Source organism: Pelophylax lessonae, assembly GCF_965119305.1.
Source record: "Pelophylax lessonae genome assembly, chromosome: 5".
In the NCBI taxonomy this organism is placed as follows: Eukaryota; Metazoa; Chordata; class Amphibia; order Anura; family Ranidae; genus Pelophylax; species Pelophylax lessonae.
The window spans coordinates 413,445,020-413,733,377 of record NC_138772.1 but is presented as its reverse complement, the minus strand read 5'-3'; the positions used below and the strand labels follow the sequence as shown (position 1 = coordinate 413,733,377).

General features: G+C 42.6%; 1 protein-coding gene across 2 annotated transcripts; it reads right to left on the bottom strand.

Moving 5' to 3' along the window:
- Nucleotides 1–89,260: 89,260 nt before the first annotated feature.
- Nucleotides 89,261–193,633, bottom strand: ASXL3 (ASXL transcriptional regulator 3). Of its 2 annotated transcripts, XM_082258682.1 has the most exons (10): nt 193,517–193,633; nt 185,372–185,480; nt 160,045–160,142; nt 118,073–118,190; nt 116,650–116,769; nt 110,244–110,407; nt 105,382–105,478; nt 101,910–102,015; nt 98,388–100,317; nt 89,261–93,361 (listed from the first exon to the last, which is right to left on the bottom strand). In XM_082258682.1, exons 1-10 carry the CDS (start codon nt 193,592–193,594, stop codon nt 89,846–89,848), a joined length of 6,336 nt encoding a protein of 2,111 aa, XP_082114808.1. In that variant the 5' UTR covers nt 193,595–193,633; the 3' UTR covers nt 89,261–89,845. The 2 variants fall into 2 exon arrangements, with proteins under 2 accessions (XP_082114808.1, XP_082114809.1); XM_082258683.1 differs by lacking the exons at nt 160,045–160,142; nt 185,372–185,480; nt 193,517–193,633 and adding an exon at nt 118,461–119,689.
- Nucleotides 193,634–288,358: the final 94,725 nt, after the last annotated feature.

Here is a 288,358-nt window from a genome sequence, read left to right as displayed (position 1 = left end):
TCTGTCAATGAGCGACAGAGAAAAAAGGACATCAATTTTTTTTTGGTACAGCGTCGTATGACTGCACAATTGTCAGTTAAAATAACGCAGTGCCCTATCACAAAAAATGGCCTGGTCATTAAGGGGGTAAAACCTTCTGGTCCTTAAGTGGTTAAAGTGGTTGTAAACCCTTATGTTTACCCAGTGAAGTAACTAGCCTCAGGTGATACACAGAGATTAAGCAAATCCTTCTATACAAGTTGTATTTATTTATCTACAGCTATTTCTCCTGTAGAGCCTTCTAAACCCCACAGATCAAAGGATTTTTCTCTTCAGCAAAAAGCAGGGATCACAAACACTGCAGAGCTAAAGCATAGAGCTGCCTGTAGTGAGTGGAGGGATGACACTAACTGACACACTTTAAATCTTGGTCATTTTTGAAAAATACAAATCTTTCGTTCAGGAAATATATTCTGATGAGTGTAAGGCCAAATCATTACACATACCCTGCATAGTGTTCAGGAAGGAACTTGTCAGTATTCCACTTGCAATGTTTCGCTCACTCGCTGAAATCAGCAGGTCACATATAGACAGAACCTTCTGTTTTGCTGGCAGATCAGATTTTGCTCTTGCAAAAGGCCAAAGGAGACACAGCTCTGCAGATCCAGGCTTCTAGCAGTGCATGCAGCGTGTATGACTAAATTACATTTCTCAGCTTGACGATTCCTGCTCCCATACCATGACTATATTATAGATGCCTATATGAAACATGAAATCCTTGAAAAAGGAAAAACGCAGTAATAAATAGGTACAGGAAAAAACTATTTATTTATCTAATTTGCTTTTTTTTTTTTAACTCACTGTCTAGAAAAAAATAATTGTGCAAAAATGTTTCAACCCTTGGCAGGGAATTAAATCTCCTGAGCCAGTGTGACTTCCCATAGACCAGAACGGGCCATGTCATTAGGCAAGGCCCCTTCAAGTCAATGGGAAGGTAATGTGCAGGCACTTTAACCTCCCTGACGGTATGATTATTTCAGATTTTAGGTGCTGAAAGCGATACATTGTTTTGCATAGAAATCTGTTGTTTCAAATTTTAAAACTCACCTTCCCCTGGTATCGCAGGGAAGGTGAGTAACATTGCGGGGTAATCCTGAGTGTGGCTCGGGGTTACTGCTCTTGTTACTGAAAGTTAACCCCCGAGCCACTCGGGAATACCGCGAGAGAGGTTAACCACTTGCCGACCGCCGCAAGTACATATACTACGACGGTCAACCCCCCCTGGGCAAAGTGACGTATCGGTACGTCAATCGCCCGCGAGCCAATAGGGGGTGAGCGCGCCGCCGGAGGTGCGCTCCCACCCCCGCTCATTCACTGCCATCCCAGCGTGAGTGACTAACGGCTCCGATGTCCGACGGTCACTCGCGATCTCCCGCTGGAGAGGGAGAAAGGCAGACGGCTGATGTAAACAAAGCCACCTGTCATTCTCCCTGGTGTAACTGCAGAGACTATACGATCCTGCTATGTAGGATCGTATGTCTCTGTGGTTACATCACAAGGCACGCCCCTTGACAGTTAGAATCACGCCCCTAGGGACACACTTAACCCCTTGATCACCAATAAAGTAAACTCCTTCCCTGCCAGTGTCCTTTTTACAGTAACAGTGCATATTTATAGCACTGATTACTGTAGTAATGTCACTGGTACCCCCAAAAGTGTCAAAAATGTCAGTCAGGGGTCCGATCTGTCCGCTGCAATGTTGCAGTCCCGCATAAAAAAATCGCAGATCGCCGCCATTACTAGTTAAAAAAATAAACAATAAACATGACATAAATCTTTCCCGTAGTTAGTAAACGCAATAACTTTTGCGCAAACCAATCAAAATCCACTTATTGAGATTTTTTTTACCAAAAATATGTAGCAGAAAACAAATTGGCCTAAAGTGTTAAAAAAATTTGATTTTTACTCTTTTTTTGTTGAGAATTTCATATAAAAAAATGTGAAGAATATTGGTATTTTTTCAAAATTGTCGCTCTTTTTTTGTTTATGGCACAAAAAGTAAAAATCGCGCAGGTGATCAAATACCACCAAAAGAAAGCTCTATTTGTGGGAAAAAAAGGACATCAATTTCATTGGGGTACAGTGTCGCACGACCGCGCAATTGTCCGTTAAAGTCACACAGTGCCGAATCGCAAAATAGGCCCTGGTCTTTGAGCAGCCAAATCCTCTGGGGCTTAAGTGGTTAATATGCCAAGAAAAAAGCATTAAGAAGTTTTGTTGAAAATAAAACAAAACCTTTCCTGACCACTGACTTTTAACTGATTTAAAGGGGAAATTTGGGGTAGATCAGTATTTTGACTTTCGAGTTGTGACTTGACCAAAATAAATGACTTGAGTTGCTTGACTTCTAGCAGGGACTCGACTTGACTTGCTTGCTTTTCGCCACAGTAACTTGAGACTTGAAGGTTAAGACTTGAGACTTGCTTGTGACTTGCACATGTGTGACTTACTCCCATGTCTGGTAGCAGTAAACAGCCATATTGTGAAAACATTTAGTAACCAATGTGCCGCTTTACAATTGTATTGTGATGCTCTGATTATATATGAAATGTTTGTTCTCTAGCCACAAACATCAGATGCATATTTAGTGTATTAGAAGTCAATGTTCTAGATATTAAAATTCTAAGTTTCTATATTCTATGCAGTGGGGTGGAATACCAAACTTCAACTATTTTACCCCTAATACTTTTCCCAAAGAAAGTTTATTTTTTATTTTTTATAACAAGGCGTTTTTTTATAACATTACACCATAATGAAATACTGTACACGCTAATTCAATATGTGCTTTACCCAGATGTAACACACATTTTGTTGAAAATTCAAAACATGTTGGAATAAATTTAATACCATAAATCATGTAAGTAGGAAAAAATAGGTCATTAATAGAACTTAACCCCCAAATTGTTTTGTCAGTTTCTTCAAAGGCTTTTGAAATATCTATTGGCTCTACTGGACATATCCAAAGTTTGCTTTGAGCCATAGTGTTCAATCTATATTGTTAGCGAAGGCAGGTTTCCATGGCCACAGCATTGCTTGTTTTGACAAAGTCTGAACATTCTTTGGAACATTAGAAAATTCATATGTTGATTATTTTACTTCCCCAGCTTAGAACAATAAATTAGACAGTAAAAGTTCATGGAGGTGGCCCAACCCCTTTAAAACAGACCTTTTTATAAAATATTGAAATGTTAAAAGTACATCATCATAGCAAATTAAGCCAAAGGTCTGTGTAGCAATCACAGGACTAATGATGAGCTGTGCGCTACAAAAAAAGTAGTCTATGAGTCAGTGTGCAGCAATGGCTTATGGGAGAGTTGGTGGTTCCCTAGTGCAAACAATATTTTATGAGTGTACTAATCTGTACAATTGTGTGAAAGGCTGTCATGGGATGTGTTCTGATCCACTGACCTGCATCAGTCCGGCACAAATGCACATTTGGGGATGTGCTCGGAGATCCATGCAGGTCCGTGCAGCTGTCCGTCTATCATTGATTTGAACAGAAGGTCTGCATGGAACACCAGTGCATCCTGCGTGGGTAAAGATGACTCTTTGTATGGGTGTGCAGATTGGTACGCCTGTGTGAATCAGGCCTAACTCTCATAAGCTGAAGTTTTTTCCATTATCTCACAAGAACAACATAGAGACATGGGTCCAGTCATCACAGGGGCCGATTTGCCATTGCATGAAATTAACCTGTAATCCACTTTAAACGAATAAACTTATTCATGTAAAACTGTATTGCACCTTAGTATTGGCCAGTGACATTGCCCATCATATTGATAAGCCAACTGTGAGGTGCAAAATGCAAGAAAGTGCTTGACTTCATGGAAAGAAATCATAATCTTGCATTACAGAGTGCACCGGGTTGCTGGGGCTCCTGTGGTGCTTTGAAAGATGTGTAAAGGCATTACCACTTTAACCACTTGTCTCCTGGGCAATTTTTACAAATTTTCACACAACTCTGTATTTTTTTGCTAGAAAAGTACTTTAAACCCCAAGACAACTATATTTCCTGAAAGCCAAGGCCATGTAGAATAAAATAGTGGCAGCTGCAATTTTTGTTTTAAATGTTTAGCATACTTTTCCTGCAACTGTTTATCAAACACATATAAAGCACAATACAAAGTGTAAATAACCCTTTTGACAGTGCTAAAAATATGGGGCTACATTAAGTATATAGAAACCAAATACATCAAGCCCTAAAATTTTGGTGACCAGTGAAATGGCAAAAAAGGATGGTGCCCAAAATTGTCCATAGGTAACACTTTATCGATTATCAGTTTAGAGTTGACCGTGATTTATGGCACCAGAATTATTCCTCTCACTCCAATATTCACCGCAATATCTCTCAAATGTGGTAGAAGTATTGCTTACATACACATGTGTTTCCTACATGCACATATGTATTCACATAAAGTGGAAAATACATTGGTCATGGGACTTTACATGAGGCAACATGGTAGGTACATATGATTGCAAGTTTTATTGTTCAAAAATTTACACTTTAATAGTCACAATAAAATTCCAACTACAAAAAGATAATATGAGGTGATAAAGTACTTGTCATGTGTCAGATCCTTTGGCCATGGATTAGTGTTCGCATTCATTTTTGGTGCCATTTTGAATCCATATACTCATTGACCTTTACTTCAAGAAAACTCAGTTTGCCCTCCATGTGTCCCTCCGGTCTGTGCAAGCTATTCGCCACATCCGCCGCCCGGGTTAGACATCTTGTAGCACTTTCTGCTGGGCCCTATTTTGAACTGATTTGAAAGTATTAAGGCTACTTGCCATTCTCTTTTTGAGCCATATACTTTTTTACATGACATTATTGTTTTGTTACCCGTTTATTGTTATAGACATTTATTTTGCATCTACTCCTGAGGAAGTGGACAGTGATCCACCAAACGCATTGAGTTCTAAGATGCAATGTATTTTCTGGTCATAATAGGTTATATAATCATGCATCTTTATCTGCTAATAACATGCATATGAATACCAAGATCAGCTATGAACTTATAGTGTTACATAGTTGGTATGTCATTTATCAGCTCATATTATCTTTTTTAATTTTAATTTTATTGTGTTTATTGTAAAATGGAACTTGTAACTATGTGTATCAAGACTTTCATCATGTACATCTATTGAACAATAAAACTTGTAATCATATGTACCTACCATGTTACATTTTGTGATTTTCCTCATGTAAAGTCCTATGACCAATGTATTTTCCATTGTATATGTATTTAGGGATGGAGTCTTTTCATCTGTGATGCTCCAGGTCACAACTTTTATTTATATATATATGTGCAGGACGAGAGGATGTTTTTAATTTATTTTAAATTAATTGTATTTATTTTATTACATCATTTTTAATACTTTTTTTTTTTTTTTTACATTTAACCTTATTACTATCACAAGGGGACTAGCATGTGTAGGTGGCAGGTTCTCTTTATAGAGACATCAGGGGACTATTGTCCCCCCAATGTCTTCATTGCCCTCCACTGCAACTAATTAAGCACAGATCATGCCTAATTATTGCTTCATCACTGGAGAATGACAGCACTGAACCTGGAAGTAACAAAAATACATGTTGCTTCTTGGTTCATTCATCACAGAGCAGGTCAGGGAACAGAGTTTCCCAACATGCCTAAGTATTTTACCACAGTTCAGGAATCCCTGGAGGAACAAGAGAACCCAGGAGCCATAGCAGGCGGAACCTCCTCAGCGTTTGGAAGACAACCGATTGCTTGAAAAAAATAAAAAAAACTCCTTGAATGACAAGATGGTTTGTATAAACGTACCTTGGTAGATGTGTATTTCTACCTTTTGCAGTCAAATTGGGATTACACCTACTTTATATTTGTAACATGTTCCCTTCACATTGCACAACATGAACAAAAATGGCTGCATACTATTTTACTTGTTTTTTATTTGCTGAAAAAAAAACTTTTTTAGCTTTTCTCTTCTATGTATTGTTCAGGAAGGCGCTGGGCAGTAATATTTGCCATAATTAACGTTGGCTGTCGGCGAGATCTTCAATATCACTTGTAAATTATAACCCCAAATCCAAAAAGGTTGGGACACTGTAAAATCCACATAAAAACAGAATGCAATGATTTGCAAATCTCAAAAACTCATATTTTAATCACAATAGATCGAGTTTGAGGGGGCACAGATACAGGTCTTTGCTGATCTATTTAGAAATACTTGGCGGATGAGAAGGCATACTGTATGCGTCCCCTTCTAGAGCATATTAAATCAACAGGGGTGACATATAACTGGGGGTATCCATTTCATTTGAAGGTCAAGAAAGCCAACCAGTCCTTTGTTCTTCATACCCATGATCAGCTACAGGATCTTTTTGGGTTTTTGGGTAGTGAGCCTAAAGCGGATCCAGAGTGGCTAGATTTCTCTTGAAGATTCTATGTATTTTCCACCCCTCCTTGTTTATTCTTTTTATTGTCTGAACATGTCTATGCAGATTAATAGATACCTGTATGTTTTTGATATGTTTTTTTGAACAGAGTTTTTTTTTTTTCCGTAAATCAGTCTGAGGGTTGGGGTGGGTGTTGGGAGGCTCATTCTACATAACCCCTGGGGGCTTTGGAACCTTCTAGAATTAAAGGTTTGGAGAGCCTCTGCCTTGGGGGGGGGGGGGGCTGGGGGTTGGATGTATGCTCATGCGTTCCCTCTCCCTGCTTTGCCCCCCTTTTTTTTCTCCCACCGTTATATCCTGGCAAATTGGTTGGTGGTCAGGGAAGGGGGAAAGTACCATCAAGTTTTTCTCCGCAAGCATCTGAGAGATAAACCAGAATAGAGAAAGGTGGTCTTCAATATACATTCTGGAGGTAGGGGAGGTCCTATTATTGCCCAACCCTCTGGCTTCTTTTTTAACTTTCTGCCCCACTCTATTATTTATTTTATGTGTATGTATGTATAATGTATTTCTGAAATATGGTGCCAGAATTAAGAAGGAACGTTTATAGCTGAGCTCTTCACTCTATACACCGATCAGGAAACTGAAACAAGCCCATGAAAAATCATCGGCCATCACAAGATAAATAGAATTGCAAGCTTTAAGGGAACCCCTGAATCTGCTTCTAATAGCAGCATATTAATTGTAAACTAATGAGGTACAAATGCTCCATCTATGGCCTAAAAAAGTATACATACCCCTTGACCCTTGAAATTTTCCACATTTTGTCATGTTACAACAAAAAAACGTAAATAATTGTGAAGTGGAAAGAAAATAATAAATGGTTTTAAATTTTTTTTACAAATATCTGAAAAGTGTAGCGTGCATTTGTATTCAGCTCCCTTTACTCTGATACCGCTAACTAAAATCTAGTGGAACAAATTGCCTTCAAAAGTCACCTAATTAATAAATAGAGTCCACCTGTGCGTAATTTAATCTCAGTATAAATACAGCTGTTCTGTAAAGAACCTTAGTGAACAAACAGCATCATGAAGGCCAAGGAACACATCAGGCAGGTCCCCTTCGCGCTGGTTTGTCAGGGGTGTCTTCCTTCCTTTTTTTTTTGGGAGGCAGGCTAAGGGTACATAAGTCTATTAATTTAATGTGAGTCTGTAGGAAAGGAGGGATACAGGGGAAGGAGAAGAAAGAGGCAGGATGAAAAGGAAAGGAGAAGGGAGACATAAAAACCCCTATGTCTCCCTGTTGTTCTCCACAACCACTACTCTATATTTATTGGCTTCCCCTTTGCTCCCATTCTTATTCTTTAAGCTTCCCACCCACTGTGATACTTTCATCTTTGGATTTATTAGGGGTGTATGATCTTTCAATTCTTTCATTTGAAAAGACAAAATCACTACAACATCTCTATTGTTCTGGCGTTCAATGCTTTGTACATCATAAGTTATTTTAAAGCCTCTATTGTTAATGCATGGTAACTATTGAAAATCAATACGAATACATAAAAAAAAAAAAAAACTAAAAAAAAAAAAGGAAAACATATCAAATGGTAAAACTGAGAAAATGTTCCATTTTAAGGGGAAAAAAAAGGTAATTCAAAATTGATGGTAGAAATGTGTCTCCAAAATATTGGGACAGGGCAAAAATAAATCTGGCAAGGTAAGTGGTTCTAACAAAGAAGAGCTGGAAGAACATTTTGCAACTAATTAGGTTAATTGGCAACAGGTCAGCAACATACCTGGGTATAAAAAGAGCACCTTAGAGAGTCAGAGTGACTCAGAAGTAAAGATAGGCAGAGGTTCCACAATCTGTGAAAAGGTGCGTCTAAAAATTGTCAAACAATTTCAGATTAATGTAAAATTGCAAAGACTTTAAATATTTCATCATCCACAGTACATATCACCAAAAGATTCTAAGAATATAGAGAAATGTCTGTGCGACAGGACCGAAATACAGTTTTGGATGCATGTGACCTGTAGGGCTGCAGATGGCACTACAGTAAAAACAGGCATGATTCTGTGATGGACATCACTGCATTGGCTTTCTGGCTCAGGAATAATTCCAAAAACACTCACAGTGAACACACACAGTTCGCAATGCCATCTATAATCCAAGTTAAAGTCTTTCTAAAGGCTGAAGTTGTTTTACCTTAAAGCATTCTCTGCAATAAAGTAAAAAAAAAAACCTTTGTGTGCCCCCCCAGCTTCCCCTTTTATTTACCTGAGCTTGATCTCGATTCAGTGATGTGCATGAGAGCAGAGTCTCTCTCGGCGCTCTTCCTCTTCATAGGCTCAGAAACAGCAGTGGGAGCCATTTGCTCCTGCTGCTGTTAATCATTAGCCAGTGAAGAGAGAGCGGGGGTCAGGGGTGAACTACATAGTGTGTGTCTAAGGGGCTATACAGTCAGATTGGGAGCAAGCCCGCATGAGTGCCCCATAACAAGCGGAATGCTATGGTGGGCACCTGGCAAGGGGACCTAAGAAGAGGAGAATTGGTGCTGCTCTGTGCAAAACCATTGCACAGGGCAGGTAAGTAGAACATTATTGTTATTTAAAAAAAAAAAAAATTAAGGGTTTAAAATCACTTTAAAGCTTTATCATGCAACAAAGAAGCTACATCTATACATGATCCAGAAACAACACTATCTTCTCTGGACCAAAGCTCCTTTAAAATGGTCTGTTGCAAAGTGGAAAATTGTTCTTGGAGCAGACAAATAGAACTTTGACTTTTTTACTTTTTTCTTTTTATTTACTAAGGAGGAGAGGGACCTTCCGGCTTATCAGCACTCAATTCAAAAGTCTGCATCTATGAGGGTATGGGGGTGCATTAGTGTGTATAGAATGGGCAGCTTGCACATCTGGAAAGGAACCATCAATTCTGAAAGTTATATCCAGGTTTTAGGGCAGCATATGCTCCCATCCAGACAATGTCTTTTGCAGGGGAGGCCTTGCATATTTTAGCAGGACAATGCTAAACCGCATACTGCATCTATGATAACAGAATGGCTTCGTAGTAGAAAAGTCCAGGTGCTTAACTGGCCTGTCTGCAGCCAGTTGGTGCATTGTGAACCAAAAAAGATGACCTAAGACTATTGAGTAGTTAGAATCCTATATCAAGAAAGAATGGGACAATTACTTTCTGTAATTGGGTTAAGCTTCTCTACAGTATACATCACCAAAAAGGCCTTGATCAGGGTCAATGGGAATTTATCCAGCTCTTTTTCTCTGTTTTGTGGTACTAGACAAGGATGTCCATTGTCACCACTGTTTTCAGTAGCTATAGAGCCCCTGGCTGCTTTGTTGAGACAAACGGAGGAGGTGCGAAGCTTCTGTAGAGGAAAGCATGAGGAGAAAATCGTTTTCTATACAGACAATATATGCTATATTTGGCTAAAGCTCAGGCTTCACTGGTTCTCGCAATGTCTGTCAGAGAAGTTCAGTAATTTTTCCGGTCTAGCGATCAACTGGGAAAAATGTATATTATTCCCATTGGACCCCGTCCCAGACCCTTTCGCTCTTACAGTATCACAGCTTAAGGTGGATGGAAAGGTTAAACATCTAGAGGTGATTATCTCTACTCATTTTAAGGAAAAGGTCCCCCAAAATTTGCTACCACTACTTAAGAAATTTAGATCTCAGAGTAAAGTATGGTGTAAATTGTACTTGAACTTTCCCTTACCCCCATCTCCTCTTTTTCCCTCGCTTTTCTTTCTCTCTTCCCCTTTTCCTTTTTCCCTTGCTTCACCTCTTTCCTTCATATATTTCCATGAGTTCAGTTGAGACTATGCATGTTCATACAGGATGGCTGCCAATGTGTTTTTCTTGTCTACTTTATGCTTATGAGTGCCAAATATCTGTATTGCATTAATGTCCATATACTATTCAATGATTTTCCCTTTATTCTTTGTTCTCATCAAACAGAAAAATGAATCAATAAAAATTATTTGAAAAAAAAAATAAGATATATATATATATATATACATATATATATATATATATATATATATATATATATATATATATATATATATATATATATATATATATATATATGTACAGTCCAGCTGCTGAAAGACACCTGCTGGTGGGCACTGGAACTGCGCCGTTCAGTTCCAGGTGACCCAGGTAATGACACTGTTCCTGACACAAATATTTACAATATCCAAATAATAAAGGGGGGCTTTCAGCACCAAATCCCAGGTTATATTTTCTGGCGGCCCAACTCCAATATCTTGCAGGCTGAGAAGAAGGTGATCTTCATACAGCCTATACTCGGTTCTGTATTTCACAATGACAAGGACTTTATTGGCCTTCGATTCATCTACTGCACCTTTTAATCAACATACTTATCCTACATTCTATTTGATTTACTAGGTCTGGAAATCCATTAAAAAATGCTGGCAATTCTAGGGTATACCATATTTACACCATTATGGCCAAACAAATGCTCTCTGAAGTTTTCCGGCTTGAAGGTTTTTCCATGAGCAAACGCGCTGGGATTGATACGTTAGTGCAGTTGTACTATGACGGAGTGCTAAAAATCAGCGGCTCTGTATGGACTACGGGTTTGATCAGAGGTGTTTTTTCCAGTACCTGCAACTAAGATATACTCTGAAATTCCACGTTTTGGTCCCAAACGTCTCACATCTTGGAAAGTGTAGGCCACGGTAATAACACAAAGTGCCTCATTTCTAAAGTTTATATGGGATTGCTATCTAATTTGCTTCTTAAATTCCCTATACCATGTAGGCAGAAATGGGAGTTGGATGTTGATGTGGCTATTAGAAGACATACGGGATCAAATAATGAAGAACGCTCAGTGTGTCTCACTGTCTTCAATTTATAGAGTCACTCAACTTGTTTTGGAGATGTTCAAAATGACCCGGCCTTGGCAGGATGGAATAGATGTGATAAACTCTGTTAATAACACTGTGTTAATTCCAGATCCTGTTCTATGCTTATTAGGGTATAGAAGTTCCAACAATCTGGAACATGACCAGGTAGTGGCCATTATAAGATCACTTTTTATGGCCTGTAAGTTGATAGCCTCTCATTGGGTTTTGCCCAACTCTCCTACCCTGGGGGATTGGATACAGGAAATGGATAAACATGTTATGAAAAATGCACCTTTGTTCAATGAAATGCATCCATTAAGTTCAGACAAATATTGAAAAAATTGATAGATGCTCCAGCCTAAATGCATAATAAAGAGAAGTATTGTTTGAAGAGCAGATTGGCCAGTTTTATTTATTTTTTACACAGTGTATCAGTTGCCCTGGAATATTTCTGGAATTTTTGGTATACTTTTTTGTTTGTCTTATTTATTTGTATAAGTGTCTTATGTAAAAGGTAAAAAAAAAAAAATCAAAAATAAAAATTGGATTTATATAAAAAAAGAAAAATGAGACAACATTTCTCTCTCAAAACTCCAGCAACTGGTCTCCTCAGTTTTCAGCAGTTTACAGAGTGTTGTTCTAACTAGAGGGGATGTTACACCGTGGTAAACATAGCCCTGTCCCAACTTTCTAAAACGTGCTGCTGCCATCAATTCCAAAATTACCTTTTTTTTTTTTTCCTTAAAATGGTACATTTTCTCAATTTAAACATTTGATATGTTTTCATTTTGTATTGTGAATAAAATATGTGTTCATGAGATTTGTAAATCATTGAATTCTGTTTTTATGTAAATATTACACAACATCCCAACTTTTTTGGAATTGGGGTTGTATATGTGCTAAACTGTCTGTCCTAACAAATGATTAAATATCTGAACATTTAGGTGGAACATTGTATATTAACATATTTAAACAGCAGCAGCAAAAAGACTGAAGAAGGGGAACACAAAAGCATTGCTTATTTTTGACCTTTTCTTGAGCATTTAGCTTTAATGTGAAAGTGCCACCAGTATAAGTTCCATAGTTGGCAAATGGCAAATAGCAGGTGCAGGAATGGATGGATCAAGATAAAGAAATAAATTATTCTGCAAGATGAAGCAATTTGCCTCACAGAAGAGCCCCTTTGTACCTGTGCTCTGTAATGCCAGATCAATAAAACAACCGTTATACCTGACCTCACTGAATCCTTTGATCTGGCATGTGCAAGCAATACCGTGTTTCATGAAAACACAGATACTGCTCTAACAACCAACTACTCAGTGCTACCCAGTAAAAAAAGGGCTGTAAAGGAGACAGGATTGTAGTCTACTTCAAAACCACTCAGGAAATCTAATCATTTTCTACTATCCTATGAACCTATTGCTAGAGAGCTTTGAGTAAAGAAAACATTAACATTTGCTCACTTATCAGCTTCAGGACAATTATTTTATATTTTAAAAGAAAATTAAGGAAACATCAAATAAATATCTGAAAAGAGTGGCGTGCATTTGTATTCAGCCCCCTTTACTCTGATACCCCCCTAACTAAAATCTAGTGGAATTGCCTTGAGAAGTCACCTAGTTAGTAAATAGAGTCCACCTGTGTGTAGTTTAATCTCAGTATAAATACAGCTGTTCTGTGATGCCCTCAGAGGTTTGTTAGAGAACCTTTGTGAACAAACAGAATCATGAAGGCCAAGGAACACACCAGACAAAAAAGTTTGATTGTGTTTAAATATATATAAATCATAATTGGTACCTTCATCCCAGTGGGATTAACCATGATCACAGAGGACCAATAAGTCCAAGAACAAGAAAGAGGAGAAAAGGAGCAAGAGAAAAAAAAGAAAGAAAAAAAGGTTAAAAAAAAGGGAAAAAAAAAAAAGGGAGAACAAGAAGAAAGCAGAATAGAAGGAAGAAACTAAGAAAGAGAGAGAAAGGGCTGTGGGGATTCTAATGGTACCAACAAAGTATATAGAGATGAAGTTAAAATATTTTTAATAATCAATTTTTATTTAACAATTATATATAAAAAAAACAGAAATAACAGTCAATAGTTTAAAAAGATCTTTCTCTAGAACAATGGGTCTGGAGAGCCAGAAAGCTGTGCAGAGGCCTTGCCCGACATGTTTCGCGTTTCGCACACCGCTTCCTCAGAAACATATATATATATCTAGAGAAGATCATAAATTGTCCTGTTAAAGATATATATATATATATATATATATATATATATATATATATATATATATGCACACAATGGAAAATTATTACAAAGTTTAATATTCCAAATTGTGGATTCCAAAAACAATCTGCATATTGACCATAGAGCGAAGACCAGCATCAAGAACCAAGGATGGTAGCTTTTTATGATCAATACATTTTAATAATTTATTATGGTAATGCACTATGGGAGCTTTTCTGATATTTAAGGAACTTAAAAATGGGAAGTGTTTTAAGCACGTGGAATAGCCAGGAACCAGATGAAGTATCGGGGCAAGTATTTAATTCAAGCATTTTTTGTTGAACGTTTAATGTTAGGAAAATTTGTCTGGTGAGATTTTGACACAAAGGGGGTTTGGTGAAGCACTTTCGGTAAACTTTTGAAGTGAGAGATCTGAATCCTTGATTTGCTTCTACGCCAACTTCACCATTCTGCATTTCTTTGTTGGAACAGTGTGGCACTTATAATTTAGAGACATTTTGATGTCCAGCACCGCTGAAATCTATGAACTTTAAATAATTCTCATTTTATCAAGATTAAATTAACCACTTCAGCTCCAGAAGGTTTTACCCCCTTCCTGACCAGGTCCTGTTTTGCGAGTCGGCACTGCGTTATTTTAACAGACAATTGCACTGTTGTGCGGTGCTGTACCCAAACAAAATATGCATCCTTTTTTCCCACAAATAGAGCTTTATTTTGGTGATATTTGATCACCTGTGCGATTTTTATTTTTTTGCGCTATAAACAAAAAAAGAGCGACAATTGTGAAAAAAAACCAATATTTTTCACATTCTGCTATAGCACATTCCCAAAAATAAAATTTAAAAATCAAAATGTTTTAACATTTTAGGCCAATTTATTTTCTGCTACATATTTTTGGTAAAAAAAAATCCAAATAAGCATATTTTGATTGGTTTGCGTAAAAGTTACTGCGTCTACTAACTACAGAAAAGATTTATGTCATTTTTATTGTTTTTTTTTTTTATTAGTAATGGTGGCGATCAGCGATTTTTAGTGGGACCGCGGCATTGCGGCGGACAGATCGGAACCATAACTGACATTTTTGACACTTTTGGGGATACCAGTGACATTACTACAGTAATCAGTGCTAAAAATATGCACTGTTACTGAAATAATGCCATTGGCAGGGAAGGGGTTAACCCTGTGGGTGATCAAAGGGGTTAATGTATGCCTATATGCTTACAAACTGTGGGGGGTTCTGTAACAGGCACAGACAGATCGCAGTTCCAGCTTAGCTGAAACTGTTGATCTGTCCCTGCCTGTCTCACAGAAGAGCCGCCTGCTTTGTTTACATAAGAAGGCGGGCCCTCTCTACGATCGTGGGAGGAAGGCGGCAATCGCTGCCTCTCCTCCCGCGGCCCACCTCCCGCTGTGTCTAAACACAGCGGGAGCGTGGCTCCAGCAGCGCGCGCGCTCCAGTTACGTAGTACTATGTGACTGGATGCAGGGGAGCCGCTCTGCCGCAGTAATATTACTGTGGGCGGTCGGCAAGCGGTTAATAAGGGGGATGCAGAGAGACTAATACTATTGTGTTGCATGCTGATTTGTCATTTGATTTACAGCACAGTGAAATAATTTATCTTGTATATAGTTAGATAGGCTGTTTGTTAGGTTCATTAATTAGGTATTCTGTCACTGGGTTTTTTTGGTTCACTTTTATTTGTTGTGTGCTGATGTTTGGATGGATTTTGTTTCACTGTATATAAATCACAGCATACAATGTCTGGTCCCAGTCTCCTGATGTTAGACTGACTGGACTGTAGTTCCCAGGTTTATTTTGGCCCTTTTTAGAATATTGGTCACACGTTAGTTCTTCACCAATCAACAGATTTCATTCCACTCACTAAACTGTGCTTAAAGATTAGGAATAATGGTCTGGCTATAACAAGGATAAACTAATTGAGGACTCTCTCGTGTAAGCTATATGGTCCTAGTGATTTATTCACACTGGCACTGGATCTGTTAGCCACAAGGGTATCATCCGTGCAGTGTTACTAACAATACAGTCTTGCTTACTATACCCCTCCTTTTCCTTTGTAAAAACTGAGGAGAAGAATTTATTTAATACAGTTGCCTTCCCCTGATCACTTGTAACCAACTTTCCCTTTTTATATTTTATGGGGGTCAATATTCTGACCTTGCCTTTTTACTGTTAAAATATTTTAAAAATATTTAAATTAATTTACATTGAACATATTTACTCTGCGATCGTTGTTTGCGAAGTTATCCCTTACTTCAACATCCGCAATCAGATCGGTGAGATTTGTAATGTTGTAGGTCTAGCAGAGCATTATTTATAGTTGGGGCTTGCACCAACTGACACATACAGTGCCTTGCAAAAGTATTTGGCCCCCTTGAACTTTGCGACCTTTTGCCATATTTCAGGCTTCAAACATAAAGATATAAAACTGTAATTTTTTGTGAAGAATCAACAACAAGTGGGACACAATAATGAAGTGGAACGAAATTTATTGGATATTTCAAACTTTGTTAACAAATAAAAAACTGAAAAATTGGGCGTGCAAAATTATTCAGCCCCTTTACTTTCAGTGCAGCAAACTCTCTCTAGAAGTTCAGCGAGGATCTCTAAATGATCCAATGTTGACCTAAATGACTAATGATGATAAATAGAATCCACCTGTGTGTAATCAAGTCTCCGTATGAATGCACCTGCACTGTGATAGTCTCAGAGGTCCGTTTAAAGCGCAGAGAGCATCATGAAGAACAAAGAACACACCAGGCAGGTCCGAGATACTGTTGTGGAGAAGTTTAAAGCTGGATTTGGATACAAAAAGATTTCGCAAGCTTTAAACATCCCAAGGAGCACTGTGCAAGTGATAATATTGAAATGGAAGGAGTATCAGACCACTGAAAATCTACGAAGACCTGGCCGTCCTTCTAAACTTTCAGCTCATACAAGGAGAAGACTGATCAGAGATGCAGCCAAGAGACCCATGATCACTCTGGATGAACTGCAGAGATCTACAGCTGAGGTGGGAGACTCTGTCTATAGAACAACAATCATCATATACTGCACAAATCTGGCCTTTATGGAAGAGTGGCAAGAAGAAAGCCATTTCTTAAAGATATCCATAAAAAGTGTCATTTAAAATTTGCCACAAGCCACCTGGGAGACACACCAAACATGTGGAAGAAGGTGCTCTGGTCAGATGAAACCAAAATAGAACTTTTTGGCAACAATGCAAAACGTTATGTTTGGCGTAAAAGCAACACAGCTCATCACCCTGAACACACCATCCCCACTGTCAAACATGGTGGTGGCAGCATCATGGTTTGGGCCTGCTTTTCTTCAGCAGGGACAGGGAAGATGGTTTAAATTGATGGGAAGATGGATGGAGCCAAATACAGGACCATTCTGGAAGAAAATCTGATGGAGTCTGCAATAGACCTGAGACTGGGACAGAGATTTGTCTTCCAACAAGACAATGATCCAAAACATAAAGCAAAATCTACAATGGAATGGTTCACAAATAAACATATCCAGGTGTTAGAATGGCCAAGTCAAAGTCCAGACCTGAATCCAATCAAGAATCTATGGAAAGAACTGAAAACTGCTGTTCACAAGCGCTCCCATCCAACCTCACTGAGCTCGAGCTGTTTTTCAAGGAGGAATGTGCAAAACTGATAGAGACATACCCCAAGCGACTTACAGCTGTAATCACAGCAAAAGGTGGTGCTACAAAGTATTAACTTAAGGGGGCTGAATAATTTTGCATGCCCAATTTTCAGTTTTTTATTTGTTAAAAAAGTTTGAAATATCCAATAAATTTCGATCCACTTCATGATTGTGTCCCACTTGTTGTTGATTCTTCACAAAAAATTACAGTTTTCTATCTTTATGTTTGAAGCCTGAAATGTGGCAAAAGGTTGAAAAGTTCAAGGGGGTTGAATACTTTCGCAAAGCACTGTAAAACTGTCCTGAAAGATATTTAAGAAATTACGAGCTTTAGATGAAGCGCAGTTCCGCCTACTCACTTGATATCCGGATAATTGAAGTCCTGCATGATAATAACATTGCCCTGCCTCACCACATTTTCTTACCTAACCTTCCAATGATCCCTCCTCCCTACCACCTGGTTTAAATGTTCTCCAACCTTTTGCCCATTTTCTCCCCCAACAGAGCTGCATCTATTTTGATGCAGTCTGTCCCCTGCAGACAGCCAGAAACAAACCAGTTGTCAATGAACCCAAATCCCTCCTTCCTGCACCAGTTCCTTAGCCACTTGTTAAGTTCCCCAAGTTCCTGCTGCCTCCCTGGAGTAACTCGAGGTACAGGCAGTATTTCTGAGAACACTACCTTGGGAGGTCCTTTTTTTAAATATAGCCACTAAGCCCCTGAACTAATTTTTTTTAGGATTCTCCGTTTTCCTCTAACTTTAACATTGGTACCAATATGTGCCATGACAGCTGGGTTCTCCCCAGCTCCACTAAATAATCTGGCCATCCAATTTGTGATGTGCCAAACCTGAGTTCCCATTAAACAACATACTGTCCTTCTAAAAATGTAGTTCCCTACCACCAGTATCTGCCTATCCTTTTATTAACCGTGTCCCCATTCTCACTGGATGAGTTGTTCCCCTGGCAGCTAGAGTAGTAACCAACTTCATGCAACCAGGAGTACTTACTGGGATGTGTCAGTTCAAGACTAGCTAACACTTTTCCCTCTACCCTGTCTTCTATCTGTCACTCAATTACCCTCCTCTGGTGCTTGCTCATCCATATCTCAATCCTTCACTATACTGGCCCCTACCAGCACCTGACAGATATTGTTCAAACTCCCTTTCAGGTTGGCAATGATTTGCAGTGTTGCCAGTTGCTTCATTAGATTCAGGATCTGGGTTTCCAAGGAAACAACTTGCTCACATTTTGCACAGTAGTATTCACCCTTGAACAGTTGTTCATGGAACTTATACATGGCATAGGATGTGCACGGAGTCACTAATTCCATTGGATATGTCACCCACTAATAAATTGGGGATAATCCAGGAAGAATTAGGAATATTTTATACAGCTTTTTTTGTTAATCTTCCTTCCTAATTTTACTATATTCTGAGCACTAGTAGTTTCCCTGTTTGGGATCTCTTGTTCACTGATCACACGACCCCCCAATGTTCTCTTCTACTGCTCCCACTCACTGTTCACATGGTCCTTGGAATCCTCTCCTTCTGAACCTGCGCACAGATTACATGGCCCCCCAGGGCCTGATACTCCAGCTTGCAGATCACACAACTGCCGGCACTCTCCCCCCCCCCCCCTGCTCCCATTCATTGATCACACAACCCCTGGACCATCTGCTCTACCTGCTCTTGCTCCCTGATTACACGACCCCTGGTGTCCTCTCCTCCTGCTCACCGATCACACAGCCCCCGGTGTCCTCTGCAGCTACTTCCACTCACTGATTACATAGCCCCTCAGCATCCTCTCCTCCTGCTCCTTGATTCCACAGCCCTTGGCACTCTCTGCCCCTGCTCACTGATCATAGCCCCCCCCCCCCACAACCATTCCTCCTGCTACCACTCACAGTGTGTCAGTATACACAATGCCTCAGTAACCACAGTGCCCCTGTACTCAGTGCCACAGTTACAGTGCCTCAGTACTCAAAGTGCCCCAGACACAGTGTTTTATTACTCACAGTGCCTCAATCAGTGCCGGGACAAGGTCATCCAGCGCCCAGGGCGAACATGCCAAACTGCGCCCCCCCCCCCCCCCTGGTTGTGCGTGACCAATCATTTTACCCATGCCTGATAACCACACTTGATAATTACACCTATGTATAGAGTGCAAAGGTCACTCAGGACTGAATAATTTACCCCTATGAGGCATTTCATATATGCATGCATACATACAAACACTCAATATATACATTAAACCATCAACTTATGTACCTGTCTGAGCCAAATGTCTTCCCTGAATTTTTTTCATAATAAACGTTTAAAACCCAACTTCAGGAAAAAAACAAAAAATCAACCCTTACAATGGGGCCTGAAAAGTCCCAGTATATTCCTAATACTAGCATGTAAAAAAAAATGGATCGCAGTGCAAACTGTGAAATGGTGCAGGAATTGGATCGCATAGCTGTGAACAGCCATGCAATTCGATTCCAGTGCAAACCAAAAAAAGGGCCCTGCTCCATTTTTGAGCAAATGGGATGTGATTTCAGCCAAAAAGTTTGTATGGCTGAAATCACATTGCACAGACATCGCATGTGATCTGCACAACAATGTGGTGCAAATCACATGCGATGTCTGGCATTGCAATATTGTGATTCGGCACTTAAACTGGCACACATGCATAGGTTCTTTTTTGTTGTTCAGCCAGTGGGCTGAATTGAAAAAAAAAACACTTACAGATTCATCCATCCACACAAAAGGTGGATGAAGAAATCCCTTCCACGAGACGTATTCTGACGCTGGGGACTCTTCTCTGTCAGAGTACACTGATCAGCATTGCAGCTGATTGGCTGCAAGCTGCTGATCAAACAAAGATTTTCAGCAGGCTACCATTCTACAGAAGCTCCCATTCTGACAGGCAGCTTCTAACAGGCAAGGCCACACATAGATCAAAATTCAGCTGGTCCCTGCTGAACCGAACAAATTTTGTTTCATGTGTACCCAGCTTTACCTTAATTCCTTGTTGCAGTAGGCTCTCTCCAGTGCTGTGACTGGTACTCGGAAGCTCCTGGGTAAACTGTGACTGACTGGGTCACACTCCAGCCTAATCATACCATACAGGGTTAATGTTCCTGTATGTTATGTGATGAGACTTTGGGTGGTAGAGGAGAGCACTGTAGCTGGCTGGAGAAAGTATACATGAGGCTATTTCCCCCAGCACTGCAAGGGTGGACTGTTTCACTTTGCTGGAGTTGGGCTGCAACATATCACTTGTTTATGATCAATCTTTGAATAGGTTAGGAATATATTGGGACTTTTCAGGCTCTACATACTGTAGATGTATTCCACATACACACATTATATCTTATTAAAAGGCAGGATTTTCATTAAGTTACAGTGTGTATGTGGAATACATCTACAGTATGTGGAGCCTGAAAAGTCCCAATATATTCCTAACCTATTCAAAGCATTTTACTTTCTCTTTAGTAAACCTGCACTGCAAGGGTCAGTACAGGTTTACAGCACAGCATTGCACAGTAAAACAGGACAGGACAGATCGGGACTCACAGGAGGAGGAAATGCAGTCTGCTATCTGTCTCTTATCTTCAGCTTGAGGAGGAGAGGAGAGCTCCGATGTCTGCTGGGCAGAAAGCAGTGATCGAGGCTGCAGTGTAGTGTGCTCTGCTTGCTCCGCCCACCTGTACAGGAGCTCTCACGGTCCCGATCCATCCAGCCAGCCTGTACGAAACCTGTGTCCAGGAGAGTGTTCCTCTCCTTTCCAGCAAGGGGCGGGAAGCCTGCAGAAGGTATGGGCGCATTATTGGCTCTGCATTTGGACATGTTTTAGCAACACAGGAGCTTAAAAACAAGGTGATTCTTCAGTGTTTTGGCGCCCCCTCCCACACTCCTACACTCCGCCCAGGGCAGCTGTCCTTCCCGCCCACCCCTTGTACCGGCCCTGGCCTCAATACTTGGTGTCCCAGTCACAGTGCCTCAATATTCACAGTGCCCCAGTCACTCATAGTACCTCTGTGCTCACAATGCCCCAATTACTTACAGAACCTTAGTACTCACAGTGCCCCAGTTACTCAAAGCACCTCAGTACTCACAATGCCCCAGTTATTCACCGCACCTCAAACCTCACAATGCCCCAGTTACAGCACCTCTGTACTCACAATGCTTACAGCGTCTGTTACTCACAGTATTCCAGTACTCACAGTGCTCAAGTTACTCACAGTGCCTCTGTAGCAGCAGCCCCTAGTACACTCAGTACTGGTCCAGCAATCCTCTGAGCCTGACTCCCACTTCTCCACGTCTCCACATAATATTTCAGTAGAGATACAGTAAATCATACTTAGGGCACAACACATCAAGGTCAGTGACACATCAAAAGGACAGTTATGCAACAGCGGATATTCAAGAACCAGGTGTCAAGTGATGGGGAAGAAGTCAGCTTCCATGTTTCCTGGATTTTTTTCTTAGCATAAAAATAAAGAATTTGTAATAACTTTTTAGCATTTTTGAAGATACACAGATTTCCAAAAATGCCTAACAGTTTTTGGGGTGCAGTGCATTACGTATTCCTAAGGCATAGAATATACAGTAAATGCATTGACCTCTGACCAGAAGACACACACACATATATATATATATATATATATATATATATATATATATATATATATACACATACACACACACTGCTCAAAGAAATAAAGGAACACTTTTTAATCGGAGTATAGCATCAAGTCAATTAAACTCCTGGGATATTGATCTGGTCAGTTAAGTAGCAGAGGGGTTTGCTAATCAGTTTCAGCTGCTTTGGTGTTAATGAAATTAACAACAGGTGCACTAGATGGGCAGCAATGAGACAACCTACAAAACAGGAATTGTTTTACAGGTAGAGGCCACTGACATTTTTTTCCCTACTCATCTTTTCTGACTGTTTTTAACTAGTTTTGCATTTGGCTAGGGTCAGTGTCACTAATGGTAGCATGAGGCAAAACCTGAACCCTATAGAGGTTGCACAGGCAGTCCAACTCCTCCAGAATGGCATATCAATACATCTCAATAAATAAACAGGAAGTACAAAAGTCAGAAAAAGCAAGGCCTGCCAGATGAGTATGCAATTTTGAAGGATAGCCAGATCAATTGTGGGAGCTCTTTTTTGTCAAAGGGAGGTGGAGCTAATAACGTCCAACCTGTTTGAAGATCTGCATATGGACTTTAAGGACATGGGAAGTTGGCCAAGGGTGGAAAGATAAATTTAATTATGTTTACTCTCCCCATCAAGTACAAGGGAAGATCCATCCACTGTCTGGGTTTAAGCTGTAAAGGGGAGTTTGGCAGGAGAATATTGTTGACTATGTACATGTGGATAGGTAGTTATGCCACAACCCCAAGGTACTTGAAGGACTGAATAATCTGAAGATGAGAGGTTGGGTGAACTGCATGTAAAACTGCCGGGTCTATAGGAAAGACACTGTATTTCTCCCAATAAACCCGAATAGTCCCCAAACTCCTACACTACTTTAATAGACAGTGCAAGGACTCATTTTATACCAGGGTATACTAGTAAGGAAATGTGCTCCTCCAAAGATCCAATAGGGGGACCCAGCACATCGGGTGAAGTGCAGACACAAATCACAAAGAGTTCAATGGCAAAATCAAATAGTAAGGGGGACAGCGGACATCCCTGCTGTGATCCTCAGAATATGTGGAAGGAGACAGAAACAGGGCTATTTACGTAGTTATTTACGTTTGCAATGGGGTCACTATATGGTATGCTAAAGACACAATTACCCACATATGTGAGTGGGCATGGCGATACTGGAGGTTAGAAAAAAAGTCTATGAATATTAATTCTGGTAGACCTACCAGAGATAAATCCCCCTTGGTTGCTACCTACCAGATGCAAGGTAACCTTGGTTATATGAGTAGCCACAATTTTGGCTAGAATCCTAACATCTACATTGATCAAGGAGTTTAGCTGATATGGCTCGCCTCTGGTAAGGTTCTTCTGTGGATCCAGAAAAATAACTCCTCTCTCATAAATGCAGGCTGAACCCCAGGTTTTAAGGCTGACAGATCAAGTTTGAAGGAGATGAGGGCTCAACAGTTGTTTTAATTTCACATACTATTCGGCTGGAAAGCCTTCCAGGCCTGGTATTTTATGAGAGAGGTGCTGTGAGATAGCTGATTCAATCTTATCAGCGGTGACAGGATCATTCAGCTCTCTTCTTATTCAAGGTGACAGGGTGGGAAGAAATATACTCTCTAGGTATTAAGTTGCAGCAGTATAATGTACAGTTGAAGTATACAGTGAGGAAGGAATAAAAGGACGTGAATGCATTCAGAATCTCATGTGGGGACACATTCAAGTGATGGGATGGGGTTAGTATTTGAGAGATAGAAAAAGGGGAATAATCAAGTCTTGTCAGGTATGTTGCTGCTTTAAAACAGTTTTTGAGTAGTATATAATAGTCTTCTTTTTTTTTTTAGTATAATGTAATAGGCAGGGTTCATATTTTCTGTGCTTCAGTAGTTTCAGTAGTTTCACTAGTGTAATGGTTTTCCACCTAAATCATAGCTGATTCTAGCTTTGTAGTGAGCATGTTATAATTTTTTACAGTATGTCTTTAATGGACAGAAAGGTACCTCACCTCGCAAGGATGCCTTAAAGGCATCCCATACCAAAAGTGGGGAAACAGTATCTGTATTGGAGCTCCAGAATCCAGTCATACCTTTGGAGCATGCCCCTGTATCAACAGGATTCTCTAACCGTTAAGTGTTCAAATGCCCTGATCCCACACCTGTAAGGGAAAGGATATGCCCCTGGGCATGAAGGCAACAACAGCTAGCAGTGAAAGCGTCAACGACAAGGTAAAGGCCAAAACAATTCTGGACACGATGTTTAAGGTGTCTGAGTGGCAAGAGGACTCACAGTCGTCTGAATGCCTCCACCTCCATATATCAACAAGATCCTAGGTTTGTATCCTGTCAATAAATGCAGGCTGTGATCTGCCAACTCCCCCCAAACGATACTTGGTGAGGTCAAGTACTGCATTAAAGTCACCCAAAAAAAGTAGGGGGCCATTTACTACATCCAGAATCAAAAGAGAAATTTTATGTAAAAGATCAAGGGTAAAAGCTAGGGGAACATATACATTCATGAGAGCTGGCAACTTGCAGAGAAAGTAAAATTATTATCCCATCTGGATGAATCTTCACAGTTGTCTCAACAAAGTGAGTATCCTCACTTTTTTTTTGCTAGAAAATGACTTAGAACCCACAAACATTATATATATATATATATATATATATATATATATATATATTTTAGCAGAGACCCTAGGAAATAAAATGGAGATTGTTGCAAAATTTTTTATTACTTTGTGCAGCAGACATACAAATGCAATTCGTTTGGAGAAAATACACTTTTTTTTTATAAAAAAAATAAGAAAACAGTAAAATTAGCCCAATTTTTTTTCTATAATGTGAAAGATAATGTTACGATGAGCAAATAGATACCCAACATGTCATGCCTCAAAATTGCACACGCTCGTGGAATGGCGACAAACATTGGTACTTAAAAACCCCCATAGGCGACACTTTATACATTTCCACAGGTTACCAGTTTAGAGTTACAGAGAAGGTCTAGGGCTCAAATTATTGTCTCGCTCCAACGATCGCTGCAATACCTCACATGTGTGGTTTGAACACCGTTTACATATGTGGGCTTGACTTGCGTATGCGTTCTCTTCCGCGCGCGAGCTAACGGGGCGCTTCAATTTTTTTAAAATTTATTTTATCTTTTATTTTTTATTTTTACACTGTCCTTCGAAAAAAAAACAATTTTTTGATCACTTTTATTCCTATTACAAGGAATGTAAACATCCCTTGTAAAAGAAATAAGCATGACAGGACCACTTTAATGTGAGATCTGGGGTCAAAAAGACCTCAGATCTCACATCTACACTAAAAAGCAAAAAAAAAAAAAGTCATTTTGTTTCATGATAAAAAAAACGGACTCTTTAAGGCCGTTGCTAGGAAGTGATGTATGACATCGCTCCGGTCCTCCAAGGCCATGGAGTAGAGTGGGGGCCATCTTGCTCTCACTCGACTTCCTGCCTGGGAGGATCGTTAAGTAAGTGGGGAAAATGACCAAGAAGGGGGGGGGGGGCGCTGCTGGGACCACCCTTATATTAAAGTGGACCGGCAGCAGTTTAAAAAAAAAATGAACAACCTACTGCAATTAATTTGAGGGAGGGGGGGCAGTGGTGGTTTTGGAAATAACGGCAAACTTGGAAGTCTTGGCCTCCAAGGTCTCCCTAAACTGTTTAATGGAGGATATGAGGATACTAAAAGTGTTCAAATGTCCCCTTAATTGAAAGTAGGGCAGTGTATACCATACAGGATGAAGGCATATAGGCAGTAGGGACAAGAACTATAGAGTTCAGGAATCAGGATCATCCAGGTTATCGCGGTGGAGATATGGGCATCACAGAGTATCAATATGCATATTATCTTTTGGTATAAGCGCAATATTCAAATAATAGGCAGGGTGCACCAAGCAATGGCTGATGCAAGTAAAAAAAAAAGTTGCAGAATAAAGGGGGCTGTCCCATAACAGTAGCTGTAGACATTCTTGAACACCATGTCAATATAGAAGAAACCAAGAAATGAGCCAGTCAGTGGGTGCTAAAGGCATCAGTATAAACTGTGCCAGGATAAAATACAGCACCCAGTAAGCAAACAGAGATATAGTGGCTTAGAAATACTTAGCTGCAGCTTAAAGATCTGCTGGCACGTGGAGGGGGACCCACAGAGAGGCCATGGATTCCTTAGGCATAGTGAAGGCCATAGCTTGGAGGAGTATTTAACTTCCATGAAGGAGGCCCTCTGCTTCTGGACATCAACTGAGAAGTCTGGGTAGATGGAAATTGGGTTACCATTGTAGTGGAGTTGACCCACAGATCGGGTGGCTTTGAGGATAGCAACCTTTTCTTGACAGTTGAGGATTCGGGCAATTAACAGCAGCAGTGAAAAGTCAAAAAAAGGTGCGCAAATCAATAAGTAGAAGCAGCACTAGAAAAATATATAAATGAAGTGAAAGTGTATAGTAATGCGCTTCAATAGTAAACCAACAATATTAATGTGTAAAACAATCAAATCTTGTAGGTGCAAAAAAAGTGCACAAAATTGGAGGACTTCAGAATCATGTGTAAACAAAATACAGTTTATCAATTAAAGTCCATAATCAAACATGTGCAAATAATATGTTCAGTGGGGAGTCCACATTTAGATGGTGACAGTGTTCAAATTCCAACGTAGTGAATGGCCTCTTACCATGTGTTAGACAAAACAGAGCCTCCAAAACAACTTGGCAATGTGATAATAAAATAACGCCCAGTAATAAAGATGGACTCTTACCAGAGATGATGGAGGTAAAAACTTCAAGCAAAGTAGGTAGATGATCCCGTGTTAGCAGGACTGAAGAGGTGGAGCACTCTCCTTGACGATCCTCCAGATCACATCCACCCACAGCATCCAGAAAAAAACTTGGTGCGGCTCAAGATGAAATGGCCCAAAGATGTATTCCCAAAAGAAAGAAAAGGACTAATAGTGCATTATCCTTTAAAACCAAATTTAATAAAGGCAAATACACTTACAGCAATCCAAGTTAAAAAGATGCAACAAGCTGAAGAATATAAAAGGGGGCACATTATGTGGCCACTTGTGTGGGATTGTGGCCACCTGGTAGAAGTTTGGTTAGTTAAAAGCATAGGGTTATAGGTGTACAGTAGGCTAGTGAAAGGTTAAATTTACCTGAGCATTGCAGCAAATATTAGCCAATCAGTGTGCAGGGAGAGTTTCTGGCAGGCTGGGCAGAGGCTATATAAACCTGGTTTGGGCTAGAGTGCTTCCTTTTGCACAGAAGAGCAGCAAGGAAGAATTTTCAGCCAAAGAGTCCCAGAATTGCTGTCCCACCTGCTGCCATGGAGGCCCTGCTAAAACAGCTGATAGAGAAGGCGGAGAGTGCGGGAGGTGAAGCATGGCTGAGGCAGTGTCTCTCAGCGTCCGGAGCTGAAGAGAGAATGCCGGCGGAATCGCATCCTGTTTCTTCACAGGCAGAAGCGCCTGCAGCGAGGCCGAGTGTTACAGTGCGGGAGACGAGAGCGCGGAGGAGCCGGGCCCCAGAGAGGGAGAAGACGCCAGAGAAGCCAGCCAGTGTGACGGACAGTGAGCCGCCGTGCGGCGCCATGGATCTGAAGACGGCTCAGGCGCGCATGCGCCGTACATCTAAGAAGAGAAGAAGAGCCTCCCTATCTCCAAGAAGGGGTGGCGGAGGGCGGGCTAACGCCTGCCAGGCGGACCCAGAGAAGGAGAGAGGGCGTCTGCCATCTCCACAGAGGAGCATTCCTGTAGTGTCCAGAACGCCTGCTGTGGGAGTGTCTACAGCACAGCATGGAACACTAGGAGCAGCCCCCAGCGTGCTAATGGAGGAAGCTGAGCAGCGACCTGTTCTCCCCCCAGCAGCTGGTGAGTTATGCAGGGTTCAGGATTTGTCCTCATTGATTAACTCTTTGTCCTCTCTAGTGCAATCTTTCTCTCAAGTCTCCCCTGCTGTTTCTCCTCTCTCTGCTAAGCCTGTTTTGTCTATTCAGCAGCAGCCAAGCTGTGAGCTTAGTTTCTCTCCTGCGGTGTCTACTGTCCCTAATTTGTATGGGGTTAATGTCACAGATGACAATGTTAGCCATAATATATTTAAAGAGGAAAATACTATGCCTATGCATGCACCTTTACTGGGAGGTAGTGGTGTGCCGGAAGTATGTATGAAAGGTGCGATGCCATGTGAAATGTCACCTTTGGGCTACCACCTGAGTTTGGGAGTTAAAGAAAAAATATGGAAAGGTGATTTTGTAGATTTGTTATCATTGTTGCCTGCACACAAGGAACTGTTGGTTAGGACGGATAAAAGAGATGACAAGCAGGAGGAGGAGCGGCGCAGGGGGGCTCCTAGGTCTTTCCATAACTGGCTGCAGGCGTTTTGTATATTCGCCGGAGTAATGGCAGAAAAGCACCCTGAGAGGTGTGGGGGCTTATTCCAGCACCTGGACCATGTCTTGGAGGCGTACAAGAGCTTCGGGGGGTTGGGCTGGTATTACTACGACGAATCTTTTCGTCAGAAGCTGTCGGTCCACCCCTCTTTAAGATGGGGTATGAAGGATGTGGGCCTGTGGCTGAACTTAATGTCTCCGCAGAGGCAGAATCCTGTTAGGCAGCCGGTAGGAAACATACAGAATGCAGCATATCGCAAAGGTTGCTGCTTCGCTTTCAATGAGAATCAATGTCGGTGGAATGCGGCTTGCCGTTATAAGCACGAGTGTTCGTTCTGTGCGGGCTCACATCCAGTGAGTAAGTGTTTTAGAAAGAACGCTGCTGTTGGGCAAACCACAAAGGATATTTTTCCAAAAAGCCTGCACGCCTGTGAGGCTGGAAAGAATGCGTCCGTGGTTGGACAGGTACCCAAACAGGGAGAGGGCCCGTTTTCTCATTGAAGGTTTTGAGAGAGGTTTCCCTTTACCTTCATTTGTGGGAAAGGGATGTACAGAGGTGGGCAACCTGAAGTCAGTGGAAAATTTTCCACAGGTGGTTAGGGACAAGATTTTTAAAGAAATCGAGCTGGGTAGGGTGGCGGGTCCTTTTGATCGGCCGCCTTTTGACAATTTTCGTGTTTCTCCACTGGGAGTGGTCCCCAAAAAGGAGCCGAATGAATTCCGGGTCATACATCACCTCTCTTACCCGAAGGGAAGCTCGCTGAATGATGACATCGATGAGACTCTGTCATCAGTATCTTATGCCACGTTTGAAGAAGCCATAGCTAAGATTCGGCTTTTCGGGCAAGGGGCATTGTTGGCAAAGGCGGACATAAAGTCCGCATTTCGACTTTTGCCTATATCACCTTTGGCATTCAATTCTTTGGGCTTTCAGCTGGAGGGTTTGTATTTTTTTGACAAAAGCCTCCCTATGGGATGTTCTTTGTCCTGTTCGTATTTCGAAACATTTTCTTCTTTTTTGCACTGGGTGGTGTCAGCCAAGTCAGGTAGTGTGGGAGTGCTGCACTACCTGGACGATTTTTTGTTCGTGGGCCCACCAGATTCGGTTGATTGTCTGTCTTTGTTGCAAACCTTTAGGACAGTGGCGGAGGACTTTGGGGTTCCTCTGGCGGAAGAAAAAACTTGCTTGCCCGCTACAAAAATTATATTTTTGGGTATTCAGATTGATACCGAACGCATGGAGTTTTGTTTGCCTATGGACAAGGTGGCAAGGTTGAAATCTCTGGTACAGTCATTCATGTCGCGGAGAAAGGTTCTGTTGAAAGAAATGCAGTCCTTTTTAGGTTTGCTAGCGTTCGCGTGCAGAATTATGCCCATGGGTAGGGTGTTTTCCAGACGTGTTTACCTGTCCACTTCGGGCTTGAAGGCCCCATTTTCCCACATCAGATTGACTAGCGACCTTCGGGAGGATTTGTCGGTTTGGGCGGAATTTCTTGAAATGTACAATGGTCGTTCATTTTTTCAGGAAGAGTTTGTTTTTGCCCCGGATTTCCGCTTGTTTACGGACGCGGCGGGTTCTAAGGGCTTCGGAGCAATTTGGCAGACACACTGGTGTTGTGCAGGATGGCCGGATTCGTGGAGGATTGGAGGGCTGACGAAGAACGTGGTTTTGTTGGAACTGTTTCCGATATTAGTGGCATTGGAACTATGGGGTTCCTGTTTCGCGAACAGAAGGATTTTGGTGGAAACTGACAACAAAGGGGTCTTGTTTGCGGTAAACTGCCTTTCATCCAAATCTATTCCTGTAATTAAGGTGCTCAGGAGGGTTGTCCTTTTGTGTTTACAGTACAATATATGGTTGAAGGCAAAACATACACCGGGTGTCTTGAATAATCTGGCCGACGCTCTATCTCGGTTTCAGATGGACCGGTTTCGCCAGCTGCTGCCGGAGGCGGACGAAGAAGGTACCGAGATTCCGAGCCGAGTGTGGACAGTTGTTGGGACCTAGTCGAGAGAACGATAGTGGGATCAGTGGCCCCGAGGACATGGGCGAGCTACGCTGCTGCCTGGAGAAGTTGGTTGGCTTTCACGGAGGCGAAGGGCCAGATGGAAGGTCGACCGGAGGAATGTTGGGTTTTGGAGTTTGTAGGTTCTTTGATGCAGCGGAAACTGTCTTATAGTCACTTGCGTAAGACACTGGCGGGCATTTCCTTTTTCTGCCGCTTGAAGGGTTTTCCGGCTTGTACATCTTATTTTTCAGTACAGCAATTATTGAAAGGCTATAGGAAGGAAGTGTCGGTAATAGATGACAGGAGACCTATTTCTATTGAATTATTGGGGGATATCTGCGGTATGATTTCATCAGTATGTAGTTCCGTTTACGAAGCACTGTTGTTCAGAACAGCTTTTGTCTTGACCTTTTTTGGGGCGCTGCGCATCTCGGAGTTGATACCGTTATCAAAAAAAGCAGAAGGGGGCCTTTTCTATGATCAGGTGGTGGTGGGCAGGGAAGATATCGGGATTTGGTTACGGCGCTCAAAGTCAGACACCTTGGGGAGAGGTGTGGGGATTACTATCAAGGCCCAACAGAATAAGGATATTTGCCCGTTGAGTATGGTTAAAAGATTTTTGAAAGTAAGGCCAGTTTGTGGTCGACATTTTTTAGTTCACCTGGATTCTACTCCTCTAACGAAATACCAGTTTGACTTCATTCTACACAAATGCTTAGAGCGGCTGGGTTTAAGTAATTTTAGGTTTTCCTCACACTCATTTAGGATAGGGGCAGCATCGGAGGCGGCTAGGAGGGGATTTTCGGATAAGGTAATACAAAGTATGGGAAGGTGGAAATCTAAATGTTTTAAAGTATATGTAAGGCCTAACTTGTTTGTTTGAATTCTCCAGGTTCTCAGCGAGCAGTCTGGATACTGGGACACTCCTTTATTTTCTGGGCGAGAAAGAGAGCATCGCAACGTGTTTACAGTACAAATTTAGCTCTACCTCCGGAGTTTAGATTGTTTTGGAAAGGAATTAGAGGCCTGCAGTGGCACCAGCTGTACTTTCATTTGTCTAGATTATTCCAAGTTTGGCCTCCTCCGGCCATTGTGATTATCCATGCTGGGGGTAACGACATTGGTAATATTAAGACATTAGATTTATTATTTAAAATGAAACAAGATTTACATTTATTTTCCCTTTCTTCCCCTGGGACGGTGGTGGTGTTCTCCGAGATAGTTCCTCGGCTTCCTTGGCTTTCCTCATCACAGAGGAAGGTTATGGAGAAGATGAGGAAGAGGGTCAATAGGGCGATGGAGAAGTTTATGCCGTCTATCGGCGGCTTGTCCTATAGGCATGTAGATTTGGAGGGTGGCATCCAGGGGCTTTATCGCCAGGATGGCATTCACCTTTCAGATGTGGGGATTGATATCTTTAATCTAGGGCTGCAAAATAGCATTGAAAAGGCCGCGGTGGTGGGGTAGGGCCGTCCTTGTTGCTCAAGTCCGGCTGGTGGGGACATTGTATTTCATATGGTATTTGATTTGATTGATGCTCGAGTTGTTCTATAACTGAGCAATTATAAGTTATTCAGTTTGAGTGTTTTTTACAAGCAAGTAATTTTTATGAATTAATTTATTTCATTTAAACCAATAAAGCGTGCCGCGGCCTTTTTCTTTGCCAAAAAACTTGAAGTCAGTGTTATTATTTATATTAAATTAAGTATGGTTAAGCGGGAGTGTGGCCTACAATTCCATATAAAAGGGGGCACATTATGTGGCCACTTGTGTGGGATTGTGGCCACCTGGTAGAAGTTTGGTTAGTTAAAAGCATAGGGTTATAGGTGTACAGTAGGCTAGTGAAAGGTTAAATTTACCTGAGCATTGCAGCAAATATTAGCCAATCAGTGTGCAGGGAGAGTTTCTGGCAGGCTGGGCAGAGGCTATATAAACCTGGTTTGGGCTAGAGTGCTTCCTTTTGCACAGAAGAGCAGCAAGGAAGAATTTTCCCCGCCCCCCCCTCCCCTTTGTCGCGAGCACCTTTGTGTGGTTGGGTCACCCTAGTAGACTAGGGGGGACATTGTATTTCATATGGTATTTGATTTGATTGATGCTCGAGTTGTTCTATAACTGAGCAATTATAAGTTATTCAGTTTGAGTGTTTTTTACAAGCAAGTAATTTTTATGAATTAATTTATTTCATTTAAACCAATAAAGCGTGCCGCGGCCTTTTTCTTTGCCAAAAAACTTGAAGTCAGTGTTATTATTTATATTAAATTAAGTATGGTTAAGCGGGAGTGTGGCCTACAATTCCACGTCACGGCCGTCTGCAGAACGGTATCGTGACAAAATGACAGCGCGACCAGCTCCTTCCGATGCGTTTCCACACAAGGGGTCGTCTATGCTCCAGTCCCAGTAGACGTAGTATCACATTGTCAAGTTTATTTGGAGGCTTTGTTTTGTCTAACACATGGTAAGAGGCCATTCACTACGTTGGAATTTGAACACAGTCACCATCTAAATGTGGACTCGCCACTGAACATATTATTTGCACATGTTTGATTATGGACTTTAATTGATAAACTGTATTTTGTTTACACGTGATTCTGAAGTCCTCCAATTTTGTGCACTATTTTTGCACCTACAAGATTTAATTGTTTTACACATTAATATTGTTGGTTTACTATTGAAGCGCATTACTATACACTTTCACTTCAATTAGCAGCAGCAAAAGGGTTTCTGAGGGAGGAGGGCAAGGTGGATTGCGAATTGAGCCAGGAGGGGGAAATTGCTCAGCAGAGGAACCCTCAGACATCTCAGGTAAGCCCAGGAAACAGAAACGGGAACAAAAAAGTATTTGTGGCACTATTTGCTGCTATAAGATATTCTTCAGCTTCCAAAAAGCAGGGGCCAGAATCACCCTCACAGCAAGCAGTAAAGAGCAGAGTGTAATTTGACATCTATCTGGAGGGAATGGACACAAACCCCTCTGCACACAGAGAAATATGTCTGAGGTAGGATGACCACATTTTCAAACTGCCGTACAGGGACACCCTCCTTCTCAAAAAAAGATGGGGGGGGGGGAATATAGTCTTGGGGTTAATGGGGAATTCAGGGGCGGATGATTTGTCAAGCGAATGGCTGCTGCTAGCAATTAAATCATCCCAATACCATGCTTGATATTGTGTCAGGATGATCAAATCACATTATTTATTTAACTACATTGTAATATATAATGCAATAGTTCAACTCACCATAATGCAGAATCAATGAGAACCATGAGCTTGTCACTTGCCACCAGATGCAGCGTGCCCCCATCGCCCACCACCAGATGCAGCTTGTTACTTGCCACTGTTGCCTGCCATCAGATGCAGCATGTCACTTGCCACCAGATGCAGTGTCACTTGCCACCATCGCCTGCCGCCAGATGCAGCGTGTCACTTGCCACTGTCGCCTGCCGTCAGATGCAGTGTGCCACTTACCACCTATAGCCTGCCGCCAGATGCAGTCTGCCACTTGCCACCCATAGCCTGCCGCCTGATGCCGTGTGCCACTTTTCACCCGTAGCCTGCCACCAGATGCAGTGTGCTACTTGCCACCTATAGCCTGAAACCAGATGCAGTGTGCCATTTGCCAGCTGTAGCTTGCCAGCAGATGTAGTGTGTCATGTGCCACAAGATGCAGGTTGCCACATGCCACCCATAGCTTACTACTAGATTCAGTGTGTCACTTGCCACCCGTAGCCTGCCACCATATGCAGCATGCCACTTTTCACCCATAGCTTGCTACTAGATGCAGTGTGTCACTTGCCACCCGTTCCCTGCCATCATATGCAGTCTGCCACTTTCCACCCATAGCTTGCCGCCAGATGCAGTGTCCCACTTGCCACCTATAGCCTGCCACCAGATGCAGTGTCCCACTTGCCACCTATAGCCTGCCTCCAGATGCAGTGTGCCACTTGCCACCCATAGCCTGCCGCCTGATGCCGTGTGCCACCTTTCACCCATAGCCTGCCACCAGATGCAGTGTGCTACTTGCCACCCATAGTCTGAAACCAGATGCAGTGTGCCACTTGCCATCTGTAGCTTGCCAGCAGATGCAGTGTGTCATGTGCCACAAGATGCAGGTTGCCACATGCCACCCATAGCTTACTACTAGATGCAGTGTGTCACTTGCCACCTGTAGCCTGCCACCATATGCAGTGTGCCACTTTCCACCTATAGCTTGCTACTAGATGCAGTGTGTCACATACCATAGTTTGTAGATGCTATAACTTTTGCTCAAACCAATATATGCTTATTGGGATTTTCTACCAAAAATATGTAGCACAATACATATTGGCCTAAATTAATAATAAATAATTTTTTTAATTATTTTATTGGATATGTTATATATGAGAAAGTAAAAAATATTGTTTTGGGTTTTTTTCAAAATTGTTGGTCTTTACAGTTTATAGCGCAAAAAAAAAAAAAAAAACGCAGTGGTGATCAAAAACCACCAAAAGAAAGCTGTATTTTTGGGAAAACAATGATATCAATTTAATTTGGGTACAGTGTTGCAGGACTATGCATTTGTCAGTTAAAGTAATGTAGTGCCATATCGCAAAAAAAAAAAATGGTCTGGTCATGAAGGGGGGTAAATCTTCCATAGATCAAGTGATGAGAGTCGATTTTTTTATTGATCATTTAGGGGGAGAAAAACATGGTGAGCCAGTGTTTTTTTTTTTTTTTTTTTAAAGGAAACTTTCAAGAGGGTGAATACTTTAATAGGAAATGTATCTCCTTTCCTATAATATTCCACGTTCCCATGTGCCACTCACTGTTTAGAGAACCACTATTTCAAAACAATGAAAACATTTCTTGTATGCTGAAGTTTTCTTCAATTCTCTTTACAAAGGCAGCTGGAGCAAAGTCAGAAAAGATTATGCTATATGGATCAGTAGCACATGAGCTTCCATCCGAAGCAAACAAGACAGAGGGATCAGCTTGATGATGTGTCAAGCTCTGGCATTCAGGTGTATATCACAAGATATAGGTTTAGTGTTGTTTGATAGGTTTCATTCTGTGATGATCCAAGTGTAAAGAACATAGACTATATCTTGCTGTGTTAGAAGATGACATTAGTAGGTACGGAGAAGAGCATGAAAAATGAATGTGATAAAAGTTAAGAGGTGAATGACCTTTCAGTCTATATCTATAAGGGAAAATGAACAAACATTTTCCATTAACAAAAAACCTTGTTCCACACACCCTACTTAAAGGAAAATACAACATGCTCGGTTGGCCTTAAAGGAGATGTAAAGCCTCAAGGTTTTTCACCTTAATGCATTCTATCCAATAAGGTGAAAAACCTTCTTGGTTGCTGCTGCCCTCCAGACCCCCCTTATTCTTACCTGAACCTGAATGTTCCAGTGACGGGCACGACCCCAGCAGCGCCAACCTGATAGCCATTGTCTGCCACTGCTGTTAATCAAATCCAGTGACGCGAGAGTGGGGGCGAGGCAGAGTCTTGCTGTCTTTGTCAATGGACGCAGCAGCGGGACTCGTGAGCGCCCCCCCATGGAAGGCGCCCCCGTGGGGGCACCCGATGAAGAGGAGCAGCTAGAAGCGACGCCGGGGCTCCCCAGAAGAGGAGGATCGGGGCTGCTCCGTGTATCAGTATAACATGTTTGTTATTTAAAAACAACAAAAATTAACCTTAAGTCTCCATTCACACTAGTACGACTTGTCAGGAGACTTGGTCAGCCTGACAAGTCACGCACCGTCGCGGTCCATTGACTGCTACAGGAACCGTTCTAATAGGAGCAACACAAGTCGCTCTGACTTAGAAAAAGGGTCCTGTACTACTTCGGGGCGACCTGGAGCGACTTGCATAGACATTCATTTTATGAAGTCCGTGAAAGTCGTGCCGAAGTCGCCCCCGAAGTTGTGCCGCTTCAGTGTGAACCGGCACTTACAATCACTTTAAAGTATGTCTAAAAGTAAAACATTGATTTTGTTTTGGATTGGGTAGACAAGGGTTAAAGCCATCAGCCATTTTTTGACAGCTATCACTACAATAAAATATTCCCTTTGGAAAACTTTACTTGTTCCTGCACTGGTCTTGCTAAGAAGGACAAATGAGAGATGGTGCACCTGTCCAACAGGGATAAACAGCAATAGAACTTGACAAAGGTTTCAACCTTCCACAAACTACCAAAACTCCAAAAAAAAAGAAAAAGAAATTAAAATTCACATTGTGGCCGTCATGAAAGCAATGAAGGGGTCACTAGAAAAATTCAATGACATACAGTAATTTTACTTGGTACATACTGTACTTTAACCCTAACAATATACAAAAAGTAGTCCTATCATATATACCACGTTGTAAATCCTAATAATAAAAATTCTTAAAATAGACTTCCAGGCTAAACCTAACCAGTCTTAAAAATGCTCCCTTCCCCCTCCTAATACCCATGCTGACTAATTTGTGTAAAAAAGGATGTAAATACTTACCTATTTTAAGATCACTCTCCTCTGGTCACGGAATCCCCGTGTCAGCCAGCGTCAGCTGCAGGGAAGAGGAGAGAGCATTTAACAACAGCTGGGAATGCCTGGGAGTGGTGATGTTACCCCTAGGCTCCTTTGGCCCATCCATTGTCAGCGGGCCCCCCTCTCCCCTGCAGCCACAGCTGACTGACAAAGGGGAGCTGGATAGCGTAAATGGAGCGGAAAAAAAATGAAAATAGTTTAGTATGTACATCTTTCTTTACAGGTAAGCCAACATAGGTATTTAGGCATTTTAAGACTTGCTAGGTTTAGCCTGGATTTCACTTTAACCACTTAAAGTGTTACTAAGCTCAGATCCTGCATTCACTATATCTGGTCTCCCACAGCACACAGAACATGGAAATGAAATTATTTTAGTAAATATAAACTGATAAATACCTTTTCTCATCAGCTGTATACAGCAATTAGAGCAATATTGGGCCTTGTATCAGTTAGTGCTGATAGTTTGTAGGTGGAGTTTTCATTTCCCCCCAATTGTCCTATCAGGCTTCAAGACCATTCATTTTCTGTCTGAACATGTCTGGACAGTGCTGATTGGCCCTGTGCTGATCACATGTACCCTCCCAAGAAAAAAAAAAAATCATCCTTCAATCAAGATGTGGCATCCCACCCACTGTTTTATTTTTTAGTTACTGGGCATGGAGGAGGGGGGAGGGACTGGGCTGTCATTTAGGATCTGTATACATGCCCACATGTGTAATGTCAATACCATGTGACCTGAATAGCTCAGCTAAAACCAGATGGTGTTCTCTGAGCAATAGAGACCAACAGGGCCGGACTGGCCTAGCGGGATACCGGGAAATTCCCCGGTGGGCCGCCGGCCCTGGGGCCGCTTTAACATTGTGGCCGCTTTAAGACGCGGCCGCTATTGGATCCGCGCCGCGGCCGCACTGTGATGGCCGCTGCAGCCCTGTTGAAGTCTCTCCTACGTCAGCCGCTATGAGCGGCATGACGTCAGATCTAGCGGGAGCAGCTGCGCGAGTGCGCGGCGCCCGGCGGCGCCGTTTTTAAATATATTTTCAGCCCTCTCCTCTCCGTGATGGTGCGGGCCGGCCGAGCAGTCTCCTTCAATCTCCCGGTGTGCACAGATCCGCCCTGTCGGACGGTGCTGACTGCTGGAGATCCTCAGGAGGAAGATCGGACTGTGTGCAGCAGCTGAGGAGCCCGGCTCTGTCTCCTTCAATGCCAACCCCCCGTGACTGTGAGTCCCCCCTCCCGGCGGTCGTAACAGATCCGCCCTGTTGGTGGTGACTGCTGGAGATCCGCTCGAAGATCGGAATGTGTGTGCAGCAGCTGAGGAGCCCGGCCGTCTCTATATAAAGACACTGCGTGACTCACCAGATCCCCCAAACACTTCTATCTTCATAGCCATGAATTATTGATCCCAGTGATGTCTGACAATTGCACACATCAAAAATATATTTATTGGACAAAAACAGCCTGAGGTAAGTGCACTGGTGGTCTCACGCGGGGGGAGGGGGGGACACGCTTACGCTGGCATCTCTGCATTGAAAGGGGGCACGCTGGTCACTGCATAGAAAGGGGGCACGCTGGTCTCTGTGCATAGAAAGGGGGCACGCTGGTCACTGTGCATAGAAAGGGGGCACGCTGGTCACTGTGCATAAAAAGGGGGCTCGCTGGTCTCTGTGCATAGAAAGGGGGCACGCTGGTCTCTGTGCATAGAAAGGGGGCACGCTGGTCTCTGTGCATTGAAAGGGGGCACGCTGGTCTCTGTGCATAGAAAGGGGGCACGCTGGTCTCTGTGCAAAGAAAGGGGGCACGCAGGTCTCTGTGCCTAGAAAGTGGGCACGCTGGTCACTGTGCATAGAAAGGGGGCACGCTGGTCACTGTGCATAGAAAGGGGGCACGCTGGTCACTGTGCATAGAAAGGGGGCTCGCTGGTCTCTGTGCATAGAAAGGGGGCACGCTGGTCTCTGTGCATAGAAAGGGGGCACGCTGGTCTCTGTGCATTGAAAGGGGGCACGCTGGTCTCTGTGCATAGAAAGGGGGCACGCTGGTCTCTGTGCATAGAAAGGGGGCACGCTGGTCTCTGTGCATTGAAAGGGGGCACGCTGGTCTCTGTGCATTGAAAGGGGGCACGCTGGTCTCTGTGCATAGAAAGGGGGCACGCTGGTCACTGTGCATAGAAAGGGGGCACGCTGGTCACTGTGCATAGAAAGGGGGCACGCTGGTCACTGTGCATAGAAAGGGGGCTCGCTGGTCTCTGTGCATAGAAAGGGGGCACGCTGGTCACTGTGCATAGAAAGGGGGCTCGCTGGTCTCTGTGCATAGAAAGGGGGCACGCTGGTCTCTGTGCATAGAAAGGGGGCACGCTGGTCACTGTGCATAGAAAGGGGGCACGCTGGTCACTGTGCATAGAAAGGGGGCTCGCTGGTCTCTGTGCATAGAAAGGGGGCACGCTGGTCTCTGTGCATAGAAAGGGGGCACGCTGGTCTCTGTGCATTGAAAGGGGGCACGCTGGTCTCTGTGCATAGAAAGGGGGCACGCTGGTCTCCGTGCATAGAAAGGGGGCACGCTGGTCTCTGTGCATTGAAAGGGGGCACGCTGGTCACTGCATAAGAAGGGTGCACGCATGTCTCTGTGCAAAGAAAGGGGGCACGCAGGTCTCTGTGCCTAGAAAGTGGGCAGGCTGGTCACTGTGCATAGAAAGGGGCACGCTGGTCACTGTGCATAAAAAGGGGGCTCGCTGGTCTCTGTGCATAGAAAGGGGGCACGCTGGTCTCTGTGCATAGAAAGGGGGCACGCAGGTCTCTGTGCATTGAAAGGGGGCATGCTGGTCTCTGTGCATAGAAAGGGGGCACGCAGGTCTCTGTGCATAGAAAGGGGGCACGCAGGTCTCTGTGCATTGAAAGGGGGCACGCTGGTCTCTGTGCATAGAAAGGGGGCACGCTGGTCTCTGTGCATAGAAAGGGGGAACGCTGGTCTCTGTGCATAGAAAGGGGGCACGCTGGTCTCTGTGCATAGAAAGGGGGCACGCTGGTCTCTGTGCATAGAAAGGGGGCACGCTGGTCACTGTGCATAGAAAGGGGGCACGCTGGTCACTGTGCATAGAAAGGGGGCACGCTGGTCTCCGTGCATAGAAAGGGGGCACGCTGGTCTCTGTGCATAGAAAGGGGGCACACTGGTCACTGTGCATAGAAAGGGGGCACGCTGGTCTCCGTGCATAGAAAGGGGGCACGCTGGTCTCCGTGCATAGAAAGGGGGCACGCTGGTCTCCGTGCATTGAAAGGGGGCATGCTGGTCACTGTGCATAGAAAGGGGGCACGCTGGTCTCTGTGCATAGAAAGGGGGCACGCTGGTCTCTGTGCATAGAAAGGGGGCACGCTGGTCACTGTGCATAGAAAGGGGGCACGCTGGTCACTGTGCATAGAAAGGGGGCTCGCTGGTCTCTGTGCATAGAAAGGGGGCACGCTGGTCTCTGTGCATAGAAAGGGGGCACGCTGGTCTCTGTGCATTGAAAGGGGGCACGCTGGTCTCTGTGCATAGAAAGGGGGCACGCTGGTCTCCGTGCATAGAAAGGGGGCACGCTGGTCTCTGTGCATTGAAAGGGGGCACGCTGGTCACTGCATAAGAAGGGTGCACGCATGTCTCTGTGCAAAGAAAGGGGGCACGCAGGTCTCTGTGCCTAGAAAGTGGGCAGGCTGGTCACTGTGCATAGAAAGGGGCACGCTGGTCACTGTGCATAAAAAGGGGGCTCGCTGGTCTCTGTGCATAGAAAGGGGGCACGCTGGTCTCTGTGCATAGAAAGGGGGCACGCAGGTCTCTGTGCATTGAAAGGGGGCACGCTGGTCTCCGTGCATAGAAAGGGGGCACGCTGGTCTCCGTGCATAGAAAGGGGGCACGCTGGTCACTGTGCATAGAAACCATGCCCGCACAGCGCCTGACATCTGTACCATGCCCGCACAGCGCCTGACATCTGTACCATGCCCGCACAGCGCCTGACATCTCCTGTACCATGCCCGCACAGCGCCTGACATCTCCTGTACCATGCCCGCACAGCGCCTGACATCTCCTGTACCATGCCCGCACAGCGCCCGACATCTCCTGTACCATGCCCGCACAGCGCCCGACATCTCCTGTACCATGGCCGCACGTTTACCACTTTTAACCAGAATTTGCTCATATACATATGAAGCATTACATGCTTTCATATCTATCTTATCTATGTATAATACACTTTTCAACTTTGCTTTAAAATGCATGATTTTCCCTATTATGAACAGGAAAATAATGGCGTTATGCTGTTGGGTCGGTATAATAATGCTATGGGGCTGGTATGAAATTATTTCCAGGGCTGAATATTATTCCCAGTCCGGCCCTGGAGACCAAACAGAGTATGTGCAGCTGAACTACACTTACTGTGCTTATATGGACTTGTCCAGAGTGAACTTGCAGGAGGGGGAGGATCTGTGCACACAGGATCACACAGCCTTTTTACACTATTCAGAGGATTAATCACTTAAGTTAGACAGTGAGCATAACAAGCATGCTATTCTGTATCTACAGACAGATTTTACTGTTGTGGGTTTAGTAACACCTTAAGGGCCAAGCTTATTTCTGACACTTGTTGCTTACAAGTTAAAATCAGTATTTTTTGCTAGAAAATTACTTAGAACCCCCAAACATTATATATATATATATATATATATATATATATATATATATATATAAAAATATATTGTGACAGGTGGAGACTCTGTCACAGTGAAAGTGGTCATTTAAAGGACATAGAGTGTGCACATTACGCTCTGTAGTCCTGCACAGAGCCAGAGGTGCAGTGTTGCAGCTTTCTCCAGGTTTTGGTAATCCTGAAAGGGGCTCTGTAGTTTGGAGATTTCATAGTGTCTTGGGAGGGACGGAATCTCCAACTCTGTGTCCATGTTTTGTGGATGACCAGCAGGGTGTGTGCTCAGGTGCACACAGCCCTTATAATGAAGGTTTAGGAAGACATCAGGGCTCCCAGTTGGAGACTGCTTCATCCAACAGACAGGCCCTTAAAATATAATACCTGACTGCAGTGAATCACTGGAGAAATGCATCTGCCACTGAGCTAATGGTCCCCCATGTTACAAGTGGTTGTTGGATGCAGGCACAAGACGGTGGAATCTGGGTCCTTGCTCCACAGTGTGTTCAGGTCAGAAGCTGCTGGCTGTGTGCAGAAGTGCAGCCAGGCAAAAGTCATTGCGTGTTGCAGGTGGTGTACGTGTGAAAGGAAAGTAAAAACTTTTTTTTTCCTGTTGTGAACTGTTGCATGACTGCAAAGGATGGGGCGGTCAAAGCAAAAAAAGAATGCAATTCTTGCTAAGGCAAGGGAAAGGCTGCTATGGCTAAAGGGTTATTCACCACATGACCCAGCCACGCCAGAAAATTCATCCGAGTGTGAGTTTGCTGTGAACTGGTGTAAATTAATCACCTCACCCCCAGTTAAATGAGAAGTGAAAGAGGTTGTCCCTGGCAACAGGAATCCAGGTGGACAACAGCATGTGGAAAGGAGGAGTGTGGTCATCCATGGCAGCAACGTCTAGCCCAGCAGGGATGTCTGGGATCCAAGGAGTCTGTCTGCTGATAATCGTGACCAGTGGTATCCTGCAACAACGAGTGAGAGCCAGTCATCAAGGAGATGCCAAGGAATTAAAGTTCAGCGTCCAGTACCATGCTTGGAGTGTGGTCAAGTTGGGCATGGGATCTTTTCTTGCCCCAGGTTCTGGAACACCGCTGGAGAGTCTGAAAAGCCTGCGGTGCTGCATTATGGCCACAAAGAGGCAGTAGCTTGTGAGGATGCAGCTGAGAGACCACACACTCAAATGAAGCCAAAGTTACCTGCTACAGGATATGGTAAGACTGTTGCAGTTTGTGGGACTGATCCCAGTGAAGTGGGAGTCCGTCCAGCTGGCAGATCCACAGAAGGTGTGCGAATGGGCTTGCTGCAGTGTGCTACCCCAAGTAGTGGGGAGACACAGGTTGAAGCTCAACCTGCAGCAAGGTTAAGGACTTAAAAAGACTTAAGGACTCTGTATGTGCCTGGTGTAATCCAGCAAAGTGTTGGGAGAGATGTACTAGGGATGACCAAAACAGTTTGTGTGCCAGGTTCCCTAGTGACAGGTGCTGCAGAGATGCCCAGGGAAACCTCCCATGAGCCCGCAGTGGTGAGGCACGAGGTTTCCCAGGACAACTGTGGAGCCGCCCTAGTGGGTAAAAGTATCTCTTTGGAGAGGAAGGGTGGTGTGCTGAGTGGCACCTAGGTTACTGTCGGAAATGACCAAAAACAGCCTGCTAAAGATTATAACACTATTGATATGTCTTTGAATGCTGATAAAGGTATTACCATTGATAAATGTACTTATATTGGTGATGTGTTCACTAGCCATGGTGGGAGTAGGATATCTCCTGTAACAACCAGAGACAGAGCCACAGGGTTGAACATGGAAATCTCAGGCGGTCTTCCTGTGTTGGAGCCAGAGGTTGTCCAGGAGGACAGCACTGATTTTGCTGTGTTGGAACAGACTGGGTCTTCACCATGCTGGAAGAGTGTGTGGGAGCAGTCCACTCACCCTATGTGTAACCCAGTTGGTAAGGGGTTAAGTCAGCTGGCCAAAGCTGAAAGAACACAGCTGAGTGTGTTAGCGCTCCCAGAGAAAGCTGGCCAAAATGGTGTATTGCAGCCAGCCTTGATTAATGGTACATTATCGCAGAGTAACAATATGTTGGCAAAATGTGATGTGTATAAAACTGACAAAGATACGGTTTGTGCTGCAGAATCCCAGGTGCCTCCTAGAGCAGGTGAGGAGGTGCTGCAGAGCACCCATGACGGAAGCACAATAGATTGGGATAGTTGGGCCAAACAATTGATAGCCATGCTAGACAAGGCTCTAGTATGTGAAAAGGGTGTGGACACAACAACTGCTATGCCAGAAGGAGGGATCGCAGAGCAGCCGGTGGCTGAGTGAGCGTTGGTGCCTGCGAAGGTTGTTCCCTTCCAGTCAGAAGGACCGATTAAGGGTGCATGTATGGCAGATGTGGTATCCACAGCCCAACCTCCTAATGTCAAGTGTCTAGGTGACCATGTAACTGATGTTGGCTTGCAGAGGCTCATTGTTGTGGAGTTGGAGGGGATAAGTGTGAGACATACATCTGACAGTGTTCCAGGGGAGCACTAGGTTGTAATGATGGCTACCTCCTGTGAGGTGGAGGCCCCTTTAAACATCTCAACCCCTCAGGCTACAGTGGATGAGCCCCTCCACATCTATGGTGAGGAAAAATCCCTAAAAAGGTGTTGCATATCGATGCAGAGTGCATTGAAATGACAAGTGTGTTATTAGAACTGCTTGAACTGATAAAAGCACATTCCTTGTATATCTGGGTGCCTCCATTCCAGTCGGGTATGTTGGTATTGCAGAGTACCTATAGGTGGAGTCAGGTAGAGAGCTGATGGAGACATCGAAGGTCTCTCCTCCTGATGAGGTGACAGAGAACGCTTCTGCTAGTGCGGTCCGAGGTGTGGCTGAGCAATTGTTCGTAAATGGCCCAGATACTGCACCCACTAGACCTCATAAGAAGGAAGGGCCTGATATGGACGCGGCAAAAGCAGATATTCTGTCTGTCACCTGCAAAGAGGTACAAGTTGAAGTACCCGGAGATGCTCTGAAATACAGCACAGAGGGTATAAAATATTGTGACATGGTAAAGTGTGATCAACTGATTGGTACAGCTAACAATTGTACTGGTGACTATAACATTGAAAGGTGCAAACCAGTGTCGAATATGGCATTAACAAATAGTGTGTTACCGAGTTTATTAGGGAATAACCGGTTAAAAATATCAGAGGTTCCTTGGCATAACAGTCGGATGGAAAGCATTTCTGCTGCTGCGGTCTGGGGTTGTCCTTGTCAGCTTTCGGTATCTGTGAAGGGCTCATGTATAGTACCGCTGGACAAACCTCTTGAGATGGAAGGGCTGAGCGTGGACCAGCAAACAGCAGAAATCCTGTATATTCGGGTAGAAATGGATAAAAGAAAACTGGGTATCCAGAAGTGTAGGACCCCGTTGCGATTCAGGATAGGGCGTGCCTGGAAACGCACCCAGAAAAAAGATTGGGACTACACAGCTGATAGCTGGCGCAGAGGTGCCCCGATCAGGAATTGGGGCTGGTGTGTTCCGCCCCCTACTGGATCGAAACAAGGGGGTGGGGTATGTGACAGGTGGAGACTCTGTCACGGTGAAAGTGGTCATTTAAAGGAGACAGAGTGTGCACGTTGGCTCTGTGCAGGACTACAGAGCGTAGAGGTACAGTGGAGAAAACTGCTGTTGCAACTTTCTCCAGGTTTTGGTAGTCCAGAAAGGGGCTTTGTAGTTTGGAGATTTCATAGTGTCTTAGGAGGGACGGAATCTCCAACTCTATGTCTATGTTTTGTGATGACCAGTAGGGTGTGTGCTCAGGTGCACACAGCCCTTATAATGAAGGTTTAGGAAGACATCAGGGCTCCCAGTTGGAGACTGCTTCATCCAACAGACAGGAGGTCTGTTCATGGGGAGTCAGTGGCTGCTCAATAGTAATACTCAAATACTCTCTGGGAGTCAGTGGCTGCAGGTGGCAGCCAGAGCACATGTGTGTGTCTGAAGAGACAGGAGATGGCCTGAGAACCAAGGCCACAGTGAGGCTGTCAGCTTCAGAGAGTCCATGGTCTGGGGACCAGCATAAAGTGCAGAGGTACTGCTGAAGAAAAACTGCGCGAGAGCCAGGTGGGCTAGTATTTTCAGTTTTATATTTACTGGCGAAGAACCCCTGCGTGGGAAAACCTGTGTTATGAACTTTTTTGTTTTGCCTTTTAATAAAAATGGGCTACCAGGCCCTTAAAATATAATACATATATATATATATATATATATATATATATATATATATACACACAGTAAACCCCCCTCCATTGTGGGGGTTACGTTTCGCACCCAGCCGCGAAAAGTGAAAATCAGCGAAATAGAAAAACCCTATTAAAATGCATTGTACTGTCACTGTGCGTGTAAAAGCCTTTTAAGGTCTTTAAACACACTTTTAAAACAATAGAAACTCATTTAAACACATAAAAGATACTGAGACACATAGCAAGAGCTATGGAAAACACAAAAATATTTCATTTTTAATGATTTATATAGTGAAATAACATTACAAAATAAACCGCAATATACCGGGACCGCAAAAACTGAACCGCGATGGAGCGGGGGTTTACTGTATATATAATTTTTTTTTTTAGCAAAGACCCTGGAGAATAAAATGACGGTCTTTGTAATATTTTATGTCACACAGTATTTGCGCAGCTGTCTTTCAAACTACATTTTTTTTGGAAAAAAATACACGTTACTGATTTCTAAAAAAACTAAACAGTAAAGTTAGACAAATTTATTTGTATTTATTTATTTGTATATTTTGAATGATGATGTCACGCTGAGTAAATAGATACCTAACATGTTATGGTTTAAAATTGTGCACAGTCATGGAATGGTGACAAACTACGTTGCTTAAAAATCTCCATATTATTTTTATATTTTATATATATAAAAATTCTCCTATTTAATTTTTTTCACTGTCCCTTTAAAAAAAAAAAAATCTGATCACTTTTTTTAAAAGAAGAAAGTATGTGATAGCGCTACTCAACCAATGATAAACATAGAAAACTAACAGACAAATTATTAATAGTGCATACACATTAAATCAAAAAAAGTGCTAGTACAAATAATCAATACAAGGATGCTAATTGATAGAAGTAAAGTTCAACAAATGCACCGCAGGAAACTGAAAAGTACCTTACATAAAGTCAATAGTGATTTTCCTTTAATTCGTGCAGTCTCTATTGCAATGATGTGCTTCCCAAATCCACTTTAATAAGTGCTCCAATCACCAGGTGCAGTGCATGCTCACCTCCATTTTAGACCCACAAGGGGTCAACACAGCATAATTTAGAAATACTGTCTGATGTTCAGGTTCCTAAAATGGCTCCACGCTGTTCACAGACCGCTCCAGAAAGAAAGAATTGCTTCCAATAGTGCAGTACCTGGGTTAACTGGCTCTATAAACCACAATACCCCCAGCTTCATATAATGCACTCACATTTATTTAAAGCAATTTTACACAAAATTCCAAGAGCTTTCACGTGTTCCATATATAGGATCCTGCTGCCAGGCTTCACCTCTACGTGTTACACCACTATAACACGTGGCTTCATCTGGAGGATGATTTTTTTTTCCTCCAGATGAAGCCAAGTGTGATAGTGGCGTAACGCGTAGAGGCTGAGCCTGGTGGTTTGATCATACAGTATATATGGAACAAGTGAGAGCTGTTGGAATCTTTATCGGTGTAATATTGCTTTAAATAAATGTTAGTGCATTTTATGAAGCTAGGGGTGTTGTGATTTATTGAGCCAGTTAACCCAGGTACTGCACTATTTGAAGCAATTCTTTCTTTCTATATGTTACCCTGGAGTTGTCTGAACAGCGTGGAGCCATTTTAGGAACCTGAACATCAGAAAGTATTCCTAAAATAGAGGTGAGCATGCACTGCACCTGGTGATTGGAGCACATTATTAAAGGAGTGGATTTACACAGAGTTTTAATTTGGGAAGCACATCATTGCAATAGAGACTTTGGATTTTTGCATAAATTTAAGAAGAATAACTATTGAGTTTATGTAGGGGACTTTTCAGTGCTCTGCTGTGTATTTTTCGGACATTATTTCTATCAATTAGCATCCTTGTATTGATTATTTGCACTAGCACTTTTTTTTTTATTTATTGTGTATGCACTATTAATAATTTGTTTTGTTTTTTTATGTTTATCATTAGTTGAGCAGCACTATCACATACTTTCTTCTTTTATTTACTGTGGATGTGGGAACACATAAGGCGATAGCAGCAGCTCTATATTTTTTTTCCTTAGTGGCAATGCACAATCATCTTTTAGACAATCCTTTGGATCACTTTTTTTGCTGTTAAAAGCAATGTAATCATCCCTTGTGATAGCAACGGGCAGTGACAGGTACTCTTTATGGAGGGATCTGGGGTCTAAAAGACCCCAAATCCCTCCTTTGCACTTAAAGTATTCAAAACGGCAAAAAAAAAAAAAAGGGCGCCATTGTCAGCTCAGTAAACCGGTTGTGATGTCGCTTCCAGGTTACTACATCGGAGACCTGATTGAAGCTGAATCCGGCTTCATTCGGGACTCCATCCAGTCAGCAGATGTGCCACCTGGTGGCTTGGGTGGGTGGGACGAGAAACCTGGTAGAGCGGCAGGAGGGAGTGGATGGCCCCTTCCGCTCTTTGTGATGGCAACAGAGCAGCTGTTGAACCGCCTTGGTTGTTATCACTAGAAAGCCGACCACCAGCTCTAAAAAATGGTACCAAGGTAATGCCTTTAGCTGCAGGCATCACCCCGGTACAACCACTTCCTCACAGGTACGTTGGTTTGCAGGAAGTGGTTAAAGGTGAAGTTCACTTTTTTTTTCTAAAAATTCCAGCTTCCCTTTGTACCAGTATACTATTAATGTACCTCTGCTGCAGAAAATAATAGCCCTCTCTAAGCTTCCAGTGTTGCCTCATATAGAAAACTCCATTATTTCTGCTGCGATCTGACACTTAGGACATGAAAGCCATTAGAAGGAAGTACTTCAGCTGCTGGGCTCATTAAAGCCGGCTATAGATGGATCGAAATTTGGGCGTTCAATAGAAACTGGTCAAATTTCAATCCATGTATGGGAGCCTCGTTGTACTGAAGTCGATCCAAAGCTACTGGCAGTGATCATTGTATTCCGATGGCTGGGAAACCTCCCACTTTCATAATACAATAGTTATGTAGGAGGGAAACAAGCAATTTTCTTTCCTGCAAACCATGGTTGTAAGATAGAAAATTGGTAATGTATGGCCTGCCTAACACACACCCTGCACCTGCCCCCTCCAGGAGATTTTCAATGAGCACCATTCTCCCTGAATACACAGACAGGCTTTTCCAGATTTACCAAAACTGTATAATTGGAGGACCCACCTATCTATCCAATTACTCTTTATCCAATCAGGCAGACCCTTGCTCTACATAGTTAATGATAGATCTCAAAGAGATTGTACAATGGTGGATTTTACAGTCTTCCAGGCACACAATTCTCTTGTTTTCAATACCACAGCTGCTCCATGTAGGCTATGTGATCTCTTAGCTCCTGCACACTCTGCCAAAGGAATGATCTATGCAAGAAGAAGGTAAGGTACAAAAACAGTCCATCTCTTTTTTAACAATGGATAATAAATATTGTTGATTTAAGTTATTTTTGTCTTTGTATATGATTGTATGTTTCCTTGTTTTTGGCCATGCTAAAATCTTTTACCTCCCCATACCTCCCCCTTTGAGGAGAGATCATTTTTTTTACTATTTGCACTTTTGGGGATAATGCCTTTTTTGTTTGCGCAAGATGCCCTACTCAAACATCATTATGGACTCTCACTTTACTGAGGTATGCCTAGACCACTATGCTATTTTAGTTATGATCAGGGACACGACATTGTTTGTTTTGTACTGCCATGCTGCATTTTTACAGTAAAGTTAAATATTAACCATTCTGAGCCTGGTCTGGAGTTGTTCAAAAGGGTGCATGTTGGTTCTGGCGTATTCCAAAGAACCTGGGTCTGTAAAGCACATGTGGGGTATGAAGTGACACTACTATAAAAGGGTTAGCTCAACAAGAAAAGAAGAGGAGTTTAGTTATGTGAAACCAAGTAAAGGAACAAGCTACAAGCAACCGGTTGGTGGGGTAACAGGTCCTCGGGGGCAAGGGGGTCGTTGTCTGGCTCCCTCCCTAGTGGTTGGTATTCACTGGCAACTGGATCTGAACCTGCGTTACAGAAATCTATGGCCTGGTCAATAGGTACAGTAAGGGAAGAATTAAATAAGAGCACACATGAGGTCTATGCTAGGTGCTCAGCAGGACCCCATTCTGTTACTGGGAGTGTGGTAACGGAGATGCGCTAGACTGGTGCAGTGGGACCAGGCTCAGTACGTCCCTCCTAATGCAACATACTGGTTGCAGTGTGTAGTGACATGGGATAAGTTGCTTTTCAAAGGAAGGCTGCACACAATGAAAGCTCACCTCAAAGCTGGGGAAGTGCCTTAATGTTAGATTCTTCACATGACCGCAGTCTCCGCCTATTTCCCGGGCATTGGTGAGCGCACTCTGTGCCAAAGGTACACTGCGTACAGGGCGAGTAAACCCCGCCCCCATACTTGGCGTAGTCAGAGAAGGATCTCCCACCAACAGGCATATGCTTAATGGGCCATAAGCTGTTAATTGTAGAACCTGCTATATCATGTTTTTTGATAAAGTGGAGTGGATTTCACGGGTAGCAACACTATTACTGTTTTTGTCATTACAGTTTGAACTATAAATAAAATTTGTTACAGATCAACATTAACGTAATATTACAGCTGTTTTCTTTAAATAAAAAAACATGTTACACCTACCTTCTCTGTGCAGTGGTTTTGCACAGAGCAGCTTCGATCCTCTTCTTTACGTGTCCCCTGCCGATGTCCCGCACCTCACTCTCGAGCAGTGCCTCCAGAGAAAGCCACTTGCCCTGGAGGCACCTCTGTGTGTTTGCTTCCGATAAGACACATAGGGCCGCTCTCCCCCCCATCTCTACTGATTGACTCACTGGCTGTGATTGACAGAAGTGGGAGCCAATGGGCCAATGAGGAGAGAGAGACCCATACAGCCGAGACTATCGTGAACATCGCTGGATAGGAGGGGGCCCAGGTGAGGATTGGGGGGGAAGGTGAAGGCTGCACACAGAAGGTTTTTTACCTTATGCATAGAACGCATAAATGTAGAAAATGTTCAGCCTTAAGAACCACTTTAAAAACATCTATACTCAGTGCTTTTGGAAGCCATGTGTTACACTTTAGGATGTGTACCATATTTTACCAAATTAACCTTATTTTAGTGCCTGATGTTTATTGCTACTTGCGATAATTGTAGAACAGATGGAGCAAGGTCACCAGGGATCTGCTGGGCAGAACGGCTCCTCTGAATGTCTCCATCATATTACATAAATCTAAACTCTACCTACTGCCTAGGGAATCTTCATATTCACTCGCTAAAACAAAACAGCATGACTACACAGTTTATATCTATATATTAACAATATCATTCATATACAGAAACTGTGCAACTATGTCCAATATGGTTATATTTTGTCCCTGAATGCTGATCAGTACAGATAACACAACACCTCACTTGTACAAGGCAGTATACATAATAGGTTACTACTAGTCTAGCGACGTTGCAGGAGGTGTTTCCACCTGCGTCTGGATTTGAGGTTGCACCTGGAGAAGTTCTTAATCCCATTTGCTTAATTACCTTAACACAGCAGATGTTGAACTTGTACAATAAACTGGTTGTTTAGTTCTGTCCAGAAGCTGACCCTTCATTCTATTTTTCACCTTCTTGTGCTAATCGGGTAGTTTTCATTATTTTGCCAAAACAACCAAATCCTGCAGATTAGACCACATACATAGTGCACAGTTTTTATTCACCTATTAGGACAATTCCAAACATTAATAAAGAGAGTATAATAGAAGGAATTTCCTGCACCAGGTGTACTGGTATAGAGAATAGGAAAAGTGTGCGGGGAGCTGGGACACACTAGGGTTTATTTTTTAAAGGAGTAGAACATTTTCAGTTTACAAAATACATTTTTACTTAACTTAGTGAATGAGGTGAAGCCACGCTAACTACATTATCTAGCCATGTGTGCGCAAAAATATTTTTTTTTTTAATTCTTTGGGTATTTCTTGGGGATTTTCTTTTACCTTGTTTTGCCTTCTCTGAGAGAAGTGAAAATTCACCTAAACGAGAGTAATAATACAAACCCAGACTACATAGGAGTACCCCTCCGTACCACCCCAACATTTTATTTATATGGATGGGGAGAATATTGACCCAATATGTTTGGGTAAATAGAATATAAATGTACAAATATATACAGTGTATCCCTTCTCCTTTGTTTTTAAGCTCATCCAAGACCATACATTAACTATCTCAGTTTGGTCAGCCCCCTCCTCTATACTACCATATTTGTGACATCAAGTGACAATTCGGGGTAGGTGCTAAAGATATATATATATTAAAACCTTTTTATATCGTGCAAGTAAATATAATATATAAAAAGTCACCATTATATGTCTCTTGCACAACCTTTGAGGGTCGGGGGGTTGTTCCCCCTCCCTTTCTTTCTATATAGTATTAGCTATTATAGCAAAATATCACTGACCGCATTTTGTAGGGTTCACCCTTCTTTGCCCCCGCACCCGCTGGGGAGACATTTGCATGCTACGCACCACCTGGCCGGATAGTGGGTTTGCATAGAGAGCACTGCACTGAGCATGGGGATAATCCACTTGGAAATTTGCCTAGAGAACTGAACATGCTTTAATTTTGAAAAAGTACAATGACTAACATCATTTTGTTAATGTTTTCGAGACAACAACTGAACCCTTATATCGTCAATTCGCCCCTGAAGAAGCTTTTTAGCGAAACATGTTGGGCAAGTATATGGGTGGCAGTACTAGTGGCCCCACCTAATCAAATACAAGAGGGTTCACACATTGTCGAATTGTTGTCAATTTTCATAAATTGTCCAAATATATGTATTTTCTATATTTTTCTTTCTTTTTTCTTTATTTGCTATATAAACTGTTTTTAAATCTGTAATTCGAAATAAAATGTATATTTTTTTTATCAACTATGTGTTGGTGTACATCATGAGTATGATACCAAGAAAGTCCCCATATAGCCTACATTCACCAATCCCCAATAGGGTTATTTGGTGACCCAATTACTAAACGAGAGTAATCGCTGTAGCATACATTTTTTATTTTATAACATTACATTAGCATTGTAAATGCAATACAAACAATATTTATTTTTGACATGTTGTGAGTTCTGCCTGGCTGCTGACCATCGCTTTCCACAACATCCTGTATTCCCAGCAAGCTTTGCAGCTTCTCCTCTGCATTTACTTTCTATTTCTAAGGACTAAATATCCCATGGTACCTTGCTGCCTGCAAAAAGGTATTCCTATACTAAATCAGTCTCCTGAAACTCCTCCCAGTTACAAGGAACTTGGTATTAGTCGTAACAATTTTAAAGTAGTAGAAAATGCTAACTATAACTATAGATATATAAAATTATAACTATTCCTTAGGTTCCTACTCCCATCTTCCTACCTAGCCTGCCTTACCTGTCTAAAATGATCTGTGTACTTACCTTTTTTTCATCCACTCTGGTCTGGCTTAGTGACCCAACATCTCTGGCTCCCCTGTGTCAGTGAGCTGCTGTTGCAGGGGAAAGGAAGAAGTGTTAACAACAGTTGAGGCATGGGAACCTATGGGTAATATCACAACCTTCCAGAATTCACAGTTGTAGAGTGCTCCTTTATATAAAGCTGCAGGATCATGTGACCGGACTAGAGCAGATTGAAATGGGTAAGTACATCTTTTTTTATAGGTTAGGCAAGATGTATAACTGAGGGGCCCTGCGCTTATGGATATTAAAATAAAGTACTGTGCATAAAGCTGCTAGCTGCAGTGAAAAGTGCTGGTGCTCTTTTTATAATGAGGGATGTGAGTGCAGCGCTGCTTTAAAATTATAAATATATAAATATATATAAAAAATATAAAATTGTGCAATGACTTATTACATCTGTGGTAATCTTCAAAAAAAAACATGAAGTGTACAATCATAAAAATCTAATATTTATACACAATGTGCTCCAAATAAATAAATATATAAATAATTGTCCATAAATAAATCTTTCCAGAATGCTGTGACTTTTTCCGATATTCATAAAGTGCTTGAGTGCTCAAATTGTGCAATAAGCGGGGTTTCCCCCTTAAGATGTCTGCTTACCATCAACTGGATATAATCAGGCATGGAAAAAAGGCTTTACACTCTGTTTTTCAATTGGTGAGTAAGGAATAGTTGCTGGAACCTCAAGATTCATCGCCCCCGTATCCTCAAAAAGAGAAGCTTTTCATGGTGAAGTTTGTTTCAAACAACACATTTATTGGGTACATGGCGGGGATTTATACTCACAAACAACAAAATATAACAAGCAGAGAGCGGCTCGGTGGTGTGCTGCTCCCGCAGCATACGATCCTCCGGCCGGGGATCACGTGGTACTCGCTCTACCTATCGCTAGACGCGTTTCGCTGTGACACACAGCTTCATCTGTAGCTCACAGATGAAGCTGTGTGTCACAGCGAAACGCGTCTAGCGATAGGTAGAGCGAGTACCACGTGATCCCCGGCCGGAGGATCGTATGCTGCGGGAGCAGCACACCACCGAGCCGCTCTCTGCTTGTTATATTTTGTTGTTTGTGAGTATAAATCCCCGCCATGTACCCAATAAATGTGTTGTTTGAAACAAACTTCACCATGAAAAGCTTCTCTTTTTGAGGATACGGGGGCGATGAATCTTGAGGTTCCAGCAACTATTCCTTACTCACCAATTGAAAAACAGAGTGTAAAGCCTTTTTTCCATGCCTGATTATATCCAGTTGATGGTAAGCAGACATCTTAAGGGGGAAACCCCGCTTATTGCACAATTTGAGCACTCAAGCACTTTATGAATATCGGAAAAAGTCACAGCATTCTGGAAAGATTTATTTATGGACAATTATTTATATATTTATTTATTTGGAGCACATTGTGTATAAATATTAGATTTTTATGATTGTACACTTCATGTTTTTTTTTTTTGAAGATTACCACAGATGTAATAAGTCATTGCACAATTTTATATTTTTTATATATATTTATAGATTTATAATTTTAAAGCAGCGCTGCACTCACATCCCTCAGGTTAGGCAAGATAGCTAGGGGGAAGGATGAGGGAACATTTTGAAGAACAATTATAGTTAGGCTTTCTTTCACTTTAACTAGAATTGTTTCTATATCCTTGAACTGTTAGATAGCCAGACTTGTTTAAGTCCAGTTATTTGATAAAACCGATTAAAACTAGTTTTAACCTGGGACCCCCAATAAGTTTTACATAGGTAAAAGAAAAAAAAAAAAAAAAGGGACCACATCAAACCTTGTTTGTGACATCAGGGTGGATGTACCTAGAAACCTGTCTGAAGATTGTCACTTCCAGGAATTTCTGAAGTTTCCAGAAGTTGAGGGGCTCTGTGGATTAAATTAAAGCTATATTTATCCAGTTTAACAACTGTACTTAATTTTCAACAGAAATCAAGAACATTTATTATACTACTTGTACACCAAGATGTTTGAAATGTCTGAGATGTCTGAGGATTCTTCAGGGGTCAAGTCCTGTGAAAAAAAAGTGTGTGTGTGTGTATATATATATATATATATATATATATATATATATAAAATACATACTCATTTTTTAACAAATAAAGTGTAATATTTATTTTAAAGTGCCAGTTTACGAGGACACCTTCAAAATTCAAATGCATTATTCAAACAAATATAGAACAGATGTAACAACAAGATAATTAAACCTGTATGCTGTACTAACAAAAACACCACAATGTGTAATAATGGTTTCCTCGCAGGGCATTTCTAAAACAAATAGTGTATAAAAAACATAACAGTCCATTAGAAATTATCCCACAAACAGGAATAACATTTCCTTTGCTGTTCAAGATGATCAACATTTTGAGATTTAGTATCATCTGCACTGCGATGTGTGGCCAGCCATTTTGAGACATATGGTAAAGGATTCCATAAATGCACCGGAGGGCCAATGAGACTGACAAACAAAAGAGAAGACAGGCGTTCAATGCCAAGCCCACTCCTAATGGGTGACATCACCAAATTCATTGTACTGAAGCCCCTCTCACAATCACTGGATGTCACTGGAAGACTTAACTGCTGTCTCAACTGGTTTCAGATTTTCAGGACCCTCTGCAACACCATTATCAATGAAATCTCTGAAACCGTCACAGATCATGGATGCATTGTTGAGACAGAATCTCTTGGACAGCTGCTCCAGCTTCATCTCACCTTTAAACCAAGGACTGTACATATTGATTGGCCAGCGTTGAGAATTCAAGATGTTAATTTCCGAGACAAGAATTTTCAAATACAGTGTGATGAAGCTGCAGGTCTGTTGCTCACAGTTAAAGCCTTCTGTACTTTCTGGATTGATGGTCACACCTGTGAAATCCCCTTTATCCAAAGATTCCATGACTTCTTTCAGATGTTTGCCAGGCATGTCTTTAATTTTTTCAATTGCACGAACTGACCGATTATTCAGCTGATAGGCTTGTGGAAGTGCGAGGTCATCTCTTTGAAGGGCTTTAGATAACAGTCCCTTTTCTTGAACAGCATCTGCAATCCCAGCAAGGTTTAACAAATAATTTTCTGACGTCAGGACCTTGTTAAGGCCACTAAATAGAGATTTCTGCTTACTGTTATGAGCTGATTTTAAGCTTGCTTTCATTAAATGACTGTGCGGTGCAGGATATGACTCCCAAACTGCTCATATAGCTCTCTGGCTTGAAGCAACTCACCTAACTGAAAAAACTTTTCCAGTTTTAAGAATTTGTACTTTGAATTCTTTTGCACATTCAGACCGCTCCGACAGGTTTTTTGGTGACTGATGATACACAGCATGCAACTTCTCAAAAAATGTTACATGATGAAGACCAGGAAAAGAATCAATTGTATCTGAATTGCACAATTCAAGCCTATGACACAAGCAGTGCCATTTCACAAGCTGTGGATAATTTTCACTAAGTTGTTCCAGAACACTTTCTTCCAAGCATTACACTTGCACCATCACTACAAACCCCAATCAAGTTTTTTAGCAAGAAAGTCATTACTGAACCCATGTTTGGAAAGACAAGCTAGAAGATTACCTTCAATACAGTGTGCATCTGCTTTAGGCAAATCAAGCAAGAAAGTGACTGGGTATTTTCTGTTAACATAGGGACAAATATAAACAATTAACACTGAATGTGAAAAAACTGTAGTAGATTCATCAATATATACAGAAATGTTTGGAGCCTGTTCAACAATTGCCTTGCAAAGTTTTTTTCTCATTTCACTGGCAATGCAATTTATTATTTGTGCAGCTGTATACTCACTATGGAGAATACATCCTAAGTCTGCACCATTTGCAACTTGCAAACTGATAAGATCGTATAAGTCTGAAAGGGCGATTCTGTTTTGCACAAAAGTAGGCAGTGCGAAATACTTTAGTGGCGAATGCAAACTTATGCTTCTGCTGTTTTGCAATGTTGGATTCCAAAATCTCCTTTCTAGATACAGCTTGAATATCTCCTGCCTTTACATGTGCTTTAGAAATCTTATGTGTAGCAGGATTCCCAGCCATTTTGCTGGATGTGGGTCCGGCAAGGGTTACCGCTAACAACAACAGCACATTTAAGCATGTTCTCCAAGTGTGAGCACTGAGACAATGACCAGTCCAGTATCTGACAGCCGTCACCCTCCTCCTGGGACCCTGCTTCCCGCCAAAGACCCTCTGTCATGCGCTCCCCTCAGACGTATACCCCATCCCAGGATGCCTTGCGGCAGAATCTGCCCTCTGGGATAGATACAAGCCTTGGTGTACTATTGGCTAGATTTCCTCCACTGTCCAATGAGAGCCCTCATTGGACATAGTGGGGAGACTCCCCAGACTCAACAGGCACACCTGGAAACACATGACTGCCTAACAAATTGATCAGGCCCTCCTGATATGCAGACAGGGCCACCCATATGCTTCTTCCTAGCACCTACCTAGGACTGTGCTACATCCACCTCCCACCAAAAATGAGCCATGTCTCCATTGGCTCTGAGGCAGCCGCCTCCTACAAAAATTTGCCAAAAAATCTGGAGTATCCCACAAAGTTGGAAAAGGGAAAGAAACGAATGTACAAATAATTTACGTGAAAAAATATATAGACATCTTTATGCTGTACAAATATACAAATTATTTAAGGTGCATGAAAAGGATGCACCCCTAACCAAACAAATCCGTTTGGTGGGAATTTTAGGCAAACATAGATTTCCCGACTATCTGTCTCTACTGTGAGCCCACCTGTAGAGGAAAATGAAAGGTTAGTCATACTGCATACATATAGCAATTACAGGACTAACTATCTGAACAGTTGAGTAAGAAGGCCCTCCCTTCAGGGGCGACCTTCTCACTCCATTCCCTGACTCCTCTGCTATTCAGTGCTTGACACGCCGGATCCAATCCTCCCCTTCTCCTGGGGGAATCTGTGCCCTATCACTGACTACCTATGCAGAGTCCTTGAAGAAGAAATACAGCATCTTCCTGCTGTCACACAGAACACTTCTCCTTTTTGGAAACAGGGCAAACCACTGTAGCCTGAGTGGCCTGAGTGAGTCAGGGAAATGTAAGGGGTCTTCCAGAGCACCCCCCACCAGACTTCCTGGATGCACCGCCCAATACTGTGACGGCCACCTATTTTTTTTCCTTGGTTGGAAAAGTCTGCGGTCTCTTAAACAATATTTGTAATCCAAAAGATCCTGGCCCAATGGCCCAAGGGATCTGTGAGGTTTAAAGTGTCTCTTTATGACCCTGGCCCGATGGCCCAAGGGGTCTGTAGAACAAAGCAACAACTTTAACTGAACAATAACTGTGTAACTCAGCATTATATTTTCTTTTCCTTGTGATGGCTAGCCAGCCTTAAATGTACAGTCTTGTAAATAAAGAGAATCTGTTTAGATATAGTACTCTGGGTGGAGGACCCCGACAAGGGCTCCCTGGCTGTCCTGCACTCGGATGGACCAAGCCTGGCCCGATCCGTCTGGATGGCAAACTTCCACCCTATCAAGGTAAATGGATATAGCCATTGTGTCTTCACTGCATCAAATTTCTCTTTAAGGTCAGTCCTGGGTGTTTTCTCTTTGTCCCTGTAAGGCTTAGGGACAAAGAGAAAATCCCATATTGCTTTATCACACCAGAAGTCCCTTCTCTCTTCATTATTTACCATGACCTCCCTGTGAGCATACAGATAGTCGTACCTGTACTCCAATGCCACTTTGCGTTGCATCTACTTTTACATCTGAGACAGCCTAGGGAGGGTCTTTCTATTACCTCTCCCAGGCAAAGAAAAGGGGGTCACCTCTCTATTAATGAGGAAGCTGTATGCCTCATTCTGATCCCGGGCATAGTTTGTGGGTGGGGTTAGGTCTGGGACCCTTTTTGTATAGGCCTCACAAAACCCCAATTTTTGGGCCAGCTCCCCTCTTTCTATGGACTCTTGAGTTTCCTTATCTGGTACAATGACAGTTTCAGGACCTGGTGAGCTGCTCCCAGCTTCTGAACTCCAGTCCCACTCAGTCTTATCCCCAATCATCGATCCCCTATTCAATGGATCCATATTTGTATTGGAAGGAGGGAGACCCCACATTAATGATCCCAGCTTCATCCTCACTACCGTGGCTGGTAGGTGAGGCCCGAATGGCTGTGGGCCATTTTTGACTTGAAATGGGAACAGGGGCAGATTTTGCTTCTGCTGCGGTGGACACCGATGCATCCTCTGGCCACTTCCCAGCCCTCTTGACTGGCATGCACCCTCTCCCTAGGGATCCTAGTGACTGAGTCCCTCGTACTGTAAAACTGAACCACAGTCAGACTGCATGGTCTCCAACTTCATCAATACTCGCACCATGCCTCTCCCGCCTCCTCTGAGGAATCTGGACTCCGTACCTGTCACCTCCCGAGTGAGCCCGGACTCCCAAAACACACACATCTGTTTGGGTCGGCCCTCAGTTGCCATTTTGTGTGTGGTGTCCAGACCCCTGTCCTGGAACGGGGGGGGGGGGGGATATGTAGAGAGTCAGCCTGGGACAGGCTGAAGAGAGGGTTAATTATAGAGGGCAGGAACTGCCCTTTCAGACATGCTTATTAGGCAGCTGGTCTGAAAGTGTCAGTGGAGCTGTTTACCATGAGTGGAAGAGACACCAGCATGCTGAGAGGGAAGCTCCATTGCGGTCTGTGATCTGTACTGGGTGAGCTAAGCCTTATGAGAGACTGTAGCTCTGGTTAGAACTGTCTAATAGTTGCCTTTAAGCCTGCTTTCTGCAAAGACTGTGCTTTACCCCTCTGTGGATTTGTGTTACAAAACAAGACTGTTGTTTCTTCCGTTTGTTTTGCCTTTTACCGAATAAAAGCATATTTAATTTCACTGGACTGTCTGAGCCGGCTGTTCACCCCTCTGAACCCGTACTATATATATATATATATATATATATATATACATACACACACATACATACAGTGCCTTGCGAAAGTATTCGGCCACCTTGAACTTTTCGACCTTTTGCCACATTTCAGGCTTCAAACATAAAGATATAAAACTGTAATTTTTTGTGAAGAATCAACAAGTGGGACACAATCCTGGAGTGGAACGAAATTTATTGGATATTTCAAACTTTAACAAATAAAAAACTGAAAAATTGGGCGTGCAAAATTATTCAGCCACCTTAAGTTAATACTTTGTAGCGCCACCTTTTGCTGCGATTACAGCTGTAAGTCATTTGGGGTATGTCTCTATCAGTTTTGCACATTGAGAGACTGAAATTTTTGCCCATTCCTCCTTGCAAAACAGCTCGAGCTCAGTGAGGTTGGATGGAGAGCGTTTGTGAACAGCAGTTTTCAGTTCTTTCCACAGATTCTCGATTGGATTCAGGTCTGGACTTTGACTTGGCCATTCTAACACCTGGATATGTTTATTTGTGAACCATTCCATTGTAGATTTTGCTTTATGTTTTGGATCATTGTCTTGTTGGAAGACAAATCTCCGTCCCAGTCTAATTTTTTTGCAGACTCCATCAGGTTTTCTTCCAGAATGGTCCTGTATTTGGCTCCATCCATCTTTCCATCAAGTTTACCCATCTTTCCTGTCTCTGCTGAAGAAAAGCAGGCCCAAACCATGATGCTGCCACCACCGTGTTTGACAGTGGGGATGGTGTGTTTAGGGTGATGATCTGTGTTGCTTTTACGCCAAACATAACGTTTTGCATTGTTGCCGAAAAGTTTGATTTTGGTTTCATCTGACTAGAGCACCTTATTCCACATGTTTGGTGTGTCTCCCAGGTGGCTTGTGGCAAACTTTAAACAACACTTTTTATGGATATCTTTAAGAAATGGCTTTCTTCTTGCCACTCTTCCATAAAGGCCAGATTTGTGCAGTATACGACTGATTGTTGTCCTATGGACAGAGTCTCCCACCTCAGCTGTAGATCTCTGCAGTTCATCCAGGGTGATCATGGGCCTCTTGGCTGCATCTCTGATTAAGTCTTCTTGTATGAGCTGAAAGTTTAGAGGGACGGCCAGGTCTTCGTAGATTTTCAGTGGTCTGATACTCCTTCCATTTCAATATTATCGCTTGCACAGTGCTCCTTGGGATGTTTAAAGCTTGGGAAATCTTTTTGTATCCAAATCCGGCTTTAAACTTCTCCACAACAGTATCTCGGACCTGCCTGGTGTGTTCCTTGTTCTTCATGATGCTCTCTGCGCTTTAAACGGACCTCTGAGACTATCGCAGTGCAGGTGTATTTATACGGAAACTTGATTACACACAGGTGGATTCTATTTATCATCATTAGTCATTTAGGTCAACATTGGATCATTCAGAGATCCTCACTGAACTTCTGGAGAGAGTTTGCTGCACTGAAAGTAAAGGGGCTGAATAATTTTGCACGCCCAATTTTTCAGTTTTTTATTTGTTAAAGTTTGAAATATCCAATAAATTTCGTTCCACTTCATGATTGTGTCCCACTTGTTGTTGATTCTTCACAAAAAATTACAGTTTTATATCTTTATGTTTGAAGCCTGAAATGTGGCAAAAAGTCGAAAAGTTCAAGGGGACCGAATACTTTTGCAAGGCACTGTATATACATATATATATATAATCACAGCTTCAAAATTGCCTGGGTGACATCAGCCTTAGGCTGCAGTTTCTTTTGTGAAAATTCTTCACCAGTGGCATTTGAAACATACCCATGAAAAGGTTACTAATGCTTACATTGAAGTCAAAACCAATGAAACATGTAATCTTAAATTTACAGCATACAAGATATTTTTCAGACTTTTATGGAACGTTGGTGGCATGGTTGTACAGCCAAAGAAAACATTACATGTGCATTTGATATGTCTTTCCTAGCAAATTAACCCTCAAAAGCTGAAGTTACAGCAAAAGTTGCTTTGACAAGCATATCATTTTATAAAACAGGTGTATATCATCTTAACGTGTCAAGAATAATATGCACAAGCAGCGCTAAATCATGGCATATAGATAGTCATGACTTAAAAGTCCAGATATAAGTTCATAGGGATAGTAGTAGACAGGTTTCTTGTGTAGTCAAAGGGGTTAATCACCAGTGCTGGAGCCAGAAAGATTGCTCAATCCCTTCACCTCACCGTGTGTGTCACTCCCCAAGGAAACACACTTACCAGATATTGGCAAAACAAGTCGCCCAACAGATCCACCGATGAATCCAGACAAAGAAATCTCCAAGATCCACTTGTAGAGACGAGTGTATACCACTGATCATCCAAAAAACATGCAGTGCTCCAGCGTAGTGCATAGGAAAGATAAAAGTAGGAGCACATAGAGCAGTATTGCCAAAAATATTTTATTGCCCAAACAACCCCCCTTCACAAATGCACTTACACAAACATAGGAAAAAATCAGCTTCAAACATAAAATCATAAGAAGAATAGTTTATAATTTTAGAAGCAGTCACTAACTATTGTCATTAAGAAGTCCCCTTATGAAGAAAAATGAGCCTCTATTTTAGTGATTTGAGCAACATTCACACTTATTTCAAGTCCATATCACTTGTTCCCAAAAGAGGAAAAAATATCAGCAATGCACATTACAGCACGGGGATTCCTTTACAGCATAACCTCATCTTTCCTGTAAATTTAGGTAAACTAGGGCATTAAATATTCAACTAAATTGTATGTGCTGCTTGTCTTTTTTACTTAGGTATTAACTACACAAGAGATTTTCAAGCTGTCAAAAAAAAATAAGTTCAGGAGGTGTCAGTCTCGCCTCCCGAATGCTTGTCAGCCACTCATGTACCATTCTCTGAAAAGTATTCCACCACAAAATGCAAGTGTAACTAATTCTTAATGGACATATCATCATGCAAAAATGTAAAAGGTTCCTGTGTACACTGCATACTTCGATGTTTCAATATTATATAAGCATGCTTCCAACTTTCTGAGATGGAAAAAGAGGGACACCTTTTAGCGCAAAATATGTGTGCAAGGAAACACCCTGCCATGTCCCTCTTCCCAAAAAAAGGGATATATATTAATTTAATATTAAAGGGATATATGTTAATTGAATATTTAATTTTAATATTATTTAATATGTAATATTATGCAAAAATAATTGCTTCAACTTATAAGTGTTTTTTTTTCCTCTGCTACGTTTCCTGGCTTTTTTAAAAAAAATTAATGTAAGACAGACCTTTGGCGTACCAGAGATAGAACAGATTGGTTGCAAATCTGGGCTACAATTGCCTCCTGATGTGAATATGGACACTATTGAGTCCGCGTTCAAATCAGTTACCAGATGGTACCTAGTCCTATCACACATAGCCCATCTTCAGCCTTGCCATACTGGCCTGTGCTTTCATGGCTGCCCAACGCTGGGCGACATTTTACATACCTGGTGGACATATCCCATGCCCACATGGTTTGGACCAAGGTCTTGAAGCTCATTCATTGTTTGTTTGACCGCCATTTCCCCAGAGATCCTTTAATGTCTTATTACACCTTTAACCTCCCAATTTTACTAAAGCCCAATTCAAATTGGTGACTTACATTTGGTTAGCGGCAAAACAGACTATCATTAAAGCCTGGAAGAAACAATTTGTTTCCTTTGAGGACGATCATCAGCGATTTGACGGGTTCTTTTATCAATGAGACGCTGACCAGCACCCTGCTGGACATGCAAAACAAACTTTCCCAGATATAGACCCTGTGGATACAATATGCCCATCCATCACTGTTCATGGAGAGCTATAACTCATTATAGTAATCCAGATTTGGGGTGCTTGTTTTCGGCATTCCTGACGCGTACTCCCTTCCCCCTTACCCCACCTCTCTATCCCACCTTCCTACTGTAGACATCTTTCTTTCCTTTTTCCTACTTTCTTATTTCCTTGTTGCAAATCATATTGTTTATTCAGACTTGATGTCTTGATCTGCTTATTTTTTTCGCAGCCTGCGACAAATTTACCTGGATCATTGATACCTACTCTAACTTTCAGGCTACAAGGTTTGTTAATTAATATGCTATTTATACTACTGAATATTTTTACATTCTCTGCAGCTACGTTCCAGCTCTCTAACATCTTGGCAATTTCAATAATTTCTCTTACGATATTGTTTTGTACCTTAACATTTTTTTCAATAAAAATGTATTGGAAAAAAAAAAAAAAAAACAAATGTAATAACTTAGCAGTTGGATTACAATTTTAATGCAGTATAATACATTTGGTAGTTAAATGCAATTTAACTGGTCTGAGGTCTGTACATTAAACAAAAAAGAGGGTCAGGTGAGGAAGAAAGAGGGACAGAGAGATTTGGGGACAGTTCCCCCAGATGAGGGACAGTTGGGAGCTATGTAGAAGTAAATAATACTATTTACCAATGTTTTTTTAAGTTTTAAATTTCACCATGATGGTTAATAATTTTGGATTGCCTACACAGCTTTAAGCTTTGCCTAAAAGGCATATATGCTATATCAGCACAACAGTGGTGGCAAGCTTTATACACCTCTATTTCTAGCAAGAAATGTGCAAACATGTAATGTACCCAGCTACAGAGAGGACAAAAACATTTCCCATCTATATTAGGCATTACTGCACTCCTTCAATAAACTAAAATAGTCAATTTACAGTTAATTAGGGATGTTCTACTACAAGGCATCTGGATAATATAAAAGCTTTTAGATTTTAACATTTAAATGTTTTCTAATTCAAAGTTAAAACAGAGCAGGCATATGCAGGGACACACAGTGATTTTTCTGAACACTACGATAACAATTCAGGTCTATAATTATATAGTTGTCATGGAAAAGTGAGACATCTGTTGCACAGACTGTTGGTTAACTTTTGTCAAAAGCTGTGAACTGTCTTGTACTTGCATGGGAAGCAAAAAAGAAAGTTAAAGAAGTCTCATTATATTTTTTTTGTTCCTGTCCCTCAGACAACAACTCGCCCATTGGCACTTTTGTCCGTCTTTCTAGCTTAGCTCATTGCTGTTGTCGACAGGGACCCCCTACCCCAACCACCTTCTAAAAATGCATCTAGCAAGCAGTTAAGTATTTGATTTATAGCACTTGTCTTAGTAATCAGGCACTGGTGTGGTGGAAATTCCCCTGTCTCCACTCATGTCTTTTTATTGGTCGCTAGTGTGAAGGCAGCTCCTATGGCACAGCTTCCTCAGTTGCTAGGATGCAGAAGGCCACCTGCACAACAACAACCAATGATAATGTGCAGCTCCACCACCACCAAGCAAGAGCGGTTATACTGGGGCAACGTCATATGACGTTGTCCCAGAACGAGAGGGGATCCCGCCTGCCATCAGGTGGTTAAAAAGCAGAGTGGTGGATGGTTATTTACCTAGTTTAATTTATAAACAACACAGACTATAGCAACTTCGGCTGCCCAATGCATTCTGTGAACCGAGTGGCTATGTACCTTAGTATTGATGTGATTGGTCATAGAGTGACCAACGAGAGCAACCACATATTGTAAACAGTCTGTTTACATTTGTGGGCCGGCCTCTTCCTCTTACAACAGAGGGGAGGAAACTGGAATAACCCACTTGAGCTCCGAAAGTTTTTACTCCCTTCGTGAACAAAAGCATTTTTTGCTATTCAGCACTGCACGACTTCAACTGGAAATTGTGTGATCATGCAGAACTGTACGCAAATTACATTTTTACCATTGTTTTTTGGTATTTGATCAAAACTGGGATTTTTATTTTATGCAATATAAAACAAAAAATACTGAAAATGCAGAGAAAAAAAATATATACAATTTCTACTTTCTGTAATAAAACGTATCCAATAAAAAAAAAAGAAAATCGAATTTCTTCATAACTTCAGGCCAAAATGTATTCTGCTACATGTCTTTGGTAAAAAAAAAAAGAATCCCATTAAGTGTATATTGGCTTGTGGTACATATACTGGAATTTAGGCAGCTATTACCACTATACTGGTAATGGCGGTGATCAGCAACTTATATTGGGACTGTGATGGTGGGGTGGCGGGCAATCTGACGCTAGCTGATGCTGGCTGGGAAGTACAATATCTAACGCTGACATCAATAGTAACACTAATACAGTGATCAGTGCTAATACTGTACACTATCACTGTACTAACGTCACTGGCTGAGAAGGGGATAACATCTAGGGGCAAGCAAAGGGTAAAGTGTTGCTAAACTCACAACAGTAAAAATCAGTCTGTATAAGAAGTAAACAATGCTTGTTATACTCACTGTGGAACCTAAGGGGTAATCCTCTGCATTCGGTAAAAAGGTTGTTTGATCCTCCCCTTCTTCCACAGTCCTCAAATCCTCTCCTGATAGAGCCTTTGGGGGAAACTGCACATGCTCAGTTTGGTGTGTACTGTTAGAGAGTTTTTTTTGGGGATAGTGCATGTGATCAGTACAGGGCCAATTAGCACTGTCCAGACAGAGGCCCAGGGGTCCTGCAGCCTCATAGGACAATCAGGGGAGAATGGAAACCTCTCCTACAAGCTTTAACCAGTGCTGTGTTGGGCACGGATAGAAGTCACAAGACTGCTCCAACTGCTAATGAGAAAAGGTATTTAGTAGTTTATATTTACTAAAATACTTGCATTACCATGTTCTGTGTACTGTGGAGACCAGATATAGTGACTGCAAAGTCCTGGGTTTAGTAACACTTAACTGTGTCTAACGATGTTTACAGTGTGCTGTATACTTTACTATCTGTCTGTTTTTTTCATTGCAGCAGAACTCTGTGTGTGATTGGTCACAGCCGTTCAGCTTTCAGCCAAAATCATTAGCCTGAAATCAGCTGTCAAACTCGTGCTGTGTCCAATCACAGCACAGGTCGGCAGAGTGCACCCACATGCATGGGTCATGGGTGACCCAAAATTTACTGCCAAAGCAACAAAGGAGTGGCTAAAGAAGAAGCACATTAACCAATTTTGGAAAGGAAGGATTTGCCTCCTTAAAGCGGAGTTCCAGCCAAATTATTATTTTTTTTACAAAAAATACCCCTAGAATAGTCAGGGCTAGTGCATTTAAACAACTATATCCTCTAAACTGTCCCGTTTAGTGTACATGCTGTATAAATTACTTACCTTGTGAAGCTCTTGTCCATCGTGGCCATCTGCGGTGTGGGCAGCTGAAGCCGCAGTGTCCCTCTTCCTGGATTTTGCGAGTCCCAGAATGCTATACTCTCATCACTTCCGGGGGCAGGCGCGTCATCCCACAGCTGGTTCCGCGTCATTGCGCATGCCCAGAAGCTGTTCTCAATCCATCGGCAGAGAATGACGCGCCTGCACTGGAAGTGACGAGGGACACAGATGCAGGCGCATTGACTCCTGGGATTGATGGCACTCATGTCCCAGGAGTCAATGCAAAGCAGGAAATGACGTCGGCGGCCGCATAAGGAGGAATGGAAGTTATTTTTCATTAAAAATAAGGTAAGGGAACATTAAAAAAAAATAATATATCGAGTTTAGAAAGGGATATAGGTATGCATGATGTGAAGTTGAAAATGTGGCTGGAACTCCGCTTTAAAGCGGAGTACTGGCCACGAAAATGTTTTTTCAATAAAAATACCCCCGGGACAGTCAGGGCTAGTACATTCCACAATGGATAGCCTCTGATCTTTCCCAGGTCGCACTTACCTTTTAGAAGAAATACTTACCTTGAAAATTTCTTCTCCAGCGCTGCCATCTCAGGTGTGGGCAGCTGAAGCCAGCGCGTCCTCTTCTGCGTCCTATTCTGTGTCCTCTTCGGTCCCACAATGCACTGCACCGGCCCCGCTCGTCCCTTCCGGGGCAGGCGTGTCATCCCTGAACAGCTTCTGGGCATGCCCATAAGCGGTTTAGCAGGGAATGACGCGCCTGCACCAGAACTGAAGGGTGGGGCCGGTGCAGGCGCATTGATTCCTGGGAGCGATGACATTCAGCTCCCAGGAATCAATGCAAGCAGGAAGTGACGGCGCGGGCCGCAGCCGCAGAGGGAGGAAGTGGAAGGAAGATAATAGAATTTTTGTAAGAACAGTCGCCGCCCACTCATTCATTCAGCACGTCTGGGTATTGGCCTTCTACGCAGGAGTAAGCTAGGCAGAAGATTTTGTTAGAATAATCACAAAACCTTGTATAGACACACCTACAGGGGGCTGTCCTTCTGGTCAATACCCCCAGCTAGCCTCATTCCCAATTCAGTTTGGTAGCAAGCAGTACAGAGATCCATGAACCCCAAAAGTGGGGCGGCGACTGTCAGAGGACTCAGAGAAAAGAATTTTACGGTAAGTTCTTACAAAAATTCTATTTTCTCTTACGTTCTCTGACAGTCGCCGCCCACTCATTCATTCAGCACGTCTGGGATGTCCCAAAGCAGATGTGAGGGGTGGGAAAATGCAACCGTCAAAGAGGCAACGCAGCACCCAGGTCAGAGAAAAGAATCTTTTCTGAGCCAGAAAAAACAAAAACCTGGGCAACAAAAAAGCTCAACAGGAGCGAACCCAGAAAACAAACAAAGAAAACCCACACAGGAGGAGACAGGCAAAAAGTACCCTGTCTCCCCTAAGGCACTGCCACACTCAAAACTTTGCGGCCAAAAGAGGCATCCGCCCATGCCAACACATCAAGTTTGTAAAACTTTGTAAAGGTATGCACGGACGACCAGGTCGCCGCTTTGCATACCTGAGTCACCGGCGCCTGATGGCGGAAGGCCCAAGACGCACTAATTGCTCTGGTAGAGTGCACTGTGACAGGGAAAGGCCGATCCCTAATCGAATAGGCCTGCTCAATCGTCTATCTGATCCATTTAGAAATGGTTGCCGCAGATGCAGCCGTACCCTTCTGGGGTTCCTCGGGAAGGACAAAAAGACAATCCAACTTCCTGAAGGATTCTGTAGACGACAGGTAGACACTGATCGCCCAAACCACATCCAAGGAATGTAAGGCAAACTCCCTAGGATGCTTAGGCTTTGCACAAAGCGAAGGCAACACAATGTCCTCAATGAGGTGGAAGTCTGAAACCACCTTCGGAAGGAAAGACTGATGAGGTCGTAAGACCACTTTATCCCTATGAACAACCAGATAGGGGGAGGTGCAAGACAGGGCCGCCAACTTCGACACAGCAGACGTGATCCCCACCAGAAAGGCAACCTTCCGTGACAGCACAGGCAGAGGAATCTCTCGGATGTTCTCAAAAGGAGGTCGTTGTAAAACGGACAAAACCAGATTCAGGTCCCAAGGGGGCAAGGGTGCCCTCCTTGGAGGAGCCAGATGACGCACCCCTTGAATAAAGATGCGGATCAAGGAATTTGACGCCAAGGGGCACTGAAACAGAATGGCCAGTGCAGACAACTGGCCCTTAATTGTGGTCAGCGCAAGACGCTGATCTACACCGGTTTGCAGGAAACACCCTCGCCACCGAAAAGGAGCGGGGATGGAACCCCTGCAACTCACACCAAGTGAAATACGCCTTCCAGGTACGATAATAAATCTTACCAGGAGGCCTTCCTAGCCTTGAGCAAGGTAGGAATGACTGCCGACGAGAGACCCCTGTTTCTCAAGACTTGGCTTTCAACAGACACGCCGTCAAAGCCAGCGACTGTAAAGCAGGATGGAAGATCGGCCCGTGAGACAGAAGATCGTCTCGTAGCGGAAGCCGCCAGGGAGGCTCGACGACCATTTGCATGATGTCCGCGTACCAAGACAGACACGGCCAGTCTGGGGCCACCAGAATCACCAACCTCTGTTCCGAGACCAACCTGCGGAGAAACCTGGACAACAATTGAATCGGGGGAAATGCATAAATCAGTCGATACCGATGCCAAGGAACCACCAGCACATCCGAGGCATCCGCCAGAGGGTCACGCGCTCGAGCCGCAAACCTTTCAACCTTTTTGTTGAGACGAGACGTGAACAGATCCACATCCGGGGACCCCCACCGCGCACACAGCATCTGAAACACCTCCGAGTGTAGGGACCATTGCCCCTGGTCCAGGGTCTGGCGCCAGAACCTGCGTCTCGGCCCAGAACAGAATCTCTGCCACTTCCTTGGCCGCTTGGGCACTCCTGGTGCCCCCTTGGTGATTGATGTAAGCCACCGCCATGGCGTTGTCCATCTGTACATGCACTGGGCAGCCCTGAAGCCGAGCCGACCAACGGAGCAAACAGAGCCTGATTGGTCGCAGCTCCATGACATTTATCGGCAGGGAAGACTCCCCCTCCGACCAAGTGCCCTGGGCACACAACTTGCCCAGAACTCCACCCCAGCCCGACAGGCTGGCGTCTGTAGTGACCACAGTCCACAGCAACGGCCGGAAGGACTTGCCTCGCGTCAGAGCCAGAGACTGGAGTCACCACAAGATCCGATCTCACTTGGGGGCTCAAAGAAATCCTCCTTTCCAAAGACTGAGGATGCCTGTCCCACCTGACCAGAATCTCCGCTTGAAGAGATCTTGTGTGAAACTGCGCAAATGGGATCGCCTCGAAAGCCGACACCATCAGGCCCAGGGACCGCATGCAGGTCAAAAGCGAGGAGAGCTCGTTGTCCCTGAGGGACCTGACCTCGCCCTGCAGGACCTGGAGCTTGTCCTCCGGAAGAAAGACCTTCGCCTGGGCGGAGTCCAGAATCATCCCCAGGTAGGGGAGACGAACCAAAGGGGACAAAGTCGACTTCTGAAAATTGATGGACCACCCGAAATCTTGGAGCGTCTGAACCGTGACCGACAGATCGCGTAACAGGGTGGCACTGGAACTCGACCTTAGTAAAGTAAAAGATAGTCCAGATAACCAAGGATTGCAATCCCCTGTACCTTTAACAAGGCTAGAACAGGGGCCAACACCTTGGTAAACACCCTTGGAGCCGAAGCGAGTCCGAAAGGCAACGCCACGAACTGATAATGCTCCTCCACGATTGTGAAGTGGAGGTATCTCTGATGACCCTTGTAGATAGGGATGTGTAGATACGCATCCTTGAGATCGATGGAAGCCAAGAAATCCCCTGGACTCAGGGATGCCACCACCGACCGGAGGGACTCCATCCGGAACTTCTGAACCCGCACAAAACGGTTCAGGAACTTCAAGTCCAGAATTGGATGCACCTTGCCCTCCTTTCTGGGCACTGTGAACAGATTGGAGTAAAAGTACCGAAACCTGTCCCGCTTTGGAACCGTCACGACCACTCCTTGGGCGAGTAGATCCTGAACCGCCCGTTGAAGATCCCGGAAACGATCTGGAGTTAAATGAAGATTTGAGGGAAAGAACCTGTCTGCGGGGCGAGACCGAAATTCGATCTTGCACCCTGAACGAATGAGTTCTTGAACCCACTTGGCATGGAACGATTTTCCCCTAGCCACCTGGGGCAAAAAGAGTGCTCTTACCCCCAGTGAGCCCTTTTATCAGTTCATCCAAAGAGTCCCCAAAAAGACGACTTCCCGCATAAGGGGTGTCAGACACTGTCTTTTTTGAAGCTTGATCGGCCGACCAGCTTTTCAACCAAGTAATGCGGCAGATTGCAATCGCGACTGCCGACAGCCGTGCGACTAAGGGAGCCTCATCCAAGGCCGCGTCACACAGGTACATCACGGCCTGGGCCATTTGATCCAACATCTCCAGCGCAGCAGAAGAGGCGGATTCAGCAATCAGAGTGCGCCTAAGCACCTTGGCCCACTCCGCAATAGCCTGCGAGACCATTGCCGAAGCGAACACGGGCTTCAGCAGATAGATGTGGCGGGAAAGTCTCCACCCGCCTATCTGCCGGGTCCTTAAACACCGGGGAATACTCCACGGGCATTAAAGTGGACTTATTTAATCTGGAAACAGTGTGGTCCACCTCAGGAGCCACAGTCCAGTGAGAATCCACCGAATCCGCAAAGGGATAACGGTACTTAAACCTCTTGGGCACCAATAGCATATGCTTGATACGGCACCATTGGTCATTCACAGTTTCTTGAAACTCCTCGGGACAAGGAAAAACCTGACCCGATTTTTGGGCCTTGCTGGTCCCGAAGGAAACACGCTTACCCGACAAGGGGGGCTTATCATCCAAATTTAACGTTTCCAGAGCTGATAAGTGCATCCACCGCAGTGCGGTCCTGCGCTGACCCAGAGGACAAATCCTCCTCCTCCACATCCGACTGAGAGGACAGGGACCCCTCAGGGGGGACGTTGTCCTTGGCAACCAAATCAGGCTCTGAATCAGAAGACTGAGAGGGTATCATAGGCCGTTTTTTAAAAATCCGGTCAGACATCAGCAAATCCACTTTTGACACTAAAGTCGCAAGTGCAGCAGATAGAGAGGCTATGGAAGCGGATTCAGGAGTACCTGAACCCCCCCACCAGGTCTGTGGGGAATTTGCTATCCTGGGACTCCATAATAGCAATAAACAATTTAAATGACGCTTGCCCTTTAAATCGGCGATTCCCGTGGCCCCCACCGCATACCTGCACCGCTAATGGAAACCCTGTCCCCTGCTATAGAAATCCGGAAAAAGGAGTGCTAGCAGGAATCCAGGCCAGAGAAAACAGTAAAATTTCCCTCACAGTGTGCTATACTTGCCCGCGCTGCTGAGGAGCTGAAGGGAAGAAGGAGGAAGTGACCTCACGCTCCTAAAGGCAAAGCCAGCCCCGAGCCACAAGAAAATGTTTGCCAATAGAAGTCAATGGAGAGAAAGCCCCGGGAAAATGGCCGCTGCCCACAAAGGACATCATGCCCACACTTAAGAGGATGACAGAAAATGGCTGCTTCCCACACTATGAGGCCGAACAGCCTGCCCTCACCCAAAATGGCGGCTGCGCGGAACAGCGCTAATTGCGGCCTAAAAACACCAACACTGGCCCCCACAGAGCACCCCTGGGAAGTAGGAGACCCCCGCACCCCCCACATAGCGGTCAAACCGCGATAAAGCCCCCGCAGGGACAGGGAGGGGACACACAGGAGCCGCACCTACAGCCAAGAGGGGGATATAACAGAACCCATACCTGAACTGCCATCCCCAGAGAGGTCCCACATACACACCCCAACAAACATGGTCCAGAGACAGAGGGGTAGTAATAGTACTCACCAGTCCAGCGAACGTGGGCACCGCTCTGAGACAGGAAACCTCCCACCCTGAGTGGGGGTGCCGTCAGCCGGAGGGGACGCTAGCAACACACGGGCGTACCGCAGTTGAGACATCCCAGCAAAGATAGTAACTTCGCAGGCTCGTCCCTGTCGCCAGGGACACTGTCGTTTGCGAGGCCTGGGCGTACTAATAACCTGCTAACGCTTGATGGCCGGCTGGGAGTCCGTAAGGTTCTAGAAAAATCAGTGCGAGGCCCAGCTCTGCAAACGCTGTAGTCTTCTAAAGCCTGACTAACTAGCGCAGGTGAAAATAAAAAGCTATCTTATAAAAAGAAAAAACACTTTTCATAAAGAAAACAGAAAAAGAAGAAAAAAGCTGAGACACTAAGTCCCAGCCAGGGAAAACTCAGCCTACTCCAAAGCTAGGCAGCAGAAAACTGAATTGGGAATGAGGCTAGCTGGGGGTATTGACCAGAAGGACAGCCCCCTGTAGGTGTGTCTATACAAGGTTTTGTGATTATTCTAACATCTTCTGCATAGCTTACTCCTGCGGAGAAGGCCAATACCCAGACGTGCTGAATGAATGAGTGGGCGGCAACTGTCAGAGGACGTAAGAGAAAAGTATGTTTTCTTCAATAACAAGGTAAGTAAACAAAAAAAAAAAATCATGACTATCCATTTCTTTTACAGGTGACACTGAGCAAGCGGATGGCCCAAAGTGCATTTTCTGGCCGGAACTCCGCTTTAATGACCAGGCCATTTGGTGCGATTTGGAACTGTGTTATAACGGACAATTGTGCGGCCGTGCAACACTGTACCATACTGAAATAACATTGATATCCTTTTTTTCCCACAAATAGAGCTTTCTTTTGGTGGTATTTGAACACCTGTGCGATTTAAATTTTTTGCGCTATAAACAAAAAAATAGCCACAATTCTAAAAAAAAAAAAAAAAAAAAAAAAAAAGAAAACAATATTTTTCACTTTCTGCTTTATAAAATTTCCCAAAAAAAAAAAATTTAAAAATCAATTTTTTTCATCCTTTTTAGGCCAATTTGTATTCTGTTACATATTTTTGGTAAAAAAATCCCAATAATCGGATTTTGATTGGTTTGCACAAAAGTTATCAAGTCTACAAACTAGGGGAAAGATTTATGTCATTTTTATTTTTACTAGTAATGGCGGCGATCAGCGATTCTTAGCAGGACTGCAACATTGCGGCGAACAGATTGGACCCCTAACTGACATTTTTGGTGGGACCAGTGACATTACTACAGTAATCAGTGCTAAAAATATGCACTGTTACTGTAATAATGACACTGACTAGGGGTGAGCAAAGGGTTAATTGTGAGCCTAGGGGAGTGTTTTCTAACTGTGGGGGGAGGAACTTGTCAAATGATCACATAGAACTGTGTTCCTATATAGGAGGATCACAGCCACTCTGTGAATATTTTAGATTGAACAACGGTCAGCTGTTTTTACAACAGCTGACCGGTGTTCACTCTCTTAGCGGGGAGTGATGGCGGGTGCCTGGCAGCAGTCAGTGCCACCACTCCTGTGTATCGGCATCCCCACTGCTCAGTGGAGGCGGGAGCACACCGGTGGCGGTGCGGGTTTGCCCCCAGAAATGCACCTGCGGTTTGCCGTAAAGGTATGGCAATTCACGCAGCCGAGCCAGCTTGCCACAGTATATATGCGGCGGGCGGGCAGCAAGTGGTAAAGTCATGGAGTGGCCTAGTCAGTCTCCAAATCTTAATCCTATAGTAAATTTATGGAGGGAGCTGAATATGGTGGTTGTTCAAATCCTTGGCAAATGCTTTTAGGGCTTCCCAAATTGCCCGCAGCTCTCTCCAGTTTGCTGACTTCAAAGATTCCGTCCTGGACCAGGCTCCTTGGGCCATCTTGTTTCCCAGTGGGCGCCCCACCCCCAAGTACTGGCGTCCGTAGTAATACGGATGGATAGTGGGAAGGACCACTGAAGACCCACTCAGAGGTTCTCCTCTTTCCTCCACCACCAAAGCGACTGCTTGGCTTTTAGGCTCCGTTCACATCTAGGCGTTTTGGGGCGTTTTTGGGGCGTTTTTCTGCTCTAGGATCAGCTCTCAAAACGCCCAACAAGACAAATCCTATTCATTTCAATGGCCCCTGTTCACATCTGAGCGTTTTGACGCTGTATACAAAACGCCCAACGCTCAAAAAAGTACATGAGCTTCTTTTTGGGCAGATTACAGGCGTTTTCCATTGATCTCTATTCAATCTAAAAACGCCTGCACAAAAATCGCGGTAAAAATCGCGGTAAAATCGCGGTAAAAAACGCCGCAAAAATCGCGGTAAAATCGCGGTAAAAAACGCGCGAAAAACGCTACGCTCAGGTGTGAATGTAGCCTAAGGGAAAAAATGGATGGTCTCATCCAAGGACTGCTGTCTCCTATCCCCTATCCCAAGCTCTCAAGATTTTGACTTGGAGGCACCAGAAGTGGGCCCTCGCCCAAGGAATGGTGGAGATTGTTGCCGCCAAGAACCCTAGGCCTGACATGGCCAACCTAATGGACAGTGATTGGTCTAAGAAAAAAGTGCCTACCCATAAGTCTTCCCGCAACTGGGAGTGGGCAAAAATAAAAGGTCATCCAGATAAGGAAAGACCGAGATCCCCCTAAATCTTAACCACTTAAGCCCCGGAGGATTTGGCTGCTCAATGACCAGGCCCTATTTTGCGATTCGGCACTGCGTGACTTTAACGGACAATTGCACGGTCGTGCGACGCAGTACTCAAATGAAATTGACGTACTTTTTTCCCCCACAAACAGAGCTGTCTTTGGGTGGTATTTGATCAACTGTGTGATTTTTATTTTTTGGGCTATAAACAAAAAAACAGCGACAATTTTGAAAAAATAACAATATTTTTTCTTATATGCAAAAGTTATTTCGTTTACTAACTATGGGAAAGATTTATGTCATTTTTTATTGTTTTTTTTTTTAACTAGTAATGGCAGCGATCTGCGATTTTTTTTGCGGGACTGCGACATTGTGGCGGACAGATCGGACCCCTGACATTTTTGACACTTTTGGAGGTACCAGTGACATTACTACAGTAATTAGTGCTATAAATATGCACTGTTACTGTAAAAATGACACTGGCAGGGAAGGGGTTAACTTTATTGGTGATCAAGTAGTTAAGTGTGTCCCTAGGGGCATGATTCTAACTGTTTGGGGGCGTGGCTAGTGAAATAATCACAGAGACATATGATCCTACATAGCATCTAGCATGTGTTTACATCAGCCGTCTGTCTTTCTCCCTCTCCTGAGGGAGATTGCGAGTAGCCGGTGGACATCGGAGCCGCCGCTCACATGCGCTGGCTAGGCAGGGAACGAGTGGGGGCAAGCGACGTACCCCTAAATCACTTTGCCTGTATTGGGCTGACTACCGCAGTAAATAGTCGTGCGGCATTCGGCAAGTGGTTAAGGGAGCCAGTGCTTCCGCCAGAACTTTGGTAAAAATTCTGGGAGAAGAGGTCAGTCCGAATGGTAGGGTGCTGAATTGTAGATGGCGAACTGCACTCCCCCACTTTATTGCTATTCTCAAGAGACTTTGAGATTCCTTGTGAATCGGGATATGCAAATATGCATCCCTTAGATCCAGGGAAGCCATAAAACAATTTGGGGGGAGCATCGCCTTCACCGTAAAAATGGTTTCCATCCGGAACATCTTGTAGGTCACCCATCTCTTCAGAGGTTTTAAGTTCAGGATAAGCCGAAATTTCCCTAACGTTTTTTTTTTTTTACTACAAAGACGTGCGAGTAGAAACCCAAATTTGTTTCTTCTTGGGGCCCTGGAACAAGGACCCTCTGACCCATAAGGTTGTCAATTTGCGACAGTAGTGCCGACGACTTTTGGGGATCCCTGGGAGGGGAGGGGAGGTCAGGAATGTTCTTGTGGGCGGAGTGCCCCTGAACTGGATTTGATAGCCCTCCCTGGTGATCCTCTGTATGAACCCATTTTGGGTCACCTTTTCCCACTGTGGGAGGAATTGACCCAACCTTTCTCCCCCCGGAACCCTGTCACTGGGGTGTAGGGTTTTTTTAGAAGAGGAAAAAAGGATACCCCTTTTTTTTCTCTCTTCCCCACTGTTTTTAAGTGGTTGGCATCTTAGAGGCCTGCTCTTGTGGTCTTTGAGGACAAAAAAACGCTGTTCCGGAGAAGGTTTTCTTCCTATCTGCTGTTCGGTCCAAGACCTTTTCTAGGTCTGGCCGGAACAGAAGGTCCCCTTCAAAGGGAATACTGCAAAGTTTTATTTTTGAGGCCGAGTCCCCTGACCACGATTTTAACCACAAGGCCCTGTGAGAAGAATTCCCCAAGGCTGCAGTTCTAGCTGACAGTTTAACAGATTCTGCCGAAGCGTCTGACATATACCTGGCCGCTTTGGACAGCATAGGCAGGGAATCCAAAATCTCCTTTCGGGAAGTCCCTCCTTCTAAATGGGCCTTAAGTTGGTCCAACCAGACCTCTAAATTCCAGGCCACCCATGATCTTTTAAGAAGAATCTCTATTCTTTTGGCCCTGGGCTCTTTAAGAACACTCATGTCCTCAAAAGCAAGGTCTGTAGATTTGGCGCATCGTGAGAAGGCCACATCCAATTTTGGAACCTTGTTCCAAATGCACGATGGATCATCCTTGTCAAAGGGGAACCTCCTTTTTAAGCTTTTCGGAAAAAATAGCTTCTTTTCGGGTTCCATCCACTCCTTTTTAATGGAGTCCTACAATGTGCTATGTACAGGAAAAACCCTAGATTGGGTTTATTTTAGGGTTTGGTGCATCTTGTCATGTAGGGACAAAGAGACCTGTTCCTCCTTAATCTCTAAGGTCTCATAAATCACCCCTAGCAAAGCATCAACCTCTTCTAGCGACAGCTTATACCTAGGAGATAGAAGTTGCCTCACTAAGCTCCTCAAGGGAATCCGAGTCCTCTTCCTCTGTTTCTCTACCCTCCTCTGGGGCTGAAACCAGAGGAGCTTTTGCTGACTGTTTGGGGGCCTCATTTACAGAGAGGTTTACTCCAGCCCTTCTTAAATTTAGAGGTACAGGCCGGGCATCTTTTCCCCCCCACTGGTTTCTCTGATTCTTTGGGCTGAGCCTGAAACATGAGAAGAAGGGGAAAAAGGTCAGACCCCAAAACAGAAAAAGGAGGGGGATGCACCTATATAACTGCCACCCTCTCCCCCTGCCAGTAAAGCTATGCCCGAGTTCCTAAGCTCTTTAGCCCGGATCCAGCTTTTGAGGGGGAGAGAGACATAACAAGGAAGATCCACAGCACTCTGAGGAGCCCCTTCAGACTCTCACCCCCTCTCCCAGCCTAGTAGGTTAGCCCACCCCTGTGACCACCTACCTGAGCTGGGGTTTCGCCAGCACCGCTTAGTCCTGCTGTCTCCATGTGAAGAGCTTCTTCCTCCTGTAGGATCGCGCCGCTGCGTCTGGAAACAGGGAAGCTCAGCAATCTTTTAAAGCGGTTCAGCGATTTAAATAAACCGCCATGGTTCCGGCGTCATCACTGCTGTGAGAGCCGGAACCGGAAGTGATGCGCCGGAAGCCCCGCCCTCCTCCTGCGCTCCAAAGGCCGGAACTCAAGGCCTGCGCATGCCCCCACTGCCTCTACACCCAGACTACCGAGGAAGATTCCCCGCCGATGCTGGCAGCAGGCTCACCCCTTCCCAGGCTCCAGGAGAAGCACCGGTCACAGCCTCGCTGGCAACCGGAGACCCCCTCCGCCAATTGCCTCCATGATCCTCTGACCAGGACAGGTACCGGCCGAGCTCCACACCTGCCTCCTCCTCCGGGGAGGAAACACAAAAGACTGGGGAAGACGGTGTTCACCTGATCCTTTGTGTTTCCTGTCTCCGGAGGTGGAGCCTAAATCTCCTGTGCTGTCCTGGACAGACAGCTGAAGAAATACAAAATAACCATCAATTGGCCATCAATCGAGTCTGGAGCGTCATGCAAGATTTTGCTTCATGTGGTAGAGATGATCATGAGAATAGTGAGGGATCAACCTAGAACTACATTAGAGGAGCTTTTGAATAATCTCAAGGCAGTTGGGACCACAGTAACCAAACAATCCATTGCTAACACAATATGCCGCCATGGATAGAAATTCTGCAGCACCCGTAAGGTCCCCCTCCTCAAGAAGGCACATGTACAGGCCCATCTGAAGTTTGTCAATGAACATCTAAATGATTCAGAGAAGGACTGGGAAAAAGTACTCTGAGCAGATGAGACCAAAATGTAGGTATTTGGCATTTACTCGACTAGCTGTGTTTGGAGGAAAAATGCTGACAACAAACTTAAAAACACCATCCCTACAGCCAAGCGCAGAGGTGAAAACATTATGCTTTGAGGCTCTTTCTCTGCTAAAGGTACAGGCCGACTTTGCCACATTGAGGGGCCAATGGACAGGGCCATGTATTCTAAAATTGTGGATGTGAACCTTCTTCATTCAGCCATAACACTGAAGATGAGTCATGGATGACCCAAAATATACTGCCAAAACAACAAAAGAGTGTCTCAAGAAGAAGCACATTAAGGTCATGGAGTGGCCTAGCCAGTCTCCAAAACATAATCCTATAGTCAATTTCTGCAGGGAGCTAAAACTTCGAGTTGCCAAGCGACAGCCAAGAAACCTTAAGGATTTAGAGAAGGTCTATAAAGAAGAGTGGACTAAAATCCCTCCTGAGATGTGTGCAAACCTGGTAACCAACTACAAGAAACATCTTACCTCTGTGCTAGCCATCAAGGGTTCCATCACCAATACTAAGGCTTGTTTTGCTTGGGGATCAAATACTTATTTTACTCATTGAACTGCAACTCAATTTATAACATTTCTATCATGTGCTTTTTCTAGATTTTTGGTTGATATTCTGTGTCTATCATTTAAAATATGCCTTATAAAAAAATTATAGACCCTTAATTTCTTTGTAAGTGGGCAAACTTACAAAATCTGTAGGGGGTCAAATAATTTTGTCCCAACTATACAATTCAATTTTTCCGACTGTCTAACAAGCAATGTGCAAAGATGTTGTGCCCAGACTTCTGCATGCTCTATATATAGCCACCCAAACACCGGTCCTGTCAAGTAATCTTATCCTGCAATCCATGCTCATCTTCCAGTTTAAACTGGTGCATAAACATTTTTGGCAATCAAGTAAAACACTGATGTGAAAGAAAAATACATAAGAAAGTAGAGTCATGTTTTAATTTCTTTATTTTCTTGTGAATAAAATAACATAGAAGACTTTTTTTTTTTAAAACTTGATGGAGACTGAAGGAATGGGGGAACATGTCCTGTAGTATATAAGTTAGAGTACTGTGTGGGCAGTCGATACTGCAGGCAATGTCTGAAAACCCTAAACAAAAAAGCACCAAAAAATACATGATCCCTGAATTCTAAAATAAAATACTGTTGTAATATTATTTTGGAAAAAAAAAATGTGTATTTGTACTACGCCATACGGTTGCCAGGTAATAATGCAGGGAAAGAAGTTTAGTCAGAAGAGTTTGTTTTTATCGTGAGAGGAATAAACTCTATTCTCTTCTGAATAAATTAAATACTAATAAATCTGTAGTGTAAGAACAGTGTCTTTGGTAGGAAAAGGAAGGGGACATTTCATGCGAAGAACATTATCAAGGTACATATACAGCTAAACCCCTTCACCTCTGACTGCAATCATGGAAATAAGGCTTTACAGGATTTGGGAAACCAGCTGACAATCACATGCTTGTTCTTAAAAAAAACAAAGAAAAAACCTTATAAACATAAATATCAGGATTTGCTGCAGTGAAGGGTTAGTAATGCATTGCCCAGCAATGCAAAGAGGATAGTTCCAGTACAGGGCTTCACACAGGAACCTGCCGTTATTAGAACTGCAAATCTATAGAATACTCCTTGCAAAGAGGCAGGAAACATGTAAACATTCAGAAATACTGACATAACAAACAAAACAAAAACCCCGTGATGAGGGAAAAGGCGCAACTGTTATTTCTGTTTCTGAGGAAAAAATATTTTACATCAGTACAAAACACATGGAATATGGCAACAGATTGAAGCATTGAACACGTATTAACAGTACAATGATATTCTAGAGACTCGAATATACAATTACTAATAGATATAGGACACATAAAGCCCAATATGTTGGAGATAAGCAGCTTTTTTTTCTATACAACCTCATATGTTTATTAAAACTAAATGAAAGGGTCATACCACCAACTGATACATTAGTTTTAGGGATAAGCAGTGGTTTGACTAACCCATTAACTTTTTCTATCTCTCAGGGATGAACAACATGCTACAAATGGTATGAGATTACACATATCCTGGTGGATTTGTCATATACTGGTAGAGAAAATTAGAAAAACCACTGTTCAGAAACCTGAGATATAAACAGCAGGGATCCTAGAAGACCCCAACATAACCTTCAAAAACACACGATATATATATATATATATATATATATATATATATATATCTCAAACCAAATCATACTTCTTACCTGAAAAGCAAAGAGTAAGACAACTCTAAGTATTAGGTATAGGAATATAATTTTGGGAAGCGAGGGGTTTTAGACAGAGCGTGGTTACAAATTATCCATACTAACATTTGTTGTGACATATTTGTTTAAATTAATTTTTTTTATGTTTTTTAGTTTAAATTAAAAATAAGTGAAAAATAAGATTGTTTGTAAAAAGCATCCTCTGTTCCCACCCTTATTTTTTTGTACGTAGTATTCTTTTTTTGGACAGATGTCTAGCACGATTTGGTTTGAACGCCATTAAACCCTTTCTTGGTGCTTTTGCAAGTTTTTTTTTTTTATATACAAAATTTAAAATGCAGCAGGGTAATTTCAATGCTGCAGAGGGACAAGCAGAACTCTATAGTGAAGGAAGAGCAATGTCAACCCTAAGAGCTATAGGAAGCTATTGGGTAAATTTGTTCACCATCAACCAGGCAACTGACAACTGAGGGCAGATGGACACATTAAAGTATACCCCATCCACATACAGGAGAGACATCAATTTTGCTGTTCCCTCAAGGCTAATAGCCCACATCACTGTGGCATGAGCTGATTGCTAGAGTCTATGAACAGCAAACAAAAAATACATGTGTTGTATCCACTGTGTATGGCTTACAGGTACACTTTAACACACTGCAAACACGTTTGCAAAAAAATGACTTCTACATATGTGAAAAACAATGTACACCTCTTACAGGCCAACAGCAATTAGATCAGAAAGTTTTATGCATTTCATGTTTTGTATACTTTTTTTCCTATTAAATATGAGGCCAGAATTCTTACATAAATGCAGCCAATCTGAATACATCAATTTCACACAAAAGCACCACAAACAAAATTAACAATAAAAATTTGGACCTTTTCATACAAGCCCAGAATTGATTAGTTCCCTTTACTCTTAAACATTTATCAATATCCAAATTACTTACACTCCATATCATTCCAATGGTCAATAAATATAAAGTTAACAGCTCACATTATATCAAAACATTAGCTACACAAATAATGTGTGATAACAATTAAGGCCAGAAAATAATTACATGGAAATTTATGTAACAACCATGTATGGGAAAAGAAATAAAATTGTAGCATCAGTATTAATAAAGGTAATTGATGAATTTAAAACAAAAAGTAAAACTTAAAAATTCTGTTGAACCTTTGAGGGAAGCAAAATAAAATGCAAAATAAATAAAATTAGATCAAATCTTATAGTGTCCACAAAATAAAAGAAAATATTACTAATAAAAGTATAATCTAGAAGTCAGCACAGAATAAAAAGATTCTCTGTCTCTCGCAAAAACATCTCTCTCTTCTTAAGTCACAACTGAATATATGGGATGAAAACTACATAGAAACAGGAAGAGTAGCTGCTATAAAGTGTGACTGCTTTTTTTTTTAAATGATGACAATAAACATTATGGTCTTACATAATATTTAACAAGTAGCTACCGTATACAATACAATATCAAAACAAAAGCATTCAATTAATAATTTTTATTCCTACAACCACATTTTTCTTGATAAAATAATTGGGTGCAGTTTTTTACTATTTATGAAAACAGCACAAAGGGCTATGTTCATGAAGCTTTACCAGTCAATTCAATCTAAATTTAGCACAAGCTTACCTGTGACTGTCTGCTCTCAGTTAGCGCACACAATTGCTGCTTGCACAATGTAATAGGAGAAAAAAGCTATTTCTCTGTTATGAGCTATTATATCATAATAAGATATGATTCTGCACAATAGACAGTATCCTTGGGGAGTGTTGTATGTATCACAATTCAGCATGACCACATGATGTCAGCATTGCACAATAGTACATAAAGTGCTGCCCATGTAATTGAAATCTTTGAGATGTACTTCTTTGGATAAAGTAGTGTCTGTACTTTAAATACTTTACTGTACTTTAAAAATCAATACAACTATTTTTTCTATGGGAAACCTTTACAACAGTTTTACTCCACTAATTTTCACCATACATCGCCTAAGATGATAATCCAACAAAATTATTTTGCATAAAACTGTATGAGAGCTGTGTCTGTCAATGGACGATAGAGAAATCTATTTTGCATAAAACTTAACCAATTCATAAAGACTTCAGGTAATTTCTTTTAGAATGTAATGTTGCAAATAATTTTAGGATCTGGTAAGCCAGGAACCTCTGTTATTTTAAGTGAAAGTATCTTTCAGAAATTGGCATAATTATTTTATTTCAATTCCTGCTTTTTCAACTCTGCTATGCTGCTTTTGTTTGTTTTTTAGCAGTCAAATTTACACCATTTCTTTAACTTCAATTTGACATTGCAACCTTGCAATTTATATAGTAAGAAAAACTGCAGCCAACTAGGATAAATGACTGGAAAAATTGAAATACATTTATTCACCAATCTTTATACAAAAAAAAAAAAAAGCTGTGTATATTTGTCATTTTTGATCGTTTTAAAAAATTTTAAGATTTTATTTTTGCTAGCCAAGGAGAATATTCCTGTTTCCCACAAGTTAATGTACTTATTTTAATGCAGACATTGAATCTCCTTATTTGTTGCCTTCTCTGGTTCCTTCCTTAGCTCATCAACATGCACATTAAATTTTTAACCACTTTACCACCGGAGGATTTTGCTGTCTTACGTCCAGGCCACTTTTTGCGATTCGGCACTGTGCGAATTTAACTGACAATTGCGCGGTCATGCGACGCCGTACCCAAACAAAATTTACGTCCTTTTTTTCCCACAAACAGAGCTTTTTTTTGGTGGTATTTGATCACCTGTGCGCTTTTTACTTTTTGTGCTATAAACAAAAAAAGAGCGTTTATTTTGAAAAAATAACAATATTTTTAACATTTTTTTATATGAAATTCCCCCCCAAAAAAAGTAGAAATCTAATTTTTTTTCAATTTTTGGCCAATTAGTTTTCTGCTACCTATGTTTGGTAAAAAAAAATAACGATAAGCGTATTTTGATTGGTTTGCGCAAAAGTTATTGCGTTTACTAACTACGGGAAAGATTTCTGTCATTTTTGGTGTTTTTTTTTTTTAACGCGTAATGGCGGCGATCTGCAATTTTTTTCTGCGGGACTGCGACATTGCGGCGGACAGATCGGACCCTTGACTGACATTTTTGACACTTTTGGGGGTACCAGTGACATTACTGCAGTAATCAGTGCTATAAATATGCACTGTTACTGTAAAAATGACACTGTCAGGGAAGGGGTTAATTTTATTGGAGAGGGAGGGGTTAATGTATGCCTGGTGCTTACTGACGTGTGGGGGGGGGGGAGGTGACTATGTGACACAAGGACAGATCGGATGTTCAGCTATGCTGAACACTCCGATCTGTCACTCCCTGTCACTTAGGAGATCCGCCCGCTCTGTTTACACAGGCGCGCGGATCTCCTCACTCGATTCCCCGACGATCGGGGAAGAGCGGCGGCGATCGCCGCTTCTCCTCCCCTGGCCCGACTCCCGCTGTGACTGAAAACAGCGGGAGCGCGCCCCCGGCGGCGCGCGAGCGCCGCCTACAGGGGAGGAGTCCAGCGACGTAGGTCTACATCACTGGACAGGAACGAGCCACATTGCTGCAGTAGCAGCAATGTGACTGGAGGTAAAGTGGTTAAATAAAACCTTTCCATTTTCATTACACACCTGATTTTAGACCTAGTGACATCATCACTGGGTCTCTGTACTTTTCTTTGAAATGCAGGCAGATTATAGATGGTGGGAGGGGATGGCAGGTTGCTAAAAACATTACAGCACCATGCCTCAGTACTTTTCTCAAGAGGCCTCAACTCTAAAGAGCTTTCTTTTTGTAGGAGTTATGCAAGCATCGAAATGCCACGAGGGGCGGACCGTAAACCACCCAAGACTATTGAAATGCAACTAATTAAGGGGGGTGTATTCAGTAGTTCACTCTGCTATTTATTACAAACATGTCCCCAGGTCTACTTTACAGAAACATTGACCCACATAACTGAATCTTTGTATCCATCTTCCATTGGATGACCTATTTATTTGCATGTCCAGATTCAGATGACTGAACAATTTCAAACAGAACTAAATACTTTACTTGGAAGCATCATCTAGATAATTTCTGGCACATACTCCATACTTCTTTATTAAAAATCAGTTACTGTTTATCCAACAATAGCGTGTATGAATTTACCTCAAGTCCTACAGAAAAGACTGCTCAGGCTGTGAAATGGCAGTTTACCCACACCCTTATAAAAGTATGTCTTGGGTTATGAAGACCTGCAGTTATCAGACTTTCCTGGCACTTTGAAGAAGTGGAGTGATCAGCTGTATTTAAGACCCATTGAGATCAGCTTCTTGAGGAAATGGAAGAGGGAACATATAAAAAAAAAAAAAGCTGACCAAAGTAGTGGGAGAATTCTATATTAAACTTGTTGGCTAAATTTACTTTGAGATATAAGCATTAAGGGTCTAATTTTTAAATCCTAATCTAATGGAGTGTGGACAAACTTTAGGTATACTTATAGGAATCATACCTTACAGAAAGCAGTCATCTATACTGACTCATGAACACCCTGAGGTTGGACTTTGATAATGCAGCTTCTTTTAGGTGAAGATAGTTGTATACACCAAAATCACCATTTCACATGGGGCCAGTGATGTACTGGATTTCTAGGTATGCTATACAAACTGAATTATTTTCACTTCTTGATATTCCCTACTGCATGTCTTATAAAACATTTTAGGAAGACTTACTAATAGAGGCAGACCTTGAAGGACATTTCACAGCAAATTGCAACTTGGTAAATTTAAGTAATGATAGCCAAACATAATTGAACAGCCACTTATTCGATGAAAGCACTGTATTTCTCTTGATGCATAAGAGTTTCTAAAATGGTTACAGACGAAACAGACAAATCTAAGTGTGAGGTATTAAGATAAATGAAAGCTTAAAAGGAAAAAAAACAAAATAAACAAATATAGGTATTGTGCATTTAAATAATTTTCATCCATGTAACACTTTCCTAATTTTAGAAAAGACCAGTAAATGGTTGAAATGTGGGACATAAATTAACTGGGCATTGCGCAATAGGAAACTTGCGAAGTAGAACATTTTAACTTTAACATTTCTAAATCATTAATAGGTTATTACGCATCTGATTATTACTGTACAAAACACTTGCAGGGATATAGACCTAAGGAGGTGAGGGCTGTATTATAATAGTATAAAATACTGCATGTTTAAATATTTTGAGGCATTACATTTATGCACATTGGAGGAAAAAGAACCCTAAATGAAATGTTGGCATTTAAGTGGGTTATTAACATAAAGGATTACATCAGAAATTTAGAGAGAATGTCTAGTATGTTTGTACATCTTATTCAGGGGTGTCCAACATTTTGACCTTCCTGGGCCATACAGGAAGAAGAGGAATTGTCTTGGGCCACACATACAATAAATAAATAAATAACAATAAGGATAGCAGATGAGCAGAAAAAGTTGGGCAGATCAGTTAACGATCACTGATATATAGACAATGTACCTATCTGAGTAGCAAAACTTCATTTTTTTTTTTGTAATATTTTTTTATTGTAAAAGAAAAAGAGGGCGACATAAAACGAGTACAATAATTGACACGTTTTTTTTTATAAACAAATGTATCATTATCTGGTTTGATGGATGTAGTAGCAATTTCTCAAGGGACTCATCAGATATTTTGGTTCTAATTTTGCCCTTCAAGTGCTTCATCCTGGAAAATAGTTGCTCACAAACAAAGGTGTTACCGAAAACAGATGACATAAATAACTGTAGAGTGGCAATTTTTCTATGAGAACATAAAATTCATAGAAGACCAGTAACGAAATACTGTCAATTTTTTCTACTGCCGCATGTGTTCCCTAAGTGTAAATGCATTTTTTACAAAACATTTAAATAAATAAACAAACATTTTAAAGTAAATTTAAGTTTTTGTGTTGGGCTACATGCGGCCCATGGGCTGCAGGTTGGACACCCCTGCCCTATATATACAGTATTCACTATTATATGATGGGCCATCTAGTTCTTTTGAATTAAAATTAGTGCACGATTTCAAAGTGTCCTGCAACATCTGTGGTCCTGTGCAATTAAAAAATACCTTGCAGACAAAGTCTGCATATGATAAATTAGTGCTTAAAATACTAGTAAATGCATAATGTTAATATGGCCTGTAAAATGATTTAGGCTGTTGTAATCAATACATGAAACCATGTTTTTCTTTATTTATAAGTATCTTTTCTAACCGACTTTTGCTCTGCTGGTTGTACACATTGTTTGTTTAGTTCAAGTGCACAACTAATATTACAACACAATTTGGGCAAGTGGGTTGTTGATACTGGGGCATTCTTACCAAAAAATATTGAGTACTATGTTTCTGAAGCAATGTCCATAGAATGCAAAAAAAACATGTTCTTGGAAAGAGGCCTTTTGATGCTTTAAAAACAGAGCTCAATGGTGCCCAGCTAGAAATGTGAACAAGGTTTTTAAAAGACCTGTCAGTTGGACCCAACAATGGAAAGGGAAAAGCAAAGAGGCTGAAGAACGATGAGAAAAATCAATTACCGGAGGGAAAAAAATGCAGATTTCTTATTAAAACAATATTATTTCAGTTAGTTTTAAAATGGGTGACACTGAAGATACAAGTAGTGTTTAGAGTGCATTACATATTGCCACAGCCCAGCTGCAGAGTTTTCATTACTTTCCAGCAAAAGTGAATAAAGAAATGTGTTATAGGATTATAAATTTGCAAGCATCTCTATGATGCAACTGATTCAGCTCCTTTTATTTACTGTCACAGTTGCTTGTTATTAGGCTTGAACAACTAGAAAACAGTAAGCGTAGAGCTGCACCAATGAATGCACCTGTTTAAAAATAAAACTGCTGAAAAAAGTAAAATTTGTGAAGAAACCTTTCAATTCACCTTCGGGGGTATAAGTACCATTTTCCAGGTTTTCCACTGCTTTTGAAAAGGTCAGGAGTGTGCTTACTAAGTGATTAGAACCGCTACTGGTGCCTGCCAACTATTTCAATACTTCAAATCAAACTTCAATTTTGTAAAAATGTAGAGCCCCATGCATGAAATACTTATAAGTTACTTTTAACCTTGGGAATACCAACAAGATACTTTTTGTTATGACAAACATTTTAAACATTTTTAATTAGACCCAATTGGGTTGATTTACTAAAAGTGTGGAGTCTGTTCACTCTGCAATGTAAATGTTCAACTGATAAAACTGTGTTCACTTTGAATTCAAAATCATGTGTGAGAGAAATAAAAGATACAGGATTTTCTTTTGCACAGTTGACGTGACCATTGAATCCTTTTTTCTTAAATTAGGTAAACTTTTGCAATGGATACCTCAGAAACCAATGTGATCTAAACTAAAAAGCTGACCATATACATTATGTGTCTAATGTAATTTGTCATGAAGGTGGCAGTTCCATGGGACTATGGCCTAACAATTTTATTTGTTATTAAATGAAAGAGTACCTAACAGGAGCCTGTAAAACTCTTATGCATTTGAAATAATGCATACATAGCCTAATACTAAACAGTGTTTACTTTCAAACGCAATTGATATTGTGACGAATCGAACTGTGGAGTTTGTTAATCTTCCACATGCATAAAACAAACTCTCCCTGGGATGTAGACAGAACAGCTGGCTTAATTAAAATCACAATCTATAATGCTTGATGTGGTAGAGAGCAAATAGCTCCAGGAACAAGATATCTCAAGGATATTTTCCATCAGCTGAAAAATCAGAGTATTCATGAAAATGACATAATGGAGATCTAAGGGAAACCTATGATCTCCAAATCAAATGCAAACAGGTGCTTTGCAATGAAAAATCAAACTGAAACATCACAAATGTTTCACATGATATAGTCTACTAATAACACAATTCAATATCCAAATAGTGAATAAGTTAGAAGGGGGGGGGGGTGAGACCTATTTTTCTTTCAGAAATATTGTTCTTCTCTGGAAAAACCTAGAATAAAATAGAACACAAAAAATGGAGATTTGTTACTGCTCTTGGCGTAGACATATAGGCTGTAAAGGGGATACTCCATCTTAGATTCAGTTTCTATCGAACAACTAAACAAGCTACACATAATTTTGAAGGGCCTATGCAGTCATCATGACAAAAAGCTCCACAGCCTTTACACACAATCATGGCTTTCAGCCTGCAAGAACACTTCAGTTCCAGTTCATCTGCACTACTGCTGTCAGCAAACTTCTGTGCAGGAATGGGAGTGTTTTGACTGCTGAGTCCAGAAACAGGCTTAGAGTTGTTCCCTAAAATTCCAATAGATTTCTCAATAGCAGATGCTGCTCTTTTGAAGCTTGTGCTACCAAAGTGAATTGCTGGATAACTCCCACACTGCTGCTGCTGCTGCAATGGCAGCTGCTGTGTTTGTGTTTTTTGTGCAGCAAGCTGAGAAAAAGGCTTTTGTGGCTCAGACAGTAAATAGGAAGAAAAATCTGCATTTTTCAAGGCAAATGCTTTTAACTGTTCTTTGACTTCACTCTGCTCATAGGAAGATTGTTTAATGGTCAGTTCACAGCTGTTGTTTAACCCGTCCTCAAAAGAGATGGGCTCTGACTTTATATTGCTACAGATGCTCGCAGGCTGAGGCCAACTGAGTCTTTTAGTGGTTTCCATAGTAACTGCTGGCTGCTTTTGATCAGAAGGGACTTCTGAATTAGATAAGGAAGGATGGACTAAAAATTTATTTTGCAGAGTCTGTGGGGCATTGCTTAGGTCATCGCCTTCTTTAATGTGAATGTTCGGTGAATAGGCATTGCCCATTCTAAAAGGAAGGGATGGTACATTAGCCTCACCCAAAACCTTCTGCTCAGGTTGTCTAGAGAAAGCAAAAGCGTTGTTACTGTTCTGGGCCTTTGCAGAACCTGATGAGGGCACATACACATTAGGACCTGGTCCTCTCTGAGCCATGGACATTTGGTAGTAATGTTGCCTGTGCAATGTACTAGATTCTGCATGATAGCTTCCATTTTTATCAGCATTAAATAAACTTTGTTGGAAGCTACAAGAAGGCAGTGGCCGCTTCTGCTGCTTTATCTCTGGGCTGTGAACCATCCTAGCTGGAACTGAATGCTTGTTCATCCACTCTTGCTTAAATGCCTGCTCCTGGCCCACAGAGTTCATATTAGAACCCATCATGCAAGATGACAAGTTGGCATCAGTGTCCATAGAAAGCTTTCCAGATTCACACTTAATCTGTGCATGCTCACCCACAGTCCTAGCCATTCTTTTCTTAGGATGATTTTCACGCTTCTTCATTTGCAATGGATTGAGACTACCCATTGGGTACCCCTTGCTGTCAGGCGTAGGCGAGCAAGAGGGGTTTTCAGAAGCCAATCTCTCTGATGAAGTTTTATACACAGAGGTAGTCTGCAAAGGGAGACGACTTATTTCGAGTTTTGCCCCAAGTCTGGGTTGAGGGAGAACCTTTTCTAAAGGCAAGTTACCTTGAAGGAGCTGTGTTACTAATGGATTGTTTGCTTCAACTGAAGACAGCCGACAACTAGTGTTTCCTGCAGTTGTTACTCTTTTCAAACCATCTGATGTTAATGACAATGGTTCTTCTCTGGGTACCCCAATAGGCGTTTTGGATGATGGCAAACCTAAATCCAAGTCAGATGCCTGGGAAGTAGTGTTGTGGCCTGAAAAAACTTCTGTTTCCATCCCAAAACACTTACTGGAGTCAGTAGCTTCAGATTTGATGGGAATACTGTTGGCAACAGGTGAACGTATATGATGTTTTGAGACATGTGGATAACTTCCTGGTTCACTTTTTATATTGTCCACAATGTTTTCCTCACAGTACTCCATGTGCTTTTGTGTATTTAAATGGTTAATAACTACTTCGTCATTGTTCATGGGTTCTTTATCACTCCAGCATATTCTATTATTAGGAATATACTCAGAGTTGGTCATATTGTCTGTTCCACACTTGTAGGATGAAGTAGAGTGTAGTTGCTCATTAAAGTTTCGTTGGCATGGAACAGAATCACTTAACTTTTCTTGCTGCATGTAAGGGGTTTCCAAAAGGCTAGTACAAGCGGAGGGCTTGTTTCTGTCATCACGATTTAACCTAGCAGCAATGTTTGGGCTTGGCATATGCTCAGCACTTTCATTAATGAGATTCTCTTGTCTACTTATGACAGAGACTTGAGGGCATGTTTTACTTTGAATTGATATATCTGTTTTACCAATTCTGTTCTGGGAATCTGTATTTTCAATATTTTCAGTGTTGAAAGGATAAGTTGAATTTGGAGTAGTACAGTGATCAACAATCACTTTGCAAGGGATAGATCTATTTGTCTGTATTAATCCAGAAGGCAAGGTTTTACTATTAAGACTGGCTAAATTACTACATGAGCTATTGTGTAAATGATCAAGATGCAATTTGGCAAGGGAGGGATCTGTTCTTCTGCTATTAGAATACAATGGAACTGAAGATCTACCATGTGAATCTAATATGGTTTCCTCAGGGTTTGACAATCTTCGAACAGAGGAGCAGACATCTTCTTCACATATGGCTGCAGCTAATTTATCAGAGTGTCTACTGCTTGAGCCAACTGATGAACTGAGCGAACTTAAAGAATTTGTAAGATGAGGATTTGGCAAACTACTCCCCATGGATGAAACTGGCACAGTGGTGTAAGGATGAATATTATTGTTTGATACTGGCACTCGCTTGTCGTCTACAGAGTCAGATACTATGGAGGCATGACTGGTATTGTCATCAGTGCATTTTGGTGTAACAGTAATGAAAGGAATGTCACTTCCCTTCATGGATTTTTTCATACTAAGATTGCAGACAGGAGATGTAGTTTTTTCATTGTCAACAGACATTAAAACTGCAGACTTTTCAAGTGCATCTGTAAAGGGGGCATCAGCAGAGGGGCAAACAGATACTGAACCTAAATTTTTGCTATAATGCATTGGCACGCTGCAATCTTCAGAGGAGGTAGATGTAACAGCTTTGTCAATGGAATGTGGCACATGAATATTTTCAGTAGAGCTGTGCAAAGATACATCTGAGTCAGTTTCTGATGATGTTGAAGAGCTGAGGGATTGCTGTAACATGGATGTTAATTCTCGGTGCAGACTGGGCTTACTACTAGGAGATTTACAGTTAGGATTCATGATAATTACACCAGTAGAGCCTTCGACCTTTGCATCAGGAGGGGATGATGCTTCAGCTCCTGAAATACCCTCTTTTGACTTTCCATCTCTGCAAGGCTGTTGTGTACTAGCTCTGGCCTGATGCTTAGCAAACAGCTTCACCTTTGTCTGCTCTTTGATATGGGCCAAGGTTCTAGTCTTGCTGCTTTCTGAAGGACTTCCAACGCCACCAGAAACAATACTGGCAGCTGCAGCAACAGCAGCTGCTGCAGCTGCCTCTCTCTGTGCCCTGGCTTGCTGTGCTCTTGCCTTAATATCTGCAAGGGTTCTAGCTCCAGTGTTCCTGCCTCCACTGACAGATGCATTAGAAGAAATCTTGGATTCAAGCTTGGGAGCAGGTTGACTTTTAATGATGAATGGTGGACCAATCTTCGACAGTTGGATCTAGAACAAAATAAAATTATATCAATAAAGCACATTAATGCATATGAGCAAATAAATTTGAACAAATTAAAAAGATCTTCACTTAAAAAGTGCTTAATTAGTTTGGAAAATATGAGGGTTGTTCTCTACCTCTAGACCTGCCACTACAAACTTCAGCTCGTAAACTCTTCTGTTTGCCATTTACCTCAGTATTCTGTATGGGCATCACTGAGAAATTTTCCCAGACACGTGTCAAACACTAGAGGCTACAAGGAGTGGAGAATGTCAGACCTTCTTGAGGGAAACCTGTCATAGGATAAATATAAAAGCTGCCTTTCTGAAAATGCTAGCTGTTTGGCTGTGTATGGATTTAATAGTGGCCCAGAACAAGGATAAATAAAAGTAACGCTGACTTTCCCATAGACTTCATTTGCTGCAAGCTTGTTGCATGGCTGCAGTGAAGTGAACACAGGCATTTTCAAAAGAAGGCCAGCAATGGTATTACCCATGTTACTCCTATCACATGTGTATTTTTTAACTGCTTTTAGCATTCTCACTTAGCATTCTCAAACCCTTGTAATCAAAAGTCTGCAAGCCTAAGCTAGAAAACCCATTTCAGAAAACAACACAATTTATTAATGATTCCTAATAATAAAGAGACTAAAATAACCTAAAAACAGTCATAATTGTTAAATTGCCCAATTAGCATATTTCATTGTTTAACAAGCCAAATATACTAACTGTAATATTAGCATATTACTATACACATAAATCCTTGAAACATTCTATTTAGCAGGTTGGTCATGTGGAGGCCCTGATTTGGAGTTTAAATTTAAAAACTATAGTTTATCATACTATACAAGAATAAATGCAGCATATACAGTATGTGTCTATGCCACCTGCATACACAAATTTTAATTCAAAGCTGTATGCTTTGAATAATTATTTCCGGGACTAATGGGCAGAGGGACAGGTTTTGGGTTTCACTGCCCATGCACAGACATCAGGAAGAAGCATTCTAGTCCCATGTGCAGAATGTAAACAATGTTATGATAGGTGGCAGTGATAAGGACCTTTAGGGGAGGAGGGTGATTGGTTGACCTCAGCAGAATAGGGGCAAAAGAATAAGGATAATTTGTTTTCTTTACCCCTTGAAAGCAAAACTGTACTATCAAAAAAAACTGAATTATTTTGTACCTGTAAAATCCTTTTCTTGGAGTACAGAGAATGATTAATGAGAGTTAATTCTGACACCATTGAGTTATTCTCCACCTTCAAGTGATGGGTCACTGGCAAATAGCAAAGCTTGATTCATGCGTGCATAACCTCTCCTACTCCCAGCAGTGCTTCAAGTGATGAAGTCAAATTTTTTTTATTTTATACTTACCTGCTCTAAGAAAAGATATTGCAGAGCGGTGGCTTACCGCCTCTTTTACAGGCCCCCGCTGAAACTGACCGTTCCTTCTCCTCTCCAAGTGCCCCCTCAGCAAGCTGTGTGCAGAGGAGGCACCCTTGCAGATGTGCTCCTGACTGGGCTGTCTGCATCCACAGACACACACAGCATTCCCAATTGCTTCTGCTGCTGCCTGAGTCTCCTGTGAGAAGAGGAAAAGAAGGAGAGTGGGGCTGTAGCCAGGCACAGCGCTGAATCGAGAGAGAACTTAGGTAATTGTTCAGGGATTGGGAACAGGTGTTGGTTTTTTTTTTTACCCTAATGCAGAGAATGCATTAAGGTAAAAAAAAGTTTGTGTTTAGAATCGGTTTCAGTTTTTGTCAGCACGCAATACTGAAGTGAAGCCAGAAGGGAGGGACTTGCATCCTATGATGTACTCCAAGAAAGGTATTTTACAGGTAAGTCCAAAATCCAGGTTTTTAAATCATACATCACAGGAGACAGGAGAGTTATTTCTTAGACCACTGGGACGTCCAAAAGCAATCCTATAAAGGGCAGGCAACAACAAACACTCGTTAACATGCTATTAGGATTTCCCCACTTCTAGCTCCAAATTGGATAGCCCTCCATAACAAAGCTAACTTGGTTTTGGTGTTTAGACACCTGGAGCGACCCAGGGACCGAGCTAGATTGTTCAATGCTGGAAGGATGTTGTGTTGCAACAGTCTTAAATGAAACCCTGTATACAGGACTGGCTGGAAAGAGGCTACCATCAACTCCAAATATGTATAATATCAATAATAATATATCCAATATATCAACTCCAGGGAATGCAACACATTTTATGGACCCAAGGGTCTGAAGCTTTCTGCTGGTGAAGGAAAAGGTGTGCCTGAGCCGTGTACATGACTAGGTTCAAATACTCCAGGTGGTGTGATTGTTCAAAGTTGACTTTTGGAGACTACAGACCAAACCAATCAACTTGCACCATATGTTGTAAAACAACATTGATTATTCCCACAGTAATAGATTCTCTAGATAACACAGAATGGGAATTCCCCAGGTACACAAGACAGCCAAGACAAGAACCAGCACCTTCAAATACTCATGATGCTGTGGTCAGGTCAAAGGGCAGAGCCACAAACTGAAAATGACATTCCTTTACCATAAAACACAGATAGTGCTGAGTGGAAAAATAGGCATGTGGAGGTAGACATCCTTGATATCCATCAAGGCCAGGAAGCCCCTTTGATGGAGAGAAGCAAGAAGATACTAGAAGCAGAAAATGCTATACAGAACTATTAAACATGTAAAAACTTGTTCAAGTACTTTAGGTCCAGGATGGGTCACACGTCACCATTTGGCTTGGGCCAGAATAGTACCCATGAGACCTTTCTGGTTTTGGAGTAGGGCCAATGTCTGCCCCAGAGCACAACAGGTCCAGTGCAGCAACATAGCTGCTCTTTTTTGGGTGCTGTATGCATGCTTGACAGCATGAAGCATGGAGGAGGCAAGAGACAAAACTCCAGATTGTGCCTCTAGATACAATGTTTTGAACCTAAACATCTGAGTTATCTCGAGTCCATAAGGATGCAATGGCTGCCAGGCCTCCCCCCACTTGCAGAAGTAGGGGCGCCCCTTCACTGGAATGAAAGTCTGTTTACCATCTTGGTGGGCTTGGAGTTCCAGGATTTTTTTCAAAAGAACGGACCTGGACCTGCATAGCTCCCCACCAGCTAACTCATGATGCAACTGCCTGCCAAGTTTAGAAACACAAGCAGGATCTAATGCCAGTTACGGACTATAGGCCTTCCCCTTTTTTCCCACCACTGTCTGGAAAAGGCCCTGTAGGAATATAAAGATCCGTAGGCACTGGTCCAAATTGCTGCTGCTATAGAGCATCAAGGCTCAGCAGACAAAAGCAGTAGTAGATCTTTATTCTCTGCATCTTAGTAGAAGACTGTGTCAGCATGGAGAGACAGGTCCATTACCTATGGATATTAGAAAAAAACTAAAGCACTGCAGGGAGTGTAAGGGGTTATGTAGGGCTGAGGCATGCTGTGCTACTCACCTGGAGGTGGAACATAATCCAATGATCCAAGAATTAACTTTCTTGTCCATTGACCACTGTGAGCGCTAAGACACTACACTATGTGGAAAGCAGTAAGAATTATAACGGAGGTGACAGTGAATCAGGGCAGAAGGAACCACAGGGAAGGAATAATACACAATCTTTGGTGCTTGCTATCAAGTAAACTCCACTGCACTTGCGCAGTCCATTGAGAACTACAAGCCGTCAACCACAGTAGCAGACAGGATTGGTAATTTATTTATTCACAGACTGCTGTGAATGAATGATATGGCTGTGTGGGAGGAGCCCCGTATAGTGGTGCCCCCATGTATCAGAAAACGCTTCACATTTTCGGGTGCAAAAACCCATATGGTTCCGGGCACCTGCATTTTTGAAAAAGGATTAGGGACTTTTTCCCTGCATTTCCTGCATATACAGCAGCCAATTCAAATGAATGGGGAGAGGACTCTATAGTGACTGCAGGGAGTACTGATAGCAGACAACGCAATGCAGTCAGTTTTTTATTTATTTTTTTATTATTAACAGTAAAAATTGAAGTGGAACTGTAAGAAGCAATCCAGAAAATGAAAAGCCAGTTTTTATTATTATTATTATTATGCCACATGTGATTTAAAGCAGAGTTCCACCCTAAAAATTTTCTTTGCACCGTCTACTTGCTTTAAAAAACCTGAGAAAGAATTGGATAATTACATTTTTTTTGTTTCACTTGCCTTGTTTTTAATGAAAATATACTTACCTTCCTTCCTCTTCCTCCCTCTGCGGACACGGCCCATGACGTCACTTCCTCCTTGCATTGACTCCTGGGAGACGAGCATCATTGATCCCAGGAGTCAATGCGCCTGCACTGGAGTCCCTCGTCACTTCCGGTGCAGGCGCGTCATTCCCTGCTGAACAGCTTCTGGGGATGACACGAAGAGGGACGCTCCAGCTTCAGCTGCCCACACCTGAGATGGCAGCACTGGACAAGACATTTTCAAGGTAAGTATTTCTTCTTACAGGTAAGTGAAACAGGGGACAGTTCAGAGGCTATCGTTGCTTAAATGCACTAGCCCTGACTGTCCCGGGGGTATTTTTAGGTAAAAAATAAGTTTCTGCCTGGAACTCCACTTTATGAACCTTTCCTACCCACATGGTGGAGTTGCAGTTTAAAATATGACCTTGATAGCAAAAAGAACATGAAAGAATCAGGGTTATGTGTCAACACACTAATAAATGATACTAAGTGGCAAATGATGAAGATGTTAAATGGGACATGTTTATAAAAAGAAATCCTGTAGTTCCAGTGAGGACCAAAAAGATGCTGGCAGTAAATTATTCTATTTCAAGGATCACAGACAAATGAATCTGTCACGAGGAATTCAGTTTTATTGTAAAATAAAACTGTTTAGGTAAAGCACAAAAACCAGTCAGGCTCCAGTCATAATTTCTCTAGTGAAAGTGTAAACACAAAAAAGGTACTAGTGACTGTTTTTTTTGTTTTTCCTTGAATGTTTCTGTTAACCCTGAAATCAGAACCTTCTTATATTTTGAAAAGGACATTTACAGATAATGAGACATTTTACCTTGAGAGGTGGAACTCTGGGCTCTTCCCTAGGTGGGTGCTCCCTGTCAGCTTGACAAGAATTTGAGGATGATCTAGATGGGTGGTCATCATCTATTCTTGGTCGTTTCTCTTTGTAGTTACCAAAAGTATGCAGCTCTGCCGTTTTTCTTTTGGAAATTTCAGGTTCACGACTAAGTGATTCAGACTGTTTACTATGTTCATATGACTTGCAATGAGAACTGTCTGCTCGGCCTTGGGAGCCGATTTGCTGTTTATGAGATTTACTTCTGGAAGATTCATAATATCCAGATACTTCTGCTGAGGTACTATACAATTTATCATGAGACTTTGAGTGAACAGACTCATTGTTCCTAGAATGAAGTCCATCAAATCCTTCTTGAGAGGGAGATAAATATTTTTTATCAAGGATCCTATAATGACTTGAATTGTTTTTAATTGTTATGGTATCAGGTGGGGACAGTTCAGTGGCCGATGAGACACTTTGTTTCTCCTGGTCTGTCTCAGTCTTATAATGTTTTTGAGTCAAAGTATCTTCCGACAGAGAAGTATCAGAATTTGGGGTTTCTGAATTATATTTTAGGTTTTCAGAGCTTTCATGCTCTGTACCAATGGTGTCTGCTTGTGATGCCTCAGAGTAAGCATCAGTCTCATCTTTTGACGGTGATCGAGATTCATCGGAGGATGTTGGGGAACTTGCTTGCCTAAGCATGAGGTGGTCATTTGGAGGGGGGCTATATACAGAAGATGCATCTGAATTTGCAGGTAAATTCGTTGTATGTCCAGTTTCAGAAGCAAGTGCTATTGAAGATAAAGAAGATGTTTCTGATATTAAAGGTACATCTGACATGGGAGAGGCTTCAGAAGTTAATGGCAAGTTAGATGCTGGAGATGGTTCAGGTGTTAGTGGATGATTAGAGGGAGGGGATGCTTCTGATAACACTGGAGAGGTGGAAAGTGGTGAGACATCTGAAGCTACAGAGGTTGGGGGACTTTCTGCAGTTGTTTTTTGTTGACTTTCAGACTCAGGATTTTCAAAACTTGACACCTCAGACAGAAAAGCAGCTTCAACAGATGCAGGAGTGTAAGGTTCCTCTGAAGCAGACTGCGTGTCACCTCCAGGAGAAGCCAGGCTTACACATCCTCCTTCTGGACTTTGTGAAGAAAAGGATGTTTCAGAAACACATGCAGCTTCAGAAAACTGTTCCTCTGGCTCACTGATCAACTCCATCTCCACGGCAGCAGTCTCCTCAATGCATGTAGAATCAGCAGTTGCACTGCAAGCACCATTTTCCTCTGATGCATGTAAATCTTCAACTGGTGGTGCATCCTGTTCAGCTGGTTCCCCAGATGAACTATGAGAGGACACAGAAGGAGTTGGTGATTTGCAATCAGTTATATCACTTGCTACTTCCGGGGGGGTTCCTTGCTCCCTGTCACATTTAACTGCCTCCTCGGTTTTAGATTCTGAATTGGGCACCAATTCATCCTCCATAACAACACAAGATTCTACATTTTCTGCAGGCTCTTCTTTATCTCCATTCATTGAGTCTTGGTTTGTCACCTCTTCAGCAAGCTCTACTTCATCTTTATCAACATCTTCATGACACTCACAAATGGTCGTTTCCACCTCTTCTGCAATCTCTTCATGAATTAATGATTCTTCAGATATCAGTATGTCCTCTAAATCTCCCTCTCCCATCAAATCCTTGGACGTAACCGGATCCATGTTGCACACAATGTTACACACAGTTTCCTCAACAACTTCAGTTTCCAACACAGCAGGAGTTTCATTACTAGCCGGTGTGCTACTCTCAAACTGGGTAGATGGGCCAGGTAAATTTAAAGATGTTTCTAGAGAACTGCATTCATCTTCACTGCTGTTCTGCGCAGAGGTGAGTTGTAAAGATTCTTCTTTGGACATTCCAGACCTACATACAAAAGAAAAAGGAAAGGATCTCACAAACATCAAATCAAAATGTTAATAAAAAGAAAAGTAGAAAAGTCGTTTTAAAATCTGAATTTAAAAAAGCTTAGTATAACTAAAGGAAAAACTTTTTTTATTTAGTTTTGGATAGAGTGAAGAGGGATTAGAACAAATGTTAGTTTTTATTGCTGTCTCTGTCCTCGTTAAGGAGATTTGCCCTCTCTATTTGTCCTGTTTAATATCATTGAAAATGGAAGAAAAAAAAAAAAAAAAAAAATCACACATTTTTGGTTGTCCTGAGAAAACGAATAGAGGGGAAATCTTGCAATATGGACACTAGTTCTGGTGACCTGGGGGTCCCCAAGGAACTCCCTTAATTTGCAGGGATTAACTCCCACTTCCTGTTTGGCTATGAGACAAGATGTGAAGAGAAATCTCCACAATGGTACACATATGGCGAAAACAAATCTGACAGGGGGTATAACCCTTCCATGCTCTATCCAAAATGAAAAAAAAAAGTTTTGCTTATAGTTCTACTTTAACACCAGAGCCTGGCAAATGTGCCCTACAACAGAAAGTCAGCTCCAAATTCTAAGAGCCCGGTAAATCATTCTGTGGCATAAACAGTACCAAAAATAGCAAAGCAGGAGCCATCTAAACCTACTGTAAGAGCTAGTTCATAGTGGTAGTAGCTCTAGCGGTAATGTTGTGGTAGTTCTTTCCTGGGTCTAGGTATGATCATAGATGCAGTTACTGCCTACTTGCAGCAGAGTTAAAGAGTTGGACTTCCTGGGATTACTGGCAGTTATTCCCTACGTGTAGTAGTTTTAATGTGGTGGTCCATACTCAGTAAAGCAATACCACTTTCTATGTACAGTAGCAATAATTCCCTAGCTAGTTGTTACTACTTCACAAGTTCAAGCAGTGGTTACATCCTAATGCACTTCTCTTATTTTCTCTCTTCTGGTCTGTTAAATATAACATTGAATGTGTTTTGAAATGTCTGTTTTACAAGTGCAAAAAATACCTATTGATCTTATCAAAAAATGAGAACTATCCTGTGCTCTCTGCCTGTGTAATCTCAGAGTGACTGTTTAGCCCTCCCTGTTCTCATCTTGGACCACAAGTCAATCAGTCCCTATGCAGTTGATTAAAAGACTGTGATAGTGGTACAAAAGTTTAGCAAAAGATAGTGGGTAGAGCTGACACCACTGCTGTGTGTTGTCAGCACACAATAAGAAAAATAAGAGTGGAGTGCATTTCAGGCAGATCAACAGGTAATGTACTGCATATATGTTTTTTTTTTTCCATTTTGCCTTAACATATGCTTTATGTAGCGGTCAGAAGTAGTGAATACAATAAGAGCTTCACACCATTGCCCTCCTTCCCATCTCCACTACAGAGGGTGTGAGAGTGGCTGTGGCCTGTTTATCTCCTCTTATTTTATTATAAGCCATTCAATTTGATCTCATAAATACTTACTGAACTGATCCTATAACACAGACTTTTGGACTGGGGAAAGTATGCTATTCAATCTTGTTGGTTGCAGTGCATACATTTTCAAATACAATTAATAATTTCAAAAAACTTCCTTACTTTTCTCCATAAAACTTTTCAAAAAATTTTTCTTTCCAAACTTCTGTCTTCTTTTCCTTTTCAATTTCTTGTCTAATTCGCATTTGCATTTCTGGAGTAAATTCTCCTAAAAAAAAAAAAAAAAAAAAAAAAAAAAAGACAAGAAATGAAACCCAGAGTAGTTTGGTAGGTTTTCAACTTTATTTTGCAAAATATTGCAAAGTAGTTGTTAGTAACAAGTATAATAAATGGTTTTAGATTTGTACTGGTGATACATGTCCATCTAAATCTTTAAATATAAAAAAAACAAAATGTCCGTACTGCGATACACAAAGTAAATATTTTGGTCACTTTTTTAAAGTTAAAATCCAATAACACATCTGTGCATGGTTTTCTATGACTCCCCCTGCCTGCATATCATGTATATCTGAGCCTTTATCTTTACTCTTTACAATCCATTAAGTTTAGAATAGAAATGCAGGGCAATATATACATATATATATGTATGCAAAGAAGCAAATTGATCATGCCGAGACAGATGCGCTTCCATGCTCTGGCTTGGTCAGTTTGAAACAGAAAAGCAGAAGGACTGGCGGGATCACACAATGAAAGCAAAGCAAAGAAAACAGAATGCCCAATAACATCCTTAACATCCAGATGCTTATTAGAAGGCACTAGATGTTAGTCAAGAAAACAAATTTCTACTTAAGGTATTTAATGGACCTGGGAGGGGGTTTATTTCTTTGCAATGACAGCACGTTGGACCTACAAATACTTAAAACATTTCTGATAAGGCTGAAGTTTAGCCTTAAGGAGCTTTCTTTCTTAACCAAATTGTATACACTCTCTTCGTATGCACCAGCACAGAGACCTACTTATTTCCTCCACTCATCCTACTATATAGGATTCACAGGTGCAATTAAACTAGATGTATCACAGCTATGATAAACTGTTATCATAGCTTTACAATTCCATATAAGATAACTTTTAGTTGTGCTAAATCATGCATATGTTTGGGCTCAGGCAAGTCAGTGCAAGAAAAGTGTGGGAAGATCTCTTTTGCACCACTTAATTGAGATGCAGAGCCACAAAAGAAGGTCCCCTCTCTGCCAAATCCTACATTGGCTTGGCAAGGGTCAGCCATGGTAAGGTGGCAAACCCATTTAACATAGTTTTCCTAGGGGAAATATAAGGACTGCTAATGTTGACCACCTCCTAAAAGTAATTGTTGAAAGACTGTTATGTTTACCCACTGGCTTCAACGCTTTGAGTTGCTGACCAAGAAAAAGTATAAATATGTGGAAAGTCAGAGTAAAGATTTTACGAATTGAGGCAAGACCCAGCATGACAGTCACTTGATACTTCTGATGCTGCCATCATGACAGACATTTAGTCCAATAAGCAGTGGGGGAAGGGAAGGTATTGGTTGACAAGAATAATTAATATTATATTTAAATCAGTGTTAATTTTGGCAGCAAATTTCAATTTAGTTTTAGTCTTAGTCTTAGGACTAAAATGGCATTTTAGTTTTAGTCCCATTTTAGTCTTCTGCAAGTGTTTTAGTTTTAGTCGTATTTAGTCGACTAAAACTCCAGTACATTTTAGTCGACTAAAACATCCTACATTTTAGTAGACTAAAACTCATTTTAGTCATCTATAACCGAATGGGTGTAGTTCAATTGTAATTTGTAATGCATTATTTAAGCATTTCTCTACAATTTCCAAACTCATTATATACTACTGCTGGTCCTGGAGTGAAAAATCTAATATGTTATTATTTATGGTATTAAGCTTTGAGCATGCACCAATTTTGGCAGAAAATTTCGATTTCGTTTTAGTTATAGTCTTTTGACTAAAATGCCATTTTAGTTTTAGTCGTATTTTAGTCATCTGAATGGTTTTAGTTTTAGTCGTATTTTAGTCGACTAAAATTGTGTTAATTTAGTCGACGAAAATGTTTTAGTCGGTTTTAGTCGACAAAATGAACACTGATTTAAATAAAATAGTAGTTTGGAATAAAACATATCAAATTGACTTGGGTCAGCTTTTCATTCCACTGGTTCAAAATCTTAGCAGATTTAATTAGGAAAGATGCTTGGCAAACTATTAGGCCGGCCATACAAGTAGCAAATGTCTTTGTGGCAACTAAGAGTTGCAGGAAAGAAATTCAATCAATTACGCCAGCAACACAGTCCTGCTGGGCCATTCTCTTTTCCCCAGTGGGAGGGTGGGGAAAGCCATCCCTGCCGGGTTAAGACAGTGGTTGATAATGGCATAACAGGTAAAACCCAGCATGCTGGTTGTACCCAAGTCGATTGATCGGTCAACTTGGTACATTAAGCTTGCCCATACTTGGTTCCAATTTTGGGCGGTTCCTGCTGAACCGGCCAAGATTAGGCCTGTGTACGGCTTGCCTTAATCCATTTTACTTTCATTTTAAATACCAATTTATTATATTTTTGACAATTTGTAAAGTCTCTGTACAAACACAGTACACAGAGATCTGCAGAATACCGGATAATTACTCTGTGTACAAACCACAAGAAACACACACACATTTATGAATCACTACAATTTCATTTGCCATATTTAAAGGAGAACTATAGGCAAAACTTTTTTTTTTTTTTTATTTTGAATAGAGTAAGGGAGGGTTATAACCCCTGCCAGACTTTTTTTTTGTCATATGTGTCCCATTATGGAGATTTGCCTTCACCTCCTGTCCCATAGCCAAACAGGAAATGAGAGGAATTCCCTGCAAACTAAAATAATTCCTTGGGGACTCCCAGGTCTCCAGAACTAGCTTGCCCATTGAACGATTTCCTTTCTATTACTTACCTGGGGACAATCCAAAATTTAGGATTTTCTTTTACTTTCACTTTAAATTATAATGGTAAACAGGACAAACAGAGAGGGTGAATCTCACTAATGGGGGCACAGACATCAATAAAAATTGACAAGCATTCTAATCCCTTCCCACTCTGTCCACAAAAATTAAGTTTTGCCTTTAGTTATACTTTAATGAGAAAATGGCTACCTGCTGAAAATATTTATATACATTTTTGATGCAAGGAAACCCCTAATTTAAAAGTCTCTGGCCTGTGCTTATCTGCTCCTATGTTTACATATGTATGTTAAAAAAGCTATTACTCCTGATTTCCTCTAGTGTGCCGTTGGTAGATATTGAAGCAGGTTCTGTGTAAGACTGGACATTATTTATTGCAAGTACACATGCAGACAGGCAGGAGTAATGACTTGAGGATTTGTATCCAAGACTCTGATATTACAGCCCATAGTCTTCTATAACAGCGTTTCTTGCAAACAAGGTACATAAAGGTAATTATATGTTTGAGGGCCACACAATCATCACCCAGTTTTAGGAATTAACATAGTTATCATTTAAATAAACAGCTCCTAAATCAGATATCAACTTCTGCAGCTTTGTGTATCAATTGCATAGTAATGTTTGCAGAATTAAAAAAAGATGACTTTTTACCTTCTGACAATCTCTGCTTCCAGCCTTGCGCAGCATATGCAAAGAATTCATTATTCAGTGCAGAATTGCTAAGACGTAAAGCCCCATCACTTCCCATCTGGAAGGGGAACAGGAAAAAAGTTATGACCAAAGTGCCCTCCTTGTAACTAGAATGGTTTCTCCATGCATAGCAAAAGGTCTGTTGAATATATTCAGGAATAAATGACCAACACATAATATAATAAAATGGCTAAAATTTTCAATTATGTAGGTAGAGTATAAAGACAGGCAGCAATAAATGCCATGTTAATATGGGTACATTTTTGTTTGAAATTATATCCATAACAATACTAAATATTAGGATTATATACCTTAATTCCATAACAACATTGAGTGATGTAACCTGCAATCAATAGGTTATTAATGTACACAGAAAACAAATAAATCAATAACACTTGTAGTAATATACACCAATCAGTCATAACATTATAACCACACACCTTAACCTGTCGAGTCATAGACTCTACTAGACCTCTGAAGGTTCGCTGTAGTGTCTGGCATAAAGCCATCAGTAACTGATCCTGTAAGTAGCTAGGTGGGTCCTTCATGGTTCAGACTTGTTTTTCCAGCACATGCCACAGATGCTCATTTGGAATGCGATCTGGAGCATCTGGGGTCAAATCAACACCTTGAACTAGTTGCTGTGTTTCTCAAGGCATTTTTGAGTTCATCAGATCAGGCCACTTTCTTTTATTGCATCATTCTGACACCTATTAGAACCAGCATTAACTTTTTCATCAATTTTAGATACAGTAGCTCCTCATTGCACTGGACTACACTGGTCAGCCTCGCTTCCCAAGTGCATCAATGAGCCTTGGCAGCCCATGACCCTGTCACTGGTTTTCCTTCCTTGGACTATTTTGGGTAGGTCCCAATCACTGCAGACTGGGAACATCCCACGAGAACTGCAGTTTTGGAGTGGTCACTTGCCCTTGTCAAAAATCACTCAAATCCTTAAGCTTGTTTGATGATGCCAAATAAAACATGAGCAAGCCCATATGGAAGGGGGATAAATGTCTAAAAAGCAAAGGTGTACAACATTGTTATTGTTATTATTATTTCGAATGGCTTTCAGACATAGAATACTGTCTCTGTATAGATCTACCTTATTTGAAGTGCAAGAAAATTAGTTGTACAATGTCATACAATAGGGTCAAAACTAAACAAAGTAGAGTACAACTGGTCAAAAGAATACCAATGTATTTTCAGGGTACAGGTTTCCACCTTAATACCAATGCTAAGGCTTACTAGACAGGTGCAATTTAAGGTTCCCTTCACACCAATGTCAAGCAGTATTCTGCACACCGGTGTTCAGTATTCAGTGTGTTAACATGCTTTGTATGAAGAAACATTTTTTCTCTCTGATCTAAGGTATTGTACTGTGAAAATATATTTTACCTTTATTTTGGTAGATTATATTGATAAATTATTTCACTAATCTTTTATTGATCTTTACAGCTTATCACACTGTTGGTAACTGCCTAGTAATGGATGTCCATGTCTAGCAGGGTAACTGCCCTGCTCTACTTTCTATATAGTTACATAGTAGGTGAGGTTGAATAAAGACAATAGTCCATCCAGTTCAACCTGTGTAGGTGTGTGTGGCTGTAATCATCTCACATAGCTCACATAGCTGTACGTCTAAGAGTCTTTTGAAAGCCACCATACTTCCCGCAGAAACCACCTCTTGGTGGTAGAGAATTCCACAATCTTGTAGCTTTTGTAGTTTTATAAAGTGGAAGGATTATAGTCTTATCTCTGGAATACATCCCTTTCTTTATGCATGCTAATATTCTGCTGGCTTTGGCAGCTGCCGCTTGACATTGCATGCTATTGCCTAATCTATCATCAACCAAGACTCCCAGATCTTTCTCCATTTCTGATTCCCCCAAGGGTCCCCCCCCCCTAACGTGTATTGTGCTTTTATGTTTTTAGTCCCCAAGTGCAAAACCTTACACTTCTCCACATTAAACCTCATTTGCCATGTCGTTTCCCACTCCGTTATTTTGTCCAGGTCATTCTGTAGGATATCTGCTTCATGCTGTGCAGTTATTGCCCTGCCCAATTTTGTGTCATCTGCAAAAACTGATATCGAACTACTGATCCCGTCCTCAATGCTGTTTATGAATAAATTGAACAAGGTTGGTCCCAGGACTGAGCCTTTGGGGACCCCGCTTACCACCTCAGACCAGTCTGAGTATGCGCTGTTTATTGCCACCCTTTGGACACGCCCTTTTAGCCAGTTCCGTATCCAAGAGCCAACCCTGCTGTCGATACCTGCAGACCTTATTTTATAAATTAGGCGCTTGTGGGGAATTGTATCAAACGCCTTAGTGAAATCCAGGTACACCACATCCACTGGTCTCCCCCTATTAGCTCACAGCTCATCTCCTCGTAGAATGTTAAGAGATTGGTTTGACAAGAACATCCATTTGTAAACCCGTGCTGATTACTGCTGATGATGTTGTTGTCTTTAGCAAACTCTACGATATAGTCCCTTATCATCCCCTCCAGAAGTTTACATACTATCGATGTCAAACTGACAGGCCTATAATTTCCCGGGATATGCCTCTGCCCCTTTTTGAATATCGGTATCATGTTAGCTTTCCTCCAATCCCCTGGTACATTTCCTGTCATAATACTGTCAGCAAAGATCAGGAACAGTGGTCTAGATATAACCTTACTGAGTTCCTTGAGTACTCTCGGATGTACGCCATTCAGGCCTGGTGATTTGTTTGTGTTAAGTTTATCCAGGCTTTCCCTAATTTCACCCTCTGTTAGCCATAGCGGCAAGACCTGTGTATTACTACTAACCATACAGTCATGATCAGTGTACCCCTCCTTTTCCTGTGTAAAGACTGACGAGAAAAAAGCATTCAGCATGGTTGCTTTTTCAGTTTCCTCTGTAACCATCCTCCCATCATCGTTAATTATGTGTGCAATATGCTGTGCACTAGTTTTTTTGCTGTTGATATATTTAAAGAATTTCTTTGGGTTTTTTTTTTTACTATCCTCCGCTATTTGTCTCTTAAAGTTGATTTTAGCCATTTTGATTTCGTGTTTACTTTTCTTATTTGCCTCCTTGTATTGCTCGAAAGCCGATACTGTGCCCTCTGATTTATATTTCTTGAAGGCCATTTTTTTTCCCCCTAACAAGTTTTTTAACGTTACAGTTTAGCCAGCCAGGTTTGGCTTTGTCTCTTCTAAATTTATTTCCCATAGGAATGCACTGCAAGATGCATTTGTTTAATATGTTCCTAAAGCATTCCGATTTTTCCTCCGTGGTCAGTGATCCCAGGGTTTGGTCCCAGTTTACCCTTTCCATCAATGAGCACAATTTTGGAAAGTTTGCCCTTCTGAAGTTTAGGGTTCTTATGTTCCCCACTTGCCTTGTTATATTGTTATTTACACTAAATGTGATCATCCTGTGATCGCTAGAGGCCAGGTTGTCCTGGACTCCTACCTCCGAGATTAGGTCTGGGTCATTAGTGATCAATAGATCCAGGACTGCATTTTCTCTAGTAGGAGAATCCACCAACTGTGACATGTAGTTATCCTGTAAGGTTTCCGTGAATAGACGGGCCTTCTGTGAGTGTGCAGTCCCCTCTTCCCAGTCAATGTCGGGATAATTGAAGTCCCCCAACATGATGACTGATCCCAGTTTTGCCACTTTACCCAATAGTGATAAAAATTCCAGCTCTACCTCCTCCCTTTGGTTGGGTGGCCTATAGCAAACCCCCACAATTACTTTTCTCTTTTCTTCTTCCCTGTTGAGTTCTACCCACACGGATTCTAACTCCATACTCATCCCTTCCGTAATATCACTCCTCTCTATCACCCTTACATTGTTCTTGACATAGAGACATACCCCCCCCCCCCTCTACCTACCCTGTCCTTCCGGTACACCGAATACCCTTGGATATTGGCCAGACAGTCATGTGAGGGGTTGAACCAAGTCTTCGTTATTCCCACAAGGTCTATGTCATCCTCATGTACTAACATTTCCAACTCATCCATTTTATTAGCTAGGCTCCTGGCATTAGCATATACCCCTCTTAGTTTTGTGGAAGTTAATCATGAATGGTGATTATGTTTATTCCTGTTTGGTCTGAGGTTTTCCCGCACAGACCCCCCAATGGCAAAATATATTCTCCATGCTCATAGGCAGTTGGACGTAATATAGAAGGCCCTACCAGATTAAAAGGGCTGGTACTATTGCTGCTATAGAAATAAAAAAAAAAATACTACAGTACAAGCAGCACCACCAGATGCTCAACTTTACTGTCAGTGGTATTTTATAATGTTTTAAAAGAAATAAAAAAAAAAAACGTGTTTACCACAATAGCAGGCAATACAGCAATAGAGCAATAGAGACAACACAATTAAATTATTCTTGGAATATGATCAATGTTTTGGTCCTTAACACTTAGAAACCGTTATTTGTCCAAATGAAAATGTACTCCATCTGAAGTGCATTCATTGCACAAGCAGTTTTCCATCCTTGTTTTCTTTGTTACTTACAAAGCCTTCATAGCATGTACTAGAAAGAATTCAAGTAAATCAAACTTGAGATGCTGAGTAATTGTTATGATCAATATATCTGGTGTATTTTTGTTGTTCTCACTGCGATAGCTGATCTGAGTAGATCAGGAAAGAAAGTTTCTATAAGCATTTTCAGTCATTGTTAACGCTCTTTTCAAAAGAATATTGAAGGTAGAACTGACAGTAAAGAGCGCACAGTTCTTTCTCACACAATTTGCAGCTTTAAAAATGGTTTGTCTAATAAATACAAGATAAAGAAATGAAAGAGTGTTGTTACTCACCTGTCTATCTACTTCTGGGAGTAAAAGAAGGAGGTACTGCTGAAAATGCTGAGGTAAAGATGCAAATGTATGCTTGTTTATTAAAGCCCTCAGGTTTGTGTTCACTAAAATTGATCCTGGAGTTTCAATGTCAATGTCTTCTGCTTTGGTCCATTTCAAGTGCCCTGGCATACAGAAAACAAAATTAATAAGACTAAGTACTGCAAGACACATGTATCAGTAGTTCTAAAATGTAGTTCTAAGAGTTTGTTGGAATGGTGCAATTAGTCAATAGGAGAAAAAAGTTTTACCTTATTCTCATAAGGATAGCACTCATTTTGTGATCAGCACAAACAATATAGAGAGGACAGCCTAATGCCATGTCTTAAATCTTTACATTTAGCTTTGTATGGGCAGCATATTTCTGTAACTGCCTCCATCACAGCCATAGTGGACCCATAGCCAATCAACTGGATTACTAAAAGGAACCTGGAATATTTTTTACAGGAATGAAAGTGATTTTACAGAAGATATAAATATTATTTGATAACATAATGGTATGTAAATACTGCCTTATCAAGCTGTTTGAACTACTTTGGTTACTACTGATTGCAGAAGTCTCAGGATTTTCACTACTGTACCCGTTTGCCTTTTGAACAGGTTCAAGTCATCTATGGAGATTTTTGGATACCATAGTTTTTTGCGATATCCCCTGTGCACACAATTTTAAGACTTAGCATGTTTGGTATTTACTTACTTGATGCAACCCCTTTATATTTTATCAAAAATTTGTGTTTGCACCAAAATTAATATGATTTATTTTTTATTGAAAATTTACATTTGATAAACAGTCGCACAAATATTAAGCGTCAAAAAACGTCAACTATCATCTTTTTATACTACAGGGTCTCTGCTTTCCGAAATCATATAATGATCTGGGGGTAGTTTTATGGACTTTTATATATTTGTGCACAAAATAAAACAAAAAAAATGTTCTAGTGTCGAAGTGGTTAACCCCTTAACGCCAGCGCCTCCCAGCCCTTTAGGCTGGGTTCACACTATTGCGAATAGGATGCGGGTTTCCCTGCATCCAATTTGCATGTCAGGACATTGTGACCGACTCTCTATGGAGCTGGTTCACATATCTCTGGAGTGGCTCCGTTGCAAATTCAAAAGGGGTCCTGTGCGTCTTTTGGTTCGTTTTAGGTCTGAATGCAGCCGAAAGTTCAGACTGAAATCAGACCTGAGACGATGAACAGGGACGCACCGGACCGCTGCTGCGAGCCGCTCCATTCTGCAGTGTGAATCCAGCCTTAAAAAGTTTCTGATACCAGGAGGCAGGGTGTTTCTGATCATGTCCGCCGTGATTAGCTGTCATCACGGTGTTTACATAATCAAACAGCTCCCGAACGCAAGTAAAGATCGGGAGCTTTCTGTTAGTCGCCGGTAACTGTGCCGGGAGCTTTGTTTACATCCTGCTACGCATATATGCGGCCGCTCAATGTTAAGGCCCACCGGCTGAGAGGCCGCACATGCATACCGCCAGCATGAAGAGGTAAGGCAAATAAAATCCCACACTTCACACATAAATCATTTATCAGTAGACACCATTAGAAACACAGTGCCAATTTATTTTCTTTGATATAAGACCGCTATTGAACTACAATAAATTCTGCCATGTCAAATCTCTATTGACAATAGCCTATGGCTGTCAGGAATGTATCTTTTGTGCCTGTCCTATTTTTGGAAACTTTTGGTCAAAAGTGCATTCCATTTCACAGAAATATTTAGTACCAAAGACCAATGTAAAAGTAAATATATACTTAAAAATGTATGTTGTACAAGTGCTTAGTTCTAATGCACTAAATTATTGCAATGTACTACTGAAGCTTACTGCACCCTTAGACTAGGTTTACACAGTAACATTCTCTGAAAAGCAATCTGTGGTGGAACACTTTTCAGAGTACGGTAAGGCAGCAGGTCCAGGGTTTCAGGAAGTGATAATGCCACCTCCTAGAAAGCCGTTCTTTTTTTTGCTTTTTCCTTTTTGATAGGTGGTGCCTCTTGTCAAACTCAACAAGCCAAGTAAGATTTGCAAAGTATTGCGGCCATGGAATGCGTAGGATTCCCTTCTGGCTGCCTTATTAGGGTTTTGTTGGTGGTCAAGAGGCAGTAAAAACCCATCCAAACTGCCTATTTTTATTGCCTGAGAGAACAAGGCCTGGGGTTTTTCTCAAAAAAATTAAATCAGTCAACAATATTCAATAAATTAAAGACATAATTTCTGCTTTAAAAATTGTGATTATCAAAAACCTGAATCTACAGAAATTATTTTGTAGAATCAAAAGAATATAAATCTCTTCTTTACACCACTGGTGAGAAGTCTATACCTCTCTCTCCTTTCTCCTCAATATGGCAGGGTGGGTCTAAAAGTAAGTGTCTTTTTCCCCCCTTTCCCCTCTTTATGGCTCCCCATATATTAGTTTATTTACACTAATATATATATATATATATATATATATATATATATATATATATATATATTTTGTTTTTTTTTTAAATCTGCTATACAAATTTTCCTATTGGGTTCTTTTTTTTATAGAAGTGACAGAAGGCGGGAAATTGCCATGATACTCTGATTAAACCAACTTATATGTCTTTAGCTTCATGCTGCCATAAACCTGGGACAGAAGCATGATAGTTTTACTCTGTTACCCTAGTAACACATAGTAGCATGTCTAGTGCATTGATTGTTTAATGATGTTAAATCCGTATATGTCTTTTCAAGATCTAGGTTTAACTAGCACTTTGTCATATGCCTACTGATCCTGTTTTAATAGGTTTGGTTAAGATTTTTTTTTTAACCTAGATTAGCCTGTGAATACATATGTGGTCTAATTATTTACAGTAAGCCCCCCAAAGCATTTTTTTTTAAGGTGTCACTCCGCCTACAACTGGTGTGTATACACTACAGATTCCAACAGTACCTGTGATCTTTTTCTGTCTCACTGGATTTCTTCAATTGCAACCCATGTGAGTCTGACTTATGCCCAGTACACACGATCCGAAAATCGGGCGACGTTCCATCCGTTATTTTTCGTATTCTAGCAGCTCTCAATAATATTCGCTTAACGGGAGAGGTTACTCACGATACGAATTTTCTCGGACGATAATTCTTAGCTTCCGGTATGCGTAACCACGCTGTAGCGTGTGAGGGGAAAATGATGTCTACTGCTCATGCGCTGTCTACTGCTCACCATTTTTTTCGGACGAACAACATACTGATAATACGATTATCGTACGATGTGTTATAATACGATCAAAATTTTTATGCTTGCACGACCGGATAATATCGGGTGAACTGTCGTGATCGCCTCTCGTAAGCTGTGTACTAACGATCCGATTATCGTCCGATCCTTTCACAAGCGTTAATTTTCGTCCGATTTTCGGATCGTGTGTACGGGCCATTAGTAGTAACTTTTGTCTGTGAGCCATGGGGGATTCCTGTCACTCCCCCTTTCCATTTTATTGTACAGTATGATTTGTCTCCTATCAGTACTACAACATGTGATTAATCACATCCCTCCATTGAAATCAATGATTGTTTACAATACGACTGATTTGAAGCATGCGCTACTGCCCCGTGTCATAGTGATTGATCACTAGCAAATTAAAGCATAGAACTGCACGATTATAAATTACCTGTGTGTTTCCAGCTATGTTATCACATATGAAGATTTAGGCAGAGGCAGCAAGGCATTAGAAAACATAGGGGGAGGGGTCTATACAATAAACTGAGGGAAAGTAATAGACTGACTAGAGTTAAAGTGACTGTAAACGTTTGTTTTTTAAAAGTGTTATTCTTGTCTGTTCCGTGCAATGGTTTTACATAGAGTAGCCCGGATCATCATCTCCAGGGGCCCCCGGCAGCACTCATGGATTCACCTCTTCCGCAAAAGAAGCCCCTTTAGACACAGACAGCGTGGCTTGCCTCCGCCCCCCCCCCCCCCCATTCATCACAAGATTTGATTGACAGCAGCATAAGTCAATGGCTCCCGCTGCTATAAATCTGCCCTGTGAAATAAGCGAAAGCTTAAAGTGTTACTGCCTTTGGGCACAGAAGTGAATCAAGATCAGGCTCAGGTAAGTATAAGGGGGTGAGATCCTGCAGCACAGAATGTTTTTTATTTTATTGCAGAGAACGCATTAAGTTAAAAATCCTTAAAGTCGTTTCAAAGCCATAAAGTGGTTGTTACCTCAAGTGTCCCAAATTGCTTTAGCATAAAATATATTCTTATCTAAGCAGTGCAGTGTTTTTGCTTTTGTTACATGGTAAATACTTCTATTTTGTTGTTGAAATCCTGGTCACATGTCCCCTCACCTATCATTGTCTGCAGCCAAGGGAGCTGAGAAGGAGGGGCCCAGATTCCTTCTGACGTATGCAAGATATGTCAGAAGAGGAATCTGTAATGTTTGACCCTGTGGCAATGCAATATATTTTTTTTAGATGTTCAAAATGATTAGTGTGTGAAAAGATACAAAACTGACCTGCAAGCTGCACTCTCCCTAGATTTTACAGTGTGTAAATCAATGCAGCATTTACTATGAGCAGGGGGGAGGAGCAACTTCAGGTAAGCATTTTACTCCATGAAGTCCATACGAGAGGAGAGGGGAGGGGAGGGGGGGAGGAGAAAAGAGGGGGGAGGGGAGGGAGGGAGGAGAGGGGATGGGGGGGAGGAGAGGGGATGGGGGGGAGAAGAGGGGAGGGGGGGAGAAGAGGGGAGGGGGGGAGAAGAGGGGAGAAGAGAAGAGGGGGGGGGGAGAGGAGAGGGGAGGGGGAGGAGAGGGACAGAGTGAAGGAGATTGCTTTCTCACTCCTGACTATTAGCCAACAGGGAGAGGGAGGGAGAGGGAGGAGGGGAGTGGGAGATGGAGAGACACACACAGGAGAGCTGCAGTGACGGACACACGTATCCTGACCACGATCGGATAGCACAGCAGCCATGATAAACATGGTCTGCTTTCAGGGGGGAAGTCAGGACCAGGCAGGATCAACAAGGTATTGTGAAATACAAAGCACTATGCTACAGCTTACACAATAAAGGGACAGGAGCATTTTTTTTTTTTGGGGGGGGGGGGGTAATTACCACTTTAAGATTTTTTACCTTAATGTATGCTCTGCAATAAAATAAGGTAAAAGACCTTCAGCCCCCTTATGCTTACCAGAGCAAGATCTTGATCCAGCACTGTGCATGAGAGCAGTGTCTCTCTCTGTTCTCTCCCTCCTCCAAGGGCAGATTGATAGCAGCGGGAGCCATTGCTCTCAAACAAATCCTAGGATGAGGGAGTGAGGGGGCAATGCTGGGGGAGGGGGGGGGGGCGAGTGGAAGGTAGGAGGAGCAAGGCAAGGGACCTAAGAAGAGGAGGATCGGGCTGTGCAAAACCATTGAACAGAGCCATTATTACATGTTTTTTATTCTAAAAAAACTAAAGGTTTAGAATAATTTTAAGCCTTCAGAACTACTTTAAAGTGGAGTTTTACTTTGTGTTAAAATTTCGAAGCTGTGAATAGCAATGAAGGGCACTAAGGTAGACACAGTGCTGGATCAAATGACACTGTCTGCAATGCTTACAGGTATATACAATACACACAGGTGAATTTATTAGGCTTTTTGAAGCTCTTAAAAAAGAGATCCTTACTGCTTATGAGAACCACAAACCAAAAACACTATTTAATTCAATTTTATTATTCAAAGCAAACTCCCCCATCCATCCATGTCTCCATGCTTTATTTTTTTGCGAAATCACTTTTGAAAAACAACCTCCCAGCATTTCTGGCATTGGCCATCTTAAGTAAGGGCAAATGATTCATGTAGCATTTATTTACTTCCTGGAATCCATCTGGTCTTAGCACAGGCATGCATGCAGGAGGATGTCCTTAGCTAAGAACCCCCCCCCTTCTGAAGACTCGTGGGATATATGACATCATCTGCCTAGGTAAGAAACCAGGAAATAACTGAAGAAATATAAAAAAAAAGTGTAAAACAAGTAAATATGATATACTTTCCTATCTATTTACTAATGCTAGCAGCAGGATTTCACTTTAAATGTATTAGTACAAAACCTTTTAAGAAGTCCACGTAGCTAGGGCCCAGCTAGTAAAATCACAAACAGAAAAGACAGCAGTTTCCCATTCCTTTTTAAAGGTGATTATTATTAATTTAACTGTCACAAGACACAAAATATGTTCAGCAATATTTTGTGTAAAAAAAAAAAAGAAGATAAATGGCGATCACTAAGTATTACAAAGTTCAGTAGAACAACACAATTTTCAGGCCTTTTTTATTTTTCTTGCACTGTCACAGTGATGTAATGTGGAGCTTAGACAGTAATGTTGGATAAGAAGGCATGCATTACCATCACTTACCTAAACCTGATTTTTTAAGCCGTTTCAAGTGCTGGCTTATTTGTTTGCCAGGGGGTGATTTTTGCCCTTGCTTGGTTTCCTTATCAGAACTGTCTGCTTCACCGTTTTTTGATTCAGACCCTTGGGGAGGAGGAAAGAAAATGCAAATTCAAATTTATATGGCTCCCTTAGGTACACAAAGATGTCATCTTGGTAGTGTCTATTATTTGCTCCAAACGATCTTTTTTTTTTAATGTTTAAATCTTTTTCTTTCAGTATTACAGACAAGAGAGACAAGAGGATGTGAAATCAGATAAAATAACGTAATCAATAAGATGCAGAGTGTTACAATAGATAAGAGAAATAGTGTCCTGCTAATGCATTGCTTTGAAGACTATCCCCACAGAGGATGTTCTTGCTCTTGGTATTATCCTTGTTAAGCCAGTAGAACAGTTATCCCCTTCCGATCACTGTCATCAACTTCAGTGCCGTTTACACACATACAGTCATAACTCGAAGAGCAGCATTGGAATTCTTGGCATACGTTACCATCCTTGTAGTGTACTTCTTTTTAATAGGTATTGGTTATAAAAGAAGGGAAAAAACTAGGAAAACAGTTTTCTTCAAAAATGTGTCATGCATTTAACCTCAAAAAATCAAAAGACTGTGCGATTCTACCCTAAATAAGTGACGATTTTCTTTTTTACTTATGTAAAGCAAGAACAGTAAATTATGACAAAATACTTAAACTCAATACAAAAATGCAGTCACTATCGCCACATGAAAAAAAGAAACCAAAAGACCAAAGACAAGAAACACCACAGTAGTCAAAATAAAAAAATCTTCAAATAATCGGATATAATGCTATAAAGTAACAGGTAAAAATACAGGTGCAATATATAAACATATTTACTTTTCCATATATGAAACACAAAAAACAGTGTGTAACCACGCTTGCATACAGATGAGAAACGGAAGAAATAGAGAAAAATAATATTGTGATAGCTAGGTGTACATAGTGAATAAACTCCAGCCTAATATCAGGCATCAAGTACAAATACACACATGGTGTATTTGTTAAGGTTCTCAAAGGCAAACACACAAAATAACAGTGTGTAACAGAGCTCTATTTGTAGGCATTTAGCGCCAGCATGTGGTCCGGTATTACATTTCTTCAACCAGCCTACAATGATTGCATTCCTGTATCTTTCTGCTGCAGCCGGACTGTTATGTTATGTGTTCAGAATTCTAACGTATACTTATGCATGTATAGGTGAGAGCCTATATCTACAAATAACTATCTGTGAATTTTAGAAAACTAGGAAAACAGCAGCAGATCTGCCTTATTATTCAGCTCCCCCTTATCTCACCACCCCCCCCCCCCTTCCAAGAAGCTTTAGCGAGTGGATTTTCACATCAAATGTGTAGTCTGTTTCATCTTTACCTGAAGGTGAATCTGACTGCTCATCAGACACCTTTAAAGGCGTCAGGACAACACGAGGGACAGTCTTGTTTACCATCATAGAGACCCCATTTCTTCTTTTCTGCTGCTGCCTCAAAGCCTAAACAAAGGAAAGAATACAGTGTTAGGTTTACCAGCAATACCAGCCGGCACAATATCAAAACAAGCATTCAATCACCAGCACATTAGCTGTATTCTCAGCATACAGTCTCTGTCTGTTTTACAGGTGCCAGCCCTCATAAACGATACACTGCTCGACCCTAGACAAAGCAGAACGAAAACTTGGACTTCCAAACACAATCAGACGGCACCTAACTGCATTACTGTCACAGCTCATCACAACAAAGGCATCTGTAGCTGACTGTACTACCTCCAGTTCACCACACCATGATTTTCAAGTCAAATACACAGCGTTAAGTGTTAACAAAAAAAAAAAAAAGCAGGCTGGAGATCAGTTTGTATATGGCTGCACATCTCTCGCAGGTGCTTCTGCTTCGCTATCCTGCTCAGTCAATCAAGTTAAACAGAGAGAGTGTCATCAGTATGTACAGCATGTAAGGACTACAGTATTGATGCACTTGCTCAGCCGTGTGGAGTGCTGCACAAAAATCACTGAACAAGGCAGGAATCGTTTATTTCAGGGAAGGAATCGCTCCCAGCCTTGGAACACTTGCAGCTCTTGCAGGGCTTCTGTCTGCTTTTGCTTTGGGGATTAACCTTCAAGCTACCAACAGGAGATGATTGCAAAAAATCCACCATTTGAAAAGGGGAGGAAAAAAAAAAATAGAGATTCTTCTCGCCGACAACGAATGACAAAGCACGAAAATTGCTTCGGATGAGCTAATGTTTTCTAAAGATCTGTTCATTATCCATAACAGGCCAAGAGCTCAATCGCTCAAGTGCTCTTTGTTTGTGTTTCTAAGGATACAATTGTAAAAGATTACTAATTCAAGGCAATGTATGACAAGTCAGTTAATTTTTGTTTGTATTTTCCCCAGCAAGCTGTTTTTAACTGAAAAGAGCAAATCAACAAAGATGAACACATCAGCAAATAAAACTGACAGGATGATCGCAGCATGGAAAGAAATATTTAAATGACACAACGGACTGCTCAAGTGTGTAACGTTATAAAACCATCAACACATAACAGCACATTTTACGCATAGTTATGCACATTAATTCTGCTACTCATGTTTTTCAAAATTACCCAACTGTTACCAATATAATCCATGCTTACAAGACAAATTATTCATGCCCTTCAATAGCAGCCCTTTATAAAAACAGGCATTCATTGCTGCTTCCATTCCTTCTCAATGTGGGAGGGGAACGCGGGCCAATAACAGTGTATTATGAACCCTTGAGGGTGGTTCAAAAAGAAGGGGAAAAAAAGCCAAACTAAATATGCTTCAATGAAAAGACACAAAACAAAAGTTTCAATTTGACAACAATACATTCACAATCAATGTTCAGATCCAATTGTCTAAAATGTCTCACGGAAATAGAAGCAGAAGAAGTAAAAGCCCCAGGCAGTATTCCTACAGACTCTACACCATCATAATGGGGGAAGGGGAGTTTGATTCTTTCTGTTAACCTTTCTTAATTATTACCAAAGTGGCAATATATGCTAATCTGTTTGTCTCTTTCTTCTTTCTCTTAAACACAACAATTTAGCAAAATGATAAAAGTCATACATTTTCATAAAAAAATAAGACATTTTTATTAATGTTGACATAAGCACGGAACAGAGAAATACAGAAAAAACATTATTGATTATACTGTTCATCACTGCTTGATGTAAAGGTGACAAATCCATGCCTTATTTATAAACATTAGATCGTCCATACATATACAGTATTTACCAACTTGTATGGTGCTTTCTAAGTAAAGAATTATAATAGCTGCAGACGTTGCAATGGTTATATAATGTTAATAAGGGGTTATAGAGATTGTAAAAATATAAAATAAAGGGAAAAAAGGTGTGGGGGGGGTGGGGGGATGAAAAAGTAGAAAAAATGGTTTAAGAGGTGTTACACAAAATAATGAGGAAAGGGAAAAAAAGAGGAGAAGAAAGACACAAATCTGTCATCGCAGTAAGGACTATAGTGAATAGAGATATCAAATACTTTAGGTAAATAAAGTGAAAAAGACGTAAACCCTATCTGCATGAGTTAAGTTTGCTAAAGCACTGTGGACATCAACCACTTGTTTTTTTTACCTCTTTTAGAAAAGCGTTTTGTTTTTTTTTTTTTTTACATCTCATTCCTGCTGATCCCCTGCAGCCTCTTTCAGTCATTCCCCATATCCTACTCCAGTGGTGGCTGCATGTCAATACTGATAAACATTTCCTACTGATGGCAACAACATGACATGCCTGTGCATGGCTGTTTAAAGTCTTCACTAATCGCACTTGACATGGTGACAACTCAGCAAAGCAACAGGGGGGAAGTGACAGAGTGTTGTCACCACAAAACAGTTAGTGCCAGAACAAGGCATGATGTATATAGTATATAATATTGTATACTATAATATGCATGGCTGTTTCAAGTCTTCACTAATTGCACCTGACATGGTGACAACTCAGCAAAGCAACAGGGGGAAAGTGACAGAGTGTTGTCACCACATAACAGGTAGTGCCAGAACAAGGCATGTTGTATAAAGTATAGAATATTGTATACTATAATATGCATGGCTGTTTCAAGTCTTCACTAATCGCACCTGACATGGTGACAACTCAGCAAAGCAACAGGGAGAAAGCGACAGAGTGTTGTCACCACGTAACAAGTAGTGCCAGAACAAGGCATGATGTATAAAGTATATAATATTGTTGACTATAATATAGTATTATTTTAATAAAAGCAGCAGAATTTAAAAATGTAAAATTACTTTTGAAATTACATTAATACGTTAACGCTTATATGAAATTTTATTGATTGGCTTTACATCTACTTAAAATTAGAGGAATTCTTTAAAAAGAATGCAGTAATACCATCCTGCTTTAATCTGGGTGTCCAGGATTATAGTTAGATAGAATCCATCATATAGAGTATAATGTCAGGCTTATTCTCTATTGCAATAATTACAATGATATGGTTCTTCATACCTTCCCCTAGAATGATTGAAGAATTTTTCAGCTCTACCACATTTCCTACATCCATCTGACAATGTCAGTAAATGTTGGAAGCCCAATGGCTAAAAGCCATTTATATTTCAGCTCATAAAAGACCTTATTTAAAAGTGACTCTGGTCAGAAAAGTTTAATGCTGGCAAACAATTCAGTGAAAGAAAGGTACCTATCACAATTGACCACAATAAATTTGTGGTTTGGTCAAAATAATTCTTACTACTACATCAAACTATCGTATTTGCCAAAAATATTGTATTAAGATTGAATGTATGAATGATTATTGATTTATCATTAGATGTACAGTCTACATCAGACAAAAAATAGAAACTTTTAGAAAATGACAGAGAAAACAAGAATAAAAAGATTGAACCTCACTTTTGCTAGCCTGCATAAGAACTATACAAGATAAGACTCATCTTATACAGTTCCTACCTCAGTTTTAAAACTTAGGTCCACTGTCCATATTTGATAACCAGCCAACTATAACAGTAAGATGTAGTGTAGGAGCTGCAATAGAATTTTCCTTCATTTATGCAATAGTGCAAGACAATAAAGCCTCTCAAGTGAAGACAAAGATACAAATGGAACTAAAGACTTCAAATATATAAAACATTAACAACTAAGGTTTTTTCAACATTGTTTCAAACTTCTCAACCCTAGATCAGTTTCCAGAATGCAAAGCAACCTGTCAATTTTCTAAGGTGAAACTGACACCCTGGAAATACTATGAAGAGCAATTATGATATTGAAAGTGCAGTAACCTACAGATTTCCATTTAACTGGAGTCAACTCCGTAAATAATAAATTCTTACTAGTTGCCAAGGTTACTGTACTTCCCCTCTTTGTTTTACTGAAGAAGTCCATGTCTTGGTTCCAGCCAGTAATGCTAACAAACACTTTATATGTTTCAGGAACGTAATGCTCCTAGAACATAGTGAATATTCAATCAACTTTTTTTATTTATAGAGCAGTGCTTGTGACATTCACCAAACTTTCACTGCAGGTAAATCAATCACTGTCACTTATAACACATGCACCAGTAAGTTCTTTACCTGCATTGAATGCTTGGTAAATGTCACATAAAAATATAAATATACATATAATAGGTGGATTTCTTGCTTTATATAAAATTATATTTGGACAACATTTATCATATATTGCCAAGTCTAGTGACTAGATCCATTTAAATATGGCAAAGACACGCATTAAAAAAAATTTCATGATACTGCAGAATTTTGTTTAAAAGGATTGGGGGGGGGGGGGGGGGATAATGTCTCTTTGATAACATATCAAAGCAAGGAAATGTAGCTTTGCAAACCTCTCACACTCTTCACTGGGACCGGAGTGTGTACATGGCTCAATCAATGCCTAACTACCAGTACATAAAAACAATATACTTCTATTTTGTTAGATTACACAATAAAACATGTTCTTTCAGTTAACTGTCGGACCTCTCAAGAGTGAACAATCTAAAACTGTTGTTTTTTTCCTATATAATAAATGATCTAAGGATTTAGGTTCTTGGCTACTAGAAGGCAGGAGTAATCTTTACTTGCTTCATCTCAGCTACTCTAAGAAAAAGCAATAATAAACTGCAGATTCCAATCGTCTCAGATATAATCATTAGCTGCAGATACAAGTGGCAAGGCAGATTCATATTTCTAAGCACATATATTTATGAGCTGCCCTCTATGAAATCAATATGTCAGGTGAGATATCTTACTGTTGCTAAAGAAATGCTGCATGCTAATTGGAAGACAAAGGCAGTGCTTAAAGTCAAAAAATAAGTCTAGTTCAGTAAAAGTATTTTAACTTCTAAACGGTTCTACAATAAAAACTTACCTAGACCATTTAATATGCACAATTTGATGAAAAAAAACTACCTTCATTAAAACACCCACTTGATGATGTTCCAATACCCTAAAATTCAAACACGTGGACAAATTCAACAATTATAACCTTAGCGTGTCCACTTCTGACTGTCAGCATGTCAGAGGTAAGAAGGTCTGAAACATAAAAAAACAACAGAAAAAACCCAACAGGATATTTTTCTTCCCGTGCTTCATCTGTGAATGATTAGGATATGGTGGGGAGGGGGCAGACACGGTAAGGCTGACTTAATAGAGCAGAGAAAGCTCACACACTAATTGTGTGAAAATTCAAGGTATTTATCCAATCATGTAAAAAAAAAGAAAAAATCTGTTATTTTTTATATACACGATTGGATTCTTGAAGTCAATAATCACACAAATTATTGTGAACATTCTCAACTTCTGCCTTAGCCCCACTGACCCCAAATGATCTGGGATTAGAACAGAAAACAATTACTGCACAGGTCATTTTTTATGGGGCCTCCAGAAAATAAAATTATTTGCTAACATTTCTAATAGGAAACATTTTTTTTTTACAAACAATTAAATGGTAAACCCGTGGTTGATGTTCCAGGGAATATCATTAGCATATTAAAAGATGAACATGTCTAATTTAGGAATTCATCTATATGCATATGAACAGCCTTCCCAAAATAAGCAGACAATGTTTATTAGGTTATATTTAGAGAGCTAAATCACCCTGCTATTAGAAATGTTTTGCTTGGACCTGTATTTCTGTAGGCATTTTTATTTTTGGTTAGTCTGCACTATGTATTCCAGTAAACAAGAAATCTTGACAAACATTGACCTCACACCTTGCCAGCACAAGACAGCGAACAAACATGGTTAACATAATGTGTTAGAGAAGCTTTACATTTACATTCTTTGCACTGTTTTTATTCCACTGAATAGAATAATCAGTGTCAGAAATTATATTTGTTTACATTCATCCCAGCAATGTTAAAAAAAAAAATGCATGGCCCTAATACATAAGGTGCTAAGGCATTGTGCCAGTACTGCAAGATGTCTATTAACTGGAACTCAACGTAAGTTATGATAGCTTTGGGTGATAGCTGAGAAATGTTTTCACTGATCATCAGTTCAGATTTGCAGTGCTTCCTATGGAGATTCCTCCAGCAAGCTCACCACTTGCAAGGCTTCACACAAGGATTCCTTCTTCCTTACTACTGGACTGTGCAAGCAAGACAGATCTTTTCAGTATGAGTTTCAATGTTCATTTTAGACAATACCAGTTGTAGGTTGGTATAAATCAGTAATGTACATTTTGAACAGCTTGTGCTCCAAATATAGCAAGACTGAAGACTGAATCACACAGCAAGGAAGCAAAGCACACGAACATGGGCATTACAGATAAATTAATTATGTATGCTTAAATACCAGCATTTCAAACTGTTAAAAATGGATACATTAGTATTGAGAGCCCAGGTTCCACATAACTAAACAGACTTACACAAAGTCTGTAAAAACAAAAGAGGTTTAGAATAACCCAATAGTTCCAGGGGGATCCACTCTGAAGAAGAGCATCCAGGATCAGACATACTACTTGCAAGCTGGAAAGAGGGAGAATACCGGAGTCAAAATAATTTCTGGAAGAAACCTGTAAGCCTCTGAAAACGTTTGAAACTTTGTCTTGCAGCTGTAGTCCCTGTTTTGTTGCCAATCGATAAAAAAGATTTTGCCTGCTCAGGGAGCAGATTGAAAATGTGAGTAAATGGCATACCTGTGAAAGGCGCTCAGGAGCTACCAATTAGCAGGCATTTAAATTCCTTCCCTTCCTTAACTTCATCTGTCCTTGTGAGCAAGTCAACGGTGGTGAAATTTGTTAAGCAAGCGTAGAGTTTAGGTGGAGATACTATGTATGCAATTGCCTCATTGATAGCTGGATAAAAATAACAAGAGCAGCAAATATTGGAGTACGGCTCTCATCCTTATTAATTGTAGCTTGTAGTTCTTGTTATCATCTTTATTGATTAAAAGAAAAGCCTTTCTGATTGCCCTTCTCTTTGCCTTTCTGATCCTAGGCACACCCTTGTTTTTTCCAATTTAAAAGGTTGCCAGGTTACTTAAAAACAAGGTATCTGGCTAGTTTAAAAGGAAAATAATGACACTAGTTGACAGTAAGACAAACATTAATAAAACAGTCCACAAAATGGCAGACTACACTTTAAATGTATAAAATGATGCATTAAAATGTGTAAAATATAGGACTAAATAGTAAGACAATGCGAATTGGAAAAGTATTCGATTCCATGCCCAAGAGACTATTATCTAAATGATAGACAATGGTTAAAAAGAGCATGATTGTTTATATATATATATATATATATATATGAGTAACCACAGGCATGATGGATATTTTTATATTTCTTATGGATACCTCAGGTAACTAGATTCCATAATTGCTAGGTTGCCAAAATGTTAAAATATCTTCTGCAGACACCTGCATTCTCATAATCACAAATATATTTTTAAATCAACAGGGTTGTATAACAATTTTCTATACTTAAGGAAGAAAACGAAATACTGTAACTAGACATTAAAAAATCCATGTGAATGTGTATGCCCCATGTGTGTAGCGGAAGGAAACATTGACAAAGGAGTGTCAGCTTTTAGAATAGCCTTTTTTGTATAGCAGGCCCTATAAATAAATATTTGGCAAAGTCAGAAAATTGATTTAATTTAAACACAAGTGGAAAAAGTTATTGGATTCCTTTAGACTGTAAACACTGAATAATTTACTAGTACATAGAGAGATTTACTGGGCTCGTTAGTGTAAAAGATACATGTTTGAGAGGAGGAAAAAAAAATGGATTTTTGTCTTACCATAAAATCCTTCTCTCTGATGTTCACTGACGGACGCAGCTCCATATCTTCTTTGACCCTTGGGTTATGCTGCCCCCTACAGGAGTAGGACACTAGGCAAAAAAGAATTGACTACGCCTATAGGGCAGTCCTAGGGGGTATACTCCCACTTCCTGCTATAACACTGGAGCTCAACCAGGAACAACTGGAGCTCACCTCACAAATATAATTACACCCTCAAGTGGCTTAAGCCTCTCCAACAGCTGCCTGTAAACCTTGCGGTCAAAAGCAGAATCCGCAGATGCGAATACATCAACCTTTTAAAATTTTGTGAAGGTGTGCACAGGAGACCAAGTGGGCACTTTGCAAACCTGGACCACTGATGCCTGATTACGGAAGGCCCAGGAGGCACTAAATGCACTCGTAGAATGTGCCTTAACCAGGAAAGGAGGAACCTGACCCTAATAGAATAGGCCTGCACCACCGTCTTGCCTGATCCACCTGGAAATAGTCGCAGCAGATGCGGCCTGCCCTTTATGAGAACCATCCGTAAGGACAAAAAAGAAATCCGATTTCTGAAGTGACTCAGTCGCCGCCAGGTACACCTTGATTGCCCGAACCACATCCAAGGAATGTAAGGCAACCTCTTTAGGATGCTTAGGACACAAGGAAGGCAACACAATGTCTTCATTCAAGTGGAAACCAGAAACAATCTTCGGAAGGAACAACTGGCAGGGATGTAGCAGCACTTTGTCCCTGTGAACCCCCAGGTAAGGTGACCGACAGGACAATGCAGCCCACTCAGACACCCTGCGTGCATTGCGACCAAGAAGACCACCTTCTGTGTCAAATTAAGCAGAGGAAGTTCATATTTTCAAAAGACGGTTTTTGAAGAACCGACAGAACCAGATTAAGGTCCCATAGAGGCAACGGAGACCTTACCGGGGGGAACCAGGTGGCGTACCCCCTGAACAAAAGTGTGAACCAAAGAATTTGTGGCCAACGGATGTTGGAAGAAAATAGCCAAGGTGGAAATGTGGCCCTTGATCATGCCCAGGGCCAAACACTGATCTTCACTTCACTGATCCTCACCTCTTTGGAGAAACTCCGAAAGACGAGACACAAATAAAGGAATGGGGGGAAACCCCTCGAGACTCACACCAAGTAATGTAGGCCCCCCAGACTAGATGATGAATGTTCCTAGAAGTAGATTTTCTATCTTTTAGGAGCGTAGAAATTACCGATTGCGACAACCCTCTGTCCTTCAGCACCTGACTTTCAATAGCCAAGCCGTTACAGCCAGCGACCGTAAAGCAGAATGGAAGATCGGTCCTTGAGCCAAAAGATCTTCTCTTACTAGATCTGCATACCAAGACTGGCGAGGCCAGTCTGGAGCCACCAGAATGACTGGAATCCCTTCAGCCTTGATTCTGTGCATAAGCCTCGGCAGCAGTTTTAGTGGAGGAAAGGTATACATTAAACGATACTGGTCGCAAGGGGCCACAAGAACATCTGTGCTCTGTGGCGTCGGCCAGAGGATCCTGAGACCTTGCCACAAACCTCTGAACCTTCCGGTCGAGATGAGAGGCCAACAGGTCTACATCGAGAGCCCCCCACCGGAGACAAAGTTGTTAAAACACCATCAGGTGAAGAGACCATTCTCCCTGATCCAGCGTCTGCCGACTGAGGTAGTCCGCCTGCCAATTTTTTACCCCTGGCATATGCACAGCAGAGAGGGCTTACAAACGTTCTGCCCACCTTAGAAAGTCGGTCACTTCTCTGGCCGCTAGGGCACTTTTAATGCCCCCTTGATGATTGACATATGAACACAGCCATGGCGTTGTCCGATTGAATCCCCTACTGGGTGCCCCTGCAGATGATATGTCCACAGGGCCAGGCAGAGCCTGATCGCCTGAATCTCCAGGATATTGACTGGCAGACTGGACTCCTTCAGAGTCCAAACCCCCTGAGCTAGAATCATGCCCAGGACACCTCCCCACCCGGACAGGCTTTGTCTTTTTTACAAAATATTGTGTTGTAATTGTGATCCTCACTTCCACACTGGCCTTTCCAACAGCCCCATCTTCTTTCTTTTCTGTTTAGTTTTGTTCGATATTTAGGGGTGATGGCCAAACTATCACGGAAGTTATTTGTCCAGGCTGGCATCCACGGCACCACGGCATCCGTGGTGACCACCGTCCAGTACAGGGGAGAAGGATTTTCCCTGTCGAAGTGCTGGGGAGCGGAGCAACCATATCAAGGACCCCCTCGTACTCTGGCTTAACAGGATCAGATTGTCTTGGGACTTTGGAATCTTGTTCTATTTGGCAAAAATCTCCTTTTGCAGAGGTCTGGTATGGAACTGAGCAAACGGAACTGCCTCAAAGGTGGAGACCATCAAACCCAGAACTTGCATGCATGTCCTGAGAGATGACAGCCGATTGGATAACAGGAGCCGAATAGCATCCTTCAACTTCTGGAGTTTTTCCTCCAGGAAAAACACCCAGGCTGAATCCAGAGTCAGACCCTGGTAGTCCAGTTTGTTGGATGAAATCCGAGCCGATTTTTTGAAAATTCAGTTTCCAGCCGAACTCTTGCAAAGTTCGTACAGTGATATCCAGATGGTCTTCGAAGGCAGTCAGAGATTCTGCTCGCAGAAGAAGGTCGTCAAGGTACCCAATACCGCAATCCCCCGCTGCCTTGTCAAAGCTAACCGTAGGGCCAACACTCTTGTGAACACCCGCGGAGCTGAGGAGAGACCAAAGGGTAATGCCACAATCTGATAATGCTCCTCGCCCATGGCAAAGCGAAGAAAATGCTGATGCCTGACATATATTGGGATATGAAAGTAAGCGTCCTTGATATCGACAAGAGGATAGAAAACCACCTTTATGAAGGGATGCCACTACCATGCGAATGGACTCCATCCTAAATTTCTGAACCTGCACAAAGCGGTTCAAGGCCTTGAGATTCAGGATTGGACAGAACTTGCCTTCCTGTAAACAGAGAATAGGTTTGAATAAAACCCCTGAAAACGTTCCGACTCTAGAACTGGTACAATGGCTTCTTGTGAAAGCAGATCCTGTACTGCCCCTAGAAGGCCTCGCAGATGATCCGGGGACAGATGCAAGTTGAAAGGGAAGAACCTTGCTGGAGGCAAGGACTAAAACTTAAACTTGTAACCTGACCAAATCAACTCGTGGACCAACTTGTCTTAAATCAAGGAGGTCCACGGGCCTGGAAAGAAGTGAATACATCCCCCCAACCTTAGATACGGGCGAGGGAGTCCCTTCAGGCAGAAGTGGACTTATCTTCAGGACCAGCGGAACCCGCTTTTGGCTTACCAGACCAAGATCTCTTGGAACCTCCCGTGAAGTTACGGGTGGATTTTGATCCCTTGCCCTGCGATCCTGCGGGATGAAAGAGCCGTTTGTGGGCTGAGAAGAAAGGATCACGCTTGCGACGAGGCTCTTTGCCCTTGGTAATCTGTGGACGCAGAATGCTCTTACCTCCCATATGACCTTTAATGAGCTTTTCCATGGAAGCTCAGAATAGGCGGTCTCCTACAAAGGGGAGATCGGTCAGCAACTTTTTGGAAGCCTGGTCCGCAGACCAGAATTTCAGCAAAATCATGCGGTGAAGAGTCACCGCCGTCACAGACACCCTGCAGGCTAAGGGGGCCGCTTCCAGAGGGGCATCACAGATATACTGCAAGCCCTCTACTAACTAGTCTGCTAGTTCCGAGTTCTGCTCAGAAGGATGCTGACCCCCTTCTAAATCCTGACGCAGAAGCTTTGCCCATTTCGTTAAGGTCTGGGAGACCAAGGTGATGGCAACCACCAGCCTCAAAATTAAACTGGCCATGGTAAAAAGGTATCGGACCAGAGACTCAGTTCTCTTGTCAGCAGGGTCCGACAGAAAGTCCTCCACCGGTAGCAGTGTGGCTTTATTTACCCTAGAAACCTGGGAATCCACCACCCACAGAACTGTCAGTTTCTTTACTAGGGACTCTTCAAAAGAATATCTCCTAGCAAAACGCTTAGGTACCCCAATCATGCGTTTTTGGGAACCCCACTGACTAGGGACAATATCGTCGAAATTGACGGGAAAGGGGAATACCTTAATCACCTTGGCTGGTCTGCGGGTACCAAGCTGTACTGGTGCAGTCGACGCAGCATTAGCTGTGTCCTCCAATTTTCTACCTTAGAAACTGAGGAGACAGAGGATACAGGTGAAGGCGGGGGACCCTTTTTGCTAGGCCTATTTTGAAGGGCCATATCAACTTTAGACAAAAGGGACTGCAGGACCGCCGTCATGGCTGTCAAAGGGGATTGAGACCCAAAGGGTCCTGTAGCTTCTGGGAGTGGGTCAGGTGGTGACACGTGCTCCAGGGACACCGTGGTTAACCTGGAAACTGCCAGCAAAATGTAGAAAAAAAATCGCTGTGAAAATTCCCCCACCACTGCACAAGTGGCACCACAGGTCCCAGCGCACCAAACACACTGCCTTAGCAGAAAGAGGGAGCTTTGTACACCCACAGGGAACTAACCACCACTGACTAAGGAGGGACACAGAGCGCCAAGCTACATGCGTGCGGTGATCAGAGAGGAAGAGGAAACGCAGGCACTGACACTAGAGGTCCACCGCCGATTCACAGCTCCATGGCTACAATAAAATGGCCGCCGCATTGAAAACAATGGGAATCTACCAAAACATGGCCGCCAAGCTACACAAACGTGCCCGCTGATACTGAGGGCAACCATCCATGGCAAAACCTGGGAGCCCAGGTACATTTAGCCAGCATTGGGGAGCCCTGGCAGGGACCCCCACCAGCACCACTCCCCCAGAAATTTGCAAACTGAGAAGCCGGTGGTGCACCCCATCCCCCCCGGCCTCATTACCGCTTGACACCCCAATGCATGTATACAGCATGGCAACCCCGGGGGGGAGGGAGAGGGACTGAGGGGGACTAGGTGAGGGTGAATGGGAGGTATTTTGAAGAGGGACCCCAAGGGGTGTTTTTTGGGAAGGAAGGACACATGGGGGACCTACCAACCTGGAAAAGGGCCCAGGTCCACCCCGAGAAATCACCAGAGGGGAGGGGGGACACTGCTCACTACACCTTGGAACCGGTTAGGCACCACTCTGGGCAGACCACAGCACCATCTTGGAAATCCTGACTAGGCAAAAAAAACTGAAGTCCTATAGCAGGAAGTGGGAGTATACCCCCTAGGACTGCCCTATAGGCCTAGTCATTATTTTCTACCTAGTGTCCTACTCCTGTAGGTGGCAGCATAACCCAAGGGTCAAAGAAGATATGGAGCTGTGTCTGTCAGTGAATGAAAGAGAAAAAAGATGATTTTTAGTCCCTTTTTTTTTATATTCCATCCATGCACAATAGGTAGGCTATTTAGGAAATGTTTTACAGATCTACCAATTGCGACTTTTGTTAAGACATCACTCAAGTATTTCTTTTTTTTTTTTTTTTGCAGTGATAACCTCTTTTATTTTGTCACTACTGTTCCAAAATGTCAATTTAATGTCCCCAGAAAATTAAAAAAAACAGCATGAAAGATAACCTTTGAAATTTCACACAATACTGATCAAAGACAAAAAGCCACGGCAAAGCAACGGGAACTCGACCGTTCTGCAATACGAATAAAGGCTCAAAGTAGCTTGGGAAATTCTTCTATGCTAAATAAAAAAATGAAAACACAGTGATACATCCTTTGATATTAAATCAATGCAAAAAATGTACCGCTGATAGTTTGCATTCATTTCATAGCATCATGAAATAGGACTACAAATTCAATCATGATTCTGTTATTATTTGTACTGCCAAAGCTTCATTTTTATTGCACATTTTTATAAACCCTGAACCAATTATATCCAGAGCAGAAAAGTAAATTACAGGGGAATCTATCTCAGGGAAATTATCAGCGCACAGCACGGTAGCAGTCTGTTAAAAGCAAACGTCCATTTAGAAGACAAATGATTACATATTACTGGGCAGAACATAAACATATAATAGGACTCTTTTATAGGTTCAGTTCAAGGTCTACATAATAAAATGATTTCAACAGGTGAATTAACAAGGTACTTAAAAAAATTGTGAAAAAACAAGCAGTGTATTCAAAATTTGGGAGCAAGTAAAATAGGTCTGTTGGCACATTTGAACTGTGGACAATGTTCACATGGCCAACCATTCTATAAGCTTTCTTTCTACAGGCATTTTATTAAAACATACTCTTTGATCCCTTTGTATATCTGAGCATACACATACACATTTAAATGAATGAAGCAGTAAAGAGAGAAAGTGACCTGATACTGCTGGCACAACTTTGACAAACCATTCATGACTGGACAGGTTAATTAAACAAGTCTAGATCAGGTAAGAATCATCTCATGGCTATACTATGTCAAGCTTTAAAATAACTCCTGGCAATCTTTGCATGACCACAGCTGGATTACCAAAAAACCACAGCTGGATCACCAAAAATGAGTAGAAAGTTCCTTGAAAAAAAATGGGATTTTTGACTTACCGTAAAATCCATTTCTCCGATGTTCATTGACGGACACAGCTCCTGATCTTCTTGACCATTGGGTTATACTGCCCCCTACAGGAGAAGGACACTAGGCAGAAAAATAACTGAACTTGACTACGCCTAGAGGGCAGTCCCAAGAGGGAACACTCCCCTTCTCTGCTATAGGTACTCAGTTTGGTTACAAGCAGTGTTGGAAGTAATACAACTCCATAGAGGGGTTAGTGCTGTGTCCGTCAATGAACTCAGAGAAATGGATTTTACGGTAAGTCAAAAATCTCATTTTCTCTTTCGTTCATTGACGAACACAAATCCCGATCTTCTTAACCATTGGAAGGTCCCAAAGCAGTGTCAAACATGGGGGTATGGGAATAGCAACATAAAATTCCCAAGGCTAAACTGTAGCCAGGTAACAGGAGCTCAACCAACACATTGAACCCACCTGAAAAACATTACACCCCCCCAAAGAGGGAACATTCCCGCTAAAAATCAGCCTGCAAAATCTTGCGGCCAAAAGGGGCATCCGCAGATGCCAACAAATCCATTTTTTTTTTTTTTCGTGAAAGCGTGCACTGCCGCTTTGCACACCTGCATTACAGACCCCTGATGACAAAAGGCCCAAGAAGCACTGAGCGCCCCCGTAGAGTGCGCCTTGACAGGGAAAAGAGAAACCTGACTCTTAATCAAATAGGCCTGAGTCACCATCTGTCTGATCCATTTAGAAATGGTAGCAGAAGAAGCGGAAAGTCCTTTTCAAGGCCCATCCGTAAGCACAAATAGTAAGTCTGACTTCCTAAAAGATTCCGTAGCTGCCAGGTACACCCGAATAGCCCGAACCACATTCAGGGAATGCAACGCAATTTTCTAAGGATGTTTTGGCCTCGGACACAGGGAAGGAAACACGATGTCCTCATTCAGATGGAAATCAGAGACTAACTTGGAAGGAATGACGGACAGGGGCGAAGAACCACCTTATCTTTGTGGACCACCAAATAAGGGGAATGACAAGGCAACGCTGCCAATTCCAACACCCTGTGCGCAGAGGTGATAGCCACCAAAAAGGCCACCATCTGGGATAGCATAAGCAGGGGAATCTCCCGAATATTTTCAAAGGGAGGCTTCTGTAGAACTGAAAGCACCAAGTTGAGATCCCAAGGCGGTAGTGAGGACTGCACTGGTGGAGTCAAATGTCGAACACCCTGAATAAAAGTACGCACCAGAGTGTGTGGTCAAGGGTCATTAACAGAAGACCGCCAAGGCCGACACCTGACCCTTAATGGTACTCAAGGTCAATTTCTGCTCAACCCCTCATTGAAGGAAGGTCAAGACCCAAGAGCGAGGGTGAACACCAAGCGACTCACACCACAAAATGTACGCTTTCCGCGTATGATGGTGTATCTTCCTAGAAGTAGATTTCCTAGCCTTCAGTAGTGTGGGAATCACCGACCCAGACAAACCATTATCTTTCAGCACCCGGCTTTCAACAGCCAAGGTGCCAAAGCCAGCGACTGTAAATCAGGGTGGAAGATTGGCCCTTGGGACAGTAGATCCTCCCTGAGAGGTAGTCTCCAAGGGGCGTCGGCGACCAGCCGCACCAGGTCCACGTACCAAGACCGGCGAGGCCAATCCGGGGCCACTAGAATGACCGGAATTACTTCTGCCCTGATCCCTTGTAAGAGTCTCGGCAGAAGCTTGAGCGGAGGGAAAGCGTAAATCAGACGATACTGGCCCCAGGTGGCCACCAGTGCGTCTGTGGAGTCTGTTAGCGGATCTCGTGACTGTGCCACAAACCTTTGCACCTTCCTGTTGAGCCGAGACTCCAACAGATCCACCTCGGGGGTGCCCCACCAGAGACACAGCTGATGAAACACCTCTGGATGAAGGGACCACTCCCCTTGGTCCAACGCCTGCCTACTGATATAATTTTCCTGCCAATTTTCCACCCCTGAAATGTGTAAAGCGGAGCGGGTCGGAACAAAAATGTACACTTCTTGTTCCACGCTGGTGACTGACATAAGCCACAGGCGATCCGTCCAGTGATTCAGGCACAGCCTGATCGCTCGGAGTTCTAGGACATTGATTGGGAGTCTGGACTCTCAGTGTCCAAACTCCCTAAGCGAAGTGCCAACTCCGTACACCTTCCCACCCAGGCAGACTGGCATCCGTGGTGACCACTGTCCAATACAGGGGGAAAAAAGATTTGCCCTGGCTAAGAACTGGAGAACGAAGCCACCAGATCAGAGACTCTTCTCTGCTCTGCCGGATCGGAGTGTCCAGGGACTTCGGACACCTGTCCCATTTGGCCAAGATCTCCCTTTGCAGGGACCTAGTATGGAACTGTGAAAACGGGACCACCTCGAGGGTAGAAACCATCAGGCCCAGCACCCTCATGCAAGTCTTGAGGGACGAAAACCTGCTGGACAGCAAGAGATGAATCGCAGCATGCAACTTCTGGAGCTTGTCCAGAGGAAGGAACACTCTGGCTACAACCGGGTCCAGTGTCAGACCCAGATTTCCAGTTTTGTGGAAGGAACTAGTGAAGTCCACGTTGTCCTTCAGAGCAGTAGGAGACTCTGCTCGCAAGAGAAGGTCATCCAAGTAGTCCAGCACTGTGATTCTTTGCTGACGTAACAACGCCAGCACCAGAGCCAACAACTTGTGAAGACCCAAGGAGCAGAGGTGAGACCAAAGGGTAACACCACAAACTGACAATGCTCCTCTCCCAAGGCAAAGCGCAGGAAGCATTAGTGACAGACACATATTGGAATGTGTAAGTAAGCGTCCTTGATGTTGATAGTAGGGATAGACCGATTATCGGCAAGGCCGATATAGCGAGGGCCGATATGCACTTTCCCCGATATATATCGGTATCAGCCCCGCTACTGGCCGATATTTTTGTGACGTCATTCTGCCTTCTTAGGCCGCTTCCCTCGTCTTGAACAGCCTCGTCTGGAGTCTGGACTAGTCTCGTGGGAGTGCATCACAGCCATACACCCACCCAAAGCAGCCCGGTGCCAGCCAGCAGCCCACATCCACAGACCCTGTACCAGCCAGCCAGCCACAGGCACTGTACCAGCGAGCAGGCCAGCCACCCACAGGCGTTGTGCCAGTCAGCCAGCCACCCACAGGCCCTGTACCAGTCAGCCACAGGCACTGTACCCACAGCCCCTGTGCCAGAATCCCACCCACCACAGGGTGCAAGCCAGCCAGCCACTCACAGACAGGGTGCCTGACAGCCAGCCACTCACAGACAGGGTGCCAGACAGCCAGCCACCCACAGGCCCTGTTCCAGCCAGCCATAGGCACTGTACCAGTCAGCCGCCCACAGCCCCTGTGCCAGCCACTCACCTACCACAGGGTGTCAGCCAGCCAAGCCAGCCATTAAGCATTAAACAAAAATTAACATGTTCAGTACCAGATTTTTGTCAAAAATTGTCTTTATTTTTCAAAACTTTAAATGTACAAAATATCGGCCCATATAGGCCGATACATTGTGACCAAAATATCGGTATCGGCCCTGAAAAAACCATATCGGTCTATCCCTAGTCAATAGAGGCAAGGAAATTCCCCTGATGCAAGGATGCCACCACCATGTGAATAGGCCCCTATTCTAAACTTCTGTACCCACACAAAGCAGTTCAGGGCCTTGAGATCCAGAATTGGACGCACCTTGCCTTCTTTCTGCGGGACTAGCAGAGACTGTATAACTTTGTGGACCCACTTATCTTGCACCATGTAGGGCCACCAGCGAAGACACCCCCCCTACCCCAGACACGGGTGAGGGTGCACCATCATGCAGAAGGAGCCTTGTCTCCGGGTCTGGAGAAGCCCGCTTTTGGCATGCCAGATCAAGTTTGCTTGGATCCTCCCGAAGAGGCCTTGAAAGGCTTTAAACCCTTGTCAGCCAAACCTGAGGGACGAAAAAACTCCCTGTGAGCCGAGAAGGACAGGCCACATCTGCGACGAGGTACCTTACCCTTACTAGCCTGCGGAAGAAAGGTGCTCCCCCCCCCTTAATGATGTCATCCTGTGGAGCTCCAAACAGGTGATCTCCTTGAAAAGGAAGATCAGTTAAGGCTTTTTTAGATGTCTGGTCCGCAGACCAACATTTGAGCCACAAAACACGCCTAAGGACCACTGCCGAAACAGACAGTCTAGAAATCATGGGAGCCGTATCCAAAGAGGCATCACAGATAAACTGCAGCCCCTGGACCAACTGGTTTGCCAGGACCGCAAAGGCAGTGGGGAGCTGCTCACCCTCCAGGTCACGGTGTAAAAGCTTAGCCCACTCAGTCAGAGTTTGTGACACCAGGGCAATGGTGAAGACCAGTCTGAGTGCTGAGTCGGCCACAGTGAACATACTGCCACAGCCTCCGCCTTCCTGTCACCTGGATCCTTGAAAGCTGGCAATTCTTTTACCGGAATCATGGTTGCCTTATACAACCAGGAAACTGGGGGATCCCCCACTGGTGGAACAGTCCACTTCTTACGGATGTCTTCTTCAAATGGGTACCTCATTGTGAATCGCAAGGGACCACAAAGGGACGTTTTGGAGCCAAACCTTGAAGTAAAAGCTTAGCCTATGCAGTTACGATCAGGATAACTAGGGCTGAAGCGAGCAACAGTCTATTTAGAGCTCCAGTGATGGTGTACATAGAGTGAATAACACTCTGACTTCCTGTTCAATGGGTCTACAGTGCCAGGTTTGCAGCTGGCACCTCATCTTCACTACTGGAAAGGTCAGGCTGAGATCTGTCTCTCAGGTCAGGGCATGCAAATGGAGGTGGTTTCTCATCTCAGAATCTTCAGAAGCAGACTTAAAAGGCTTCTGAGACAAGGCCCTCTCCATGTGAAATACAAAGCAGAAATAAAAGTGTAAAATGTCAAAGGTGGGTCAGAGGTATACAAAACCTCTTGCAAAGAGACTTAGGCTGCTTTAGAGGCCTGTAATAGAATATAGGGGGCAATTTGCAAGTAGAGCACAACTCACACAGTTAGATAAATATCCCCCCCCCCCCAAAACAGGGAATGTCCCCTGTTCACTATGCAACCAAATAGCAAATGTGTACAAACACCACCTGCTAAATTCCGGGCGGGAGACGAATGTAGTACAGAATCACAGAGCTACTGACTCTGGATGCAATGACATCACATTCCAAGACCTACAAGAACCACCCAGGTCAAGCTCATCTCCTTAGCACAGTGGAAAGGGCAAATGCAACAAAGATGGTGGTGGCAGATACCACTTTCATTCAGAAAGCCTGCAGCGACCCCAAGCAGGGCTAGGGTAGAGATGCCTGGAATTGGAGGATGTGAAGGAGAGGGTTTGGCAACCAGCAAAGGCTGTCCCTGGGTTGCCAATGGCACCAAAACAAAGTGGTCAAAATGCAAAGATCCAGTTTCAAGTCCATACACAGAGATGCTGGTGTTTTCACTTCAGAATCGACTAAACTCATGTAGTCAATTTAACTCCTAGTTGGCAGATTACTTAGTTTCTAAAGAATACTGTTAAAGTGGAATTTCATCTATACACTTAACTAGCCTTAAAACTGTACCCTCTCCCCTCTTAAAACCTATGCAAACTAGCCTGTGTAAAAAAGATGCATATTTATACCCATTTTAAATTTCAGGCTGCTCCGGTCCGGTCAAGTGACCTTGCACTCCTGTGTAAGCCAACATGGTTATGGAGGAAAGGAGACAGCGCTGACAACAGATGGGCCATTGAAGCCCAAGGGTGAAGTCACCACTCCAGGCTTTACTAGCTGCTGTTAGAGAGCTAAATCCTCTCCCTTGCAGCCGCTGCTGGCTGACACAGGGAAGATTGTGTGACCAGACCACAGTGGCATGAAAATAGGAAAGTATATGCATCTTTCTTGCACAGGTTAGTTAGCATAGGTGTTAACAGGAAGGGGAGGGGACAGTTTTAAGGCTAGTTAGGTGTAAGCAGGAATTCCACTTTAACTGCATCATGATTACTGATGAATCAAAAGTGGATGAAACTGACTAAAAACTGGCATGGATATGACCAGATTTGTCAATATGTCAAACATGTTGAATAAATAATTTGATGTTAACCGCTATACCATGCTGTGTATTAAAATAGGAGTAGAAAGTTGTGACAACTCCAAAATGGTTAGTCTGAGGGCTACAGATAGCAATAACAAATCTGTTCCTAGCATATAATCCATCTTTGTTATTGTTATTTCACCTAATTAACAAAAAATATAGCATAACAGTTTTACGATTGCTTAAAAATATAGTATAAGCTAAAGATTTTTTTAAAATGACTATAACCATGGTAATAATATGTAATAATGTACCAACGTAAACATAACCAAAACAGAAGATCTGGCTTAATGACGTGAGACTGTTCCACACCATTGCAAACTGACACAAAACAAGCATTTAACAAAAAAAAAAAAAAATCGTAACCACTTGCCGACCAGCCGCCATAGTTTTACGGCGGCAGGTCGGCTCTGCTCGCGAAACGACGTACCTGTACGTCGCTTCGCAGGAACACTAGTGGGGGCACTCACGCACATGCCGATTGCCTACAGGTAGAGCCAATCAGCGGGTCCGGCGACTGCGATGTCCGCCGGGCACCTGCGATTGCTCCCCGTGCAAACAGAACGACGGTCTACCGTTGTAAACACAGCAGACCGCTGTTCTGTCAGTAATGAACACAGAGATCCTACGTTCCTCTTATTTAGGAACACAGGTCTCTGTGTTCATGTAGCAAGCTCATCCCCCACACAGTTAGAAAGCACCCCCTAGGGATGCATTAAACCCTCTGATCGCCCCTGGTGTTAACCCCTTCCCTGCCAGTGTCATTAGTACAGTAACAGTGCATATTTTTAGCACTAATTACTGTAGTAATGTCACTAGTCCCCCCAAAAGTGTCAAAAATGTCAGTTAGGTGTCTGATCTGTTCACCACAATGTCGCAGTTCCGCTAAAAATCACTGATCGCCGTAATTACTAGTAAAAAAAAAAAGAAATAAAAATGACAAATCTTTCCCCTAATTTGTAGACGCGACAACTTTTGCGCAAACCAATCAATATACACTTATTGGGATATTTATTTACCAAAAATATGTACCAGAAAACAGATTGGCCTAAAATGATGAAAAAAATTTGATTTAAAAAAAAAAAAAAAAAAAACATTTTTATTGGGAATGTTATAAAGCAGAAAGTAAAAAAAAATGTCTTTTTCTTTTTTTTTTAGAATTGTCGCTCTTTTTTTTAACCTTTGTTTATAGCGCAAAAAATATAAACAGCAGAGGTGATCAAATACCACCAAAAGAAAGCTCTATTTGCGCGGGGAAAAAAAAAGGATATCAATTTTATTTGGGTACAGCGTCGCGCGACCGTGCAATTGTCAGTTAAAGTGACGCAGTGCCATATCGCAAAAAATGGCCTGGTGATTAGGGGGTAAAACCTTCTGGTCCAGAAGTGGTTAAACAAAATGGTATTCTTTACAGGTACAAAAAAAATTCCATCCAATGTGACAAATAATAAAGCAGTGTCAAATAATGACAAGCCTGGAGATAATATTCTATCTAAGGAGTTTATTTCGCATTTCCAAAAATCTGCTCTCATATTTCAAGTCATAAAAAGCCTAAATGACTTTGGCTTGTCACTTCTCTGCCATACCAATTCTTTGACAGTATTTCATATGACATATGAAGTCAAAGAAGCAGGAATTTGCTCTCAGTCAGTATCTCTGAGTGCTTACATTAAATGTGCTGGAAGAACACACATTGTTCTACAAAGTCTGTAGCTTCTGAGCAATTGCACAGCAGGGCCACTAGCAGCATTGCCTCAATTACACTATAAAGTACAGCAGAAACAAAATATATGGGCCATTTAAAGGGAAAATATAGTGAATTTCTAGTGAGTAATGAGTATACATATACAGTATATGTGTCATTGAAAAGTTTATCTGAATGTAATTATTGACAAGTTTTCATGTTTTTATATGCCTGGTCATTTTTATACCGAGATTTGATCATCTTTATCTTAGTTATTGGTATGTAACAAAAGATCAAAAAGCACTTTTATTGAACTACTGCTAAAATACAACCAATATACAGGTCAAGCTAAAGACCATTCTATCAGCTACCCAGAACAGACAGCTAGCCGTGCATGGAGAAAGCACATTTGGCATGTCATTTTTTTGGGGGGGGAGCGAGTACCTAGTTTTGACAGGTACCCGCTCCCACTTCTAGGTGGCTCGAGCGGAAATTCTCCTCTCCCAGAAGATTGCCCGGGCATTCAGGACATGCAGCGTAACTTGCGCATGCGCACCTGGTTGTGACGGCGCAAGCTGTCCCAGCCAGGTGCCCACACTAGCCATGCCAGTGCCATGGAGAGGAGAGGCAGAGAACCGAGGCTTCGGGTGGCCACATCGCCGGATCGTGAGATAGGTGAGTGTGTGTTTATTAAAAGTCAGGGGCTACACTTTTTATAGCTGCTGACTTTTAACCATCTGCCGACTGCTCACAGTATATTTACTGCGGCAGTCAGCCCCTCACAGGTAGAGCGACGTAGGTCTACGTCGCTAGCCTGTGAGGCTCTGGGGAGCGAGCGCGCGCCCGCGGAGGCGCGGTCACTGACCCTCCCGCGCGTGTGACTGGCGGACCCGATGTCCGCCGGTCACTCGGCGATCGTCGGGGGGTCGGGAGAAAGTCAGGCGGCTTGTGTAAACAAGCTGCCTGTCATTCTCCTCGGTGTAAAGACAGTGATCACACGGATCTACTATGTAGATCCGTTGATCAGTGTCCTTACACCTCAAGCCACAGCCAATCACAGTAGAAAGCACGCCCCTAGGGACACACACATCCCCTCCCTCCCAAATAAAGTTAACCCCTTCACTACCAGTGTATTTTTACAGTAACAGTGCATATATATAGCACTGATTACTGTAGAAATGTCACTGGTAACCCCAAAAGTGTCAAAAATGTCAGTCAAGGGTCCGATCTGTCCGCCCCAATGTCGCAGTACCGCAAAAAAAAAAATCAACAAAAATGACAAAAATCTTTCCCTTTGTTCGTAAACGCGATAACTTTTGCGCAAACCAATAAAAATACGCTTTTTGCGATTTTTTTTACCAAACATATGTAGCATAAAACAAATTGGCCGAAAATGTTAAAAAATTTTGATTTTTACATATTTTTTTTGGGGAATTTCATATAAAAAAATGTGAAAAATATTGTTATTTTTGCAAAATTTACGCTCTTTTTTTGTTTATAGCGCAAAAAGTAAAAAGCGCACAGGTGATCAAATACCACCAAAAGAAAGCTCTGTTTGTTGGGAAAAAAAGGACGTCAAATTTGTTTAGGTACAGCGTCGCACAACCGTGCAATTATCCGTTAAAGTCACGCAGTGCCGAATCGCAAAATACCCCCTGGTCGTTTAGCAGGAAAATCCTCCGGGGCTAAAGTGGTTAATAAACACAGAAACATCAGGAACTCCGCTTTAAGTCCCTTTTTAATTCAGCAGTGTCTGTTCAGTTTCAGCAGAGGATCCTAGACTGACCCCCTGCTAGGCTGGATCAGAACAGTGTGCTCATATTATTCCTCTATAGCAAAAACAAATCCATGCAATTCCTATGAGTGGGCAGATGTAAGTTGACCCCTATTAACTCTATAGCACCTTTGGACGAGTCAGTAAAAATGGGACTGAGCCCAATTATTTCCCACCCAATCTAATGGACCTGAGTTAACCTGGAGGTATGCGGATGGCATGTCTGCTTAAATTAACCCACCCATAAGGACATATTGCTGTCCATTGTGACCTAAGTAATCATGGGTCAAAAAAAGTGAAAGGGCCCTAAACCAATCACATATGCATATCCTAAAATATATTAACAATTACATTTAAAGAAAATCAAATATGTAAAAAATAAAAAACATCCAAAATTAAAAGGTATTGACAAAAGTAATAGCCAAAATAAAGTCATTAAAATCCCATCAACCCAATTTAATTTGTTTTTTAGTAAACTCCTGCAAAAAAAAATAAAAAATCTCCCTACAGCTCCTTTCCCCTCACAGCCAGACCACATTTTTTAAACCAGTAACATCACTTTAGGTATAGCTTAAAGCCACTAACTAAACTAATGTCAGTTCCGACTTAACAGGGTACCCACCAATAAGTTCCCCAAATGAAGCAGGCAACTCTTGTACCTTTTTGGTATTCTGTCAGCACTCATGCTTTTCACCAAGCATCAGTCAGCTCACATATAAAATGGCTTGTGACAGCTGAGACAAATTAAAGGAGAAGTATAGCCAAAGCTGAAGCCCACTGTTGGATGATGTCACAGAACCGGTCCAGGCTCTGAAAAGATCCCGACCATATGGTGCAGATCCACCCAGAACCCTGGACTGACACCTTGCCCAGCATCTCAGTGATCTGCCAAAAACTTGAGCCAGCTCCTCCCGCCCCTTTCACAGCTGAGTGAAGGCTGGAGGGGAGAGGAGAGAGACATTGACTGAAAGTCACAGCTCTCTGCTCAGAGCAGAGGGGGGGGGGGGGGGGGAGAACTGAGCGATCAGCGGTGTTTGACTGCTCAGTTCTCACTGCAGAGCTGGCAGGGGACAGATGCAGCACTGATTCAATTGTTTTTCTTTAAAAAAAAAAAAAAACTATACTTCTTTGAGGTCAGGTTACTAGGTAAGATGTGGACATAGGAGTAGAAGCTTTTGCCACCCAAAGCTCTACAAAGACTTCAGGCTCCAGGAGAGGACCTATTATGATTCTGAGTAAACAAAAAAATGAATTTTTGTACTTGCCATAACATTTTTTCAAGGCATTCATAAAAGTACACAGAACCCAGTTATTCAGAGATATTTGGCTTATACAGCTGTAGGATTGCAACACTGGCAAACCAAAACAACCCCTCCTATTCCCTGCATGCTTCAGTTTTGTAGAAAAGCAGTACTAGAAGTAGATTACAAACACAGAGGGATGGAACCTTTGCTTCTTAATGAACTCCTAAAAAACACATTTTACAGCAGTTATTTTATTTCCGATTTTCTTTCTCTTTTCTTAAGGAATACAGGACTTGGTAATTCAGTGACAATTGGGATGGCCAAAAGCAGTCCAACTGAAGGGTGGGCAACAGTAACAAAAAAAGGCCAATATAATAAAACAGAGGGCAGCCTACAGCTCAAACAGCTGCCCGATGGACCTTGTATCTGTAGCCATCATCAGATGAAGCCTGAACATTCAACTGGTAAAAATTGTAAACAGAAGGCCAGGTGACAGCCTTGCAAATCTGGGAAAGGAAAGAGTTGCTTTTATTAAAAAAAAAAAAAGCAAGAAACATTTAAAGATCTAGTAGAGTGAGCTTTAACAGGGCAGAAAATGGAAAAAAATCTTTAAGACCTTAAGCCTGGACAGTCAACTATCTGGGTAATGGTGGAGCAAGAGACTGATTTCTATTTACAAGGACAATCAGGAATGACAAAAAGAGTCAATCCTTCTAATGGATGCAGTGGCTGAAAGGTAAACCTACACAGCATGAACTGCATCTAGGCAGTAAAGGGAAATTTTCTTTTGCTGTACTAAAGCCAAAGAGCATAAAGAACAATGTCCTGGCTGATCTAAAAGGCCAAAACAATCTTAACCACTTAACGTCTAGCCACGTAGACCTACGTTGGCTGACTTTAAGGGGTTATACCGGGATGATGCCTCTAGCTAGAGGCATCATCCCGGTACCGTTGTTTGAAGCCGACGGTCGGCTTTCCGTCGGTAACGACCGATGCGGCTCGGGAGCCGCTCGATCGTTACCCGGGGGGGGCGGGAGGGGACTCCCCCCCCTCCCGCCGCCTTCAGTGGCTTTGCTCGGGGCTCCCGTCCCACCGGGAGCCCCGAGCACCCAGCCGGCACGTCCGCCGGCTGGATGGAGTCCCGATGAATGCCGGAAACGGCATAGATCGGGTCTCCGATGGCGTAACCCGGAGGCGGCGTCCATGACGTCACTTCCGGGTTACTGTGCTGCAAAAGGTGGCACATTTGAAAAACGGCTGTATGCAAAAAAATGGATTTTTGTAAAATCTTACCGTAAAATCCTTTTCTCTTAGCTCATTGACAGACGTAGTCCTCGTGATACAGCACCTTCGGGTTATGTTGCCTCCACAGGAGTAGGACTAGACAGGAAATAAAATGCTCTGGCCACACCCTAGGGGCAGTCCCCGAGGGTATATCCTCTCTCTCTCTGCCACAGCAAATCAGTTATGTCACAAAAGCAGTGTCTAGAGAATTTAACCCAACCCAACTCAAAAACAGAGGGGCGGGTACTACGTCTGTCAATGAGCTAAGAGAAAAGGATTTTACGGTAAGATTTTACAAAAATCCATTTTTCTCTATCGCTCATTGACAGACGTAGTCCTCGGTGATACAGCACCTTCGGGAAGTCCCAGAGAAGTATCACAAATGAGGGGTGGGAAAATGGAAATCAAATCCAAATCTAGAAGGCCCAACCGGTGCCAACTAGAAGTTTATAATGCTCATCCTTAATGATGAGACTCAACAAAAAAATTTTCAAACAGAAAAAAACCCTCGAGGTAGACCACCGGTCTCAAATTGCGGCCTGCAAAACCTTGCGGCCAAATGAGGCATCCGCCGATGCCATGACATCAATTTTATAAAATTTTGTAAAGGTATGTACCGACGACCAGGTGGCCGCCTTACATACCTGGACCTGATGGCGAAAGGCCCAGGAAGTACTGAGCGCTCGAGTGGAGTGCGCCCTAACAGGGAACGGAGGACTCTGACCCTTAATAGAATAAGCCTGTACCACCGTCTGTCTAATCCATTTGGCAATAGTCGCGGCAGATGCAGGCAACCCCTTTCTGGGGCCATCCATGATCACAAAAAGTGAATCCGTCTTACGGAACGATTCCGTAGCCTTCAGGTATACCCTGATTGCCCGAACCACATCCAAGGTATGCAACGCATGTTCCCAATGATGATTGGGCTGAGGACACAAGGAAGGTAGTACAATATCTTCATTCAGATGAAAATCTGAAACCACCTTAGGAAGAAAGGATGGCTTAGGGTGAAGTACTACCTTATCCCTATGAATCACTAAGTATGGGGACTGGCATGATAATGCAGCCAGTTCTGACACCCTGCGAGCAGAAGTGATAGCCACCAAGAAGGCCACCTTCTGGGATAAAGTAAGCAAGGGAATCTCCCTGATGTTTTCAAAGGGAGGTTTCTGTAGAACCGACAAAACCAAATTAAGATCCCAGGGCGGTAAGGGCGCGCGGACTGGTGGAGCCAGGTGCCGCACCCCTGGATGAAATTCCGCACCAAGGACTTGGTAGCTAAAGGTTTCTGAAAGAAGATTGCTAATGCTGAAACTTGACCCTTGATGGTGCTCAAGGCTTTTTTCTGCTCAACCCCTTTTTGCAAAAAGGCCAATATTCGAGTCACCGAATAGGTACGTGGAGGAAATCCTAAAGATTCGCACCACGCGATATAAGTCTTCCATGTGTGATAATAGACCTTGCTGGAAGTCGCTTTCCTTGCTTTAATAAGGGTAGGAATGACTGAAGCTGACAACCCTCTGTCCTTCAGTACTTGGGTCTCAATGGCCAGGCCATTAAAACCAGCGACTGAAAAACACGATGGTAGATTGGTCCTTGAGACCGCAGACGCTCCCTGAGACGAAGTTCCCACGGAACGTCTGCGACTAGCATGTCCAAGTCGGCCAGGCCGGCTTGACGAGGCCATCCTAGAATTTCTAGGACCACTGGCGCTGACTGGATCTGAACCAGGCGTCCCTAGAGCTATCTGGCCCCGACCATCCGAGAAAGTCTGGTCGTCTTCTGTTCCCACACATTTATCAGACACCTGATTCCTATCAGGAACGGTGATCTTTCCTGGTTGAACCTCAGGGACCGAAGTCACCCGGCTAGAGGCTTCTTGGTCTGTCTGGTCAACCAGATCCGATTCCTGTGGGGAATTGAGACTAATCTTAGGAAAAGGTAAAGGAAAAGATCTATTCAGGGAATGGTGACTACCGCTCCCTGTAGTACTTAAATGTTGGAAGGGAAGAATCGCACCGGTAGTAGTAGTCGATGCTCGATCTAATGTCCTGAATACCGGTGAAAACGTCCCCCCACCCTCAACCCGGGTGGGGGCGCACCTTCAGGCTGTGTAATCCTTTGCTTCGGGTTTGGCTGAGTCGGTCCTCTGTTTGTCCGACCAGCCTTTCTTGAACTCTCCTGGAGGAGTCTTGCCTTTCCCGCTTGTTCCAGCCGGGCGTGCAAACCCTTTATGGGCGGTAAAGAAAGGTCCTCGCTTGTTGCGAGGTCCCTTAGCTTTAGCAGCCTGTGGCAAGAAAGTGCTCTTGCCCCCAGTGGCATCCTTAATGTTTTCATCTAGGGTGGCCCCAAATAGGCGATTCCCCTGAAAAGGGAGATTCGTCAAGGTCTTTTTGGAACCTAGGTCAGCTGACCAGCATTTTAACCACAGCACACGTCTGAGGATTACCGCTGACATAGATGCATGCCCTAATAGGGGGGGTAGCATGCAAGGCTGCGTCACAGACAAACTGTAGCCCTTGTATAATCTGTTCCATCAAATCAGATGTTCCCTGGGGGATATCTTTTCCCCTTAGGTCTTGGCGTACCAATTTCGCCCATTCCGTTAGTGTCTGGGAAACTAGACCAATAACAATTACTGGTCTAAATGCTGACCCTATCAGGGAGAAGATAGTGCGGGACTCCGCTTCCATCTTTCGATCCACCGGATCCTTAAAGGACGAAGTGTCCTCCACTGGGATTACCGTGGCTTTATTCAGTCTGGAAATAGGTGGATCCACCACTGGTGGTACCGTCCATTTCTTAATGAGGGATTCCTCAAATGGATAGCGTCTAGCAATACGCTTGGAAATAGTAAAGGTACGCTTAGAATGCTCCCATTCTCCCTTAATTTTATTACCAAAACACTTGGGTACAGGAAAAACCTTCACCGTTTTGATGGGCTTGTTAGTACCAAAGGGAATCTCTGTTTCAGTTGCCTCTGCCGGTAAAACCTCAAGTCTTAAGGTTTCCCGCACCGCCACAACTAGTGCGTCCACCAATGCTTCTTCCTGAATTATGGCGGAAGAATGAACGTCCTCCTCACTGTCTGAGGGAGCTTTACCTGAGATAACAGCCCTTGCAGAGGGACCTGCAGCTGCAGTGACCGTCTCTGAATCTGAGTCAGAGGTGTCAGATAATATAGGGGTAGGCGGGGGTCGCTTTCTTGACCCCCGTCCCTGACAGGCCGCCTCCACCCGAGCCACCATAGACTCCAAAACTGCTGTAAATGCATCCATACTCTGTGCACCGGCGGGTCCCGTGGTCCCCTCGAGGGAAACAGGTGGGGGTATTTGTGTGGCAGGGTCCATGATTATTCCAGTAACTACCCGGAAAATACAATCCAAACTTAAATAAAACATTTTTTTTTTTTTTCAGACCCCCAGCGCCACAAAAGCCCCTCAGTGTTACCTGCTAGGGATCCCTATCGATCGAGAGAGAGAGAGATAGACCCCCAGGCTCACCACTTGATGCTCAGAGTTCACTGCAACAGGTTACAGCGCTGTCTTCACAAACAGGAAGTCTTTTGGCTGGCTGCCCAGGAAGAAAGGAGGCGGCTCCGCCCCTCTGCACGCCTTCCGGCGCCTCCCCTAGCTCCACGAGGTGTTTGGATCACCTCAAACATGGCCGCCCCCATGCTGGAGACACGAGGCTACGCCAAAATGGCGGCCTCGTGCGATCTAGCAAACATGTCGGCGGTTTGTACCGAATAGCGGCGTGACTGCAGAGCATCACAACACCTTCTCTACATGGGGATTTAGCTTGGTTGGCGGTACCGGACCCTGGCGGACCGCATGGCCGTTGGAGGGCCTGCTATTGCTGGAGACTTGACTTGGAAAGCAGTCTACATGTCCGTGGCTTCTGACTGGTAGGATACTTATATTATCACAGTAAGATTCCCATACTGCCACTGATTACAATCTTTTAACATGTTTACAATTAGATTGTCAGCTCCCAAACCAAGCCTCCTGGCTTTTTGCACATAAAAATCACACTCAAAGTAGGGGGATCTGTGCCATGTTATAGGATAGAGGGGAACTCATCCTTACCATACAGAGAGAGGCCCGCGTTCACCACAAGACCCGTCAGAGGAAAGGGGGAACATACTACTCACCATACCGGAACCAGGCGGGCACCAACTCCTGACAGTACCCCTCTCCACCGGGGCGGGAGGGCTGTCGACCAATATGGACGCCGTGACTCATGGTCCTTGGCGTTTCAGCGAGACGTTTAACTCGCGGGGTCAGTCCCTCCAGTGGGACTATGTCGCGGCCGACCCGGCGCGGAGCTATGGCCTGCACGCGCTCGTAGGCTGAACTGGGGTGACCACTGGATCTCAACATCCAGCCCGTCGCCCAGTTCAGCTTTCTTGCTTGAAGATCTCACAGGAACACTGGAGAAAAAAGCTGTCTAAAAAATCTTTTTAAGAAAAAAATCCTGCCAGGACCGAAGATCCCAGCAAGGTATCTAGGTCCTTACTCCTGACTAGACAGAAAAAAACTGATTTGCTGTGGCAGAGAGAGAGAGGATATACCCTCGGGGACTGCCCCTAGGGTGTGGCCAGAGCATTTTATTTCCTGTCTAGTCCTACTCCTGTGGAGGCAACATAACCCGAAGGTGCTGTTTCACCGAGGACTACGTCTGTCAATGAGCGATAGAGAAATGCAGTTTTCGGCGTTTTGCATACAGGGAAGTGTAGTGGAGGGGTCTAGGGTCTTTTAGACCCTCGATCCCTCCATAAAGTGTACCTGTCACTACATATTGGTGTCACAAGGGATGTTTACATTGCTTGTGACAGCAATAAAAGTGATCAGATTTTTTTTTTTTTTTAAAAAAAGCTGTAATAAAGTTAAAAAAAAAGAAAAAATAAATAGGAAAAAAAAAAAAAAAAAATTTAGCTGCCCCCGTCACCGTTAGCTCGCGCACAAAAAAAACGTATACGCAAGTCGAGCCGCGAATGAAATCGCTGTTCAAACCACACATGTGAGGTATCGCCGCGATCGCCAGAGCGTGGGCAATAATTTAAAAAAAGAGCTACACTCTAACTCTAAACTGGTAACCGTTAAATAAATTTTAAGCGTCGCAGATTGAGATCTCTATTGACCGTAGTTTGTCGCCATCCCACGGGGGGGGGGTTGCGCAATTTTAAACCATAACATGTTGGGTATCTATTTACTCGGCGTGACATAATCTTTCACAATATACAAAAAAATGGGCTAACTTTACTGTTTAGTATTTTTTAAATGCAGTGAAATGTGATTTTTCAAATTTTTTCCAAAAAAATGGCGTTTTAAAGACCGCTGCGCAAATACCGCGTGACAAAAAATTTTGCAATGACCGACATTTTATTCTCCAGAGTCTTTGCTAAAAAAATATATATAATGTTTGGGGGTTTAAAGTAGTTTTCTAGCAAAAAATACTGATTTAAACTTGTAAACAAAAAGTGTCAAAAATAGGCTTAGTGGTAAAGTGGTTAAGAAGAATATTCCTGTGTAAGACCAGATGGGCGACAGTGTTGAAATCATTCTTTAGGCAGCAGTATACCCCCCTGAAAACTTGAATCTTGTGTCCTTAACGGAGGAGAATTAAAGTTTGCTTTCTGCATATCAGACTCAGACCCTGGAGCCTCTAACATGTATATAGTAATTGTAACGGACCGTTTCAGCAGACAAGGGGTTAAAATCCGTTTAGGCGATATGCCCCTTTCTGAGAGACAGGCACAGCTACTGCAGAACACCAAACTCCCGAACTGGATACAAAATAGCACTCCAACCTGGAACCTCACGAATAGCTGCTAGCAGACGAACAGGAAAAGCATACATCAGCTTACACTCCTAGCAATCAGTCTCCAACAGCATACAGTGAATCCCCCCAAGAACGAGACAAAGCTCCGAGTTGAGGGTAAAACAGGAACAACATTTATTGGAAGAACACAACACACTTTTATACAGAATTTGGAACATCCTTCCCCCAACAACCGCTTTCCCATTGGTCAATTTCACAGTACCTGCAGTCCCCCATAAGGTCCTCTCCAGACATGCAAATGAGGGCTCAAAAATGAGTCAGTAGTGATTGGTCAGATAGCTTGACCAGGAGGGCTGCTATGCAAATGAGGACTTGAAAATGAGTCAACAGGGGTTGGTCAGATAGCTTTGACCAATGCAAGGAGACAGAAGCCCCAGGGGGCAATCAATGTAAACTATAGTCAGACACAGAACAATGGTTCCCTAACGAGCCCTCAATACACATTACTCTGAGTGTCAATACCTCCCTTAGCAGACAACAGGTGAGGTCATTAGCACACCTGACAAAAGGTGAATGGGGAGCCACCTTAGACAGTCCGTCTCCTCAGAACTTCCTGGAATGGCCATATTAGGAGTTGACTTCCTGTTCCTTACAGTTTACAGGAATAAGTTTTAGCTTCCAGGATAGAGGCAAGACTCCATTAGCCACATTGGTTAAAGAAACACAAAAAGACACAAAAATGCATAACTCCCAGTCTACTGAACAGAACCCCCACATGCAACCCATCCCCAGATAGCCTGGATCGGAGCGCTCAACATATCCAAACAGCGCTCAGATGCCACAAACACAGTCAAATTGCCATGGGGTTTACGTTTAGCATGGGCTGATGAGAGAGGGTCCATAGTCACCTTGCAGGAGGCGAGCAACCAGGCTTCTCCAATGCCCAGTGGCAAGATTGGTCTTGTCACATTTGAGAAACCTAGATGACATATAGACCATTCACAAGCCTGCCAGCCACTGCCTTACACCTCTTAGACAGATGTCACTGAAATAAATGTCCCCATTGGAAGATTTTGAGCTACTCTCCTTTTCTCTTCTACTCACTGAAGGGCACAGCTGCGATCTTGATCTCTGACCACTGGATTATAGCACCACTGTCAGGAGTAAGACACTAGGTAAAAAAACAAACAAAAGCACAGATTACTGACTACGAACAACAGACAAACCCTCATCTGCTAGAGACTGATCTGTGTGGGTCTCACAGAGCTGCCACTAGCAGATGGGGGCTGTGGTACTTCAACCTGCCAGCTTGTGGATGTGTCATGGTGGGGCGTTTGCTTACATCTAAATTTCAGTCCCTGGACCATCTTGCCTCTATTCCTAACGATTGCATACATGACAGCTTCGCTGTTGTTTCCTCGGCCATGGGTGCAAATGGGTTTTCTCTTAAATGGTCATTCTTGTGCTGAAAAATTGGGTACTCTGATGTCCGAAAATATTTGACAAAATCTGGGTTCAGTGGCTTGGACACCTGACAATGCTCATGATCCATAAATTGTATGGATGCCTGGGCGGACTCCTGTATTTCCACTTGACAAGTGGCTTAAGTACACTTGGGTCCCCTCCTTTGAGATGGCCTACTGCATTTTATCTGCCTTGCATCCTCTGCTATTGTGGGAATAGAATACATGGTATTGTGTACTGTTAGTCTGACTGCAATATGCAGGCTTCTGGCCTTCAAATTTCTCTCTTCAACTTTCTGTAATCCTGATTACTCACCTCTGATGCAATTGATGTGCCTGGCTTAGAGCAACAAGTGGAGCTCTTTTTCAAGTTTACTTTTTGTTGGCAGCTGACTGTTAGGCTGCTTTTTGTACTGTACGTTTTTCTAAAATCAATAAAACAGAATTTATCAGAAAAAAAATAAATGTTGGGTAGTCTACCTCCACTGGGTCCTCCATCGAACATAACAGCATTCTTGCCAGTGTTAAAGCAAATAGCTTTGCTCCACGAATATCTCTGTGGGGACGATCTTGACCAGTGTGCTGGTCATGTTGTTCCACCAGGGTTGTATTGCGATGCTCGAGTCCCTACAAGAACTGCTAGCCTTCGATACCTGTGTAAAGTTTTTTTTTTTTTTGCATAGGGGTTAGCCTATGCAATTGCTCCTGTACGCCCTTCTTTGACTTTGTTAGAAAAGCACTTTTCAGTTAAAAGTGACTCAAATGATGCTTGGACAAACATCATCGATGATTAGCCTAAACAATTAGAATTCACCTACATCTGTTTTCAACTTCAATTGAGTCCTGGGAAATAGTTTAAAAAGGGTTTAAACTGTGGTGAAAATGATCCATATTTTATGGATTAAGGCCCTTTTCACACAGGCAGACCAACTGGGTCCTCCTGTCAGTTTTTTAGGCGGACACAGTTGGACCATCCATTGCCCTCCATGAAGCAGCAGGTTTCAAGGGGCATGTGTCTATTGACAACCGCTAACATTAGATCCTTTTCGCTAAAAAGAAATGGATAGGGACCTGTTCCCCATCCGACTAGCGAATTGGATGACAGTCGGGTGTAAACGGATAGGCAGTCTGTTTACATCCAACCACCCATAGAGGTGAGCAGCTTGTGTGTGTGCCTGCTCTATCTAAGCGGAGCAGACATGGACAAGCCATCTTCCTGCTTAGAAGGGATTAGTGGACATGTGAAAGGGGACTAAATGGTCAGAAAAATACCCATATGACCAGCATTATATTCAAACATTAAATTTGCAAAAATGTAACTCATGCAACAACTTGACATTCATTCTCAAGAAGAAGTTTACCCACTTCAATACAGGGCACTTTAACCCCCTTTCTGCCCCGACCAATTTACAGCTTTCAGCACTCTCACACTTTGAATGACAATTGCTCAGTCATGCTACACTGTACCCAAACAAAATATTTATCAATTTTTCACACAAATAAAGCTTTCTTTTGGTGGGATTTTATTTTATTTTTTGTGATATAAGCAAAAAAAAGAGCATAAATTTAGAAAAGAAAACATTTGCAAAAAAGTAATTTTTCTTCATACACTTGGGCCAAAATGTATACTGCTACATATCTTTCGTAAAAATAACCCAAATTAGTGTAAAATATTTAATCTGTGTGAGAGTCTACAAGCTCTGGTACCAATCACTGAAAAATGATCACACCTGACGTACTGACTGCCCATCTCCTTTCTTGAGGCCCTAAATTGTCAGTACAGTACAAGTACTCCCCTTTTTGGAAAGTAGACAGTCAAAGGTATTTAGTAAGAGGAATGGTGAGTTTTTTGAAGTTGTAATTTTTTCCCACAATTCTTGGGAAAATTAAAATGTTTTTTATTTTTTTTCACAAAGTTGTCAATTTTTATGATTTTTCTAACACATAGCATGTACATAGCAAAAATGACAACCCTAAATACATTCTGCTACTTCTCCTGAGTATGGTGATACCACATGTGTGAGACTTTTACACAGCCTGCCACATAAAGAGACTGAAGTAGCACCTTCAGCCATTCTAGGAGCATAAATGATACATAATTGTCTGACTACCTATCACACTTTTGAAGGCCCTGGAGCACCAGGACAATGGAAACGCCACCAAAATGACCCAATTTTGGAAAGCAAACACTACAACGTATATTCTATGAGGCATAATGAGTCTTTTGAACATGTCATTTTTTCCACAAGTTTTTGGAAAATTTGAGAATAAAATGAAAACGTATTTTTTTTTCTTTTTTTTTTTTTACACAAAGTTGTCAACGAATAAGATATTTCTAACACATGGCATGTACATAGCAAAAATTACACCCCAAAATACATTCTACTACTCCTGAGTATGGCGATACCACGTGTAAGACTTTTTCACAGCCTAGCCACATAGAGGGGCCCAACATCCAAGGAGCACCATCAGGCGTTCTAGGGACATAAATTACACATATTCCTGACAACCTATCACAATGTTGAAGGCCCTTCATATTTTTAACAGATAGCATAATACACAACAAAATGCATTCTGCGGAGCAAAAGGTAAACAAAAGATTACCTCTGAGGTTTAGCAGTGCAGTGGTCCACAGAGGAGAGCACTGGTCCAGGCAGCAGGCAAGAACGTGGGCAGTGACAGCGCAAGGATTGTCCAGGCAGCAGGCAGGAATAGTGTCCATAGTCAGCACAGGCATTGAAAAGGATCGTCCATGCAGCGGGCAGGAATACTGTCCATTGTTAGTACAGGCAGCAGGCAGATATGGTCACAGTACAGTCCAACTATTGGTCCAGGCAACATGCACATTTTCCATAAAATGTCCTGGGTCAGTGCAGGCAGAGATAGTGTCAGCACAGCCAAAGTATTGGTCCAGGCAGCAGGCAGGACCATCAAGCTTAGGGCCTCGGTCAGGAAAGAATGGGGACAGGGGTAGAGGCTTCTCCCACCCAAATCACTTTGAAGCCTCCAGACTCCAGACCCTGTTCTGGGAATTACAAAGCCCAGAGAAAACCAAAAACTGCTTTTCTCAACTCCGAACACTATTCTGAAGCCAGTGGTCAGTGCAGTTAAAAGGCAGAAATAAGACAGTAGGCAGAGGCACAGTCGATAAACAGTCCAGGGTCGGTTCACATAGAAGGCAGTGATATGGCTGGTTGAGGCAGCAGGGAAATAATCTGCACAGAAATTAAAAATGGGGAAATGGCAGTCTGTTAGAAATATGGGCTAATGGTTTAGGGAAGTGTGATAGCGTCTGAAGCATTCTCCGATGCATAGGCCAGGTTGGGAGGGACTATGGGGACAATAAAAACTGGTGTATTTCCCAACTCCTCTTTTGGTACACACCCTCCATTTTTTTTAGCGTCTTCCTCTGGTTTATGATGGTGGAATATTGTCAGGGAAATGGCGCTCATGTAGTCTGCTGACACAATCAGGGCGAATGCTTTCTGGTAGATCAGGCCAGTGACAGTATCTTCAATAAACTTGAGGAAGGTGTTTGGTGTTTCCGTTGATATTTAAAAGGTGACGTATGCATAATAAATTTGTTTACACGGGATCAGCTGTGATTGGACACAGCTGATCACATGGTAAAGGGCCGTTGTGATTGGCCCTTAACCACGATCTGTGATCAATTGTCTGAAGGACACAGAGATTACACAGCATGCTGGATGTGCACCCCAGGGGGTACATGGGGGGGGTGGCGTGATTCTGGGAGGATGTCCGAGAAAGGGAGAGCCGCACTGTAGCTATCTTTCGGTTGTAGCGCAGTCATGAAGTAGTTCATCTCAGACAGACTTAATGACGTTGAGATCAGGGCTCTGTGGGAGCCAAACCATCACTTCCAGGACTCCTTGTTCTTTTTTAGACTGAAGATAGTTCTTAATGACACTGGCTGTATGTTTGGGGTCGTTGTCCTACTACCAAATAAATTTGGGGTCAATCACACGCCTCCCGGATGGAATGGCACGATGGACAAGTATCTGCCTGTATTCCTCAGCATTGAAGACCCCATTAATCCTGACCAAATCTCCAACTCCATTTACAGAAATACAGCCTCAAAAATTGCAAGGAACCTCCACCATGCTTCACTGTTGCCTGCAAACACTCATCATTATACTGCTCTCCAGTCCTTCGGAGAACAAACTGCATTTTGCTAAAGCCAAATATTTAAAATATCAACTCAGTCCTGCCATTTTTATGCACTCCAGTTCCTATGTTTCCATGCATGGGACATGGAAACAAGGCTAAGTGACTTAACTATGAACGAAAACAATAATGAGTGTATGTAGGCAACAGTGAAGCATGGTGGAGGTTCTTTGCAAGTTTGGGCTGCATTTCTGCAAATGGAGTATGAGAGTTCCTCAATACAATTTTTTCAAAACAGTTCCTTTTCACTGTAACCTTATTATTTAATTTCTCTCATTCTATAAAAGAACCATTTCAAAGAGGGTTAGAGCACTGCTATGGCAAATCTCCACCAAGATCCTCTTCTGGACTTGCCAGAAAGCCATCACTTGTTATATTACTGCTCCAGTACTTCAACTGCATGTCAGCAGCTAGGTTGTACTGTGGCTCAGGAGTACATTTGATGTAACTGCACCCAAAATAACGGAAAGGTAATGGAAAACTGAAACTGAGTGTTTGACCTTTAGTGGTAGTTGGAGAAGCGTCCCTAAGGTTTAGCTTTACCTTTCTCTGCAAGAGAATTATTGCTGTTGCCTCCCAAGTGACATCTCTAGCATGTACCTGTGCGGCTGGCATATGCAGGGACCATGCTACTTTTAAACAGACTGCTGGGCACCTGTCAGACAATCACCTTCGACCAGAACAAAATCAACAGCAGCATAATACCCTTTATCTCCATCTTATTCAGCTACTGTAGCGGGCACCAAGTCTGCTATGCATATGTGCCCCTCAAATCAAATGTACACGCAGACCTGCTAGCTGCTGCAGCAGATGGGTGGCTACTTGAATGAGCCAGGTAAAGCATCCACAAAATAGGACCAACATTACACAAGATATGTTATGTTAGCTAAAATACCACGTCTTCCTTTTTTTTAGTATGTCTAACCTGAAGTAATTTGAAAGAACTAGATATTGTATAATAAATGGGGGGAATACACAATTAGGGCTGAAACAAGTAATTGATTATGAAAATAGTTGTCAATTATTTTCATAATCGATCAGTTGGTCACCTGATTAGTTGCCCTGCATACAGAATGCAATATTTGTTTACATATCAGGAAATACAGTGAAGCACACATACAGCTCAGTACACCGTCCATACATGTCAGTATTCATAGTGCAGCACACATACAGCTCAGTACAGAATGTGTGAGGAGCAATGCCTAATGCGACATGTAGTCCTATGCAAGAAGCGAGAGGTTCTAAAGGCACAAGTTTTTTTTTTACCTTGCTATAGGGGCACTCTATACTATACCACTTATAATATAGTAGCGATTATCTGCTCTTTTTTGTACTAATTTTTGTTTTTTTACCCCTATTATGAGAGGTGATACAAAAAAGAAAAACATGCTGCTGCTACTAAACGTCTTAGGCCTGGTTCACACCTATGCATTTTTTTTCGTGCTTTTTAAAGAAACGCATTACAGTTTATTTAACATGGTTTCTATGGGACACATTTATATCTAATTTTTTTTTCCTTTAAATAAAAAATTTGATCTCGGAGTCTGATGATATTTACTTGATTCAACCTCTAATAGTATATACGTTATATACAGTATATCTCTTCTGTCTGTTATTCTCAGTGGATTAGAATAAATTGCCTTTTTTTAACTTTACATATTAAGTAAATTATACGCCTCTTTTTTTTAAGGTTGTTAGCCGATTATTTAAAACAATAATCGGTCAACTAATTGATTATGAAAGTAATCATTAGTTGCAGCCCTATACACAATGCTGTAATCTGATCGGATGCCTGAAAAGTCTTGGATGTCTTTATTATATAGAGATTCTAGGTAATACCTCTCCCTGGTCAGAAAACTGCCACTGTACTCAAACTTTAGTCGTAGGTTCCTACTCTTAGAAGTTCAGATCACACACTTTGGATAAGACATACAGTATCTCACAAAAGTGAGAATATCCCCCACATTTTTGTATATATTTTATTATATCTTTTCATGTGACAACACTGAAGAAATTACACTTTGCTACAATGTAAAGTAGTGAGCGTACAGCTCGTATGACAGTGTAAATTTGCTATCCCCTCAAAATAACTCAACACACAGCCATTAATGTCTAAACCGCTGGCAACAAAAGTGAGTACTCTCAGTCCAAATTGGGCCCAAAGTGTCAATATTTTGTGTGGCCACCATTATTTTCCAGCGCTGCCTTAACCCTCTTGGGCATGGAGTTCACCAGAACTTCACAGGGTTGCCACTGGAGTCCTCTTCCACTCTTCCATGACGACATCACGGAGCTGGTGGATGTTAGAGACCTTGCGCTCCTCTACCTTTCATTTGAGGATGCCCCACAGATGCTCAATAGGGTTTAGGTCTGGAGACATACTTGGCTAGTCCATCACCTTTACCCTCAGCTTCTTTAGCAAGGCAGTGGTCATCTTGGAGGTGTGTTTGGGACCATTATCATGTTGGAATACTGCCCTGTGGCCCAGTCTCTGAAGGGAGGTGATCATGCTCTGCTTCAGCATGTCACAGTACATGTTGGCATTCACGGTTCCCCCAATGAACTGTAGCTCCCCAGTAACGACAGCACTCATGCAGACTCAGACCATGACACTCCCACCACCATGCTTGACTGTAGGCAAGATACACTTGTCTTTGTACTCCTCACCTGGTTGCCACCACACATGCTTGACATCATCTTAACCAAATACGTTTATCTTGGTCTTATCAGACCACAGGACATGGTTCCAGTAATCCATGTCCTTAGTCTGCTTGTCTTCAGCAAACTGCAGGCTTTCTTGTGCATCATCTTTAGAAGAGGCTTCCTTCTAGGACTACAACCATGCAGACCAATTTCATGCAGTGTGCGGCGTATTGTCTGAGCACTGACAGGCTATCCCCCGTACCCTTCAACCTCGGCAGCAACGCTGGCAGCACTCATACGTCTATTTCACAAAGACAACCTCTGGATAGGACGCTGAGCACGTGTACTGAATTTCTTTGGTCGACCGTGGTGAGGCCTGTTCTGAGTGGAACCTGTCCTGTTAAACCGCTGTATGGTCTTGGCCACCGTGCTGCAGCTTAGTTTCAGGGTCTTGGCAATCTTCTTATAGCCTAGGCCATCTTCATGTGGAGCAACAATTCTTTTTTTTTTAGATCCTCAGAGAGTACTTTGCCATGTGGTGCCATGTTGAACTTAAAGGGCCAGTATGAGTGAGAGCAATAACACCAAATTTAACACACCTGCTCCCCATTCACACCTGAGACATTGTAACATTAACGAGTCACATGACACTGGGGAGGGAAAATAGCTAAATGGGCCCAATTTGGACATTTTCACTTAGGGGTGTACTCGCTTTTGTTGTCAACGGTTTAGACATTAATGGCTGTGTGTTGAGTTATTTTGAGGGGACAGCAAATTTACACACATTTATACAAGCTGTACACGCACTACTTTACATTGTAGCAAAGTGTCATTTCTTCAGTGTTGTCACATGAAAAGATATGATAAAATATTTCCAAAAATGTGAGGGGTATACTCACTTTTGTGAGATATTGTAATACAGTGCTGTCATAAAATACCTCCATCATGTATAAAATCATGTTCAGCAACATCTTTGGAATTTAAACAGTGGCTTTAGGTCAAACACACATTGGCAGATATTTACAGGCTTTATAATATGTATAAGCTTTTAAATATTGCTTGTGAAAGTCCAGCCATGTAAGTATAAACTTCCCATGAATAACAAGTACTAATATAATAATTGCCAGATGTCAAATTAACTTCTGCCAGCAGGCTGTAAAATGTCTGTGGCAACTCAGCCATCCTATTTCTGCTTATGTTTAGAGAAAGATCCTGTCACCATGTAAGTTCTGACAACCAATGGGCAGTCAGATCTAGCCATGACAGGGCATGCTGCCAGAGAGTAGACATGGCCTCTACATACACTTTGCAAAAGCTACTTGGATTTCCTGTAAGAATACGATTGCCATTGAAAAGGCATTTTTAGGGTTTAGCGGCATTAGAAAATCAAACATGACAGTGCTGCTCACAAGTCACACAATGATTGCTTAGGTTTCTCTGCCAATTCAGGCTTTAAAGTATACCTACCTGCTTTAGCGCCTTTTTAGTGTGCTGCTGAAAGGAAGACACTAGCTTGCTTTGTACTCGGTTGGAGGATGCTTCTTCAGTGACTTGCTTCAGGCACACTGCACATAAAATAACGCATGGGAATTATTTTTAAGAAAGACATTACATCTAAAAAATACTAAACATTTTATAAGATTATAGATGAATACCAGAAAGAAAATATTTAAAACTCTACAGACCTACCGTATTATTTTAAATATGATGTTATATACAAGATGTGTTAGCATGGCATTCACTAACATTACAGCTTTAAAGAAAATATTTCAGGGAGCATTTAAAAAAAGTGAGTACCATAGAACATCATTGCCTTCTGTAATACATTCAGCTGTACATTTTGGTATCACAGAGATATAAACATTTGTATAGTAGCAACCAAATTTTTTTATCCAGTTGAAGGTTTTTTTTATAACATCTAAAACATATTTTTTCACTAGTCCTGAAGGCCCAACAAATGCTAAAAAATTAATTTAGCATATGCAATTGCTACACAAGTCATATTGTAATTGGATGTTAAAAATTACCTTTCATTTTCAATCTACAGCGCTGTAATTTTCTGTAAAATGAAATGCAATATGGCAACTTGCAAGTATTCTATACACTGTACAGAACCCCCCCCCCCCTCCCCCCCAGATATGTAGTTTCCTGATTGTGTGGTTGGCTTTTTGGTTTTCCCAGAAATCAGCACTAAAATACAAGTCAGATATTGGGCATCACTTGAAAAAAAAATTGCATTTTGATGAGATACGCTCGAGGGGAAAAAAAAAAATCACATTTAAGGGGGTGCAGACCCTGCCACTTTCTTTATTTAGGTCTTGCAAGTGCAGAAGCTAATTAAGAATGATATAAAATCATTCCCATTAGATTCACTTTCTACATAGACACAGACAAACAATCAGCTATTATTTCAGTACAACAAAAGATAGATATCTTTAACAAAATTTGTTAAAATCCTTCCAATGTACATAGATCACCAAGAGGGGAATTTTATTTATATTGTATATTTATATGTATTATTTCTAATCTTAGGACTGTTGTGACATATAATCAGAAATAATAATAATAAACGAGTGCAGGGCAAATACCACTCATGTACTATAAAAGAGAATTGAAACTCATAAAGAATAAAAAAAAGTCTAAGGGTCCTTTCACACGGCCGCTCCGTGTGTCCGCAAATCATCCTATTTTTTTGCGGATGATTTGCGGACATAATGTAAGTGAATGGCACTGCGGATGTCAGCGGAATACCATCCGCTGACATCAGATTTTCCTCCTTTCAGTTCTGTTCCGTTTTTTCGAATGGAACAGAACCCTATTTTTTCTTCCGTGTAAAAAACGGAAAGGAAGGAAAATCGGATGTCATCCGCTGGAATCCGCAGTGCCATATACTTACATTATGTCCGCATATCATCCGTAAACGGATGGGATGATATGCGGGCACACGGAGCGGATGACAGAAATGTCATCCACTCCGTGAAAAAAAAAAAAAAAAAAGTCCCGCAGCGGACTAAAGCAGCGGAGCGGCCGTGTGAAAGGACCCTAAAAGAGTTTGTAAAATGTCATAAACTGAAGATCCCGTATGGTGCAAAGTACTGCCTCAAGATAGGGCATGCAGGTGTCATATAATATGCAGCACTTCCACTGTACTTATAGATGGCCGCTCACCTTAAGTGCATGACCCCCTGAGCCAACAAGACGGTCAAACAAGCATTCCCTGAAAGGGATCCAACAATCTCCTGATGGCTAATTAGGATCCGAGATAACGGTTCCTCCATGGAATTGTTGGTAGCAGTATGTAAAAGCAAATAGACAAAATATAGTTCTCTCTGCTAAAAAAAATAATTTATTCAATATAGTAAAATCACTTATAAGTCTGGTACTTATCACAAGTGTATGAACGAGCGCTCTGTGTGTACACAAACAACTAAAAAGATGTCTGCGGGTGACGTCATGTGTGGCTCCTCCCCCCTACGTGTTACGTCCTGGGCGAGACTACTTCAAACCTGACTTCAACTCATATCGCATGATTTTTAATGGTTCTATCTCCCAGACCCACACAAACATGGACACCCTGCTGCAAATATCTGAGATACTTTCACCAATATATTTACAACCGTTATTTTGTTAAGTTTGGAAAAAGGGAAGGTACTTGGCGCTGCCACAATGGATTGGTATAAATAAATAAATGTAGATGCGTGGATGTGTGCAAAATCCCAAAGAAGGTGGTGAATAATAAGGTGCTGATGGCAATAAACAAAATATGCAAATGGTAAAGGGCTAAAGGCAATAAAAATAAGTACAAGAAAAAGATACAATCAACACACTATTAAAATCATATACAAATATATTGTAACATTAAATAAAGTGCAACAGATGTCCCATAATTGGTAATAAAGTAAAGTGCAACAGTGATAAGTGCAATTGCGAATGAAAGTGGCTAAGTTCACTAAATAAAAGTGATAGTGCTCCTTTGTAAAAAGGAGGAGGGGTTGGAAGCGTCCCCAGAAATGGCTAAAAGAAAGAGTGCCGATGCTGAGAATAAATCACATGAGGTGAACTGTGATCAAAGGTGCACAAATAAATAAGTGCATAAGAAAAGGGATATTAAACAAAGGAAGGACAAATTATAAATAAAGTGGAGCAAACAGCAGTATCGATATGGTAAGCAGGAAAAAAATGAATGACACTTTCTAAATTGGTAAGTGCCCTGTATAGAAAAAAAGTGACTGAGCAGGTGAGTCCGTGTGGAATTAAAAGTTCATAATCTGAAGAAAATGACAATCATCCAATAACAGGCCGTGGTGGTTTAGAGTGGAACTTCTGTATACGGTGATGCGTGCAGGTGAATCCTTGTGTTCCCCCAATGAATTGCGCACTCACCAGATAAAGGTACCCCTGCAGGGGTGACAAGCGTTGAATATCAAAGGTAGGAGTTCACAATAACCTCAGTAGGAAGTGTACACCGTCTCCAGAATCCCATTAACCCTCATGGCATGTAGCGGTCATATATACATTAGGAGGTCCGGATCATGAATGGGGAGAAAAGGGCCTACAATAGTGAAGTACTGTATATATTAAATCTTTTATTTAAAGTTGAAAAGTTACTCACAAATTAGCGGTGAAACATAAGCAGATCAGATACAGATAATTCGGTACCGTTCCCGGGTGACTTCCGGAACGCGATGCGCTCCAAACGCCGGAAATGCGGTTCACAGGTACAAGCGGAAGTGACGGAAGGACGCTCGAGCTTTAAATAAAGACACCTTTGCCGCCATTGTGCGATGTGCTGGGTGTTCAGTGTGACCCTGTGCCTTTAAGGAGGGGTGGGCTCCCTCTAGTCACCTGTCCTCCATCTATCCCATTAGATGCATGTGCTCTCATTGTAGAGACTCTTTAAATTGTAGAGTTAGGGACTGCAGATCACAGGGTGCCTTTCCGGGGCCTGCAGCTTACGCATGTATTTGCAAATGTGTGCAACCAAACCCCTGTTTTTAACACATACTGTTAGGCAGTTCAATTCGGTTGGTAGCTGGCTGGTTGGTAAGTTGTGTCTGGAAATCTCTTCGTTTTTTGGATCTGCGTCTACCCTTCCAGTGCTCCTTACTATTAAGACCAGTTATAGGTGGAGGCGGTGACCACTTTTTGCATTATCGTTGATATCAATGGGTGACATGTCCGGTGAGAGACATGCAAGAACTGAGATGTTTTTAGCTTCCAGGAACTGTGTACAGATCCTTGCAACATGGGGCCGTGCATTATCATGCTGCAACATGAGGTGATGGTCGTGGGTGAATGGCACAACAATGGGCCTTAGGATGTCACGGTATCTCTGTGCATTCAAAATGCCATCAATAAAATGCCACCATGGGCCACTCGATCCACAACGTTGACATCAGCAAACCACTCATGCGAATGACGCCATACACACTATCTGCCATCTGCCCTGTACCGTTAAAACCAGGATTCATCCGTGAAGAGAACACCTCTCCAAAGTCGCCATCTAATGTGAGCACTTGCCCACTCAAGTCGGTTACAACGACGAACTGCACTTAGGTCGGGACCCCAATGAGGAGGACGAGCATGCAGATGAGCTTCCCTGCGATGGTTTCTGCAAACCGATTGTTGCAGCAGCTGCCTGGGTGGCTGGTCTCAGATGATCTTAAAGGTGAATATGCTGGATGTGGAGGTCCTGGGCTGTTGTGGTTACACGTGGTCTGCGGTTGTGAGGCCGGTTGGATGTACTGCCAAATTCTCTGTAATGCCTTTGGAGATGGCTTATGGTAGAGAAATGAAAATTCTATTCACGGGCAACAGCTCTGGTGGATATTCCTGCAGTCAGCATGCCAATTTCACGCTCCCTCAAAACTTGCGACATCTGTGGCATTATGCTTTGTGATAAAACTGCACATTTTGGAGTGGCCTTTTATTTTGGCCAGCCTAAGGCCTACCTGTGCAATAATCATGCTGTCTAATTAGTATCTTGATTTGCCACACCTGTGAGGTGGATGGATTATCTCGGCAAAGGAGAAGTGCTCACTAACACAGATTTAGACAGATTTGTGAATAATATTTGAGAGAAATAACTGGATTTTTGTCTTACCGTAAAATCCTTTTCTCTGCAACGGCAGCCTGCAAAACATTGCAACCGAATGAAGCATCTGCAGATGCGAGTACATCCACCTTGTAAAACTTTGTGAATGTATGCACAGACGACCATGTGGCCGCCTTGCACACCTGGACCACTGATGCCTGATGAGGGAAGCGCCCTTGTAGAATGTGCCTTAACAGGGAAAGGAGGAACCTGACCCTCAATGGAATAGGCACCACCGTCTGCCTGATTTATCTGGAAATGGTCGCAGCCGATGCGGCCTGTCCTTTAAGAGATCCATCAATAAGGACAAACAAGGAATCCGATTTTGGAATCGACTCAGTCGCCGCCAGGTGCAGCCTGATTGCCCATCTAGGGAATGTAAAGCAATATCTTTAAGATGTTTTGGCTTAGGACACAAAGAAGGCAGCACAATGTCTTCATTCAAGTGGAAACCCGAGACGACCTTAGGAAAGAACGACTGACAGGGACACAGCACCACTTTGTCCTTATGAAGCACCAGGTTAATGTGACCGACAGGACAATGCAGCCAGCTCCGACACACTGCGTGCAGAAGTAATAGCCACCAAGAAGGCCACCTTCTGTGACAGAGTAAGCAGAGGAAGTTCACAAATATTTTCAAAAGGCGGTCTTTGAAGAACCGATAGTACCAGATCGAGGTCCCTCGGAGGTACCAGGGACCTTACTGGAGGAGCCAAGTGACATACCCCCTGTACAAAAGTATGAACCAAGCAATTAGCAGCCTAAGGCCATTGGAAAAAGATTGCCGAGGCGGAAATCTGGCCCTTGATGGTGGCAAGAGCCAAACGCTGATCAACACCCTGTTGTAGAAACACCAGCAGACGGGACACAGAAAAGGAACAGGGAGAAACCTCCCGAGAGTCACACCAAGAAATGTACGCCCTCCAAACACGATGTAGATGTAGATTTTTTATCTTTTAACAAATAAGGAATCACCAAGTCCGACAACCCTCTATCCTCCAGTACCTGGCTTTCAGTAGCCAGGCCGTTAAAGCCAGCGACCGTAAAGCAGGATGGAAGATCGGCCCTTGAGACAAAAGATCTTCTCTGAGAGGGAGTCTCCAAGGAACATCGGCTACCAGACGTACTAGGCCTGCTTACCAAGACCGGCGAGGCTAGTCTGGAGCCACCAGAATGACTGGAATCCCTTCTGCCTCGATTCTGTGGAGAAGTCTCGGCAGAAGCTGTAGAGGAGGAAAGGCGTAAATCAGACGATACAGACCCCAAGGGGCCACCAGAGCGTCGACCGAGTCGGCCAAAGGATCCCGAGATCTTGCCACAAACCTCTAAACCTTCCCATTGAGACGAGAGGCCAACAGGTCCACATCGGGAGTCCCCCACCAGAGACACAGTTGTTGAAACACTCCTGAGTGAAGAAACCATTCACCTGCCTCCAACACCTGTCGACTGAGCCAGTCCACCTGCCAATTTTATATTCCTGGAATTTGCACAGCAGAGAGGGCCAGAACATATCGTTCTGCCCACCGGGCACCCCTGCAGACAATCTGTCCACGAAAGAAGCAAAAACGTCCCCCCACCCCAGATAAGGATGAGGGCGCCCCATCAGGCAGAAGAGGGCTTGTCTGCAGAACCAGTGGAACCCGCTTTTGACTTACCAGCCCGGGGCCTCTTGGAACCTCACACAAAGTTAGGGGTGGTTTTCTGTCCCTTGGCCTGAGAGCCCGTGATACGAAAGGGCCGTTTGTAGGCTGAGAAGAAAGGACCACGTTTACGACGAGGCTCTTTGCTCTTGGCAACCTGTGGAAGCAGAGTACTCTTACCTCCAATAAGATGTTTAATGATTTCTTCCATAGAAGCTCCGAACAGGCGACAGCCTTCAAAAAAATACCTTTTTGGAAGCCTGGTCCACAGACCAGTATTTCTGCCAAATCATGCGGCGAAGGGTCACAGCTGTCACAGACACTCTGCAGGCTAAAGGGGCCATATCCAGAGAGGCATCACAGATATACTGTAACCCCTTTATTAACTGCTCCGCCAGCTCAGGAGGATGTTGACCCCCTTTCAAATCCTGGAGCAGAAGCTTAGCCCATTCTGTTAAGGTCTAGGAGACCAAGTGATGGCAAACACCGGCCTCAAAATTGAACCTGCCACGGTGTAAAGGTATTGGACCAGAGCCTCCGCTCTCTTGTTCACAGGGTCTTTAAAAGATGGTAAATCCTCCACCGGAAGAAGTGTGGCTTTCTTCACTCTGGAAACCGAAGAATCCACCACCGGTGGAACTGTCAGTTTCTTCAAAAAGGGCTCTTCAGAAGGATACCTCTTATCGAAATGCTTAGGCATCCCAAACATGCGTTTCAGGGATCCCCCTGTGTCCTCCAATTTTGAAGTTTCCCGCACCAATACAATCTGTGCCTCCAAAAGTGCCTTTTCATGTGCGGCTGTAGTGGATTCATCCGTGAAGAGAACACCTCTCCAAAGTCGCCATCGTCCACAGGCAAAGGCAAAGCCTGATCGTTCGAATCTCCAGGATATGGATCGGCAGACTGGACTCCTCAAGAGTCCAAACCCTTTGAGCTGAATCTGTGCCCCACTGGGACAGGCTGGAGTCTGTGGAAACCACTGTCCAGTACAGGAGAGAAAGGGCTTTCCCTGTCAAAGCGCTGGGGAACGGAGCTGCCAAATCAAGGATTCCCTCGCACCCCAGCACCTGCATGCAAGTCTTGAGAGACAACCGACGGTTGGACAACAGGAGCCAAATTGCATGCTGAAACTTCAGCAGTTTCGCCTCCGGAAGAAACACCCTGGCTGAGGCTGAATCTAAAATCAGGCTCAGGTAGTCCAGGTTGTTGGACGGAGTCAGAGCTGACTTCTGAAAATTCAGCATCCAGCCAAACTCTTGCAGAGTTCGCACAGTGATGTCAAGATTGTCTTTTAAGACAGACAAAGACTCTGCTCGCAGAAGGAGATCATCCAGGTACCCCAGTACCGCGATCCCCCTCTGCCTGAGCAAAGCTAACACCAGGGCCAACACTTTTGTGAACAGCAGAGGAGCTGAGGCAAGACCAAAGTGTAACGCCACAAGTTGATAATGCTCCTCTCCCACGGCAAAGCGAAGAAAACGCTGGTGCCTGACATATATTGGGATATGAAGGTAAGCGTCCTTGATATCAATAAAGGCCAGAAAATCACCTTCATCTGTATCCGAAATTTCTGAACCCGCACAAAGCGATTCAGGGCCTTGAGGTCCAAGATTGGATGGACCTTGCCTTTCTTCCTGGTAACAGTAGATAGATTTGAATAAAATCCCCAAAAACGATCCAACTCTGGAACCGGCACAAATACTTCCTGTGATAGCAGATCCTGCACCGCCCCGTAAAGGCCCTGCAGCCGATCCGGGGACAGACGCAAGTTGGAAGGGAAGAACCTTGCCAGAGGCAAGGACCAAAGCTCGATCTTGTAACCGGACCGAATCAACTCGTGGACCCATTTGTCTTGAATGAAAGACATAGAAAGGCCCACATAGAAAGCACCTTAACAGGGAACAGAGGAACCTGACCCTTGATGGAATAGGCCTGCACCACCGTGTCTTGTCCATCTGGAAATGGTCACGACAGACACGACCAACTCCTTGCGAGGTCCATCCGTAAGGACAACCAGTAAGGCTGATTTCCTAAATGACTCGTTTGCCGGAAGGTACACCCTGAGCGACCGACCCACATCCAGAGAGTGCAAGGCAATCCCCCTAGGATGTTTAGACTTAGGACATGCAACACAATGTCTTCATTCAGATGAAAACCAGAAACAACCTTAGGAAAGAAAGACTGACCAGTGCGAAGCACCACTTTATCTCTGTGAGCCACCAGGTAAGGTGAACGACAAGACAACGCCGCCAGCTCAGACACCCTGCATGCAGAAGTAATAGCCACCAAGAAGGCTACCTTCTGGGACAGAGGAAGCCCGCAAATGTTTTTGAAAAGCGGTTACTGGAGAACCGACAGCACCAAATTGAGATCCCATGGACGCAACGAAGACCGAACTGGGGGAGCCAAGTGGCAAACCCCCTGAATAAAGCTGCGAGCCAAAGAATGTGTAGCCAAAGGATGGTAAAAGAAGACTGCCAAGCCCGAAAACCTGGCCCTTGACTGTATCCAAGGCCAGGCGCTGCTCAACACCTCGTTGGAGGAATGTCAAAATCTGAGCCACCGAAAGGGAACGGGGATGACCCCCCCAAGAGATTCATACCACGCAATGTACGTATTCCAGGCGAGATGGTAAATCTTCCTAGAGGTAGGCCTTTAACAGCATGGGAATCACCGATTCAGACAACCCCCTATCCTTCAGCACCTGGCTATCAACAGCCAAGCCGTTAAAGCCAGCGACTATAAAGCATGATGGAAGATTTGCCCTTGGGTCAATAGATCTTCTTTGAGAGGAAGTCTCCCAGATCGGCGTACCAAGACTGGCGAAGCCAGTCTGGAGCCACTAGGATGAATTGATCCCTCCTGCCTCGATCCTTCCCAGAAGACTTAGCAGAAGTTTTAGAGGGGGAAAGGCGTATATCAGATGATACTGGCCCCAAGGAGCAACCAGTGCATCTGTGGCATCGGCCAGAGGATCCCGAGACCTTGCCTCGATTCTATGTGCCTTCCTGTTGAGACGAGAGGTCAACAGGTTCACCACGGAAGTTCCCCACAGCTAAACCTTAGAATGCCGGCTACCTCCCGAGCCGCCAGGAAACTTCTTGTGCCCCCTTGGTGATTGACATATGCCACAGCCATGGCATTGTCCCATGGAATCCTTACCGGGCACCCCTAAAGCCAATTTGTCCAATGAGCCAGACAAATCTTATTGCCCAAAGTTCCAGTATATTGATCAGTAGTCTTGACTCCTCCAGAGTCCAGACCCCTTGAGCACATCTGTGCAAAACACGTCTCCCCACTCAGGCAGGCTGGCAAACGTGGAGACCACCGTCCAGTACAGGGGAAGGAAGGATTTGTCCTGTCAAAGCACCGGAGAGTGAAGCCACTATATCAGGGATCCTCTCGTATCCCGGCTCAACAGGATCAGATTGTCTAGAGACTGTGGATTCTTGTCCCACTTGGCAAGAATCTCTCTTTGCAGAGGTCTTGAGTGGAACTGTGCAAATGGAATCGCCTCGAAAGTAGACACTATCAGGCACAACACCCACATGCAAGTCCTAAAAGATGACCGACTGCTGGACAACAGGGGCCAAATGGCATCCTCTGGAAGAAAACACCCTGGCTGAAGCAGAGTCCAGAGTCAGACCCAGATAGTCCAACTTGGTGGAAGGAACCAGAGCAAATTTTTGGAAGTTCAATTTCCAACCAAACTCCTGCAGAGTCCGTACAGTCTTTTCCATGTTGTCCTTTATAACAGTCGGAGACTCTGCTTGCAGAAGAAGAGCCGCTACAAAGCAAACAATGGGGCCAACACTTTTGTGCTGAGGTGAGACCAAAGGGTAATGCCATGAATTGATAATGCTCCTCGCCCACGGCAAGCGGAGGAAACACTGATGACCGACATATATTGGAATATGAAGGCAAGCGTGCTTTGATGTGGGAAAGCCACTACCGCACGAATTAACTCCATTCGGAACTTCTGTACCAGCACAAGGCGGTACAAAGCCCTGAGGTCCAGGATTGAACGCACCTTGCCTTCCTTCCTGGGAACTGTTAAGAGGTTTGAATAGAGACCTTGAAAACGTTCCGATTTTGGAACTGGAACAATCACCCCTTGTAGTAGAAAGTCTTGCACCGCCCCAAAGAGACCCCGCAGGCTGTCTGGGGACAAGCACAGGTTGGAAGGAAAGAACCTCACTGGAGGATAAGACCGAAACTCGATTGAACCAGCTCTTGGACCCCCCTTGTCTTGAATCAAGGAAGTCCATGGGTCCGGAAAGAAGCGAAGATGTCCCTCTACCTCAGACATGGGTGAGGGCACCCCTTCAGGCAGAAGAGGCTATGTCTGCAAGTCTGGAAGAACCCACTCTCAGCTTACCACACCAGGTCCTCTTGGAACCTCCGGAAGAGGTCCTGATAGACTTCGATCCTTTGTCTTAAGATCCTGAGAGACGAAAAGGCTGCATATGAGCCGGGAAAAAAGGGCCCACATCTGCGACTAGACACTTTGCCCCTGGCTGCCTGTGGAAGAAGAGTACTTTTCCCCCTTGTAGGACCCTTAATGATATCATCCATATCATGCAGGAACACTGCTGTCACGGACAGCCTAGAAACTAAGGGAGCCTCATCCAGAGAGGCATCGCAAACAAACTGCAACCTCTGGACCAATTGGTCCGCCAGCTCCACAAGGGCAGGGATAAGCTGTTCCCCCTCAAGATCCTGGCGCAAAAGCTTGCCCACTCCATTAAAGTCTGGGACACCAATGCAATAGGGAAAAGACCGGCCCAAGGACCGAACCAGCCACAGTAAAATTGTAGTGGACCAAAGTCTCGGCTCCCCTGTCAAAGGGGTCTTTAAACGCCAAAGTCTCCTCCACAGGATTAGAGTGGATTTATTCAGCCTGAACCTGAGAATTCACCACAGGTGGGACTGTCCACAGGGATTCTAGCGAAACGCTTAGGCACCGACCTATTGCGTTTAGGTCTCTGACTCGTGACAATTTTTTCAAAATAGGTGGGAAAAGGGAAAAACTTTGCTGTTTTTGGGGGGCTGCGGGTACCAAAGGGGACCAGTGCCTCTGATGCAGCGGCAGCATCCTCCATTTTTAAAGTTGCCCGCACTGTGCGGCTGCAGTAGAAGAGGAATCATCCTCACTAACAGAGCACTCAAAGTGCCTGGACATAGACCCAGTAGGGTCGCTACACACTAAGCTCATCCCGAAACATATCAGGGGAGACAGCCGACTGTGATGCCGCAAAGGGACGCCAGCCAAGGTTCTACAAATGGACCACCTATGAGATCCCGTAAAAGACAAGGGGGCTGCCTTAAGAGCCCACTATAGAGGACATAATAGAACATGGCTCCCCTTAAAGATGGGCCGCCTGCTGTGACGCAGACGCTCATACCCCCGCTCACACAATATTGGTGGCAAGACTGTTTTTAAAAAGAAGCGCCCCCCACAGCGCCACCTGGTTCCAGGGACGTGCCAAGCTGACCGTATGGCCCAGCAGGCCACAAGCTGCGGCCTAAATTTTTGTGGGGGCCCAGCTGCAAATAGCACGGATCCTCAGAGAGAGCTGGACAGGGCTGTAGATGGTCCTTAGCCCATCAGAACTGGTATCTGTTGCTTTGTGCATGGAGGAACAGGATGAACACGGCCAGAGCCCTACAAAATGACCTCCAGCAGGCCCCTGGTGTGAATGTCTCTGACCAAACAATTTAGAAACAGACTTCATGAGGGTGGCCTGAGCGCCCAACGTCCTCTTGTGGGCCCTGTGCTCACTGCCCAGCAACGTGGAGCTTGAAAGGCATTTACCATTGAACCCCAGAATTGGCAGGTCCACCACTGGCGCCCTGTGCTTTTCACAGATGAGAGCAGGTTCACCCTGAGCACATGTGATAGACCTGAAAGGGTCTGGAGAAGCCATGGAGAACATTATGCTGCCTGTAACATCGTTCAGCACGACTGGTTTGGTGGTGGGTCAGTGATGGTCTGGGAGGCATACACATGGAGGGACCCACAGACCTCTACAGGCTAGACAATGGCACCCTCACTACCGTTAGGAATCGGGATGAAATCCTTGGACCCATTGTCAAACCCTATGCTGGCGCAGCGGGTCTTGGGTTCCTCCTGGTGCAGAACAATGTCTGACCTTATGTGGCGAAAGTATGCAGCCAATTCCTGGAGAATGAAGGAATCAATACCAATGACTGGCCCTCATGCTCGCCTGACCTAAATCCAATAGAACACCTCTGGGACATTATGTTTCGGTCCATCCGATGCAGTCAGGTTGCACATCAGTCTGCTTAGGAGCTCAGTAATGCCCTAGTCCAGATCGGGAGGAAATACCACAGAACACCATCCGTTGTCTCATTAGGAGCATGTCCCGACGTTGTCAGGCATGCATACAAGCACGTGAGAGTTATATAAACTATTCAGTACCATTTTGAGTTGCTGCAATGAAATTTCAGCAAAATGGACTAGCTTGCTGAATCATTTTTTATTTTGATATTTTGGGGTGTCTTTGAATTCAGCCCTCTGTAGGTTGATCATTTTCATTGCCATTAAACAATGTGGCATCTTTTTGTTACTAACACAATACCCAGTCCATATCAGTATAGTTATCCAGCATGATATTTTTCCCCATTGAGATCTGAAGTGTTTTTAAAGTGTTCCTTTAATTTTTTTGAGCAGTGTATATTTACATACCTACATACAGGTGCATCTCAAAAAATTTGAATATCATCAAAAAAGTTAATTTCAGTAATTAATTTCAAAAAGTGAAACTCATATTTTATGTAAATACGTTACACACATAGTGATATATTTCAATCATTTTTTTAATTTTCAATGATTATGGCTTACAGCTCGTGAAAAACCCAAAACTCAGTATTTTGTAAAAGTAGAATATTACGTAAGACCAAAAAAAAAAAATATATATGTGTTTCACTTTTAGAATTGAATTACTGAAATAAATTAACTTTTTGATGATATTCTAATTTTATGAGATACACCTGTCTGTGTATATATAAACACATATAAATGTCTATGATTCGGAATGTTTGACCATTCTTCTAGAAGCGCATTTGTTAGGTCAGGCACTGATGTGGAAAAGAAGGCCTGGCTTGCAGTCTTCGCTCTAATTCATCGCAAAGGTGTTCTATTGGATTGAGGTCAGGACTCTGTGCAGGCCAGGCAAGTTCCTCCACCCCAAACTCGCTCATCCATGCCTTCATGGATTTTGTTTTTACACTGCTATGCAGTCATGTTGGAACAGGAAGGAATCATTCCTAAACTGTTCCCACGAAGTTGGGAGCATGAAATTGTCCAAAATGTCTTGGTATGCTGACACCTCAAGATATCCCTTCACTTGAACTAAGGGGCCAAGCCCAACCTATGAAAAAAAAACCCAAACCATATATACCCCCCTCCACGAAATGATTTGGACCAGTGCACAAAGCAAGGTCCACAAAGACATGGATGAGTGAGTTTGGGGTGGAGGAACTTCCCTGGCCTGCACAGAGTCCTGACCTCAACCCAATAGAACACCTTTGGGATGAATTAGAGCGCAGACTGATAAGCCAGGCCTTCTCCTCCACATCAGTGCCTGCCCTCACAAATGTGCTTCTGGCAGAATGGTCAAACATTCCCATAGACACACTCTTAAACCTTGTTGACAGCCTTCCCAGAAGAGTTGAAGCTGTTATAGCTGCAAGGGGTGGGCTAACTCAATATTGAACCCTATGGACTAAGACTGGGATGCCATTAAAGTTCATGTGCATCATTTCCTGTCTGCCTGGTTAAGAAAATGCAGTAGATGGAGAGCATGGGGTGACAGCTTCCTGTTGCATCACTTCCTTTAGCTCGATCAGGATATTGCAGATCGTGGAACATAAGAGGTGAACACTTCCTGTTGTGTCACTTCCGGGCGCCAGCTCATTTAAATGCGTGCTCACACCGCTATACCACGCCTCTGAAGATGTCATAGATGTTTGACGATACGCGTAAGGCGGACGTATCGGAGCTGAGCACGCTACATACCGCGGTTTTATCCATTGATGCTGTTATATGATGTCTACTATGTAAGTGCATTACTTTTTAATAAATTTATGTGCCTCGAAGTACTTCATGATTGGTTGCCCCTCTGTCTTTTTTCTGAGCCTGCATGTGAAAGACATTTCTGTGGGGTCCTGTGAAGGCATTGTACATCTGTGAATTGTGAAGTTCTCTCTCCCTGCTAAGGAATGTGAGGAATGTGACTAGGAACCATCATTTACGCCGAGCGCTGTTTGCTCTTATGCCTGTTTGACCACTCTGTGACAGGAGGGTCAAAAGTTCCGGTAAGAGGCTACGGGTGTCAGCACAGGGTGTAACTCATCTCTCTCACTATTCACTGGTGATTGGCTGATTGGATCGGGTCCTTTCTTTCTACCTGCAGTTCTACTCCATTAGATTGTCCATGCACTGTATTACTGCGATAGATTGTTTAATATATGTCTAGCGCAGCTCCTAATATACATCTACTACTTTATATGGAATGTGCGTGTAAAAGCAGGCATCCCGATACTTTTTTCAATTTGTGTGTGTGTGTGTGTGTATAATATATATATATATATATATATTATATCTTTTCATGTGACAACACTGAAGAAATGGCACTTTGTTACAATGTAAAGTAGTGAGTGAACAACTTGTATAACAGTGCAAATTTGCTGTCCCCTCAAAATAACAATGCACAGCCATTAATGTCTAAACCGCTGGCAACAAAAGTGAGTACATCCCTAAATGAAAATGTCCAGATTGGGCCCAATTAGCCATTTCCCCTTTCCCAGTGTCATGTGACTCGTTAGTGTTACAAGGTCTCAGGTGTGAATGGGGAGCAGGTGTGTTAAATTTGGTGTTATCGCTCTTACTCTCTTATACTGGTCACTGGAAGTTCAATATGGCACCTCATGGCAAAAAACTCTCTGAGGATCTGAAAAAAGAATTGTTGCTCTACAAAAGGTGGCCTAGGCTATAAGAAGATTGCCAAGACCCTGAAACTGAGCTGCAGCACAGTGGCCAAGACCAAACAGCGGTTTAACAGGACAGGTTCCACTCAGAGCAGGCCACGCCATGGTCAACCAAAGAAGTTGAGTGCAAATACGTTGTATTTGCGAAATAGATGTATGAGTGCTGCCAGTATTGCTGCAGAGGTTGAAGGGGTGGGAGGTCAGCCTGTCAGTGCTCAGACCATACAATGCACACTGCATCAAATTTGTCTGCATGGCTGTCCTCCCAGAAGGAAGCTTCTTCTAAAGATGTTGCACAAGAAAGCCTGCAAACAGTTTGCTGAAGACAAGCAGACTAAGGACATGAATTACTGGAACCATGTTCTGTGGTCTGAGGAGACCAAAATAAACGTATTTAGTTCATATGGTGTCAAGAGAGTGTGGCGGCAACCAGGTGAGGAGTACAAAGACAAGTGTGTCTTGCCTACAGTCAAGCATGGTGGTGGGAGTGTCATGGTCTGCGGCTGCATGAGTGCTGCCAGCACTGGGGAGCTACAGTTCACTGAGGGAACCATGAATGCCAACATGTACTGTGACATACTGAAGCAGAGCATGATCCCTTCCCTTCGGAGACTGGGCTGCAGGGCAGTATTCCAACATGATAATGACCCCAAACACACCTCCAAGACGACCACTGCCTTGCTAAAGAAGCTGAGGGTAAAGGTGATGGACTGGCCAAGCATGTCTCCAGACCTAAACCCTATTGAGCATCTGAGGGTCATCCTCAAACGGAACGTGGAGAAGCGCAAGGTCTCTAACATCCACCAGCTCTGTGATGTCATCATGGAGGAGTGGAAGAGGACTCCAGTGGCAACCTGTGAAGCTCTGGTGAACTCCATGCCCAAGAGGGTTAAGGCAGTGATGTAAAATAATGGTGGCCACACAAAACATTGACACTCTGCCCCAATTTGGACATTTTAAACTTAAGAGTGTACTCACTTTTGTTGCCAGCGGTTTAGACATTAATGGCAGTGTGTTGAGTTATATTGAAGGGGACAGCAAATTTACACTGTTATACAAGCTGTGCACTCACTACTTTACATTGTAGCAAAGTGTAATTTCTTCAGTGTTGTCACATGAAAAGATATAATAAATTATTTAAAAAATATGAGGAGTGTACTCACTTTTGTGAGATACTGAATATAAAAAAAAATATATATATATATATATATATATATATATAGGGTTTTTTTGTTTTGTTTTTTACATACGGTCACAAGAGCAAGTTCAGTTTCACTACGGTGACATTGTACTGCTGTGGCGCTGATCATGTACAATGGTTGGCTGCTCTGATATCACTATGTCAATGCCGCCAGTCATTATTTCTGATCACTGCCACAGCAGTACAATGTCACCAGACCAGTGCTGTCAGATAGTATCTCTAATCATTGTCACCCACTCAGTGTCCCCAATTACTGCGGCACCAGTCAGCATCCCTAATCGCTGCTGTCCACTCAGTGTCCCTAATCACCGGCACATCAGTCATGTTGTCCCCGATCACTGTCACACCAGTTACAGTGTCCATAATTATCACCACACCAGTCATACTGTCCCTAATTACCGCCATCCCAGTTTCACGCATGTGGTATCCTGATACTCGGGTAATGTAGCAGAATGTGTTTTCCAAGGTGTTATATTTTTTTTTACCCGGGATGTACAAAAACGAAACACTTAGAGCCGGTTCACATAGAGGCGAAACGACTCCTTACTACTTCGGGGGCAACTTGTGCATTACAGTGCACCACGACTTCGGAGCGACTTGCAGGGACTTCACATAATGGAAATAGTACAGGACCCTTTTTCTAAGTCGGAGCGACTTGTGTCATTCCTATTAGAACGGGTCCTGTAGCAGTCAATGGACCGCGAGGGAGTGCGACTTGTCAGGCTGACAAGTCGCGCTAGTGTGAATGGGCTCTTAAGTGTACAAAATGTGCATGTGAAAAGGCTTTGGCCAAAGAGGAATCGTGTGGTAAAAGAATTTGGTAAAGTGGCCTAATGCTCAATCTCGCGATGAGTTTCCCAGGTCCATGTTCTAGGTGTGCCCATATTGTGTGTTAGAAATATCTTAATAATTGACAACCAACTTCAGCCAATTTCCTTCTAAAGAAGTCTACGCCCAGACGTAACATGTATAGGGGCCGGAGCCTACATACTGACGTCACATCGCGGCCATCTTGAGTAAAGGAAATTACATGTTGGAAGCCCGATCAGCCCGCACTGCTTAAAGCGGAGTTCCGGGCACAAAATCAATATTTTTTTTTGTGTGCCCCTCCGCTAGTTCGACATCACCTGAAAAGGAATTGGATAGTTAGGTTTTTTTTTTTGTTTACTCACCTTGTAATTGAAGATCGTAAATACTCACCTCAGTGTACTTCCTCCCTCATCGCCGCAGCTCCGCCGTCACTTCCTGTCTCGCGATGATTCCTGGGAGCTGAACTTCATCGCTCCCAGGAATCAATGCGACGGCACCGGCCCCGCTCGTCACTTCCGGGCGACGCCGCATTCCCCTACTAAACAGCTTCTGGGCATGCCCAGAAGCTGTGGAGGAATGCGGCGCCGCACCGGAAGTGACGAGAGGGGCCGGTGCAGGCGCATTCTGGGAGAAGAGGACGCGGAAGAAGACGCAGAAGAGGACCGCGCCGGCTTCAGCTGCCCACAAGAGAGATGGAAACGCTGTGGAAGAAATTTTATAAGTAAGTATTTCATCTTGCAGGTAAGTGCGAACCGGGACAGATCAGAGGCTAGCCATTGTGGAATGTACTAGCCCTGACTGTCCCGGGGGTATGTTTACTGAAAAATGATTTCTGTGCCCGGAACTCCGCTTTAAGTGCTATATTTGTGACTTTTTATCTTTATTTGTACTTGCACAATAAAACTCTTGACAGAGAGCACTAGATTTTGTTCCCTCTTGTCCCCTCATGTAATGCGGAGTATCATCAAGGCTTTTTGAGCCAGCTGGAGGGAGAGTAAGGGGGAGCCAGCAACATTACGGATTTATAGATCCCTAGATGGGAACTGCTGTTTTTGGCCCACTGGTAACACAGGAGTAAGAATATGAGGTGAGTGGTCTGATTGCACCAGCACATTATTGCCTGTTTGCACCAGCACTTCATTGTATGTTTGCACTGCACGGTGGAATGTCTTGTTGATGAATTCTTTCAAGAGGCATCTATGATACATGGATTTAATATTTATTTTCACCTTTTAAATATTATTTGGGTAATATATATTAAAAGTATGTCTTTTATTGCCACAGAACATTGAATCGTAGTGGACTGAATGTTGTTCTTCTTTCTTTTTACAGTTATCAACAGAAATATACTCTTGTCAATGTTCTTTATATTCAATACACTCTCATTACACACCAGCAACAAATAGCATAGTCTCTATAACCACAACCACTGTAACTACTTCAAAGTGGTCATAGGTCTCTTGGTGGCCTCTCTCACTAGTCTCCTTGCACAGACACTCACTTTTGCAAGAATGTCTTGTTCTTGGCAGATACGAAGCTGTGCTATATTCGTTTTATTCCTTATTGATTTAACTAACTGTACTCCAAGGGTATTCATTGACATGGGAGTTTTCTTATATTATTTTCCTGACTTGTGCTCTTTGATCACCTTTTTATGCAGTTGTTTGGAATGTTCCTTTGTCCTTACAGTGTAAGGTTATGCCATTATACTGACTTACATGTGTTTTTATACTACAATCACTTAAAACCCCTTGGCACAAGCAGGAGATCTCCATTTCACTAATTATGTAACTTTGGAACAGAATTGGCTGTGCCAGCGATGACTTAGATGTGTTGAATTACAGGGGGGTGTATACATATGCCATCTATTATCTTCTGGTGTACTGTAATTCGTTTAAATCCCTTGTGAGGGATCCATTTAAAATAATCTATTTATGATGATCAGTGCAAAAACAGCAAAAAAAACCCCAAAAGAAACAGAATTCAATGTATGAAAATAAAACATTATGAATTACAAAGGAGTTAATACTATTTATGTTCAGTGTACATCACAGACTCCCCACTAATTAGGATCATTTTTTACAATCTGGCCACAATATGTTGGTACTCTTATGTTTTAGAATGTAAGGTACACAGACACACGGAGACATGTGGTAAATGTATCATTTATACAAATGCTAAAGGAAATTAACTACAAATTCTAATCTGGTGAAAATCTAATTTTGCAATACAATGTAGATGAGTTGAGCGAATGACTAGTTATTCTGCATGTTTTTTTATTAAGTCATCAAAGGTCTTGTAACATTGCCATCCCTATTTAGAGGGAAAGTGTTGACTTTATGTATGTGTTTTTAAGTTTGATATTAAACGCTTTACTTTCTATATTTATTCTATGGGATTTTCAATTTTTTCATGTTATTGTTTTAACCACCTGCTGCTCGCTCACAGTGGATTTACTGCAAGTGGGCAGCACAGCCAGGCACCACAACGTGCCCATACGTCGCGGTGTACTTCATGGTTTAATGGTGCACGTGTGAGCCCCCTGCTTACCTGTGCTGTGATTGGACACAGCACAGGTTTGTCAGCAAGTTTCAGCCAATGATTAGAGTTTTACACCTGCTGACCGGCTGTGGCCAATCACAGTTCTGTGTCGCACAGACAGTGATCTGGCTGTTTTCTCTCCCTGAAATCAGATTTTAGTTCAGGGAGAAAAAGCAGCACACATTACACCCACTGACTGCCCTTTCCCAGTCAGTGTCATTAGTACAGTGTCAGTGTACAGTATTATCACTGATGACTGTATTAGTGCCATTAGTAAAGTCAGTGTCAGCTAGTGACCTCCCTGCGCCACATTATCACAGTCGCAATATAAGCCATTGATCACCCCCATTACTAAGTATAGGGTCTGCACAGATCAGTATCTTAATCACAAACAGAACTATACTGGTGTATCCAAAAGAATAGTGTCCCCAAAAAAATCTTTTTACCAAAAGACGTGTAACAGCATACATTTTGGCCTGAATTTTTAAAAGGAATTTGAATTTATTGGATATGTTTTATAACAGAAAGTAGAAAATATTGTTTTTTTTCTTCAAAATGTTCAGACTTTTGTTTGTTTAAATAATAATAAAAAATAAAAAAAAACAAACAAACAGCGGTAAACAAATACCACCTAAAGAAATCTCTATTTGTGTTAGAAAAAATTATATACATTTCATTTGCGTAATGTTGCAGGACCAAGCAATTGCCGGTTAAAGTAGGGCAGTGCTGAATAGCAAAAATAGCCCTGGTTTTTTAACTGCAAAAAGGAGAAATAAAAAGAAAAAATGCAGCTCTAAAAACTCATGCGTGTTCACAAACACCATAATTCACCCTACGCGATTTGTCCAATCAGAATGTTGTCAGGGTTGCCGGAAACGTTCTGATTGGACGAAACGTGTAGGGTAGATAATGGTTACCGCATGTCACTTCAAAAATGAGTGGACGTGGCCATCTTTTTGGTTGGAAACCATTCGTTTTCCTCTGTATGACACGCTTGGTTTTATGGCTTTTATGTGAGTATTCTGGATCTATTTACAATAAAATTCTTGATCATTTTTTATATACTGCACTATGAGCAGTTCTTTCTTATTTTGATTCATGTGACCTGTGGAGAGACTATCCTACACGGGCCTACAGGATCCAAATGTTTGTTATCATTAATGAGCAAAGACAAGTCAGAGAATTGCTGGAATGCTTCTATGACCACCTATGATTTAGTGGTCCATTCCTTAGGGTAAGAGGCCTGGTGTGCTATGGTGTCGGTGGAGGATTATCAGTTCACCTGCAGTTCAGCTTGTAATGCACCCTGGGTGTCCCTTATGATTTATGGACTTTTTTTATGAATGTTTTTTCTGTCCTGGGTCACTCTCCCTATGATATCCTGGTGTTTATGAACAAACATGAGTTTTAGAGCTGCATTTTTTCTTCTTATATCCTTATTATTGTTGCCAGCAATTTATTCCAGCTGCTTTATAGAGCCTAAGTGCAGTGAGATTTTTTTTCTCTTTTGTTTAAGTAGCAATGCTTATTTTGTTCTTCATTCCCCCTACAGCGGGTACTGTCCTCCACTGTCCGAAGTTCTGAGTTGTGGGCAGAACCTTCCCACCCTCCCGAACAATGCAGGACTGCAGGATGACACCACAGAGCTGAGAGCAGCAGCTTTGGGAGACCAGTCACATTAGGAGGAGGAAGTCTTTGGGAGTGAAGAATAAGGTATTTATACTCCCTTTCCCCTCAGCCAATTGTGCATTTAACCCAGGCAGTGCAAGAGGGCACATATATGCATAAGCAAATTTAAACACAGCCCAGAGCTGGGCTTTTAAGAGACCCTGTTGCCAGACCATTCAATTAAGCAATAATACGTATTTACCCAATTGAAGGCATGTTATTTACCTGCAACAGGTTCTCCTGTGTAGGCTTTCGAAAGTCCTGAGATTGCTGCCAGACGCCATCTTGCATGTGATGTCAGCAACCTCAAAGCTCAAATGATGCCCTGCATTATTACCCTTTGCTCTCTCCCTGGCTGTAACATAAAAGGTCATGTAGGTAATGAGAGGGGTGGAAGAACTTGGCCAACACACACAGTAATTAAAAATTCTAAGGCTTCTTTCACACGGCCGCTCCGTATGTCCGCAAATCATCCTATTTTTTTGCGGATGATTTACGGACATAATGTAAGTCTATGGCATTGCGGATGTCAGCGGAATACCATCCGCTGACATCCGATTTGCCTCCTTTCAGTTCTGTTCCGTTTTTTGGAACGGAACAGAACCCTATTGTTTCATCCGTTCAAAAACCAGAAAGGAAGCAAAATCGGAAGTCAGCGGTGTCATCCGCTGACATCCGCAATGCCATAGACTTACATTATGTCCGCATATCATCCGCAAACGGATGGGATGATATGCGGACATACGGAGCGGATGACACAAGTGTCATCCGCTCCGTGAAAAAAGAAAAAAAAAAAGGCCCGCAGCGGAGAATAAATCCGGAGCGGCCGTGTGAAAGAAGCCTAAGAGGAAAGGTCCATGACATGCACAAGGGGTGTGCCAGGAAATGTACACTTTCTGAAGTGTTGTTTCCCTAGCAAATTCAGAGCCTCATCGCAAGTCAATAACAATGTTATGAAAAGGAAGACATGAATGTTTGTGACAGCTTTCAAGTATACTATTCAACTTATTTAATCTTAGATGTTCACCAAAACACCTATGACACTTCTTTGTGTACCGATAGCCACTAGAGTATCCACAAATGAAAACTTAAGAATTGAAAAAGTAAGAATTACAATATTTGAAAGTAAATAAAAACCCTCAATTGATTAAATTTACTTTGCTAAGACAATGCAAATAATAAACAACTGACATTTTTTTCCATAAAAAAACAGGATTTTTATGTTTACCGTAAAATCCTTTTCTTGGAATTCTCGGAAGGAATTTGCAGAATTCTTAGACTGTCACAATGTACCCTACAGAAAAGAACACTGGCAACAAAGAAAAAGGCTTGGCCAGCAGAGGATAACCCCGACTTCAACCACCATGCCTCAGTTATGTAGCAAAGTAGTACCAAGAGCATGGAATACACACAGATGGGAGGGACATGTTCCCTCTCGAAAACTGCAAGAAAAAGGAAGGAAACACAAATCTAATTTTCTTTCTTCTCTAATAAGTGACAAATTAATTTATAGAAATTTTAGACTGTCAGGGCATCATAATGTAGTCCAGCAGAGGGAAACAACAAAGGCTAACAGACTTAAGAAAACATAACAGAAAACGGAGGACCGCTTGAAGCAGCTTGAAGGACCTAACACCCAAAGCAGGCATCAGATGAGGACTAAATATCCACAATAGAAAAACTAAAAAAAAAAAAAAAAAAAGATCAGGCAGTAGTTTTGCACACTGGAAAAGTTAAATGATGCTAAAAGGAACAAGAAGCACTAACAGATCAAGTAGAAAGCACCTTAACAGGAACGTGTGAAACCCAATCCTTAAAGTGTTACTTAACCCAGGACCCTGCATTCACAATGTCTGGTCTCCCACAGTACAAAGAATATGTAAATGCAATAGTTTTAGTAAATATATACACTGCTAAATACTTTTTTTCATCAGCAGTCAGAGCAGTCTTGTGACTTCTATCAGTGTCTGATTAAAGCTTGTAGGATTCGTTTTCATTCTCTTGTAATTGTCCTATGAGGCTGCAGGACCCCTGACCCTCTGTCTGGACAGTGCTGATTGGCCCTGTGCTGATCACATGCACTCTCCCAAGAAAGAAAAAAAAAAAAGTGTTTTAGCAATACACACCAAACAGAGTATGTGCAGCTTAGCTTGTCCCATCGCCTCTGTTCTATGAGAAGATGGTTTTGGGGACATTGGAAGAAGGGGAGGATCAAAGTAGACCGGATCAAACAGCCTTTTTACACAATGCAGAGGAATAACCCCTTAGCACAGTGTTTCTCAACTCCGGTCCTCAGTGCACACTAACAGGCCAGATTTTAAGTACTACCTTGGGGAGATGCAGACCAGAATACTGCAATCACTGAGCAGCAAATTGTATCACCTGTGATGTATTTCAGTTTTCTTGCAAACCTGGTCTGTTAGTGCGCCCTGAGGACCGGAGTTGAGAAACACTGCCTTAGCACACAGTGAGTACAACAAGCATGCTTTACTGCATATACAGACTGATTTTACTGTTCTGGGTTTGGTAACACTTTAGGAATAAAAGTGTGAATGATGGCCAGGGTACCCATACGGGTTTTCACCTGGAATACAAAGGAATCTGTCTTCCTGAAGAAACTCTCACAGCCTGGACCACATCCAGACAAAGGATAGAAGCCTGAGAAGGACAAGAACGGAAGAGCAATATCCCAGTTGAGGAGAAAGAAACCTTAGGCAATAAAGAAATCCTGGGCCTCATCACCCCTTGTTTCAAGCAAAACCAGAAAAAGTTCCATGTAGGATAATGTGCCAGTTTAGACATACCATGTAGAGGCAATGGCTCAAAAAAACACCAACCGTGTAGATGAAAGTAGAGAGAAAATAATGTTCTTATGCCAAACCAGAGTCAGATCATTTCCGAATTAGAGAGCTTGAAACTGAGACCAGAATTTTTAAAGGAACACTCCTGCCTGAGCTGAGTCCAAGACTAAACCTAAAAATCCACACCGAAGAGTAGCTTCTAGCAATGATTTTAAAGGTTCATAATTTACCTGAACCACTACATTCTTTGGACAGTCAAGACCATGGTGGCCAACAGAAGCTTGTACTGATGGTTTATCGCAACAGTAGGTCATCTAAATTCCCAACCATGGGTATGCTACAAGAGTGCAGCAGAGCATTTACTGGAGCAGCCATCCGGGCTAAATGGCAATGCCACAAACATGTGGGGTAGAGGTCCCACAGCAAAAATAGTAAACAGAGCACCGGAAGATGGGGACATGCAGATGCATGTCCAGTGAAGCCAGGAAATCTATCTGTTGAGGGGAGGTGAAGACAGATTTGTTGGATTTCACAAAGAATTTATTGACTCAAAAGAAGATTTGCACAGCTTATCGATCCCAGATGAAGACATATCCTCTTTTGATTTGGTAATATGAAAAGGTTGGTGTAAAACGCACTAAACAGCGCCCTAACAGGAAAGACATCCTGATATAGAGAATCCGAGAGCTATATGTAGATAAGACAACTTGCGCAGTGACACAAGAAGGATGGAAGACAATAAGATGAAAAGGGGTAGGGGAGCAAAGACACATGTGTAGTGCTAAAGTTCCAAAGGCTGGCGATAGGACTGACACCCCACTATAGTTTCAGAACTATGAACAGGTATGAATAAATATGAATATGATTGTCAAAGACAATCTGCTGCAGAAGACCCGTCAAAGCTGTATTGGAGAACTGCTAATCTGTGCTTATGTGTAGATACTGAAAATACAAGTTAGTTTTCTTTTAAATATTTAATATTTTAATGAGTACACAAAAATTTGATGATTTACCAAAAATTACACACCTTCATTTTCCTCTCCATTGCTGCTTGCTTCTGCCATTTCTGCCCCATCCAGCTCAGATTCGCAGCCTATCTCCAGTGTCCCATCAGCTGGACAACTAGACTCTTCTTTCTAATAGAAACAGTGCAAGACATAAATGATAGTAAACAAACAGAAAAAGCAGATCTGAAAAAATTCTAGGGTGACAAGTTTTTAAATATATTTTAGTCAACCCACTACTCTACTTACCTAGCCTAAAAAAGAAGAATTGCTTTAACAAGTGCATACTTATTTAAAGCCCAACTAAACTTTTAGTTTAAGATCAGCTACACACATTCCGAAAAAAAGGGGGCTGAAACTCCTGCAGCTGGTTTTCTTTAGAAAGCAGCCACAGCCTAAATAGAAAAGCCTGGAACCTAATGTATTTAAACTGAAATTTGAAATAGGCTTTAAGCCACCATGCACTAACATAAACAAAGAATAATAATGCTGTCCAATAAATTATATCAATAAATGCTGTATTACATGTTGTTCATACTCACTAGTCAGTATGAGATTAGTTTTCTGTATTCTGCAAAAAACCTGGTTAATCCTGCTGTGGTGGCAACTCTGCACATGCTAAGTTTTCAGTGAGTTTCTATGCTAAGCATTTCTTCCCTATCACATCTGAGTAGCCCATGTGACTATAGAGTCACACATGTGGGCGTAAACACAGTGGTAAATGACAGCCCACGCCCTCCCTCCTCCTCCATGCCACTAACCAGCTAAACACAATGGGGGCAGGATATGACATGTAGATTAATGGAGGCTTCACCTCACTCTTATTCTAAGACACAGGCTGGAGGGGCATGACACAGCCTGTGACTGACATAAATCCACCCACACCATGTTATTTCCACAAAATAAAAAAGATTTGATTTCAAACCTATTTGTATGCTATTTTCAAACCTTTTATTGATATTATTTGTTTTTACTCTGTATTCCAAAGACAGTTTTTTTTTTTTTTTTTTTGAACATGTAGCCAGCAGCAGAGGACTAGAAACTCCTCCTGCTTATGTTTCCCTGCAGACAGGCTGGGAAAGATCTGGGTCATGTGACAGCTGTATATTAGTAAAAAGGTACTTCAATGTTTTTATTAAAATAATTACAGTGCCATCATTCATATACAGAAGTAGAAGGGACAATGTAAAATAACAGTGTTTGCTTAGTATCACTTTAACTGAAATTCCAGTTGAAAAAAATGATTTTGCGACCCCATAGGATTGTTTTTGGCACTCTGCTCAAAAATAGGACATTCACCCTCTTCACCCACCCCTTTTGTCATACCATTTTTAATACCATTTATTTATATTTTTCTAAATTAAGCACTCACCCCTTTCCACCCCCCACCACTTCTGAATTTCTTGCCTAGATTAGAATGAGGTACCCAGCAATTAACTGCAGCCCCCTGGGATACTCATGTCATGCATCTCAGGAGGTTTCGGCCAATTCGAACAGAAATGCAAAGGGAGCTTGCTGTCTCTTCCTGGTTCTGACAGCTGGCCCCCCAAAGATGGCTGCAAGAATCAGGAAGAGATAGCAGTCTCCCAGTGATGTAAGTAGAGAAGATGGAGGTGCAGGACTGGGTGCGCAAAGTGGTGAATTACCTCAGAATGCTATTTTTAATTGGTGTTCAAGTATGTTTATTATGGATAAACCAACAAACAAGGTAAAAAAGGATGAAAGGATTAAAAAAAAAAATATATATATATATATATATATATATATACACACACATATTATATACATATAGATATATACACACAGGATGCTGGAGTTCATCTTTAAGAGATTCTTTGAAGGGATGTAGACAAATTGCTGCAGGTATGAGGTGCATGCCCACAACTATTCCCAAACCTTTTGTTAATGGGCAAATTTCAGGCCGTTCTGACAAGCAAAGCTCCAACATCATCCAGTAAAGTTGACGGTTGCTAATAAGACCTGTTTCTACACATTCCTCCAAGCCAATCACTAAAACAGGCAGCCTCATTGGCCAATAGGAATGTGCAGAATACAGGAAGGGAAGGCAAGCTTTAGTATAAACAGGAGATTATGAAGCTTTGCCTCAGAAAATCCTGACAGTTAGCTAGGACATGAAAGCTTTATAGACTGCTGCAGGTATGCACAGTCACCTCTAGATGGCTGCATCTCATATATGCAGCAGTTTGTCACCTTCCCACCAGTGACAGAAGCTCTTGTGTGATCTGACCTTTACATTATAGTAAGAAAACATAGTCTTACTTGACAAATTATATATATATATATATATATATATATATATATATATATATATAATGGTGGGTACTGTGTCCGCCGATGAACTCAGAGAAATGGGTTTTACGGTAAGTACAAAAATCCAATTTTCTCTTTCGTTCATCGACAGACACAGCGCTCCATAAATCAGAATTACTGGGACGTCCAAAAGCAGTGCCAAAAGGAAAATGAGGGGTGGGGAAAATAACCCAAGGCTAAACATAAGTCCCCTTAATCAGGATGCAGGAGCCTTAACCGGTTTACAGGAGCCCTGTCTGAAAAAATAAAAGTTTAAAGAAAAACACCCCTCAAGAGGGAACAGCCCCTCCTCAACAACAAAACTTTGTGGCCAAAACAAGCATCCGCAGATGCCAAAGTATGTACAGTACCTTATAGAATTTTGTGAAGGTATGCACCGATGACCAGGTGGCCGCCTTGCAAACTTGGGACATTGATGCCTGATGACGGAAGGCCCAAGCAGCACTCAGTGCCCGAGTACAGTGCGCTGTGACAGGGAAAGGTGGAACCTGACCTTTAATAGAATGGGCCTGAGACACCATTTGTCTGATCCACCTAAAGATGGTAGCCGAAGAAGAAGCCAGCCCTTTTCTTCGTCCGTTCGTAACCACAAAAAGCGAGTCTGACCTCCGAAAGGACTCAGTAGCTGCCTGATACACACGAACTGCATGAACCACATCTAAGGTATGCAATGCAAATTCCTTAGGATGGGCAGGCTTGGGACACCAGGAACGCAACACAATGTCCTCATTCAAATGGAAGTCAGAGACAACTTTGGCTAGGAATGATGGACAGGACCGAAGAACCACTTTATCCCTATAGACCACTAAATAGGGACTGCGATAGGATAATGCCGCCAACTCTGATACCCTGCGGGCCGAGGTAATAGCCACCAAGATTTAAACATATTGGACTAGGTGGGACTTTAGATGAGACCCAAGCTGGTGTTGCCCGGCGTCTCCATCCCTATAACGAGAAACAAAATGAGGTTGAAGGATTGTAAGAGGTGCATGAAAGTCAGACAGCCCCCAGTCTGATGTACTCACCCTCCAGTCTGTCACCAACCAAATAAAACCTGTCTCTTGGTACAAAGAACAGGGGTTTAGTTGACACACATTTGCAAACGCATGTGAAAGCTGCAGAGCCACTTCACGGCACCCTGTTTAAATCTGCAGTCCTACACTCTTAATTTAGTGTCCTCACACTGGAGGCACATGGCCGCTAATGGGTGGATGGGGAACAAGTGAGAGGGAGACAACCCAACCTCCCCCAACCCATCCCCATGCACGACTGGCTGTTGTCTCAAAAGCTCAAATAATTAGGTTATAATATAACCATGGTGCAAACTGGAAAAGACCAGCTGAAAAGCATTACACCTCCATCCCCTTGGTGGATGCAGTATATGGATAGGAAGGGATTTTATGTATGGGGCATGGCCTGTAAAGCACACTGCCTTTGAAATCCCTAATTTCCTTTGGGACTTTATATGAGACAAGCAGGTCATGCTATTGGTCTCCATCCCTGTATACGGAAAACACTAGGGTCAATTCAAAACTGCATCCACCAAGTGGATACCCTTAATGATGTCATCCAAGGTAGCCCCAAACAGGCGATCGCATTGAAAGGGCAGATCAATAAGAGCTTTCTTGGAGGCTTGGTCTGCAGACCAAATCTTAAGCCACAGCATACACCTAATCATTACTGCTGAAACAAAGTTTGGACAGCACAAGAGCTGTATCCAAAGCTGCATCACAAATAAACTGCAGCCCATGGACCAACTGGTCTGCTAAATCAACATAAGCAGCGGGGACCGGCTCATGCCCCAGGCCCTGGCGCAAAAGCTTGGCCCATTCAGTTAGGGTCTGAGACACCAGGGCTGAGGCAAAGACTGGCAGCAATGCCAAATCAGCCATAGTAAACATGCTTCGTGCAACAGCTTTAGCTTTCCTGTCAGTCGGGTTCTTAATGGGGTGGGATTCCTCTACTGGGTTCATGGTTGCTTTATTCAATCTGAAAACAGGAAGGTCCACCACTGGTGAACTAGTCCACTTTTTTAAAAAGTGACTCCTCAAAAGGGTAACATACAGCAAAAAATTTGGGGCCACAAAGGGTAATTTTGATTGTTCCCATTCCTTACAGGGAAACCTGACAAAATAAGGTACATAAGGAAACACCTTTGGCACACGAGGGGACTTATGCGTACCAAATGACACAGCCATATCTGTGGCTACATCAGCCGCATCTTCCATTTTTTAAAGTCTCACACACTGCAGTTATAAGTGCGTCTACCAAAGTTTTTTAATTCGCTGCTGCGACCATGGAGGAATCATTCTATCGGACGAATCAGGGGGTGTGATTTTAAGTCCCCCTGGATGGCCTGCGTTAACGGAGGCATCAGGCTCAGAATCAGATGATAAAGACTGAGCAGGGGACGGTTCCTCCTGGGCCTTTGCCCACACGCCACTTCCACCCGGAACACTAAGGACTGCAGGACTGCTGTCAGTGCAACTATGGGAATGGGGTTCTGAGGGACCTGCCACCTCAATGAAGGGGTCAGTGGTGGAGATGTGACCCTGAGGCTCCATAAAGGAAAGGAAGACCTTGCAGTACAAAAACGATCTTTTGGCACCATTAAAGGATCCCCTCAGAGCTCAGGGTACCTATCAGCAGGGAGAGAGATAACAGGGACCCACAAAGACTCACCCTACTGACCGGAGGAGCGCCGAAAATTTGAACCCAGCATCATCATGGACACCATCCCTGTTCATATGTCCCAGGCACCGGAAGAGAAAACCGAGGAGGAAGAGCAAACCGAGGAGGAGGAGGAGCTTGGACATCCCCACGAGGCTTCGGTCGTCTCCAGTGTCCCCCAGACTAAGGGAAAATGGCCCCCTGACATCATTGGGCTACACAAACATGGCCACCAACCGGAGACCAGCCAGACTAAGGGAAAATGGCCATCATAAGCTACAAACGCTGAAGCATGCTGCCAGGAACTTCCCTGCGCCCTCTGCAAAGGGACCCATCAGAAGGTAGGACACACGTTAGGGGAGACTCTGCTGCACACTCTGCACTGGTCTCTGCACTGGGACCCCCCTGCACTATACCCACACTGCAAACAGTAGGGCATACACCTAGGGGTCTCCTACACTGGGAACCCTCCAGACTACCAGGGCAGGAAACACACTATCCCAGGACCCTTACAGAGTGGGTATATCATCTTCTTCTCTGCCCCGGGACCTCCACCAGACTCCAGGTCCAGACAGGGGGAAAAGGAAGTGGGGGAAGCACAGCTCACTGAGGGATTGAAGGATGGGAGGAGGGAACCTACAGGCAGGTCCGACTGTCCCTGGAGGATATCCATGTCCAACCCAAAAAAATGCTAAAAAGAGGAGAGAGGGAACTGTACTTACCCTTCTATGGTGCAGGTAATGCTCCAGACAGAATCCTCGCCACTGAAGTAGGGGAGCTGTAGGCCGTAGGACCGCTAAGACTTAGACCCAAGCCCAGTCTTATGGGCCAGCCTCTGTCCGTATGGCTATGTCGCGGCCGAGCATGCGCGCGCTCGCTGGCTGGGCTGGGGAGGCCCACTGGATCTAGATTATCCAGCCCGTCGCCCAGCCTGGCAGTTAAATGTAGATCTCCCGAGAGAAAAAACATAAAAAGGTGTAAGGAAGGAGAAAAAAATTGCTAGAACCAGAGATCCAAGCCAGGAGCCTAGGTCCTTACTCCTGACTAGACAGATTAAAACTGATTACCTAGAACAGAGAGGGGGGTTATATACCAAGCAGAGGACGGCCCATGGGCGTAGCCAGGTGTTTTTGTTCTGCCTAGTCCTACTCCTGGAGGAGGCAATATAACCCAGTAGTTATGATTTATGGAGCGCTGTGTCTGTCGATCAAGGAAAGAGAAAAGCTCATTTTAAAGGAGTGATAGATGATGCCAGTTTGGTTAACATGATATGGGCAATAATATACATCTTTTTACTTGAAGTTTCATTCTGAGCAGCATCTTTTCTCTCCTATTGCTCCTTTACTACCTGCATGTACCTGTAGGAACTTCAATTTTTTTTTCCCAGTTTTGCTCATTTAATTGAAGGTACAATAAAAGTTATATTTGAGAGCCTGGTGGGCTTTGTGTGTGTAGAGCGATAAGCACACAACTCTGCGTAATTTTTAATTTATGATTTCCACATATAGGCTCATTTTGGAAGCGTTGTTGTAAGATAAGACATATATATTTATTGCAAAAGTAAAATTGGTTGTAAACCCTTACATATACTCAGTGAAGTCACAAGTCTCAGGTGATAAACAGAGATGAAACAAATGTACCTATTTATCTGCAGCCGTCTCTTCTCTACAGCCATTAAAAATACAGAATTTATGCAGCCTGTCTGAGGTTTTAGAAAGCAGGGGGCAGAGAGATGAAGTTTCACTCTGAAGAGCTCAGTGAAAAATGATTGGAGGGAAGGAAGGGACACACCCCTCTTCACACAGGGTCAGAGCTGAGGCTGTCAAGCACAGGCTGTGTGCTAAAAGCTCCCTTCTCCTTTTTTCTCTTGGTTTCAGGAAAACGTGTCAAAAGTGACTCATTCAGATTGCAGAGGAACAAGACAGCAGACAGAAACGACACACTGAATTTAGACAAGCATACACTATAGAGGGATATGCTTTGTTCCTATTTCATGTCACAGGTTTACAACCAATTTAAGACAAACAGCATTTTTTTTTTTTGAAGTGCAGGTGTTTTCTCCATGATGAATTCAAATATCACAAATCGTTTACTGCTTTCTCTCTCCAGAATCATAAAAACAAAGAAGAAAAGAGATGCCTGCAGATAGTTTTCAGCTATCTGAACACTGTGTACTCTGTAAATGATCTCACTGTGGACCGATGAAGCCTTAAGTCTTTAAAAAATCTTTGATAACTCTTTATATTCTTATTAGCTTAAAAAAACCTTTCCTAAGGTCCTATGAAAACTCTTTTAATCAGGCCATAATGTGCATTAACAGAAAAGATCAGGTCAGCAAAATTGTGTGTTTTATTTGACAGGACAGGTCAAACACACACCTGAATTGATTAAAACACTTGACTCACTGATTGCAATACTCAAATGAACCTATCTTTAAAATGCCATTATCCAAAAGATTTACATTTTCCTTTCCCACTAATGACCTTCATTGTCTAATGCATTTGTCTAGTGAGGAATTGGCAATATTTGTGGAGACCAGATCATCATTTAGAAGGCATTCATGCAGGAGTCCAGAATCATTCTATGGGTTTACAAAATGTTCTCACAGCTGTAAAATAAGGTAAACACATCTAAGCTGACTTATGTGAATGTCCTTCAAATAAAATATTTCACACTCTTTTTAATTTAAAGTACTATAAAGTTAGGAAGATATGTGAAAGATTTGTTTCAATAGTGCTAGAACCCTTTAAAACACCTGGCATTCAGGTTATAACAACGCAAAATACAATGTGAAAATACAGTATTCAACAGTAACAAATACATATTTGTCACCAATCCAAGGGCAGAATACTAAAATCTTTTAGTTTGCTATGAATTTTTGCCCTTTGGTAAATCATTTGACTTTAATAAATAAGACTGTTTGTATAGTTTAGAGCGAGCCATATCTTTCATTTGGGCAAGTCTTGTCTGGCGCCATTAAAATCTGCCTCAAGAAAAATCCTTATATAACAGTAACATGGTTACATTTAGCACATTATGCTTTTTAGTTCCTGCGTCCTAATGTTTAAGAGCACCACCCTCCTCTTAAACACTGATTAATCATTACATTAAGTTACTAAAAAGCAGCAGAACATAGAATTTGGTCAGTGTTCGAGAAATGTACTTACTTTAAGAGCATAGAGTCCTGACTTCCCAGGGATTTTGAAGAAGGTCCCATCTCCCACACGAGTGTTAGTATGAAGCATTGCATTTAGACAAGCCAACGGAGAAGTACCACTGCAATGCAAGATAACAATAACAAAACAGAGAGAAGAAAAAGCATGCATGAAAATGAGTGTAAAACACGTGAGCTCATCTACATCCTACAATGCCTTCTCTCCCCCTGGCTTTCTTTCCTCTTCCTTTTTCTGTTCATGCTTCCCTTTAGAGAAATTCTTCGGAGCCTGAAAGCATCTACATTACAATAAAGGGTTCAACAATCCTAATCAAATGCATCTGCTCCATAGGCTTCAGGGGAAAAATCTGTGCATTATAATTATATTTTTTTCCATGCAAACAAAAAAAAAAAAAAAATAAATGAAATCGGCAGAACCATGCGCTTTCAAGAAAGCAGTATACAAATATTTAAGTTAAATCGTTCAGTAAATAACACAGTTAAGCTGTGGATTTTCAACATGCTGCAGACAATGCCACTGATGCACATGAATGATCAGAAGGGAAAAAAAAAAATCAAGTTCATTGGCAGCTGTATCCAGTGGGATAAAAGGCAACAAAAGCAGAGTGAGAAAAGGCCCCGGAAGAACAGTTTTAAGTTACAAGTTGTAATGATTCTCACTTTAGAAATCTGCCTCAAGAGTCAAAATTAAGTTGCTTCTGCATGCTCGAGTTTGCAGACGGTCTGAAGAGGACAGCATGCATCAAAAAGCATCAGGGAAAACAGAAAACAGTTTCGCAAAAAAAAAAAAAAATGAAAAGTTAAATCAAATTTGATTGGCTTTACAGGGAAGTTTTCTCTTCCCTTTCAGAAAAAAGACAAAAAAGGTTGAAATGGAGACATAACACAGAGCAGGAGACTACTTCCCTATGCAAACACAGACTTGCTGTGCACATTGCCATCAGCAAATCTGTCTGAGCAAGAACTGTTGCTTTCCAAGCTGCCCTACTCTACATAACATCTATGACACATCTTTCCAGACTAAGTACACAGCCCAAACTCAATATCCATATAAAGTGCACACAACTGAAACTGTATGAGAAAAACTGACATCAGCCATAGCTTCTTGCTGAATTATCAAATGAGACTTATCTGTGAACTGGTAAAAACTTTGGTATTCAGTCAGCACTATAGGAAGTCATAAGTAGAATCAAAAAGTATCAAAATAAAACAGCAGGATGGGCATTAAAATATCTGACGGGATGAGTTCTGTCAGAAACAGTCAGTTTAGTAAGTTCCTCATAACAAGCATGAATAACAAAATCATATCGTTCACTCCCTCATCTTGCTGTGTGTGTGGCATCCCACTGTCACATCGCCGTTGGATAATCTGTAAGTGCATCCTATTGGCAAGAATCCAGCAGAGTAGATGTAGGCAAAGGATGAGTGAGTCAGACCTGTCGGAGCCCCAGTCGCTGCAGGTAGCAGCAAGATGGTAGAAGCTGCTAGTGTTGCAGGGAGCACTCAATGTGATGTCACACATCTACCTGCATCACTCTGACATGTATCGATTAGAAGGACTTATTGCAAGGACTAAAACAGGAGTGTAGAGCCTCCCTTATAAATCGCATCTATCTGCCTCCAAAAAGGTTTAACTGCTTCATTGCTGCTTCATTCTTGGGTTCAAGTTTTACAAATTCGCCTGTTAAGTAATATTTCTCCAAAAAATGAAGTATAGTGAAAGATAATAAATTAAAAAAAAAAAGAACTTTAATTGTAGATACTTAAAAAAAATGTTAACATTATTAATAAATAATATTATAATAAGTGTTATAATAATAATAATAATATTATTATTATTATTATTATTATTATTAAAAGTGAAACGATCAATAAGACCTGCAGGCACCAATGTATCTAGTTCACAATCCACTTAGGTTTGCATCAGGACATCTATCTGGGCAATAGAAAGCATAAAGGATTGCAGGGATGGCAACTCCATCCACAAAATGTTCTGCAGGTCTCAAATATGACACCAAGCTTTTTGCTTTTAATTAAAGTGGTTGTAAAGTCAGAGTAGGATTACTGCCAGCCAATCTGTTATATCAAAGTATACTACACGGTGTAAATGTTTGTTTAAAACAATGCCGATAAATACCTTATTTTCAGATTGGTCACGTGACCTCCCGCCGCTCTACTCCCCGATCATAGGGCGAGGAGAGTGGCAGGAGGTCACATGACCACACAGAGGCGATGTGAAAGAAGGTATTTAGTGGCATAATTTAAAAAAAAAAAAAAACATTTACACTGTGTAGTATACCTTGATATAACAGGAGGGACTGGCAGCAATCCTACTCCGACTTTACTGCCAGCTACTAAAAGCGGCACGAGGGAAGGAGCAGGGAGCAGATTACGCACACTCAAAAGCTGACAGGCAGGGAGGGAGGAGGGAGAAAGGAGAGATTGTGGGATGACAGAGGCACGTAAACTGACCCCGATATCATGGATCAGCAGGCATGGTTACCGTGGTCAGTTTACATAGGGGGACACAAGAACAGGAAGGAAGGATTTACAGCATAAAATAGAGACAGATTGGACAGCACAAGCACTATGCAGTTTAACTTGCTTTAACCATTTAGGACCTATTTCTGACATTTGTTGTTTACAAGTTAAAATCAGTATTTTTTGCTAGAAAATTACTTAGAACCCCCAAACATTATAGATTTTTTTTTAGCAGAGACCCTAGAGAATAAAATGGAGATCGTTGCAATACTTTGTCACACTGTATTTGCACAGCGTTCTTACAAATGCAATTTTTGTGGGAATAAAAACACTTTTTTTTTAAATAAAAAAATCGGAAAACAGTAAAGTTAGCCCATTTTTTTCTATAATGTGAAAAAGTGAATTGATACCCAACATGTAATGCTTTAAAATTGTGCACGCTCGTGGAATGGCGATAAACTTTGATACTTAAAAATCTTCATAGGCGACAGGTTAGAAAAAAGTGCTATATTATTTTTCTTGCTCTAAAGATCGCTGCAAAACCTCACGTGTGGTTTAAACTAGGGATGCACCGATCCGACTTTTTTGGTCCCAATCCCGATCTTTTGCTTTGTGAAATCGCCGATCCGAGTCTAATCCGGAAGTACGGTTTTGTGAGCTTATAACAAAAAAATACTTCTGGATCGGTATCGGCAGATACCTTATAACAATTTTGCATTCAAAATCTAAAATGTCATGGGTTTAGTCTTTAAGAGGTTAAACTTCCCTCCTCCGGCAGACGGAACGAAAAGATACATTGTAATCATTGTGTTTACTTAACTGGGAGAGTTGAAAGGCATTTGCAGGAGGTTTATTTTAATTTTTTTCTTTGACAGCTGTTCTCTGCTCCCTCACATGCTATGTAAAGAGCAAAACAGGATCGGCCCGTGGATCTCTTAATTTTACTGATCCCCCGATCCAGCTATTTTGCCCGTATCGGGGCCGATATCCGATCCGAATATCGGATCGGTGCATCCCTAGTTTAAACACCATTTACAAACGCGGGCGCGACTTGTGTATGCGTTCGCTTCTGGGCGCAAGCTCGGAGGGACGGAGTGCTTAAAAAAACTTTTTTTTCTCTTATTTATTTTACTTTAATTTTTTTTATTTTTACACTGTCCCTTTGAAAAAAAAAAATGTTATCACTTTTATTCTTATTACAAGGAATGTAAACATCCCTTGTAATAGAAATAAGCAGGACAGGTCGTCTGTAATGTGGGATCTGGGATCAAAAAGACCTCACTAGGCTGGAGTTTTGACGTTGCTCCGGTCCTCCAAGGGCATAGAGTTGAGTGAGGGAAATCTTGCCCTATCTGCTGCCATTATTTTACATCAAAGTAGCGACGTAAATACACGGTGGGTGGTCCGCAAGTGATTAAAGGAACAGGATCTCTTTTTTTTTTTTTAGGGTTACAAACTCTATAAATACTAATAAAGTATCTACAATTAAAGTAATTTTTTTGATTTTATATCAACTTTTTCCCCCTTATTTTGTAGAATATTACTCCACAGATGGATTTGTAAAACCAGAAAAGAAGATTGATGCAAGCAGATAAATCTTATTACAGAAGGAAGGATACAATTTTAAGTGAAGCTCTACACACGATCCTGGTTTAGTCCTTGTAGCAAAAAAGTGTCATTACAATCGAAACACGTTAACAGGGATGTAGGCAGATGTGTGACACCACATTGAGCACTCCCTGCAACACTTTTTACATCCTGCCCCTACCTGTCAGGAGACTTGAAGGCGGGGCTCCGGCAGGTCTGGCTTCCTCCTTCTTTGCTCATATCTACTCTGCTGGATTCTTGCTAATAGAACCCACTTGTCGGCTTTGTGTAGGTAGGATGCCACACGCAGCCAGATGATTTTTTTATTCACGCTGCATTTTGGAAACAAGGTCGGGGACCTTTCCCTGCGTTTCACACAGATACAGCTGCCCATTCAAATAAATAGGCTACTCTGTCCACACAAACGTGGCACGCAGGACCCGCAATAGTGTGAACTGAGCCTTAAGCAGTTACTGAATACCGAAGCTAACTTCTTTATCTTGGGTAGATATTTGGGGGATCAATCTTTTTCAGTCTTGGCTACTGGTTACACTGAACCCTTTCTTTATATTGCACTACAGACATATCAATTTCCTGCTGTTTTTACACATCTGTGAATGGATTTATATAGTTAGAAGACACTTTTCACAATAACATTTACAAATTTGATACAGACTTGGGCTCCATTCACACCTGGGCATTCCAGAATTGCAGCGCGATTTCTCATTGGGGTGCCATTAGAAGTAATGGCATTGCAAACGCGCCCCACATTTTGCTGCAGTTCCGGAATTGCGGCCATATTTGCCTGCGATTCCGGAATGCCCAGGTGTGAACAGAGCTTAAAAGCACAGTAAAAAGAAAAAAAAAAATGGAATAGTATCAGGTCACCTAAAAAACTCAGGAAAAAAAATAACTATATCAGGGAAGCCATTGCTCTATAGTTAACACATTTGAGAAATGAAAGTATACATAAAGGCAAAACTTTTTTTTTTTTAGTTTTGGATAGTTTGGAGAGGAATTAGGTTTTTATTGCTATCTGTGCCTCTGTTAGGGAGATTCGCTCTCTCAGTTTGTCATGTTTACAGTTCTCACTAAAAGGGAATAAAAATCCCAAATTGTGGGTTGTCTTCAAAACAGTAATAGAGGAGAAATCTCCAATGGGGGCACTCATTGCAGTGACCCTGGTGACAACCAGGGAGCCCCTCATTTTGGAGGGATTTCCTCACTCTTTCAGTTTTAGCTACGGATCAGGAGGTAAAGACAAATCTTCCCAATAAGGACAGATAGCAAAAAAAAAAAAAACTGACAGAGGCTGTAACCCTGCCTTACTCTATAAGAAAAAAAAAGTTTCTACTTTAATGGAATTAAACACATTACAAAAGTAGAACATAATATTGATACTGCACTAAGAGTCAGTTTGCTTTTAAATTGTTTTAAAAAAATGTTTTTATAATTTTGTCCTGAGACTGCTATAATGGTAAAGCTATCAATTCAAAATAAAGAAAACTTTTTTATATCTATACGAATGTTACTAGCTATTTTATTACATGTAGAACAGTTCTGAAAAATAATCAGCGCAGTCTGTGCAACTGAATGATGAAATGATTAATTCTGACCAGCATAGCTGTAGGGCAGTGAGGGCGAACCTTGGCACCCCAGATGTTTTGGAACTACATTTCCCATGATGCTGAATTACACTGCAGAGTGCACGAGCATCATGGGAAATGCAGTTCCAAAATTACTGGGGTGCCAAGGTTTGCCATCACTGCTCTAGGGTCAAGAGTGAATATGTATATACAAAATGTGCACATGGGAATCTAAACTGCACTGAGAAAATGAAAGACAGAAGGGGGAATTAGTCCTGTCGTAGACACCCTTAGAATTTCATCAAGACAAGGCAACAAAATTGTTGGTGCTTGTGCCCAATTTGTGTCAGAAAAGCGTACATGAATCTGTCTGAGCCTGGAACTGAGATTGGCATGTCCATACTGGATACTTCCTCCTCAGTGTCCTCTCTCCCTGGCCATTGCATTGGTCACACAGACAGGTGTATGGTTAACAAGTTTTGTAGTGCGCTAAGCGAAGCTTGATAGAGAACTGAGGAACTAGTTCCCCATAAGGTCTGCCTTGCTGATGATTGACAGTGAGCACACAGCAGTGGGCAGATTCATAGCCGCTATTCATTCTAACAGCAGCTTTCAAATCTGTCAATGAAAATTTAGGCAGACCTAATGGGGAACTCGTTTCTCAGGCTCTGCACACCCGACATGGGAACCAGGTTTTCCTTCAGGTTAGCCTTCCCTGTGACTCAAGCCATTTCCCGAACATGGGCACAGCCATATCTGCCGTACGTGGGTAATGACATCACCAGCATCCTCTTGGTCCATTTGTTTACATTCAACTTTGGGTCGGTAATCTCCCGGCCGACAGCTGAAGTGGACCGGGGATAGAGCCCAGCGTGGAAAGTTGTCACGTTTATAACAGCATCCTAGCACAGACTTGCGTTACTACACTGACACTGGTGTATATCCATACATCAGCCAAGAACTGGTCTTTATTGCTGCCAGTTTTCTAATCTGTGAACTGGATGTAATTATTTACAAATCTGTCACTACCACAGCAAAGGGTTCCTAAAGTTGCAGTAGTTAGAACTACCAGGCGTGCAAGGTGGGAATTTTACAGAAACTGGCACAAATTCTTGCCTGAATTAGGAAGTAGTTCTAAAGGAAATGATCCCTAGAAAGCAGCCATAAATCTTTTATTGAATCCCCCCCCCCCCCCCCCTGAGAGACTGATAGGAAAAAAAAGGGCAAAACCTCTGCTCCATTTTCTCCATTTTGTTTATATCCAGTCCAGTATCCGCTGCAGCTTGATATACAAAATAAAAAAAAAAAAACAGACCAAAGCATCTTTGCCTCACGTTTCTTCAAGGACACAAGAGAATCTTTTTTAATTAAATTATTCTCTTTAATGAGAAAACGCTTTTTTGGCAATCCATGCATACAGGAAAATGGTTTCATTTTACAGTAAATGTAAAGGTTTTTTTTTTTTTAAGCAGACGGTTTCCTGCAGAAGTGCAGGGTCATCAAACCACTTGAGGCTTACATTTTAGGATTATCCTACAAACAGGATTAACTTTAGTGATTTTTATATTTAAGCAGACACAATTAAGCTGTTCCACTTCCAAATCAGTCTTTTTGTTTTCATGATCTTGGTCTCTGGGGAGAATGTAAACCTATAAGCCTTGTTGTTTCTCTTCTGCCGAATCAAATTTGTAGAGCAGATTAAGTTATCAGAAATTTGTGGGAATTACTGTGGAATACATATACAGCGGACATCCATAAATCTCTATGTGCCACACTACAGCTGGCTTATTCATTAAAATGTAAAAAATCTGCTAGCTATAGTAACCAATAATTAATAGCAAACACTTCTGCCAAACCTTTAAAACTGAACTCCAGTCAGCAATCTTATAAATTGCCCCCAGAGGCTTCCTTCCTATCAGTCCCCTGAAGCTGCTCCTCTATGCCGATCATCCATATCAGCCATTCCGATATCATTACATACAAATCACGACCAGTGGTCCTGCATTGTATGCAGTGCTGTATTTTGGCCTAGGCCAACAAGGTCCAGGCCTAGGGCGGCACTTTGCAGGGGAGCAGCAAAAAAGCCGCCCCCCTCCACCTGAGACTCTATTGGCCACTGGTTGCTAGAGCCGCCTCTCTCACCCCCTCTCTCTCATCCCCTCTCTCTTTCGCTCTCATCCCCCCTCTCTCATCCCCCCTTTCTATATCATCTCCCCTCTCTCTCTCACTCTTTGATCCCCCCTCTCTCTCTCACCCACCTCCTCTCACCCCCCCCCCTTTCGTGAGATTTTAGGGGTTCATGCTGGGACTTGTAGTCCTTCAATTTTGGAGGGAGTCACATCCGTTAAAAAAGGAGTGGGGCAAATTTACATAGGAGGGGGGGCGCCCAATTTTAGTCTTGCCTAGGGCAGCACCAAACCAAAATACGCTACTGATTGCATGCAAGCCCATTGAGAGCCGGTTAACACTGCCACGACCAGAAAGTCGCCCCATGAAGAAGCGACTTTTTAGCGCGACTTTAGCACGACTTTGAAGAGACTTAAATGATAGGCGACTTTGTCTGTGGGGAATGCCTGGGTAATCTTTTTCTTCTTCCTGGAAAGTCTGATCACAGTCGCTTGAAAATAGATAAGGATCCGACTTAGAGACGACTCCCATTGAAGTCTATGTGCACAAGTGAGATAGAGGTCGCCTTGAAGTAGTACAGGAACCTTTTCTGAAGTCGGAGCGACTTTAGTAGGGCATATTAAGATGGCTCTCATTCATTTACATTGAATTGTTAATGACAAGCGACTTGGGGTGACTTGAGGTCGCACAAGTCGCGTCCCAAGTCGGAGTAGTGTGAACCAGGTCTGAGGGCCTGTCCACACTCCAGAAGTTTCAGAGAGCAGAGGAAGGAATACGTTCTTGCTTATTCCTATTCCTCAAGCAAAAAAATAATAATTTAACACTAGCAGTGTGAAGGGGCAGTACATAGTATTTTTTAATAATGCTGACTGGAGTGTAAAACTGGTATTTTCAAATCAGAGAATGGTATTTGGTAAACTAACAGCAATGAGAAGCATTATTATTTGAAAGAAACTAACCAAGAAAGAACTAAATGCAATTATCAGCATTCTTTTTGCTTCTTTCATCTTCCAAAATGCTGTAAGTTCCCGTTCACTCCTGTGTGACTTGTCATGTGATTTGACAGATCAAAGTTGCATACCCTATTTCTGGCTACAGAACTGCTGAAATCCATGCGGCTCAGACTTGCAACCGACTTTGAAAAGGTTCCTGCACTATTTTTGGCGATTTCATGTGCGACTTGCATTGACATCTTTGCATGAAGTCGCACAGATGTATGTCGTCAACCTGCATATAAAATTGCAGGATTTCAAAGCTGCATTCGGTGTGAACTGGGGCTTAAGGTAGCCATAAAAGAGAAGTATAGCTATATTGGCTATACTTCACCTAAGGATCAAAAGGAGTGCAGTTTGTTTTTGTGACCCGTTTCAGTAGACAGCGGGCTGATGCTTGCTGTTGGCTGACATCACAGAGCTGGTCCAGGCTCTGAAAAGATACCGACCAAATGGCCGGGATCCACCTGAACCCTGGACTGGCACCTGGCTCAGCCTAAGCCTCAGCCTCTCAGTGATCAGTTGAGAGCCCGAGACAGCCCCTTCCGATCCCCTTCACAGCCCAGTGCTCCAGTGAGCACTGGAGGGGCAGAGCAGATAGCCGGAGACTGACAGTCCTGTCTCTCTGCTCAGAGCAGAGGCGGTGAACTAAGCAATCAGTGGTGTTCGATTGCCCATTTCTCCCTACAGAGCCGGTGGGGAACAGATGCAGCATCAGTTGGATTCTGCAGTTTCAAATTTGTTCACACTGCTATATAATGTAATATAATTTAGTGGTACCAGTGTTTAGATTGATATAACATTTGGACAATTGCTCATGCTATGGCATAAACAGCTATTCTCGCCTGTCATTTTGACAGCCGGTAATTGCGATAATCGTGTTGGGGGAGTTGTGGAAGGGGAAGCAGAGCTGAATGAATGGAATATGCTCATTAACTTTTTTTCTAATGTTTTTTAGTTCCCCAAGTAGTGAAGTTGTTTAAAAAGAGGGACTGCTAAAATTGAAAGAAACGTCAAACGGCATTTCAAACGTAATAAATATAATTTTGTTTTACTAAGCAATAGCTTACAGTTTCTATTAAACATTCTAACCACATCATGAAAAATGCAAAAACTGATTAAATTTGCATTGAAAAGGTTTTTTCATATAACTGATTATATGCAACAGGAATTCAGTTTGAAAATGTAACCAAAGCTGCCACAATAATGCAAGGACCATTTTGCAATGTCAAATCAAAGTATATATAAACCTTAAAAATTAACCCCTTTTAGTATATATACAGTGCCTTGCAAAAGTATTCACCCCCTTGACTTTTTACCTATTTTGTTACATTACAGCCTTAAGTTCATTGTTTAGTTAATCTGAATTTTATGTGATGGATCAGAAAACAATAGTCTAAGTTGGTGAAGTGAATATATACATAAAACTATTTTTTAGAAATAAAAAACAGAAAATTGGCATGTGCGTATGTATTCACACCCTTGGTTATGAAGCATATAAAAAGCTCTGGTGCAATTACCTTCAGAAGTCACATAATTAGTAAAACAATGTCCGCCTGTGTGCAATCTAAGCGTCACATGATCTGTCATTACATATACACACCTTTTTTGAAAGGCCCCAGAGGCTGCAACACCTAAGCAAGGAGGCACCACTAACCAAACACTGTAATGAAGACCAAGGAACACTCCAAACAAGTAAGGGACAATGTTGTTGAGAATGGTTAGGTTATAAAAAAAAAAAAAATCCAAATCTTTGATGATCCCCAGGAGCACCATCAAATCTATCATAACCAAATGGAAAGAACATGGCACAACAGCAAACCTGCCAAGAGACAGCCACCCACCAAAACTCACGGACCGGGCAAGGAGGGCATTAATCAGAGAGGCAGCACAGAGATCTAAGGTAACCCTGGAGGAGCTGCAGAGACTGGAGTATCTGTACATAGGACGACAATAAGCCGTACGCTCCATAGAGTTGGGCTTTATGGCAGAGTGGCCAGAAGAAAGCCATTGCTTTCAGCAAAAAACAAAATGGCATGTTTTGAGTTTGCAAAAAGGCATGTGGGAGACTCCCAAAATGTATGGAGGAACGTGCTCTTGTCTGATGAAACAAAAATTGAACTTTTCCGCCATCAAAGAAAACACTATGTCTGGCGCATACCCAACACATCAAATCACACCATCCCCACAGTGAAACATGGTGGTGGCAGAATCATGCTGTGGGGATGTTTTTCAGCAGCCGGGACTGGGAAACTGGTCAGAGTTGATGGAAAGGTGGATAGTGCTAAATACAGGGATATTCTTGAGCAAAACCTGTACCACTCTGTGCATGATTTGAGGCTAGGACTGAGGTTCACCTTGCAGCAAGACAATAACCCCAAACACACTGCTAAATCAACACTTGAGTAGTTTACGGGGGAACATGTAAATGTCTTGGAATGGCCTAGTCAAAGCCCAGACCTCAATCCAATAGAAAATCTGTGGTCAGACTTAAAGATTGCTGTTCACAAGTGCGAACCATCCAACTTAAAGGAGCTGGGGCAGTTTTGCAAGGAGGAATGGGCAAAAATCCCAGTAGTAAGATGTGGCAAGCTCATATAGACTTATCCAAAGTGACTTGGAGCTGTGATTGTCGCAAAAGGTGGCTCTACATAAGTATTAGGAAAGGGGGGGAGATTGGCGCAATCGGACTGAACAGGCTGCTAGAGTAGTCTAAATGTGGGCAAAGGCAAATGTACAGGCCAGAGGAATTGCTGGAACACTTGGATGGCTGCAGGCTGTGAAGGGTGAAGCAACCCTCTATGGATCCAAAAAGAGAGAGAAAAACCAAGCGCCGATCTAAGTGTAGCAATGTATGTTCTTTAATATCACATAAAAGAGTGTTACTCACAAGAGTCCATTAAAAGCAGGCATCTCAAAAGCAGTGGGGGTGTCTGTGTGGTCACATCCAGGGAGTCCTCTTGATTCTGCTGCAAAGCTGGTGCTGTGAGGGACGAGCGATGTTCTCCTGTTGCGAGGCAGGGGATTTGCAGGTCCACAGCGGTGATGGGGCAGCTTGGATACGCAGGTCGGAGGATTGTGACATCACTTCCTGGAGATGCAGTGGGGGTAGAACGGCCGAACATCGCTCGTCCCTCACAGCACCAGCTTTGCAGCAGAATCAAGAGGACTCCCTGGATGTGACCACACAGACTCCCCCACTGCTTTTGAGATGCCTGCTTTTAATTGACTCTTGTGAGTAACACTCTTTTATGTGATATTAACTACCTCAATACTGGGCACTTAAACCCCCTTCCTTCCCAGACCAATTTTCAGCTTTTAGCGCTGTTGCATTTTGAATGACAATTGCGCGGTCATGCAACACTGTACCTAAACCAAATTTGTGTCATTTTTTCCCCACAAATAGAGCTTTCTTTTGGTGGTATTTGATCACCGCCAGGTTTTTTCTTTTTTGGTGCACAAATAAAAAAAGACCTAAAAGTTTGAAAAAAAAAAAAAAAAGTTTTTTTGTTTAGGTTATAAAATTTTGTAAATAGATAATTTTTTTCCTGCACTGATGAGCACTGATGACACCGCACTGACAGGCACTGATGAGGAGACACTGATGGGGTGGCACTGATATGCAGCACTGATGGGCACTGATAGGTAGCACTGATATGCAGCACTGATGGGCACTGATATGTGGCACTGAGAGATAGCACTGATATGCAGCATTGGTGGGCACTGATAGGCAGCGCTGATGGGCACTGATAGGCAGCACTGATGGGCACTGATCGGCGGCACTGATGGGCACTGATCGGCGGCACTGATGGGCACTAATGGGTGGCACTGATGGGCAGCACTGATCGGCACTGATGGGGGGCACTGATGGGCACTGATAGGCAGCGCTGGTGGGCAATAATGGGCACTGGTGGGCGGCACTGATAGATGGCAATAACGGGCACTGGCGGGCAGCACTGATAGATGGCATTGGTGGGCAGCACTGATAGGGGGGCACCACTGGCAGGCTCTCTGAGCCCTGTTTGCCATCCCTGGTGGCCATGGTGGGCATCCCTGGTGGTCATGGGTGGGCATCCCTGGTGGCTCTAGTGGCATCCCCTCCCCCCAGGGCTGCACTGGTAATCAATCATCTGATTACCAGCACAGACCCCCCCCCTGTGATCAGTGAGTAATTAGAAATACTCACTGATCACCCCGGCTGCAGAATCGATCCTCTGATCTTCTCCTCACTGACAGGATCTGTCAGGAGGAGAAGAGATCGAAGCCGTTACAACGGCTGTATTGACATTACATGACGGCTGTGATTGGTCACAGCCGTCATGTGATCAGGAGGGCCAATCACAGGGCCCTCCTGCCGAGGCTTGTTGCTCTGTGTCCTAGGGACACAGGCACATCGAGATCGCACCGCTGCGCATGCCCGCGGCGGCGCGATCTCTCTCCTTCTGAAGGACGTTCCGGAACGTCCATTCAGAAGGACGAGACTCCCACCCGGCCGTATATGTGCTATGGCCCGGGTGGGAGGTGGTTAAAGAACGTACATTGCTACAATTAGATCGGCGCTTGGTTTTTCTCTCTCTTTTTGTCTACATAAGTATTAACGTTAGGGGGGTGAATAGTTATGCAAATTTATGTTTTCTGTTATTTTGTCCTTTTTGTTGTTTGCTTCACAATAAGAAAAAAAAAAAAACCATGTTCAAAGTTGTGGGCATGTTCTGCATCAAGTAAATGATGCAAATCCGCAAACAATCCATGTTAATTCCAGGTTGTGAGGCAACAAAACATAAAAAATGCCAAGGGGGAAAATACTTTTGCAAGGCACTGTATGTTGGATAAGTAAAAGAAAAAAAAAAGTTGATCCTGCCAGAAATTTGGCGCAGTGTAATCTCAAACACTGTTATAAGGAAGTACATCTTGCCCCTATGCTATGTAAGAGGAAAGAGGCAGAGAAATTGGGGTTGATTTACTGAAACTTAAGAGTGCAAAATCTGGTAAAGCCCTGCATAGAAACCAATCACCTTCCAGGATTGGAAGGTTGTCAGAGCTTAATTGAACAAGCTGAAGTTAGAAGCTGATTGGTTTCTATGCACAGTTGCATCAGATTTTGCTCTCTCTAGTTTTAGTAAATGAACCCTATTGTGAAGTAGAAATAAACCTCATAAACCAAGCATGATGATGCTCACCTCGGTTCTCTCTCCCTAGGACAGTTAGTGTATTATTGAAACAATTACCAGGTGAAAAAGGGGAAAAAAAGGTTTTCTAATCATTTCTAATTCAGACACCAAAATGCAATTCATCAAACGTTTGTTCTTAGGTTTAAATCTTAGATGCATTTTACTGTTACAAGTTCTATGTATAACTCACATAAATTACTTACTTTCTGGAAAGGTGAAGTCCAAGTGATGCCGGAGACACAGAAAGCGAAGAAAAAGAAAGAGAAAGAGTTTAGTTTGTTTATATAAATTCAGAAATATTTTAGATAGAATCATTCTCAGCACAATATGAATTGTATCATTTTTGCAAACCTTAAGGCTCCATTCACATATTGCCATCCCGAATCGTGTGCAGAATCGCTGCGATTCTGCCCGTAATCCCAAATCACTGCAAATTGCGGGACGCCCATTCAATTCCTGTCACTTCCAATGGCACACCAAATGCAGTGCGATGTAGCCACGATTGTCACCCGACGTATCGTGGTAAAATCACGCAAATAGAATCGCATGATGCCTGTCACCCAAAAGAAGTACAATGGGCATCCCGCAATTTGCCGTGATTCGGGATGCCAATATGTGAATGGAGCCTCAGTGAAAGCTTATTTTCTGGGTCATTTGAATGATTTAGGTTGAATGTGTTTGGGGCCACAGCAAATGTAAGCTGGTCACTGGCCCAGCAGCAAGATTAATGATGGCATTCAATCTCACACCTGAAGCGGGGAGAGGAGGTGTAAGCCATTTAGTAATGAAGCCGCAACTCTCCAATGTGCCGCTATAAAAGTTTTCTTACAGTGTAACAATCGCCATAGTTGTAATTGTTTTGGGCCTGTGCCTGTGTGAGGCTTTCCAGACCATTTTCTATGCACTATATTTCAATTAATTCAGAGAACCTGCTGCTAACTCATTATAAAGAAGCATGGTAGAGCAATATACTATATAATGACACCTAGTAGCAAGCATGTACTTCCCTTTGTGAAGACACTTATACACTCAGGTTGAGCAGTGTTATTTAGTGTTAGGTTCTGCAAGAACGCAGGATGCCTTGTCGCTGGCCTTGCAGCTTCCGCATGCATTTGCAAATATGTGTTAACTAAACTCCTGCTTTTAACTTATTTGTTAGACAGGTTTATTTTGGTTTGTTAGCAGACTGGTGGGTAAGTATTTCAAACTAGGGATCGGCTGTTTTTCACACACCCTCATTTATCCCATCTTGTTTTTCAATTGACAGGGATGGAGACACTGTGCAGTGCTCGCCAGTTCTCATATAAAGTCCCAAATTGCCCATTTCTTGTATCTTACTAGGGATGGAGACGCTTGCTTTACAGGCGGGTGTCTCACTCAAAGTCCCAATTTGCCTATGGCATCTTTACTAAAGGGATGGGGGTGTGTGCTTCCCAGCTGATCACATTTAGTTTGCACCCCATGGCTTTTTTGTGCAGCCATGCGTTTTTCGTTGCCAGTCGTGGATTGGAGCAGGTGGGGGGAGGATTGGGCGGTCTCCAATCCCATCTGTTTCCAATCCACCTATTAGCAAGCATGTACTTCCCTTTGTGAAGACACTTATACACTCAGGTTGAGCAGTGTTATTTAGTGTTAGGTTCTGCAAGAACGCAGGATGCCTTGTCGCTGGCCTTGCAGCTTCCGCATGCATTTGCAAATATGTGTTAACTAAACTCCTGCTTTTAACTTATTTGTTAGACAGGTTTATTTTGGTTTGTTAGCAGACTGGTGGGTAAGTATTTCAAACTAGGGATCGGCTGTTTTTCACACACCCTCTTTTATCCCATCTTGTTTTTCAAACAAAAACCTTTTCAGCTGCCATAGCTAATCAGGGCTCAATTGCTTTAGGCCCCTTCACACTTATGCAACCTGTCCTGTGACTTGGGACTGCAAAGTCGCATGACAAGTCGTTTCCCATGATTTCCAATGAGTACCACTCATATCTGTGCTACTTATATTTGCAGCGACTTCAAACTAGTCGCTGCACTACTTTGGTCTGACTTTGATGCGACTTGTGGTCTATAGACCTCAAGATTAAACAGGCATTGCTTTAAGTCCAGTCAAATTTGCATCAAAGTCACATAAAAATTGCGCTACTTTCAGGTCGCACAAGTGTGAAAGGGACCTTAGCTGTTGCCAGTCTAACAAATGTGGACATGCATACAGGATGGTAGAGCATAGGGATGATCTCAAGAATGTGCTGCAGGAACGGGGGGGGGGGGGGGAGGTTTAGAAGAAAGCTATTTGCTATATTCACCCTTTAAATGGACAAGCACCACTACCATGATTTCAAAGAAAGAAAGTAGTTGATCTGTGCACATGGAGAATGTTTTTAGGTATAAGAGTACCAAAAGAGGAAAAGTAACCAAGATCCTGTTTATTTAGGTTACTTTAGTGCTTGTCATTTTCTATGGGTAAAAAAAAAAAAATCAATGAATCAGGAGACCCTACCTCTGAACATAAGTAAAAACCCTCATCATGCTGCTGTTTACAGTACTTAAGTCTAACCTTGAAAAAATGTTTTATCATATAGTGTATTAAAATGCATTTCCATGTTTGCCTTCAAATTTCCCATTAGAGGTTTGTTATGTATTCTTTCTTAGAAGAAGGTGTCATGGCTAAGGCCAGGCATATACAGTTCGAATCTCGGCCAGTTCCTGCTGAAATGGCCAATATTCGAACCGTTCATGAGCAGGCTGAATGTACCAAGTCGATCAATTGATTGACCCATGTTTGCAGAAAAGAAATTTGCTTTGTGCATGGCCGGCCTAACTCCTAGCATTTCTCAACAAGTTCAGTGTGATTTGTCCCAATAGAAAGGCTTAAGGCTCGTACACACTTGACGGAAATCGGACAAAATATCCTCAGATTTTTTCTCTCTCATGCTCAGTGGTCATAACCGTTTTTAGTTGACAGTGCATAATGTTCACGAAATTTCTCGTCCGATTTTTTTTTTTTTGGCACATTTGTTCCTAGACTTCCGGGTCGTCAGTAACTTCAGATCATCCGTGGTCTTTCGTATACGATTTTTCACGGATGTACTGCATATACATTAAACGAAAATTGGTCGTCTGGGGACGGACGATAAAAATTTAGGTGTTTGTTCCTCCGTTTTTTTTCGTTGAAAATGTCGGCATCGACTGCTGAAAGTGGTGTACACACTAGCCGAAAATCGTACGATTTTACCTCGGATGGGAATTTTCGGCAGATTTTCTACTAGTGTGTACCCCACTTTAGGGTGAGCTACCTCTCATTTACATATAATAGAGAAGACTAGCATGTAAATGTCCTGGAGTTTCAAGAAAAGAGCATCTAAAAAAAGCTAAGTGACAATCTTTAACTATTTTTTTTTTAAGGTATTAAGGTATGCTATGTGATTGGAAAAATGTAACGATTATAAAGTAGGTGTTTTTGCAATTTGGTTGCAAAAGTGAAAATACACTTGAAGGTTGTGCTGCGATGCCTGAATGTGGTGCTGCAGGTGAAATTTGGAAATGATAATACATCGTTCAGGTGACACCCCCCGATGCTTTGAGAGGAGGAGACCTGTCTGTGTCAACACATTAAGAGGTAACATCAAACAAAGCTCCCATAAAACCAGTAAAAAACGATTTAGGATATGTACATACTCAAAAGGTACATTAACAGGGAGTTGAAAGGAAATTCCAGTCTCGTGCTTCAGCTGGAATGTTGAAAACTAGGAATCCTTGGCAGGTTTATATTGTTAAACCGTTATTGTAGAAGTTTTTTTTGTAGTCAGCTGACAAACCTTCTGTTCTCACTGTAAAACCTTGGGTTATGCTTCTAATGAAAAAAAAAATACGCATAGGCTGTCTTGCATCCACTGTAAGTGTGATATCTACCATAAACTTTTCAACAGCTGAAATGAGGTAAATTCAACAACTTCATTATTACAAAGTGAAGAAAAAAAAAAAAAAAAAACAGCTGTGCATTCATTTTTAAGGATGTCTCCTTTAACCACTTGCCTACTGTGCACTTAAACCCCCTTCCCATCCAGACCAATTTTTAGCTTTCAGCGCTCTCACACTTTGAAGGACAATTGCGCGGTCCTGCTACACTGTACCCATATGAAATTTTTATCATTTTTTTCACACAAATAGAGCTTTCTTTTGGTGGTATTTAATCACCTCTGGGGTATTTATTTTTTACAAAAAAAAAAGAAAAAAGACAGAAAATTTTGAAAAAAAAAAAGTTTTTCTTATTTTCTGTGAGTAAATTTTGAAAATAAATAATTTTTTCTCCTTCACTGATGTGCGCTGATGAGGGGGCACTGATGGGCGGCACTGATGAGCACTGATAGGCGGCACTGCTGGGCACTGAGAGGTAGGACTGCTGGGCACTGACGGGCACTGGCGGATGGCACTGATGGACACTGACGGGTGGCACTGATGAGCACTGATGGGCGGCACTGATGAGCACTGATGGGCAGCACCATCAGTGCCCACACTCAGTGCCCATAGTGCTGCCAGTCAGTGCTCATCAGTGCCTAGATGAGCAGGCACTGACTGGCAGCACTATGGGCACTGATTGTGGGCACTGATGGGGGGCACTGTGTATGTTTTTTACCTCTAGTAATCGGTGCCCTGATTACATTCTTCTGTGTCCCCGGCGGCTGAGCAGCTCTCCTCCTTCATCACACTGCAGTCTCCGTGTGAGGAAGGAGCGCTGGCGATGAGAGATGATCTCATATGTTTACATATGAGATCATCTCTCATCGCACGGCCCGATCACGTGGTAAATGGCCGCTGTAATTGGACATTTACCACGATCTGTGATTGGCTGTATCCAAGGGACACGGCCAACACAGATTTTCCCTGATGCGCGCTCGCGGGAGCGAACGGGGAGCCTGTGTCTGGGAGGCCGTTTAAAGACGGCCTCCCGAAAATGTGGGTCCGCGCTGCAGCCGTCTTTCGGCTATAGCGCGGACCGGAAGTAGTTAAATATAACCCTCTACCCCACTGTATTTATGGTGGCCCTCTTGTTGAGAATGAACCATCCATAAGAATTAATTGGACTGCAGAGCACAGGCATACTAGACACAGAACCCATCTGGGATCATTTTCTTTTAGGTTGTGCAAAACTGGGCAGGGCCTCACAACTTTTTTGTTGGTGGGGATAAAGTTAAAGTATATGTGAACTCCTAGCTTATAAAACAACCCATTCAGTTTAAAATAGAAATAAATTCTCCGGCTGGCGGATCTATGTGATCACCGCGGATTGCTTACTAGGAATCAGTTGCAGGAAAAACATTCCCTCCCGGGCCGAGAATGCTACCGCTATACCCACATTTCACATTATGTAGCCTCTCTAAAACACAAGAGTGATATCACTACCTCCACGCAAATGGAGTTTCTATGTCGCATGGTGGACAAGCAAAAAAGTTACATATCCTCGATCTATAATATGTTGCGCGATGATGATACTAAACTTCCGTACATGCTCCGCTGGGAGGAGGATCTGAATGATAATTGGATCGTGCTGAATGGAATTCCTTAGCACAATTTAACTCTAAATCCCTACTTAATACTTCCTTGATAGAAGCTAACTATAAGGTGTTCCTCCGCTGGTACATGGTCCCGGTCAGGTTGGCGGCGGAGATAGATGTGCTCTTATGCTTAGCATGGTCATTTTGATATAGCAATGCAAGGGGACTGCAAGGATCACCAGTTATTTCACATAAAGGAAGCAATACAAGAGTGCAAGTACATGGTACAGCAGGCACAAGAATATGACATTTTGGGGTAGCAAACACTAAGTATTTGATTGGCTATGCTAAAGGGGAGGTTTATTTAAAGGACAACTTCACTAAAACCAGCCTGATATTTTAAGCCTAGTACAGTATTCTGTATTCCACATAATCTACTTTTTTAGGACACTGATATAAATGAATAGTTATTGCAGAATAGATGTTCCATTTCTGTATAATTCAAGTTTGTTTAATAACGTTCATTAAATGACACACACTTTCAAAGCATGCCCCTTAGTAGATCATGTTTAACATTAAATATTCATGTTTATAGAGAATGACTCTGCACAGTTGGAGTTTTTGAGCAACTTGCCTAACTATCTTTGCCAATATTCTCCTAATGTTGCCAACATGTACATTATCCCAGAGGATTTATTCTGCTGAATCTACTATTTGCAAATGTAAAAACATTTAATCTTGTGTCTTTGGAGACTTTTTCCCCATGTGCATTTTCCTAAATATTTATATGAGAAACCGGACTTCTATTACATAGGGCCGACTATGAAAAATAGGATATGGGTAAGCATTGTTCAGGAAAGATTCTTTGTTTCCCAGTTTAATCTTCACTACCAAAGCAACTGTTATATTTCTCAATTTCATTTATTTCTGCTAAATTATTTTAATGGAAAAGATCAAAAAAAGTTAGCTTTCTCACAGAAAAGAACAGATGTAATATAGTCATGGAAATATTGCAATATTTACCAAAATCTCAGCAACTAAATCTATAATTTCTATTGGCAGCGCTGCCCGCTTTACTATAATATGATGGTAGCCATATATAAGGTACATCACAGCTGAAATACAGGTGACGAGGCTATTTTAATGCAATCTATTTTTTATTTTTTTGAATACATGCATCTAATGTACATTAAATGAGTGTTCTGTTATGGTAATTACCAAATGCTACTATGAACACATACAGCCTCTCATGTTCCGTACCAACCAATTGGGATTTTTACAACTTCAAGCTGCTGTGCATGCGGACACATGAAAGAAGTCTTCTAGGACATTTTATTTATGTGCTAATCATTGTACATTATTATAGCAGCCATTGCTTGCCATTTCCACCCCAAAATGATTTGCCAGCCAAATTATATGCTCTTAAAAGTCAGCTCTACCCAAAAATTATAGCACAGTTTTGGGTTGGCAATGGTAGGTTGGATCTCCACCTGATTTCACACTTATAGCCCTCCAACCTCCACGATAAATTCATAGTACAGGTTCTTCCATTTTCTTCACAGTTGGATTCCCCAAGAGTAGTTCATTTTCTAGTATCATGGATCCATTAGTGGAGTGTGTCACCATTATCAGAATTTGGCACAAATGGGAATTGTGGTGGTAGTATCTCACCAATGACGTCTCCAAAAACTGTATGTAATTAAAGTGGTTCTAAAGCCTAATGTTTTTTTCCCCCCTTAATGCATTCTATGCAATAAAGTGATTGTAAAGTCTCATTTTTTTTTATTTTAAAATAACAAATATGTTATACTTACCTGCTCTGTGCAGTTGGTTTTGCACAGACCGGCCCGGTCCTCCTCTTCTCGGGTCCCTGGCTGGAGCTTCTGGCTACTACCTCCTGTTGAGTACCTCCACAGCAAGCAGCTTGTTATGGGGGGACCCGAGTCGAGCTACAGCTCCCTGCACCAATTCAGACATGGAGCTGCTGTTCGGCCCCGCCCCTTCTCTCTCATGATTGGCTAGTTTGACTGAGTTTGATTGACAGCAGTAGAAGCCAATGGCGCCCCTGCTGTGTCTTAGCCAATAAGGAGATAATTACGGACGGCTGAGGTACTCTGAACATCGCTGGCTCAGGTAAGTATTCGGGGGGCTGCTGCACACAGAAGGTTTTTTATCTTCGCCCGGAAATGACGAGCGGGGCCGGTGCCGTCGCATTGATTCCTGGGAGCTATGACGTTTAGCTCCCAGGAATCATCGCGAGGCAGGAAGTGACGGGGTGAGCCGCGGCTCCGAGGGAGGAAGCAGTCAGAGGTGAGTATTTACGATCTTCAATAAAAAGGTGAGTAAACAAAAAAAATAAAAATAACTATCCAATTCCTTTTCAGGTGAGGTCTACCTAGCGGAGGGGCACAAAAAAAAATCGTTTTTGTGCCCGGAACTCCGCTTTAAGCATAGAATGCATTAAGATAAAAAAACCTTCTGACTTTACAACCCCTTTAACCACTTGCCGACCGCCGCAAGTACATATACTGCGGCGGTCAGCCCCTCACAGGCAAAGTGACGTAGGGGTACGTCACTAGCCTGTGAGGCTCTGGGGAGCGAGCGCACGCCGCCATATGCGCGCACCCGCTCCCGCTCGGTCACAGAGCCCCCCCGCGCGTGTGCCCGGTGGACCCGGGCACTCGCAATCGTCCGTTACACCGGGAGAAAGGCAGGAGGCTAATGTAAACAAAGCCGCCTGTCATTCTCCCCTGTGTAAGAATAGTGATCATACGGTTCTACTATGTAGGACCGTTGATCACTGTTCTTACACCTCAAGCCACAACCAATCACAGTTAGAAAGTTAGTTAGGGACACACTTAACCCCTCTCTCTCAAAAGAAGTTAACCCCTTCACTGCCAGTGTCATTGTTACAGTAACAGTGCATATGTATAGCACTGATTACTGTAGTAATGTCACTGGTAACCCCAAAAGTGTCAAAAATGTCAGTCAAGGGTCAGATCTGTCCGCCGCAATGTCGCAGTCCCGTAAAAAAAAAAAAATAAAATAAAAAAAAAAAAAAAAATCGCAGATCGCCGCCATTATGCGTTAAAAAAAAAAACAACAAGAATGACAAAAATCTTTCCCTTAGTTATTAAACGCAATAACTTTTGCGCAAACCAATCAAAATACGCTTTTTGCGTTTTTTTTTACCAAAAATATGTAGCATAAAACAAATTGGCCTAAAATGTTAAAAAATTTTGGTTTTTTACATTTTTTTTGGGGAATTTCATATAAAAAATGTGAAAATATTGTTATTTTTGCAAAATTTACGCTCTTTTTGTGTTTATAGCGCATGATCAAAAAATCGCACAGGTGATCAAATACCACCAAAAGAAAGCTCTGTTTGTAGGAAAAAAAGGAAGTTAAATTCGTTTAGGTACAGCGGCGCACAACCGCGCAATTGTCCATTAAATTCACGCAGTGCCGAATCGCAAAATAAGCCCTGGTCAGGAAGGGGGTAAAATCTTCCGGGGCTTAAGTGGTTAAGGTAAAAAAAAAAAACCTTCTGTGTAACAGAATCCCTCCTCCTGTTCCTTATACTTACCTAAGCCCATTCCCAATCAAGTGCTGTGCATGAGAGCCAAGGCTCTCCCCACTCTGTCCCTCCCTCTCTGGGCAGATTAATAGCACCAGGAGCCATTGCCCCCCTGTGCTGTCAATCATATGTGTAACGAGGAGAAGGGTCGAAGCCCGGTCTGTGTCAATAGATGCAGACAGGGTGCATGAGTGCCTGCATAGCAAGTGGCATCCTATGTGTGCAATAACCAAAGAGGAGGAGCCAGGAGCACCAGGGGGGGACCCTAGAAGAAGAGGTTTGAGGCTGCTCTGTGCGCAGGGCAGGTAAGTATGACATGTTTATTATTTTATTATAAAACAAAAAATAAACTTTTAATATCACTTTAAGCTTGCCAGAAACCTGACAATAATATATCAGTTTAGGGTGGGGTTGGCATTTAATATTTGCTTTTTCTGAAAATAAATGGTTAGGCACACAGTCATCATCTAAGTCCACAGCTGCATGTGGTTATTTTTCAAACAACAAGCCAAAGAGATTTACTACAGAGTTCTATACGACATAGACCCCATACTGTAACCCGCTGTAGTCAGCCAGCCAAGAATAATAAGGCATTATGCTATTTTCTTAAGGAACACATAACATGAGCTGACAAGAACAAGCAACATGTGCACTTACAACAACTTTCACTGATGTACTGCACATTGTTTATGACAGTGCAATGACCTTATGTCCATGGCAGCCACCCAACATTTTGGTTATGATAATATTCCGGTCACTGTGCCACTGAGGTGTCCAATTCTTTGTGTTTGTCACAACTTTAGACTTTTAACCATGAAACATAGATGGTGTATGTGACATGTTGTACACACCTGGTTTCTTTTAGGCCTTCTTTCTGGATGACTTCCAAGATCTGTTTTGCAGTCATTGGTGAATTGGGATGTTTTTCTAAAGCCTGAAGGATAAAAGGAAATTACGGTTAGTAACTGGAATTCTGATTATATAGTTTGATACCCTAAAGATTCAGTCAATGTACAAATGTTTAAAGGAAACCTATGGTCTATTTTAGTTATATAAAATTTAACATTGAATTATAAAAGCAGGCAACTGTAGAACGTACATCTATCAAACTTTAAGGCTCCGTTCACATGTGGGCGTTTTTGGGGAGTTTTTCTGCTCACTGATCAGCTCTCAAAACGCCCAACAAGACAAATCCCATTCATTGCAATGACCCCTGTTCACATCTGAGCGTTTTGACGCCCTAAGGAAAACGCCCAACGCTCAAAAAAGTACTTGAGCTTCTTTTTGGGCAGATCACAGGCGTTTTGTCCCATAGACCTCAATGTAAAGTGATATTTGGCGTTTCACAGGCGTTTTACAAGCGTTTAGTTGCTCCTGATCAGCTCAAACAGCACAACTCTCCTCCCAGCTCTCCACCCCCTTGGCATGCCTCTGCTGTGAGCACATTTTCCTGAAACATGGAGAACAGCTTAGGCAGTTTAGGTGACCAGACCCTGCCATACCAAGGTGACCGTAGCCTGCTGCCATACCAGGGTGACCGTAATGTAGTTTAGGTGAACTGACTCTGCTATGCCAGGCTGACCAAACTCTTCCATGCCAAGGTGACCGTAACGAAGTTTAGATGAACTGACTCTGCTATGCCAGGCCGACCAAACTCTTCCATGCCAAGGTGACCTTAACGAAGTTTAGGTGAACTGACTCTGCTATGCCAGGCTGACCAAACTTTTCCATGCCAAGGTGACCGTAACGAAGTTTAGGTGAACTGACTCTGCTATGCCAGGCTGACCAAACTCTTCCATGCCAAGGTGACCGTAACGAAGTTTAGGTGAACTGACTCTGCTATGCCAGGCTGACCAAACTCTTCCATGCCAAGGTGACCGTAACGAAGTTTAGGTGAACTGACTCTGCTATGCCAGGATGACCAAACTCTTCCATACCAAGGTGACCGTAACGAAGTTTAGGTGAACTGACTCTGCTATGCCAGGCTGACCAAACTCTTCCATGCCAAGGTGACCGTAACGAAGTTTAGGTGAACTGACTCTGCTATGCCAGGCTGACCAAACTCTTCCATGCCAAGGTGACCGTAACGAAGTTTAGGTGAACTGACTCTGCTATGCCAGGCTGACCAAACTCTTCCATGCCAAGGTGACCGTAACGAAGTTTAGGTGAACTGACTCTGCTATGCCAAGCTGACCAAACTCTTCCATGCCAAGGTGACCGTAACAAAGTTTAGGTGAACTGACTCTGCTATGCCAGGCTGACCAAACTCTTCCATGCCAAGGTGACCGTAACGAAGTTTAGGTGAACTGACTCTGCTATGCCAGGCTGACCAAACTCTTCCATGCCAAGGTGACCGTAACGAAGTTTAGGTGAACTGACTCTACTATGCCAGGGTGACCAAACTCTTCCATGCCAAGGTGACCGTAATGTAGTTTAGGGTAAATTGACTCTGCTATGCCAAGGTGACCGTAATGTAGATATATATATGGAATCAAAAAACACCATTTTGAAGCCCTAAAACCCAATAAATGCCCCTAAAAAGTGCCTAGGGTTCTGGATCATGCCCCAGGGACTATGAATCAGGCAAAAAAAAGTTCTTAAAAATTGTCGTTTTTGATAGAGAGCCAATTATTGAAAAAAAAAAATAAATAAATAAATAAAAAAGATTTCTTTGGATTTAGTTTTAATTTTAGTGTCTGGTGGGTCTAAAAGGTGTACCTGTGAAGTTTCAGCTCTGTAGCATGTCCAGAACCATAAAAAAAAAAGATCATGCAGAAGAGGAGGTCCTTGGGAGGTCCAATGCAGAGGAGGAGGTCCCTGGGAGGTTCCTTTGCAAATGTTGTAAAAAAAACACTCTGCTTTTCCATTGGTCACCAAAAACACCTGTTAAAAACGCCCAAAAAAAGCCTGTAAAACGCTTGCAAAAACGCCTATAAAAACGCCTGTAAAACGCCTGAAAAACGATAAACAAACGCCTGAAAAACGCCAACGCCTACATGTGAACGGAGCCTAAGAGTATTACTGGAGCACCAAAGCCCAAGGAAGCACCATCTGACAAGGTAACTTCATGATTTCAGGTTGGAGCTCTGACAAGCATTCCCCCTCCAATCAATGTAACATGCTTTGCTAGCCAATAGAGTTTCTGTTGTATACTGGTTCACAGAGCTCCATCCGAAGAGATACTGGTTGGTAATGGCCTATTTTCCATCTTGGAATCTAGGTCTCTTATGGTGTCTAGAAGTCTGATAAAAATCCTCACAAGCACTTAATGGTGCAATATTGCAAAAGGCAAATTTTTTTTTAACAGGCAAAAGTTTTAATGAGTTTGTACAAATAAGCTAACAATCAACAGTTGCACATGACCTTGTAGGAGAAATGTTAGGGTTTACCGAGTAGCTCAACTACAATAACAAATAAAAAATACAAAGGTAATATATACACGCACAGCAATACAGGTTGTCTACTAGTGGAATAGATTTAAATAACAGATAAAACTTACGCGGTTCCCCCATCCAGCAAGGGAGGAAAGGAGAGGGGAAGGAAAGAAGGCAGAGGGGGAGGGGGAAAGGAATAGGATTAAACACCTGCCAACCGCTCACAGTAAATATACTGCTAGCGGGCAGCAGGCACAGGCACAATCATGTACACGTACGTGATGGCCTGCTTTAGGCTGCATTCACATGTCAGCGTATTGATCGCGGGCAGAATCGCCGCGATTCCGCCCGCGATCCGGAGATCATTGCAAATTGCGGGACACCTGTGCGTTGCCCGTGATTTGCAATAGCACCCCAAACGCTGGGCGATGTTGCCGCGATTTCCGCCTGTCGAATCGCGGTAACATCGCGCAATAAAAAATTGCGGGACGCATTACGCCCAAAAAAGTACAAGAGCTTCTTTGGAGCGTAATGTGTTCCGCAATTTTTTTTGCGCAATGTTACCGCGATTCGGCAGGCGGAAATTGCGGCAACATCGCCCAGCGTTTGGGGTGCCATTGCAAATCACGGGCAACGCACAAGCGCGATTTGCAATGATTTCCGGATCGCGGGCGGAATCGCGGCAATTCTGCCCACGATCAATACGCTGACATGTGAATGCAGCCTAAGGGTTTGTGAACCCCTGCCTGCCCCTATTATTGGATACAGCATGACTTTGGCAGATTTCGACTAATGATTTTGGCTTAAATCAGCTGTCCAATCAGCAGTATCCAATCACACAGAGTTCTGTATTTACAAACACAGAACTCTGTGTGCATAGGAACAGTGATCTGACTGTTATTTCTCCCTGAAAAGCAGGGAGAAAAAAAAAAACACCCAGATTTAGTAAGTAAAAGCAGGACACGTTACACACTGTTAGGCACACAGTTAACCCCTTTTGCCCCTAGATGTTAAACCTTTCCAAGCCAGTGTTATTGGTACAGTGTTAGTGTACAGTATTATCACTGAATTAGTGTCACTAGGAACATCAGTGTCAGTTACTGACCCTCCCAGATAGTGCCTGCCACCCTATCCCTATGTCCCAATATAAGTCTCGATGACCAGCACCATTACAGTATAGCGTCAATAGCTGCATAAATTCCAGTATATATACCATAGTTTGTAAAAAAAAAAAATGGTCCTTATACATAATAATAATTTTTTATGAAGGTTTAAGAAGGGTTTTAAGAAAATTTAATAATTTTAATCCCTGGTTTTATATGCATCCAAGTAATGCATTACCCATTTCGAACATCCTCCTCTGATGCAAACTAAGCCCTTTTACCGGTTCTCTTTGTATGAAATCTCTTGAATCATAACTCCTTTGTTTTAAAAAAATCCAGTTTTTGAAAAAATCCAGTCTGGAATTTTTTATCCCAATTTTCTTCACATTTTTTTCAAATTTTTTTCAAAATTTTTTCAATTTTTTCTTTTTAAGTATACTTCCTCGTCTCATGAAAACATCTATCTCTAAGTGTCCTACTGCAATGGCTCCTCTATTTAACGTCGTCCTGTTTTTTGGAATTTCTAATGAATATATATTTTTATTTTTATATTTTGTCCACAAAACATGAGACCCTGCTCAAATATACAAGTCATGAGGACTCTGGACTCTAATTACAGTATATGGACTTACCAAAAACTTTTTTCCTAGTTTATTTTATAAAAAAACATACCTTTTTGCTTCAGCACGATTTTATCTCACCGACTAATTGCATAGACACATGGGCCCACGATTTTATATATTAAGTATAGTCAATACATATCACTTGATCACTTTGTCACTATAATAAAACTATTTTAACCAATATTTACTATTTCTTACAATCACGGCACTACTGGTTATCGGTTCACCCCCGATTAAACCAGACACATCACTGTTTGCACAAATTAATTTCAATTTTAACTTGCTAATCGTTATTTATGTTTAGTCGTACCCTGTGTTTTAATAAAGAGTATTGTTTTATATGTACGGCAAACACAGCATGAAGGGAGTTCACATGATGAATAAACATTATTTAGGCTATGGGATGGGTGCACCAAGATGGCCGCCGCGTCCGGTCTCAAATTAGGTACACCAAGATGGCGCCATCCCAGCCTATAAAAAGACCGGGAGTAGCGACAGATGGCACGCTCCAGATCAGTGGTTCCCAACTCCGGTCCTCGGGACCCACCAACAGGCCAGGTTTGCAAGATAACTAAATTACATCACAGGTGATCTAATTTGCTGCTCAGTGATTGCAGTATTCTAGTCTGCATCCCCCAAGGTAATACTTAAAATCTGGCCTGTTAGTGGGTCCCGAGGACCGGAATTGAGAACCACTGCTCCAGATGACATCGTATGACGAAACGCGTAGGGCGTGGTTTGTGTACGTCAATACGTCACTTCCGGGAACGGTGGTTTGAGCCGGTGGAACGCGAAAGCGGCCCGGCGAACACCTTTCAAGCTGACAGTGAACTCCCTAAACTGTGAGTGGATGCTAAGTTATTTCGCTATACACAACATATGCTACGCAATGGAGGCTTATTCTTTGTTTTAGTGACCAAGAAGTGTCGAGGCATCGGCTTAAAGAGTGCGGTAAGCAGCGGTGTCTTTGGTGGGTCTCCCACCGACGCCATATATTGTTGTTTTTAGCACGGATCACAACACGTGGTACTTGGCAATACTAGCACTTGGCACTTTGTATATATGTATAGTATATGACATTTCTAATATGGCACACTGAGCACAGCCCAGGTTAAACATATTGATGTTTTAACAGCACGTAGCACTTTCTATTTATTGTTTGCACTATATGCACTTTTTATAACGTGTGAAGCACACATTTGCACAAACACATTTTTAAAGTGGTAGCGCCGGTTCCAACATTTCTTGCAATTTTTCCATAGTTTGTAAACACTATAACTTTCGCACAAACCAATTATTATACACTTACTGTATTGGGATTTTTTTTTATCTTTTTTTACCAGTCACGTAGAAGAATACATTTTGGTCAAAATTTATGAAGAAATTTGATTTTTGTTTAATTGGATATGCTTTATAACAGACAAAAATCTTTTATTTTTTATTTATATTATTAAAAATACAAATCTAGCAGTGATCAAATACCAACCAAAAAAATAAAAAAATAAATAAAAGGTCACTATGTCACTTGTGTACATTGTTGCATGGCCGCGCAATTGCCAGGTAAAGTAGCACAGTGCCAAAATAACAAAAAATGTCTTGGTCAGGAAGGGGATAAAACCTTCCCGGGGGGGTCAAGTGGTTAAAGAGCCATTTTATTGTAAATTGTTGATATGCTACTTTAACCTCTTTCTTGAATTTCATGCAAACATAGGATCTGCAACATACTTTGCTTCTGGTCTAAAGACATTATTAAAATCCTTTTCTTAAGGGCTTCTGTTCAGAAGCAATGTCAAAAGAAGAGTTCCACAAGGAAAAGGACATCTGCCAGAAATGATTCATTTATACAGTTTACATTTTTTTTCCAATTCTTTAATGTTTTTATAGTTGTCAGTGTGTTGGAGAAACCTGGTTTGTGAAGCAGTCTTGGTATGGATGTGAGCTGCTCAGGCTGCTAGGAAATGTAGTCCTGTGCTGCTGCTGGCTGAGAAGGAGCCTGCCTACACCCCGGACAATGACAGGTAAGTGCAGAAGATCCCGGGAGCCGCATATCAGAACAAGACCTGCTATATGTATGTAGACAAGAGACAATCTCAGCCTGGACCCCCACCAGGCCACACCCCCAACACGTTTCACTCTGGAGCTTACTCATGCCTTACTCACAACTTATCATTATGGTACAAGGAATAGATGAAGACTTCTGTGATTTAAAGAGTGTCCATAGACTTGGCAGGGCAGCTGTGTGTGCATACATGATCCAACAAACTTCAGAGCAAACTATCTGAAGTAAAGAAGCAGGCAGCATGGGACTGGTGAAGCATTAACCAAGCAAATAGGCTAGGTTTTCCAAAATGTCTGATCAACTGTTTCCTATGGTAGATTGTTGCTGAACTGGGTCATCGTGTGTGTGTTCTTATATTTGGATTCAGTTTCTAATTAAAACAATAAGCAGTTTTTAATTCTGCTGTCTAGGCATAACTGGGAAGCCCAGAAATATCTCACAGAAGATAAAGAAGTTCACCTAGTGATTTAATAATATCTGAAATATCATTCTAACTGTACTTTTGTAAAAATAAAGTTAGGAGTTAATATTTAACCACTTGCCGACCAGTCACGTTGACTGTATTGCGGCAAAGTGGCTCGATTCCGTCCAGCGACGTAGACCTACGTCGCTGGACTCCTTCCCCTTGTGGGCGGCGTGCGGAGGCTCGCTCCCGCTGTTTTCAGTCACAGCGGGTGTCAGGCCAGGGGAGGAGCGGCGGTGATCACCGCCGCTCTTCCCTGATTGTCGGGGAATCGAGTCTGGAGATCCACCCGCTTGTGTAAACAAAGCGGGCGGATCTCCTAAGTGACAAACAGTGACAGATTGCAGGGTTCAGCATAGTCACCTCCCCCCACACACGTTAGTAAGCACCAGGCATACATTAACCCCTCCCTCTCCAATAAAATTAACCCCTTCCCTGCCAGTGTCATTTTTACAGTAACAGTGCATATGTATAGCACTGATTACTGTAGTAATGTCACTGGTACCCCCAAAAGTCTCAAAAATGTCAGTCAAGGGTCCAATCTGTCCGCCGCAATGTCGCAGTCCCGCAAAAAAAAAAATCGCAGATCGCCGCCATTACTCGTTAAAAAAAAAAAAAACACCAAAAATGACAGAAATCTTTCCCTTAGTTAGTAAACGCAATAACTTTTGCGCAAACCAATCAAAATACGCTTATTGTGATTTTTTTTTTTTTTTAACTAAACAGGTAGCAGAAAACAAATTGGCCAAAAATTGTAAAAAAATTTTGATTTTTACATTTTTTGGGGGGGAATTTCATATAAAAAAATTTGAAAAATATTGTTGTTTTTTCAAAATTTACACTATTTTTGTTTATAGCGCAAAAAGTAAACATCGCACAGGTGATCAAATACCACCAAAAGAAAGCTCTGTTTGGAAAAAAAGGACGTAAATTTTGTTTGGGTACGGCGTCGCATGACCGCGCAATTGTCAGTTAAAGTCTCACAGTGCCGAATCGCAAAAAGTGGCCTGGACGTAAGACAGCAAAATCCTCCGGTGGTAAAGTGGTTAAGAAAAAAGCAATGCATCTTAGAAGACACTGACAGTATGCTAAAAAAATAGATAGAGGTCTTAGATCATCATTTGGTGTATTTGGGACTGTATAGGTAGAAAAAAAAAAAAATAAAAGATTATATTCCCAACATTCTTTCGGGAAAAGTAAAATAATAAAATAAGATACTTGAATGTCCTTAACCCTCTTGCTGCCAGAGCCTTTTTTGGCACAAGTTAACCGCTTGCCGACCGTATACTGTGTATACGGCTCTCTTGCGCAGGATCACGTACCTGCACATGATCCTACACTTCCAGGTCTGGGGCACTCAAGCTCCCGCTGTGATTGGACACAGCAGGAGGCAATTAGTAGTCTGCTGGGACTCGCTGATCGTGTAGGACATGTAAACAAGGCAGACTGCCGTTCTATCAGTAGGGATGGTAGTGATCCTGTGTTTCTGCGAAGCAGAGACACGGATCTCTGCCTTCTCATAGTACAAGCACCTCTCCTATAGTAACCAAGCACATTTTAGGTATACATTTAACCCTTTATTCACTCCTGTTAACTAGAGCTGCACGATTAATCGTATGAAAATCGCGATCTCGATTCACCCCCCCTGACGATCTAAACCTGAAATTTGCTCGATTCTTTGCATAGCTGCATAGCAGAGAGAACAGCTGTGGAAAAAAAAAAAAAAAAAAAGCCTCCCGGCAAACGCCTATCAGCATTAGTCTCCCAGTAACTATAAACAAAAATGATTACATTGTATCTTTTCCTTCCCTCTGCCAGGGAGAAAGGAAGTTTAACCTCTTAAAGACTAGACCTTTCTCTGACACTTGTTGCTTGCAAGTTAAAATCATTTTTTTTTTGCTAGAAAAGTACTTAGAACCCCCAAACATTTTATATATTTTTTTAGCAGAGACCCTACAGAATAAAATGGCGATTGTTGTAATATTTTATGTCACACTGTATTTGCGCAGCAGTCTTTCAAACGCAATTAATAGACTTTAATGAATAAAAAAAGAAAACGTAACAGTAAAGTTATCCCAATTTTTTTTTTGTTACACAGAGAATCGTGAGAGAATCGTGATCTTTATTCCAAGCTAAAAAATCGTGATTCTCATTTTGGCCAGAATCGTGCAGCTCTACTGTTAACCCCTTCCCAGCCTGTGTCATTAGTACAGTGAAAGTGCACATTTTTAGCACCGATTACTGAAATAATGTCATTGGTCCCCAAAAAAGTATCAAAGATGTCAAATATTGCAGTCCCGCTTTAAAGAGCTGATCGACACCATCATTTGTAAAAAATTTATAAAAATAAAAAAATATCCTATAGTTTGCACATGCTATAAATTTTGTGCAAACCTATTAACCACTTCCGAACCGCCCGCTGCAGTTATACATCGCTACTTTGACCTTAAATACCGGGGTTATGGCAGTAGATAGCTGCCATAACCCCGGTATTTTTTTACTGGGCGGTCCTCTTTCTCTTAAAAGTGGTCCCAGCGGCGGATTCGCAGCGGGATCACTTTTATGGGCGGCAGGAGAGATGCCCCCTCCCGCCGCTTCCCAGTCATTTCCCAGCTTGCCAGAGCAGTCCGTAGCGGGTACAACGATCCGGTCCTCTCCCCTCCTACCCAGAAAGTCGAGTGAGGGCAAGCTGGCCCCGACTCAAATCTATGGCGTTGGAGGGCCGGAGCGACATCCTACGTCGCTTCCTCCCAACAGCACACAGGAACAGAGCTGCGGCTCTCAATTACAGGCTGTGTGCTGGAGCTCCTTCCCCTGTCACCTTTTATCTCTTGGTGCCAAGAAAACGTGTCAGAAGTGATTCATACTGACAGCAGAGGAAGGAAGCAGCAGACAGAAATGACACTTAGTGCTCTTAATTATACACATAAGTGCACACTATCTCCTTGAGATCTAACATCAATTATGTAGTGCAAGAACCTGCGCGATTGGTTACCATGTAATTGCATAGATAGGTGTGTTCTCATATTATATAGTTTGGTAAATCTTAAGGAGATTGTACATAAATTGTACAATAAAACTATATAGTGCATGGTACCCTTTATATACATAAAAGTAACCTGTCGCATTTCCGGTGCCATTAATTGTTAACGGCACCTCAAACGCAAAAGAAAACACGCATTTTGCCACATGCAAAAATGTGTGACAAATGCGGTGATGCATGCAGTAAAAAACGCGCAAACCACAACATGCCAAAATGCCCCATGAGCTACCTTGCTGCATTGGTCACACATATGGAAGCTCATTGAAATCAATAGGCTGCCCTATGCTATGCATGTTGTGGGTAAATAACAGGTTTTCTTACTGCACTAGGTGTGAACGGGGCCTAAAAGTAAAATTGGTGTGTTTACACAAGAAGTACACAAGTACAATGACAGCTCAGTGTCTTTACCATCTCTTTCCCATGTACTTGTATAAAGCTGGCCCTATACTATGCAATCTGATTGTACAATCTCTGTACAATTTCCTTTAGATTTACCAAAAATATGTACCTGAACAATATATTCAATTTGTATCAAATCAGACAGGCCCTTGAACTACAGAGTTGATGGTAGAGCTAAAACAGATTGTAAAAACAGATTGTATAGTGTATGGCCACCTTAACGGCAGATGTAGGAAAGTGGGTGGAAATAGAAAAAAAGGGGTGGTATAGTAATGTGGTCCACAGAGGTAAAAACACACCCAAATCTGTGATGCAGTAAGGCAGTGCATTATGGGATTTGAAGTTTCCTGGATGGTCACATGATGCTACAGAAAGTCAGGACTCAGAATGCCTTTTTTGAACTTTTGAACAGTGTTGCAGATTGAAGGTTGCCATGGACTAGGTAAGTGAGAGAAAAGCAGATTGGAATGGTTTGGGCAGAAAAAAAAAACATTAGAAAAGGTTTCTATTTATTATGAAAAGTGAAATTCTGCCTGAAAAGGTGAACTTAACCCTTCAAAAGGTGAAGTTTAAGTATGGATAGTGCATGCGTAGTTTCATTGGTCTAATATAAGCACGTGTCATACCTGGCTGATCCCCTGTGGAAGCTGAAAATCAATGTAGTAGGTAGTTCTACAATAGTGATTGTCGCTAGCTTCCAGGTCTCATACTGAGACTGCTACTTGGTGAACACAGAGATTCGCTCGCTTGGCACAGGCAACATTCAAAGAATACTTTGCATTTTCTCATTGAATGCAAAGCGTTCCCCATTAGGATAAGGTGGAGATTATGGCCTGCAATAATTAAATATTAAAATAAAGATGAAAGGTGAAACAGAACTTTGCAAATATTCCTGGAATGAATCAATGATGTTGAGATCATCGTTCTGTGGGGGCATACTATACTTTGTGCCTTTTTATTTTTCTTTAAAAATTGGCCACAGTTCCTTAGCAAACCTTGGCTGTCTAACTTACTACTGTCGTAATCCTGGAATGGATCGATGACATTGAGATCAAAGTTAGAAGTAATTTTCTGAAAATGCAATGCAATATGGCCACCTGGAGCTGTTCTGTACACAGAATGTGTACTGACCACACCCCAGAAACATCATTTCCTGCTTGTGTGATTGGCTCACCAATTTTCCCAGAAGTCTGCACTAAGGTAAAAGTCAGATTTCTGGCTTCCCCTGCAACAAAAATGCCATTTTTGGTGAAATACTCCCAATAGGAACACATCTAAAAGGGATGCAGGCCCAGCAGATTTCCTCATTAGAGCCCCGTAGCTGCCACAGCTGACAGATAATGAAATGAACCACTCCCATTAGACCCACTCAGCACAGAAGAACAAACAATGATTTCTTCAGAATAACAAAAAGGTATGAATCTGCAACAAAGTTTGTTAAAATCCTTGCAATATACACAGCTCACCAAAAAGGGAATGTTTTTTTCTCAACAAAAGTAGAGTTACACTTTAAAGCATGTGTGGAAAACTCTACCATATGAGTATCTTCAAAAACTGCATGCAAGTACCCTAGAGAATCTGCTGTGTTTAAAGAATAACTCCACTTTTGTTGAGAAAAAAACATCCCCCCCCCCCCCCCCCTGGGTGATCTCTGTACATTTCAAGGTTTTAACCAATGTTGTTGCAGATTCCTACTTTTTGTTATTGTGAAGAAATAGCTGTTTATTTGTCTGTATTCATGGGTAATTCTGTGTGGGACTGATTTTAAAACTATCAATTAGCTGCTGCACTTTCAGGGTTCTAAAGAGGAAAGTGGCAATGTCTGCATCCTTTTAAATGTTATTTTCCTTTGGAAGTGTCTTACCAAAAATGACATTTTTGTTGCAGGGGATGCTCAATAATAATCAATAATAATCTAACTTGTATCTCAGTGCAGATTTCTGAGCAAATCAGTAAGCAGGAAATGACATTGCTGGGAGGCGTTCTGTACACTAGGGGGCGTTCTGTACGCCATATGTGTACAGAACGCCTCTAGGTAGGTATCATATTGCATGTGACAGAGAATTACAGTGCTGCAGATAGAAAAGGAAAGGTAATTTTTAATAACATTCAATTACAATATGACTTGTGTCGCAATTGTATATTTTTTAATCTATTTTTTTCTCACTAAAAGGCCTCTTTCACACGGGTGTTCCGTATGTCGGTATATCACCCCATCCGTTTGCGGGTGATATACGGACATAATGTATGTCAATGGCATTGCGGATGTCAGCGGATGACCATCTGATTTGTGTCCTTTCAGTTCTGTTCCGTTTTTTGGAACGGAACAGAACCCGATTTCTCTTCCGTTTAAAAAACGGAAAGGACGCAAAATCGGATGTCAGCGGTGTCATCCGCTGACATCCGCACTCCCATAGACATGCATTATGTCCGTATATCATCCGCAAACGGATGGGATGATATGCGGACATACGGAGCGGATGACACAAGTGTCATCCGTGTCCGTAAAAAAAAAAAAAAAAGTGCCGGAGCGGATCGCAATACGGTCCGCTCCGTGTGAAAGAGGCCAAATGGAGTTACCCTTTAAGGTAAAAAAACATATGTAGCAAATATTGTTTTCATTTTTTTTGTTCTATTTATTGCACTTTCTGGAAACTTTCTTCATTTATAAAAACGATTTGTTGCATTATTTGGAAAGCATTCCTTAGTATCTGCTAGTAGCTGCTACTGTCACTTCTGAAAAATGGCAAAATAATTCAAAGCGTACAGGGCTTTACTGAGTTCAGACTGTGTGAACTCACTTGCCAGCTAATATTTATTTTAATTTAATCCACACATTTCTACAGCAGCCAGACAGCAGATAGGCCAATTTTGGATAAAAGCCAGTTAACCTAACAATGTGATTTTACAGAAGCAGGTCTCAATGACAGCCGCACAGACGCATTACATTCTATAACAAATTTTGTAAAAAAGAAGCCAATTAACATTTGTTTTTGGATTAAGGGCAGGAATTTACATAAATGTGTGAAGATCATATGACCTCCAAGTAGATGATGTCCTCTTAGGAATGGAGGTCGGAGAGTCCCAGATTTCCACGGCTACGGTGCTTCTTTCTAAGCCACCATACTGCCATAATATGTAACAACCTTTTAATCGTTATTAATTATCCTAAGACAATGTCTGCTATACTCAATTAATTAGCCATTGTCAATTTTTATTAATTGGCCACATAGACTAATTATAATTATATCGGCCTTCTGATATGAGCTACTGGATATAACCATTTCTTGTATCATGGGGTTGGTGTATAAACATAAATGGAGAAATTGGAAAATTCCAGAATCATTTTCTAGCTCAGGTTAGAAAACAAAAAGCAATAATTAGGTATTTGCCAAGTGCAACGGCCACATAAACATTATTATTATTATTATTATACAGGATGTATATAGCGCCAATGGTGTGCACAGCGCTTTACAACATATACATGGCTCAATTTGTTATTAAAGTGGTTGTAAACCCTTACATATACCCAGTGAAGAAGTGACTGGCCTCAAGTGATACGCAGAGATGCATAGACATGCGGTTTGTTTCGTTCCGAATTGACATTCGGATGTATCCAAATTACAATAGTAACTAATTTAAACAAATCAGAAAAAAGCAAAAATTGGAACGAAATTCGAATAGTTTTCAAATCAAATTTTTAGATTTTTTGAATTTCCCAATAGAAAAAAATAGAATGGAAAAAGCAATGGAATAGAAAAGAATAGAAAATGAAAGAATAAAAAATAATGGAGTAAAACAAAACAGAATAGAAAATCAAATTTTGGAAGATGGTTATATTTCTATTCCATTCTATTCTACTGTTTGCATCTATTCTATTCTTTTATTTTCTGTTCTATTCTTTTCAATTCAAATTTATTCTTTTTGAATTTCAGCATATGGGTATATTCTTTCTGTTTTATTCTATTCTATTTTATTCTGTTCTTTTATGTTCTATTCTATTTTGTTATGTTTTACTCTATTCTTTTCTATACTATTTTATTTTCTATTCTGTCCCTTTATTTTCTAATCAATTTTTTTATATTCTTTTATATTCTAATAGGATACATTTGATTTTGAATGGAGTTCGATTTGAATGCAATCTGAACGGAATTTGTATTGACTCAAATTTTCTGAATTAGGAAAATTCTAATCAATTCGTATAAATGAAATGAATTCCGAAAAAAAAAAAATGTATGTAAATACCGAATCAAAACACATTTTTTCGTTCTGCTCTTGTCTAGAGATGAACCAGATCATCCTACATAGGTTTATAACAAATTTAGAGAAAGCACTTAATCCATCCATCCAATTGTACCCAGCACCAAATACTACGCTCACAGGTCTTACAAAAGTTGGGGACATGCTAGCTATTATATTTTTCAGATTGAATTAGTGCAGGGCTCGACAAAACACTGGGCGCCAGGTCGCATTGGCGACTAGAATTAGCGACCTGGCGCCTGGGGTGCCCTGCAGGAGGTGTCCTGTACCTTTTGCGCCCCCCACCTCCTCCCCGAGTGCACAAACTACCGCGCCGTCCGAAAATTGAGGCCCCGGCTTTTCGGCCTTCTTCTGTGAGATGAGAGAGGCTTCCAATGGGGAACTGGCGCCCTCTTGTGGTGGCCGGGAGTTTCACAAGCAGTCACTAATGACTGTTTCCACTGCCTGTTCTCAATGCCTGCCCAAAGGAGATGAGATGGAAGTTTTTGCTTAAAGGTAAGTGGACAGGGAGTGTGGTTATTATTATTTATTTTTTAAATTATTTAAAAAATAATAATAATATTTTTTCTCTTTTTTTTTTTTCCTCAATTATTGAAAAATATATTATATATATATATATATATATATATATATATTTTTTTTTTATCATCACCCTGCCATGCCACAGCCACACAGCCGAAAAAACAATATTTTTTACTTTCTGCTATAAAACATATCCAATAAAAAATAAAAATGTCTTCATAAATTTTGGCCAAAATTTATTCTGCTATATGATTTTGATAAAAAAAAAAAATCCCAATAAGTGTATATTGATTGGTTTGCGTGAAAGCTTTAGCATCTTCAAACTATGGTATATATACTAGAATTGAGGAGAAAGTGGGGGCAGGGCCGAGCAGCCCTGTAAGAGTCTATGGACACACACAGTGCAGCTTGGGAATGGCTTGCTATGGAGGCACTTGGCTGGGGGAGGAGCCCAGATGGGTGACCGCAGAATAGGAGAATTGGTGCTGCTCTATGCAAATTAATTTCACAAAGCAGGCAAGTATAGTGCCTTGAAAAAGTATTTCCACATTTTGTCATGATACAATCAAAAACGTAAATGTATTTTATTGGGATTTTATGAGATAGTTTAACACAAAGTGGCATATCATTTTGAAGTGGAAGTAAAATGATAAATGGTTTTCAAATTCTTTTATTAATAAATATCTGGAAAGTGTTGCGTGCATTTGTATTCAGCCCCCTTTACTCTGATACCCCTAACTAAAGTCTAGTGGAACCAATTGCCTTAAATCATAACCTAATTAGTAAATAATTAGTAAAGAGTCCACCTGTGTGTAATTTAAGCTCAGTATAAATAAAGCTGTTCTTTGTTAGAGAACCTTAATGAAGGCCAAAAAATAGCCTTCAGGTGAGGGATAAAGAACAGGTCAGGGATAACGTTGTGGAGAAGTAGGAGAATCTGTCCACAGGACAACTATTAATCGTGCACTTGACAAATTTGGCCTTTATGGAAGAGTGGCAAGAAGAAAGCCATTGTTGAAAGAAAGCCATAAGAAGTCCTTTTTGCAGTTTGCGAGAAGCCACGTGGGGGACACAGCAAACATGTGGAAGAAGGTGCTCTAGTCAGATGAGAGCGAAATTTTACTTTTTTGGCCTACGATTATCGGCCGACTTTTGTCCAGTGTTGTTGTGTTGGTTGAAATGTGCCTAGACTGCACACGAATTTTATCGGCCAACAAAAATCTACTTCAGAAGTGATGTCATGTGATGGTTTACTTTCCGTGTGTTATTTCATCTCTGAGCATGCCCAGTCTTGCTCATCACATTTTTGACTGCCGAAATCTGTACTGACTGACGGAAAATCGGCCGTTGTGGTGACGGCCAACAAAAATTTTATAGCATGCACACCAGATTTTTTTCGGGCGATGTCGGAAGCATCATACTAACAAGCCGAAAATCGGCCGATCGGACGTTGGCCAAAAATTCACGGCCAACTATCGACGCGTGTGTTAGAAAAAACCTGTTAAAGTCTGCAAAAGAATTGAGACTGGGCAGAGGTTCACCTTCCAGCAGAACAACGACCCTAAACATACAGCCAGAGCTACAATGGAATGGTTTAGATCAAAGCATATTCATGTGTAAAGCCCCGTACACACACGCAGATCGTCGTCATACAAACGTCGGCGGACGAAAGATCTGCCGATTGTATGCGTGTTAGTATGGTGCCTCCGACAGATGTCTGCACACAATCCGCGGACAAGAGTCTTTCTTGCAAACATGAAAATTTTTGTCTGCAGACACCAGAACGGACGATTGTTCGCCTGTCAGTACAGAAATCAGCCGACAGACCGCAGATTTGCAAGACTGGGCATGCTCAGAAAATAAAAAACACAGGGAAAGTTAACCATTACATGACATCACTTCTGCAGTCAGCTGAAGTCTGCGGACAAAATTCTTGTGCTGTCCTTGTGCTGTCTTTGCACTTTTCAACAGACACCGACATCCCGGGGAGAAAAGACGAACATTTGTATGACGACGATCTGCGTGTGTGTATGGGGCTTTAGAATGACTCAGTCAAAGTCACGTGGCAAGACTTGAAAATTGCTGTTCACAGACGTTCTCCATTCAATCTGACAGAGCTTGAGTTATTTTGCAAAAAAGAATGGGCAAGTTTCACTCTCTAGATGTGCAAAGCTGGTAGAGACATCCAAAAAGACTTACAGCTCTAATTAAAGCGATAGGTGGTTCTACAAACTAATGACTCAGGGGGGCAGAATACAAAAGCATGCCACACTTTTCATATATTTGTAAAAAATTTTGAAAACCATTTATCATTTTCCTTTCACTTCACAATTATATGCCACTTTGTGTTAGGCTACATAAAATCCCAATAAAATACATTTATGTTTTTGGCTGTTACATGACAAAATGTGGAAAATTTGAAGAAGTATGAATAGTTTTTCAAGGCACTATATGACAATTACATTTTCTCCAGAACAGTCAGTCTAGGGTTAGGTCATGTTTGAAGTCAGGGTTAATACTTTAGTTATCCAGTATAATTGTCACAGTACAATTACTATTTCTAGTCAACTGCTATATTAAACATATGGAAAATATACAATTCAATGCTAATCTTAGTATATGTAGAAGCCAAACTCTAAAGCAGAAAGGTCATGTTTCATCTCTTATTCTATAGGGCAAATTTTGTAAGCGGGTACTCAGATGTCCCATCTATAAAAGAATGTGTGGAATGATTGTCAACAGTATTCCTGGGAATAAACAAATCAAGACATACATGCCTTTACACTTAGTATCGCTTCACTAGATATAGTTATCCCCTATGACAGTGTCCTACAGACATACAACTGAGCTTTCCAAACAAATAGCCAAAACACACAGCACTAAACATTTGCAAGCTATGCGGTCCATGGCATATCCAGGTCACCGTCATCTCTTCTTTGTAAAAGAGTCCCATTATCCTCTAGCAAAAATATGCTGCACTAAAAAAATAAAAATATTTTCACTTACAGAAAAGATAGATAGATAGATAGATAGATAGATAGATAGATAGATAGATAGATAGATAGATAGATAGATAGATAGATAGATAGATAGATAGAGTGGTAGGAACATTATGCTACATTGCAGGAAATAACTGGCTGCACCGCGGCCCAATGGCTTCCACACAACAATAATGGCGCCTCCCCCCCCCCAACACGTATCTTGGGCTCCGCTTGCCCATCTGCACACCCAGGACTTACATAGCGAGTCCCACTGGGAAGAGGGGAGGGAGCAGAGCAGACTCACATCCGCTCTTTTCCCCTCCCTGTTACTGACCCGGAAAGCAATGTGTTTGATGTAACATCCGGGTCCGCCTCTCTGGGTCTTCGGCCAGCATACCAAGGAAAGAATGTAATGCAACGTGAACTGCAATGCATTACATTCAGTGGAACACAGGGGAGTTCTCATTAAAGAGAACCTGTCATCAAAAAAATCATCACATAGGGGACTTTTTGTCCCCTATGCAATGGAAAAAAAAAGTAAACTTTTTTTTTTTTTAATTGTAAAAAATGAAAGTTACACTCAAGCACATAACCCCCCCCCCCCCCCCCAAAAAAAAAAAAAATGTTTTTGGTCTCCCCACCCCCACATATATGCACATACAGATGTAAACGTATACATCAGGGGTGCCCACGCATTAAAAACACCAATTGTGATACACGGTACATATCGCCGTGCACGTCAAGTTAGGGCAATATTTCTAGCAACAGACTTCCTCCGTAACATTAAACTGATGACCTACAGGGGGCTTTTTAAGTGTCGCCTATGGAAAATATAGGGTACTGAAGTTTGTCACCATTTCACGGGCGCATGGAAATTTAACTATCTATGGGTATAGATTTACTCGGTGCAACCTCAATCTTATGTTTTACCAAAAAATAGGGTAATTTATTGTGTTTGTGATCCCTAATTTTGGTGAATTTTTTACCTTTGCAGTAATATTGTGTGACAAAGAATTGGAACTACCACTATTTTATTATTTAGGAAGTTTTCGTTCAAAAAATATATAAATGTTTTGGGGGGTTTATGTAATGATCTTCAGGCGTAAAATTATTTAATAAGAATGTGTGCAAAATGCAAAAACGGCCCTGGCAGCGAAAGGGTTAAAATAAGCATTCTTTTACATAATGGAGAACTGGATATTAATGTACTGTGGACAATGATGCATAGGTATTTTTTTTTTTTTTTTTTACAAAAGTCACTAAAGGTTAATTAACCCTTTAACCACTTGCCAACTGCCGTCAGTATATTTACTGCGGCAGTCAGCCGCTCTTGGGCAAACCGACGTAGTACTACGTCGCTCGTCCAGGAGCCTGTAGGGCTTGTTCACTGGCATCCCCGCGCATGTGACCGGCGGCTCCGATGTCCGCCGGCCAATCGCGATTCTGCTCAGGAGAGGGAGAAATGCAGACGGCTGATGTAAACAAACCCGTCTGTCATTCTCCCTGATGTAAAGGCAGAGACTATACAATCCTGTTATGTAGGATTGTATGTCTCTGGGGTTACATCACTAGCCACGCCCCTCACCATTAGAAACACGCCCCAAGGGATGCATTTAACCCACTGATCACCAATAAAGTTAACCCCTTCCCTGTCAGTGTCATTTTGACAGTAACAGTGCATATTTATAGCACCGATTACTGTAGTAATCTCACTGGTACCCCCAAAAGTGTCAAAAATGTCAGTCAAGGGTCCGACCTGTCCGCCGCAATGTCGCAGTCCCACAAAAAAAAAAAATCGCAGATCGCTGCCATTACTAGTTAAAAAAAAAAAAAACAATAAAAATTACATAAATCTTTCCCGTAGTTAGAAAGCGCAATAACTTTTGCGCAAACCAATCAAAATAAGCTTATTGTGATTTTTTTTACCAAAAATATGTAGCAGAAAACAAATTGGCCTAAAATGTTAAAAAATTTGGATTTTTACATTTTTTTGGCAGGGGAATTTTAATATAAAAAAATATGAAAAATATTGTTATTTTTTTCAAAATTGTCGCTTTTTTTGTTTATAGCGCAAAAAATAAAAATCGCACAGGTGATCAAATGCCACCAAAAGAAAGCTCTGTTTGTTGGAAAAAAAGAACGTCAATTTAGTTTAGGTACAGCATCGCACGACCGTGCAATTGTCCATTAAAGCCACGCAGTGCCGAATCGCAAAATAGGCCCTGGTCTTTGAGCAGCCAAATCCTCCGGGGCTTAAGTGGTTAAACTGAGAGGCTCTGTGTTTTTCTAAAGCAGATATCAGGTGAACCATTTTAACAGGGTTTCAGGTACACCATTTTAACATTTTCAAAGGTAACGAAAAAGATAGCTACAAACATTTGATAAGGATTGAATTCAAGCTTGAGGGGACCTTCTGCAATTTAAATAATATCACGGCATCCAAGAAATTAATTATAATACAAGTTTTATTTTTGCTTTAGCCACAGGGCAGCAGATGCTACCTCCTGAATTAGAAATGTAAAAAAAAGTGGGAAGAGAAAATATTAAATTAACAGTCACAAGCGGGGAGCAAATTAACAACATTTATGCTGCTACTGGAGGAGTGGACGCCAGAGGCAAAGCCAGAAGCTATAATGCAATGAGATATTAATAAAGAGATTAATAAAAGGAGGATATCATTTGAATACAAATTATTTGGACATATTTTTGCCATTTTATATTTATTTAAAAAGATTTGAAAATTGCTTTTTTGGTCAGCGTGGAAGAAAACAGTAGGAAACAAGTATTTATGAGTAAAACATTTTTATACTCTGAAAAAGCACCCGAGGCTCTTTATGATAAAAGGTAAACTACCATCAGCGTAACACTTTATTAAACCAGAAAGGTGGAATTGACTTGCATACCTAAATGTATTATAACAGCTACAATACATTTTCTGAGGTCTTACTGTAGAGGGACTGGCAACGTTCTGGAAAGAAAAGGAAAACCATTTCAGTGGGAGATTTATGACACACAAAGGGGTCACCGTCCTACTGATCAGCTATTTCAGGGAAGACGAAGAGCAACTTTGGGGCTTCCTAAAGATGAGGAGCTGCTTGGCCTTTTTGGTACAATCTTGTTCCATACTAAAACACCCATTATTTCAGAAGATTTGTGAGACTGGAACTACAACTTGCTGAAAAAAAAACAAGCAGCTCCCCTGCCAGCTCATTTGGAGAGTCTGACAACACCTTAAGCATTTTGTATTCCCCCACTGTGACTGCAGTATCCTACATTCCTGGCAAAGGTGGAAAATGCTTTAATACATATCTAGATATCAACTTGGTAATGTCGAACTATATAACCCCCTATATTTCTGTGCCCTCACTGCAGTAGTCGATACTTTACAGATAGACCCATTATTTTTTAACCACTCCTGGACCAGAAGTTTTTACCCCTTAACCATTTGCCAACTGCCGCACGACTATTTACGTCGGCAGTCAGCCCCTCACAGGCAGAGCGACGTAGGGTTACGTCGCTAGCCTGTAAGGGTTCTGGGAGCGAGCGCACGCGTGCCGCCGGATGCGCGCTCCCGCTCGGTCACAGACCCCACCGCGTGTGTGCCCGGCGGACCCGATGTCCGCCGGGCACTCGCGATCGTCCGTGACAGCGGGAGAAAGGCAGGCGGCTAGTGTAAACAAAGCCGCCTGTCAGTTCTCCCTGTGTAAGAATGGTGATCAAACGGTTCTGCTATGTAGGACCGTTGATCATTGTTCTTACACATCAAGCCACAGCCAATCACAGTTAGAAACACTCCCCTAGGACACACTTAACCCCTCCCTCTCCAATACAGTTAACTCCTTCACTGCCAGTGTCATTTTTACAGTAACAGTGCATATGTATAGCATTGATTACTGCAGTAATGTCACTGGTAACCACAAAAGTGTCAAAAATGTCAGTCAAGGGTCGTCCGATCTGTCTGCCCCAATATCGCAGTCCCGCAAAAAAAAAAAAAAAAAAAAAATCGCAGATCGCCGCCATTAAAAAAAAAACCAACAAAAATGACAAAAATCTTTCCCTTTGTTAATAAACGCAATAACTTTTGCGAAAACCAATCAAAATACGCTTTTTGTGATTTTTTTTACCAAACATGGTAAAAAAAAAATTGGCCTAAAATGTTAAAAAAACTTAATTTTTGTAAAATCTTACCTGTAAAATTCCTTTCTCTGAGTCCTCCGACAGTCGCCGCCACTTCATATTCATCACTAATGGGGTTATTGACCTTTGCTCCACAGGAGTAGCTAGGCAACAAAATTTATTAATATCAAAGCTTTTAGCATATCCCACCCCTAGGGGGTGGTCCCCTCAGTCAATACCTCCCTGCTTCCTGCATTCCCAACTCAGTTTCAGTAGCATAGCAGTAGTGTACATAAACAAACCCCAAAAGAGGGGCGGGGGCGGCGACTGTCGGAGGACTCAGAGAAAGGAATTTTACAGGTAAGATTTTACAAAAATTCAGTTTTCTCTTACGTCCTCCGACAGTCGCCGCCACTTCATATTCATCACTAATGGGGACGTCCCATAGCAGTGTAGACATGAGGGGTGGGAAAAAACGCAGCCGCGCCTAAAGCAACGCAGTACCCACATCAGAGAAAAGGAACCTTACCAAAGTAAGGAAACCAACTGGGCAACAGGAAAAAAACATGCTCAACAGGAGCAACAACCCAGGAAAACAAGTAACCTAGGGATAAAGACATCCCAACAGCCAAGGACCCAAAACAAGGGACCCTAAGGCACTGCCGCACTAAGAACTTTGCGGCCAAAGGAAGCATCTGCCGATGCCTGAACATCCACCTTGTAGAATTTGGAGAAGGTGTGAACTGACGACCAAGTCGCCGCCTTACACACCTGGGCCACAGAAGCCTGATGACGATAGGCCCAAGACGTGCTCAAAGACCTGGTAGAGTGCGCCTTCACAGGGAAAGGGGGAACTTTCCCCTTCAAAGCATAGGCTTGCACAATAGTCTGTCTGATCCATTTGGCGATGGTCGCAGCCGACGCTGCCATGCCCTTCCGAGGACCCTCTGGAAGGACAAATAGAGAATCCGACTTGCGAAAGGATTTCGTCGATGACAGGTAAACCCTGATCGCCCAAACAACATCCAAGGAATGCAAAGCCACCTCCTTTGGATGCTTAGGCTTCGCGCAAAGCGAAGGCAAGACAATGTCCTCATTGAGGTGAAATTCCGAGATCCTCTTTGGAAGAAAAGAAGGGTTAGGTCGTAAGACCACCTTATCCAAGTGAATCACCAAGTAGGGAGAGCTGCAGGACAAGGCCGCTAGCTCCGACACCCTGCAAAACGAAGTGATCGCTACCAAAAAGGCAACCTTCTTGGACAACAGAGACAACGAGATCTCCCTGATCTTTTCAAAGGGAGCATGCTGTAACACGGACAGAACAAGGTTCAAATCCCATGGAGGCAAAGGATCCCTCCGAGGAGGGGCCAAGTGTCGCACCCCTTGAACAAAGGTGCTAACCAAGGAATTAGACGCCACAGGGCGTTGAAAGAGAACGGCCAGCGCAGAAATCTGACCTTCAATCGTGGCCAACGCCAAACGCTGGTCCACGCCCGTCTGAAGGAAAGCCAACACTCTCGATACCGAGCATGAGCGAGGGGAATACCCCCTGGACTCACACCAGGCAAAATACGCCTTCCAAGTGCGGTAGTAAATCTTCCCCGAAGAGGCCTTCCTGGCCTTGATCAAAGTGGGAATGACCTCAGGGGAGAGACCCCTATCCTTCAGGACCTGGCTTTCAACAGCCAGGCCGTTAAAGCCAGCGACTGTAAAGCAGGATGGAATATCCGTCCTTGAGACAGGAGGTCTTCTCGAAGAGGTAGACGCCACGGAGCGTCGACTGACAGATTCACGAGGTCTGCGTACCAAGACCGGCGAGGCCAGTCTGGCGCCACCAGAATCACCATGTGAGGTTCCGAGGCCAACCTGCGAAGGATCCTGGACAGCAGCTGAATTGGTGGAAAGGCATACATCAGACGATACTGACGCCAGGGCGTCACCAACGCGTCTGAGGCGTCTGCCCGAGGATCGCGCGTCCTTGCTACGAACCTTTCCACCTTGTTGTTTAGACGAGACGCGAACAGGTCCACATCTGGGGACCCCCACTTCGCGCACAGCATCTGAAAGACATCCGGGTGAAGGGACCATTCTCCCTGGTCCAGGGTCTGGCGACTTAGATAATCCGCCTGCCAGTTCTCCACTCCCGGAATGTGAACTGCAGATATCGCCGGGACGTGCGTCTCGGCCCAAGACAGAATGTCAGCTACTTCCCGAGCCGCTCGGGCACTCCTGGTGCCCCCTTGGTGGTTGATGTAGGCCACCGCTGTGGCATTGTCCGTCTGCACCCGAACCGGACGGCCTTGAAGCCTGTCCATCCAACGCAGAAGGCAGAGATTTATTGCTCGCAATTCCAGAATGTTGATCGGGAGGGAGGATTCCTCCTCCGACCAAGTCCCCTGGGCGGACAGAACGCCCAGAACACCACCCCAGCCCGACAGGCTGGCATCCGTGGTGATCACCGTCCATGACAAAGGACGAAAAGACTTGCCCCCCGACACCGCCGGGGACTGAAGCCACCACAAAAGACCCCTTCGGGTGAGGCTGCTCAATGAAATCCGCAGATCCAGAGATTGCGGGCGCCCGTCCCACTTGGCCAGGATCTCCGCCTGAAGATCCCGAGTGTGAAACTGGGCGAAGGGAATCGCCTCGAAAACCGAGACCATCAATCCCAGACACCTCATACATGTCCGGAGGGACGAGCACTGAGTGTCCCTGAGGGACCTGACTTCGTCCTGAAGTGTCCGGAGCTTGTCTTCCGGCAGGAAGACCTTCGCTTGAACAGAGTCCAGGATCATCCCCAGGTAGGGAAGACGAACCGACGGACACAACGTCGACTTTGGAAAATTCACCGTCCAACCGAACTCCTGTAGAGTCTGCATCGTGACGGACAGGTCGTTCACCAGGCCCTGACTGGTCGCAGACCGAATCAGGATATCGTCCAGATACCCCAGGACAGAAATGCCCTGGGCTCTCAATAAAGCCAGAACCGGCGCAAGCACCTTGGTGAAAACCCGCGGAGCCGAAGCGAGACCAAAGGGTAACGCCACGAATTGGTAATGATCCTCCGCAATGGCGAACCGAAGGTACCTCTGGTGACCCTCGAAAATGGGAATGTGAAGGTACGCATCCTTCAGATCGATGGAGGCCATGAATTCCCCCGGAACCAGGGCAGCCACCACTGAGCGCAGGGATTCCATGCGGAACTTGCGAACCCGCACAAAGCGGTTCAGAGCTTTCAAGTCCAGAATCGGACGTACCTTGCCCTCCTTTCTGGGCACAGTGAACAGACTGGAATAGAACCCCCGAAATCTGTCCCGATGAGGCACCGGGACCACCACTCCCTGGGCCCGCAGGTCCCGCACCGCCAGGCGCAGAGCCTGCAAGCGCTCCGGAGTCAGCTGAGGGTTTGAGGGGAAAAATCTGCCCGCCGGCCGAGAGAGAAACTCGATCTTGTATCCAGATCGAACGATTTCCTGAACCCACCTGTCCCGAATGCGGTCCAGCCAGGGTTGAAGAAAACCGAGCAAACGTCCCCCCCACCCCAGAACTGGGTGAGGGCGTCCCTTCAGGCCGTATTGTTATGGGCAGCGGACCCGGACTGGCCGGACTTCTGCTTACCTGTCCACGGTTTCTTCTGGGAGCCTTGGCCCTTGAAGGGCTTGCCCTTATAGTGCGACCGAAAGGCCCGAAAGGACCCCTGAGAGGGCCTAAACGAGGTATTCTTTTTACCACAAACAAACTTATTCTTGTGAGTTTTGGGCAAGAGAGTGCTCTTACCCCCAGAAACTCCCTTTATCAGAGTATCCAAAGATTCGCCAAAAAGACGGGATCCCGCGTAGGGCAAATTAGCTTGCGAGAAGATTGGTCAACAGACCAACATTTCAGCCATATCAGGCGACGGTTCAATACCGCCACACTTGAAAGACGCGCAGCCAAAAGGGACCAAATCTAAGTCTGCATCACACAAATACATGACACCCTGATGAATTTGATCCACCATAGCCAAAGTTGTCGGCGGGGCAGAGTCAGCCACCAGGGTGCGCCTGAGCACCTGCGTCCAATCCGCAATAGCCTGGGCTGCCATAATGGAAGCAAAAATAGGCTTCAGCATAGAACCAGCAACCGTATAAGCATGACGGGCCAGAGACTCCAATCTCCTGTCCGTCGGGTCCCGGAACACCGGGGTATCCTCAGCAGGGATCGCAGTGGATTTATTTAAAATTGCCACTGCATGATCCACCTGAGGCGGCACACACCAACGCTCATCAGTGGTGGGTGAAAATGGATAACGCAGCTTGAACCTACTCGGCACAGCAAAAGGCTCCTTTAAATTGCGCCATTGCTCATCAACCGCGCGCTGAAATTCCGTAGAGCAAGGAAAAACCTGCGATGTTTTGCGTTTCCTTTGCGTCCCATAAGAGGACATCAAAACAGGAGGACATGGTTCATCCTGCAAATGCAGCGTTTGCTTGATAGAAGCAACCAACTTATCCATGAGTGCAAGCTCTTCAGACGAGCCAGGGGAGAATTATCAACCCCTTCCACCTCAGCCTCCCCCTCAGACCCCACAAGGTCTAGAGATGAGTGAGACCCTGAGAAGGGCACTCCAGCCATAGCAGCCCCATCGCCCTCTGAATCAGAGGAAATAGACACTCTGGGCCGTTTTGTGGATCGATCAGCCACCAGCATCTGCACCTGAGCAGCCAAGTTCGCCACAATAGGAGCCAGATCAGCCCCCTCGGGGGATGCAGCAGCCCCTTGGCCCCCCACCAAGGTGGGAGGAAACTTGCAATCCTGAGAATCCATGCCCCAGCAATATTAGGAAAAAAGGAGTACTGCCCCTTTAAGACCGCGGCGAGCGTAGCCCACCGCACCCTACTGAATACACCGACCCCCACAGGGATAAGAACACTGGGCAAGGAATACAGGAAAAGGAAAGGTAAAAACCTGGAGAGATCACACAGGCTGCTGCTGCTACCGATCGCTGTCCCAGAGCAAAAGGAAGTGATGCAATGACTGACCGCCCCATAAAGCCTATGTAAGGCTACACAAACATGGCCGCTCGGCTGAGGATTCCTTAGGCAAAGAGAAAATGGTGCAGACATGTGGCCTGATCGATCGCCGCCAAAATGGCGGCGTTTGGCGCCAAAACGCCGCGCCTTACCACACAGGACCGGCCACCATAAATTTGCAGCAAAAAAATGGCGGGTCGCAGCAGCGATCGCCGCACAGCATGCCCAAGCCCAGACTGCTTCATGCATTCACACAGCAGAGCGGGAGAGCCCCCCCTCGCAGCCCACAGACAGGCAGCATTCCACACAGGAATCTGACAGGGAGCTCAGCAGCCACACAGACATGCAGGGTCACACAGTCCCAGACTGACACCCAAATAGACAGGTCCCCACATAGATTTTTCACTTACCAGTCCGGATGGCGTGGGGAGCCTTCTCCAGCGACCAAACCACTGCACTGAGGACAGGGAGTGTCGCAGCCAGGACGCAGTAGAACTGCGGTGCGAAACCGCAATGGCGTCCAGTGAGGTAGCCACCTCACAGATAGCATCCCTGCAGCGAACAGGGATGGGTCGTTCAATATGCCAGGGAAACCTGCGCTGAAAGCTCGATGGCAGGCTGGGAAGCCCCTGGCCCTGAGCCCTGGGAACCAGGGTGGCCAGTCCGAGACCCAGCTCCGCACGATCATCTTCATCCGAAGAAGCTAACTAATGCTGAAATCAACAGCTAAGTAAAAGAAAGAGAAAAAGACTCAAAATAAAATCAAAAAGAGAAAAGAAGCTGAGACTGAGAGCCCCAGCACAGGAACAGCCAGCCTACTCCTAAGCTAGGCATTAGAAACTGAGTTGGGAATGCAGGAAGCAGGGAGGTATTGACTGAGGGGACCACCCCCTAGGGGTGGGATATGCTAAAAGCCTTGATATTAATAAATGTTGTTGCCTAGCTACTCCTGCGGAGCAAAGGTCAATAACCCCATTAGTGATGAATATGAAGTGGCGGCGACTGTCAGAGGACGTAAGAGAAATTTTGATTTTTTCTTTTGGGGAATTTCATATAAAAAAAATGTGAAAAATATTGCTATTTTTGCAAAATTGTCGATCTTTTTTTGTTTATAGCGCATGATCAAAAAAATCGCACAGGTGATCAAATACCACCAAAAGAAAGCTCTGTTTGTGGGAAAAAAAGGACGTCAAATTCGTTTAGGTACAGCATCGCACGACCACGCAATTGTCCGTTAAAGTCACGCAGTGCCGAATTGCAAAATAGGCCCTGGTCAGGAAGGGGGGTAAAATTTTCCGGGGCTTAAGTGGTTAATGACCAGGCCATTTTATGCGATACGGCACTGCGTTATTTTAATGGACAATTGCACGGTCGTGCGACGCTGTACCCAAATAAAACTGATGTCTTTTTTTCCCCCATAAATAGAGCTCTCTTTTTGGTGGTATTTGATGGTATTGGTTTGGTTGGTATATTGCAAGCCAATAGTGACACAAGAAACGAAATACAAAACAAATCTGTGTTCACCCTAAACCCTCTCAACCCAAGCTGCTGTATAAATATCTGGTTGATATTAACCACTTTACTACCAGTCACGTAACCTCTACGTCGGCTGACTTTGAGTGGTTATACCGGGATGATGCCTCTAGCTAGAGGCATCATCCCGGTACCGTTGTTTGAAGCCGACGGTCGGCTTTCCGTCGGTAACGATCGATGCGGCTCGGGAGCCGCTCGATCGTTACCCGGGGGGGCGGGAGGGGACGTCCCCCCCCTCCCGCCGCCTTCCGCGGCTTTGCTCGGGGCTACCGTCCCACCGGGAGCCCCGAGCACCCAGCCGGCACGTCCGCCGGCTGGATGGAGTCCCGATGAATGCCGGAAACGGCATCAATCGGGTCTCCGATGACGTAACCCGGAGGCGGCGTCCATGACGTCACTTCCGGGTTACTGTGCTGCAAAAGGCGGCAGATTTGAAAAACGGCTGTATGCAAAAATGCCGTTTTCGGCGTTTTGCATACAGGGAAGTGTAGTGGAGGGGTCTAGGGTCTTTTAGACCCTCGATCCCTCCATAAAGTGTACCTGTCACGACATATTGCTGTCACCAGGGATGTTTACATTGCTTGTGACAGCAATAAAAGTGATCAGATTTTTTTTTTTTTTTAAAAAACCTGTAATAAAGTTTAAAAAAAAAGAAAAAATAAATAGGAAAAAAAAAAAAAAAAAAATTTAGCCGTCACCGTTAGCTCGCGCACAAAAAAAAACGTATACGCAAGTCGAGCCGCAAATGAAATCGCTGTTCAAACCACACATGTGAGGTATCGCCGCGATCGCCAGAGCGTGGGCAATAATTAAAAAAAAAAGAGCTACACACTAACTCTAAACTGGTAACCGTTACATAAATTTAAAGCGTCGCAGATTGAGATCTCTATTGACCGTAGTTTGTCGCCATCCCACGGGGGGGCGCAATTTTAAACCGTAACATGTTTGGTATCTATTTACTCGGCGTGACATCATCTTTCACAATATACAAAAAAAATGGGCTAACTTTACTGTTTAGTATTTTTTAAATGCAGTGAAATGTGATTTTTCAAATTTTTTCCAAAAAAATGGCGTTTTAAAGACCGCTGCGCAAATACCGCGTGACAAAAAATTTTGCAATGACCGACATTTTATTCTCCAGAGTCTTTGCTAAAAAAATATATATAATGTTTGGGGATTCTAAGTAGTTTTCTAGGAAAAAATACTGGTTTTAACTTGTGAACAAAAAGTGTCCGAAATAGGGCTGGGGCTAAAGTGGTTAAACACTTAACACACAAACATACAGCACTACTAAAAAAAAAAAAAAAAAATATATCATAACAAATAATCAAAATTAATAAAAAGAGCAATAAATCAGTACATCAACGCTTCAATAAATATATAATAAAAAAAAAAAATGAATGACCAAAATGCTGTAAAATCAATAAAGGTTCTTAAATCACAACATCTATAATCCATCCAACAAGCAATACAGTAGAAAAAAAAAATTAATTGTGCAGAATTAATCGAAATGTATATAATAACAGTTAAGATAATAAACTATAGGTGCTCAACTTGTGGCCCTCCAGCTGTTGCAGAACTACAAGTCCCAAAAGGCACTGCAAGCCGCTGACAGTTACAAGCATTACTCCCAAAGGCAGAGGCATGATGGGACTTGTAGTTCCGCAACAGCTGGAGGGCCACAGGTTGAGCACCATGCCATAACCTACTTAGGGTTTACAGAAACACTGACCACCAGGGTAGGCTGCAGCATGCCCAATGATTGCTGTGTCCTTAGGGTACAGTGGATCACAGATCTGGGGCAGGGCCAATAAAATGAGCAATCACTGCAATCACTTTTGTAAACAAAGGTTGCATGTTGCAACCTTTGAAAGATTTCCTCTCACAGCAATCAGCTGTGAGAGGAAAGAGTGTTTACTGCAGTGCTATGAAAAAAAAAAAAAAAAAAGTTTGTAGCCAGCAGAGCAGTGCAATGTCACTACGATTACATTGCACTGCTGTGGCTAATAATCAGAGACACTGGCTGGCTGCTCTGATGACACTGTATGCTGGTGCAGTCAGTCAGTGTCACTGATCACTGCCACACTAGTCCTAGTGTCATCATAAGGCCTCGTTCACATGGGGTGTATTGATGCCTACCCCATGTGAGGCTACACTACACTGTTTTTTTGGGGGGTGAATGGGTAGGGGTACAAAGTACCCCATAATCATTTACATAGGCATGCTAGATCTGGAGGCCTCTGTTTTAAAGGGGGCTTTCAAGTTCCAATAAGCTCCCTGCCCGCTAACCCCCACAGCCCAGGGTTGCTGGGAAGAGACCCCTGTCCCCATCAATATGGGGGACAAGGTGCTTTGGGGGGGGGGCAGAGCTTGCCAGTTCCCACCCTTTGCTAACCTGCCAGGCTGCATGCTCAGATAAGGGTCTGGTATGGATTTTTTTTTTTTTTTGGCAAGGGGTTTCCTTTAAAATTTTCTCTAAGTTGGATCAAAATCGGATCCCGATCATTAAAGTTGGATCAATGTGGAACTGAAGGTGCAGGGCAAACTTTCATGGCGCACCAGTGTGAACTGGGCCTAAAAGTACCAGGTTTGTTTCAGCAGATGACACCAAGCTATTTACATCCTTCCAAGATGTCTCCAACCTAAAAGCAGACCTTAACCTGTAACTAAAGACAAAACTTTTTATTTCATTTTGGATAGAGTGTAACCTGTCAGGTTTTTTTTGCCATCTTTGGCCCCATTAGGGAGATTCACCCTCCCTATCTGTCCTGGTTACCATTATCGTCGAAAGTGAAAGTAAAAGAAAATCCCAAATTTTGGGTTGACATCCGCACTTAGAGGGGACATCTTCCAATGGGGACACCAATTCAGGTAACCCTGTGACACAGTGGGATTCTCTCACTTTGGAGATATGTATTTGTATTTTCTTTTGTGGCTGTGAGACAGAAGGTGAAGTGAAATCTCCCAAACAGGGCATAGATGGGGTGAAAAAAATGGAGAGGGTTATAACCCTCCCTTACTCTATCCAAATTGAAAAACATTTTGAAAAAAAAGATTGAATAGTTCAGTGCTTGATCTAGTCTAGTGAGTGTAAGTGGCAGGGAAGGTGCCAGTTAATGGCAGTCAGGCCTCATTCTCACCATGGTGCAGAGACGTCAATTTTTCTGCACACGTTCCGCAAGGGTTTAAAACATTTTTAAAAAATTATTTTTTACTATTGTGGGCTAGTTTTCTTTTCATAAAGACCTTGGTCATGAAGGGATTAATAGATGTACAATCCCAAAAATGTTAGGACACTGTCATGCTGTGTAAAATCTACAGAAAACAGAAAACAATGATTCATACATTTATAATTATTTTATTATATAAAAATATATATTTCTCATAAACCCATATTTTGTTCCCAATAGAAGTTGGAAAACATATCAAACATTTAAACTGAGACAAAGTACAATTCTAAGAAACAAAATATGGCCATTTTGAAAAAACTGATGGCAGCAAATCATGTCAAAAAAGTTGGGACAGGGCCAGGTTTCCCTTCTTCTTTTAACAACACTCTGTAAATGTCTGGGAACTGAGAGAGGAAGGTCATATTTTTGCCTCATATATGGTTTTAAACTACTCAACAGTCTTGGGTCTTCTTTGTCATATATTTTGCTTCAATATGCACCAAATATTTTCAAATGGTGAAAGGTGTGGAGTGCAAGCGGGCCAATTAAGCACCTGGACTCTTCTACTACAAATGCTGTTGTCATAAATACAGTATGAGGTTTAGCATTGTCCTGCTGAAATATGCAAGGCCTTCCCTGAAAAAGACATTGTCTTGATGGGAGCATGGGCTGCTCTAAAACCTGTATATATCTTTCAGCATGGATGGTGCCTTTCCAGATGTGCAAGCTGTCCATTCCATACACACTAATGCACCTCCATACCATCAGAGATGCAGGCTTTTGAACTGAGAGCTGATAACAAATAGAAGGTCCCTTTCCTCTTCAGTCAGGAGGAGCAGTTGTCCACTTTGCAACAGACCATTTTAAATTCGTTTTGGCCAAGAGAAGACCGCTGAATTTTTGAATCCTATTCGGATAAAGCTTCTTCTACACAGACAGTATTTTTAGAAGTATTCCTGAGCCCTTGGAGTGATGTCCTGTCATCTGAGGGCCTGAAGATTATAGGCATCCAATATTGCATTTTGGCCTTGTTCCCTACACATAGAAATTTCTCAAAATTCTTTTGAGAATATTTAATACTGTAGATTATGATATATTTAAAGTCTCTGCATTTTTTTATGTTAAGGAACATTATTCTGAAATTGTTGGACAATTTTTAGACACAGCTTTTGAGAGATTTGTGAGCTTCTGCCTATCTTTACTTCCAAGATACTCTAATTCTCTAAGCCCCGGTTCACACTTATGCGAGTGCGGGGTTCGCACGTAATGTCGGAGCGCACTGCTCCTTCATTACATGCGATCGGCTGTGCGGTGCGAGTTTAGCCATACACTTTGTATGGCTAAACTCGCACCCGCAGCAAACTCGCACAGGACCCTTTTTGGCAGCCGCATCGGGATCGGATCGCACAGCGGTTCACACTTGTGCGATCCTGTGCGAACTGCAAGATCGCACTGCGATATGCGATCAAACTGGGGGTGTCGTTAAGATTACATTGACACTCCCAGCGTATCGCATATGGCAGTGTGAACTGCCGGGGGTGCGTGTGCGATGCGGGAACAGGCTGCGGATTCGCAGCCTTCCCGCATCGCATAAGTGTGAACCGGACCTTAGATGCTCATTTTATACCCAGTCATGTTACTGACCTGTTGCCAATTAACCTATTTAGTTGCAAAATGTTCTTCCAACTGTTCCAAGTTAGAACCACTTACTTCACCAGATTTTTGTTGCCTGTCCCAAATTTTTAGACATCTTGCTGCTGTCAATTTCAAAACTACATTAATTTTTTTCCCTAAAATGGTAAATAGTCTCAGTTTAAACATTTGATATGTTTTCTATTTTCTACTGTGAATAAACTATGGTTTTATGAAATTTGCAATTTATTGCATTCTGTTTTTATGTAGATTTTACACAGCGTCTCATCATTTTTGGAATTGGGGTTCTAAAAATATGCACTTATGGGCTAAAAACATGCATTTATCATAAATTCTAGGACAGTAGTTCTTAATCTTTTTGAGAATCTGAGGTACACCATGGACCCCCTCTCCAGAAAAAGTCACAAATACAACTTTCCATGCAATGAATATATGTACTTTCATTTATTGAAATGTAATTACCCCAAATGTATATGACATACACAAAGTTTGAATAGAGTAAACAAACAAAATACTCACTCATTACAAAAATGAATTACAATCATCTTGTGCAAATTAAACAAAACAATTATAATTCTGTCCGATCTACTAGTAGAAATTGTGAATTAGCATTAGTTATTATGGAGTGGCACAAGATGGCGGTTGTACAGAGAATGAGGGTACAAATTTAAAATGGTAAACATGGGCAATTAACGAGCCAAGAGAAACTTACTGGCCGCTGCTATAAGCAGTGGCAGAGTGTTGTGTGTTTTCTTTAATTTCTGTCAATAGGAAACCATCGACAAGAGGGAGGCCTATATTAATTAATGTAAATGCTATTTTTTAGGTGACCCTTAATAAATCGAGTGAAACTCCAGGTTAAGAACCCCTGTGCTGTGAGTACATTGTGGGGAGTCAATGGTGAAAATAGATTTGGGTGTTCTGGTAGATCGCTGACTTATTAATAAAATACAATGCCAAGCTACAGTTGATAAAGCAAGCAAAATGCTTTCCTATATTAAGGGGGGGGGGATTCAATATGTTTATATACATAAATGGTCATTATATAAATGATCCACATAGTGAAACTGATGCAGAGTTATTGACATAACAGCTAATAAAAAGGACAAAGAGCACTCTTTAAGTCTGAAGAAAAAGGTTTAACCTCCAGATACGGAAAGGCTTTTTCGCAGTAAGAGACTTCCTTAGTGAAATAGTTCTGGCCTGTTTAGTTGATTGTTTTAAAAGATGAGCAGGATGCATTCCTAAATGTATGTAATATAAGTGGATATTACACTTCTAGGTACTAACTCCAGAGATTGTTGATCCAGGGATGTGAGGTATTGATGCACCGAGCGGAATTTCAGCCCCCTCCAGTGTGACTTAGTTAAGCGGTTCAAGGGCGAATTATCAAAGTGTAGGACAATGGAAATCGCGCTCAAAATCGTACCAGACTCTTTTTAAAAATGTGCTGTGGCTGGTCCGCACATTTGTGAACTGGCTCTACTGAAAAGGCTGCAGGTTTATATGTCACGCAAATCAGATGCGGCTTAACCACTTTACCTCTGGCCACTGTGCCTCTACTGCGGCACAGTGGCTCGTTATCGTCCAGCGACGTAGACCTACGTCGCTGGACTCCTCCCCCTGTAGGCGGCGCTCGCGCGCCACCGGAGGCGCGCTCCCGCTGTTTTCATTCACAGCGGGAGTCGGGCCAGGGGAGGAGCGGCGGCGATCGCTGCCGCTCTTCCCCGATCATTGGGGAATCTAGTTTCTCCTAAGTAACAGGGAGTGACAGATCGGAGTGTTCAGCATAGCTGAACATCCAATCTGTCCCTGACTCACTCAGTCACCTCCCCCCCCCCCCCACACGTTAGTAAGCACCAGGCATACATTAACCCATTCCCTCTCCAATAAAATTAACCCTTCCCTGCCAGTGTCATTTTTACAGTAACAGTGCATATATATAGCACTGATTACTGCAGTAATGTAACTGGTACCCCCAAAAGTGTCAAAAATGTCAGTCAAGGGTCCGATCTGTCCGCCGCAATGTCGCAGTCCCGCAAAAAAAAAAAAAAAATCGCAGATCGCCGCCATTACTTGTTAAAAAAAAAACACCAAAAATTACAGAAATCTTTCCCTTAGTTAGTAAACGCAATAACTTTTGCGCAAACCAATCAAAATACGCTTATTGCATTTTTTTTTACCAAACATAGGTAGCAGAAAACAAATTGGCCAAAAATTTTAAAAAATTTTGATTTTTACATATTTTTTGGGAGGAATTTCATATAAAAAAATGTTAAAAATATTGTTATTTTTTCAAAATAAACGCTCTTTTTTTGTTTATAGCGCAAAAAGTAAATATCGCACAGGTGATCAAATACCACCAAAAGAAAGCTCTATTTGTGGTAAAAAATGGACGTAAATTTCGTTTGGGTACGGCGTCGCACGACCACGCAATTGTCAGTTAAAGTCGCACAGCGCCGAATCGCAAAAAGTGGCCTGGACGTAAGACAGCAAAATCCTCCGGTGGTAAAGTGGTTAAAATGCATTCAATTCGTATATATGTGAACCCGGTTTAAAGGCAGCAGTTACAGTCTGCGGACTTAAAAAGGTATCGATTTTAGTATCAGAGGGCTTAGGATCAACACAGATACTGACATCAGAATCGGTGCAACGCTAATGTGTGGCTAAGTTCCTTTGCACTGGCAATTAAATAGTAAAGTGTAAAAAGATTGTGGGCCAGACTAAAAATGGTTTGGAAGCAGTAAGAAAAATAATGGTCCACCAGCTGGTACTATGCAGTCAATTTACCTCCATGAGAAGAGGAGAGACACTGATGTTACTGCTACTTGTACAGATATACCTAAAACAATTGCAGCTGTTTATTTTGATACCCCCATTACAGACTAAAGGAATTTATATTTATTGCCTATTTTTGAAAATGCTCTTTACTGATTCCACTAAGACTACAAACTTTGCTGTGGCATTTATTAAAACTACGAAGGGACTGCACCTCTCACAGTTTCCACCTGCTGGCCTTTATGCCCCTGCTGTATACAGTAATGGGTGGAAGGCAGAGGGATGAAGCAGTGGGAGCTTACAGACCGATACTTCTGAAGTGTTGGCTAAAGTTCGTTCATTAGCCGAAAACTTATTAGCATAGTTGTGCATTTCCTATTGATAACATTTTTCAATTTGTCAGGATCTGCTGTATCCAACAGGTATAGATTTCTTTAGCTACAGCGTAAAAGATATTCTAGGTAAAATGTCACTGTGGGACATTTTCCTAAATTAAGCACACTGTTTCCAGTAGAGATTGCAATTACGTTTCTGACAAATTTAACTACTTTAAAAAGATAGATCCGGAAAGGCCTAAGCTGCATTCACTAAAACAGGGCACAGAAAGTTAACAAAACAATGCCATACATTTTCTGGGCCAGGCTTGGTATGTTTTATCAATTAATTGCCAAAATAGCATGGATTTATTTCTGCCCCTGTAGCTTAATTATGGGTTCTTAAATGCACTTCCTTAAAAAATACACATGAAATAAGGAAGTTGTTTTTACTCATTTTGAACCTATAGTATACTACCCTGAAGTGTCATCCTTTTTCAGTTTTTCAAAAGTGGTTTCTGCTTCTAGAGCCATGGAACTTCCAATTCTGCTCCTGTACCAAAAAACACTTACCCATTTTTAGTATTTATGTGTTAGTTCTTCAAAATCTAATATTTTTTTATTCAATATCAGTTCCATTTTTATGTCATACCCTAGTTTACACCCTTTCCTAAATACTCTAAACTACTTTAATAAATATTTTTTCCAAATTTTTGGTTTTATTAAACACAAAGCCATCACAATGTGTACCATTTGAAATAATGTATCCTTACATGAGTTTGCCCAAATAAGGAACAATATGCAATTTAGATATATGTTATTCTATGCACATAATACAACAAGCAGTACAGCTCTTCCTATTTTTTATACATAAATTTTTTATGCAATAAATGAAGAAGATATGTATATGTGGTGTGGGGTGCGCTAAACAACAAATAAATAATGAATATATAACATATATCTATGTGTGAACCAAATCAACAAAAGTAAATATATATAACATATATCAATCTGTGAAGCCAATTAATAATGCAAATCCATTGGTGCATAAACATAAAAGTTCATAAGTGTCCATAAATATTTTGCAGGTGAGTAGAATTGTATTCTATCCGAATAATACATGTATCCACCACCGAGTGAAATTCATCCTTACCAAACGGAAATAAATAAGGTGCAACTATATTTTCTTGTGCTGAAAAAATATCCAATCTCCTTGTGAACAAACACCACGTGTAAATCACCAAGAATTAGCCTCTTACCAGATGGTAATAGGTATGCACTTGTTCAGTGAAACCACCGCCTTGCTTCCTCTTTAAAATCCTGAAGTGGGATGTAGAACCGCTCTACCTTTCTTTCTCCACTAGATGGCAACGAGTACCAGCAAGAAACACAGCCTCATCCTTCTTTACAAGCTCACAAAACCACCGTGTATTAAAGGAAAAAAGAGGGCTAATAGTGTATTACCCTTGAGATTTATTCAAAAATCAGTTGATAATGCACTTACAATTAGAGGTCTTGTATTCAGCATAAACATAGGCATACGAATTCCTGCAAAGGCTTGCGGCCGGCTGCAGCACGGACCGCAAGTTGTGTGTGACGTGTGCGCCTCCTAATCTAGATTAGGAGGCGCACACGTCACACACAACTTGCGGTCCGTGCTGCAGCCGGCCGCAAGCCTTTGCAGGAATTCGTATGCCTATGTTTATGCTGAATACAAGACATCTAATTGTAAGTGCATTATCAACTGTTTTTTGAATAAATCTCAAGGGTAATACACTATTAGCCCTCTTTTTTCCTTTAATACACGGTGGTTTTGTGAGCTTGTAAAGAAGGATGAGGCTGTGTTTCTTGCTGGTACTCGTTGCCATCTAGTGGAGAAAGAAAGGTAGAGCGGTTCTACATCCCACTTCAGGATTTTAAAGAGGAAGCAAGGCGGTGGTTTCACTGAACAAGTGCATACCTATTACCATCTGGTAAGAGGCTAATTCTTGGTGATTTACACGTGGTGTTTGTTCACAAGGAGATTGGATATTTTTTCAGCACAAGAAAATATAGTTGCACCTTATTTATTTCCGTTTGGTAAGGATGAATTTCACTCGGTGGTGGATACACGTATTATTCGGATAGAATACAATTCTACTCACCTGCAAAATATTTATGGACACTTATGAACTTTTATGTTTATGCACCAATGGATTTGCATTATTAATTGGCTTCACAGATTGATATATGTTATATATATTTACTTTTGTTGATTTGGTTCACACATAGATATATGTTATATATTCATTATTTATTTGTTGTTTAGCGCACCCCACACCACATATACATTTATCTATATTCAAAAGCACTGAATACCGGGAGCAGCTTCAACGCACTATCAGCGCACCCATCCCCCCTTACAACAAATGAAGAAGATATGACCTAAAAAAATTGGATTTTTGACTTACCGTAAAATCTATTTTTCTGATGTTCATTGACGGACACAGCTTCAGATCGTCATAACAGTTGGGTTATACTGCCCCCTACAAGAGTAGGACACTAGGCAGAAGAAAAGTCTGGCTACGCCCATGGGCAGTCCCATAGGGTATACTCCCTCTCTCTGCTATAGGCATTCAGTTTAGTTACAAGCAGTGTCAGACGAATTACAACTCCACAGAGGGGTGGGTGCTTTGTCCGTCAATGAACATCAGAGAAAATTGATTTTACGATAAGTCAAAAATCCCATTTTCTCTTTCGTTCATTGACGGACAAAGCTTCAGATCTTCATAACTGTTGGCACGTCCCAAAGCAGTGTTAAACATGAGGGGTGAAAATAGCAAAAAATAATCCCAAGGCTAAACAGTAGCCAACCAGGCAACAGGAGCTCAACCAAAACAACTTGAGCCCACCTGAAAAAAAAAATAAAAAAATACGCCCTCGAAAAGGATCAGGTCCTCTCAACAGCAGTCTGCAAAACCTTGCAGCCAAAAGAAGCATCAGTAGATGCCAACACATCCACTTTATAAAAATTTGTGAAAGTGTGCACCGATGACCAAGTGGCTGCCTTGCAAACCTGCGTCACTGACGGCTGATGACGGAAAGCCCAGGTGGCACTGAGTAGAGTGCACCTTAACAGGGAAAAGGAGGAACCTGACCTTTGATGGAATAAGCCTGAATCACCGTCTGTCTGATCCATCTGGAAATGGTTGCAGAGGAAGCGAACAACCCTTTACATCACCCATCCTAGAGCGCAAAGAGAGAGAGTCTGACTGCCTGAAAGACTCCGTAACTGCCAGGTACACCCTAATTTCCTGGACCACATCCAAGGCATGCAAGGCAATTTCCTTTAGATGTTTAGGCCTGGGGCATAGGGAAGGCAACACAATGTCTTCATTCAAATGAAAATCAGAGACCACCTTTGGAAGGAACGACAGACAACGGCGATGAAACACCTTATCTTTGTGAATCACCAGGTATGGTGAACGACAAGATAACGCTGCCAGTTCAGACACCCTGTGCACAGTGGTGATAGCCACCAAAAGGCCACCTTCTGGGACAGCGTAAGCAGGGGAATGTCCTGAAGATTCTCAAAGGGAGACCTCTGGAGGACCGAAAGCAGGAAATTGACGTCCCAAGGCAGCAACGGAGCCCAGACTGGAGGAACCAAATGTCAGACACCCTAAAGAAAGGTACGCACCAGGGAGTGTGTGGCGAAAGCTCTTTGGAAGAAGACCGCCAAAGCCAACACCTAGCCCTTGATGGTACTCGAGGACAATTTCTGTTCATCCCCCTGTTGAAGGAATGTCAAGAGCCGAGCCACCGAGAAGGAGCAAGGATGAACCCACAAGAGACTCACACCACGCAATATACGTCTTCCATGTACAATGGTAGATCCTGCTAGAAGTAGATTTCCTAGCTTTTAACAGTGTAGGAATCACAGACTCAGATAAACCTCTATCCTTCAGCACTTGGCGTTTAACAGCCGTTAAAGCCAGTGACTGTAAAGCAGGATGAAAGATTGGTCCTTGGGACAGCAGATCCTCCCTGAGAGAAAGCTTTCAAGGAACGTTGGCGACCAGCCACACCAGATCGGCGTACTAAGCCCGACGAGGCCAGTCCGGAGCCACTAAGAGAACAGCAATTCCTTCTGTCTCGATCCTGCGTAAAAGTCTTGGCAGAAGCTTAAGAGGAGGGAAGGCATAAATCAGATGATACTGACCCCACGGGGCCACCAGCGCATCCGTGGCAACCGCCAGAGGATCCCTTGACTGAGCCACAAACCTCTGCACCTCTCTGTTGAGCCGAGACGTCAACAGATCCGGGGGTGCCCCCCCGAAGACACAACTGATGAAACACCTTCGGATGAAGGGACACTCCCCTTGGCCCAACGCCTGCCAACTGAGGTAATCAGCCTGCCAGTTTTCCACCCTGAGAATGTGTACGGTGGAGAGGGCTGTAACGAACCGTTCTGCCCACCTTAGAATGCCGGCTACATACAGAGCTGCCAGGACACTTCTTGTGCCTCCTTGGTGATGGACATATGCCAGGACCGTGGCATTGTCCGATTGAATGCGCTCTGGACAACCCTGAAGACGATCCGTCCAATGGTCCAGACACAGTCTGATCACTAGGAGTTCCAAGACATTGATCGGTAGTCTGGACTCTTACAGCGTCCAGATCCCCTGAGCAGAATGCTTGCGGAGAACGCCTCCCCAGTAGGACAGGCTGGCATCTGTGGTGACCACTGTCTAATACAAGGGGAGGAAGGATTTGCCTAGCTGACACCCTGGAGAGTGAAGCCACAATATCAGGCACTCCTTCATTCCCCGACTCAGACGGATCTGATGGTCCAGAGAGTGCTGAGTTTTGTTCCATTTGGTCAGAATCTCCCTTTGCAGGGACCTCACATGGAACTGTGCAAACAGAACCGCCTCAAAGGTAGACACCATCAGGCCCAGCAACCGCATGCAAGTCAGGAGGGATGACCATCTGTTGGACAGCAGGCGACGAATTGCAGCCTGCAATTTAAATTCTAAAGCCAAGTCCAACTTTGTGGACAGAACAAGGGCAGAGTTATGAAGATTCAGAATCCACCCGAACTCCTGCAGCGTTCGTATTGTAATCTCCAGGTTTTCCACCAGAGCAGAAGGAGACTCCACTTGCAGAAGGAGATCGTCCAAGTAGCCCAGTACAGCGATCCCCCGTTGGAGTAGCAAAGCTAGCACTGGGACTAACACTTTTGTGAAGACCCAAGGAGCAGAGGCGAGACCAAAAATGGTAATGCCACAAACTGATAATGCTCCTCTCCCATGGCAAAGCTGAGGAAGCCCTGGCGACTGGAACATATTGGAATGTGAAGGTAAGCATTCTTGATGTCGATAGAGGTGAGGAAATCCCCGATGCAGGGATGTCACCATCGTGCGAATGGACTCCATTCTGAACTTCTGCACCCACACAAAGTATTTCAGCGCCTTGAGGTCCAGGTCAGGACGCACTTTGCCTTCCTTCCTGGGTACTCTAAACAGGTTTGAGTAAAAATTCTGAAGTCAGAACCGGGACAATTACCCCTTGATGTAACAGGTCTTGTACTGCCCCAAACAGACCCTGTAAGCGGTCCGGGGACAGGCGCAGGTTGGAAGGAAAGAACTGTGCCGGGGAACAAGAGCGAAACTCAATCTTGTAGCCGGACTGAATGACATTGTGGATCCACTTGTATTACACCAGGGAAGTCCACGAGTCCAGAAACCAGCGAAGACGTCCCCCCATGTGAGGGCGCACCTTCATGCTGAAGGAGCCTTTTCCAAGGGTCCAGGAAAGCCCGCTCTCGGCTTGCCAGACCAGGTTTGTTTGGATCCTTTAGGAGGAGGCCCTGAAAGGCTTCGAGCCCTTGTCAGTCGACCCCAAGGGATGACAAAACTTCCTATGAGCCGAAAAGGAAGGCCCACGTCTACGACTAGGTTCCTTGCCCTTAGTAGTCTGCGGAAGAAAGGTACGCCTCCCCCCTGTGAGACCTTTTATGATGTCATTCTGGGTAGCTCGAAACAGGCAATCTCCTTGAAAGGGAAGATTAGTCAAGACCTTTTTAGAAACCTGGTCAACAGACCAGCATTTGAGCCAAAAGAGACGCTGAAGGAGCACTGCCAAAACAGAGACTCAAGCCACTAGGGGAGCCGCATCCAAAGAGGCATCACAGATAAACGGCAGCCCCTGGACCAGCTGGTCTGCCAGCTCAGAAAAGGCAAGGGGGAGCTGTTCTCCCTCCAGATCACTGCGTAAAAGCTTAGCCCACTTGGTCAGAGTTTGCGACACCAGGGCAATGGTGAATACCAGCCTCAGTGCTGAACCAGCCAGAGTGTACATATTGCGGGCCACAGCCTCCGCCTTCCTGTCAACCGGATCCTTAAAGGCTGGGGACTCTTCAACCGGAATCATGGTTGCCTTGTTCAATCTGGAAACCGGAGGGTCCACCACCGGTGGAACAGTCCACTTCTTAAGAAGGGACTACTCATAGGGATAATGTCTTGTAAAGTGCTTAGGGACCCCACGGGTACGCTTAGGTCATCCCCACAATTTAGCGACAATTCTGTCAAAATAGGCGGGGAAAGGAAACACCTTTGCTGCTCTGGATGGCTTGTGAGAGCCAAAGGGAACCTGCGCCTCCATCGCAGCTGCATCCTCCATCTTCAAGGTCTCACGCACAGATACAATCAGTGCTTCCACCAGCGCCTTTTCGTGCGCGGTTGCAGACGTGGAGGAATCATTCTCAATGTCAAAGGATTCTGGGCACGTGGTTGCAAACCCAGCAGGGTGACCCACGTCTGCAGGGGCCAAGTCAGATTCAGGATCTGATAAGACAGATGAGGCAGGGGAAGGCAGGGGAAGGCAGGGGGCGCTTTTTGCTAGCCCGTCACCCGAAGAGCACTATCCACTTTTACTGGCAAAACCTCTGCGGTCTAGTAATTTAGCACACTTCTAGGTTCTGTCACACAGTCTTCACCTTACACGTTATGTCTTTTTGACCCCCCCAGCTGGCCTCTGAGGAAAGATCATAACAAAGCCCATTACAGCGGAAGACTGGATCCTTGGCTGATCTCCTGGTGGTTGAGGCAAGTTATAAACTCCTCACATGTTGGTATATAGTTCCTTTATGAATCTCCTGCTCTATTCCTTGTTAAACAACTCATTGTTTTGATGGCAGCTTGAACAAGAGATCGTTCTTACACTAAGACCACATTTACATTAGGCCGCTCCGACTTCGGGGGCGACCTGTGAAGTCGCGTGCAGCGCGACTTCGGCACGACTTGCACGGACCTCATATAATTGAAGTCAATGCAAGTCGCCCCGAAGTAGTAATACAGGACCCTTTTTCTAAGTCGGAGCGACTTGTGTCGCTCCTATTAGAACGGGTCCTGTACTACTCAATGGACCCGACGGTGTGCGACTTGCCAGGCTGATCAAGTCGCCTGGCAAGTCGTAACAGTGTGAACCGGCTCCTAAGGTGGGACAATGCAAAGACTAAAAGGTTGTTGATCTGGATCTTTCTGTTACCTGCACCTCTTTCTGCAAGGGGGCACTACTCAATAAAAAGCTTGAGGCGTATATAATCACCCAATTTAAATTAGCTAACCATATCCCCGCAGCTGCAAAAAAGTTGGACATAACAAAAGATTGGAAGGCGCAAGCCAGTGATCTTACTAAGAATGCCCGAGAACACTCATTATACAATATACATGAGATATACACAATTTTACAAAGAGGCGAAGGCGAATCCCTAGGAATATTGATATACAGTCCACAACAGGGATATATCACAGAAAGAGTCCTACAAAGTACTGGGAAAAAAAAGAAAGTCAATCCACAAACGGCAACCTCTAGACAGGACCTGAAGCAGATTCCAACTGGGCTATAAAAACAGAAAGGAGAGAGGCGCCTATAAGTGTAGGAGAATAAAAAACGATTTATCAAAAGGTAAGACAAATGGCAACTCACGTGGAGTCAAATATCGGAAGGCACATTAGTAGTGTGGTAATCCAGAGTAAGCCGTCCACAGTGACAGTCCTGCAAGATGCCCTATGGCTGCAGCCAGCATCTTGGAGGACTGTCTCTGCTGATGGCTTACTCTGGATTACCACACTACTGATGTGCCTTCCTATAATCCAGGTGAGTTGCCTTTTATTAAATCATTTTATACTCCTAAACTTAGAGGCGCCTCTCTCCTTTCTGTTAACCACTTGCTTACTGGAAACTTATACCCCCTTTCTGACCAGGCCAATTTTCACCTTTCAGCGCTCTCACACTTTGAGTGACAATTGTGCTGTCATGCAACACTGTACCCATATGACATTTTTATCATTTTTTTTCACACAAATAGAGCTTTCTTTTGGTGGTCCCTAATCATCACTAAGTTTTTATTTTTTGCTAAATAAACAAAAAAAAAAAAAGGTTTTCATAATATAATTTGTTAAAAAAAAATTTAAAACAGGTAATTTTTCTCCTTCACTGATGGGCACTGATAGGCTGCACTGATGGGCGGCAATAATAAGTGACACTGATGATGAGGCAGTGATGGGCACTGATAGGCTGCACTAATAGGTGGCACTGGTGGGCACTGATTAGCAGTACTGATGGGTACTAATAGATGGCACTGTGGACAACGTCCTTCTAACAGAAGCCAGTTAACAGCTTTCTTCTTTTCTTTACGCCGACATCGTGAGGGGAAAAAAAAGCAAATAATCAGCTTCTGTTTACTTCCACGATCAGCTGTCTTTGGCTGATGACGTGGTAAAGGGCAGCTGTGATTGGCCCTTTACTCCAATCAGGGATCAGCCAAGTCCCAAAGTGGGCGTGCGGACAGCGAGAGAACGCGAGGACATACATGTACGTCCTCCCCGCATTTTAAGCCCACGCTGTAGCTGTCTCTTGGCTATAGTGCGGGCGCCAAGTGGTTAAAAAAGGTGGACATAAATCTGGTTTCTAAAGTTATGTTTTAGGCTTCATGCATATGGGGCATCTGTAAAAGCCCCTCTGAATGTCTGAAACTCTTGGCATTAAAATAATGCATAAAAAGCCTTATACTGCACAAGCATTTAGGCATGTACAGCATCCAAGTGTAAATGCATTCTACTGGCCAGAATATTTATTTATTTATTTTTGGCCACTGGAATGCATTAACGTGTTTATCCTTTACACATCAAGCATTTATGCATGTTTAGGAATGTTCTGTTTTTTCTGTTCTGCAGGTCCTATAAAGAACTGGTGCAATGCCAACTTCTGCACTACTTTTGGCAACTTCAGGGGGGGGGGGATTTCAATAGACATCTGTATGGGAACCTGCACAGATGTCTGCTAAATCGCCCCCAAACTTGCACTGAGATTTGAGATTGTGCAAATTCAGCTGGACTCGCGCGATTTCAAACCCGCCCTCTGTGTGAAAGAGGGCTTAATGTTTTTTTTTTTCTGCCTGTATACACTTCTACGTCTGTAAAAGCCTATGGGTCCATTGATACACAGGCTTACACAGAGGTGCTTTTACGGGCTGATAAGAAAAAGAAAAAACGGTCAAAACCCCGTATAATTGGCATGAGACCTTATGAGAAGCTCATGTCTCTACAGAACAATACTATATCCAAATTTCAAAAAGCATGAGCCCACATGGATTGAGTCCTACATGCCTTTTACCTTCCATCTGAACTCTTTACCAATATAAGCTTCTAGCATGACCAAATTGGGCTTCAGTACAAATATGCCTGCCATTTATATGTAGGTTGGATTTGATCTTTGTAAAGGCCCGTACACACGTGCAGATTGTCGGCCGAAAAGATTCGGCCGACGAACGATCGGCCGAAAAGATTCGGCCGACGAACGATCGGCCGATTTTCGGCTTGTTAGTATGATGCTTCCGACAGCCGACAGCGCACTTTCGGCCGAACAGAATCTGTCGTGCAAGCATTAAAATTTTTGTATGCCGACACCAGAACGGCCGATTGTTCGCCAGTCAGTACAGAATTCGGCCGACAGACAGCAGATTTGCAAGACTGGGCATGCTCAAAGAGAAAAAGAAAAAACACAGGGAAAGTTAACCATCACATGACATCACTTCTGCAGTCAGCAGACAAAATTCGTGTGCAGTCTTTTGCACTTTTCAGCGGACACGACAGCCGGGGACAAAAGACGGCCGATCGGTCGGCCGACGATCGGTACGTGCGTACGGGGCTTTACAGGACCTGCACCAAATAACTTGCCATGAACACTTTTCTAAGCCCTCTTACCTCCCCTCAATCAGATTTTTCCTTTTCCCTCCTTCTCTTTTCCTTTTTATCCCATTTTATGTTCTTATTCCCATATTTCTGCAAATACACTTCATGACCTTGAACTTCCCATTTAAAAAAATGCTTATTATTTACACAAAAGTCTGTGCAAGGTTGTACTTTTCAGACCCTTTAGTCACTAAACGTTCTTGTTGTATGTGATGTTTGCCGGTACATTTTGTTCAGGACTGGCTCAAACACATTGTATCAGATAATCACAGATCTGCAATGCACCTTGTTCTGCTTTGATAACAAAAAAAAAAATTACTGTAAAAAAAATAAATTAGGAACCAACATTACGCAACCTACATACAGTGGGTACGGAAAGTATTCAGACCCCCTTAAATTTTTCACTCTTTGTTATATTGCAGCCATTTGCTAAAATCATTTAGGTTCATTCTTCTTCCTCATGAATGTACACATAGCACCCCATACTGACAGAAAAACACAGAATTGTTGACATTGTTGCAGATTTATTAAAAAAGAAAAACTGAAATATCACATGGTCCTAAGTATTCAGACCCTTTGCTCAGTATTTAGTAGAAGCCCCCTTTTGATCTAATACAGCCAGGAGTCTTTTTGGGAAAGATGCAACAAGTCTTTCACACCTGGATTTGGGGATCCTCTGCCATTCCTCCTTGCAGATCCTCTCCAGTTCTGTCAGGTTGGATGGTAAACGTTGGTGGACAGCCATTTTTAGGTCTCTCCAGAGATGCTCAATTGGGTTTAAGTCAGGGCTCTGGCTGGGCCATTCAAGAACAGTCACGGAGTTGTTGTGAAGCCACTCCTTCGTTATTTTAGCTGTGTGCTTAGGGTCATTGTCTTGTTGGAAGGTAAACCTTCGGCCCAGTCTGAGGTCCAGAGCACTCTGGAGAAGGTTTTTGTCCAGGATATCCCTGTACTTGGCCGCATTCATCTTTCCCTCGACTGCAACCAGTCGTCCTGTCCCTGCAGCTGAAAAACACCCCCACAGCATGATGCTGCCACCACCATGCTTCACTGTTGGGACTGTATTGGACAGGTGATGAGCAGTGCCTGGTTTTCTCCACACATACCGCTTAGAATTAAGGCCAAAAAGTTCTATTTTGGTCTCATGAGACCAGAGAATCTTATTTCTCACCATCTTGGAGTCCTTCAGGTGTTTTTTAGCAAACTCCATGCGGGCTTTCATGTGTCTTACACTGAGGAGAGACTTCCGTCGGGCCACTCTGCCATAAAGCCCCGACTGGTGGAGGGCTGCAGTGATGGTTGACTTTCTACAACTTTTTCCCATCTCCTGACTGCATCTCTGGAGCTCAGCCACAGTGATCTTTGGGTTCTTCTTTACCTCTCTCACCAAGGCTCTTCTCCCCCGATAGCTCAGTTTGGCCGGACGGCCAGCTCTAGGAAGGGTTCTGGTCGTCCCAAACGTCTTCCATTTGAGGATTATGGAGGCCACTGTGCTCTTAGGAACCTTAAGTGCAGCAGAAATCTTTTTGTAACCTTGGCCAGATCTGTGCCTTGCCACAATTCTGTCTCTAAGCTCTTCAGGCAGTTCCTTTGACCTCATGATTCTCATTTGCTCTGACATGCATTGTGATCTGGAAGGTCTTATATAGACAGGTGTGTGGCTTTCCTAATCAAGTCCAATCAGTATAATCAAACACAGCTGGACTCAAATGAAGGTGTAGAACCATCTCAAGGATGATCAGAAGAAATGGAAAGCACCTGAGTTAAATATATGAGTGTCACAGCAAAGGGTCTGAATACTTAGGACCATGTGATATTTCAGTTTTTCTTTTTTAATAAATCTGCAACAATGTCAACAATTCTGTGTTTTTCTGTCAGTATGGGGTGCTATGTGTACATTCATGAGGAAGAAGAATGAACCTAAATGATTTTAGCAAATGGCTGCAATATAACAAAGAGTGAAAAATTTAAGGGGGTCTGAATACTTTCCGTACCCACTGTATTTACTATAAGTGTGGGTGAAATAAACATAGCGAGAGGGGTACGCATATATGCGTACCAGAATGTAAATAGAGCTGTACCCTGCACGCTCCCGACACAGTTATCGGGGGCTAATGGAAATCTCCCGATCTGTACATGCGCTCAGGAGCTTTCCGATCATGTGACCACTATGACAGCCAATTACAGTGGTCACATGATCAGAAACCCCACCCCACTTCCCAGCATCAGAAACCTCTGAAAGGGCTGGGAGGCCTCGGCGTTAAGGGGTTAAAGAATATGTAAACCTAAAATTTCATATTCCTGATATGTGCCTGCTGTACCATGTACTTGTATGACAAAATATCCTGTTCTATTTGCATTGCTTCCTTTTTGTGAAATCCCTGGTGTTCCTGCCAGGTCCTCTGAATTTAAATTAAAAACTGACCACACTAAGCATGAGGACAGGGTGGTCAGTGTTCTAACTGTGCTTTGAACTCAGCCTGCTCTCCTTCACTGATTGTCATGACACTTCCCCACCTGCACAGCCATTTACTGGGAAGATCAGTGTGCTGCTGTTTTTCCTCCCCCAGTGCTCTGAGCTCCTCATGCAGCTGAGAACATAGGATATGTAAAAACGAAAGAAAAAAAAAATGTATAATGTTTTTTATATGCATACACAAATGTTTTGCCTTTCATTTCTATTTTATACTGAATGGTTTTACAAGGTGGGGGGTTCACATACTACAATTACTAGGAAAGCATTGTATTGTTTATTTTGAACAGACTTTTTTTAAAGAATAAAATTATCAATAAAAATACAAAAACTCTTAGAGTCGGTTCACACTAGCGCGACTTGTCAGGCAACTTGTCAGCCTGACAAGTCGCTCTCCCTCGCGGTCCATTGACCACTACAGGACCCGTTCTAATAGGAGCGACACAAGTCGCTCCGACTTAGAAAAAGGGTCCTGTACTACTTCGGGGCGACCTCGGAGCGACTTGCATAGACTTCCATTATGTGAAGTCCCTGCAAGTCGCTCCGAAGTCGTGGTGCATGGGACTGCACAAGTCGCCCCCGAAGTAGTAAGGAGTCGTGTCGCCTCAGTGTGAACCGGCTCTCAGTAGTTTTACTGTGGAACAACTATGAACCAAAAATAGTACTATAAATTATAATACACAGAAAAAGCCCCCATGGCTTGCCTACATTGTGGTCATTGTGCCTGTCTCTAACAAATCATGGTTCTGGAGCTGACAAATGTTGGCTTTACAAGGGAAAGGGAACAGTTAGACGATGCAGATATCCCCAACATGTTGATATAGCTATGAGGGTGGGGTGGTAAACCCTGAATTGCCAGGGCTGTCATTGATGCCAGAAAAGCATGGGTGCCAAAGTGAGTCTATCCCCTCCATGCTCTTTAATTGGGCAACACAAGAAAAAAAAAAAAATATCAATGGGAAAGGAAAGTAATTATTAAAAATTGTGCGGCTTAACTAAAAACATTGATATTTAGGTTAAAAAAATAAATAAATAAATAAAATACAGGTCAAATGCAGTTTCTTTTTCTACATATTTTATCTTATATAAAGGCTTTTCTTTCTAAAGGCTTGAATCAAGTTTTCTGTACTAATTAGGAGTCACTAAGGCTGCATTCACACCTGAGCACACTGAAATTGCGGGCAGAATTGCGTTATTCTGCTTGCAATTCCTGAATTGCAACAAAACACGGGACGCGTTTGTGATGCCATTATTTCTTAATGGCACCCCAAACAAGGTGCAATGTTGCTGCGATTGTCAAGCGTCAAGAAGCGCTTAAATCATGGCAAAAATTTCACTGCCAATTGCTCCTGGCTCTGTGCCAATATTTGGGACATGAGCTTCCTTGGAGCGTATTTGAAGCGGAAGGAGGCCCATTCAAATGAATGGTGCGGCTCTAAAAACGCGCCACAAAAAAAAAGCTAAAAAAAATGCGGCGCAGCAGTTTTCGTTGTGCTATACTTAGGTGTGAATGGAGCCTTAGGGTTACTAAAGGTTTTATTAAAAAACTTGAAATAGCTCAAAGTTGTACAGTACTAGACCAAGTAAAAAGGTGTATGCGATTGTGATAGTTTTAGATTTCAGAAAGTGAATCCTTTGTTTTTTTTGTTTTTTCTTCCACGTCGCCTCTCAGACCCGTTCACCCCCTATGGACCAGAGCAATTTCTACATTTCTGCTATGGACCTGTTTATTTGGCACTAATTTTGTCTTTAGTAAAGATAGTACATATCATTTTTTTTTAAGGACAAACAAGGCTTTCTTTTTATAATATTGTCTTGCAACAATTATTTTTTTTCCCAATCCTTAGACAATAAAAATCCACAAAACTAAACATTTTCTTTTTTTTTGAGCAGTGTTTAACCCCCTGAGCGCCAAAAGATTTTACCCCTCCATGCCCAATGCATTTTTTTCAGCAATTCGCTACTTAAATGGCAATTGTGTGGTCATGCAACACTGGGTTTTATTTTATATAAACAAAAAAAGGCAGTATTTAAAAAAAAACGATACTTTGTTATAAAACAATATGTATTAAAATCAAATTTCTACTTAAATTTAGGCCACAATCTATTCTGCTATATGTCTTTGGTTAAAAAAACAAAATAAAAATAAGTGTGTATTATTTCATTTGTGTAAAAGTTCAAACGCCTATAAACTGTGGTATTTAGATTTTATAATTGATCAATTCTAATGCGCTGATGATCTCATTTCTTCTGGCCCCCAAATGCCAGAACAGTACAAATAGCCCCCAAATAACCCCTTTTTGGAAAGTAGACAGTCCAAAGCATTTAGTAGGAGGTATTGCAGATTTTTTTAAATTGTAATTTTTGTCAAAATTTTTTGGAAAGTTAAAAAGATGTAATTTTTTCTTTTGCGATTTTGTTTTAACGTGTTTTTTTTTTTACTATGGGCAATACAGCATCATTATATGATAATTGTTCAATCTTTGAAAACATTTTTTTTTTTTTTTACATATTTTCATCAGAGTAGCTCGGTGTCACCATAGTAACACTGCCCTACTCTAAAGGGAGGGGAGGGGTTTGGGTGGAGGGTGAGAAGGGATTTTTTTTCTTTTTAACGTGGTTATTACCAATACAGTGATGATCGCTATCTAAGCAATGGATTTAGCTGTCAATGGGTCAACCATTTAAGAACAACTTGCTTATGGCTGTCATCTGTGCGTACAAAGATGGCTTTTTGATGGCGAAGATGGCATTTTCATTAAAACACATTATGATACCTTACCATTGTCTACAGTAAATGCCTTCTGCTTCTACATCTATGTCAGGGACGGTTTGGTTTAAAGATTTTTTTTATTTACACAAAGAGTTTTTGTGGCCGGGAATCTTCTTTTCATTCCGGGAATTTTCTTTTCTTGTGCTCATGCGCATTTCTTTTTTGACTATATTTCTTATATGATTCTCCCATCATTGATTAGAAAAATCTTTCATTTTTCACAAAATTTACAACATGCCCGATCACTCAAATTCGATAGCCACACAAAAATCGGTCGTTGCTGCGGCCCACTAATGGTGCAAAATTCCAACAAAAATTCTAAGAAAAGATACACACTAGAAGCCCCAGTGGGCTGAATGGGAAAAAAAGGAGACATCGCTGTACTAACACAAGTGATGTTAGTGCAGCTATCTCCCCTGCTGTGCCTTTGTGAACAGATTTATCAGCACACGCAATCAATTGGCTGCCAGTGCTGATCAAATGCTGGACGAATGCTGGTTTCCCAGCATGCCTGTTCAACTGAGGCCAGTCGTAAAGCCTCGTACACACGCAACGATTATCGGCCGACGGATCGGCCGTCTTTTGTCCAGTGTTGTTGTGTTGGTTGAAATGTGCTCTAGACTGCACACAAATTTTCTCGGCCAACAACAACCAACTTTAGAAGTGATGTAATGTGATGGTTTACTTTCCGTGTGTTTTTTCTTCTCTGAGCATGCCCAGTCTTGCTCATCTGATTTTTGTCTGCCGAAATCTGTACTGACTGACGGAAAATCGGCCGTTCTGTTGACGGCCAACAAAAATTTTATAGCCTGCACACCAGATTTTGTTCGGCCAAAAAGTCGCAGTCGGTTGTTGGAAGCATCATACTAACAAGCCGAAAATCGGCCAATCGGACGTTGGCCGAAAATTCACGGCCAACAATCGTTGCGTGTGTACGAGGCATAAGACCATTTCCTGTAGAACAGACAGCTGTCCACATGGCCGAAAGTCAGCCGGTTCCTGCTGAACCAACAAATTTATCCTGTGTGTACCCAGCTTAACAAATAGTTAATAGTTCTTTCTTACTGAAAGGTCCACTTAGGCCACTTTCACACATACGGTCCGTTCAGTTCATCAGTTCAGTCACGTCAAAATGTATCAGTTTTCCATTAGTTTTTCATCCGTTTTTCATCCGTTTTTCATCAGTTGTCATCCGTTGTCATCCGTTTTTCATCCGATCCGTTTTTTTGATGGATGAAAAATAGGGCATTCATACGTTCAAAAAAACGGACATTGATGGAAGCAGATGAAAACGGATGTTAACTGATGATAATCCGTTGTCATCCGTTTTTACATAGAGATACATTGATGTCCGTTTTTCATCCGTCAACGGATGGATGAAAAACAGACAAACGGACAGCATGTGTGAAAGGGGCCTTAAAAAAAAAAAAAAGCAGCACATATAGGATTGCTGATTATTCAGTTGACCTGCAGGGGATTGTTGACTAACAAAACTAGAGTTTTACATGGAATTATGCCACAGGTTACCTGTCCAAAAAGTAAAGCTGTAAAATAATAATAAAGTGGTGGTTTTTATTTGCCACTACAAAACTGTGCAGGCACGCACAATCAGAAGCTTACTGGGTGCTATATAAAAGAGTAAATTCTATGTTTAAAGGGTTTATAAACATCATAAAATCTTCTTCCATTTCTTGTCTGAACGTACTTATAGAATAAGATGACCAGTAGGTCATGTGTCTAATTAAAATAACTCTTATGACAACCCGTATTAATAAATCCTCACAGCTGAATATTATCAAGAACAGTTGGATTAGAATTTGGCCAACTGCTACTTTTTCCCCTGAGATACAACTGACATTACATGTGTCTCTATACCATGGTCTATGGGCCCCATACAGCCCAGCACTGCTCACAATGTACCTTGTTGTGCTCCAGACGGCTGCATAATGAGTTCGGCCCTTCCAATGGACTGTAGAGCCGGAACTGCTGGCTGTCAGTTACAGCAGAAATCAAGCACTACCTCCAGGGGTTGAATCAATTACCTCCTAGGCTTGAATTCCTGCTACCTAGTGTTCTATAAAAGAGATATGCAAGCCATAAATTGGTCAAATTCAGAACTAATTTTCATCCGAAAATCAGAAATTTCACGCGTTTTGTGATCCGATGTTGCCACCATTGATTTCAAGCCTTCAATGTCACCTCATGTTGCTACAGAGAATCATTTTTGGCTGGCAATCTTCTTTTCTTGCACCCATGCACATTTCTTTTTCGATTCTATTTCTTGCACAATTATCCCATCATTGATTAGAAAATTGTTCATTTTTCAAAACATTTCCAACATGCCCGATCACGCAAATTCAAGGGGCGCATGAAAACCATCCATTGCTGCAGGCCACTAATGGTGTGATATTTGAATGAAAATTCTTAGATAAGATTTTCCAAAGAAAATTATTTTGAAATTCGACCCATGTATGGCCGGCCTTAGAAATATAAAAAACACAATGCATCCACTTTGTATTAGAGGGGAGATTTCATGACATCATTGGCATTTCAAGCATGGCTGTCATGACAAGATAGGACAGAGCTGATCAAGCTTCGTTCTGTATCTCCTTGTAGCAAGTGATCATTGCCGAATAAACAAATACATTCATTATTTAAAAAGTCACAAAAAGAAATGAATTCTCATGTCCCAACAAATATGTTGGATGTTCTGGATGACATTTCTTTTATTGCATGAGCATCAAACACCTATGTAATCCAACTCACTGTCCTCCCAAATTGTAACAATTGCAAACTTGTGAAAATGTCACCATCATGCGGATTTTTGTTCGCTGAAACTCGCACTGATCTAATATTAATCTTACCCTAACGACTGGAACTATTTTTTTTCTTTTTGTTTGTTGATTTTTTTTTTTTAAGACTAGGATCCTCTTTTAATCATGCCCAGAGGATATGCTGTTACCATAGGCCAGGAGTCTTCAAACTACGGCCCTCCTGTTGTTCAGGAACTACAATTCCCATCATGCCTAGTCCTGTCTGTGAATGTCAGAGTTTTACAATGCCTCATGGGATGTGTAGTTCTGGAACAGCTGGAGGGCCGTGGTTTGAGGATCCCTGCCATAGGCCCTAATAAGCCATTCACTGTTTTCTGTAAAGAAGTATGGGATATTAAAAGGATGGGGTCACATTGTAACCTGCCCTGCAATTTTCTCTAATGCATGTGGTTGTGGCGCTGCATACCAGCTGCCTGTCAAGCGCCCTCTGAAATGCGATCCACTGCAGATCATTTTTCCAGAGGGGCAGCAAGGGCTGCAACAAGTACGAATGAGCCCTTAGGTATGTCAAATTTGCTGTGCATATTTGAACATCATGGCTAAAGATTGTGTGGGTTCAATGTGCCAAGGCCATTTGAAAAGAAACGTTCTGACATTTCTGCATAGACACACTTCTGATAACTGTGAGTATTACAGATCCAAATGCTGTTGTAGGATTATGCTATTGGCACGTGCACAAAACTGAGCATAGCTCTAATCTGGAGCTACGTTAAAAAAACAGAAAAACAACAATAGAAAACTCTGTCCTAAGAGTCGGTTAACACTGGGACGACACGACTCCTTACTTCTTCAGAAGGCGACTTGTCAGTCCCGTGCACCACGACTTCGGAGCGACTTGCAGGGACTTCACATAATGGAAGTCTATGCAAGTCGCTCCGAGGTCGCCCCGAAGTAGTACAGGACCCTTTTTCTAAGTCGGAGTGACTTGTGTCGCTCCTATTAGAACGGGTCCTGTAGCGGTCAATGGACCGCGAGGGAGCGCGACTTGTCAGGCTGACAAGTTGCACTAATGTGAACCGACTCTTATGGTCCTGCGTACTGATCGTATTTTATTTAACGCTGAATGTACATAAAGGTTTGTGCTAACTTTTATATGCATACAGCGTTTAGCCTAAATGTACGCTATTGGCCCTGAATACAAGAACCACGTTCATCCTAGCAACTGAGGATGCTACATGACCGGAGCTGCCTGCATCCTAGCAACCAAGTACGTTAGGCAGCAGGGGGCAATCTGCATTCAGCACCCAAAAGCACTAGGCAGCAAAAGTCACCTGTGTCTCAGCAAATAGGGCACATTTGCACTGTACACAAGCAGAGTGACGATAAACAGTACATGTGTACAGTGTAGGGAACAAGATTTTACATAGGATCTTGCTGTCACATAGATCCCACCTAAAATTTCCTGCCTGTGTGCATTAACCCGAAAAACCGTAAACATATGTGTAAGCTGCTAGCCTAGATAGAGTTCCACCTTAAATAATAAGTCTGTGATGCTTTGGGGTAATGCATTGATTGATAAGGCATGGATAAAATGTTTTAATGCAAATCTGTTGTCATAGTAACCCAAGCCTTACACCATAGAGCAAAAACATCCCTGCATAGTTCTCCTTGTCCTTCATAGCACAACCATGCCAAGAGCAACTAGATTCCTGGTCCACCAGCTCTGGTTTACCCTCTTCAGCCCAATTCTAATACCCTATTACTGTGACACCCTATTCACACTTGTGTGACTTGTCATGCAAAATTGGTCATCAAAGTCGCATGACAAGTCGTACCTTATGTTTTTCAATGATAACTATTCATATTTGAGCAACTGAAAGTCGCTGCTACATCAGAGTAGATCATGCACTACTTTGATCTGACTTTCATGCAACTTGAGGGCCATAGACTTCAATGTTAAAGAGGTTGTAAACCCATAGATTTTTTTTTTTCGCAACCTGAAAGAGAAAGACATAATGAGCTAGTATGCACTGCATACTAGCTCATTATGAAATACTTATCTTAGAACGAGCCCCCGCCGTGCCGGCCGCTTACCTGTATGGCGGGCGACATGTCCAGTCGCCCGTCTTCCGGGATCGCGGCATCCGGCCATCTGATTGGCCGGAGCCGCGGTGACGTCACTCCCGCGCACGCGCGCCGACGGTCACACCACGGGACTCTGAAAGAACGGCACCAGCGGCCGTTCCTTCAGAGCGCATGCACCAGTGACATCAATGGCTGCATGTAAGGTAAATATCTCCTAAACGGTACATGTTTAGGAGATATTTACAGTACCTATAGGTAAGCCTTATCATAGGCTTACCTATAGGTAAAAGTGTCAGAGGAGGGTTTACTTCCTCTTTAACCCTCAAAAGTTGCATGAAAGTCACACCTGAATGTTTTACATGCAACAGTGGGTCTGACTTAGCAGAGAGACAACAAGTCACATCCAAGTCCACTCATCCAAAGTTTCGTCAAAGTTGCACTCCAAAGTCACACAACTTTGGAGTCATACAAGTGAGAATGGAGCCTGAAGCACAATTATGATATAAAAGTATAGGAATAGCCAATAAATTCTCAATTTTTTTATAAACACCAAATGCAAGGCAGTAAAAACTAAATAAGAATATCCCTGAATTTAGTTAATGGAAACCAGGCTTTGTTTATATTGTCATGGTAGTTTAAATATTAATGTAGCAACCTAAATTATGCAAGTGGGCAGATAATACAGCAAATGAATGCGGCGTCATGCATTCAACTAGGAGGATGCAAATTCTGCCCCTATACATGTATGTATGTTAATAAGGAGTATGCATAGTGGTTGAGACAAGAGAGGTGAAAATATCTGATGACCGATAACACAATATCTTTAAAAAATAAGTCATTTGTGTGCTGTGTACTGGTCACTTAAAATATCTGTCAGTACATAAACATTGTGTACAGAAAAAGAAGTATATCAATAGGTAATGGCCTACACAATAAAAGTGAGTGCAATGTATGTGCACAATAAATGTATAGTGTACTAGATGGCCATACACGATGCATTGGTGATTTACTAAAACTGGAGAGTGCAAATCTGATGCAGCTCTACATAGAAACCAATCGGCTTCGAACTTAACCTTGGCTCAATTAAGCTTTGACAAAAAACTGGAAGCTGATTGGTTTCTATATCAGTGTAATGTAGGTAAATAATAAAATATATGGATGTACTACCTAGCCATACATGATGCATGAAAATGTAATTATATACCTGTGGAAAAATGAATGTTTGAACGAAGGACTGGCTGTACACTGGTCACAAATATGGGTATGTGGGTAGGGCAGAAAACTGAACCTATAAATGGAGTGCTGGCTGTACACTGATGGGAGATGATGCATGGAAATGTATATATAGAAAACTATGACCACACACTGGTCATAGATGATGTAAGTTGGTATCAGAAGAAAGCTGTGAAAAACTGAACGTACACTATATAGATTTGTGTTTGTTACACCTATCACATCCCACAATCAGATCATCTATAGGAGCAACCTAGGCAGGTGAATATTGCCAACTGGATGTCCAGAGGGCACAGCTACAACCTTCATTCTCCTGTAGTAAACCAGGATGAGTAGGCGTGAGCACAGGTTGTGTCGGGTGTGCCTGGGCACACCATAATCACCCCGTGCGGTGCTGACTCCTCCTGCTTTCTGGCGCCCCCATTTCCCACTGCAGTGCAGCCAGCTTCTCTCCTCTCCCACTGGCTGCTGTGGGGGGTGTTTTAAGATGGAGAACAGTGGTAGGGGCCAGTAAATATTTAATTCCCAGGCCTTTTCCTTTTCTGAATGAACACAGTGAGTGAGCTGGACCAATTGCTCCTCTGTTCATTCTTAAGTGAAGCATAGTAAACTGTGTATTTCTCTCAGCAAAGAGCACTTCTCATTTGTTAACTGTCCAGTGCAGCTGAAGCTAAAGAGAAAGGGACTGGAGAATCTCTGTCCTCAGTCCTTTTCTCGGTCTCAAAAGTAACACATCAGGGGTCTGTTTAAACACTTTATATTTCACAAAAGCCCCCAATGGATCTCCTAAAAAAATTGTAAAAAATAAAAAACTGACTGACACAGTCCACAGGCCTACTGACACCAATCTCTTCTCTACTGATATATACACATGTGCGTTTATGCCAGTGTTAATTTTGGCAGCAAATTTCAATTTAGTTTTAGTCTTAGTCTTAGGACTAAAATGGCATTTTAGTTTTAGTCCTATTTTAGTCTTCTGCAAGTGTTTTAGTTTTAGTCGTATTTAGCCAACTAAAACTCCAGTATATTTTAGTCGACTAAAACGTCCTACATTTTAGTCGACTAAAACTCATTTTAGTCATCTATAATCAAAAGGGTGTAGTTCAATTGTAATTTGTAATGCATTATTTAAGCATTTCTCTACAATTTCCAAACTCATTATATACTACCGCTGGTCCTGGAGTGAAAAATCTAATATGTTATTATTTATGCTTTGAGCATGCACCAGTGTTAATTTTTGGCAGCAAATTTCGATTTAGTTTTAGTTATAGTCTTTTGACTAAAATGCCATTTTAGTTTTAGTCGTATTTTAGTCATCTGAATTGTGTTAGTCGACGAAAACGTTTTAGTCGGTTTTAGTCGACGAAATTAACACTGGTTTATGCTTTGGGGTGCACACCTTAAGGCCCCTGTCACACACTCCGTCCGTTGGACGGAGTCCGTTTTTCTCAGCGGGGGATCGAGAGGCCGATCCCCCGCTGAGCAGCAGGAGGACAGCTGCGTCTCCGCGCTGTGTGCGGAGACACAGTTGACAGTTCCCCATGCATCTCTATGGGGGAGATCGGATGTCAACGGACCGTCAGTCCGTTCTCACCTGATCCCATCCGCTGAACGGATGGAAAATAGGGTTTCCATCCGTCCAGATTTAACGGATCGGATGTCAGCGGACATGTCTCCGCTGACATCCGATGCCCCATAGGAATGCATGGGGGAACGTTCAGATCCGCCAAAAAAACGGACAGGCGGATCTGAACGGTCCGCCTGTGTGAAAGGGGCCTTATGCATTAGGCTGCACACACCAATGCCAGTATGATAGTACAATCTTTAACCTGGCTGTCACTTCATAAGAAAGGATGCATTTGTAGACAGCTGGTAAAGACAATGCATATGGGGTGGCTTCTTTGAGCATCTTGCAATCCTCGTCTGTGTCACTTGAAGGGAAGGGGGAAGCTGCTTTTATAGGGCGAATTCACATATTGCATAGTAAAACGCCTGTGAATGCAAAAAACACACTGAAAACAATTTGTTCTCTGTGTCCCATTCACAATGCAACACAGTCTGGAGCTGTAAATTCAGACGCTGCATTTTATCACAGCTCACTGTACAGAACCACATGGCACTGTAGAGCAATTTGGACATTTTCACTTAGGGGTGTACTCACTTTTCTTGCCAGTGGTTAAGACATTAATGGCCGTGTGTTGAGTTATTTTGAGGGGACAGCTAATCTACACTGTTATACAAGCTGTAGACACACTACTTTACATTGAAGCAAAGTGTCATTTCTTCAGTGTTGTCACATGAAAATATATAATAAAATATTTACAAAAAATGTGAGGGGTGTACTCACTTTTGTGAGATACTGTAAATGGCAAACACTGAGCATCTCTGGTGAAAGAGCCATCAAGCATAGCTAAAGTTGGCAAATATACACCATCCCTCGCTCCCTTGCTGCGCCAACATCAGCTCCTCTGTTTCTTCCAGGTGCAAGGTCTACATCCATTTTGATTGGCCAGCAAGGAATGATGTAAATCCAGTGCATGTGCCTGGTAGGTCATTCAATTTGGCACCACACCAAAGTGTACCAAGAGTGTACGCGGAGCTGCACAAATCTCCTAAAACGGGCCGGTCAGTTTGTGTTACTGCAGAAGAGACATAGCGTGTTTCTTCTACAATAAAGAGCCTGCCTGCTCACATTTTTTTTTAGCTCCACCTTAGGTTGTCTCTGTCACGTCTACATGAGTTTGTTGATTATCCAGTTCCAAAACCAAGCATTAGTATGGAATTGGACCCACTTTGCATTTTGTCAGCCTCCACATTATTGGAAAAGTTTTCTGCAAGGTTCTGAGTTTGCCTGTTGGAATTAGAGCCTAATGAGCCAAAGGAGTATTTGTGAGATCAGGCACTAACATTGGACAATAAGGCCTGCCTTACAGTTTTAGTTCAGTTATCTGGACGGTGTTCAGTAGGGTTGAGGTCTCGGTTCTGTGCAGGTCAGTTTATTCCTTCCACAACACACTTGTCTAACCATGTCCTATGGAGCTGGCTTTGTACAGTGATGATGGAACTGAAAAGGGCGTTCCCAAACTGTTACCACAAGGTTGCTAGCGTACATTTTCCTAAAATGTCTTTGTATTCTAAAGCATCACCCTTCACTGGAAGCACCGGAACTCTTTAAAACAAAATGCATGAATGACATACAGGCTGTACACAGCTCATAGATGATGTATGTGAAGGACCATATGTACTTAAAGAAGGCTGAATGTATGACTGGAGTACTGGGTACATACTGGTGATAGATGGTAAGGCTGAATGTATGACTGGAGTACTGGGTATACACTGGTGATAGATGGTAAGGCTGAATCTATGACTGGAGTACTGGGTATACACTGGTGATAGATGGTAAGGCTGAATCTATGACTGGAGTACTGGGTATACACTGGTGATAGATGGTAAGGCTGAATGTATGACTGGAGTACTGGGTATACACTGGTGATGGATGGTAAGGCTGAATGTATGACTGGAGTACTGGGTATACACTGGTGATAGATGGTAAGGCTGAATGTATGACTGGAGTACTGGGTATACACTGGTGATAGATGGTAAGGCTGAATGTATGACTGGAGTACTGGGTATACACTGGTGATAGATGGTAAGGCTGAATGTATGACTGGAGTACTGGGTATACACTGGTGATAGATGGTAAGGCTGAATGTATGACTGGAGTACTGGGTATACACTGGTGATAGATGGTAAGGCTCAATCTATGACTGGAGTACTGGGTATACACTGGTGATAGATGGTAAGGCTGAATGTATGACTGGAGTACTGGGTATACACTGGTGATAGATGGTAAGGCTGAATGTATGACTGGAGTACTGGGTATACACTGGTGATAGATGGTAAGGCTGAATGTATGACTGGAGTACTGGGTATACACTGGTGATAGATGGTAAGGCTCAATCTATGACTGGAGTACTGGGTATACACTGGTGATAGATGGTAAGGCTGAATGTATGACTGGAGTACTGGGTATACACTGGTGATAGATGCTTTGTATGATGGCAGTACAGGTTGTACTCTGGTGATAGATGAGATGTATAAATGTAGTCTAGGTTGTACAGCGGAGGAGGTAGAGTAGTCTAGGTTGTAGAGCGGCTGTAGAAGATATACAGGTGCATCTCATGAAATTAGAATATCATCAAAAAGTTAATTTGTTTCAGTAATTCAATTCAAAAAGTGAAAGTCATATATTATATATAGATATGTTACACACACAGTGATATATTTCAAGCATTTCTTTTAATTTTGATGATTATGGTTTACAACTAGTGAAAACCCAAAATTCAGAATCTCAGAAAATTTGATTATTACATGAGACCAATAAAAAAATAGGACTTTTAATACAGAAATGTTGGCTTACTTAAAAGTACAGTATGACCATGTACAGTATAGTATGCATTCAATACGTGGTCGGGGCTCCTTTTACATGAATTACTGCATCAATACATCGAGTGGCATGGAGGCAATCAGCCTGAGGCAATGCTGAGGTGTTATGGAAGCCCAGGTTTTTTTGATAGCGGCCTTCAACTCACCTGCATTGTTGGGTCTGGTGTTTCTCATCTTCCTCTTTAACAATACCCCACAGATTCTCTATGGGGTTTAGGTCTGGAGAGTTTGCTTGCCAATCAAGCACAGTGATACCATGATCATTAAACCTGGTACTTTTGGCAGTGTGTGCAGGTACCAAGTCCTGCTGGAAAATGAAATCAGCATCTCCATAAAGCTGGTCAGCAGAGGGAAGCATGAAGTGCTCTAGAATTTCCTAGTAGAGGGCTGCGCTGACTTTGGGACTTGATAAAACACAGTGGACCAACACCAGCAGATGACATGGCTCCCCAAATCATCACGGACTGTGGCAATTTTTGCATTTCATTTGGAAATCAAGGTCCCAGAGTCTGGAGGAAGAGTGGAGAGGCACAGAATCCAAGTTGCATGAGGTCCAGTCTGAATTTTATACAGTCAATGATGATTTGGGGAGCCATGTCATTGGCTGGTGTTGGTCCACTGTGTTTTATTAAGTCCAAAGAGCAGCCCCTAACCAGATAATTCTAGAGAACTTCATACTTACCTCTGCTGACCAACTTCATGAAGATGCTGATTTAATTTTCCATCTTTTCACTTGGCATCTGCCCACACTGCCAAAAGTACCAATACCTGGTTTAATGATCATGGTATCACTGTGCTTGATTGGCCAGCAAACTAGCCTGACCTAAAGCCCATAGAGAATCTGTGGGGTATTGTCAAGAGGAAGATGAGAGACACCAGACCTAACAATGCAGACGAGCTGAAAGCCTCTATCAAAGCAACCTGGGCTTCCATAACACCTTAGCAGTGTCACAGGTTGATCGCCTCCATGCCACGCCACATTGATGCAGTAAGTCATGCAAAAGAAGCCCTGACTAAGTATTGAGTGTATACTATACTGTACGTGGACATACTTCTCAGAAAGCCAACATTTCTGTATTAAAAATCCTTTTTTTTTTTTTATTGGTCTTATGTAATATTCAGATTTTCTGAGATACCAAATTTTGGATTTTCACTCGCTTTAAACCATAATCATCAAAATAAAAGAAAGAAATGCTTGAAATATATCACCCTGTGTTTAACGCATCTATATAAAATATATGAGTTTCACTTTTTGAATTGAATTACTGAAATAAAATAACTTTTTGATGATATTCTAATTTTATGAGATGAATCTGTATATCTTCTGCAGCCTGCTCTCCATTCATACATAGCATACCACCGCTGTACAACCTAGACTACATTTATACATCTCATCTATCACCAGTGTACAACCTGTACTGCCATCATACAAAGCATCCATCATCTATCACCAGTGTATACCCAGTACTCCAGTCATAGATTCAGCCTTACCATCTATCACCAGTGTATACCCAGTACTCCAGTCATAGATTCAGCCTTACCATCTATCACCAGTGTATACCCAGTACTCCAGTCATACATTCAGCCTTACCATCCATCACCAGTGTATACCCATTACTCCAGTCATAGATTCAGCCTTACCATCTATCACCAGTGTATACCCAGTACTCCAGTCATAGATTCAGCCTTACCATCTATCACCAGTGTATACCCAGTACTCCAGTCATAGATTCAGCCTTACCATCTATCACCAGTGTATACCCAGTACTCCAGTCATAGATTCAGCCTTACCATCTATCACCAGTGTATACCCAGTACTCCAGTCATAGATTCAGCCTTACCATCTATCACCAGTGTATACCCAGTACTCCAGTCATAGATTCAGCCTTACCATCTATCACCAGTGTATACCCAGTACTCCAGTCATACATTCAGCCTTACCATTCATCACCAGTGTATACCCAGTACTCCAGTCATACATTCAGCCTTACCATCTATCACCAGTGTATACCCAGTACTCCAGTCATAGATTCAGCCTTACCATCTATCACCAGTGTATACCCAGTACTCCAGTCATACATTCAGCCTTACCATTCATCACCAGTGTATACCCAGTACTCCAGTCATAGATTCAGCCTTACCATCTATCACCAGTGTATACCCAGTACTCCAGTCATACATTCCACCTTCTTTAGGTACATACCCATAATGTTAACACCTTCCATGCCAGTGTCATTTTTACAGTAACAGTGCATATTTTTAACACTGATTACTGTAGTAATGTCACTGGTCCCCCCAAAAGGGTAAAAAATGTCAGTCAGGGGTCCGATCTGTCCGCCGGAATGTCGCAGTCCCGCAAAAAAAAAAAAAAAAATTGCAGATTGCCGCCATTACTAGTAAAATAAATAAATGAATAATAAAAATGACATCTTGAAATCATGAAATCTTTCCCGTAGTTAGTAGACGCGATAACTTTTGCGGAAACCAATCAAAATACGCTTATTGTAATTTTTTTTACCAAAAATATGTAGCAGAAAACAAATTGGCCTAAAATGTTAAAAAATTTTGATTTTTAAATTTTGAGAATGTCATATAGCAGAATGTGAAAAATATTGTTTTTTTTTTTTTTTTTCAAAAATGACGCTCTTTTTTTTGTTTATAGCGCAAAAAATAAAAATCGCACAGGTGATCAAATACCACCAAAATAAAGCTTTGTTTGTGGGGGGAAAAAGGACATCAATTTTATTTGGTTACAGCATCGCACAACCACGCAATTGTCCGTTAAAGTATCGCAGTGCTGAATCGCAAAATAGGGCCTGCTCAGGAAGGGGGCAAATCCTTCCAGTCTTAAAGCGGTTAAAGAAAGAGTTCCGGTGCTTCCAGTGAAGGGTGATGCTTTAGAATACAAAGACATTTTAGGAAAATGTACGCTAGCAACCTTGTGGTAACAGTTTGGGAACGCCCTTTTCAGTTCCATCATCACTGTACAAAGCCAGCTCCATAGGACATGGTTAGACAAGTGTGTTGTGGAAGGAATAAACTGACCTGCACAGAACCCAGACCTCAACCCTACTGAACACCGTCCAGATAACTGAACTAAAACTGTAAGGCCCCTTTCACACTATCCGTCCGTCGGACGGACTCCGTTTATCTCAGCGGGGGATCGATCCGCCGATCCCCCACTGAGCAGGAGGATGACAGCTGTGTCTCCACGCTGTGTGCGGAGACACAGCTGTCAGTTCCCCATACTTCTCTATGGGGGAATCGGATGGGAACGGACCGTCGGTCCGTTCTCATCCGATCCAATCCACTGGATGGATGGAAAATAGGGTTTCCATCCGTCCAGATTTGACAGATCAAATCGGATGTCAGCGGACATGTCTCCGCTGACATCCGATGCACCCCATAGAGATGTATGGGGGGGACCGTTCAGATCCGCCTGTCCGATTTTATGGCGGATCTGAACGGATTTGACCGTTCAGATCCGCGGACAGGCGGATCTGAACGGTCCTCCTGTGTGAAAGAGCCCTAAGGCAGGCCTTATTGTCCAATGTTAGTGCCTGATCTCACAAATACTCCTTTGGCTCATTAGGCTCTAATTCCAACAGGCAAACTCAGAATCTTGCAGAAAACAGTTTCCATTTCTGTTTTTCTGAGATACCGAATCTTGGCTTTTCCCTAGCTGTAAACCATAATCATCAAAATTAAAAGAAAGAAATGCTTCAAATATATCGCTCTGTGTTTAACGGATCTATATAAAACGTATGAGTTTCACTTTTTGAATTGAATTACTGAAAAAAATTACCTTTTTGATGATATTCTAATTTTATGAAATGCACCTGTATATGGAGTGCAGGCTGTAGATTGATATATATGAATGAAGTGCAGATTGTAGATTTGATATAAATAAATGGAGTGCAGGCTGTAGTGTAGATGATATATATGAATGGAGTACAGGCTGTAGAGGATATACCTTATGAAGAGAGTGCAGGTTGTAGAACATATAGTGCAGGGAGTGCAGGTTGTAGAACATATAATGCAGGGAGTGCAGGTTGTAGAACATATAGTGCAGGGAGTGCAGGGAGTGCAGGTTGTAGAACATATAGTGCAGGTTGTAGAACATATAGTGCAGGGAGTGCAGGTTGTAGAACATATAGTGCAGGTTGTAGAACATATAGTGCAGGGAGTGCAGGTTGTAGAACATATAGTGCAGGTTGTAGAACATATAGTGCAGGGAGTGCAGGTTGTAGAACATATAGTGCAGGTTGTAGAACATATAGTGCAGGGAGTGCAGGTTGTAGAACATATAGTGCAGGGAGTGCAGGTTGTAGAACATATATAGTGCAGGTTGTAGAACATATAGTGCAGGGAGTAGAACATATAATGCAGGGAGTAGAACATATAGTGCAGGGAGTAGAACATATAGTGCAGGGAGTACAAGTTGTTTAAAAATATATCAAGGGTTATTCAAAAAGATGGAGCAGATTTCAACTTTTTATATCAGACAAGCTATAAGGGATAGGAAGCACATTCCGCAAATCAGTGGATAGAGGAAGTATCACCAATTTGATGTCTCAGATCTTGAAGAGTAGCAGGCATAGGTGGGACAAACACCCATTTTTTTATGTAACCCCACAGATAAACATCACAAGGGACAGGATCTGGTGACCTGGGAGGCCATGACAATGAACAAGATCCTATTCTTCATCTCTTTCAATCCATCATCCGGGAACAATGTGGTTTAGATATTTTTGAACCCCCAAGTGGAAGTGAGGAGCGCCACCATCTTGCATGAAAATTAAGTCAGTCATTCAAATCTTCTAGAAGTTGGGGAAACAACCCGTTTTGTAGCATGTCCAGGTAAGAAATTGCTATCGCAGTTTGCTCGGCATAAAAGAAAGGTCAATAAACACAGAAATAGTGCAAAACGCATTCAGCTTCAGTGAGTATCTTTCCTGTTCTACAGCTATGCCAGGATTTAAACTACCGGTAGCCCAAATTCTAACATCGTAGTGATTAACCTTACCGGAAAGATGAAACGTTGATTCATCCAAAAGAATTAGCCGTTCAGAAAAATTGTCCTCTTCCATATCCAGCGGAATTGCAGTGCAAACTTTGAATCTTCTGATATGCTGTGCCTGCTGTAACTGCAACGTGTACAGCTTCATATGCAGACGGTTTTAGAACACGCCATAGCACTGCATGTCATTGAGTGAAAGTTCAGAGCTGGGTTTTACCTTCCTCTATCCAGTAATGTAGAATGTGCATTTATCTAAAAAGGTGAAATCTGTCTATCAATTTAAATAACCCTATATATGAACGGAGAGCAGGCTGTAGAGGATATATATACATGGAGCGCAGGTTGTACAGCGATGGTGTATGCTATGCACCTTGTGTCTTTTTAGCCCGTGTGTGGTAATGAATGTCAGTTACTCTAATGAGAGGAGTGTATAGAGGGGTCAGTCATTCTAGTGACAAGAATGTATAGAGGGGTCAGTCATTCTAGTGACAGGAATGTATAGAGGGGTCAGTCATTCTAGTGACAAGAATGTATAGAGGGGTCAGTCATTCTAGTGACAGGAATGTATAGAGGGGTCAGTCATTCTAGTGACAGGAGTGTATAGAGGGGTCAGTCATTCTAGTGACAGGAATGTATAGAGGGGTCAGTCATTCTAGTGACAGGAATATATAGAGCGGTCATTCATTCTAGTGATAGGAACGTATAGAGGGGTCAGTCAACGTATAGAGGGGTCAGTCATTCTAGTGACAGGAATGTATAGAGGGGTCAGTCATTCTAGTGACAGGAATATATAGAGGGGTCAGTCATTCTAGTGACAGGAGTGTATAGAGGGGTCAGTCATTCTAGTGATAGGAACGTATAGAGGGGTCAGTCATTCTAGTGACAGGAGTGTATAGAGAGGTCATTCATTCTAGTTTAAGGAGGGTATAGAGTGGTCACTTATTCTAGTGACAGGAGTGTATAGAGGGGTCATTCATTCTAGTATAAGGAGGGTATAGAGGGGTCACTCGTTCTGGTAAAAGGAAAGTATAGAGGGGTCAGTGATAGGGGTTTATAGAGGGGTCAGTCATTCTAGTGATAGAAATGTATACAGGGGGTCAGTTGCTCTAGTGACAGGAGTGTATAGAGGGGTCAGTCATTTAAGTGACAGGAGAGCATAGAGGGGGTCAGTCATTTAAGTTACAGGAGAGTATAGAGGGGTCAGTCATTCTACTGATAGAAATGTATAGAGGGGGTCATTCATTTTAGTGACAGGAGTGTATAGAGGGGGTCAGTCATTTTAGTGACAGGAGTGTATAGAGGGGTCAGTCTAGGTGGTGATAGGAGTGTAAAGAGGGGGTTAGTCAGTGTGGTGATAGGAGTATATAGAGGGGTCAATTAGTAAGGTGATAGGAGTGTATAGAGGGGTCAGTCCTTCCAGTGATAGGAGCGTATAGAGGGGTCAGTCATTCTAGTGGTAGGAGCGTATAGAGTGGTTAGTCAGTGTAACGATAAGAACATATAGAGGGGTCAGTCAGTGTAGTGATAGGTATGTATAGAGGGGTCAGTATAGTTAGAGGGCTGTATGGAGGGGTCACTCAAGGTAGTGATAGGAATGTATAGAGGGGTCAGTGTGGTGATAGGACTGTATGGAGGGGTCAGTAAATGTGGTGATAAATATGTATAGAGGGGTCAGTCAGTGTGGTGATAAGAATCTATAGAGGGGTCAGTTAGTGTGGTGATAGGTATGTATAGAGGGGTCAGTCAGTGTGGTGATAGGTATGTATAGAGGGGTCAGTCAGTGTGGTGATAGGTATGTATAGAGGGGTCAGTATAGTTATAAGACTGCATGGAGGGGTCTGCAAGTGTGGTGATAAGTATGTATAGAGGGGTCAGTCAGTGTGGGGATAGGAATGTATAGAGGGGTCAGTCAGTGTGGTGATAGGCATGTATAGAGGAGTCAGTCAGTGTGGTGATAGGCATGTATAGAGGGGTCAGTCAGTGTGGTGATAGGTATGTATAGAGGGGTCAGTCAGTGTGGTGATAGGCATGTATAGAGGGGTCAGTCAGTGTGGTGATAGGTATGTATAGAGGGGTCAGTCAGTGTAGTGATAGGTATGTATAGAGGGGTTTGTCAGTGTAGTGATAGGTATGTATAGAGGGGTCAGTCAGTGTGGTGATAGGTATGTATAGAGGGGTCAGTCAGTGTCGTGATAGGTACTGTATGTAAGAGGGGTGAGTATGGTGATGGGAATGTATAGAGGGGTCAGTCATATTTTTGTAAATATTTTATTATATCTTTTCATGTGACAACACTGAAGAAATGACACTTTGCTACAATGTAAAGTAGTGAGTGTACAGCTTGTATAACAGTGTAAATTTGCTGTCCCCTCAAAATAACTCAACACACAGCCACTAATGTCTAAACCGCTGGCAATAAAAGTGAGTACACCCCCTAAGTCAAAATGTCCAAATTGGGCCCAATTAGCCATTTCCCCTCCCCGCTGTCATGTGACTCGTTAGTGTTACAAGGTCTCAGGTGTGAATGGAGAGCAGGTGTGTTAGATTTGGTGTTATCGCTCTCACTCTCTCATACTGGTCACTGAAAGTTCAACATGGCACCTCATGGCAAAGAACTCTCTGAGGATCTGAAAAAAAGAATTGTTGCTCTACATAAAGATGGCCTAGGCTATAAGAAGATTGCCGAGACCCTGAAACTGAGCTGCAGCACAGTGGCCAAGACCATACAGCAGTTTAACAGGACAGGTTTCTCTCAGAACAGGCCTCGCCATGGTCGACCAAAGAAGCTGACTGCACATGCTCAGCGTCATATCCAGGGGTTGACTTTGAGAAATAGACGTATGAGTGCTGCCATCATTGCTGCAGAGGTTGAAGGGGGGGGGTCAGCCTATCAGTGCTCAGATCATAGGCCGCACACTGCATCAAATTGGTCTGCATGGCTGTCATCCCAGAAGGAATCCTCTTCTAAAGATGATGCTCAAAGAAATCCCACAGTTTGCTGAAGACAAGCAGACTAAGGAAATGGATTACTGGAACCATGTCCTGTGGTCTGATGAGACCAAGATAAACATATTTGGTTTAGATGGTGCCAAGCGTGTGTGGCAGCAACCAGGTGAGGAGTAAAAAGACAAATGTCTTACCTACAGTCAAGCATGGTGGTGGAAGTGTCATGGTCTGGGGCTGCATGAGTGCTGCCGCACTGGGGAGCTACAGATCATTGAAGGAACCATGAAAGCCAACATGTACTGTGACATACTGAAGCAGAGCATGATCCCCTCCCTTCGGAGACTGGGCCGCAGGGCAGTATTCCAACATAACAACCCCAAACACACCTCCAAGATGACCACTGCCTTGCTAAAGAAGCTGAGGGTAAAGGTGATGGA

What these genes read in the sequence shown, in the direction of transcription:
- ASXL3 (XM_082258682.1), bottom strand. Translation starts at nt 193,594, where the DNA reads ATGCTTCATACTAACACTCGTGTGGGAGATGGGACCTTCTTCAAAATC. An exon ending in CAGGACTCTATGCTCTTAAA is followed by an intron (nt 185,481 to 193,516) that starts GTAAGTACATTT and finishes TGTTTCTATTAG; the next exon opens with AAAGAAGAGTCTAGTTGTCC. An exon ending in TCCCAGAAGTAGATAGACAG is followed by an intron (nt 105,479 to 110,243) that starts GTGAGTAACAAC and finishes TTCCCCTTCCAG; the next exon opens with ATGGGAAGTGATGGGGCTTT.